The 288,358-nt window shown below is 39.5% G+C and overlaps 4 protein-coding genes across 5 annotated transcripts; 2 read left to right on the top strand and 2 right to left on the bottom strand.

The window, feature by feature from the left end:
• Positions 1-113,684: 113,684 nt before the first annotated feature.
• Ivns1abp (influenza virus NS1A binding protein) lies at positions 113,685-132,815 on the top strand. The gene is made up of 15 exons (XM_051185960.1): positions 113,685-113,833; positions 118,517-118,729; positions 120,032-120,160; positions 120,543-120,712; positions 120,829-120,904; positions 122,864-123,037; positions 123,614-123,739; positions 125,095-125,202; positions 128,168-128,297; positions 128,497-128,721; positions 129,264-129,385; positions 129,488-129,614; positions 129,693-129,824; positions 129,991-130,164; positions 131,681-132,815. The coding sequence occupies exons 3-15, from the start codon at positions 120,050-120,052 to the stop codon at positions 131,932-131,934; spliced, it is 1,929 nt and encodes a 642-aa protein (XP_051041917.1). The 5' UTR covers positions 113,685-113,833; positions 118,517-118,729; positions 120,032-120,049; the 3' UTR covers positions 131,935-132,815.
• A 6,969-nt stretch (positions 132,816-139,784) lies between these two features.
• Positions 139,785-205,753, bottom strand: Swt1 (SWT1 RNA endoribonuclease homolog). Its single transcript, XM_051185956.1, has 20 exons — positions 205,645-205,753; positions 201,284-201,382; positions 198,818-198,904; positions 196,524-196,607; positions 191,220-191,269; positions 188,567-189,284; positions 186,458-186,517; positions 184,613-184,742; positions 182,456-182,557; positions 181,769-181,957; positions 180,097-180,190; positions 178,136-178,281; positions 175,673-175,836; positions 173,189-173,327; positions 162,818-162,966; positions 158,681-158,868; positions 153,915-154,046; positions 152,010-152,076; positions 146,929-146,993; positions 139,785-140,652 (listed from the first exon to the last, which is right to left on the bottom strand). The coding sequence occupies exons 2-20, from the start codon at positions 201,335-201,337 to the stop codon at positions 140,523-140,525; spliced, it is 2,748 nt and encodes a 915-aa protein (XP_051041913.1). The 5' UTR covers positions 201,338-201,382; positions 205,645-205,753; the 3' UTR covers positions 139,785-140,522.
• A 113-nt stretch (positions 205,754-205,866) lies between these two features.
• On the top strand, positions 205,867-233,307 carry Trmt1l (tRNA methyltransferase 1 like). Of its 2 annotated transcripts, XM_051185957.1 has the most exons (15): positions 205,867-206,438; positions 210,671-210,781; positions 212,574-212,687; positions 214,807-214,871; positions 217,530-217,659; positions 219,322-219,445; positions 219,821-219,900; positions 220,517-220,760; positions 221,259-221,471; positions 223,079-223,269; positions 227,439-227,517; positions 229,764-229,930; positions 230,865-230,927; positions 232,613-232,739; positions 232,837-233,307. In XM_051185957.1, exons 1-15 carry the CDS (start codon positions 206,216-206,218, stop codon positions 233,087-233,089), a joined length of 2,184 nt encoding a protein of 727 aa, XP_051041914.1. In that variant the 5' UTR covers positions 205,867-206,215; the 3' UTR covers positions 233,090-233,307. The 2 variants fall into 2 exon arrangements, with proteins under 2 accessions (XP_051041914.1, XP_051041915.1); XM_051185958.1 differs by lacking the exon at positions 230,865-230,927 and having other exon boundaries at positions 205,868-206,438.
• Positions 233,308-242,495: 9,188 nt separating this feature from the next.
• Rnf2 (ring finger protein 2) lies at positions 242,496-271,382 on the bottom strand. The gene is made up of 7 exons (XM_051185961.1): positions 271,220-271,382; positions 251,577-251,665; positions 248,666-248,826; positions 248,017-248,232; positions 245,852-246,124; positions 244,671-244,842; positions 242,496-244,405 (listed from the first exon to the last, which is right to left on the bottom strand). The coding sequence occupies exons 2-7, from the start codon at positions 251,661-251,663 to the stop codon at positions 244,304-244,306; spliced, it is 1,011 nt and encodes a 336-aa protein (XP_051041918.1). The 5' UTR covers positions 251,664-251,665; positions 271,220-271,382; the 3' UTR covers positions 242,496-244,303.
• Positions 271,383-288,358: the final 16,976 nt, after the last annotated feature.

A 288,358-nucleotide genomic window follows, 5' to 3' on the forward strand; every position in this document is an offset into this window, starting at 1 on the left:
GAACTTAACAATGAGGCAGTCTTCACTTAATGACTCATTTCATGGCTAGAGCTCACATCCCATAAATTTTTAAGATAAAACAACAGCAAAACTAAAGAGTTCTATCTGTGGACCCAGTCACATTTTAATATTGGAGTGAAGTCACATCACACCAAGACTATGAAGGCATAAACTCCACTGCAAAGGAAGGAAGTGGTCACCTCAACCGAAACAGCACGATGATGATGATACCACACCAGAAAATACATGACATTAGAGCAACCACTCATCCTAATACAAAGTTCCCCTGGCTTTATTTGCAAGAACAGGCTGAAACCAGGCCTAACAATTTTGTGTTTCCAAACCTGAGCACTGCCTAGAGTAGTCTCCATCCAACATGGCTGCCTGAATTGATAGGGTGGGACAGGTAAGGTAGGAAGCAATAAAGCAAGATGCCTGCTTGAGTAATACACAAAAATCTATTTTAGGTGATTTACACATACAATTACACAACACTACTGCAAGAGAGTTTAGGCAAGAATGTTTATCATTTTGTAGCTAAGTTATGTTCATATGACAAAACTGTATGCAGTCATCAAAATGACATTCTGCAAAGCAGGACATGATGATGCAAGCTGACATTCCTACTGGAGCAAGAGAATTGAAACTGAAGCCAGCCTGGGCTGCATAGTGAGAAAAAAAAAAGATTCTGTGCAATATTTAATATTACAAAAGTATGTTGATTGTTGAATGGAAACAAGTTGTAAACGGTATGTAAACTGGTAGCTTAGTTCTAAAGAAGGTCCCAGAAAAACAAAGGGAAGGAAGAGGAGAAAAATAAGGAAAAGGAAAAGTGTGTGTGGGTACATGCATACTCTACTAGTAGTAGTTTTCTCTGAAAAATAGAAATTTGGGTAATCTTTTAAATTTTATTTTGAGTTTAAAAATTATCTGTTTCTTACAATGTATATGGATAGTTGATAATGTTGAAGCTATTTTTATTTTATTTAGTTTGAGGGTGTGTGTGGGTCCGTGTGTGCATGTGTGCCACAGTGCATGTGGAGGTGGTGGAACAACTTTTCAGCAGATCAAACTCGGGTCATGAGGCTTGGTGACAAGCATCTGTGCTTGGTGCTAAGCCTTCTTGCTGGCCATTGGAGCTATGTTTAAAAGAAAATAGTCCAAATATCGATATCAACAAAAAATAATGGAAGGAGAAACTTAGAAACTATAAAACATTAAACTAGTCTGTGTATTTGGGGCTAATGCTGTGGCTCTGGGACCCGGCTGGTAGGGAAAACTGCTGGTAACAAAACAGCGCCCAACGTGGGGCCCGAGAACTTCCACTTAAAACTTGTCAAAAAGCTTAGAAAGGGTTTTTATAAAACAAAACAAAACAAAAACCAAACAAACCACCACCAACAAAAAACAGAGACAAACAAGGCTTCTTGGTAGCAGCATTTTTCTTGGTTGGGCTGTGTTTTGCTAGAGACAAGCAGAGACTCGAGGCTCCTTTAAGGGAGGTTTCATGGCAAAAAAAAAAAAAAAAAAAAAAAAAAACATGGCTTTTTAAGAGACTCTGCTAACAATTGAGTGGTGTGTATGAACAGCTGGCAATGGCAGTGACCACATCTCCAAGCAGGCAGCATCCTGCTTGATGGCAGCATAGACCAAAGCAGTGAGCACAGCTCTCAGTGCTGGCAGTAAATGTACCCCTGCCATCTTAGATAGACTGCATCTAAAGTAGCTGTGGCTTTCATTTTAGTGATGTTGTTGTTTAGCATAAAAAAGACTCATGGCCAGTAGAGATAAAGATTTACAGTAAAGACAGATTCAGATAAAGAAAACCTCCAAAGGTTTACAGTGTGTTTTAAAATATGTGTAGGCATGGGAGAGAAAAAGAAACAGAACAAAGTGGTTTTAAAAATATATATAAAGAAAGAGAAAAGCTGGGTATGGTGTCTTTAATCCCAGCACTTGGGAGGCAGAGGCAAGCAGATCTATGTGATTTCAAGGCCAGCCTGGTGTACAGAGTGAGTTCAAGGGCAGCCAAAGTTACACAGAGAAACCCTGTCTCGATAAATGAAAAAATAGAAATAAAAGAAATAGAGTAATAAAAAAGCCTCGTAAAAATGGAAAATACACAGAGAGCTGGATACTGTATGCTATTGTGTTGTTTTTGAATTGCTCAATTGCTAAGGAAGGAACAACAACTATTAAAATACACTTGATTATCAATGATGCTGAATTAATCCAATTTGTGTATTTTAAAAAATTATTAGACTTCAAAATTTAAGTCTAAGGACAGGTTACTAGGAAAAATAATTTTTATTTTTGTTTCCTCAGAAAATGAAAAGCTATGGATTCCTTCCGATCTAACATGGTTTGATCAAGCAAGACCTCCTGAAGCGGTATCCCAGGTGATCCAACATTCAAAACAGCTGGCACAAGGCAGCCTTGCAGACTACAGCCAGGATTTCTGTATCTTCTTAGGATCCCCAAGACAGCAACCCCTATCAGCAGGAAGCGGTTTGGAAAGAACGATGCCCAAACTCCCAAATAGTGTTTATAAATGTTTGTTTTCATTTAAATAGGATTTGTTATAAATGGTTAATGATCACAACCAATCTCTTTTAAAGGTAAAAAGGGGATTATGGTATAGAAATGATACTTTGTTTTGGAATGGATTTTCATTTATTGATACAAGTTTAAGATCAATTTTGTTATAAGAATATGTCTCCTCTTGTTTAGGCATTGTGTTTATATAGCTCATTTAAAACTGTAATGTATAATTAAATACAGATTGTAGATAGTTACCTATGATAGTCAAAGCTATTATTAGGTTGGTTAGGTTTTCTAGATTTATAGAGATATATTTCAAATGGATAGGCATTTTTCAAACCATTCAAAGACCTACAGAATATGGCATTTAAAATGGTTTAGGGTTTTTCTTAACAGTGAGGCACAACTGCTTCTGGTAACACCAACTGCATCAGAAAGGAAGATGGACATCGAAGTAACTCGCTATGGAGTTTACTTCCAATATGGCAAGACTAACCATTTGAGCAAGATACTGCTCTTGTCTGGACTGTTTGACTTTATGCTGTATAAACTGGGCATGCAGGACACACAGAAAACTGACAGCTGAAAAAAAGATGGAAATTGCTGTAGGGTTCCTGCTTCATGGAAGAGTCTGCCAGACAGTCTGCAGGACACAGAGAAAAGTGACTGACAAACTCCCAACACAGGTGGGACAGTTTGAAATTTCCTGTTTTGCTGAGAAGTCTGCATGACACACAACGACCTATAGGCTGAAGATGGAACATTACAGAAGAACTTCGAGTGACTGACCAGGCAGTGAGTTGTCTCTGTCATTTCTAGAGTTTATATATTATCTTTCTGTGGTCTTTGATGGAGTTGAAGACATACAGTTATGGTTATAGTTTTCCTTAATTAGTATTAAAGATAAGTTATATATAATACTTTAGACTCACAAAGATAGGATAGATGATGAAATATTTTCTTTAAATCTTGCTAAATGTTAATGAACAAAATATTGTTAACTATAGTTCTTATTTGATAACTGTTTTGTTATATATTTTACTATGTTAAAGTTAAAATCCTTCTTTTTATTTAGATGGAAAAGAGGAGATGATGGGAGATGTCATTCTGTAAATATATTTCTCTTATTGGTTAATGAAAACCCTGTTGACCAATAGGAAAGCAAGATAGACAGGACTAGGAAACAAAGAGGATTCTGGGAGATGTAGGAGAAGAGAGTCAAGATGTAGGGACTTGAGAAAAGAGGTCCAGATCCTTTCTCCAGTAAAATAAGACCACATGGAAACACTTAGATTAATAGAAATGAGTTAATATTTAAGACAGAGCTAGCCAGTAAGAAACACTAGTAACAGGCCATAGCATTATATCTAATACAATGTCTCTGTGTTATTTGGGACTGATGCAGCTCTGGGACCAGGCTAGTGGAAAACTTATTGTAACACTAGTCCCTATCAAATGTTTAAGGTAAGTTCTAAAACATCTTTTGCTTAAAATAGACAGTGTAGGTAATAATAATTATGTAATAGTAAAATAACAGGTAGCAAATACACCATTGTGACTAAAGTGATTTCAGGCTGACACCATCTCTGCTGTTATAGACAGAAACCCAGCTTAGTGACTGAAAAGCTGCTCAGTCACATGCTAACACATTTTTACAAAGCACTTGGAGCTTCATGCATCGTCTGCATGACAGCAAAAGGAGCCTGAGTGGATTGTACGTTTCCTGAGCAATCTACTCAGCAATCTTAAGGTGAGGGTATTGAAGGACTGCCTAACCAAGCACGACAGAAATCCCCTGCCTTTAAATTTACAGATGACACCAGCCTGGGAGATAATAGAAAAAACAAACAAAACCCAAAAGAATCAAGAACTCAAAGTATCATGACTAGTTAGAATTCAGGATCAAAACCAACTCAAGGGAAGGGTTAAGGAGTCAAGTTTTCTCACTGGATAACCCCTGGGAAGGAGTTGCAAAAGCTCTTGGAGTCTTAAGAGGAACCCTGGAGGTGCTGTGGATCCCAAGGAAAATAAGCTTACAAGCGATGCTTTTTCCTTTCATTCATCTGCTTGACAATGACTTTGAGTTTCCCTCGTGCTCAAGGGAAAGAGTGCCAAGTGGTTCTGTAGGTCTGGAGTTACCATCACTGACATCTGGTAGCAGGAAGGTAAAGGAATGTGTGTGTGCATGCCTGTGTGTTATTCACTCCTGCTCCTCACAGCGACTCTCATCAAAGGCTAGGCTGCTTTCTTAAGGTCAAAAAAAAAAAAAAAAAAAAAAAAAAAAAAAAAAGAGTGACTCAAGCCCAAACAGCCCGTTTGTGATGTGGGTACCTGGAGAGGCACACTAATATGCACAACCCACGATTGACCCCCTCATAATTCACAGAACGATGAAAACAAAGAGCTGACTCCACGAAGCTGTCCTGTGGCCTCCATATTTGCTGTAACACACATGCGTGCGCACACACACAATAATAATAATAAAAACAACAATAGTAACAATACTAGATTTTTTTAAGAAAAGAAATTCATGTTTCTTTCGTGCAAAATTTCTGTTTGCATTTGTGCAGCTTATTGCGGCACCACAGAGAGGTTTAAGAGGCCCCAGAGTCTTGGGGGAGTGGGGGGGGGGGGAGGATGAATTCAGCTACTTCAGTCTAACAAATAAGACAGGAGTTTGCCACCTTCCCTGGCAGGAAAAGCTACAGCTAGAGCCAGGTCAGACCACATGGGGAAATTCCAAATGTGGACACCCTCTAGGAACACTTGAACCAGTACCCCGACTACTCCAAACTATTATCTAAAGATCTATAGCCAAATGCATGGCCATATCTTCCAGCTGGAAGCAAGGATCAGTATGAAGGGCAATCCCTTTTGTCCTCAAGCCCAGAGATAACCCGGGTGCTCTGAACTGAGGTGGCAAGCACAAGCCTCAGCAGAACTAGCTGTACTCCTGGTAGCAAAACACTATTAAACAAGGGCCACATTATGTTTGCAGACCTCAGGGCCAAGCCTGGCACGAGTCCCACAGTAGCCCGGGATCGGAGTTTGCTGGGGAATGAGTAACTCAGAAAAAAGTTTGCAAACTGTTGGTCTAGACCAGATGGAAAAACAAGCTACTGGCTTCCGTCAAGTACAAGCTTCTACCCTGGTGCCAGCAATAGCCTCCTCCTCCAGGATTACATTTGGGGAAAGAATGGGAAATATAGTAATTGGAATTACACACACTTTCCAAAGCAATGAAATGAAAGGTTTGTTTCCACCTTCTCGGGTTCATTGAGACATTTTTGCCGGCTCTCACACCCAGTGCTGTGCTCTCCAGGACTGACTCAAGCAGGAAATAGCCACCACAGCCCACAGAAAGCAGTCTTCTCAATGATGTTAGCTCTTGTTTGCTGCCTGCCCCCTGCCCTTGACCTTGATGGATATTTATACACGAAATATAGAAAAGGTAAGGCTCAGAACAACAAATTATTAAGTGTATATGCTGAGATAGAATTCGAAAAGGATTTCTACAATCAAGATTGAAGTAATGAAAAATGTTTATGGATATGATCGATGAGGCTAGCAAAATGGTTCAGCAGATAAGGGCATTTTCCACCAAGCCTGATGACCTAAATTGACCCCTGGAGCTTACATGGTAGAAAACAAGAAGGGAATCTTAATCTTGCAAGTTGTCCCCTGATCTCCACAAATGTGCCATGACACAAATATGGTCCAACTATATGCACACAAATATACATACTAAATAAATAAAAACAGAAGTCTATGATGGGGGAAGTCCTTCTGTATATGTGTTTCTCTTGTTGATTGATGAATAAAACACTGATTGGTTAGTTGGCCAGGCAGGAAGTATAGGCAGGGCTAGGAGATGAGGAGAATTCTGGGAAATGTAGGCAGATGGAGTAGCCATGCTAGCCTGGGAAGAGAGGACACTCCTGGCATTCTCAGGTAAGCCAAGACCACGTGGAAATACATAGATTAATAGTAATATGTTAATAATTAAAACAGAGCTAGTCAACAAGAAGCCCTAGTCATTGGCCAGGAGTTCTATAATTAATATAGCATCTGTGTGATTATTTGGAGCTAAAGTGGGCAAGGCAGGACTAGAACTTTTGTGACAATCCTTAATAATACAGATCTCAGAATTACCATTCCACTCATTTCTCTGTCAGTCTCCCTGAAACTCTAACATTGTAGATGTAGGAATTATCAAAAGTCCTGCAAACCATGTACATGCCTTTAAATAGTTTTGACTATGACTTTCACTTCAGGTCAACTATACCACAACTTGTTTCACTCACACTCGTGAAGATCAAATCCATAAGTGTTAAATGAACATCACTTATTCATCAAACACTGTGAGAGATACAGCAGTCAAATATCGGTGTCTCAGGGGTTATAATCTGAAGAGAAAACACGTAACCATGTAAAACATTAAATGCATAGAATCCATTGCATGGTCAGTGAGCACACAATTGTATAGGCAAAAGGCTGATGTGTGCATGTTAGAGCTGCCAGGCTGGATAGAGACTAGAGTGTTCTGTTGCCTTTGTGTTGAGGTGTAGCTTAAGAATGGTAGGTAAGCAAGGTAATAGGGGGTGTCAAATTCCAGCTGCAAAGCTTGCCAGGCATCAGAACAGGTGATTATGCAAACACTCAAAGCCTGGTCACCTTCTTCTATAAAACAGAGACCAAACCCACCCACTTCCCAGGTGTCACAGGGGGTAGGGGTGGGGGAGAGGTTGTAAAGTAAGACTCCCACAGGGCATTCTGAGCAGATGGTTGGTGAGCAAGAACTATTAACATCATGCCTTTGGTAATTTAGTCTGGGACAATTTTTGTTTTTCTTCAGAGTGCATGACACCTTGACAAATCCAAACATAAATTTTTGTTGTTGTTGTTCTTGGATTTTTTTTTTTTTTTTTTTGCATTGGTCTCCTCCATCTCACAGTGATTTCCAAGTCCCCCCCCCCCCAAGCAGTGAGACCTATTGGATTTCACTGATGGCTCTTGTGAGAGGTAAGTCATCTAGTATTGCTCCCAGATACATATAAATGTTCCTTGACATAACACCTCTGAAAAGAATTTCTTTTCATTTCAGACTTCCTCAAACCTAATTCCATTCTCAGAGGCACCTCCCTTGCCAGGTGTCTGCTCAGACACATTTAATCACCCTCCTCGATAACAGCCTATTCAGGGAAACATTACCAAGTATGCAGTCCCCTTCTGGCTGGCCTCCGGCTGGCTCACGAGCTTTGCTGTTTCTACCGTCACATGCATGTGAATAAAGCCAACCATCTGTTCTAGAATTTCTTTCCATAATTACTGGAGACACTGTGTAGGACCATCGTGATACAGTTAAGAAATTGTCCTAGTTGGGGGTACTATTACTATGATGAAACACCATGACCAAAAGCAAGCTGGGGAGCAAAAGTTTATTTGGTATATACTTCCACATCATAGACCATCACTGAAGGAAGTCAGGTCAGGAACTAAAGAACGGTAGGAACCTGCTTGAGGAGGCAACAGCTAATGCAGAGGCCTTGGGGAGAGCTGCTTACTGGCTGACTCCCTCTGCATTTCTCAGCTTGCTTTCTTATAGAATCCAGGACCCTCAGTCTGAGCAACACCACCAACAATGGGCTGGAATCTCCCTATCAACCACTAATTCAGAAAATGCTCTCTAGGCTTGCCTGCAGCTTGATCTTAGGAAAGCATTTTATCAATTGAGGATCCCTCCTCTCAGATGACTATAGTTTGTGTCAAGTTGACATAAAACAAACCAGCACACAAATCTACCATCAATACCATTTATTTAGGGACTCTACTGATACACAGACAGTAGCTCTGGCCTAAAAAACCATGAGGAAGGAAGGAATAGTTCTCTAGAAGCCAGTTCAAATGAAAATGAAAAGTCCCAACATGATTATGACTTCTTTCACTTAATGGGAAGAACTTGTCATTCTAGTTTCAGAACACCAGATCCATTTCATGAAGCCTGACACCTACATCTCAGTCTGATCCCTTTGTTTATTTATTCTACAGTTTCTACTGATGTAATATAGGAAGGAAATGAGCCAGCTGAAAGTGCCATGACAACATAGGTTTAGACATAAGACACTTGACCTTCCTCAGCTAGAAAGTGGCCTATTGGTCTGCCCAGGAGAGTACCAGGGCCCTTCTGGGACAGCCTAGTCAGGACTAGGTTTCCAGTGTAGTTGTACAGAAAGGGAATTCCTGTCAGCAGCAGAATTTTAAATTCCACAATCTCCACAGGATGTGGAGAAGCTCCATGCTTCCTCCGTTCTACAGTGCACTCTTTTTAATAGGGGCAGCACCTATAGACATTCAAAGAAAATCCTTAAGAATATTCTTTCGCTAAAGTTGTTTGTTTTACAATTAATGACCTCTTCACATTGAGCAAATATGGCCATACCATGGGAAGAAGGATGCTTCCATGTAGAATAGACATGAGCTCAAATTTTAAAAGGCCAAAAATACTGTTAAATGGTAATACAGTTAAAATGGTAAATTTTAATTATTATTACTATTAATATAGTATTGAAAAGTCTTATATGCATGGAATCTATAACTACTCCTTAGCTTAACAAGTCATGATTATGCAAAGGAATCAGCATTTGTACAAGTCTTAGGAAAAAACCCACAGAGAACAACTGATTTTTTTTTTTATTGACAATAGATTATTCTCTCATACAATATATCTGATTATAGTTTCACCTCCCTCTACTCCTCCCAGTTTCCCCCACCTCCCCTCCCCTTCAGGTTCACTCCTCTTCTGTCTCTCAATAGAAAAGTACAGGCTTCCAAAGGTAACAACCAAATGTGACTATAAGAAGATGAAGCAGAAACTATCATGTTGAAGCTGGACATGGCGCCCCAACAGGGGGAAAAAGTCCCAAAAGCAGGCACAAGAGTCAGAGGCCACTGTTCTCAGGGTCGACAGTCCTATAAAAATACTAAGCTAACAGCTATAATGTATACACAAAGGACCTGGTGCAGACCGGTGTAGGCCCTGTGCTTGCTGCTTCGGTCTCTGTGAGCTCATGTGCACCTTGCTTAGTAGATTCAGAGGGCTGTGTTTTCCTGGTGTCCCCCATCCCCTCTGGCTCTTACACTTTCTGCCTCCTGCTCTTTGGGATTTCCTGAGCCCTGAGGGAAGGGATTTGATGGAGACCTCTGATTTAGACTCACTCTCCACATAATGCCCGGCTGTGCATCTCTGCAACTGCTCTTATCTGCTGCCAGAGGGAGCCAGCCTCTCTGATGATGACTGCATCTGTAAGTAGAGCCGAATATCATTAGGAGTCATTTTATTGGATCTTTTCAGACCAATAGTGTTTGGTTTTACTCTAGGCCTCTGAGCTATTTAGTCTCTAGGTCTTGGTTACCCAAGCAGTGTCAGCTGTAGGTTCCTTCTTGCGGAGTGGGCCTTAACTCAAATCAGACATTGACTGGCTACTCCCACAAGTTGCGTGCCACTATTGCCCTAGTATATTATGCAGGAAGGACAGAATGTAGGTAAAAGGCTTTGTGGCTGGGTTGGTGTTCACATTTCTCTTTCAGTAGACTTCAGAGCACTTTTCCTGACCAAAGACACTAGAAAAAAGGGTAAGAGGTCCATGTAGGCACCAGCTCAACTTCTCCATGTTCAGTGAGTCCTGTGGGTGTTGTCCTCAGCAATGGAGCCCCGTTGTCAGTTTGCAGAGCTACCTTTTGTCTAAGCAACAGCCTGGGTTGTTTGGTGCTTTCCAAGGGTGGGACTCCCTTGGCCAACAACTCATTAAATGCAACCTTGTCCCACACTGGAAGCCTCACCTCACTACAAGATTCCAGGAAGTTTCCACTGTACTAGGTTTCACACACATCCCAAGGGTCCCCCAATTCCAGCTATCTCTACCTGCACTCTCTCCTTCCACCCCTCTCCCCTCAACCTGATCCCCCACTCCCATCTCCATCACCCCCAGTCCACCCATAAAACCTACTCTATTTCCCCTTCCCTGGGAGATACCTGCATCTTCCCAGAGTCTTACTCTAACCTCTCTGGATCTATGAATTGTAGCTTGGTTCTCATTTATTTAATGGCTACTATCCTCTTATACATGAAAATGTACTGTATTTATCTTTCTGGGTCTGGGTTACCTCATTCAGGATGATTTATTTATTTTGTAGTTCCATCCATGCCCCTGCAAACTTCATGATGTCTTTTTGTTTGTTTCTTTTTTAACTGAGTAGTGCTTATTTGTACCACATTTTTTTTTTTTTAAAAAAATCTCACGTAGGTTGTTTCCAGTTTCTGACTATTGTGAATAAAGCCTCATGAGCATTGTTGAGCAAGTGTCCTTGTAATAGGACGGAGCATCCTTTGGGGTTATGCCCAAGAGTGGTATAGCTGGGTCTGGAACTCTCTAAGGAACAGCCACATTGGTTTCTATAGTAGCTATATGAGTTTGCACTCCCACCAGCAATGAAGAAGCAGTCCCCTTTCTCCACATCCTTGACTATATGAACTGTCACTGTGTTTATGATCTTAGCCATTCTGACAGGTGTAAGGTAGAATCTCAGAGTCATTTTGATTTACATTTCCCTGATGGCTAAGGATGTTAAACATTTCTGTAATTAGTTCTTAGCCAATTAACAAAATCAGAAATAAAAAGGGGGACATAACAACAGACACTAAGGAAATGCAGAGAATCATTAGGACATACTTTAAAAACCTGTACTCCACCAAATTGAAGGTCTCAAAGAAATGGGTAATTCTCTTGATAGGTACCACTTACCAAAGTTAAATAAATATCATATCAATAATTTAAATAGACCCATAACTCCTAAGGAAATAGAAGCAGTCACGAAAAGTTTGCCAACTACAAAAAGCCCAGGGTCAGGTGGTTTCAGCTTTAGAAAGTCTATCAGCCTTGGTGAGTCAGCTCTGAGGGTGTGAGAATGGGAGAGCCTGTCATTCCCCTTTTGTGTGCCGTCTCACCTGGCCCTATTTTCTAAATCTTAATTAAATAAATATATATATGTATAATAAATATATAGATTAAAATATATATGCACAATTAATCTGAAGATACATATCTACTGTAATGAACCAAAATTTCACCTAACAAGAATTAAACATTTTATTAATAGTTGAACTTGGCTAAAACCTTGAGAAGTACCTTTGTATGCTTTGCATCTTGTCAAAAGAACTCTAAGCACTTCTCTGTGGAAAATGTCTCCTCCCTGTTGCAAGCAAAGGCAATGAAACCATGCCTCTGGCCTTAGAACTCTCCTGAAGTATGAAGTGTTACTCCATACTCCCTTGTAAGGAAGGTTGCTTGTGGTGGTTTTTCTACTCAAAGGCTTTATTTTAATGACATATTACACAACTAAAACATGTTCATAGTCTACAATTAAAATAGTTAAGCAGAAGGAAGAAAGCTAATATCCTGTAATTCCCTATCTCAGAGATAATAGCTGTTTTCTATCTTGTATGTTTTCAATTAACCTTCCAGCAACAAATCCATTCCTTTCGCTGAATGTTTGCTTCATAACACTACTTAAGATGGTGCACTTTTTGTGTGCATTATTCCATTCTGTATGCCACACTTAACCAACCCCCATTTGTGGAGGGTTCAGTTGCTCCCACTGTTTTTGCCATTATAATTGTAGAGCCCACACTTTGGCTCCCTCATCAGATGTTTGCTTTGTGTATAGGGTGGGGCTGAGCCTGAGTCTAGTTTATAGATGGTCCTGTCAACACTTGTGGATGTGCAGTAGTGAGTCTCCTACATTACAGGAGAGGGGAAGACCTCCCAGCACTTGGACCAGCACACTGTAGCTTGAATAATAAAACCTAGAGACAGATATTGGGGTTAAAGCTGAAGATCAAATAAGCAAAGCAGTCAGCCACTAGAGAGTTGGTTTTGTTGCTGTTGTTGTCTTTGAGACAGAGTCTCATGTAGCCCAGGCTAACTTTGAACTTATTATGTAGTTAAGAATGACCATGAATTTCTGATCCTCTCACCTCCACCTTTATGTTCTGGGACCACAGGTGAGTCTTGAAACTTTTACTTTCACTCTCCACCAACCTCCTGAGAGGAAGCAAGTTAGTTCCAGAGCCTGTTAGATCCCGCGTGTGGGAGGACAAGCTGCCATGGTAGGGGGAGGATTCCAGGAGACAGCAGATGAGACAGGGAGTGGGCAGGAAAGGAGTCTCACAGAAGCACACATTTAACCTGGCTCCAAATGCAGAAGCTTTCCTAGATGCAGCCCTGCTTGTTAAACGGCTGCCAAAGTGTCCTTTCATCATTGTTGCTAAAGTCAAGAACTGTCAAATCAGAACACTGGAGTTACAGTCACACGCTGCTGGAGCCAGGGGGATCTATAGTGGAGAAGTGGGCAGGAGTGAATTCTGTTTCCCTGCTCTATGCCCAGGCTGTTTTGTTCTATCCATTCTCCATGTGTTTTCCTTACCCAATTGCACCACATGCTCTATATTCAAAGAGAAAGTTCTGATCAAATGTTGCAAACGCTAAGAGGTCAAAAGGAGGTTCGAAGTGGCTCAACCTTCCAGCTGTGATGCAATCCCACAGCCATGTCCCCAGCACAGAATGGAACATTTGGAAACAAAGGTTTCTATGAGGAACCACCACACTTTACCACTTCTTATAAACTTAGTCAGCTCTCTGGGGCTGGACCAGAGGGAGAGGAGCATCTCTCCCCGCACAAGACTCCTCCCCAAATCTGCATCCCAATTATCAGCTTAGCAATGGTGTCCTAGTAACCCCCTTTTCTCATTTTATCTTGAAGCTATTGAAGATGGAAAAAAAGCTTCAACGGCTTATAAAATGGTTTGGAAGACGAAGGAGCCTGCCACCAAGCCTGACAGCCTGAGTTTGATCCCTGGAACCCACATGATGGAAGGAAAGAACCAATTTCTTAGAGTTGTCCTCTGACCTCCACATACACACTGGCATATGTACATGCACAGACACAGAGACACAGCGCACGCACGCATACACGTGTGCACACACCACACACACACACACACACACACACACACACACACTTTTTTTTTTTTTAGAGAAGGAAAGTCTTCAGACACATTGAAGGCCTTCCCTACTGTATGTGTCTTTGAACTTCCTAGAGCTGTGTCCTTCAACCTTACTGCCTGAGACTCTAAATGATCTGGAAGGGATTGACTTAGATTTCACCAGAGAACACCTTATACACAGTATGTTTCCTGCTTTGGAGCACCCAAGGATCACTCAAGGACCACCCAAGGACTATTCTACCTTTGTAATCACTTGGCTGGGTCTGTTATAACAACATTCTACAGACTAAGTAGATTAAACAGTTTAGAAATTTATTTTCTCAACCCTCTGTGAGTCCGTCTCTGTGTATATGTATTTCTCTGTATGCCTCTGTCTCTTTATGTGTCTCTGACTGTCTCTCTGTATATGTATTTCTCTGTGTGTCTCTATCTCTTTATGTGTCTCTGTCTGTCTCTCTGTCTCGTTGTCTCTCTGTGTCTCTGTCTCTATCTCTCTCTGCATCTCTCTGTTTGTGTGTGTCTCTCTCAGCTCACTCTGCAGCCCAGAATGGCCTGGAACTCTCAATTCTCCCTCAGACTTCTGAGTGTATCAATTACAAGTCTGTACCAAGTGGCTTTTGTGCCATGAAGATGTCCATTTGCTGATAATATTAACCAACTTTGGGACAAGGTCTCCTTTTTCTTCCATTTCCCTTTACTTCTTAGTCTGTGTTCCCACGGATATGATTAATGAATTTGGAGAATAATTGGGGAACACAGTTCCACTGATAACTCTGTCCTCTATCCCCAGAAAGGATTTTCTGGGGTAAAGCTCTTTGCTTTGTCAGGGATGCTGGGTATAGGCTTTGTTTGATGAGAAAGAGTTTTGGAAAGGGAGAGGTGGCTAAAAAGGAGAAAGTGGCTCACAATCGCCCTACTGAGTTAAGTAAGCCCAGAGGAGGGTCTTCAACAAGGAGGCAGACTTTGAACCTAGCAAGACACAGCCCAAGGTAAGGAAGATGACCGCCATGATCATCAGACAGTGCAGGGGTGGGGTGCACCATGCAGCCAGGTGCCCTAGGACTCTGAGCAGCAGGCCATGAGTAAGGCCAGCTGGGACTGCCCAGGCTTGACAGCCCAACCTAGTGACTAACTCATTGGCTGCTCTCCTGGAGCCAGGAAGGGCATATGGAATTACTAGGGTAAGCATTACTTTGGTTTCTTATCTGAAGCAGGCACACAGTACTTTTTCTGTGTTTGTTTCAGTAACACTAACAATAATAACTGCACAGCTTATTAAGCATTATCTCATATTATCACTAATAGAAAGAAACTGAAGCACAGAGCATTTAGATTAAATTTTCACACAGCTACGCCAGAAAAAAAGAGTGTTTGAAGTAAGAGCTTGAACAATGGGGCACTTGGCTTCTTCCCTGTTCCAATCTATCTTTGGGGGCCACATGATTTGGCTGGAACCCCATAATGAAAAAAGCACAAGCCCTGGCTTCACCATTCTTAGTGTCCCAGTCCCATGGTTCTGACCATGGCAAGTTAATCTCACAGCACTTGGTTGCCTCCTACTCAAAATAGAGACAACTAATAAAACTCCTGATCATAATAACATCTTTCATTATTATTTTTCTTCCCTGGATGGCTATGACTAAAGCTGTATCAGTCCATACTAATGGAATTGTCTTAAAATATGTCTTGCATTACAAGTTTGCATTAGTTAATAAACTTAAGATTATTCTTTGTGGGTTGAAGAGATAACTCAGTAATTAAAAGCATGCACTGCTCCTCCAGAAGACCCAAGTTTGATCCCCAGAACCCACAATGGGCAGCTCACAACACCTGTAACTGCAGCTCCAGGCACACCCTCTTCCGGCCTTTGCAGAAATCTACTGGCATGTGGCAGGCACATAGACATACATACACATGAAAAAGTGGGGGAGGTGTGCTTCTAGTTTATTCTTCAGCAAAAGTGTAAGTTGGGCTCTTCTTTTTTTTAACCTCCTCTCAAAAATCACTACTGATTGCTTATTAACATTGCATCTTCATTACCCCTACAGTGTCTAAATCCCTTAGGCAGACTTGATGAAAAATTTAAAATTCGTGTTTAGTCTCTCACACTGGCTTATAGCAACAATTTTCATAAATTAGTCCTTGTTAAAGTTCTCAGAGGCCTTGAAGCACAGGTGATTCAGTCAAAAATACTTCTCTTAGTTTTCTGCAGGGACATTTTGGGGGCTGGCCCTGGCATGTTCATAGTTAATTGACAGTAGATAACACCCACCTTATTCTTTACATTTCAGGAGACAGTACTTTCTTTGCCTGAGTTGTGAGTGATATTCTAATGCTTTTCATTTCCAGCTTATGGATTTGAACCAAAGCACATGACATTGGGCAGCCTGGCTAACCCAACTGCTTCCTAGGAAATGGCTTGGGGGAGAATGGAGAATTGAGACTCACTCACTGTGAAGCAGACCCTTATAAAGTAAAGCAATGACAGGATAGCAGACAGAGAGGATCCGATGGGTCTTCCCTGTGTGTTATACAGATCTTCTGAATGAAATAATAATCAGCAAGATGGGGATTCTTTTCTCTAGCTGTGACCCTTCACTCTCCAGCCAAGATACACCCTCAGCTAGATGTTGCCCATTTGCCCAAAGCAGAGCTGAACCCAGAACACTGTGTTTTTCTTCTGCACCTGATCCCATACTCTATAGTATGATGCATGTTCTATTTGCATTTAGCTCAAGTGCACAGTCCCTTAATCCTTACAGTGACCTCCTTGTAATTGTTTTCTAGCTGCCCAGTCAGCAGGCTCTTCATTGATGGTAATGTGAAAAATAGGAACATAATCCCAGGTGCAAGTTAGTTCCAGGATCTAGGAGACACTATTTCTGCTTGACTAGTGTAAATTATCTCTCTTTAGAGCATCTGCAGCTAAAGCTTCCCTTATTTGCTAAAACTGTGAGAAAACCAGCCAGCCTTGGGAATACCCCCTTCCTCCATTCATTTCTAGCCCTTGTGATTTTCATTTTACTCACAGATGAATGGACACGACCTGGGATTGGCTCTATATTTTTCCATCAAAATAATCATATGAGGTAGGAATACTAAATATCTGAAACAGCTTTCCAGATGTTTGGGTTTCTACCCAAAGATTAGTGGTGATCTCAGCCTTGCCGTCAGAAGCCTCTGTTTGCAAGGGGCGACATTTAATGCTGAGACTCATAACTGGTACTGAGAATAAAGTGACAGTTGAATGCTTAGCCCTAGGTGGGACATCTAGAGCACCCCTTTCAAGGCCCCAGGAACACTGTAGGAGACTGAGGGTGGAGAGGAGCAATGTGTAATGCTGTCTTTAGGACATGACACAGATGCTTCACTTGTGAACACAAAACAGCTGTGGTTACCTGGACAAGATAGGCCTGTCAGCATCCCACATTGAATGGGGAAGAAGTCATGGTACATTACTCTTATTCTTTGAAGAGTTATGCTACAGGCAGCTAATAGTTATTGGGGAATGAGAAGCCTCTTTCTTCAGTGGTATAGCCACTGGTAAGTTGCCCATGCTCCAGTAAATAATGCCCAACCCATGCTCATGCAAGCAATCCTAATTAAACTCATTGGGGCCGTGCACGCACGCGCACACACACACACACACACACACACACACACACACACACACACACAAACCACAAAACTGTATATGGTAGGAGGAGAACTTGTTGGAAAAACAAGGGGTTTGGCTGGAATGGAAGGGGCTTAGGTAAGGGGAGCTGTTAAAATGACCAAAATCATGTGTGTGGGGGGGTGAGTGTGTGTGGGTGGGTTTGTGTGGGTAGGTGTGGGTGTAATTGTCCAAAATTTAGAAGTTCTTTATGATGATCTTTTATTTAAAGAATCTGAAAATGTAAGAAAGATTGTTAGGCAAGGGAAATGGGCTAGGAGAAGCAAACAGGGAGAGTAGTGGACGGGCATAGAGAAGAGTGTGCACAGAATTAAGTCACAATGCAAACATCCACAGAACATCATGATAAAATCCCATTAGTTTGTACAATCAGTATATACTAATCATTGTAAATTTTTTAGAGTCCATAAACCTGGTATACTATGGGAACAAAATATTCAGTTTGAAACATGAGATTGAAACAATACCTGTGAAGCTAGAGAGATGCCTCTGTGGTTAAGAGCAAATACTGGTCTTAGAGCAGACCCAAATTCACTTCCCAGTGTCCACGTCTGGCAGTTCACAACCACCTGTAACTATGACTCCAGGGGATCCAACACTTTCATCTGGTTTCTGAAGGCTCCTGTACACACATGAGCACACACAGAGACACAGACATACATGAATAAAAATAAAATAAAATAATACCTTTTAAAAAGAGTTTAAAAAATAATAATAGCTGTAAGCAGTACATAATGATACATACTTATAAACCCAGCATTTGGCAGAGGGAAGCAGAGGATGACAAACTCGAGGTCAGCTATGCTAAATAGCAAGACTGTCTAAAAGAAATGATTCCTTAAAATTCCGCACATTCACCTGTCTTTGTCCCATCCCAGGAGCTACGTTTCCCACTGGAAAGTTAAACATGGCTACAGACTCTTTGCAGGCCCTCCCTTAAGTAGGTGCAGTTTATTTTCCCATCTCCTTGGATCTGGGTTGCCTTTGTGACTTGCTTTGGGTCACAGAATGTGGCATGGCTGAAGCAGCAGCATCGCATGACTCGAGTTCCCACCCCCACCCGCTACTGCCACCCACCATCCACTTCTCTCCTAGAAGCCCCACAGCTTCTGCTTTCACTCTCCATGAAAAGAGAAGAACCTCATACAGGGAGAGAACAGTCAGAGAGAACAGCCGTCCAGCTGCGACAAAAGCAAAGCCATCTGTGACCCGACTGCAAGCAACTGCAAACAGTTGGAGAGCCGAGATGAGCCATCCTTCTGAGTTCGCTCTGACCAAACTGCAAGCCAAAGAATGGTGACCAATGAACGGACGAAGCTTTCGGCCAGTAAGTTTGGAAGTGGTTTGTAATGCAGCATGAACATACCTAACCCATGCTCGCTCATCTTGTAATGCAGCATGAACATACCTAACCCATGCTCGCTCATCCATCCTTCCCTGTGAGGCCACTGCACACCTGTTAACTGGATTCCGAAATCACTCTACTCTCCTGCACAAACTCAGCCCTCCTCAAGGCACAGACAGTGGGCCCTGTCTAACATGGTTCTAAGGGCACAGAGAATCCCCCCCCCCATCATTCCCCCACAAGCATCTTCCCCGCCCGCAGGAGACGCCCAGGACTTTTCAATGCGTCATTACTTCTGTAAGAGCATAAATGCCTATATTATTTAGGTTTCTATTGCTGCAGTAAACTCCATGACGAAAAGCAAACCTTACATGAAAGGAAGCCAGGGCAGGAACCTGAAGGCAAGAACCGTGGCATGGAGGAGTGCTGCTTACTGGCCTGCTCCTCGCTAAACTTGCTTTCTTATAGAACCCAGGACATCTGCTCAGAGGTGTCACTGGATTGGGTCCAGGGCCCATCCACACCAATCACTAATCAAGAAAATGCTCCAGCAGCTTACCTATAGGCCAGTATGATGATGGTGGAGGCATTTTCTCACCTGAAGTTCCCTCTTCCCAGAAAACCCTAGCTTATACCAAGTTAACAAAAAAAAAAAAAAAAAAAAAATTAACCAGCATAGGACCCATTAAACATTAAGAATTACTCAGAGAGAAAAAGCTTCCTTTTAATTTTCATTACACTATTTAAAAATACAGAAATAGGATGTGACTCTAATATAAATATAAGTTCACTTTCCAAAGTGGTAGTGGGTGGTGGGGGCGGTGCTTGGTGACCAACCCAACTTGAACACATGCTTTTATGAAGATACATGAAATAACTACATTTCTAGCATCAATATTTAGTTAAGCCTCTTTAAGAGTCTTTTATTGAACCTGGCAGCTATAAAGTCCCAGTGAGCCTGTCTACCCTGCCGGCAATGCTGGGGTCCAAGCTTCCTGTGCCTGGGATTCCAGATTCCAGCCTTAAGACTCCATCAGGGCTTTTTATGGGGCAAATTCTAGGGATCTGAACTTTGATCTTCAAGCTTGCACAGCAAATCCTCTTTCAGGCCCAAGGGATCTCCCCAGTTTGTTTGCTTGTTTGTTTTTAGCCGTAAGGTTATTAGAAATTTTATCCCTGGCTAAAAATATTCATTTACTGCCAAAACAGTCAGAGTTTGTCCCACTGACCCAAGTACTCATCTGTGATCAACACAGGGCAGCCACTTCCAGTGTTGCTTTCAGAAAAGTTGGCTGACAATGGCTTCCATGGGTTACAGCATGGAGACTTTCCCCCCTAGTTTGGTAAATTTATTCTCTCTCTTTTCTTTAACCCAACAGCAATAATCATAACTTTCCTTTTTTAAAAATTGTGTGTGTGTTTGTACACATTGCAAGCACATGTATATGGGGGCCAGAGATCGATGCAGGGGTCTTCCTCTATAGCTATCAACCTTTTTTTCCTTGATACAGAGTCTCTCACTGAACCCGGAGCTCGCTAACTGGCTACACTGGCTAATTGATGGGCTCTGAGATCCACCTGTCTCTGATGCACGAACATGTACAAGCACAGGAGAACACACGTGGGCGCCACACAACATGTATTTTATCAACTGAGTCATCTCCCAGGCCTCAAGTTTGTAGTTTCCTATCTCTCCCCCAAATAACATTTCACATTTCAAAGAGCTACAGCATTACATACTGCAAAACACTGTGGAACAACTCAAAGGAACAGTGACACCCTAGATAGGCCAGGGACCTAGGAGAAAACCAAGTACTACTCTTTTGCTAAAGGAACACAGCAATAAAATGACTCTAATGACATTCTGCTTTACTCATAGACCAGTGCCTTACTTAGTCATCATCAGAGAAGCTTCCTCCCGCAGCAGATGGGGACAAATACAGAGAACCACAGTCAGACATTATTCAGAGAGGATAAGAGATGTTGGAACACTCAGCTCTAAAACAGATTTCTCCATCAAATCCCTCCCCTTGTGGCTACAGGAACTCTTCAGAAGAGGAGTCAGAAAGAATGTAAGAGGCAGAGGGGATGGAAGACACCACAGAATCAAGGCCTTCTAGATGCAAGAGGGCTAGTGCACACATGAACTCACACAGACTGCAGCAGCACACACAGGGCCTGTGCAGGTCTGCACCAGATGAGGTACCATTGCTGAGAGAAGTGGACACACTCTCCTGTCCTTAACCCAGAAACCCAACTCAATTGATAGCTACTTACAAGTGAAATAATAGTTTTCTCCAAGCGAACCTCACTGGAGAAACAAACCATCCTTCAAGACAGGCCCCATGCCCAGTCCCACCTCAAAATAAACTCAACAGCACCTTTGGAGTTCCTTGACTCATAATGTTAAGTCAGGGTGTTTTTGTTGTTGTTTTAACCTTACCTTGCTTCCAGTGTGTGTGTGTGTGTGTGTGTGTGTGTGTTTTGTGTGTGTGTGTGTGTGTGTGTGTGTGTATATATATGTGTGTGTATGCGTGCATTAGAGCATTCACATGCACACACATCTGTTTGCATTTCCTGTACTTTTATTACAGCTTTTTATCTTATCTGGTTGTTTTGCCATGTTTTTATTTGTTTGGTTTTTTTAATTTAATGTATTGTATTGCATTTTACTTTATTATTTTTTTTAGATGCCTGTCTATTTTTTTTCTTAAAAAGAGACAGAAAAGGTGTGGATCCAGATGGGAGGAGGCTCTTGGAGGCACTGGGAGGAGTAGGATTTAGGGAAACCATAATTAAAATAAATTGTATGGAAACAAAATCCTTTCAATGAAAGAAAAATAAGTTATCTTTTTGGGGAAAAAAGCAAATGTACTTATATGGTTTATATGGTGTTCCATTACCTATTGAATGTGATCTGTAGTTGCTATTTAACACTATGGCATGAGCATTTCTTTACCTAGAAATTCTGTCATTCACCAAACCCCTCCTCTATCTGAGTACTCAGATTGTGGAAGGAAGCAGAGGCATCTCGAGCAAATACCGGCTCCTTACATCTTAGTATGAATAATTTTAGATTTTTCCCCCAAGTCAAATATAACAAAAGTGAATACAGAAATGTCCCTACTTAAAATAGATAAATGTTTGAACAAGGAATTTAACAAAATGTGGTTAATAATAATATAAACTATAGAGTCCTGTGAAAGAGAGTCCTGGAGGGCTAGGCAGAGGAAATTTCATAAAAGAGTTTGTGGTTGGAGAGCTGGGTGCCTTTTGATGGTTTGCCAGTTTGCTAACTTCTAATTTTTAGGATATTAAGACTTATCTTTCAAAACATTTGCAACATAGGGACAGAGTGTCTGGACTCTTTTCCACCTGGAACAGAGCAGTTCTGCTGGGTCGGGACCAGTCTGGCCACACCTTGCTTAGGCAACAGCTGAAGGTTTCCAGCTTGCAGCACCTTGCCCGGAGCAGGTTTGGAAAAGGGAGAAAGCAACATAGAGCACCCAGACCTGCAGGCATGGGACAAGAATGAGCGTGAAAGACCACGAGAAGCCTGGCATTTTCTCTATAGCACAGGGGCCAGCCCTGCCACTCCCGGCTCCATCCACACCTCACTGTGCATTTCCATGCCCACATGTGACACAGTACACCCAAAACCACTCACTCTCCCTGGCTCTCCTCTCCCTCCAGTAAATTCCAGAAGCCATCCATGCTCAGAGAACTAGAGAAAAGCACAGAGATTAGAATGCCAACAAGTTATAAGAAAAATGCCCCCAAATCAAGACACGAACAAAAACAGTTTTGAAATAAGTCATTGCACTATAAAAAATCTTAAAGCATGAAACCTTGACTACATTTTAATTGAGATGAGAATTGTATGTCCTTTGACCTTGGAAACAATGAACTGGGAGCTGCCAGGACTTCCTAACTCTGGAGTGCCTTGGACCTTGCTACTATGTGCATATTGGATAGAAAACAAATACTCTATCAGAACTGAGGTTCTCCCTTGGTGGTGAGCATTTCTTGGTCATATATAAGGCCCTGGGCTCAGTTCCCCACACCATGAAATGACAGAAGGAAGGAAAGAAGGGAGAGAAGTAGAATGGAGGGAAAGAACCAACGAGATCTTCCAGATGTGAGGGAGGATGTTCACCCCGACAGTGGCTGGGGATACCGGAAAACCAACAAAAGGAAGAACGAAATAGACTGATTTGACTGTGTGAGTGGCACTAATTAGAGTCATTTGTTCATTCTTCTGTTTATTTCTCAATCTTCTTACTATGCTTGTTAAGGGTGGTTCTACTTTTCGGCATTACAGCTCTTCCTCCTGAACTTCAGACCACATTTGAGATGAGAGCCAAAGGGAGCTTAGAGATGGTCAGAGAAAAGACTCAGCTCAAGGCTTAGGAAACATTCTCACCTTATCAAATGGAAATCCTCAGTGCCCAAACACAACTCTAATGAGGTCTCCATCCACACAGCCCTGACGTTTGAACTAGGAAACACACCAATGGAAAGGGATGTACTGTGGGATTTTTAAAGGTTGAACAGGAAGAACCAAAGAGCGTTTCAGAGCTTGATTCTGCCTCGGGCATCTGGCATTAAGCATGTGTACATTGGAGATAATGACAGAGACCTTCATGATGTGTGCAGGAACAAATGAAACTGGAAACTGGAATACACAATACTTGCTTTGATAAAGGGAAGAGGAAATAGGGTGCAGCTTGAGCTCAGGCAGGAGACTAGACTGCAGGCCAACAGGCAGAGCATCTGACTCCTTCAGAGGAGTCTGTGTAAAACAGGGATTGAATTCCTACCAACATTTCCATTTGCATTTAGATGAACATGTATTTGCTTACTATTTTTGTTTTTATTTGTGCTGTTACTACTCATGGCGACACTTGTCCGGAGCTGTACTGGAGGCTAGAGGCTAACTTTTCTGAGTCAATTCTCTTGTTCCACCCAGTTTTGCTTTGTTAGTGGGGTCTCCCTTGTTTCTGCCCCACTTTGTCTGGCAGGTTAGCTGGTCCTTGAGTTTCTGGAAGATTCTCTCTCTGCCTCCCATCTAACCTTGGGATCACAGGTGCAGGCCATCAAGCCTGTCCTTTTTTTTTTTCTACAGATTCAAGGGACTGGCCTCAGCTCACCAGGCTTACACACCAAGCACGTTTGTCCACTGACCTGCCATCAGGTCCTTATTTGCTTAGTTAAGTCATCTTCCTCTTGGAGAAGATGATTGTTGACAGTGGACCAACTTCTAATGGCCATCTGATTGGCAAACTAGCCAAGAGTTCTCTGTTCCTTTTCACTCTTATCTCTGGCTCACCATTTGCTCCTGTAAAAGCTAGTTTCACCCTACTGTTTCAATGTGTTCATCAACAGTGTAGGAAAGACCATGGGCTGAGAATTTTAAGATACAAACTACACAGAGAAAGAAAGGTGCCAAAGAGACCTCCATTCATGACCTCTTCATTTTCTGTTCCTCATTCCATTGTTCATCTTTTTTATTTTCATCATTAAGCAAAATTTGTAAACCAAAGGCATAAATAGAAGCTAAATGGCTTTGAAAAGGGAGGACAAAAAAAATATTAAAAGACAATGGTAAGGAAACTTAGAAGTGTATTCCCAAAATGATTCACTAACATTGAATTCCTTTTCATTAAATAAATGCACATTTTTCCTGGCTTTTCATAATTGCCATAGAGAACCTGGAAGCCTATTTGTTTATATTAGTGGTCAATGCAAATGTGATAAATGAAATGCTCTGATTTAATGAGTCAAGGACCATGACAGTAGTGCCTGGCCAGTGCAGTCTACAGAGGGGACCAGGACTCATTTATACATGGACTTTAGCTTATGACTCAGGTGTTTCCATTAAAGTAAGTTGGTGAAGTCACTTTCTTTGTTAATGAATATAAGACCTTAGACCCACAATAAGAGAATAAAGATGAAAGAACCTGAATCTTTTGATGCAAGCCATAGCTGTCCCCAGAAAGTCTATAGCAGCTAATATTCTTGTAACTAAATGCTAGGCAAATTAACAATTCAATTTTATTAAACAGATATTCATATCTTAGAAAAATTACCATTATGCACTATAAGCGTGTTTGGTTCTGGCCACCACTCTCTCTGGCCCAGGGTGGTTGAGGCAGCATCTCAGATCTGTATCTTCCATTGGGCGATCTTTCTTTTTTTGTTATCTGGTTCTAAATATTTTTTACTCAGCACAAAACATGGTCACAGCTTATGCCTGTCCACATATGTTTCCAGGCAACCCCTGAATTTTCTTAATGGCCTGTTCTGAATGTCTTAAGCTCTATTCACAATTGGAAAAGACTGCAGGGGGACTAAAAACATGGCTCAGTGGTTAGGAGTAGTCACTGTGTTACAGACAGCCCAGCTCGGTTCCCAGCACCCACATCAGACAACTAACAACTAACTGTCGCTCCACTTTTAGGGGATTTGTCACTTTTTGACCTCCAAAGACACCTGCACACACAGTGCACATAAAGTCATATAGACACACACACATACACATAAATAAAATCTAAAAGAAAAAGAAAGAAAGAGCCCACACTGTTCTTGGTACCTTCTATTTCCCAGTGCTGGTCTTTAGAGCCACAGGGTGAAACTACTAGAAACAGGCTAACAATATAGACTCCTTGGGACCATGGCCAAAGATGAACTATCAGAAACCCTCAAATGAGACCTAGAAATCTGAATTTTTAACATTTCACACAGAGTACAAGGATGGACCACAGACAGCCAGATGATTTGGTGTCATTATTATGAATGCAAACTGCCTGGGCTTATTTATCAGCTCCCATTGTTATTTTCTTTGGGTCTATGGGTGAGAAGTTAACTCTCTGCCCTAAATGCTATTTGGGCATTGTGGGGTTATGATGCTTGATATTGTTATAAGGAATGCATGAGCTAACACCTGTTCTATCTTTATTCACTGGGGGCAGGACATTGAGGCAGAGTTTCTCTATGTAGCCCTGGCTGTCCTAGAACTCAGCCTCTGCCCCCACCCCACCCCACCCAGCACTGGGATTCAAGGTATGATCCATGGCTAACACATGTTATTTCTTAAAAGTATTGATACTTTTAAATGGTAGTGGGCAATACTCAAAAAAAAAAATCATACTTGTTTTAAAGGTTGTTTGTTTGTTTTAAATGATCATGTAAGTACTTTTGCAATTTTTTAAGAATCATGACTCTTAGAGGAATCCATACACATCCTCTGTCCTGGAGGGTTTGGAGCCATTGCAAGGGTGGAGATGCATATCCCAGCTCACCATAACTACAGATGAGCTTTGTCTTCCTACTGTGCACCCCTTTTGCTACTGCCCCTAGTAAACTGCCAAGAGATGGCATCTCTTCAATGCCTTCTCTCTCAAGAATGACCTCACACCTCCTGGAACATACAACCACCCAACCTCCAGTTCACTGCTTTCTCTTCCCTCTTCTACCACTGGCCAGTCCATTCCCAAGGGTCCCACAATACCAGCCCACCCATTATCCTTCACTCCTGAATCCAGGCCTCTCCTTTGTGGCCTCAGCATAAGCTCTACTTCTACAGGTGCTTCCTAAACTAATGGGGACAGGATCTGTGTCCAGTGTGTATTGTTTTGTTTTCAAGTCCTTTATGGAGGTTCTCTACAAAGCTGTGGCTTGTGACACATGGTAATATGAGTGAATTGACTTTTCTAAAAGTTCCTGTGGCTCATGGGTTAGTAGTTTTTTTTTTTTTTTCCTACTCAAATAAACCATGCATATTAGAAAGTTTTGCGCTTTTGTAATACTAAAACCAAGGTAATTTCCCTAATAATACAGTAGAGAATGTTAGGCTCCAAAAGTGAATCTATCAAAATGTACATATTTTACCCACTTCCTGCTTTACATCTCTAACTCACTTTTCACATCTGCAATAACCACACTGAAGCTATGTACAATGGCACACAGTGGTGCAAGCCAATAGCCCCAGTACTAAGGGGCTGAGGCCCAAGCAGAACAAACGAGGCTACATAGCAATTTGTGGTCTAGCCTAGGCTAGACCACATAGAAAGCACCTGTCTCACAAAATAAAAGAACAAACAGGACCACAGTGGCTCTCACAATCTACTAGAAGATGAGGAAGCCTGTGTGGATTTGTTGCTCCCTAGGATGTATTGTTTCCTCACTTGTTATGTGTTTCAATGTTTTAAATTCATTTTCCGGTTTCCCTTTCTGGGCTTCCGATTTTGACACCATTCTGCATGAGGTCAAAAGGAACAATTACAAACCCTGTCCGCTAACAAGTTCCTCCTCACAGGTCGTGTTTGCTTTTCTTTAATTCTCCTTTATCAAACACATTTCGGTAGAAGTGCCTCCACGAGTTTCTCATGCGCCACACCCTTGAAAGCGATGGCTTCCGCATCCAAGTCAGTGGCTCAAAACCTGTGCTGCTTTGCATAAGGCTACAAGAGCCCTTGAATTCAAAGACAGACATTGGCCAGTGTCCCTCTACCAGTTACAGCACGCATAAAGTGTGGTTTACCTGCCTGAGGCTTCAACAGAGACAGGGAAAGGAACAGGATTTAAAAAAAAAAAAAAAAATATGTTCTTCCTTTATGTCAAAGACCCACACTACTGCCACTAGGTACGCACCAAAGTGAGCAGAAACAGGGGTAACTTTATTTGTGGTCACCGAAACTGCAGAACTCCTGTTAGAAAAGAATCTTCCGTGTAAAATCACTTCTTCCTTTTCGAGGGCCTCCCTACTGTGGACACTGTGGGTTGCTGCAGACTGAGTGAACTCTAGCTGGTAAAATTTAAAAATTATTCATCTCCCTACCCCCAAATAATAATAACAATAATAATAATGACAGGAAGACAAAGTTTTGATTTGGGTTATGAACAACTTCAAGCTGGGTGCTACTCAAGCTCTCTAGAGATGGGGATAGTGTTAAGGTCGAACTTCACCTCAGCCCCTGGCATCCATATACCCAAAAAGTCTGGAATTTTACGGTGGAAGTTCCACTCAAGCCCCTTCCCTCAAAACCCTGTTGCATCTCAGAAAGCCCGCCAAATGATGGCTCCTCCCCCAGAGATATTCAAGACCACTCCCACAGCGTATTTAAACTGTCCCCCAGAGAATAGACACGTGGTTTTTCCGGTCTCCCTTTCTCAGAGAAGGGGCAGGAAGGCGTTGTATCCATTAAGCATGGACTTTTTCTAATTCGGTTTGATTTGGTCTGATTTGGATTGCTGCATCGGTGGAGAGGCTTATCGGGTGCAGAAACTTTTCAGATCGAACGATCAAGGCCATCCTCAGTTAGATGGCAAGTTTTGATCCAGACTGAACTACATAAGATCCATTTCCACAATAACAATAAATAAAGTTCAGGAAAATATAAATCACACTTTTAATCTCATCAGTTTACCTTATAGCTATGAAAAATATAATACAACAATGGTGCAAATGAGGACAAAAAGGGTGGGAATTAAAGTGAATTGCCAGGCTCCCCCTTTATTCCCCTTAGTACTGGCCCCTGTTCTCATGTATCCTTGGCTAGTTACCGTCATCAGAGTCACTCTGAAGAGCTGCAGGTGTTAGAATGAGGCATGATTTACACATTACTTGTCTTAAAAATCAGTGGATTTTAAAAGATATTTACAGTTATTCACACTACCCCAGGTTTTGGACATTTCCCGGGTACATGTTTAGTCCATTTAACAAGAAGCTTAGTCTTTGGACACTATCTATCTATCTATTATCTATCTATCTATCTATCTATCTATCTATCATCTATCTATCTATCTATATACCTATATATCTATATCTCTATCTGAGCTCCCCAGGCCTCCACATTTTGAACACCAGGTATATCCCAATGACTCCCAAATCCACAACTCCACCCTGGACCTCTACCTAGCCTATAGACTCATCTCTTGATGTTGTCTAGTAGACATTTCAAATCTGGCATGCCTCAAACCAAGTTTTGATCTTTACCTAAACTTGTTCCTCCCTACAGTCTTCCTCAAACAAACAGAAGCGTCTATTACAGTTGCTTGTGCCAACACCCCAGAGTCATTCCCGGCTCCTCTCTCTCTTTATATCCTAGCAACCACCCCATTGGAAAATCTGATGACTCTATGTGTAAATGCAGAATACAGCCATTTTGCATACCCAAATCACTATATCCCTTACTTCCACTATTGAACAGTGCCATTACAAGTCCCTTGAGCCTATACTTATTCCATACACACAGCTGTAACGATAGGAGCCAAAGTGATCCCTTTTAAACTTGTATTGGATCACACCATAACTCTAATCAGGACCTTGGAATGACTTCCCACCTCACACAGAACAAAAGCCAACATCCTCGCAATGGCTCACCAGTCGCCCTGCCCTCAGTTCCTGGTCCTTCCCTGTGGTCTTTCTGCTTCAGTCTCATGGGTCTCCTTGCTCTTCCCCAGACATTCCTGCCTTAGCATATTGCCTTTAACACTTTCTTCTGCCTGGAAGGCTTTTCCTTTAGAAAATTGTTCAGCTGATCTCTATCTCCTATAAGCCTTTGTTCAAGTCTTTGTTCTCATTGGAGCCTACCACCACCGTAGTGTGTGTGTGTGTGTGTGTGTGTGTGTGTGTAGCCATGTGTGTGTGTTTTGATTGTGTGTATTGTGAACTACGTATGTCACTTATCTAGAGGCCAGGAAGAGGGCATCGGATCCCCTGAAACTGGAGTTATAGATGCTGGGAATCAAACCCAGATCTTCTGCAAGAACAAATACTCTTTATAGCCAGGCCATCTCTCCAACCCAAAATCTTGTAAGAAAACATAGAAAAATAAATTTGTCACATTCTGGTATGAGGTTTTTATAAACAAGACAAAACATGTACAAACCAGAAAGAGAAATATTGACATGGTGTTTGCTATATTAAAAGGCATGTGCATAACAAAAAAAAATGTACAATAAACAAAATTAAGCAATATGCCAAAGTCTAAAAACTGAGGCATATAACCAAAGAAGGACTGATCTCTAGTGTTTACATATTCTCCAGATAACCACAAATTGGAAAGGAAAAGATAAATAGATCAATGTGAATGTTGACTATATCACTCACAGAAGAGGACACTTTTCTGAGCAATAAATATGCTTATGAAATGTGTTCAATTTACATCATTGATAAACAACTACAGTGATGGAACCTAGGTCTGGAGGTGCTGTTCAATGGCAAACCACTTGCTTAGCCACAGGCAAGGCCTTAGGTTCACTCTCTAGCCCACTCCCCCCCAATCCTAATAATATGAAATCTAATCTATATGAATGAAGAGGAAATAAAGCTACTATATACCCTGATTGGGCTTGTAAACTGGACTATATACTTTGGAAAACAATTTGGCAATACTTAGTAAACCTGAGAGTATGTAGATCCTAGAATCAAATAGATCTATTTTAAGAAATGTAGCTAGGTAGCCAGATATGGTAGAGGATGCCTATAACTCCAGCACTCATGGAGGCTGAGGCAGAAGGATTACCTCAAGTACTGATCCAGGCAGGGCAACATAGATTGACCCTCTCTCAAAAAGGCAAAAGAGAGAGAGGGAGAACATAACAAAAACAATGTTTCAATAGTAGCTCTCATATATTCACACACCCTTGTGTGTAGGCATGCTCCTTGTTGATTTGTTGATAATCCCCATCCCACCAAAAATGTAAGAATTTAAATTTCTATCAACAAAAGATTATGTAGATAAACTGTAATACTATGAGAGAAAAACTCATTAAAACAGTAAATGGCAAAAAAAAAATATTGTGGGCTGGTTTTGTTTTGTGGGGTTTTATCAGTTTTTGCTTTTGTTGTCTTGTTTTTGTTTTGTTTTATTTTGTTTTTTAAGAAAAGTTTTCCTATAGCCTAGGCTGGCTTCAAACTCCCTATGCATCTGAAGATACTATTCACCTTCTGATCCTCTTACTTACACCTCCCAAGTGCTAGGCTTACAGACATACACCACACCTAGTTTTGTACATTGCTGGGGATCAAACCCAGGACTCAATGCACACTAGGCAAGCAAGCATTTCAGCTGGCCTACATAATTGTGTGTTTGAAGAACTCAATGTCCAAGAACATATAATGAACAAGATAATATTTTAGTATGTAATTATGCTAAATTTAATGATATAAAAGTATTTATAAGCATGCATTCATCAACTATAAATATTAAACATAGACAAGAAAAAGTATCCATGTTTCACTGTAGACCATAAAATAATCACAATTTTTCACCCTCCCATAACTCAACTCCTTCTCCATATAACTTTATCACTCCAACCAGTATATTTTCCCATCCCTTGAATGGATTGTTTCTGTGAATTCTTTCCATCAACAGGATATAAAGGAAGAAATGTTTTTCCAGGAGCCCTGCACACTTCCGTTCCACTCTTCCTCTTAGACTCCTACCATTGCCTTACAGATAAATCTCAGTTAGCCTGATAACTGGTGAGCAATGCATAGTCCAAACAGCCTCATTGTCCCAGCCTACAATCAACTAACTGACAGCTGTATGATTAAGGCCCTGCCAAAACAAACCAACACCCTGCTTATTGACCATAGATGAGGGCAAGCCTAGTAATGTAAGCCTGGTCTACCTCCTATCAGTAGAAACATTGGCTGACCTGTGGACTTCTGAGCAGTAATAAGTGGAGGTTGTGTTTAGTGACTCAGTTTAGGGGAAGAGTAATGGTTCTCAAATAGCAGGAGATTACTAAAATGTATATGATTTTTCAGAACTATGATATATCTAAGGGAAGAGTGTCATAGAGAGAGATTCTTTCACCTTTAAAACGAATGCTTTTCAATACTAGGAATAGAAGTCAGAGTCTTACACATGCTAGGTCTCTTAGTTAGGGTTACTATTGCTATGATGAAACACCACAGTTCCATGTAACAGTTCATCATCAGAAGCAGTGAGGGCAGAAACCTAGAGGCAGGAGCTGATGCAGAGGCCATGGAGAGTGCTGCTCACTGGCTTGTTCCCCATAGCTTGTTCAGCCTGCTTTCTTATAGAACCCAGAACTACCAGCCCAGGGATGACACCACCCACAATGGGTTAGGCCCTCCATCAACAATCACTAATTAAGAAAATGCCCTACCGGCTAGCCTTATGTCTTATGTCTTATGAAATTTCTTCAATTGAGAATCCCTCCTCTCAGCAACGTTAGCATGTGTCAAGTTGACATAAAATTAACTACCACACTAAGTAAGTTGTCTACCATTATGTTTTATACTTTTTAAGGATTGGAATATCTCAAATGCTTGCTGAATCTTCATAGTAGGGGTTGGAGAGATGACTCATCAGTTAAAAGCACATATTGTTCTCCCAGAGGACAAAAGTTCGGTTCCAAGCACCCACATCAGGTAATTCACAACTGTCTATCTTTCCACTTTTTAAAAAAATCATGTTTGTATGAATACAGGAGACATGACTAAAAGATTTGTCTCATCCTTTGGTTCCATGTAGACTGTCTACACAGAATCTTGGACATAGTACACTATGACTTACATAACTGACCTCATGGACCACAGTGACTCACACAGGACACATATTTTGGTCACACCCCATGGTGTGGTCACACATAAACAAGAGCTAGGAGAAAATATCAAGCCTTCAATTAATCAGAACTTAAGAAATAAACGTTTCTTTCATGAAAAAAGCTCTAATTTTAGCTTTAGAAACAAACTGGCATCAAATATTTTGTTTGATTTTCAGATTGACTCCTGGGACCAGTGCAGATTCATATACTGATATCCTCATGCTGAGGAATATGTGTGTCAAAGACTAAGATAAAGTGATCTTCTATTTGATCTTCATTTAACCAAAAAATTCATTCAACTGTCATTCCATCTCACTGAACAATGATGATATTATTGAAGTAGAATTGTTTACATTAGTTTTGCTACAAGTCTAAGATTTAAAAAGCATTCATACCATAAGAGAATGCAGAAATAGGAATTATAAATAATCTGTTGAAAATTGGGCCTGTCCATAATTCCAGCTCCTCTTGTTGAAAAGAATCAAGAGATTTCTAAGCAATTAGTATCTCCAATTTTAATAGGATCCTTTTTAATCACAAGTCACACAATTGAATTAAAATAAAGCATGCCTGTGCTCAAAACTTTGGGTCACAGCATGAACAAGCAATAATAAGTCACTCTGCCTTTAGAGTTAGGAATGTAAAGGATCCCTTTACACAGAAAAGAATAGAAAAGTCTAGTGCCAACATCATTCTAGGTGACAAGATATGAGAACAAACACTTGTAACCAAATACAGGACTAGCAGAGGACTTTCTTAGAAGAACCAAAGAATGGAAAGTATATATTCTGTAGCCCTTTAAACTGTACATCAGCTAAGAAAGCCAGAGTCAACCAAAGCTACACATTGCTAAAGGTTAATTAATTTCATCTATAAACAGATCCAGTCCTTTCCCACCAATCATGTATTAAGCGTATTAATGGCCTCTTCTACTTTCAAATATTTATACCATCTACAATTCTACAATTATTAAGAGAAAGTTTTACTAATTGGAATTTTAGGTATGACTTTTGTTATTTGGTGGTTTAAGGAAGATTGACCTGGAATCTCTTATGTAGAGCAGCCTAGCTTTGAACCACAATAATTTTCAGGCTTCTGCCACTTGAGGGCATTTACATCACATCTGGCCTTCAAGTTTAATTTTTAATGCAAAATGATTATAGAACTTCAAAGAGTTGAGTTGTTGGTCATGGAAATCCAAGAGAACCACAAAACAACATAGTTTATTTCTGTTGCCCTTGGTTGCCTCCCAGGGTTAGAGGTAAGTTTCTATTGCTGAAGACACCATTCATATTGGACACAGGATTCAGAAGATCTGAGCTGGATCTAACCTGAAAGCCTCCCAGAGCACTAGCTTTCATAGTGATATGGAAAGATAATATGCAAGCCTCCAGTAGTCCTACTTATGAACTTCAAGAGCAATCAACATGGCACTATATCCCTGAGTGAGCAATAGTGGCACTCATAAGTTGGAGTAACCAACATATGTCTAATTGGACTTGAAAGCCCATTCAACAAGAGGAAAGCCATGATTAGTACTGGAAACCTAACCAACTATCCAGGGATTAGTGAGGTCATGGAATTTTGTTTTTTCAAGACAGTGTTTCTCTGCATAACAATCCTGGTTGTCCCAGAACATGCTTTGTTGATTAGGCTGACCTGGACTTCTGCCTGCCTCTGCCTCACAAGTGCCACCATTGCAAGGCCATGAACCTTAGAGATCTTTATGTCTAAACTTCACCAAGCACAATTCATAACTTCATTTTAAACATTTATTCTTACACTCATAGATAAATGTAAGTCTCACCCCTCATCAAAGAAACTCCCCTTGCAATAGGTCGAGACCATTTTAGAAATCCACAACTCATCAAAATGCAAGGAGACAACAATCATGGGGAGTACAGTTTCAACTGGAACATCTCCAATGCATTTCTTGTACTTAAAGCTCAGGAAACATCTTTGCAGAAGGGGATGGAAACATTACAAGAGCCAGAGAACCAGAACTTCTGCTGTGAGATGGTGTTCCCTAGAAATGATAAGTAAGTTTCAGCAATATAGATGCTCAAATAAAACCAGAACAATTACAATCCCAATAGGCATACAAAATGGAAGGAGAAAATTTCACAGGGGCTCTAGACATAGACAAAAAAATAAAAAACAAAAATAAATGCAGTCAACTAAGGAATAGGGGTAGTGGGAGAAGTAATCTCTCCCAGGCATAAGCCCCCTAACTGGTTATCAATATCAATAGGTCAGTATAATCATATACATGCAAGTAACACTAAATGAAATGAGCAGGTTGTAGTTACATATACATACATATACACATATATTTGTAGCAACAACAGTTAAAGAAAAAGAGTCCATGAATTTATTAGGGGTTGGTACATTGGAAAGGTTGGAGGAAGAAAGAGGGAAGGAGAAATGCAATTATATTTTAATTTTAAAAATAGCATAGCAAAAAAGACAATATGGTACAATGAATCAAATATCCCAACATCTGAGAAAACAAAAGAAAACATGTGGCAATAATAGTAAAAACATTATTGATGAGATGGCTCAGTTTATAAGGACGCTTGCCACCATCAAGCCTCACAACTTGATTTTGATCCCCAGGATCCACATGGTAGGTGGAGAGAACCCACAACCAGGTATAGAGATACTTAAAGGTCTGGGAGACCTTTGTGTTATCTGTATGACCAGGGGCTCCCTCAAGCTCCCACAACCAGGACCAGAAGTTGTAGAGAGCCTAAATGACCTCTGCACCATCTGTATGACTAAGACCACACCAGACCCTCCACTAGGCCCTTAAGGTAACACATATAGCGTATCTGTAGATCCCATCTGCATGGAAGAAGTGACATGTACTTTGAGAATAGTTTTGAAGTAATTGTGTCTCTTTGTTACACTAGGAAACTTTTTTTACAAAGTGTACTGTATCTAAATATGCCTACAATAAGCTGCCCTGGAGTTAGATTCTAAAAGCCTGAACCAAGACTGCCCATGTCTTGTTGAACCAGATTTCCTCCTTGCCTCACACAAAAATAAATAAATAATAAGACTATAGAATAAGCCAAAGAAGTGGATGAAAGGGTATTTTGTTTTTTTGTTTTTGTTTTTGTTTTGAGATTTTTTTTAATTTAGAAACAATCTTATTTTACATATCAATCCCAGTTCCCTCTCCTTCCCATCCTCCCACGCCCCCCACCAACCCCTCCATCTGATCCCCCATCCACTCCCCAGGGAGGGTGAGGTCTTCCATAGAGAATCATCAAAGTCTGTCATATCATTTGGGGGAGGGCCTAGGCTAAGAGAATAGCCCTCCATGGGAAACGGGTTTCCAAAGTCCATTTGAGCACTAGGGATAAATACTGGTTCCACTGTCAGAGATCCCATAGACTGCCCAGGCCTCCTAACTGACACCTACATTCAGAAGGCTTGGTTTGGTTCAATGCTGATTCCCCAGTTTTACAACTGGGGTCCATGTACTCCCGCTTGGTCAGGTCAGCTGTTTCTGTGGGTTTCTCCAGCATGGTCTTGACCCCTTTGCTCAACCCTCCTCCCTTTCTTCAACTGGATTCCAGGAAAATTCAGCTCAGTGTTTAGCTGTGGGTGTCTGCTTCTGCTTCCATCAGCTACTGAATGAAGGCTCTAGGATGGCATGTAAGGTAGTCATCTATCTCATTATAGGGGAAGGGCATTTAAGGTAGCCTCTCTACTACTGCTCAGATTGTTAGTTGGGGTCATCCTTGTAGATCTCTGGACATTTCCCCAGTGCCAGATTTCTCTTTAAACCTATAATGGCTCCCTCTATTGTGCATCTCTTTTCTTGCTCTCCTTTATTCTTCCCCTGACTCAATCTTCCTGATCCCTCATGTTCTCCTCCCCCCTCCTTTTCTCCCCTTCTCTTTCTCCTAGCTCCTTCCCCTCTCTCCTCTCCTCCCCATCCCCAATTTGCTCAGGAGATCTTGTCCCTTACCCCTTCTAAGGGGAACCATGTATGTCTCTCTTAGAGTCCTCATTTCCTAGCTTCTCTGGTGGTGTGGATTGTAGGCTGGTGATCCTTTGCCCTATGTCTAAAATCCATATATGAGTGAGTACATACCATGTTTGCCTTTTTGTAACTGGGTTACCTCACTTAGGATGGTTTCTTCTAGTTCTATCCATTTGCCTGCAAATTTCAAGATTCCATTTTCCCCCCTCCTTAGTAGCACTCCATTTTGTATATTTACCACATTTTCTCCATCCATTCTTTGGTTGAAGGGCATCTAGGTTGCTTCCAGGATATGAAGGGGTATTTTGTATAAAAATTAATTGAAGAAAACTGCTTGGGGAGACGAAAGGACTATTGGGTAGGAGAGTGTAGGGAATATACTCAATATACCCAATATGCAATATTTTTAATGCATTTTGTGTGGAAATTTGAAAAATAGTTTTTGTATGAAAATTTTTGAAAGAAAATCATGCCACTGGAGTAGGAGTGTACAGACTGTGGCCTCTGCAACAAACACAGACCAGCACTTATTTTTGTAAATGAAGTTTTGTGGCAACAGTCACATTTTACCACAGCAGCAGAGATGAGTCTCAGTAGAAAGAAAACAATCCATGAAGTTCAAAATATTTAGCAACTGTTCTGTCACACTCAAAAAATTACTGCCTGTTCTAGAGAATTCTCTGGGGATGTAACTCAGTGTATAAGCATACACACAAGATGTAAAAGGCAGCAGGCTCAACCCCCCACCCCCATAACATACACACACTATAATGAGAGAAAGAAGTCTATAAGCCAGTGTCTTTTGGTAACACAGAATTGTAACAGTGAGCACTTGGTCATTTGGGCTAAGCACTCTTGAACTTTCTAGTACTATGGAATATAATGGTAAAGGTGGCATATAAAGTATGGACAATAGTGCTGTAGAGGAAAGCATGTCTCTGATATGAAACAACCTGAAAACAATGAGAAAGCCAAAAATTATACTCGGTTTATCACCCTTCATCCTATGTACATAAAAAAAACACTTTGTTAGAAGCATCTCTGCAGTCGACCTGTTGAATATTATTTATTAAATTTTAGGAAGGTCAGGCTATGACCCTGATTTCTGTAGACAGCATGTCTGTAGAAAGGAACAGAGGCCAGTATCTACTACTACTCTAACCCTAGTGGGCACATTTCATTCTTACTGGCCCTGGATTGGGATTTACAACTTGGAGGCAAAATATCCAACTGATCTGGCCTGCTAGCAAAGCTTTGATCCCAAACCAAACTCCCACACCTCCTCAGGGGTTTTGTCCTCAAATAAAATATGTTCACTTATCTAACTGTAGTTTGGAAATACTATCCAGGGAAGAGTCTTTGTTCAGAAGTATTTTTTTTCAAAATAGATAGACCTTTTAAGTCAGTGTTGTGACAGCTCTCAGTGGACAGAGGCAACAGGATCTCGATGAGCTCTAGGCCACCCTATTCCACATAGAAAGTTCCAGACCAGCCAGGAATACGTAGTGTTTTCCTCTGTCCTAGTTAGTTTTTTGTTGTTTTTGTTTTTGTTTTTTTATCAATGTGACACAAGCTAGAGTTAGTTATCTGAAAAGAGGAAACTCAGTTGAGAAAATGCGTCCATCCAGATTGTCTGTAAGCAGTGAATTAATGACTGATTTGGAAAGGCCCAGCCTGCTGTGCATGGTGTTACCCTTTGGCAAGAAGGTCAGGTCATCCAGGAGTTTATAAGAAAGCAAACTGTGATGCAGTGAGAGCAATCCAGTGAGTAGCACTCCTCTGTGACCTTTGCTCCAGTTCCTGCTTCCAGGTCCTTGCCCTGACTTCCCTCAAGGATACCTAGAAGTATAAGACAAAATGAACCTTTCCTCCAAAAGCTGTTTGGTCATGGTCTTATCACAGCACTAGAGACCTAACAAACACACTACATCTCAGTCCATAAACAATAAAATTTAAAATACACACAGATGCCGAATGTCACTATTCTCTTCATTCTGTATGATCACTACATTTCCATTTTAATTACACTGAGTTTTCAAGATAAATCCCATCATATTAGATATTGTTAGTTAATCTAACATCTTAATCTGCTTTTTTTTCCTTAAAATATTTATCCAGCCCTAATCATGCCATCCAGGCAATATGAAAGCATACATGTACTGAAGATGCTAACAAAAAATAGCTCCCAACCATTTTGTTGTCTACAGTCATAACTACAGATGAGATTCCTAAGCTGTATTTGAAACTAGAATAAAATAAAGAATTCTGACCTGCTCTGATCATACGGCTTCTACCTGCAGCACTTTTGAAAATTCTAGGATAGAATCAGGCTTGGAAAAATTGCCCAGATCGATTAGTAAAGCCTGCCATGTGTAATTTTATTCATATTCTACTTTTACTACTTATTACAATATTTAAAGAAAAGGAACTGGGTATGGAATTTGATAATACTTTAAAAGGGAAGGGAGGAAAGAAAGAGGCAGGGAGGGAGAGAGGGAGGGAGGGAGGGACGGAGGGAGGAAAGAAGGAAGGGAGGAAGGAGAGAGAGAGGGAAGGGGAGAGGGAGAGACAGAAGAACGGAGGAATGGAGGGGCAAGAGGAAGAGAGATGCAGAAAGCTGCTCAAAGGCGATAGCATCAAGCTGAAAAGAGGGTTTCCAAAGAGAAGCAATCAGTGTGTCATAGGTCATATCTCCCTGGAGGAAGAAAACCTGAGAAATGGCTATCTAGTCACTGGTGACCTCTGTAAAGGCAGATGCAGGTTTGCAGTAGAATGGAAACCCATATGTAGATACTGAGGGAGTTCAGAAGTAAATAGTTCGTGTGTTTTTCTAGACCTCTCAGCTCCCTCACACTCCATGCTGTTCCATTACATACATACATACATACATACATACATACATACATACATACATACAAATTACAAACCTCTTTGGTCCTGGGTTCTCTTCTTTGTAATTATGAATTCTAAAATTGTAGTTCTAGGCTGTTGGCTTTTAGCATGTCCACATTTCTGGGATATGACTTCTCTCTACCAACACAGAGCATTTGAGAGCCTCTGTTCATTGTTTTCATGCTCAGCCACACCCGCTTTGCCAGTCTTCTGCTGCCACATTTGTTTTGTTTTACTTCTGTTAAATGGCGTCCCCTATCTCAGTAGCAAAATGTGCTCTACCTATGCTGTATTGGCAACTCCTCAGATACATTAGTGTCCACAGCTTTGTTCAGTTAAAGTCCTATGAGTTCAGAGCTGACAGGGTCAAGATTTTAGAATGCTTTAAAAAATAGGAGTTGGCTCAAATAATTAATTATATCCAAGTATAAATTATTCCCTAAGGAATATTTAGTCTAAATCACAATGTGATTGAAAAGGAGAATTAAGCATGTTCCCCAAACATGCATCTCAACATGAGAATTCACTAAAAATAGAGTCAGTTATATACACAATTCTGAAAATACCCAGTAGACATAGGGTACCACTTGCTGCAGATCGAGGCTGAGAACCTGGAAATACCAGTTTCTGCTCCCACATCCAGCCTAGTTCTAGAGAAGAGATTGAACACACTGTTTTGCCTTAATCTGATCTTGCCACACTTTGATAGCTCTGAATAACAACAAACAATTAAATCAGGAGTCAGAGAAATACAAAGAAGCTAAGTTGGGAGGAATAAATCAGGAGTAGATGAAAACACTTTTGCACTGGGACAATGATGAAGGTAAGCACGTGACTTACTGGGCCATGGAGGTGAGTTGGACCTGAGCAAATACTGGTTTCAAAAGTAATTCATTCTCTCTCTCTCTCTCTCTCTCTCTCTCTCTCTCTCTCTATCTATCTATCTCCCTCTCTCTCTCTGTCTGTCTGTCTGTCTCTCATGTATGTGTGCTTTTATATGTTGAAACAGTATATATATGTGTATATATATATATATATATATATATATATATATATCTGAACTAAAACTGGTAATCTCCTGCCTCACCCTCTAGACTGCTAGGATTGCAGGAATGCACCACCACTCCTGGCTTCAGGTTTGAATTTGATAGCATTTAAGGGAAAGAATACATATGAAAATTTACTCCAAACCAAGTATTAGAGAGTCCTTTGGTCATTTTTTAAGATACAAGGTTATTGTGAAGGTAAGTTGCCATCAGCTGAAATACACTGTGGTAATCAAATTATCTTTGTACAATTCAGGATGAAGAAATGCCATCCAATATGCCATGAGTCATTACATGACTATTGTGGCTATGTTAAAAGCTTGTGTAACAAGAATAAATTAATTGTTATTACATATTAGCATAATATTTGTGTCATATAATTTAAAGTCAAGATCAAAGCTCTAGAGACACAAACTTCCAGCTCATTACTTCGTGAGCATACTAAAACTAATAATACTTTCTCCATTTATTTTTATGTCTAGTAAATACTTAGTCTTACTTGGAGAGACAGTCTTAAATCTAGACAGTCTAACACAGATCCAAAAGTTTCCTTCTGTCAGACAAGACATTTTTTACTCTCTGAGTCTTAAGTCTCTTCAAGATAAATGTGCTCTGCTACAAAGCTACACCCTTCCCGAAAGGTCATTGCTTTAAAGCACACCCCTGCCCTAAAACTTTTGCTGTTGTTAGTGGAGAATTTTAGGACAATATCTTACCATTTCACCCTAAATACTTAAAAACCCAGCTCTAAATGGCTGTGTGAATCTTCCTTTGGATTTGCTAAATGTTAAGTAAACTCACCTGTGTTTGCCATTTAAGTTGAGTGATATAACAATTTATTCAATTTTTACAGTGTCTTAACTGCACTTTGTATTTTGCATAAATTATCTCATTTAACATTCACTATAATTTCATAAGTAAATATCATTCTCCTCATTTTACAGATGAGGGGAAGAAGGCTTAAGAAAATTAAAATGCCAAAAGGCAAAGCCAAACTGGTCACTTCTCTTGAGCCTTGTGGGAGTGAAGAGATGACAGATTGAATGTGAACAGTTGTTAAATTCGGAAGAATAAAAATCTGAATGTTCCAAAAAAATCATCAGTAGTGAAATTCCACTCCCCTGCTGATAATTTTGAAGAGCCTCAGGAACTCAATAAATCCTCAGTGATTGACAGCTGCTTGATTCAGCCTTCAATGGGACTATTAGTAACGATGAGAACTTCATCATGATAGCAAAAATAGACACTGTCCTTGTTCTCTGAAGAAGCAACCAGAAAAATCACATGACCCATGAGAATGAAGCCCAGACTCGTGTACAAGTCCTCCATACACCGTCCTTTCCCAGGTATATCACATGGCCATCCCAGTGACAGTGTTGTTTTTAAGTTCCTGAAGTCATTTAGCCTATTGACTTCACTGTTTAGATTGTTAGGACCTATTAAGGAAGTCTTGGGCTTCTCTTTAAATCTTGGTATTCTTAGCTTACACATTTGACCTTAGATATAACCTGGAACTAGACACATCTCTGCTCCTACTGGCAGAAAGAGAAGCCATGAACTTTTATACCCATAGAGCCTAGAAATGATAAGGGGTGACAATGTTGGCACCTCAGTGATAGAATAAATACTGAAAACTGAATCCTTGGAATTAGAAACAAGCCTGGCACTCAGAAGCAATTCTGTAATTGGGAAAGAAGGAAGCCAGAGTGACCATTTTCAGTGTAGACCAGTGGCCTTCAGACTAGAAAGCATAAATTCTGAAGGGAGTGTTAACTGATCCATAGAGATGGGGAAGAAAATACCAGAATTTCTACACCAATTTCTTATCTCATCAATTTTTTTTATTTCTATCTTGTCTTATGATGCATATAACCTTTTAGCATAGTAATACTCCTACATATTTTACAACTAGATGTACTAAATAATCATGATTTCTTAAGCAGGGGAGATGTAGATTTGTTAAGGAAAAGAGGTGAGAGTAAGAGGGGCTCTGATGGAGAAATACCCAAATAATTACACAAATATTAAGATTATTTTACACAAGAGATTTTACTGTTGGAATCTATAGTGATTCCTAAAACTGTGTGTGTGTGTGTGTGTGTGTGTGTGTGTATGTATGTATGTATGTATGTATGTATGTATGTATGTATCCATCAGTTGCCTCTCGGGAGTTGAGTGTTGGTCAATATTGCTGAAGACACTGCATGATTGGAACACATGACCCTGGGTGATTTGAGCTGGATGTGACCCAAAAAGGCTCTTTCCTGTGGTCTAGCTTCCATGATTCTAGAAAGTATTGTGCAAGTCAAGGGAAGGTAGCAATTCTGTAGCATTATGAACTATGACAATGACCAGCATGGTGAGATATGCATAAAGTTGCAAAAAGTTGCTATGGAATAATCCTTTTGCACATTACAGTGCAATCCCTTGGATTGGTTTAATTAAAAACTAACTGACCTGTAACAAGGCAGGAAGTATAGACAGGACAGCTAGACACAGAGAGAATATTGGAAAGAAGAAGGACAGAGTCAGGGGAGTCACCAGCCAGACACAGGCAAAGCAGAACATGTGAAAAATGAAGTAACAAGCCATGAGCCACATGGCAAAGCATAGATAAGAAACATAAGTTAATTTAAAATGTAAGAGCTAGTGAGTAATAAACCTGAGCTACTGGCCAACCATTTGTAATTAATATAAGCTTCTGACAACAATAAGTGATACTCACATGATGGCTGCAACTAATAATTCCACTTAACAGGAGAGACATATGCCAAGAACTCAGGGCTAAGCTGGATTTTGGTGGCGCATGCCTTTAGTTCCAGCACTCAGGAGGCAGAGGCAGGAAGATCTCTGAGTTTGAAGCCAGCCTGGACTACAGAGCTAGTTCCAGGACAGGCTCCAAAGCAATACAGAAAAACCCTGTCTTAAAAAAAAAAAAAAAACAACCCAGGTGAAATCATGGACCTTAGCAGGTAGGAAAAAATCTCCTACCACCACTTTGCTAGATACTCATAATTCCTTGTGCATTCTTATTCTTGTCCTTATACCCACAGATAAGTGTAGCTACACCCCTCATCAAAATACCACCTCTTCATAACAAATAACAAATAGGGACCATCACAGAAAACAACAACTGGACCCAATGCAAAGATCAACAGCTCCTGAGTTACCCACCTCTAACTGATAAATCTACATCACAACTCCTGTATCTATGGCTCAGAGAACATCAAGAAAGAGGGGGTGGAAAGAGTGTTGAGAGCCAGAATACCAGGACATCTGCTGTGAAATAGCATCTCCTACACATGGCTGAACAAAAGCATTATCAACGGACATATTAATGTGGAAGGATGAAAAATTATGAGGTGTCCCACCCCTAAACAACGAACTATAGGTAACTAATGGTTGCTGGGAGAATTAGCCTCTCCCAGAGATGAGCTCCCTTATTGTTTGTTCAGTGCAGAATAGTGAGCCAAAAAACACACACAAACAACAGAAATAGACTCAGTGAGTTATATTTATGCATATCTGTGCATATACATGCATGTGTGTTAACAATAATAAAGAAAAAGAGACTATCACCTTCATTATGGAGGGATTTGGGGAGGGCTTGAGGGAGTGTAGCTGGGAGGAATTAAGCAATATAATTCTATTTCAATTAAAAACATTTTATTAATGTCAGAAACTTCTAGTTAGATCAGCTCATTTGTCTTGGCTTCTTTGAACCCTGTAAAGTGACCAAAATACCTAGAGTGGTTGTTTTTAAAGATGAGTGGCTTTAGGGATCTCTTGAGTAGTTGGTTAATAGTGCAGATTGACCCTTCTGTACTAATGAACCCAGTAGATATGCAGTAAGATCAAAACCAGGTGAGTCTGTGCAGGTGTTCACACATCGCAAGGCTGCAATGGACAGGGGAATTCCACTGCTCCTACCACTGTCACCTGTGAGCTACACCAACAGAGTTCCGAGAAACAGAGAGTTCTAGGCAGAAATAACTGCACATTGGCCGTGAACATAATGCCTTAGAGAAAAAATATAATGGTGATATAATGGTTATAAAATGAGATTTCATTTATTATCACTTAAGATAGTTTATTCCTAATCATTTTTATAATCCTGCAAGGTTGCTATCATCAGCTGCATCATACAGAAGAAATGGTCTTTAGCAAGGCTAAACATGCTGCTCAGGATCTTCAGTGACTTTTGTACAAGCTCTAGGTTCAGAAAAAAAATTTCTTTACAGGCTTCCAGTAGCTCATGGTCCCACTAGCGCGCAGGACAATGGTATTTATGATCTTGATCTCTGTGTTGTCTGCTGTATTCAGATTCACAACTCCCATGTGGCTGAGAATTGGACTTCCTGTTTCTCCACTCAGGCCCATTATCTTGTCTTTGTTCACAGTAAGCCTGGAAAGTCCCAAGAGGGTTTACTGATATTATACTATAATAATCTCCCCATGAAGAGATATTATGAAGATAATGACTCTTAATACAACTAGTCTATTACACTGAATTTCATTTCTCAGGCCCTCAACTACTACTATCTATAAAGGTAGAAAGCTTAAGCTAAATGCCCATTCAACTCTTCTATCCCCAAATTTAAACAATTATAATTGACCTTAGAATTTCACAATGCAAGCAGTTCTTTTTTTTTTTTTTTTTTTTTTTAAGCCTTCTGGTTTCAGTATCAGAACTATTACCCACTTTCTACATCTTTTCCAGTGCAACCTCCTGTGCTTTCCTGTAAAAACCAGTTAACCACAGGGAAAGTCTGTGCCATCCTCTACTACAGTGACTGTTAAGGGCATTAGCCTGTATATTACTGGTAACAAGACTTAAAACTTCCCAGCTAAGCTGAATCTAGATTCCCAAACCTCAGAAACTAAGGGGCTTCAACTCAGCTGTTGAAGACCCAGGCTGCTCCTCCAGAGGACCAGGATTCAATTTCTACTACCTATATGGTGACTTACAACCATCTGCAACTCCAGTATCAGGAGAACTGGTACCCTCTTCTGTAGCAGGGTTTCTCTTTTGGTCCACCAACCATGGCTTCCATGGGTACCAGGCACACATGTGGTACACAGACATGGATACAAACAAACTACCCATACACATGAATTTAAAAAAAAAAAAAAAACCTGTAAGATAACAGATGTCTGTTTTAAGCTTAAATATATGCATAAACAGCAATACTCTGAGGATTTACTGTTGAGGTAGATCAGCCCAAGTCAACTCTCAGAGATGTGAAAACTAAACCCAAAAGAGTATTCTGTAGAGACCTGTTTATAAATCAGCAATCCTTAAAGTAGCTAAGAAGTAATACATTCCTTCCCACAGAGCTCCTGGATCTAATCAGCAGAGAGAGGGTTAAGTGCAACTTTGGGTCTGGACTCCAATTATAAACTCATTGTTAAATGCTAGTACCTCATGTGGGATCACCATGACATTAGGTCTGAACTCTGACTATAAACTCACTGCTAAGTGCCAGTACCTCATATGAGATTACTCTGACAGTAAACTCTTCAACAAAGGGAACTACCCTTGATCCTCAACATCTGGGCATAATCTGTAATCTGCAGGGGACCTAGGTTGGCTTATGTGCTCTGTAAGGATGGCATTAGAGCTATTGGATCATTGCTTTGATTCTACTGTTGAATTCCCTCTCCCTCTCTCCCATGCCCCTGACCGCCCCTCCCATCCCATTCCCCTCTACACACACACACACACACACACACACACACACACACACACACCTGTCAAGTCATTTGGAATAGGGTCGAGGCCCTCCCTCCTGCCTCTAGGCTAACGGAGTATCCCTCCATAGGGAATGTGCTCCCAAAGTCCTTTCATGCACCAAGGATACATCCTGGTTCCACTGTCAGAGGTCCCATAGGCTGCCCAGGCCTTCTAACTAAGACCCATGTTCAGGGGATCTGAGTTGGTCCAATGCTGGTTTCCCAGCTATCAGTCTGGGGGCCCATGAGCTCCTCCTTGTTCAGGTCAGCTGTCTCTGTGGGTTTCTGTAGCCTGGTCTTGACCCCTTTTCTTATCACTCCTCCCTCTCTGCAACTAGATTTCAGGAGTTCAGCTCAGGGTTTAGCTGTGGGTGTCTGCTTCTGTTTCCATCAGCTACTAGATGAGGGCTGTATAATGGCATAAGTTAGTTATCAATCTCATTATCAGGGAAGGGCATTTCATCTTGACCCTCAAAAGGTAATCAATCAAATCTGGACCCTAATAATATTTGTTCCTTTGGGTGCTAGAGAGATGCCTCAGTAATTAAGTGTGCATCTTGCTCTTCCAGAAGACCCCCACATCAGTTCCCAGCTCCTACACAACTGCCTGTATCTCCAGGTCCAAGAAATCCAAACACCTTCTTCTGGCCTCTATCAATACCCACACATGCATGTGGCATGCATATACCCATTAGTAAAAATGATACCTGATTGTGATCACAAATGCAACTATAGCATGATAAATAAGGACTGATACTGGGGTTCAAGCTTCAGGTTGAAGATCAGAGAAGTGAAGTAGCCAAGCCAGTAGATCTTACCTCTACCCAACTGATATGGCAATCCTGTGCCCACAAATCCTTAAAGGCAAAAAGCTCTCAGATCTAGTCTCTTCCTTCTTATATTGCTTTCTCCACCAAGCCAAATCACTCCTGTCTCCACTTTCCTAGTGCTGAGATTAAAGACATGTGATTACAAGTGCTGAGATCACCTTTGTGTGAGTTGTTTCTTTCAGGACTGGATCAATTTTGTGTAGTCACTATGGCCATGAACTTACAGAGATCTATCTACCTCTTAATCCTCAATCCTGGTATTAAAAGTGTATGCCTAGCTTCTATGGCTAACTAGTATGGCTGCTTTGCTATTTTGATCTCCAGTGGCTTTAATAAATCATAAACAATATGTCACCATATGCAGCTGATAGGTTATTTGTCTAGGTTGGGTATCCAATGGAATAAGATGAGAATCAGCTTTGGTTTTACTTGTTCCTGATGGGCCTGAAGAAGTCCTTCAAGATAATTCTGCTGTGAAGCAATGATGATTCTGAACGAAGAATTAAATTGACTATACACCAGTATTACTGTTTTTTTTTTTTTAAAGATGGTTATTAACTTCCTTCTCAATATTTTGCATGTCATAGAGTTTGGGTGGTTGTTTCACCATTTTTCAAATGTGTGTTGTCCATATTATATCACTCAAACAACATCTGGTAGTTTGTTGATAAAGGATTCTGCTTTCTCAGTCTCTCTGTGTACAGTTTTCATTGAACTTCAGTAATGACAGTTTTCAATGGTTTATCATCATTTAATTTTACAATTATGGTGGTAAGAATAAGAATGCCCCCAAAGGCTCCTGTATTTGAACTCTTAGTCACCAGGAAGTGACACTATTTGAAAGGATTTGAAGGATTAAGAGGTATGGACTTGGAGGAAATGTGTCACTGGGATGGATTTGAGGTTACAAAAGTCCACACCAAGCCAAGAGTCTCTCTCTCTCTCTCTCTCTCTCTCTCTCTCTCTCTCTCTCTCTGCCTATGGATCAGAATGTGGAATGCTCATCTACATCTCCAGCTCATCTACTTCTCCACATGCTCGCAGCCATGCTCCCTGCCATGACGAAAATGGGATAACCTCTGAAACAAGCCCCCAATCAAATATTTCCTTTTATAAGAATTACCTTGACCATGGTTTCTCTTCATAGCAACAGAACAGTGACTAAGGCAATAACCAAAACAGAAGATGAAATAGCTGCTGACTTTAGAGTTAAATGGCCGTTGTCCTAGCTTGTTGTTACCATGGAGAGCAAACCTGACATGAGCACATCACTCTGGCCCATCCGGATGTAATTGCTTTGTCTTTGAATTAAGTATCTTCTGCCTTTAATCCCCACACTAGGGAGGAAGAATTAGGTGGATCTCTATGAGTGCCAGGCTAGTGTAGGCTACATGGTTAATTCCAGGCCATCCAGGATTACATAGTGAGATACTGTCTCAATTAAATAAATAAATAATCATATAATGTGGCAGTTGGAATAAAAATGGCCCACATACATTCACATATTTAAATTTTAAAAGAGGAGAACATATGTAAGTAGCCTAAAGACCATTATTGTGATATATTGGTGAAGAATGGGGCTGCTTTGTTCCTTTGTCCAAAAAATTTGCCTAGGGCTAAAGTGAAGCATTTTTAGGTAATGGGGTTGGCAAAGATTTCAGGGCAGCCTAGTATTGACTCTGTCATGTGTTTATTAGTGGCCACTTTATGCAGAAAAGAAGCAAGCTAAGCAAGGAAAATTACAAAATGTACAGTTTGAACAGAAAAAAGAGTACCAGTAACTGCAATGGTGCTAAACCCAGTGCTAAAGGAAATTAAAATTTTAAAGAAAAGCCTGGTGCTAAATGGAATAAAGGAAGTGGTGGCCTCAGGACAAGACCCCGCCCAGCTAAGCTTCCAATTTAGGAAAAGGGATTAAAAGAAATGTTTAAGCAGTGAAGGAAACCATCAAAAACATAAAGCTGATGAAAATGTATTTGAACAAGGGGGCTGTGTTCTAGCCTCAGCAAGCAGAAAAACTTGGCAGCTTCAGCCATGTGGTACTTACTGGATGTAACAAATGGGTTGTTGAAATCTTCATCCACAGCTAAAGAAAGCCTCTGAGGCCAGGTGTGTGTCGGGGTATCCCTGCACGGAGGCAGAGAGAGGCCATTGTGTGAATGTGAAGCTGGATTTCATTGAAAGCCCCAAGACGTTGGAGATGCCACATGGTCATAGGCTACCTGCCAAGAAAAGCTGCTAATGGTGTAGAGCCAGCCCAGAGAGAGAGAGAGAGAGAGAGAGAGAGAGAGAGAGAGAGAGAGAGAGGTGTTGCAGACAGCAAAGCTGAAAGTTGATGGAGATCTGAAGAGTGCTTTGACATCAGACATGGAGATGCAGAGTTTGAAGTTTTCCCAGCTGGTTTTGAGTCTCATTTTGGTCCAGTATTTCCTTGCTATGCTCCTTTTCCTCTCTTTTGGAATGGTAATGTATATTCTATATCACTGAATATTGGAAATATGAGATGTGCTTGTTTTGATTTTACAGGGGGTTACAGTTTAGAGATAGCCATGAGTCTCAGAAGAGACTTTGAACTTTTTCCTTCTTTGGTTTTTTTTTTTTTTTCCAGGACAGAGTTTCTCTGTGTAACAGCCTTGGCTGTCCTGAAACTCACTTTGTAGACCAGGCTGGCCTCAAACTCAGAGATCCACCTGCCTCTGCCTCCCAAGTGCTGGGATTAAAGGTATGCACCACCACAACCCAGCTGAACTTTGAACTTTTAGATAGTATTGAGAGTGTTATAGACAATGGGGATTTTTGAAGTTGGACTGAATGCATTTTTGTATTATAATATGACTTCAAGCCTATGGGTACCAGGGAGTGGAATGTGATGGCTTGAATAAGAATGGCCTCCATGTATTTAAACAATTAGGGAATGGTACTGTGTGAAAGGATTAGGAAGTCTGACACTTTGAGGTTCTAAAAGCCCAAACCAGGCTCAGTGATTTTTCTCTTCCTACTACCTGCATATCTGAATGTAGAACTCTCAGCTGCTCTCCATCACACGACTGCCTGCATGTCTGCCTGCATGCTGCCATGCTTCCCACCATGATGATAATGGACTGAACCTCTGAAACTATAAGCAAGCTCCAATTAAATGGTATATATATATATATATATATATATATATATATATATATAAGAGTTGCCATGGTCATGGTGTCTCTTTACAGCAATAAAACACTGATTAAGACATATAATAATATAATAATAAACTCATAGATAAACTGCCCCTGGAAATATGTCTGTGTGAGTTCTATTCTAGTTTGGTGTTTTACTTATAAGAGATCACAGGCTGACCACCTATAGAATTTATTTGGCCAGTAGAGATATCAGTGTAGGCAGTTTCCTGTTCCACCTGGTCCTGCAGCCGTTTAGACCCAAATAAGCACATAGAGGCTTATATTAAGTATAAACTGTTTGGCCAATGGCTCAGGCTTCTTATTGGCCAGCTCTCACTTAACTATTAGCCCATTTCTATTAATCTAAGTATTTCCATGTGCTCTTGGCTTACCCAGTAATGCCCTGGCATATTACTCCTTCTGCCACTACATAGCTTATCTCCCTCGCTCCTCTCTGCCTCCTCTCCCCAGCATCCTCCCTGTCTGTTAGCCCCACCTATACTTCCTGCCTGGCTACTAGCCAATCAGTATTTTATTTATCAACCAATAAGAGAAACACACACATAGAAGGACATTCCCCCATCATATCAGTGTCAAAATTTGCCTCAGAAACACTTAATGCTACCACTCCAGTGTAGCCAGAACAGCAACACTGTTGACGGAGTTGCATATTACATGGGCTGTACTTCATTAGTTACATAACCATGAATGATCTTAACCTTCTTATTATGCTGCCTGTACCTCCCAAGTGCTGAGCTATGTGACACCAAACCCAGCTGAGATTCTGGAAGTCTCAGCTATCCATTTTCCTCAGAGACCTGCTAGATTAACACCCAAACTGGGATGGATGGTCATCCTAATAAAATATTGACCCAATCATTTTCTCTTGTGGTTTTTGTGTGTTTGTTTGTTTTTACATTTATTTATTTGTTTGTTTTGGAGTGTGTATATGCATCGATGGTGTGTATTTGGGAAATCAGAGAACTACTTTTGGGAATTGGTTCTTTCTTTCTAACTTTGCAGGTCACAAGGACCAAACTCAGGTTGTCAGGCTTGGCAGCAAGCACCTTTGCCCCTGTATGTGATCCCAGAAATCTAGCCAACTCCCCATGGCTTGTGTAGTTACCAATCTTAAAGGAGAACCTACAGTTCCCACTTTACTAAACCAGCACAACCCCGAACCATATTTCAAACTTTGTCCTTACACCTAGAGATAAATATAGTCATCTTCCACACACCATGGAAGTTCCTTTTGGCAACAGATGGGGACCATTACAGAAAACTCACCCAATCAAAATGCAGAGGTGTGGAAGCCAGTCCCAGTGGGTATGCCTATAATAACTCACATCATCTAAGGGATCATTTCAGAAGAGTGAATGGAAAGATTATAAAAACCAGAGGATGAGAGAGATTGCTATGAGGTCGGTTGTTTCTCCAAGGAAAGTCAGAAACTATACCCACAAAGACTCGTGAACATGACTGCCTGAGCATGAGCTGAACAAGCACAAAACTGATGGACATGCTAACACAGACAGGGGAAATAGACATGCTAACACAGACAGGGGAAATAGACATGCTAACACAGACAGGGGAAATGGACATGCTAACACAGACAGGGGAAATGGACATGCTAACACAGACAGGGGAAATAGACATGCTAACACAGACAGGGGAAATAGACATGCTAACACAGACAGGGGAAATAGACATGCTAACACAGACAGGGGAAATGGACATGCTAACACAGACAGGGGAAGTAGACATGCTAACACAGACAGAGGAAATAGACATGCTAACACAGACAGGGGAAATAGACATGCTAACACAGACAGGGAAATAGACATGCTAACACAGACAGGGGAAATAGACATGCTAACATAGACAGGGGAAGTAGACATGCTAACACAGACAGGGGAAATGGACATGCTAACACAGACAGGGGAAGTAGACATGCTAACACAGATGGGGAAATAGACATGCTAACACAGACAGGGGAAGTAGACATGCTAATACAGACAGGGGAAATAGACATGCTAACACAGACAGAGGAAAGCCCACAGGACCTCAGTAGTACACAAAGTAACTAAGGAATGTTGAGAGCAGAAGAAACCGTCTTCCAGGCAAAAACACACCAACTGATTGTCCAGTGTCAAACAACCCTGAAAACATAAAAGTAACATTATACAGAGTCAGAAGGGGCCTATGTATGTAGGAATTTATACATATTTATAAACACATAGACATACACATACACACCTATATTGCATTATGTTAGTTGTAACGACAATTAATGAAAAAAGGGGCCATGAATTTGAAAAAGAGCAAGGGGAGTTAAATAGGAAGGTTTGGAGAGAGGAAAGGGAAGAGGGAAATTTTATATTATAATATAATATATAATATATAATATAATATTATATATTATAATTTCAAAAATAAAAGAAATAATTAAGATAAGAGAAACTCTGTCTCGAAAAAAGCAAACAACAACAACAAAAAGATACTAGTAAAAGTTCCTCATGTGTTGGTTCTCCCTAACAGGAACTGAATTGCTGTCATTCCCCTCCTGAGACAAAAATCAGATAAGCCTTATCTTGGCCACCAGGGAATTCTTTAGTTCCAGTCTCTCTAATTACTTTCTAAGGCTCATTAACCTTGGAGTCCTTAAGACTCTAGGCAAATTTACACAATCTGTGCCTATTAGCCAATTTTATAATTTTAGTATTCTTTCACATATAAGGTTTTTTTTTTTTTTTTTTTTTTTTTTTCCTAAAACAGGGTTCTCTGTGTCTTTGGTTGTTTCTCTGGCTGTTCTGGAATTTGCTATGTAAACCAGGCTAGCCTTTAACTCTCAGAGATCCCCCTGCCTCTGCCACCCAAGGTCTGGGATTAAAGGTATGTGCTACTGCCACCCACCACATGGAAATATTTATAAAATGCTTGTTTACATTTATAAAATGAATGTTTACATCCTTACCTTTTGCAGAGTTATTCCTTATCCTCCATAAATCCTGGGAAACACAATTAATCTAGAGGAAATTGTGATTCTCAGCACTATGCAGAAAAGAGTGGTGCTCTCCACCCCACTCACCACGATGTGTTTGAAGATCTTGAGCTAATGCTGTGTCTCAGTGGTGGGGGCTGTCTCAGTGGTGGGATGTGTGTGTGACACTCACAAGGCCCTGGAATCAATATCTAGCAACTCAAAATAAAAATAAAATAAACACTACCAAAGATCCCATTGCCTTTGTTTTCCATTCTGAAGTCACTACGTCACATCAAACAAATAGGACTCTGGCTCGCTGCCTTTATCTCAGAGAACAGCACTTGACGGACCCTTGAGTGGGTACATGAATAACATTAACTGAGTGAACAAATTCTGGAGGGAAGAGCGGGTGGTGCAGAAGGTGTATGCTATGCAGCTAGGAAGGATAGAGTTCAGACCCTGCTTTCCAGCCCCAGGCCTGGCCTTGCCTTGCCTTGCCAGCATTCTCAGACAAGCCGCTTCCCTGAACCTTGTTGTATATCCTGTATCCTCCCAGTACCTCACAGGGAAGCTGTGAGGGTCATATGAGAGAAGGTAGCACACAGTAGGTACTCAATAAAGAGTGGCTATGTGAAGAGTTCCCTCGTGATAGAAACTGCAAAGTGAAAGTAGGGGAGGAAAGCCCTTACATTACCTCTAAATTTCAGAGTTATACGTTTCTTCCATCTGATAAAATCATATTCTTAGAAAGTACATTTTAAAACTTTATTTAGGTTTTCCCATATCTATATTTCAGATGAGCAGAGGTCCTCAGTTTTCATTTCACATGGATTATATTCATTTGTGTGTGTGTGTGTGTGTGTGTGTGTGTGTGTGTGTGTGTGTGTGTGTGACTATGTGGACAAGCCTGGCTCACGGCATGGGTATGGAGGTCAGAGGGCACTTCAGATGTCAGTTCCAACCTTCCACTTGGTTTTGAGGCAGGGTCTCTCTGGTTTCTGCTATTCTGTGAACTCCAGGCTAGCTGGCCTAAGAGATTCCGGGGTGTTCGCACCTCACTGCAGGAGTGCTGCCATTACAGAAATTCACAGCCCATCAAGTTTACCTGGTTCTGAGAACCCTACCTCACATCATCAGGTTTGCACTGGGGGTGATTTTACCAGCTCAGCTGTCTCCTCGGTTTTTCAGTTATTGACAAACATGTGGAATGAAAAATATTTATGATTTTATTCTTCCAGTAATATGTGTTAGAGATGTATATGGATATTTATATATACCATGTTATATAATCTATTATAAATCATATATTTATGAAAATAAATAGGTTCATACAAATGTTTACGGATTTCACATAATAAAATTGAGATTGGGTAATGGGTATCTTTCTTTTGTTGGTTTTCTTTTGAGACAGGGCTTTTCTCTGTAGCCTGATAACCCAGCACTCACAATCCTAGCTTAGCCTCCCATAATGCTAGGGTTACAGATAAGCACCACCATATCCAGCTGTAATTCTTTCTTTTCTTAACAACACAAAAATTCGTCTTCTGAGATCCTCTGTAGTTTAATCCTTCCTTCAGTTTATTGCCACTGCTTTATGTTAGAAATAAATTTTATAAGCCCCAGTAGAAGCCGTGACAGGCTAGCCAGCCTCACATGCTCCTCATGAAGCTAAAAAGTATGAATGGCCCCCTCTCTGGAGGAACTAAGCTCAGGGTTTTGTTGGCTTCCATGTATGTGAGACTGATGTTACATAAACAATGATGCCCTTCATGGTCACAAATTTAAACTATTTCATCTTTCTTTGTACATATGCTTTTGGGGTTTTGGGGGGTTTGGGGTTTTTTGTTTTTGTTTTTAGTGTTGAGAGTCAATTCCAAGGCCTCATGCATGCTAACCATGAGTTCTATCATGGAGCTATATTGCCAGCCCCAGGTATTACATTTAGGGGGAGGGGGTTAAGTAATTATGCCTAAAGTTGGATATCTGATGTGGCGTTTTCAGTGAGAATGGCTCCCATAGGCTCATATGTTTGAATGTTTTGTCTCCAGATGGCAGAACTGTTTTTGGACGGACTAGGAAGTACAGATCATATATACACCTTGTGGTTGTTGTCTCAACATATAATCTCTTAGCTACTGCTCCAACAGCATGCACACCCCACCTTCTGCCATGCTCCCTGTCATGTCAGGCATAGACTCAGCTTCTAAAACTGTAAGCAAGTCCCCAATAAAAGCTTTCTTTTATAACTTGTCTCTGTCATGGTTTCTCTTCACAGCAACAGAAAGGTAAGATATCCGGTATTCTTCAATATCATGTAAAAGAGACATTTGACCATTTGGTTTGCTTTTACTATAACATTGTTGCATAGAAGATACAACTTTTTCTGTAGTTTCTTGTCCCCCATCCTGCCTGAAGATAGTGGACTATCCCTCACAGCCCATTTAAAACCCCCTGAGATGTCCTTTCTGTGCTGAATAGGGTTCCTATTGCTGTGAAGAGACACCATGGCCATGCCAAGTCTTATAAAGGAAAACATTTAGTTGGGGGTGACTTACACATTCAGGGGTTTAGTACATTATCATCATGGTGGGCTGTGTACAGGCAGATATGGTGCTAAAGGAGAAGTTGAGAGTTCTACATCTTGATTTGAAGGCAGCAGAAACAGTCTGTGTGCCATAGTTTGAGCATAGGAGACCTCAAAGCCCACCTCCAAGAAGGCCACACCTACTCCAACAAAGCCACACCTCCTAATAATGTTACTCCCTATGGCAGTCATTTTCTTTCAAACCACCATAGATGGAAAAAAAACCAAACATCAAGAATTTTGGTGTTAATTTGTCCTGCCTCTCAGGTGTTATTGGTATGAGAATCAGAGGACCTGTTCTGAAGAAGATATTTGTTGCTTTTTCTGCAGGACACAATGTGGAAGTGTCAGTGGCTTATGGGGCAATTTTTGTTTTGTTTCATTTTGTTTTGAGACAAGAGTTTCTCTGTGTAACAACCCTGGCTGTCTTGGAACTCACTCTGTAGACCAGGCTGGCCTCCAACTCACAAAAGATCCTCCTGCCTCTGCCTCACTGAGTGCTGGGATTAAAGGCGTGAGCCACCACCACCTTAATGGGGTAATTCTTGATTGCTCCGGCCACCTTCTCATACTGGTCCTCTGGCCTGGCAATGCAATTTGATTCCACAGCCAATAACTAAGACCTTGATCATCCAGTTTACCAATATATTGCCCAGTAAAAAGGAGAGATAATATGGCTCTATCGATGCCTTTCAAAGTTGACTTTCAAAGTTGTTCATGACTTTTCAAAGTTGCTCCTAAAATTCAACATAAGGCAGTTGCAGCCTTCGACATGATTCTATGAACCATGCCTGTGCTGGAATAGCTAGAGTGGGTGTTCGTCTTTTTACCGCTCCTTCACACACACACACAAGCCAAGTTACTGGGAATCTAACCCACCCTGAAATCAGCTGGGAGATAGGCTTATTGATACCACAAACTATAGACATGGAGAGACTTGATTCAAAATGCAGGTAGAAGAAACAATAAGACAAGTCTGAAGAGATGGCACAGCAGCACATCCTATTCTTGCAGAGTTCAGTTCCTGGTACTCACATAGGGCACAGCTGCCGGTAACTCCAGCTCCAGGGGATGCATCATCTCTGTCTTCTGCAGGCACTCACAGGCATGTGTTCATAACGTACACAGACAACCATATACAATAAAATATTTTTAATGATATTAAAGTATCTTAAAGATAATAAAAAATACTTTTGAGAAGAAAAGGTAAGATCATTCCAATGATGGGGTTGTCCTTCTGTAAATATGTTTCACTTATTGGTTAATGAATAAAGCACTGTTTGGCTAGTGGCCAGACAGGAAGGATAGGTGGGACTAGCAGAGGAGGAAAATTCTGGGAATTCTGGGAGTCTCAATGTGAGCTTGGGAAGAAAGGACACGGTAAGCCGAGACCATGTGGAAATACATAGATTAGTAGTTATGGGTTAATAATTAAGTCAGAGCTAGCCAATAATAAGCCCAAGCCACTGGCCAACAGTTTCATAATTTATATAGCATCTGTGTGTTCATTTGGGGCAAGGCAGTTGCAAAACCGGGCAGGAAATCCCGAAACATTCCAAAGGTAAATGCAATCAGAAAGTAAGATAAAGAAACACTAGCTGTAGGCCAGGAGGATGATGTAGGATGGGGCATGCAGGGAAGATTCTGTGATATTTGAATAGTGACCTGAGGAGCAAAGAAATGTGCAAACAGGGCTGGTCAGGAATGTGAACCGAAGGGAAAAGAGCTGCAGGGACAGAATGAGTTCCAGATGGAGAGAGGCAGAAAGACCAGTGTGCCCGCAGCAGAACAAAAGCCAGGGAATGAGAGAAGGCAGGAGCTGGCTGCCTCCTCACTGGTGATATTTGTTGAAGAATTGTCAAGCACTAGATCAGAGGAGAATAGAAGTGAAAATTCCTGTTCTTGAGAAGCTTACATATCAGTGAAGAGGAAAGGGGAGACACTACATAGACACAGATTCTCCACCAGGACATTTGTCAATGTCTAGAGATACTTCTGCCTATCACAACTTGAAGAAGAGAGATTATTCAATAGGTAGATATGGATATCTCTAAACATCTGACATTGTGCAGGACACACCTACAACAAAAAGAACTATACCCAAAAAACTAGTGCCACCAATAACAAAGAACTATCCCCCAAAATCTGCCAAAATTGAGGAATCTTGCATCAGACGATGAAAAAAGTTTCAGAGAAAGAGAAAAAAAAAAAAAAATGGAGTACTAAGGCCATGGTGGTCCATCTATAACCTCAACATTTGAGAATCTAAGGCATGAAGATGGCAAGTTTGAAACCAGAACTACACAGAGAGATCTGTCTCAACCAAAACCTGGAAAAGGGAGTGAGGGGAAATCTACAACAAGGGCACCACAGGGCAGGAGTATGGTTATCAACTCAGCAGGATATAGTCAACTAAGAGACAGAGATGTGCCTATGAGTGTATTTGTAAGGGTATTTATTTCTTGTGAGGATTACTTGAGGGGAAAGATCTTCCTCTAGAGTGTGTGGAACCTTCTAGCTCTGGCCCATATGTAAGGAGTTTAGGGGGAAAGGGATTGCCTTTTGCCTGCTGGTCTACTGCTTGCTAACAAGGCAGCTGCATTATTGCTTCTGCTGCCGCTGCTATCCTACACTTACATCAGAAACCAGCATCCTGGCCTTGCAATGTTGACTGAAGAGCAGTAGCTCTCAAAGGATTCACCAGGCTTTCCGCACAAGATTGGGATTCCATCTACCCTCAAGAGACAGTTTCTCAGTCTTGACAGTGTGCAGATGGCCAGGCTGGGCTACCCAATATGTACCAAGAAGGCTAATCTAAAGAAATCCCATGTGTAATATATTCACTCTATCAGTTCTGTTCAAAGGCATAAGAACATCTTCAGCAAGGTCAAAGTGGGCAAAAAGATTAATGGGGTTGTGGTAGCTGAGCAAGCAGCGATTTCAAGCCCCAGCATTTTTATTCTGTGAGCAGAAAACAATTAGGCAGTGACATGATTTGTGACTCTGTTGTTTCTATTGTTGCTGTGGACCAGACTAGCCTCAATCTTGTTATCTAATCAAGGTTGGTCTTGAATTCCTCGTCCTCCTGCCTCTACCTCCCAAGTGCTGGGATTATAGTGTATGCCATGGCACCTGGTACCTAACTCCATTTCTAAAAGGATCACTCTAGCTGCTCTTGGAAAAAAAGAGTTGTAAGTGAACCCGTACAGAGAAATGACCTGGCCATAAGAGGACTGCAAGAGAAAGAGAGGCATTAAGTAGCAGTCTGGTTTCAGATCTGAGCTATTGGGCATTGAAATAGGGGAATATGGGAGAATCAAGTATGGAAGGCAGCACAGACCAGGCACTCCCTATTCAACACCCTGAGCCTGAGCTATGTGCCAGAAATCCTAAGGGAGATGGCACTGACTTTTCAACAGAACAGCAGCCAAATGTACAGATCTAACATAATCAGTGGCTAGATGGTCTCCAGAGGTACAGAGTCACCAAGGAAGTGATGTAAAGAGAAGTAAGGGCTGGTGGTTACACAAGGTGCAAACTGCACTGGCTGAGGGCAGAAACATGTGGTCAATACTTTGTTAGGAAAGGCATATTGTAATTACTCATCATGATTCATCAAGATTGCCTACAGAATCCCAATGGTGGGATTGTAGAAACCATCAGGTCTTAATCCAAATATTAAAAAAGAGGAGGCTAAAGGCTTGTGTACCCAGTCCATAGGTTCCTGGACTTGAGTCTGTAATTGGCCCAGCATCACACTAGTCTAGGGCATAAGAACAACAGGATGATTAATGAACTGTTGCTTATTTCAATGCTCTCTCCTATTTGCCTCTCTCTGATTTGTCTGTCTAAGAAGTCCAAATCAGAATAAACATGAAATTATCAGGAAATGAAAATTTCAGCCAGGGGAGAAATTCTGCTTTTTCTAAATTCAATGTATTCACAAAATCCATCTTATAAACAGTGTATAGTGTAGAACAGATGTCTCTAGATCTGCAGAAGAATAAATGGATGGCCTAGCAAGTGAAGGAGCCTACCATTGACCTGAGACCTGAATTCTGTCCCCAGGATGCATGTGGTGTAAGGAAAGAACCAACATGCCATTCTCAGCAGCGTATAAGCTGTCCTCCGACCTCAAGACACGAACATGTGTGTGCATGTTTGCACACACACAGATGAACATAATAAAAATACTTGCAAAGCCAGATTTGGTGGCACATCTGTAACCCTACCACTCTCAAGAATGAGGCAATGGTGTCTGAACTCCAGGCACTCTTTTATTTTATGTTTTATTTATCTTTTAAATTATTTGACCAATTAATGTACTTATTTATTTATTTATTTATTCATTCATTTTTTTTCCTTTGAGTCAGGGTTTCTCTGTGCACTCCTGGCTATATTGGAACTCTTTCTGTACACCACCCTGGCGAGCTCAGAGATCCAACCCCCTCTGCCTCTGAGGGCTGGGATTAAAGGCATGCACAACCACCACCACCACTAGGCTGAAGCTGCCTCTTATAACAACAGCAACAAAAAAAAAGCAATGGTTGGCGCTGAACTCAAGGATGAAATGCCAGCCCTATTTAGAGGAGGTAAAATAAGCTCTCTGGCAGCCTGCTCCAGCAGCTAGGAGGGAAGTGGGCAACGAGCAAACAGGACTCTGTGCCTCAATTTGTCCAAGATGCTGTTTATCTCCTGCAAAATCAAGCCATCATTGAGAAAGCTGCTGTTTACTCTGCTAGAGTCTCCCACGGGAGTTCCTGGACTGACAATGAGGCTGTACTTTGCCTTAACAGAACAGACACTAATCTCTTCATCCAAGTCTTAAAGCACACTCACAAGCACACATGTTCATATCCATGCAATGAAGGAAGGTGAGAACTGCCCAAGAGCCAACATAAACAAAGGAAGAGAAACAGCAGAAGGGGAAGTAAGCTGGCCCAGACATCCGGTGAGTCAGTGGTAAAGGGACAGCATCCTGTCAGTGGCTCAGCCTCTGTCCCTGTAACCACCCTCTGTGTTCAGCAAACACAGAAAGACACAGCCACTTTAGCTCTGGATTAGCACAGGGCAGGGGGAAATGAGTAAGAGAGTTTACAAACTCACAGTGTCTCAGACTTCAGACCTTTGTTGTTCAAGAGTGTTATCTCCCTTGGGGGCTAGAAAGATGACTCAGAAGTTAGGAGTACTGGATGATCTTCCAGAGGATCTGGGTTCAATTCCCATCTCCCACACGGCTGCTCACAACCATCTGTAAATACATTTCCAAGGAATTTAGCAGCATTGGCCCCAAAGGCACCAGGCATGCATGTGGTATACAGACATACATGTGTGCCAAATACCCATAATTAAAAAAAATAATAATAATGAATGTCATCATTCCTGAGATGGTGTCTGCCAGGCCCTGGGCTGCATCTCAATTAAAAAAAAAAAAAAAAAGTCTCATTTGCTTATAATTTTCCAAAATGAGAACGGTTCATGTCTGTTTCTAGAATTCTCTCTCCTTCATTCTCCATAAAATTACTCTGGAGACAGAAAATATGTTTTAGTGGCATGATGGTTAGTGTTAATTGTCAATTTAACAGAACCTGCAGTCACCTGGGAGATGGACTCCCAGGCAAGACAACAGAATCATCTTGATCACATTAATTGATATGGAAAGACCCATTTTAATTGTGGATAGAACCATTCAGGAGAGTCAGGACTGTGTGAGTGGAGAAGGGACCTGCATAGCCACATGCATCCATTGCTCTCTGCTGCTTGGCTATGAAAGCCAAATGAGTAGCTGCTTCGAGATGATTCTGTTAACCCTGACTTCCATACCATGGTGAACTCCACACAAGCTAGGAGCCAAAAGAACTGCCCCGCTTAGCCAAAAGAACTGCCCCGCTTTAAAGTGTTCTTGTCAGAATATCTTATCATAGCAGTGAAGAAAAACACAAACTAACTAAAACAAACAGAACCCTGCTTTTGAAAACCAGATTCACTGACAGTATCTTCCAGGAACAAAAGGACCAGGATCCTTGTTCTCAAGCCATGCCCTTGAATGGTAAACTTGCTACTGTGGTAGATCAGGTGAGTCAAAGCCCTCTCCAGCTCTAAATTTTAAAAATATTGTGTTTCAGTTGGGTGATTGGTTTTGGTGTCTCTCTCTCTCTCTCTCTCTCTCTCTCTCTCTCTCTCTCTCTCTCTCTCTCTCTGTGTGTGTGTGTGTGTGTGTGTGTGTGTGTGTGTGTGTGTGTGTGTGTGAGAGAGAGAGACAGAGACAGAGACAGAGAACTGAGCTACCCGCTCCTTCAGGAGCAGGTTCACTTGCTAGGTGACTTCCATCGAACAGAAAACAGATCCAGTAAAGAGTGAAAAGATGATTTTCCATTGTTGTCCATTGTTGTTTTCTAGGGCTCTCCCCCCCCCCCATTATTTCCAATAGAAAATATCATACAGACATTAGTGGGCCCCTCCTTTCCTAATAACTGTAAGTCCCATATGAGCGGCACAGAGAAAATTGCCAGAAAAATTGGTAACATGATCGTTGAATACATCACACTTCCTGGCTTGATCTTAGAGAGGCATCATCACCCTCTGAAGCACACAGACAGACATTGCTGGAAGCTACACTCAACTCTGTGGAATTTCAAGCATCAATAGAATGCCAAGGTCAAGTTTCCATTGTTTCATTGTTGCCAATCTACACTGGTTAGTTTTATGTCAACTTGACACAAGCTAGAATCATCAGAGGGGAGGAAGCATCAGTTGAGAAAAAGCCTCCACAAGATCCAGCTGTAGGCAAGCCTGTAAGGCATTTTCTTAGTGACTGATGGAGGAGGTGCCACTCTTGGCCTGGTGGTCCTAGGTTAGATAAAGAAAGCCGTGTGGTAGTGGCACTTGCCTTTAGTCCCAACACTCAGGAAGCAGGGGTAGGCACATATCTGTGAATTTGAGGCCAGCCTGCTCTACAGAGTTCCAGGACAGGCTCCAAAAGCTACACAGAGAAATCCTGTCTCAAAACAAACAGACAAACAAACAAAATGCAAGCAGACCAAGTTATGAGAAGCAAGCCTCCATGATCTCCACATCAGCTGCTATCCTGTTTGAGTTCCAGTCCTGACTTCCTTTGATGGTGAACTGTGATGTAGAAGTATGAAGTGAATAAATACTTTTCTCTCCAAGTTGCTATGACCATGTTGCTTCATCAAAGCAATAGAACCCCTAACTAGAACACTATTCATCTTCATGTCTTCTTATGACGGTATACAGAGCAATGCTAGTCCCTATGTGGTAATGTGTACCTTTACATACAGAAAACACTAAAGAGACAGAACTTAGTCAGAACCCAAGCAACATGTCATAAACAAATATTGATATATGGTAACATTTTCTTTATTTAAATTGTCTTGCTACTTGGAAAGAAAAACAAAATAGTATTACAAATTATTGTAAAGATTTACTTATCTGTGTGTGTCTGTCTGTGCAGGGGCAGACTTGTGTGCATATACAGGCCAGAAGAAGACATGGGTCTTGCATCATCCTGTATCATCTTGGCCTGTCCGTTTCAATACAGGATCTCTCCCTGAACCTGGCATTCATGGGTTTTTGTTTTGTTTTGTTTTGTTTTTTGATGGGGGGCAGACTGGAAGCCAGCAAGCTGCCCAGACCCTCCAGTCTCCACCCCTATTGGAACTGGAGTTACAGATATATGCAGGATTCTGGGCTTATGTGTGATAGGGGATGTCCTTCTGTATATATGTTTTTCTTATTAATTGATGAATAAAACTGATTGGTCAATAGCCAGGCAGGAAAATAGGCAGGGCTACCAGCCCAGGAGAAAACAGGGGAGAGGAAGGCAGAAAGACGCCACCAGAGAGAGATGTCATGTAGAGACTGGGAAGATACAACGTGCCAAGAGTTCTCTGGTAAGATAAGGCCATACAGAAATACATAGATCAGTAGTTATGTGTAAGGCGTACAGTTTTTCCACATACTGCCTGGTCTTGTCCAGCCATGCCAGCCCCAAATAATACACAGAGACTCTGTATTTGATACAATGTTATTGGCCAGGTGCTAGTTTCTAATCGGCTAGCTCTGTCTTAATTATTAACCCATTTCTTTGTATTTCCATGTGGTCTCCTTACTGGGGAGTGAGGCAGGCTTCTGATCATCCCGGTCTCTCCATGCTGACTCCTCCTCCCTACTTCCTATTTCCTCCTTGTCTCCTAATCCCTCCTATCTTCCTTTCCTATTGGCCAACAGTGCCCCATTCATTAACCAGTATGAGAAACATATACAGAATGACATCTCCCATCAGTTATGGGTTAATAATTAAGACAGAGCTAGCCAATAAGAAGCCAACAGATTGATAATTAATGTGTCTCTGTGCGCTTATTTGGGGCTGATTGGCTGTGGGACCAGGGTGGAAAGAAACTCCAGCTACATATATGAATATTGGGGTATGTACTCTACTACTCATGTTTGTATGACAAGTTCTCCTAACAGTAGAGCCATCTCTCCAGACGCCATTACAGTCTTCTCACCAATCTACCTGATAACATAAAATGCTTCATGAGCATAGCATAGTGTTCTCCAGCTAAACATTATTCTTAATATAAGCAAGACATAGTGTCACATGACTTTTTTAATTGAAAATATTTTTTCATGCAATATATTCTGATCATGATTCCCCTTCTCTGAGTCCTCCCAGATCCTCCCCACTCCCCACTCACCCAACTCCACACCTACTATCTCTCCCTCTAGAAAACAAAGAAGCAAACAAACCATAATAAACAAATAATATGAAATAGAAAACACAAGAAACATACACACAAACAAAATCTATAAAAACATAGATTCAGAAACCATAATATGTAAGCAAAAGAGCAGTAAGAAAAAAAATAGAAGAAAAATAAGAAAAAAAAAAGAAAAAGAAGCCCAAATAAAGCAACATGAGACAAAAAGTCTACAAAAATATCATTGAGTTCATTTGTGTCAGCCATCTACTACATCTACTGCTAGGCATGGAGCTTTATTTGCCCTTAGGTGTGACTTCTATACCCAGTGAGACGCCATTGGAGAGCATTAATTTTTTCCATGCAAGGGATACCAGCTGCAGTTAGCTTCTTGATTACAAATGGGAGCTCATGTCTACTTCCCCCATCGCAGCACCAGGACTCTGTCTGACTTGCAACTATATGGACACTGGCAGCATATGACTTTAATCCCAGCACTGGGTAATATGACATAGGTGGGTCTCTGTGACTTTGAGGTCAGCTGGATCTACATAGTGAGTTTCAAGGGCTATGCAGTAAGACACTGTCTCAAAAACAAATAACAGCAAAATCTGAGTTTAGATCCCCAGAACACATGTAATAAAAGCCCAGGCAGGATCCCAGGCCCCTGGATTTTAGCCCTGGGGAGGCTAACACAAGTGGATTACTGGAGCTTGCTGGCCAGCTGGTCTAGCCAAATCAGTAAGCTTCAGGTTCAGGGAAAGATCCTGTCTCAACAAGGCAGAGAATAATTCAGAAAGATACCTAATATTAACCTCGAGCCTGCACACATATACATACACCTGCATACACACACACACACACACACACACACACACACACACACACACACACCTGAAACCCCCTGGTTAAAGGCTATTCTTAACCCTGCCCAATTTCTTTGGAAATAACAAATTTAGGCTTTGTCTAAGAAGACAGGCAACCAGAATCAGACAAGTTCCAGGGACTTCAATAATTCCTAAGCAGCTATAAAGGTAACAACACATCCATTCATTTTCTTCCACAGAAAACCATGACCCTGGGCATGGAAAAACCCCAAATCCAGTACCTCTGCTTTCTTAAACCAGCCCTGCTGACATCCTGGCAAGCCAATTTGGAAATCATGATTAATCCCTAGGTAAACAGAAAATAAATTGTGGAGCCCAAACAAGACAAACCTAGTCAGCCTGTGAAGACCGGACGGAGTCAACTAAGCTACTCCCTTGCCTAAGTTTGGATTTCTATTGCTATGAAGAGGCACCATGACCACGGCAACTCTCATCATAAAGAAAACATTTAGTTGGGGTGGCTGGCTTACAGTTTCAGAGGTTCATTCCATATCATCATGAGGGGAATCATGGTAATGTACAGGCAGATGTGGTGCTAGAGCTGAGAGAGCTACATCATGCAGGCAACAGGAAGTTGACTAACAGTCACATTGAGGGAAGCTTGAGCAAAAGAGACCACAAAGCCTGCCCTCACAGTGAGGCACTTCCTCCAACAAGGCCACACCCCTCCTTTGTAGGGACAGGGAGCTTGAGGAAGACACTGAGGCACCATTGTAAGTGGCTGAATGTAAATGATGCAAACCAGACATCTACAGGAATCACCACATCTGTACAGTTAAGTGAAGAACCGACCACAGCTCCACATCCTTCCCAATTTCTCCAGGGTGGAGAACGTACCTAGATGTTTCTCTGTCATCAACAGCTTCAGTTCAGTTCTCTCTGTGGACCATCTTGCTAATGCATGTGTGTGGTTATTGCCACTGCTGGACATGGCCCTGATTCCTTCCTGAGTCACCTCACTTTACATGCTTTCCCAGATACTACAGATTCAAGGTGATTGAAAAGATTCATGCAGAAGCATCAAACCAATTTTAAAGAACAAATCAATGTCCTTGTTCTTTTTGGAAGGGGGTTCCAGAGGGTGTTTTTAAACTCAGGTTCCTCTGGCCTTGGCCTCCCAAGTGCCAAGCACATCATGTTCTTGCAAGCCTTCCAAACACTTGTCCCTGAAAGTTTCTTCTCTGTTGTTCTTGAGGGTCTGGCTTCTTGCTATACCCACGGCTTTTCTTCCTTTGTGCTCCCATTCCTCTTTCTTCAGCTAATTCCCCCCTCTCCCAAATTCATATCATTTTACTACATACATGTACCTTTGGTGTTTCTGTGTCTTGAGAGTTTAACTTCACCTTGAGGTCTTTTTTTATTTTTCCCTCTGAAGAAAAACAACCTTTCTTTTGTTTACCCACACATCACGAGCACTCGTGTGTCAGCAAGCATACAAACTTGCATGAACAAAGCACATATGCCATACACACAAATGCATGAAAAGGGAAAAAAAATACTCTATGTGGTAGGGCAGATGACTAAAACTGTCTTTGCTCCTCACTCCCTCCCCTGGACGTGCATCTTTTTCTAACAAACCATCCCTGCTTCTGCTGGGACTGTGTCTTTGCTAAATTCTTTGCCCTAGAACACCAGAATCTGAAAACCTGGAGGTGCCCACTGATGATAGCTGAACATAACAGCAGTTCATCCCATCCCCTACCGGGGATCTATTCCAAAACTCCCAATGGATGTCAAAACAACAGATAATAACAAACCTATGGTTTAACTAAGCATTTACACACATTTTACAGCTTGAGGTGAGAGTGAAAATAGCAACTTCCCTTCCCCCTTCCCTTCAGAATTCCATGGAGAGACAATTTGTCCTTGCTTTGAATCCTAGCAACTATGGCATGCATTCTTTTTTTTTTTTTTTTTTTTTTTTTCCTTTTTGATCTTTTCACCTTATCAGTTTTTTGCAGTTTTTCTTTGCACAGAGGAATTACCAGCATCACTATTCACAAGCTAAGGGCCACTCTCGAGAAAATTTGGGTTACTTGAGCACACACACTTTGATACTGACCGAGGGTAACTACAGAGATCCTTTATTTTATTTTATTTTTTTCATCACTCTTTTACCTTATTCTCTGCTGCAATCTTTCTTAATAGAGCCCGGCACTCACAGGAGTGGCTAGTCTTGCTAGCTACCTTGATCTGGAAATGTCCTGTCAGTTTTACAAGACCAGCCAGAATTGCAGGCTGGTTGCCACACCTCCCCAGCATTTAGGTGTGTTCTGGAAATCAAAATTCCAGTCATGGGAAGGGACTGGGAGGAGAGGCGCGAGAGGGAACTTCAGCTGGAGTGGAATATATAAGAGAAGAGCAAATTAATTAGCTGTAAAAAGGAAACTCCAGTCATGCTGCGTATATACTTTAGCCACTGAGCCTTCTCCCCATGACATAGTCTTTGTGGTTGTCATTTGCATGGCCTGGAGTTTTTGGCTATGTGGGCTTTTCTGCACACACTTTTATCCGCTACGTATAATAACACATACAACTTCACTATTGCATGTCTCATTAGCATCTTGAATCTCTAGCCAGAGGTGTGCATTTCAGTGTTATAATGAGCCACAGGCCACCTTCAGTCACTCTGGAGGGCCCCTGCACCTGAGCTGGGGCCAGATTTAGTCAGCTCAGCTGGAGGTTTCCAGCCTTCCTCTTTTCCAGCTGTTTTCTTTCAAATGCTAATTTTGCAGCTTCTGTGCAAAGGCTCAGAGCCTCAACTCACAACCCTGTTTCCCTGCCTTCCTGGGCACAGTGCTGTGCAACAGTTGTGAGAAGGGTCTCAGTTCTAGTATTTACCTGTTTTGTAAACTTGAGCCGGTCACTTAACTTCTCTAGGCACCATTTTTCTTATCCGTAGTATAGTAATTTTTTGATAATTTGATCTGCACACATAGTAGTTACAAGAATTAAATGGGAACATATACGTGTGTGCCCCTGGTGCGTCTGAGATGCATCCGGTACAACACAAATAATTCACTGGAACGTTCAAGACAGCTTTTTAAAACCTCGATTACTTTATCAAGCAGCATCATTTAGGGATATAAATTCTTCCCACACTTCTTATGAAGCAGTTTCTCCTGAATAAAAGCCACTTTCATTTCCCAAGGCCATGTATTTGTCTGTACTTGCAGTCGACTTCAGCCTGCTAACTTATGCAAATTTTACTCTAAGCAAAATGCCTCCTGTTTCAGTGTTCTTTGTCTGCTCTTGTCAACAGATTGCTTCCCTTCCTGTGGAACTGTTTATCATATGGAAATCAAAGTAATTAAAGGTCGTCTCTGGTGCTGTCCTCAAGAAAATGATTACACTTTAACACCAATGGCAAATTTTACTAGACAAAAGAAAAAGAAAATGTTTTAGCTACGACAATGTTATTTAGCACAAAGGAATTGGTACTATTAGTACCTTAAAATGACACCGAGTATAAGAATCCAACACATTTTCAAATACTTTAGTGCTTTCTTCCTTTCTTCGGTATGTATTCACTTGTAGCTGCTATAACAAATTACCACAAGCTTCGTGGCTTAAAGTAGCTACAGTTCTAATGTTCTAGAGCCCAGAAATTTGAAACCAATGTTTTAAAGTTATTTCTTTTCATTTTATGTTTGTGTCCCTACTTGTCTGCATATGTACCACACACTCAAAGGCAGGTGTCTACAGAGGCCAGAAAAGTGTGTCGGACCCCCCCAAAACTGCAATTACAAGTAGTTTTGAGGTTACTGATGTAGACTGGGAAGAAAACAAACAAATGACAACAACAAAAAACAAAACCAGCAATTTCCCTTGAGCACTGAACTGTCTTTCCAGCCCCTTGTAATTAGTTTTACTGTGTTGAAACCAAGGCACTCACAACTTCACATCTCCAGTTCCCTTTCAGCCTCTGATGGCTGCTAACTTTACCTAGCTTAGTGACTGACTCACTCCAGGCTCTGCCTTCATGGTCACATTGCTTCATCACATTACCTCCTGTGATGACAGTTAGAGCACACACACACACACACACACACACACACACACACCGGACTCTAGACTTTAATCACGTCTGCAGAGATCTTTTTTTATTCCTCCAGAAATAGTAATATTTATGGGTCCCAGGGATTAAGATGTGGTCTTCATTTTAGCATCTATAACAACCATCTAGAGGTCCTATAAAACACAGCTTGCTGGGCCTTCTGCTAAGTTTCTCATTTGGAAAAATCTAGAGTCTAATTCTGAGTTATTAACCAATCTCCAGGCAATGCTGCTGTTGGTTCTCCTTCGAGCAGCACTATTTCATACATGATTTAAAATTGATCTTCTTGGGCTGGAGGGATAGCTCAGCCGTTAAAGGCTAGGCTCACAACCATAAAATTGATCTTCTTAGCCCTGTGTGGTGGAGCACGACTGTATTCATAGCACTTGAGAGGCTGATGCAGAAAAGGCCACAACCTTAAGACCAGACTGAAACTCTTGCTAAATTTTCCCACCTTAAGCTGCATGCTGCCAAGTTTTGTGTCTATCTCTGGTATGTATTCAAATCAGGGTTAGTGAGGAAGCATTGCAACAGGTGTCTCTTTCTCCTTTCAGATCCTGACAGCTTTCTTCCCCACTAGACCTGTGAAATGAGACATGCCCTGACAGCTCATGTCATACTCCTACTGCTTTCTCTGAGAGAAAGGACAGGATAATTCCTACAAGCTGGGGGTGCTCAAGGACCCACAATGTAACTTTAATTCATACCACCTCTTTGTAAGCTAGCTAGCCTCTTTGGGACTCCCCAAATGCCCTCTGCACACCTCTCCCAAGTGCAAGACTTCCTCATGTGCTTCTGCCAACAAGAATATCTCTTGCCACCACCTGTCCTTAGTCAACACCTCCTGACTGCCCTGTCAGAATTCTGATGCTCCCCGGGTTCACCATATCTTGTCTGCCTCTCTCCCCCAAATTGGTATAGACCAGCTCTCTACACAGCCCTCTCTAGAGACCCTTGTGATAATACCTTCTATCTTAGATCATAATTACCTGTGAGGGGTCCTTGATTGATTATAAACTTCATAGGGTAAAGTGCAAGCTTGCTTAATTTCCTTTCTTGTGTGGCTGGTAAGTATACAGGATGTTGTCTGTCATTTAGCACTTGACATCTGCTCTAAGCTCTTTGCATCTGATAGGCATACAAATGCTGATATCTGTTTGCTTTGGGGACCTTGCTCCATATATCTTTGGGGGAAGTCTCCTTGCCCTGATCCATGTCTGAAGCTCTGTTGACAGCTGCCAACAGATGTACTTCCACACAAAACCCATCTCCTCTCCATATCTCTCACAGGCATGAATTCCTTTGCTAGGGTTTCAAAACTAAGTTTCTAGAGAAAATGAACTCCTTTCTGTCAAGTAGAGAAGCTAGGGATATGTTCACCTCTTGGGAAAAATAGACTTGAGAGACTGAGTTAGCACATGAGGAGTAATAATGAGGGGAGAGACAGGAGTCTCAGAATTGCAGGCGCTGTTTCCTTTTTCATGGTTCATCCTATGAGTTAATTAGATTGCCCTAGTGCCTGCTCTGACTTGTCATGTTCTGTCACTTGCTGTCTACAGTTCTAGGTAATAATTGCCAAGGGTAAAGGGACCGAAGAACCTTATAAGTGCTGCCTCCATTGTCCTGAGAAGGAAGGCAACGCTGTGGAATCTCTGACCCTCTCCACGTGTTACATCATGAACTGCTCTCAGTCATATTAGGTATAGTTTATCATTATAAATTTAAGCAGCAAATAAATAAATAAAAATGGAAGCATCTGGAGAAAATTTTTGCTGAGGTCTTGGCCAACATTTTTGCTTTGATAGTTAAAAAGTGCATGGAAGTGAAAATTATTAAAAAGTATATGCATGTATAATTTGTCAAAGAATACAAAATTAAAAATCAAAATAAAATCACATAGAAGTTAAATCTATTTTTTTAATAAGGTAAAAAAACAATAGTTCACTGGGCTGGTAGGCAGAGGAACTTTCTTTTTGTTTTTTTCAAAACAGGATTTCTCTCTGTTACAGCTCTGGCTGTCCTGGAACTCACTTTGTAGACCAGGCTGGCCTCAAACTCACAGAGATCTATCTGCCTCTGCCTCCTGAGTGCTGGGACTAAAGGCATGAGCAGCTGCAGCTGCTGCCACCACCACCACCCAGTGAGAGAAACATATTTAAAAGATTGTAGAGACCCATGCCAATGAAATCTAAACAGACAAATAACAGTGCTCCAAATGCCCTTATATGTCCAGCAGCTGTTCGGCTTTGGGCAGACCCCGTTTACTGGACTTGGGATGAAAGTGCCTCAAGCTGCATAGCCTCAAACAACAGTTGCATGGAGTGGTCCCAGGCATGGATCTTCTGCAAGCCTCTGCTGTCCTAGTCTACAATTGACTTTGGAATGGACTCAGCATGTAGGGATGAAAATGTGTAACAAGTATCTGCAGTTCACTTACCTTCTCTGGGACCAGCTGAGACATAAAGAAAGGGTTTGGTCTCTTAATTGCAGGTTTGTCCTTACACAGTACTTTTAAGGCCAAGGAATTCAGTTATGAACTTAGTGACTTAGGAGTGTCTCCTTGTGTTACCTATCCTTATCAGATACAATTGTTACCAGCTTTTATAGTATTTGAACACACATAAAAATTCCTGAAGGGTACACTGAAATGAAACAGCCAGCTCCAACAGCAATTCTGAAACTCAAATCCCATGTAATAATACTAATATCAGGCACTGGCCTTTCTGCATCCCACTTTCTGATGCTGTGGTGGTGGTTTTGTTGTTATTTATTATTTTGATTCTGGTTTTGTGTGTAGCCCAGGCTGGCTTCAAGCCCATACCTATTTTCCTGTCTCAGCCTGCTGAGTGCTAAAATTATAGGCATATGCCACCACCCCGGTCATCCTCCTAGCTCTGTTAATGAGGAACAGAATTCTCCAGCTGCTCATCTCAACTTCACTCTTGTGTGTGTGTGTGTGTGTGTGTGTGTGTGTGTGTGTGTGTGTGTGTGTGTGTTTTGGTTCACTGACACACTCTGAGCAAGCGCTCTACAGCTGAACCACATTGTTGACCTTCCAAGCTCACCCTCTGGAAATGAAGCACCTTTGACAAAAAGTTTCTTGGGATTGAAGTTCATTCACTTAGTTCTTCATCACTTTTCTCTCCTCTCTCATTAAGTAAAAGAAGAAAAATAATACCATTATACCATTTTAAATGCTTTTGTACAGTTTAGTGTGTGTGTGTGTGTGTGTGTGTGTGTGTGCATGCGTGTACATGCCACAGCACACTTATGGAGGGAGATTAGAGCAAATTCTCTCCTTCTACCATGTGGGTACCAGGGATCAATCCCAGTTCTTCAGGCTTAGCAGCAATCACCTTTACTGACTGAGTCTTCTTGCTGACCCCCAATCTCTCCTGCTGATAAACTAAGTTTTCTACCTGTACTCTTGACCTCAGCCTACTTTCTTTCCCAGGCCTAGAGCATCACCACCTCTAAATCTCTTCTAAACATGCATTTTCCATTTATCTAAATTGCTTAAACCTCTTTAACGTAATAGACAGAAGCACAATTAACTTCCTGTAGTTATTCACATTTAAATGTCCCTGGTTATTGTGTGTGGAGGGCAGGGTACATGCTTATAATGCCAACACTTGGGGGAGGAGGTGAAGGAATCAGGAATTCAAGAGCAGCTTTGGCTACACCATAAGTTTAAAGCGTAAGTGGAAATTTCACACAGGATGGCAGAGCCATGGGTAGAAAGCTTGTTCTGGCACATTAAGCTGCCATAGTAGCCAAAGTCTACTTAAGCTTGACAATTTGTGAAAAAGAAACCTATGTCTTGCTTAAGACTCCTCTTCCGGCCTTTGTTTCAGGAGCTGGTACCTGATGGATAGGTGCAGGGAGGTTGGCCACTGGTGTTCCACAGGCACTTCTGGGATATCCCATTGTTTTATAAACTCTACCGTGCTCCTACATCCACTCAGGCAAAAAAGATGTAGGTAGTGTCTAGGCAATGTTTACCATGAATAATAAACTAATGGGAGTTGATAAGTTTTATATTCACTTTAGAGTTGAGAGACATGGGGCAAAAGAAGCAATTAAGTCATGGTGGAACTGGCTGTAGACACTCACCTGAACGGAGATTTTCATACATGTAATGTTTCAATCACACCTGCAGAGCATATGCTTACAACTCCATGTATGTATCTATGAAATCCATTCTTTCCTTTTAGAAAAAGTCCTCTAAATACAGATGTGCCTCTCCATGGAACCTGAAAGGACCAGGCTGCTCCTACCCAAATTCCCGCCTCATCCCAGCCATAGAGAATGTACAAGGCACTGGCTGTGCCATACTCTCTCTGACTATCATGAGAAGCCAGGAAAGTTTCCAGAGATAAAGATAGACCCTGCACTGGCTGATTTTGTGTCAACATGACACAAGCTAGAGTCATCAGAGGAAAAGGAACCTCACTTGACAAAATGCCTCCAAGATATCTGGCTGTAAAGCATTTTCTCAATTAGTGGTTAATGGGGGAGAGCTCAGCCAATTGTGGGTGGTGTCATCCCTGAGCTGGTGGTCCTGGGTTCTATAAGAAAGCAAATAGAGCAAGCCATGATGAGCAAGCCAGTAAGCAGCCACCTTCATGGCCTCTGCATCAGCTTCTGCCTCCAGGTTCCTGCCCTGTTTGAGTTCCTGTCGTGACTTTCTTCAGTGATGAACAGTGATGTAGAACTTGCTTTGTGGTCACAGTGTTTTGTTGCAGCAATAGAAACTCTAAGACAGACTCACAGAGTCTTTGGAATGCCCAAGGTTGCAGCATGTCCCAAAGCCTGGTTCTCATTGAGAGGCTGCCAAGGCAGGAGGCTCGTGAGAGTCCTCAAGTTCAACATCAGCCTGGGCAACACAGGGAGACTCCCATACCAAGGTAATGATTAAAAACCAAATGTCATTCTTATATAAATAATGAGCTGTATAGGGTGTAAACATTTGATTAGTTCTATAGAATCGAAGAATTTAGTATAAGAATTTTCCTCTTTTGGGGTCAGGGAGATGGCTCAGCATTTAAGAGCACTGGCTTTCTTCCAGAGGACCCAGGTTCAATCCCCAGCACCCACATGACAGATCACAACAGTCTGTAACTCCAGTTTCAGGGGATCCGACACCCTCATACAGACATACATGCAGGCAAAAACACCAATGCACATGAAATGAAAATGGATTAAATAAATAAAAAAGAATTCTCCTCTTTAAACATGTGAATTTTCTAAAACGCTTTAACATAATACTTCAAAACTTAGGAACTTTTAGAAAACAGGAATCTGGTTTTTTGTTTGTTTGTTTGTTTGTTTGGGGGGGCAGTTTCAGACAGGGTTTCTCTGTGTAGGTCTGGCTATCCTGGAACTTGCTCTGTAGACCAGGCTAATCTCAAACTCACAGAGATCCTCCTGCCTTTGCCTTTCCAGTGTTGGGATTAAAGGTATGAACCACCACCACTGCCTGGCTGAAAGTGGGTATATGATGGGCACCTAACTTACCCTCATTAATTTCTCCATTGATAGATCGTAAATTCTGTATCGGGATTTTAAAACATTAAAATTTGCATTTCCTGCCATCAAAAACAACTTACTCTTCCCAGATAAAAGAATTAGGATCAGAGCTTGAAAATGTTTTCATAGCTAAATGCAGGCCTATTTTTGTTGTTCCTGCTTTGTTTTTTAAGATAGAGATCATAGAACTAGCCTTAAATTTGGCTGGCCTTGAACTCATAATCCTCCCACCTCTGTTTGCCTAGTATCTTCATGAACTTGACTGTAGAGTAAAATTATGTATGCATGTATGTATTTTGGCTTTTTTGACAGGATTTCTCTGCGTAGTCCTTCCTGATTGTCCTGGAACTTGCTCTGTAGACCAGGCTTTGAACTCATAGAGATCCACCTGCCTCGACTTCCAAATGCTGGGATTAAAGGCGTGCACCACCACCACCTGGCAACTAACATTATTTTAACTGTATTTCCTACTTAAAAAAAAAAAATCAAGGTATCTAAACTATAAGATGCTGTTACTAAAAAGTATTGAACAAATACACTTTGCTTTTAAGTGCAAAACAAACAAAAAGCTTGGTAGTTTTTTAATCTCCAAAGTATCCCTTTTCTTATTCTAATTTGCATTATATGTTTTAGCTTGTGTTCTTTAAAATTAGTGATACTGTGACACAACTTCATATTTTAGGGATACTAAAAACTCTAAACCAAATAAGTTGGAAGAAACTTGGCTGAAAAAAAATCTGTGGTTCAGAGCTCCTGGTGGTTGAAATGCTTTGCCTCTGATCTGTACCATTTTCTATTTTACACATCAGCCAAGTAGAAGCTGCTGGTTGCTAAGCAACAGCTCTTCTCTCACTGGCCAGAAATAGAATGCTGTTTTTTAAAGATGTAATGTACACTATATAAAGTTAAAAAGAAAGACACATAGTTCAGCTGTTTGCCCAGAATTATCATATTGACTTCTTGATAATAGTTTGTGTATTCAGAATTTATTTGATCTATGCATCTGAGAGTAACTATACACTTATCCTTCCAGGTGTTGCTACTGAAAAGCTCTGAAGAATTATACAAACCAAGCTTGGCTTTTGGGTTATTTTGTTTGTTTGTTTTGTTTTGGCTTTTTTGTTTGTTTATTGTTTTGTTTGGTGTTTTTTGAGACAGGGTTTCTTTGTGCAGTCTTGGCTGTCCTAGAATTAGCTCTGTGAACCAGGCTGGTCTTGAACTCATGGAGATATGACTGCCTCTGCCTCCCAAGTGCTTGCATTAAAGGTGTGTGCCACCACCTCCTGCTGAAACCAAGCTTATATAGTAATTTTTTTTCTAAAAACTGTCAACTAGCTCACGTGGACCCCATTATATCCAAAGCAGCATTGTTCTTGCACCCTTGCCATTCTGACTGAAGCTGTGTACTTCGTGATCTGAGCTGCCCTTCAAACACTGTTCACTTTTGGCTCTTTGTATCAGTGGTAGTTTGTAAGGTGTACAGTTTTTCCTCCTGCCACTAGTCTGGTCCCGCCGCCACGCCAGCCCCAATTAACACACAGACTCTGTATTTGATGTAATTCTGTTGGCCCATTACTAGTTTCTTATCCGCTAGCTCTGTCTTAAGTATTAACCCATTTCTGCTGATCTATGTATTTCTCTTACCGGGGAGCCGGCCGGCATACTGCTTTCTCCCGACTCTCCATCTTGGCTCTTCCTTACTACTTCCTCTTTCCTCCTTGTCTCCTAGTACCGCCTATCTTCCTTTCCTATTGGCCAACAGTGCTTTATTCATTAACCAGTATGAGAAACATATACAGAATGACATCTCCCATCAGTAGTTTGCATGAAATTGGCCCCCATAATTTCACAGGGAGTGGCATTATTAGGCTTTGTTAGAGTGGGTATGGACTTGATGCAAGAAATATGTCACCATGGGGGGCAGGTTTTTAGGTTTTCTATGCTCAGGATACTGCCCAGTAAGTCAGTCAATCTCCTGTTCCCTTCAAGTCAAGATATAGCCAGAACCACATCTGCCTGCACAGCACCATGCTCTTCAGCATGATGATAATGGTCTGAAACTGTGAAACTGTAAGTCACAGAGAAAAAATGTTAGTGGTGATTGGACATTTTACAAAGTGCCTTAAAAGAGAGGCACTCTGAACTGAGGCAGAGAGCAGCCAGCGCCCTATGAGAAACGCCTCAGTTTTGTGAACACAAGGCCTCTAGGTTGCAGGGGAGAGCATCAAGACCACCAAGATAGGAAGACACCAGGAACAAAGTGACCTTCTCCTGTGTCTGTACTCAGTGTCCTTGGTGATTCCACAGGCACTCACTGAAATACAGAAATCTTCGTTTGTTTGCTTGGTTTTGTTTTGTTTTTCAAGACAGAGTTTCTCTGTGTAGCCCTGGCTGTCCTGAACTCTGTAGACCAGGCTGGCCTGGAACTCACCTGTCTCTGCCTTCCCAGTGCTGAGATTAAAGGTGTGCTCAACCAACCTGGCATTAAAAGAAAACAAACAACAAAACCAGGGTTTTGTTTTGTAGCTCAGACTTGTTTAGAAGTCACTCATTCTGTAGCTCAGATTGATTCCTGAGTGTTAACAACCTAGCTACAAAGTATGCTGTAGTCAGTCAGACAAAGTAGCACTTGTCTGTAATCCCAGCCAGCACTAGGGAGAGGGACACAAGAGATTAAGAGTTAATCCCACCTACATAATGCATTTGAGGCTAACCTGGGCTACACACGAGAACTAGTCTCAAAAGGAAAATAAAGTAAAAAGGAACATTCAAGGCAGATGGATCAGCGGGTAAAAGCATGTGCTGTCAGGCTTGATGACCTGAGATCCATCTCCAGATTCCATGTGGTGAAGAACAACACCTCCCACAAGTTGTCCTGTGACCTCCACATGTGTTGTGCCATCCATGCATGTGTGTGACATGTACACATACACACACATACACACATACAGAGTAAATAAATATAAATGTAACAAAGTAATTTAAACGTAACAGTTTAAAATTGGACTACATTCATTAAAGTTTTTATTCTTATGCCTGCCTCCTCCTCTTCCTCACTTTTGGGCTCAGTATAGAAGAGGTGTTTTTCCACTTGTAGTATAGGCAGAAATTATTTTCTCCTTGAACTACCTCACCAAAGGAGGTAGGCATTCAAGATGATGAAGATAAATAAATAAATAAATAAAGCCAGAAAAAAATTCCTGAAAACATTGTACAATAAAATCAACTTAAGAAAAAAAAATCCCAAATGCACTCATTAATCTCCATTAACTTCTTGTTTGCCAGGCAGAGGTGGTACACGCCTTTAATCCCAGCACTCTGGAGGCAGAGGCAGACGGATCTCTATGAGTTCGAGGCCAGCCCAGTCTGAAAAGCTAGTTCTAGTACAGCCAGGACTACACAGAGAAACCTTGTCTTGAAAAAAAAAGAAAAGAAAAAAAAACTTCTTGTTCAAACCAGGCATAGAAGTTTGATTAGGCCTGCAATGCCAGCACTGGGTAAGCAGAGACAGGAAGGGCGCCACAGGTTTAAGTTTAAGGTCAGTCAGGGATACATAGTAAGATCATATATGTATATGTAATCTTACTATATAAAACCTCTCATCCCATTTCTCTATTTCATTCATTCTGTGGGTATCATCCCACCCTCCCCATGCTAGACACACAGGACAGACATACATGATCCTGATTCCCACACTGAAGAGGAAACAGATGCCCAAACCTGAAATGGCAGCTTAGTGTGGAAATCTCCTAATGGGAAGAACACGGGACCAACAACAGGGACCAACCATCCAGGAAAACAGGAAGGAGGAATGCTTCTATGAAAAAGGATGCAATGAGAAGCAGACTATGTGGGTACAAAGCTGTTACCCCCTAGTATTTGGGAGGTAGAGGCAAAAAAATCAGGAGTTCAAAGTCACCCTTAGCTGCAGAACAAGGCCAGCCTGGGCTCTATGAGACCTTGTCTCAAACAAACAAACAAATAAATAAATAGTGGAGTGCAGCTGTGTCTTGAGGCACTTGTACAAAATGTCATAAAGAAAGTAAGTTTTGGGGCACCGGTATGGTTGTGTACACCTTTAATCCCAGTACTTGGGAGGCAGGGGCCCAGGGATCTTTGTGAGTTTGAGAAAAGCCTGCTCTACATGGTTAAGTCCCAGTCCTGCTGGGCCTATATAGTGAGATATGGTCCAAAAGAAAAGAAGAAAAAAAGGGAGGGAGGGAAGGAGGGGGAAGGAAGGGAATCATAGGCTCAGGAGATGGCACTTGCTACTAAATCTGAAAGCCTGACTCCCATTTCCAGAACACACATAGTGAGAGAACCAAGTCCTGCAGGTTGTGCTCTGTGGCATGTATGTGAGCACGCATGCACACACACATGTACAGGGGGAAAGAGAGAGAACAAATAAATGTAACTTTAAGAAAGAAAATAAGTTGGAGTTTCAGAGTTAAAGCCTACAATATGTGCAAAATTCCAGAAGACAACAGGCCCTGGTATGCAGGAGGCAGTGAGGACTCCTTTCACAGGAGATTAGGCTGTTTAGGCTGTGAAGATAGCATAGGGTCAGGCCACTGAGGAGCTTTTTTCTTACATTTATTTATTACACTGGAGAATTTGGACTTTATCCCAAGGGCAAGCGGGTGTTAGTAGAGATGCTAGAAGGCAATGTACTGTGCTAGAGATGGGAATGTTTTATAGTGTGACTGTGTAAAAGTAGAAATGTAACTATGGCCAGGTATCAAAGTACATGCCTATAATCCCAGTACTCAAGAGATACGAGTAGGATTCTGAGTCCAAAGTGAGAACCTCTCTCAAAACCTCTTCCTCTAAGAAGCAAAAGGCATAATTAAGGAAAATTGGAAGAATAGAGTAGAAACATGCTTACATGTACTGATTTATTCATTTTGCAAGACAAGGATTCTATGGGAACATCTAAAATCCAGTCAGAAAACATAAACCATTGATAAACCATGGCCTTAAAAGAGTCTTAGGAGAATCAAATACAGGAAAACTGACAAATGTAAAAAGTAAAAGACAACAATAAGATGGAGGGGTTTTTTATTATTATTATTAAAAAGCTTCTCAGTCTGCAGTCAAGAGTCTGTAGACTATGCTCAGGGTTGGCAAACCAGTAAGAAACCCATTTCTCTTTATGCTATCCTATGCATTTCTTTCTATTCTATTTTCTATGGGAAAAAATAGTGGCTAGAGTGATGATTTAGTCAATAAAGTTTGCAAAAGAAATAGATCTCCAGCTCCTATGCAAAAAGCAAGGCATGGCAGCGTGCACCTGCATCCCAGTGCAGAGGATGCAGAAATGGGTGTTCCGTGGGGCTTGCTGGCCAGCTGGCTTAGGCAAATCAGCAAGTTCCTTAGTCAGTGCAAGATCCTGTCTTTAAAATAAAACAGGGTAGAACTGGGTTCCACAACTCTGTACTCTGATTGGTGTGGTTTTTCTGTAATGGTCTCTTTCTGTTGCAAAGAGAAGTTTCGTTGATGAGGGGGATGAGGATTACATTGTCTGTGGATATAAGGACAAATATTTAGAATGTAATAAGGGACCATGCTGGTATAATAAAGTGGGTAGTTTGTAGGTTCTTCTCCAAGACCCATGATTTCACCAGCCCTGGATAATCAGCTAGACCTCCAGCTAGCCATGATCCCCTTCTTACTGAGTGGGTCATAAGTCCAATTAGAGAAGTATTGGTTACTGCCAAGTATACAAAACAACTCCAGTACCTAAAGCTCAGAGATGGGCTTTGTTGAAGAGCGGGTAGAAAGATTGTAAAAGCCAGAGAATCCGGGAGTTTACTGAGAAATTGTGTCATTGAGGAACATCAGAAGCTACACCCATAAAGTCTCACCAACAGGAAAGACTGCCTAAGCATGAGCTGAACAAGGACAGCAATGAGCATGCCAAAGTGGAAAGAGGAAAGCCCACAAAGCCTCAGTCCTATACAAAGGACTACGGGCAACTAAACAATCCTGAGAGTGGGAGAAATAGGCTTTCCCAGTCAAGCACACCAGTCAGCTTTGTAATACAAAATGCCTAGCCCTGAAAGCATGCAATTGGCATTATATAGACTAAGCAGGATATATCTAGAAACACATATACACACATGCATATAGCAATAATTAATGAAAAAGACCAAGGAGCTGGAAATAAGAGAGTAGGAGGGAGGGAAGAAAAGGATGAAATGCAATTATATTATAATCTCAAAGTAAAATAAAAAATATGTTTTTGAAAAATAGAGTGGAAAGTGATTGTGGAAGCTGTCTGAAGTCAATCTCAGGCCTCCTCTGCACTTACACACTCATGCATGTGTACCCACCCACTCACATGCACACACAAACACAGACACACACACTTATCCAAACACATACAAAGGGAAAAGTAATAGAGTAGAAATACAGGGAAACATTAACAGTCATTATCTGCAGATAATAGAATTCTGAGTAATGAGATATTTTTTTATATCTTCATAAATGCTCAGTTGCAAACAAGTATTACTATAGCAGTCCTTGGAGATTTTACTTAAAATAAGATAGCTCTAATATCACTTTGGCAGAAAGTATGTTCCTAAGAGGAAGATGGGTTGGGGGAGAAGAGAGGTGCTGAACTTGTGGCTGTCTGTGCAAAAGGAGATGCAGTTAGGAAGGATGGCTGAGGAAGCATCCATGTTTTCACTGACTATGCTTTCATACTGTGTAAAATTTGTATTTCCTTCTATTCTTTTTTAAACTTGATGCTTGAGAGAAAGGGTCAGTGGAGATGAGAAAGGGGAGGGAGGAAGGGAGACTACACTAGGCACAAGTTTATTTGGTAGTAGTCAGTCAAGGTAAGGCTGTAGATTCTTATTTCCCTCTTCCAGAAACAATCCCATCAAGGACTTACACCTTTTATTTGTAGTAATTACCCATGATTTAATGAATTTTTAAAAATAAAAGTAAATAGCCACTAGCTTGTGATGACTGCTCTTGTGGACTTCATCAGATCTAGATGTGCTTATCTCCCCCTCAAGGAACCCAAACCATCACCCGGGTATATCTTACTTTCTTCTCAGTGCCTCTCTTTCTCCTAATCTTCTTGCTTGAGCCCGTGTTAAAACATCTGTATAAAATCTTTAACCCTGCTCCATAGAAACAAAGTCCTGGTAAGTCATTTTGGTGGAGTGTTTTATAATGCCAGATATCTCACCTAAGAGGGACGTAGTAGTAGGGAACCTGTAATTGAGATGTCAGGAGTAATAAGTGGTACAACAGTTTTTAGACTTATACTTCAGTTCCTGGCTTCACAAGCAGAACTCCCTAATGTGTCATGGAAAGTAAGTAAGCTCTGTATTTCACAACCAAGATGAAGATGTGACATAACAAGTTGTAGAATTTTCTTTTGGAAAGCTATATACATGCTATGGAAAATATCTTCTGAAAGTAATCTTTAAAAAGCCAACTATTTAAAAAAAAAATAGTTCTTAGTGGAAAGGAACAGTAAGAGGACATCCCCAAATATCCTATCAAAGATGTTGTTGGCTTGATACCTGAAATGCCCTAGCTGGTGCTCAGGAACATTATGGCTCTTTCTTCCTCTTGCATCATCTTCTCTATCTGGATACTTGCTACAGTGTAACCTTTCCAGTACTGCCTCTTGCCTCTCCTCTCAGGAGTAGGTCTCCAAAGGGATGTTTATTACTGTTCCACGTTCAGTTAACCTTCACTGGGATAATGAGAAAAATAGTCTTTAAGTGGTACACTAATGACACAATACAGACTCCCGGGGACTTCAAAGGGCTTAAGATAATTAGTACACATGTCACTTCTCTCCTTTAGATTCAGAAAACCCGAGGAACAAGAAATAGAAATGCTTTAATTATAAACTAATTGAGAAAAAGTGATGAGCCATACTGTAAGTGCTAAATTAACAGCCTAATTGTTTTTTTTCCATCTTTGTTTTTTTTTTTATGTATATCAAGGAAGGCATAACCCTATTGAATCTGTCTTAATATTTGGAATGGAAAAATGTCATGGGAGCTTTAAAGTCCCTTGGACATAGCATCTTTGTGTTTTGATTAAAAAAAAAAAAAAAGAAATGACATCAACTATACTAAATGCAAAACAAGAATGCAAAACAAGTTTTGTATATTTCTCGAAGTAGGGTTCATTACCCGAAACACCTATCCATCATTTACAATCCTTTCCTCTTTCTATGCAAATACCCAAGTAGAGCTGGGCATAGATCTTGGGCCTAGGCACTTGCCTGGCCAGCACTAGGTCTTAAACCTTTGGCATTTCCCTTTAGCATTGCTTACTGTTCTTTTTGATTTTTTTTTTTTCTTCCTGGAGTAGAGTCTCACTCTGCAGCCCAAAGTAGACTGCAATCTGGGATCTCCCTGCCTCAGTGGGGGGGGGGGTTTACTGGGACAGCGGGGGTGTGCCACCATGTCTAGCTTCCTTTGGCATGATTGTGCTAACATGTTCACAATTCTAGCAGCAATCTTCTCCAAACAGAAAATAGGGGTGATTTTATGGAAGAGGTAGTGAAATTGCATATGTGGCATATACATGGCCCACCAATACTAAGATACTTAATACCTGCCATTTGCTTAAAAGGTTGACTGGCCCTGCTTTGGAGTATAAACTCTAAATGTTAAGCAATCATACCAAAGCGACATGACCAAGGTCTTCAGATAATGGGTCCAGATGTTAAATAAGTAGGTATTAAACAGAAGGACACTTTTCTTGTCTCCCCTTCTCCATCTTTCCTCCCTCCCTTCCTTCCTTTTTCTACTTGAGCAGTTTACTATAGATGAAAATACTGGTTTGTGGCAGAGTTATCATTCACTCTCAATTAAGTATTGTTAGCTAAAGCAGGGCCCTCAAACAGAGAACAGGAATAGAACAAATGATCCCAACGCCAACAGCTCAGGGCTCCATCACCCTGAGGTGACAGCCCAGTTAAAAACCAAAACAAAACAAAATCCAAAAGACCAGATACTGAGTTTTCATCAAAGCTCCCTTTAAAGAAAGATTTTTGTGAATTACATTTTTATTATTTATTGTGTGTGCCCACATACCTATGTATGCCACACTGGTGTGTGGAGACCAGCAGACAGTTTGCTAGAGTCTCTTCTCTTCTTTAGGCATGTGGAATCTTGGGATTGAACTCAGGTCTTTAGCCTTGGCAGCAGGATCCTTTACCCTGACCTAGCCATCTTGCTGGCTCCTCCCTCCTCCTATTTTTTAACCTGGAGGCAACTTTGTGGGCTCTTTGTTGCCTCCAATGTGTTTCTTCACTCTTTCTTGCTGGGCTGTGGGCAGCACCCTCAAGTCTGCTAAGTGCATAGAGAATGAGTGTTCATACACTCCCCTCTATTCTGAAAGACAGGAAATCTCAACTCCAAGCACAGCTGGCCCCAAGGTTTTCAGTAAAGGCATGTGCCTCTGAATTCTAGTTCCTGCCTGATGAGGGCTGTGGATGACACACTTTAAAGGCAGACCGCTTTCATCCCAGGCCCCACTTAGCACACCTCTTTAATTGTTTCATTTTCTACTCATTTTTTTTTTTTTTTTTTTGAAGTAGGTCTCTCTGTTTCTCAGACTAGGTGGTCTCAAAATCATGGGCTCAGGGACTGTCACCAAAATGAAGGTCTCTCTGTTCTGGGATTCTCAGAGGCAAAATTTCAGTGGAGATACAGTTTGTGCACAGGTTTAGTTAGGAAAACAAAGCAGAGAGACACTGGCGCAGGCTAACCCAGAGTGAGACTAGCAGTCCACTGAATTCTGCTTTGTGGATTTTCAGTACTTTACCAGTGCTTGACTGACTGTATGTTTGGGTACCATTTGCATTCAGGATGCCATTAGAGGCTAAAGGAGCATATGGGATCCCCTGGAACTGGAGTTACAGAGTTGTGAGCCACCATGTGGGTACTGGGAACCTAACCTGGGTCCTCTGAAAGGACAGCAAATGTTCTTAACCACTGAGCCATCTCTCCAATCCCCACTTCATCAGTCTTTAAAGGTCTTATGGATATTTATGAGTGGATAGAATATGCATGGGTAAAGTGACCCCCTTTCCCACACCTGAATCACAATGGACCTATTCTCCCACTTAGGGTACCACCCCACCATGATTCTCCTGAATAGCTCAAGGAGGAGGGTTGCAAAGCCACAAGGTAATGGTGTACTGAAGTCAGAATCTTTTGAGGAAGCAGACATTTTGTGTGTTGTTGCAAGTTCCAGGGAAACATTTTCCAATTTAGCAAGACAAACGCAACTGAAGCTCCCAAGGCAGATAAACCACACAGGGGCATGCTAACCATCAGGAGACACAACTACCAACATCAGCAGCAGTTCCCTTGCTTCTTTCCATCTAACTCCCTGCCTGCTCAAGTACAGCTGCAGTTCCCATGGCTCCGTCACAGCTGACTCCCTACCCAAACAGGAAGACACGGTTACAGAGCTACATCAACAGTTTCCCTTGGTCACATCATATCTACCTTGCTGTGTGTCTGGTCTCCATCCTATAGGAACATCCCCAATGCCAAATCCAGCTCAAGTTATTTGTAAAATAGACCAAACAGTATTTTATTTACTTACTTTATCTTTTACATTCTATAGAACAAGGTCCTACTGTGTAGTCCAGGCTAGCCTTGAATCTGAGATTCTATTGCCTCAGGCTCCTGAGTGATGGATTTACTGCATCCAGTTTAGGCAATTGCCACAGGGTATCCATAACTCACCATTCAGGGGCTTTTAGCAAACCTCAACAAAAAAAGAGGCTGGAGAGACAGCCCAGAGGTTAAGAGCATTTATTGCTCCTAGAGTAGAGTAGGGTTCAGTTCTCAGCCCAGCAGTTCACAATCACAACTCCAGTTGCATGGAATCTGATCCTCTCTGACTTTCAAGGGTACCTGCACATACATGGTTCACATAAATTTACACAGGTACACACAAATAATTTTAAAATATTTGGAAAGAAGGAAGCATAGCTGAATGCCTACATGTTTTAAGTGAGGACTTGGTTCTGAGTAAAAGTTCATCCAAAGGCTGACAGCTCTCTCACTAAGAGGGGGCACCTCGGAAAGTGGAAGGTGTGGGACAATGCTATTACAGCTGTTGCTAACCTGAAAAGGGAGAGAAACACCAGGGCCAGAAGCTTCAGGTTCCCACCTGCTGAGTGTGAAGTAAAAGCAATCAAGGGTGGCCCCAGAAACCAAGTGGATGTTGGCTGAAGTGAGAAGATGGACTGCACTGAAGATATCAATACGGAGACTTTCCATAGAGGAGGCTAAATATTTCATTCTGGGTGTAGTCTCTACCAACACTAAAAAATAATTTTTGAAGGATTTTGTGACAATTCCACAATATGTTAGTCATTCCACCTAATGTCTGGGGACAGATTTTTTTTTTTTTTAAACAAACAAAAACACAGAAGAAAAAAAAAATCCAGGTATGGTGGTGCAATACTTGCAATCCCCAGACTAAGAAGCCTTGGGTAGGAGGGTCAGAAGTTTGAAGAGTTTGAAGCCAGCCTGGGCTACATAGCAAAGCCTAGGACATTCTTGCAACATCACACAACAGCATCAAAACAACAGCACAGAATGTCACTTATCTGAATTTTGCTTCTCTTTTCTTTTGAGGCAGCCTGACTGTTGAACTCAAACTGTCCTCAGACTCTCTCATCCTGTGGAGGGGCATGCATGTGTCACCAATGTCTGTGAGGTTTGAGGGAGGTCCAAGGGCAGCAAGAGGGTGTTGGTCTGTTCTTTCACCATGTGGGTCACTGAACTCAGGAACCAGACTTGGTGGCAAGAGCCTTTACCCACAGAGCCATTTCAATGGCTCTTATGTGACAATCTTAATTAGAGTTCAAGTTACCTGAGAACAGGGACAGACAGACATGCATACCAGTGATAATAATCCAGGCAAGAGGGAAGAAAATCCTATAAGTAGCAATTTCCTAAGGATCCTTTGCCTGGCTGGTATAACTGTAAAACCTCACTTGTAATTAATTACAAGTATAATGACATCGTGCAGAGTACTCCTTCGTCTGGACCAGGATTGTACCTGGAGTCCTGGAGCAGCTGGCTTGCTCTGTTGTGTGCATCAGACAGTGATGGACCCCATGAACCAGTACTAGCGGGTGATTTCAGTGTCTCCCAGACACATAGCCTGCAGGGGGAGTGGAGAGGTAACACCCAGTTGGGCTATCCTAAAGGGACTTGTCTCAAAGGAAGAGGCTTTTCTTTTTACTTTTTTTTAAACCAGTATAACTTGCTCTCAGCATTGAACTTGACATGAAAATGAATACCGAGTGGAACTGCTATTAACATAACTTCTGAAAAGCTTAAGTCACACACCCAAACCGCACACATTTTCGGTATGTAGATCCATGATCTGAACGATGTGGCTTAAAAAAAAAAAAAACAAAGGCACTGAAAAATTAAAACAAATGCAACATCAAAAGTACTCCAAAGCACATAATATTTTCTTCTTTCTGGGCACCTGTGCCCCCACTGTCCTCAAGTCTCATGGAATACACTGTAAACAGAATTCCTTCTCCTTGGTTTTGCAGTAAACATGATGAGCTCTGTGTCTCTGGGATCTGATTCCAGAGGGCTCCTGGGAAAAGAAAGAGCAAGCGATTATATACACTTACTCTGAAAATGGATCATTGGCTCTGAAATGATAGCTCCTTGGATTTTTGCACGCCCAAGTTCCACAAGCAGAAATGATAAAAACATGTACAACAGAAACATAATGAGGAAACCTGAGTGGCACCTGCCGTTTGGTCACACATCTTTCACACTCAAATGAAGGAGACCTTCAGCGGGGACAGTCAGTACGTTGGAAGGCAAGCTGAAAATATTCAGTGCTTTTCATTCTTGAGTTTGTCAAGAGTGACCCAGTGACTAAGGGCAGCCATTACCCTCATTCAGTGACTATCTGTGAGTCAATGAAGCATCAGACACAGTGCTGGGCTCAACAGGAAAGGACACACACACCATAATTGTTTTTTAAAAAGCCGTGAGGCTGGGGGTGTAGCACAGTGAGAGGATGATAGTGTACACAATGCCCTGGGTTCAATCCCAAGCACCCAGAGGAAACAAAAATGGTAGCCCTATAGATATGATTTGAAAGACATCATACATTTATAAAGATACATAAAATTAATGTATGAGAGTAAAACATTTTAGCAAGTAACCCTAGCTATTAGTAAACAAAATGTATGGCAGTCTGTCATTGTGAACTGATCACTTTCACTATGGCCCAAGAGATAATAGTGTGTGGGAATGCTGAACTAAAAACCACAACACTAACACTGTGTGGCTTATTAGAGTCTGACCTTCAAAGAAATCAGGAGAGGGAGGCAATGGAGAAAAGGAGGTGAAGGAGACAACATAACAGGCTTTGTCACTTTGTTGTTTCCTTATTTGAGCTACTGTTTAAAGCCCAATGCTCATCTCACTCAGCATTGCACCTCTGGTTTTTTTAGATGGTGCCAACTTGTGAATTCCAAGCTAACCTAATTCAGTCACTGAGCAGAAATATGTTGGATTTCTGTCTTCTGGCAGTGCCTTTAAATGGCAGTCTGCATGCAAAACCACTGAATTGTGCCCGGCTTTTAAATTTTAACATTTTTTAATTAGGTATGGGGGGCGGGTGTGTGCCCATGAGTACAGATGCCTCCAAAGGCCAGATGCATCAGATAGATCATCCTGGAGCTGGAGATACAGGTGGTTGTAAGCTGCCTGGTGTGGGTGCTGGGAATCAAACCCAGATCCTCTTCGAGAGCAGTAAGCACTCTTAACTGCCAAGCCATCTCTCTAGCCCTGTTCCTGGTTGGTTGGTTGGCTGGCTGGCTGGCTGGCTGGCAGGCTTGGTTTTGTTGGATTGGGTTTTGGGTTTTTGAGACACGGGTCTCCCATAGCCCAGGTTGGCCTTAAATTTACTACTTAGCCAAGAGTGACTCGGAACTTCTGATCTTCCTGCTTCTTCCTCCCAAGGGTGGGGATTACAGGCCTGCACCACCACCCTGGGTTTTATGGAGTGTTATGTGGAGAACCCAGGGCTTTGTGTGTGCTAGGAGAACATTCAGTGGAAGTTCCTCCCCAGCCCTGGACTGTATGATTTAAAAGTGACAATGGGATCTCCTGACCTGTCCTCAACTTCCTAGTTCTGTAGAAAGGACTCAGGCAAAGCATCCAGAGTGCAGAGTGGAAGACAGTTTATGACAAAGTAAAATGAGACACTCTCAAGGGAGAGAGACCACTGTCCCAGTGAGTCACAGGTTGGTCAAGTGTTACCCATTTCCTAGCTTTCCTGAAATAGATGGCTTCCCTGGGGGGCATTTTACTGTCTGGGTTATTGACAGGCCCATATGTATTGATTCTTGCAGGCTAGTGTATTGGTACCTTCCTGTTGCCAGGAAGCCTCCAGTTGATAATAATCTTATAAGTTTAGGTCTGTTGGAACTAGATTGAGGTAGCAATCATTTAATGGTTGTCGGGGCATGTCTCAGGTCTCTTCTGAGCAGTAATTAGAGCCCTGAAGTGACAGGCCCAAGCAGTTAACTGTGTGTGAGGCAGGAACCTAGCTCTAATGCTCTCCTTCAAGCCTGCCCATAGCTAACCAGGCATCTAACAAAAGTGTTTTAATCCTATTTGAGTTACTTAGCAATGCTTTTTCAGGGATTATTTGTTACTTTTTAAAACTCTTATTTTTGACTGGACTTAGACATATAAGTTCCTAGTAAGAAAAAAACTGTACCCCAACAATCTGCTCTTGACATTTCTCTTTAACATCATCATTTCCTTGGGCAACATGAGAATATTCTGCAGACTAAAATAACACATCCTCAAATACTCAAATATTTGTGTGCTTTCTCTCTCCAGGTATCCTTGAAGGCCCTTTACTCAATAACAGGCACACTCAGCCTAGGGTCAGGACATCCTGCTTCATGGGAAAATCTTTGTTGTCCTCACCACTGATTGAGATCACATTGGGCTCTGTTCTTTACCCAGAATGACAGTAGCCTCTATGGTCAGGGCTTCACATACTAAGTCTAGATGATTACTGTCCAGTGAGTTTCTGACAGCAGTGTCTGGGAAGATTTTCCCCGCCATCTTGATGATGCTGGAAAAAAAGAAGAGTTTGCTTGCTCACCTGCTTTCGTTCTGTTTGGTTCTGGTGGCTTTTATTATGTTTTGAGACATATTCGCACTCTGTGACCCAGGCTGGCCTCCAATTCATCTCAGTCTCCCTGCCTCGGTCTCTTTAGTGCTGGAATTTCGAGTTACAAACATGAGCCACCAAGCTTAACAGATATACCAAAAATTCAATGTTGGAAAACAAAATGAACTTTTTATTTTAGGTGGGAATAGTACAATAAAGTACTACACACTTGCATACACAATCGTGTGTGTGTGTGTGTGTGTGTGTGTGTGTGTGTGTGTGTGTGTGTGTATGAGAGAGTAAAAGAGACACTTGAGGTAGAATCTTGCTATGAAACTCTACCTGGCCCTTCAATTTGAACTCAAAATCTTCCCACCCAACTTCTCTAGTACTGAGACTCTTGGTTACAACTAACATTTTTTTTTTTTTTAAATTCAGGATCTCATTATGTAGCTCAGGGTTAGCTCTTGAAATCTCAACCCTTCTTCCTAAATACTGGTATTAGAAGCATGAACCACTCTCATCTAGGCTGGCCAACTATTTTTGTTTTGTTTAAGAGAAATGGTTTTTGTTTTTAAAATATTTTTGAGTAATTTGAAAACAAATTATCTCTTTGAGACAAGGTCCGATGTCACCCCAGCTGGTCTTGAACTCCGGATTCTCCCCACAAGTGCTGGGATAATATGTATGCAGCACCACAAAGAACTCAAATTATTTATTTCTCAAAGTAAATCCTACTTAAAAATGTTGAGAAAAATGGCTCAGCAGGTGAAGGGCCTCACACGGCATAAGGAGAGAACCAATTTCTACAAGTTGTCCTCTGATCTCCTCATATGTGCTGTAGCATACCCATGCAGACAATATACATGCAAACAAAATAAATGTTTATAAAATATTTAAGTAACTGCTAAATTTTTAGTTCTACTACACAGTGAATTCCAGGCAAAAACTAGAAAACTTGCTTTCTGAATTTCAAGTCATTATTTTATGAAATACTACATCTAAGTAATCTAACATTTTACATATAAAATTTATACATATGCATGCAATGAAGGTCTTTTAAGAAATCCAAAGCTTTTTACAAGTTAGCCAGAATCCCACTAAACTATTGAAGAAGAAAATGATTCACGACACTTGTTAATGGCAGTAAAAGCAAACTATTCAAGAAAAGATACAGCAGTGGTAATTCTCAGGAGAAAAGAGAGATTGGCTAACTCCAAATGAAAAGAAAAATGAGACTTTCCAGCCAACATAAGAGTCTTGAAGCAGGCTAGGTGGATGGAAAATGGCTAAGAGAAAGCATCAAGGAACATGAAGACTCTGGATAAACCAACCGAGCCAGATTCTTGCAGAAAAAAACAGGAAGGTGGTTAGATATTAGGAGATGGTCTAGAAGGATTCTTACTAAGACTAGAATTGTGAGACATGCCCAAGGAAGGGCTCTATCAGGCTCAATATAGGTAGATAGAAGTTTGGCTGAGTAGAGACATTCAATAGCACAGACAAAGGTTCTAGTGTTTCTCTCAATGAAGCTGGAAACTACAAGTAGGAAATGGCCCACAAAGGTTATAGTTTCCTTTGAAATTCCCTTTTATTTTATATAATTAGGGGAACCATTTTAGTAGTTGTGGAAAAGCTGACTTAAACACTATGAATGTTCCAGTCTGGCTCCTGAGTTACACCCACCTGCATCAAGCTGCATCCCTCTTTGCACCAGGAAATAAGTTTCTTTGCCTTTAACAACCATTTAGAGACAGTTTCTATGCATATATATTTCAGGATATAAATGGCACAGGAGTGAGGGTATCAATCCAGCCCAGATTGGTTTGGGACATATGCACAATAAAGCAGACTTTGTCCTCTGAATGAATGTTTAGAGATAATCCTCTATTTGTCATCTTATGACTACGCATAATTGAGACTACCTATGATTAAAATCAGATGCACCATGGGAAGAAACACACACAGTAGAAAAAAAAAGGTCATACTACCCAAACCCATCAATCAAAATATAGAATCACCCAAATTGCACTCTTTTCCAAACAACTCCCTAAAACCCCATAAAGAAAAGAGGTGGCCTCTGTCACTTTGATGGTGCACTGATCCATAATATCACTTTGCTCCTAAATAAACATTCTCATTACTTTGCAATCTGTATGCATTTATATTTCAATTCTTTTATTAAGATGTCAAGAGCCTGGGAACACCTGCTTCAGACAACAACCCCTAGTTGGGGGGGTGGATTCAGGAAAAAAATGTGTGCAATATATGTGGCTTGTTCCACTGTATGTAGTCAACAAACTTGCTAGTCTAAGCTCAAAACAACAGTCACACTTGTCTGGACAAGTCTCTGGCTCAGCTAGGGTCCATGGGGTGGGGGTGGGGTGGGGTGTAAAGACAGTGGTGTAAAGACAGATATTCAGAGGCATGGACAACTGAGAGAGAGCAATGCTCAGATCGTCAACACCCCTGTTTTCTTTTCTTTTCTTCCTGTTATAACGTGATTTTATTAAATTGATTTAGACATACTGTAGGTCAATATTTTTTTTTATTTTACATATTGATTCCAGTTCTCTCTCCCTCCCTCCCATGCCTCCCAACTCCCCTCCCATCCAACCCCCACCCCCTCACTTTACAGGGAGTGTGATGCCTTCCAGGAGGGATCATCAAAATCTGTCAAGTCATTTGGAATAGGGACAAGGCCCTCCCTCTTGTCTCTAGGCTAAGGGAGTATCCCTCCATGGAGAATGTGCTCCCAAAATCCTTTCCTGCACCATGGATACATCCTGGTTCCACTGTCAGGGGTCCCTTAGTCTGTCCAGGCCTTCTAACTGAGACCCACGTTCAGGGGGTCTGAGTCGGTCCAATGCTGGTTTCCCAGCTATCAGTCTGGGGGTCCATTAGCAGCTCCCCTTTGTTCAGGTCAGCTGTCTCTGTGGGTTTCTGTAGCCTGGTCTTGACCCCTTTTCTTATCACTCCTCCCTCTCTGCAACTGGATTCCAGAAGTTTGGCTCAGTGTTTATCTGTGGGTATCTGATTCTATTTTCATCAGTTACTAGATAAAGGCTCTATGATGGCATAAGTTAGTTATCAACCTCATTATCAGGGAAGGGCATTTAAGGCAGCCTTTCCACTGTTGCTCAGATTGTTAGTTGGGATCAGTCTTGTAGGTCTCTGGACATTTCTCTAGAGTCAGTTTTCTCTTCAAACCTATAATGGCATCTCTATTTTTACTCTTGTCTATTCATCCCTGGACTCAATCTTCCTAGTCCCACATGTTCTCTTCTCCTCCACTTCTCTTTCTCCTAACTCCCTCTCCACTCACTGCCCCCCCACTCCCAATATACTGAGGAGATCTTGTCCCTTCCCCCTTCTGTGAGGGACCTTGTATGAATCTCTTAGGTTCCTCCTTGTATCCTAGTTTCTCTGCCATACACCCATTTTCTTATAATCTTTTCCTGAAGAGAATGCTGCAGCCACCTGAACTCTGACCTGCATCTCCTTTCTCAGCTGAAGGCCCTGAACACACACACACACACACACACACACACACACACACACACACACACACTGTGAAAGCTATATCTCATTGAGCCCTAAGCTTTTGGGGTGCTTGCACTTGCTCCAGGGGAAACAACTCTAGGGTACACAGCATAGAAACAGGGGAGTGTAGATTTGCCAGGATGGATCAGGAAATAGAGAGCAAGGCAAATAAAGCCACAACACGGCTAGTGCCATTCCTTGTATTTCAGTCTGGCTCTCTCATTGTCAGAAGTGAGGTAGCAAAGATATGACTCGGGCTTTTCCTGAGCTAGCATTTAACAACTTTCTTCTCAGCATTGACTGATCCCAGTACCACAAGCTTACAGCCCTGAGGTTTGGAGGATATGGCATTTAAAATATGAAGATAGATCAGAATAGACCCTTTGTACAGTTCAATAGTTGACTTACAAGTGTACAAACATTTACAAGTGGAACAAAAGTCCTTCAAGCTTATGAGAATAAGAACTGGGGTGACAGCTGGTCTAAGGAACTCACTCAATGAAAGGTCTGTGTTTATGCACAGATTTAGTTACATGAACAGGCTTTATCAAGACTAAAGGTGATTTTTAATTCAACTGGATTATCCACAGCCTGATTCTCAAGAACTTGTCTATTCCTAGGAAAAGAGACCTTCAATCATGAGATGGCAAGTGCCACATAAGTCAGTCACCTGTGGATTCAAAGGAAGAATTAAAATTTAAATATTGTAGTTGGCCTTGCTCTCAGTTCTAGACTCAGGCATTCCGGAATTCCATAAAACAGAGTAAATATTTATATCTACAAGCAAACAGAAGAGTCAGGTTTTAAAGGGTTTGGAGGCAGCAGATACGATCACCAACACAGATTGGCCATTTTGATCACTTTCCCTGGAGGCAAGAACAAGGAGATAAAATAAAATAATAAAACAAACTCTAGGAACTAGCTCATATCAGATTCCTTCAAGTTACTTTTTTGTTGTTTCTCTGTAGCTTTGTAGACCAGGCTGGCCTGGAACTCAGAGATCCACTTGCTTCTGCTCCTCAACGATGGGATTAAAGGTGTGTGCCAACAGCAACCTGCTTCAAGTTACTTTTTTGTGTCTAAGAATTAATGCAAATGCAATTTATTATCATGTCATTTGAAAATTACCTCTTTAGGAAACTTAGCTGTTATCCCTGTAACCCTATTTTCTCAGGCATTTAGAAAGATTAGTTTTAACTTTGTGATGTAAAAACTTCAGTGCAGAAGACCAGCAAGTTAGGTCATTGGGTAAAAGAGCTTGGCACCAAAGCTGATAACCTGAGTTTGGTCCCTGATTCCCACATGATGAAGGTGAGAACTAAGTCCTAAAGACAGCCTCTGACCTCTACATGTGTGTGATAGCATGTACACACACACACTCACAAACTTTTTCAAAACTTTTCCTGCAGGCTGGTGGTACAGCTGATTTGGTACAGTGCTTGCCCCTGCACATACAAAACCCTGGGTAATGGCACGTGTCACTAAGCCTGATGACGAGTTTAATCCTTGGGACCCACATAATGAAATGGGTGGGTACCAACTCCCACAAATCCTCCACATGCCCATTATAGCATTGCACATGCACAAGAACACACACACTAAAATTAACAAACATTTTGGGCTGGGGAGAGGGATTAGTGGGTGCATTCCTTGCCATGTCTGATGACCTGAGTTCAATCTCCCAGACCCATACATTGAAAGGAGAGAACCAACTCCCACAAGTTGTGCTCTGACCTTCACTTGTGTACTGTGGTATATGTGCCCCCCCCCCCCCACGCAAGTAAGTAAACCTGTTTAAAAAAATTTTTTTTAACCGAGCACAGAAATTCCAAACCACTTCTGTGACAGCCCTGGGGGAGTTGCTGCTGTGAATTGGAGAAGAGTGGGTCTCCATTCCACCCACTTCATCTTGCCTGTGGACCAGCATCCACTGCTTTTCTTGTCAGCTCATCGGGCATCACCAGGAGGAAGCACAAGTATCTATTTCAGTTAAAATACCTAGAACACATTGAGTAGAAAAGCCCTTTCGCCGCCGTCATCCCTACTTACATCCAGCCATTTTCTTTTGCCAATCAAACACATGAGGAAACGAGGGCCAAAGAAAATGAAATTGTCAAAGGTTCTGACATGTGTCTGCTCAAGGTGAGACAGGAGCATGGGGAATTCCATCTTGGTGCCCAGCCAGCTTTCCTTCTGCCAAGACCAGAGCCGTAACCACTGACTAGATATGATGGCAAGCACACTCTTGGGAGGGCATTACTTTATATTTTCCACACATTTGTTGTCTTGTTTTTGTTCGTTTGTTTTAGTTCTCAAGTTGTTTATGATGCTGTTCAGCTGCAAAACGGGATCGGTTCAGACTGGGTGCTAGACAGAGCCTGGTGTGTGCAGGTGGGTGAAAAGTGTTCCTGATTTGCCAGGTGCATCATCACTTTATTGAGTGGCAGCTCATCTCTAACAGGATGAGCCTTGCCAAGAGAGTGGTGGGTGTGGTGGTGTGTGTCTTTAAATCCTACCTTCCTTTAATTCAGAAGGCAGAGCTCTGTGAGTTTAAGACCAGCCTAGTCTACATAGAGAGTTCTAGGTCAGCAAGGGCTGCACAGTGAGACTCTGTCTCAAAAAAAAAAAAAAAAAAAAAAAAAAAAAATCTGTGTTCTGTACAGTCCAGAGAATGATATGATATATAATATCATGCACATACTTTTAGTTTTGAATGAGTTTATTAAGTATATAACAAGCCAGAGTAAAGAATAAATAGCGAACGATAGAGAAAAACATCAAATCTGAGGCTCAAAACATCCAAAAGAACTCCCCCCACAGGGATATCCTTCTGTACATGTGTTTCCCTTATTGGTTGATGAATAAAACACTGATTGGCCAGTAGCCAGGCAGGAAGGATAGGTGGATCTACCAGCCCAGGAGAAGGCTGGGGAGAGGAAGACAGAGAGAGGCCTCGAAGAGATGCCAGGCTACCCAAGGAGTAACATGCTGAATTACAGGTAAGCCACAGTTTTGTAATACACAGATTAATAGGAATGGGTTAATAACTAAGACAGAGCTAGCCAATAAGAAGCCTGAGCCATCGGCCAAATACTTTATACTTAATATAAACATGTGTGTGTTTATCTGGGGCAAAGTGGCTTATGGGACCAGGTGGGACAGAAACCTCCATCTTCAAAGTCCCATTGAGACAAATAGCTGGAGTTCTCAATAGACTCCCAGACTTGTCGGACAGACACGGATTCTAAATAACAGAACAAGCAAGGGCAGAAAGTTAGTATCATCAAATCTAGGGGCTTGCAAACACCCACAAAAAACTGACTGAGGAAGCCTGATTAAGGCAGCCAGATGAACTTCCACATGGAGGGTCCTAGGCACAGCAGAGTGGGTGAGCTTCCAGGGAAATAAAACAACAAAGAGACAACCCATTAACTAAGACATTCGGCGCAACACCCAGCAGAGAACATCTGCGGAAGCTGGGATGGTCAGCTAAAGATACATTTGACCTTTCTCTCCCTGAGTGAGGATCCCATGGCTGAACCTCCAGCTTCTTTCCCCCATGGGTACTTTAATACCATGGGAGAAATCTTCTATGTGTTTGCTTAAAAAAAATATTTTAAGTTGCCTGGTGGTAGTGGCACATGACTAATCCCAGCACCTCGAAGGTAGAAGAAGTAGGTTGATCTCTGTGAGCCTGAAACCAGACTGGTCTACATAGCAAGTTCCAGGACAGCCAGGGCTACACAGAGAATCCCTGTTTCAAAAAAATAATAAATAAATAAAGTTAAATTACGTATATAGTGTGTGTTGGGGCATTGTGTACATGTGTGAGTGCAGGCACCCTTGGAGTCCAGAAGAGGGTGTCAGATCCCCTGAAGTTGCAGACACAGGCTGTTGTGAGCTGCCCAGCATGGGTGCTGGGAATCTAACTTGAGTGCTCTTGAATGCAGGAATGATATGGAGGCACAGCTCAAACAGTGGTTCCCAACCTTCCTAATGCAGCAACCTTTAATACAGTTCCTCATGTTATGCTGCTCCCCAACCATAAAATTATTAACATTGCTACTTCAGAACTGCAATTTTCTATTATTATGAATTATAATATGAATATCTGATATGTAGGATATCTTATCAGTAACCCCTGTAAAATAGGTTGTTCAATCCCCAAAGGGTTACAACCCACAGCTCCAGCTTCTCTTTTAGATGCTTTTAAAGGGCTGATTTGCCTACCCTTAACACAGAGTTGGAAAGACCAACCCCTTCCCAGGCAAAGGGCCTAGGAGGACACTTTGAGACAAACATGATTGTGTCTGGAATGACATGGAGAATAATCCTGCTTCCAGAGCCAACTTCTCAATGACCTCAAACAGCCCACAACTACCAACATAATGATCTTTATTGCTTATATGTTGTATGTGAACAAGGACCCACTACTACTATCTTCACCCCTTTGTGTCCAGGTGGGTCCCTCTCTTTGATGTTGTTGCCATTCAATGAACTTCAGGGATCCCATATGACTAACAGTACCATTTTCCAGCTCAAAAAGGAAATTTCGTTTTACATGTATTTTATCATTATTGTATGGGGGGGGGGTGAGTGTGCACTAGGGCACACACACGGAGGTCAGCACACAACTAAGGAGAGTCATGTGAGGATTAAAGAACAACTTCGGAGGGTTGGCCCTTTTCCCACAGTGAACTCTGGGGATGGAGTCCAGATCACAGGTCTGCTCAGCAAGCACTTTTATCCACTGAGCCATCTCACCAGCTCCACAACAGCAATAGCAACAAAAAAATCCCTAACTCTTTATATCGAGAACTTCATTAAGAATTTATTTCTGCTTAGCCCAAATATCACAGTAATTCAATGTATATACAGAAAAAAAATGAATGAGTTCTCTAGGAGATATTATTACCTATGGCCTGTACAACATTTGCAGTTTTACAAATTTTTTGCAAAGGACTGTTTTTTATGTGGCCCAGCACATGTTTGCTAAGTCAGAATTTCTAGTCTAATTGGAACACCGTGACCCTGTTACACTCCATTTTCTTCTAGACCTGTAGGATCACATGCACTCGGTGTAATTTGGTCAGAACTTCTAATCATTATCTTAATAACATTTTAATGATTTTTTTAGTTTTAAAACAATCTTTTACATACCAATCCCAGTTCCCTCTTCCTCCTGTCCTTCCAATCCCTCCCACATTTTCCCCACCCCCACCCCCTATCCACTCCACAGAGAGGGTGAGACCTCCCATGGGGAATCAATAGTCTGTCATATCACTTGAGGCAGGACCCAGGCCCTCCCCTAGCATCTAGTAATAACTTTTTTTTTTTTTTATGCCTAGTCCCGATGATCAGGACTCTTTGTGACCTCACATACATCCAAATAGAATTTGGAATGGGCTTGGAAATTACAAATGGGACTTTACTGTCACTTCCCCTAATAAAGCTAATAAGTTCATTAATGGCAATGTTTGGGTACCAGATTAGCACCCAGCTTCACTACTTCTCATCCTAATACCCTAAAGCAGCAGTTCTCAGCCTGTGGGTCTGAGTCCTTTTGGGGGTCGAATATCAGATAACCTGCATATTAGCCATTTACATTATGATTCCTAACAGTAGGAAAAATACAGTTATGACATGGTAATGAAATAATTTTATGGTTGTAGATTGAAGCATTAGGAAGGTTAAGAACCACTGCTTTAGAACAACTTTGCTAGCCAAGTAGAAGCAATGTCTGCACTGAGATATTTTTGCAGTTCAAGGGTTAAATAAAATAATAATAATAATAATTTTTAAAAAGCCTTTAATCCCAGCATTGGGGAAGCAGAGATAGGAGGTCTCTGTGAGTTCAAGGCTAGCCTGGTCTACAGAGCAAGTTCCAGGACAGGCTCCAAAACTACAGAGAAACCCTGTCTCAAAAAACAAAACAAAACAAATAATCTAGCTCTTATTTTTCTTACTGTTTGTGGATTACACATGTGGTAGTGGTTTGTGTGTGTGTATATACATGTTTGCACACACAGGTAGGGAGGTACATGTGTGCATGAGTTTGCATGGGTAGTCAGAGGTCAACATTAGGTGACTTCATCAGTTGCTGTCCACCCTAATTTTTGACAGTAGGTTTCTCACTGAACCTAGAGCTTACACGGGCTGGCCAGTAGCAACTGCAAGGATCCTTCTGCCTCAGAATCTCCAGTGCTGAGATCACAGCCATGTTTTGCTGCACCTAGCTTCTTATGTGGGTACTTGGATCCAAGTGCAGACCCTCATGCTGGCCTCTGCTTAGCCCCTTTGTTTTATTTTTTCTTTGGGTGGTGCTGTAAATTGAAGCCAGAACCCTCAAGCAGCCAAAAATCTAGTTTGGGGGAAGATTTTTTTTTTTTTTTTTTTTTTTTTTTTTTGCTGTTCATTTCATAATTTAAAGTCAGGGCCTCATGTACCCCAGGCTGTCATCACACCTGATGATGACTTTGAACTTCTGATCCTCCTGTTTCCATCTCCCAAGTGCCGGGATTATAGGAGTTTGGCATTATACCAGGTGTATGTGGTGCTGAAGATTGAGCCAGGACCTAATGTATACCAAGCAATCACTTTACCAAATAAGCTGCATCCTTAGCCCTGAGGAACTTTTTGGATTTGTTGGTTTGTTTGCTTGTTTGGTTTTGTTTCTTGTTTTTTCAAGACAGGGTTTCTCTGTAGTTTTGGAGGCTCTCCTGGAACTCACTTTGTAGATCAGGCTGGCCTCAAACTCACAAAGATATTCCTGTTTTTGGCTTCTGATTGCTGGGACTAAAGGTGTGCACCACCACTGCCAGCTCCTTAGAAAGTTTTGTGAGCATTCTGAATATTATTTTGGCACCCAATGTCACATTTTCACAGGTAACATCCTTTATTTAGGTGGCTCCAAAAATTTTACCTCCCTTTATTTAAACCCCACACCATTTTTATGTTTTGACTTAAATCATGATATACCTTCAGATGAACTGTAAGAAAGAGCATATTTATTGTTATTACTTATTTATTTTTATTTTTTGTAAATTCTCTGAGATGAAAAAGACCAGTGGTTCCCAAAATGTTCTGTTAATATGGTCCTTTAAGATTTTAGTTTCCAAAACTGGCCAGTGGTGGTGCATATCTTTAACCCAGGTAGAGGCAAGTGGATCTCTGTGAGTTCAAGGACAGCTTGGTCTTCAGAGCAAGTTCCAGGACAGCCAGAGCTACACAGAGAAGCCTTATCTTGAAGGAAAAAAAAGCAAACAAAAAGAAACAAACAACAACAGCAAAAAGATCCTGGTTTCCTTTGTGCTTAAGGTAAGCATTAAATGTTTTTTATTATTTATTGGACTTATCTAACCTTGAGAGCTATAAAAAGCAATCATTACCTAGGTGTTATTAAATATTGACAGCCCTGCTTAGGAACTACAACATTATTCATCTGTAATGGATAAGCACTGTGAGAAAGTAATTCCAAGTCTTGTTTATAGTATTTCAGAACCTGAGCAAAGAATTTTAAGACCTGGTAATGATCAAATGTACCTAGTTTAGCATTTTACAAAGAAAAAGAACAAAACAAAAACAAACAAACATAAAACCCATACTTCTGCCTATAAAAGAAAGTCTATAATCAATTACATTTAAAACCATGAATCCAATATCTCACTCAAATATTTACAGGAGGCATTACATATACATGTTTTCCATTTGCTAGTATTGTTTACTTTCTTTTGAGTACCAGTAATTGAACCTAGAGCCTCCTGCATATGAGACAAGTGCTCTGCCACAGTGACAGGTAGTTGGCTACATTCCAATGGATTGCACATGCTCATGACTCCATGAGCATCACAAATTAGAATAAGTGGGTTATGAAAGTATAGAAAGAGAGAAGAAAGAGAGAAAACACAAAGTTGAGAGGGGCGAAGGATAGGGATGTATCTAGCAGGAATTACAGGGAGGAGTGTGGGTGAGTATAATCAAAATAAATTGTATTATATGCACGTATGAGATCCTCAAAAATGAAGCACTATTTTAAACAACAGAAAGAATTGGACTCGAAGGCTTTCCTTCTCTTCTCTCCTCATTTGGATCCCCACCTTGTTGCCTGTGGTGTGATGCCATAGCTTCTCTAACAAAGCTCTCATCCGAAGGAGCAATTCCATCTCATCTTCCCTTTTACTGAACCTGTAACATCTTTTATTCATAAATACTTGCTGCCAATACCTGGAATTGAAGCAGGTTTTGTTTCTCGTCAGTGCCCCGTCATGGCTGCCTGATCACAATAACCTTGCTAAGTAGTAATTCTACTGAAGTTCTAAAGGCAAAACAATTATTTTCCAATAGTGTGTCCTACTACCTTCTTGAGGTAATGTTTTTTTGGGGGGAGTGGGTGAAGAATCACAGAGTGTAGTTGTCACTTTAGTATAGAATCACAAATTACCCTGGTATATTTACATATCCAAGGGATACCAGTATCAGCGAGTGAAAATATTTACTGGAACATTATTATATGTATTTTTATATTGTGCAAATTTAAATTCTTTGCCTGCTATGTCTTGTTTACATATGTCATTTGTACCTGAAAGTCTCTTAACTTAACTTAGCAGGAATTGAAGATTCTTGTAAGAAATGCTGCTTTAGCTGGGCAGTGATGACACACACCTTTATTCCCAGCACTTGGTGAGTAGAGACATGCAAATCTCTGAGTCAAGGCAAGTCTGGTTTACAGAGTGAATTCCTGGCCAGCCAAGGCCACACAGAGAAATCCTGACTCAAAAAACAAAACAAACAATAATAATAACATTATTATTTTATTATCAATATACACATTACACATATGCATAGACACCATACTGTACCATAGACACATACACACACATATATATACATACTATATTTTATGTAATAAAATATAAAAGCTTTTGAAATAATTCATTGGACTGGTATGATGGCTCACAGGATAAAGGCACTCACCACTAAGCCTGAAAAGCCTAGTTTGACCCACATGGCAGAAGGAGAGAATCATGTCTCAATCTAGTAAGTTGTCCTTTGATATCCATATGCATATCATGGCAAGTAGACACGCGCGCGCGTGCGCACGCACACACACACACGTATAATATATATATATATATATATATATATAATATATATATATATATATATATATATATATTTTTAAAGCCCTGCCAGGCATGGTGGCGCATTCCAGTAATCCCAGCATCAGGAGGTAGAGGCAGGATATCAGAAGTTCAAGGTCAATTCTAGGCCAGTCTGGAATAAAGGAACCCCTGCCTCCCTCCCCAAAGCCAAAACCCAAATGCCCCCAGACACTGCATTGAAAAGTGACTTGTATTATAGGAGAGGGGATGGTTGTTTCATTTGTAGAATCTTTAAAATAAAACAATTTTAAGTTAGCATAGAAAGTGATATGTCTCATTATGGCATTTCCATACATACGTGTTATAATATTTTATTCTTACGCATTCCCCTCTTGTTGGCCTCCTCCCTGCCCCCCAAATAATGTCTTGTGTATGCAATTACTTTCCTTTTCCCCTCCCCCTTCCTTAGGATCTCATCCTCCTCACCCCACACATATAAATTATAATCTAGATTCTCCTTTTGGTAAAAAAACATGCAGCATTTGTTTTTCTGAGTCTGGCTTAACTTTATATTCAGACCTTCAGCTTCATCAATTTTCTTGCAAATGTTCTGGTTTTATTTTTCTATATGGAATGAACACATTTCTAATGTAGGTGAATAAAGGCACATTTTTATGTGGTCAAAAACCAAGTCAGAACTTTGGGGAGTGTATTAAAAACAGAATTGTTAGTTAGGACTTCTGCTTTCATTCTGAAAATTGATTTGCTTAATAGTAGCACGGCTAAGTATTTTTAAAGACATAAGCCACTTCAACAAATCGACAGAGAAATGCCTCTGGCAATAAGGGGATTTTTTTTTTTTTTTTTTTTTTTTTTAATGCCAAAGGACTTCAGCCCACTAAATGGAATGCCTTTATGAACATGAAAGACTAACAAAATACACATATATTTTCTCTAAAAACTGTAAGTGTACTCACTCACTTGCTCTGGAAAAGAATTAGAGCTGGGCAGTGGAGCACTACATATTTAATCCCAGCACTCGGGAGGCAGAGGCAAGTGGATCTCTGTGAGTTCGAGGCCAGTCTGGTCTACAGAGAAAGCTCCAGGACAGCCAAGGCTATACTGAGGAACCCTGTCTCAAAAAACACAGAACAAAACAAATAAACAACAAAAAATGAACATTTCTTAGCCATGTGTAGAACAGAAAAATTCAGAACCATAGATGCAACCACTGCTCTGGTTTGAATGTCCTCATCAAAACTCATGGAATTCAATCCACATTGTTCAGACACAAAGGGGGTAGAAACAACTGTGGTCTCTGGAGGGGGTTGGGGGAGACAGGGCATCTTTGGGAGGTTGTTTGATCCAATGTGGCTGTGGATTTGGTAGTCGAAGTGCAGAGTCTCATACATAGCCCATGTTGCCCTAAATGTGTTGTGTAGAAGAAGATGACCTTGAACTTGTGCCCTGTTGCATTTCCCAAATGCTAGGATCTAGGAGTACACCATCATGTCTGGTTGGGACTGTGGCTTTAAATGAGAAGCAGAGACCTGAGACCCGAGCTAGGATATTGTTTCACCATGTGGTACCCTATGCCAACTTGGTACTCTGCATGGCCCCCACCAATAAAAATCTTAGAACAAGGACCTTAGCAGCTGTGGCCACCCAGTCTTTATCTGTTGTGGTAGTCTGAATGTAATTGGCCTCAACAATCTCAGAAGGAGTGGCAATATTAAGAGGTGTGGCCTTATTTAAGTAGGAGTGGTCTTGTTTGAGGAAGTGTGCCACTGTGGGGGCAGACTTTGAGGTCTCTTTTGCTCAAGCTTTGCTTAGTGTGACACACAGACCATTCCCTGTTGCCTTCTGATCAGGATGTAGCCAGCACCATGTCTGCCTGCACACTGCCATGTTCCATGCCATGATGATGATGGGCTGAACATCTGAAACTGTAACCAAGACACCCCAATTAAATGTTTTTCTTTATAAAAGTTGCCATGGTCATGGTGTCTCTTCACAGCAACAGAAACCCTAACTAAGACACCTGATCTGCTTTAAACTATGAATAAATACACTTTTATTTTTTGAACTCTATTCTTTCAAATATAAGGTTGCTCAAGTTGTCAAAATTATGAAAAATATTTCCTTATAATTGTTTAAGATGTTTGAATTTTATACATGTGATGAATTTGTTGTTTCCATCCCTATTTCCTTTCCTCAGCCCAGCCTCTCTTCCCATTGGAGCCCTTCTTGACAAGTTCTTCTCTCGCCTTCACATCTGCTTTCTGTGTGCGCCAGCATGAACCATTAAGCCTTTTCTAATATTAGCACTTACTGAAAAAATGCTACCTTGAGAAAACATGCCTGGAACATAGCTCCTTTGATGACAATATCCAAACAGGGATCTGGTTAAGCGGAGAAAGGGCATGGCAACAACTAGACTGTTAGGTTACAAGTGATGAAAAGTCAAGTTGCCTGGTATCAAAAAGAAAAAACAAACAACACACACACACGCGCGCACATACACACACACACACACACACACACACACACACACACACACACACACCACTAATGATTCACATTAAGTCCAAGCCTTTGTTGTGGCTGGATTTCAAGGCGGCTTCCTGGGCACAAAGGGCTTTCTTCATCTCTCAATGTCACTTCTCTCTTTGTTGGAACAGGCAGACTTTCTTCAGCAGAAGAGGATCCCAGCAGCACCAGGCACATGTCTTCCGTATTCTTGAGCAGCCTGTGATAGCTATTCTTAGTTGTCAACTTGACTACATCTGGAGTAAACTATAATCTAGAAATGGAGGGCACACTTGTGATCCAGATCTCGAGACAAGAAGACAACATACCTTTGATCAGGATCTTGAGGCTGTTTGATACAAGTCTTTAATCCAGACCTTGAGACTGGAAGGCACAACTTTAATCTGGGCCACACCTGCTGGAAGCCAATGAAAGGACAAGGGAAGAAGGAAGAGGGTGCTCTGCCTGCTTGGCCTCACCTTGTCAGCACATTCATTCCTGCATTGGAGCCTGCTTCTTCAGGAACCCAGCATATGCAGAAGACCAGCTGAGACACCCAGCCTCATGGGACTGAGCAACTACTAGATACTTGGACTTTGCGTTTGCAGCTAGCCATTGTTGGACTGCAGCCTAAAAGTCATCACAATAAATGCGTGCCTGCGCTCACACACACACACACACAGACACACACACTATAAGTTCTATGACTCTAGAGAACCCTGATTAATATACACAAGGGTTTAGTCTCATTGGGCCAGTTCTATAGCTAAAATGTGCTAGTCCAGAGAGAGGGAGGGAGGGAGCATGGGATGGTTTTATAGATTTCTATAACAGCTCCTGTGTAACTAACTTTTCAGCTGTGAAAACTTATAGTTTTGAAAGTTGGATGTTAGGGATTCATGGAGCTTTCAGCTCCTGTAACTACCTCAGAGTCTGATGGCTGTGGAAACACACTAGACAGAGACAGACCCTTATTTAAATGCTGCTGAATGAAATTTTCCTTATTTGTTTTGTGCTCTAGCTGAAGCCGCAAAGCCATGACTAAGGAAACAATCACTCATGTCTCCCCATTCTAAAGAGAAATGCCTGGCAGACACATGCCAGGCTTAGTGCAGTCTAGTATGTATGCAAACTTCACCTGTAGCTTCTGCGTAAGTCCAAGCCATGAAGTCACTGAAGAAATCCCAGGCAGGAATGGAAGAGTAATGAGTGCTGGCCTCTCTCTCTGCCCCACTCTTGTGCATTTCCACCCTCTTCTGTGAAGAGGTGATCATTAAGAAGGGGGATGGGGGCCTCCCTTCCCAGTGCTAAGTGTGAGCTATCAGACAGGAGATGAGAAAACCCGATGAAGAATCAGAGGGAACGAGCCTGGGCCACTTGGAATAGCTTGGGTAGACCACTCTTACGAACAAGGTGACACCTGCATGGACAGCTGAGAGTGAGGGCGGGGCACATGCTGGTCACTCGGCGGCAGTGACATTATCACGTTTCTATCTCGGTTGGGGATTAAATCCAGGACTTCACCGCGAGGACAGTGATCCCAAAGGCCTTCCAAGGGAACATACGCAATATGTTCTGGGATGGAAACAGAGGCCAAGGAGACTGCAGAGACAAGCAAGAGAAAAGAGGAGGCAGGAAGTGAGTGGAGAAGATGGAGGGCCCTTCAGCACCATGGGGTCAAGATTAAGTAAGAACCTGAGAAAATCCTCCCCGCTCTGCCCTGAAGCCTGCAGAAGAGAAACTGAAATAGATAGGAGGTTAGTTCTCATTCGGATGGGATTGTTACTTGTCTCCTAATACCTGAAAATGATACTTAGGTACCCAAGAGGAGTAGAAAGCAATGTGATTTCTGAGTGGAGGGGGTGGACAGAGACCATTAACAGCCAGTCCATATTTGAAGATTAGATAAAATTCAGTCTAGTTCCCATTTGTACAGCAGAGCTTTTATCTATCCAAGAATGTGTTACATTCTAAACGGAGGCAAAAAAAAAAAAAAAAAAAAAAAAATTACCTACCTGTAAATCTTAACTTAGCTTTTTTTTTTTTTTTATTTTTTTTTGAGATTATAGTACAATTACATAATTTTCACTTTCCTCCCTCCAAACCCTTCTGTCTAGTCCTCTCTTTCAAATCCATAGCCTCTTTTCTATTATTGGTGTGTGTGTGTGTGTGTGTGTGTGTGTGTGCAAGCTCGACTGTGTCCCTACCGTTAACGCAACCTGCTCAGTCTATATAATGTTACTTGTATGTGGATGTATGTCTTCAGGTATCAGAGACCCAGGTGTGCCCGGGGAAGACCATTTCTCCCACTCTTAGGTGTCTGTAGTTTGGGTGTTTGTTTGATGTAGTGTTTAGGCCCTGTATGCTTCCCCCAAGCAATTATTCAATAGACACCTGCTGTGAAGCATCAAGTAGGCTAATATGCCATTTGGGAAAGTAGAGTGGCAGTAGTGCATGATTTTAATCCCCAGCTCTTGGGAGACAGAGACAGGAGGATCTCTGTGAGTTCAAGGCCAGCCTGGTCTACAAAGGGAGTTCCAGGACAGGCTCCAAAGCTATGGAGAAACTCTGTCTGGAAAAACCAAAATAACGATCTACATCATTGATCAAAGTGAGGAAAGCAGGGAGGAAGGACTTGACTTTGTAAATTGTGTTTCCAAACCTGAGGCTATAGCCTTGACCTTTCATTAGAGCCACCTGTAAACAGCTTAGTGTATGTTTATTAGGCAGAAGTAGTAACGAAGCAGTCCCTAACATAGAAATGGTTACTTCTTGCTAGTTTCCCACGGGTGGTATGGGCCCTGGGAAGTACAGACAGCTGTGGTACAATAAAGGGAAATGAGTGGAACAGAAACAGAACAGCATGCACAAGGACCACTTAACAGTCTGCTCCTGAAACACTCTGGTTTGTACAAGATGAAAGTTTGTTTCCTTTTCGCATTGAAGAAGCCTGTCCAGAAAAGGCACAGCAGCTATAAGGCCACTGGGAACTGGGCCATTCCTGTGGCACTGCCTTGCTTATTCTTGTGTGTGAACTCATGGTGAGGTAGTTCATGTCTGAACTCCAACAGTTCAGTGGCTGAGGCCCTGGGATTACTGTGAATTTGAGGGCTACAGAGGGAGACTTTGTTTCAAAAAGAGAAAAAAATGACTTGAATTGACCCATCACTTTTAACCCTAACCAGCAGGAAAAAGTAGGCATTCTAAAGGACACTTCCATTAAGTCTTCACAGAGACTAAAACATAGCCTTCTATAAAGTAGAAAAGGAGAATAGACAGTAGAGGCAGCTACACAATTTATTAACACACACACACACACACACACACACACACACACAGTCACCATCTTTTTCCTGGAACTCTTGACCCTCCCATTACCACCTCTTGAGTGCCTGAATTACAGGTATATGGCTCCTTGCCCAGCATCCCACCATGTTCCTGTCTAGTAAAATGTGAGAGAAGATTAGGAAAGAATGCATTTCACTTCATAATCCTGTTCCTAAGGACATCAACTTTACAGACATGTGGCAGAGAGGCATGACTATCAAGGAACAGAAACAGAACAAGTCATTATGACTAGGTCATTAGTTGTTGGAAAACTTGGCTCTCACTATAACATAAACTTTCTGTTTTGTTTTGTTCAGATGAGGTTCACAATGCAGCCCTGGCTAGCCTGGAACTCAAGGAGTTGCTCCCGCTTAAGCCTCCTGACTGCTGGGTTTACAGGTGTGTACTACCATACCCAGATCTAGTGTTGCACATTTGTACTTCCTGGTTGTCTTCAGATAGCCGGAAACAGTATGGAAGGAGGAAGAAGAGCATTACAACCTAACTGCTATGCCCTTTCTGCTGTTTCCGGTTGCGAAACTTCCTGACTTCCTTTGCCAAGTGGTCAGTTTACACTGACAACAGCTGGTTGGCTGCCGTAATTGAACTATATTGTATAACTTTCATTCATTAAGTTTTAAATGAGATCACATCAAAAGGTCTTTCTGGACTGAACTGTAGATCATGCTACATGTTAACATACTTTTGTTTCTACACTTGAGTTGTGGTGTGACATTAAAACTCAGTATGAAGGCTATTTCTCCTATTCTTTTATTTTCAAGAATCAAACTGAATAAGCGAAGAATTTTTTCATGTTGGGCATGGGGACACATGCCTATAATCTCAGCGCATGAAGGGTGGAGGCAGAAAAATACAGACTCATTCTCAGCTACACAGTAAACTCAAGGCCAGCTTGGGCTACATGAGACCCTTTCTCAGAATAAAAACCAAAGAGGAAGTTTTGGGGGTTTGTTTGGTTTTATTCTTATTTTGCTATAGAAAGCCTAAAGTTCCCGTGCCTGTTGCTACATGTCAAACAATCACATGAAAAGATTTATTTTGTGTTATTTTTAGAGACAGGTTCTTATGCATCCAAGGGATAGCCTGGAAATTACTTTGTAGCAGAATGACCTTGGCTTCATGATTGCCTCTCCTGCCTCCTAAACCCAGAACTTTGTGTGAGCAAGGAGGGCATTCCATCAACTGAGCTACAACCCTGTCCAAACAGGAAAACTTTGAGTTCCTTAGAAACTGCTGAAAAGGAAAGAAACTATCATGGAATCCTCATTGTTAGAGAAGGAAATTTTGAGTGGATTTCAAAACTTTAGCAGTAATGACTTCAGAAAACTAGCACAAGGCCATTAGTGAAATTGTCTCCTTGGATACTGTAGTAACCAGAAAAGATAATTCAGCACTAAAATGTCCTGATACATATTTAAAGAATTTTCTACTCATCATGTTTACAAATAAATAAGTGAAACAGTTTGTTTCATTCTGGAAAAAAAAATCTATGGAGGTCTTACCAGAAAAATGGAATCTTTATAGCAGGGAATGCATATTAAAGAAACAGTATTTTAGAATGGCATCAATCTCTCAAATTATATTTTATTTTTTATTTTTTTATTGTTTTGTTTTTTGAGACAGGGTTTCTCTGTATTGTTTTGGAGCCTGTCCTGGAACTCGCTCAGTATTCTAGGTTGGCCTTGAACTCACAGAGATCCGCCTGCTTCTGCCTCCCAAGAGCTGGGATTAAAGGCATGTGCCACCAATGCCCAGCCCCAGCTTCAATTTTTTATGCATTACAAAACATAACAATTCCCAGTGACCTACTTTAATGGGAGCATGGGAGCTGGAGGACTTTCCCCTAGGCTTCCTGTGCTTTTTTTTTTTTTTTTTTGATACCACTATCTTGCTCTCAAGATTTCACTTAATGTGCCCTGAAAATACCTTCAAGGGCCAAAGGGAAAGGAGAAGAAAAAGAAACTGAGGAAATTGCAACATGAATTGCAATTATGAATAAAACATAAGAAACAGACAAGCCAGTCACAAAGAATACAGCAGAAAACTGGAGTGAAGGACGCAAGCAGTGCTCTGCCAAGCTGGATTGCCAACAGCTTTCATTAGGCAAAGGACATACAGAAAATGTCAGTAATTGATCAAAATAATGCCTTGTGGCACAGACGTTCTCAGATGTAAACAAAAGCCCAACTTAAGGTTAATATTAAGACTAATTTATTGAGCATCAGAATTGCTAAGTGGGTAATGCTTAACTAAATCAAGCTGCTATAATTAACATGGCTACTAAGTAAGAGAGGTGGCAAGCTCTCTGAGAGAAATGAAACCCGTTCATGTCCTTAGACACAAAGGGATCTGCAATAGTTTTTTTTTTTTTTTTTATTTTAGTGGGGGAAAAGTTGCTGAGATGCTTTTCAAATGTTTTAGGGCCCTTTCCCAGAGATTGAAACTCAGTAGCTGTAGGGAGGGGTTTCTAATCTCAGTACTGTTGTTATCTGCAGGGTGAGAGGATCATTTTGTTCTGTGCACTGGGACACACTGTGACACTGAGGTGTTCGGTAGCATTCCAGGCCCTTGATAAGCAGTAGGAAGGACTTTCCTCCTAGTTGTTTCCAGACACTGCCAAAGGCCCCTAGGGACAAAGGAAGCCCCCACCCCACCCCAACACCTCCTCCTTGAACGTACCTATCCCCAGTAAAGCCTAGGGACTTACATGCCTAGTGAGAATAATCATGTGATTCTTACACATGGGGTCAGTGACTACATTTGAGAGACACTGAACTAATGTGAAGGGTTGACCCATGCCCTCACTTCTCAAATTCATGTTGATGTTTTAATTCTCAGAGCCTCCAAACATTACTTCATTTGGGAACAAAGTAATTACAGATTTAGCTAAAATAGGATCATATTGGAATGTAGTGGCCCTTACTCCAATATGATTGATAACCTCTTACAAGGGGAAATTTTGTATTACAGGAATGCAAATGGAGAAAATACCAAATAAATATTAGAGTTGAATGTTGGTAACGTGTATCTGTATTTCCAGTACTTGGAAGGCTAAGGCAGGAGGATCTTAAGTCCAAACCCAGACTGGACTACATAAGACCCTTTCTCAAACACACACACACACACACATACACACACACACACACACACACACACAATTAAAATTATGTTGTTGAAGTCAGTAGCTGCATGGCTTGGAGCAGATCCTTCTCTAGCCTCAGAGGAAGAATCTCTGACTAGCAACTTGATCAAAGACCTACCCTCCTATAACTGGTCACAAACGTTTGTCCTTTAAAATAGTCTGTAGTAATTTGTTACCGTAGTCCTAGGGAATAAGCACATGGAGAATCAACAAATCACTGGCCAGAGTTCAGTATGGGACAATATTTAAAGCATGATCAAAGAGAGAAATTAAGATGATTTTCACCAATTCCTAACTTATCTGACACAAAAGATGCATTTAGTTAATAACACACACTCTTACAAAATCTGTGCATATGTGTTTGCAGTGTTGGAGATGAAACACAAGGCCTTGACTATTTAGGCAAGCACTCTATTGCTGTCCTCAGTCATGAGAGCAACATTATATCATTTTTTACTGTTAAACACATAATGCAAATAATCATTTATGGCTCACTTTCAAGTGTCAGTGGCTACAATATAGACTGAGATGCCTCAAAGACCGATTCAGTATGTAAATTATGCCATTATTCGTAGAGAAGGAAATACATAAAGGCAAAAATTCACTGACTCTGATCACACTGTAGATTTCAGAGAAGTGTTGACTGTTTCAGATTACAAAGGCGCTATTTAGTGTACAGCAAAGTCAGGCCATGTGTCCAGCAGGCCAGTCATGTGCCTGTCCAAAGTGTGCAGTTCATAGTCTCTCACTGCTAGAAAGAGCTCAACAACTGTGTACCCTATTAGTCTCATTTGCGATGCAGATAATGTACTATAAGAAAGAGAAACATCGGGTGGCAAATGCCGGTCTTTTTCTTTTTAAGATACAAAAATCATACCGGTTGACATCTTAGTTTCTACTTCCTCCTTTTATTGAAACAAAAAAAAAAAAAAAAAAAAAAAGGAAACAAGTCTCCTGGCCTCAAGATCTTATTTTAAAAAGTAGTGAAGGCCTCCACAATTTATGTTTCCTGCCTCATAAGCATAAACTAAGGAAGAGAAGAAAGTAAGGTCAAAGAGCTCTGAGAATGTCTACAAATTAAGCAGGATGGCCAAAAAAAAAAAAAAAAAAAAAAAAAAAAAGTTACATCTAGACTAAGTGTCTTTCACAACCGAGCAAGAGCAGGCATTAACCTAACTCTAGTATGTGTATAATCTACGCACGGTTGGATATAATCTTACCAAGTTCCCAAATCTTCGATCAAGGGAACTTTCCAGCATGCTCTTAAGAGACATATGAAGCAGTTGTGAGTCCAGCTTAAATCACATTTGACCTAAACAGATTGCCTCCCAGGGACTAGGTGGTGGGTGGGTAATCGAGTTCGGCTCCTGGGTTAAAACGCCCCAGGAGGAAGAGCTAGGAACTAATAATTCTCCAAGCTACTTTCTTTGCCCAAAGAAAGCAAGATTAGTGAGGAACTGTCAACCAGGGGGTACAGAAAGTTGAAGCCAACACTTTTTTTTTTTTTGTTTTTCTTTTTGTTTGTTTTTTATGGCACACTGATACTACATCTCTTCAACTGTTTTCACCCACTCACTGAACCCTCAGCCAAATCATGTCAACGAGGAGTTGGTTGTTCTGGTCCTCCTCTCAGACTTATCCCTTCTTCCTCCATTCCTCACTACTCCACCTCCAGGGTAAAGGCTAACGCCCAACAACCGTTGCGGCCCCAAGACAAGCAGCTCTGGTCTAGGGTGGTTGCCTAGAAGTCAGTGTGACGCTGAGAACTCTAATCGCCACGTCGGATCTCTAGAGGAGAAGGCAGAGCAGGTGAAGGAGGCAGGAGGGAACCAGTTCTTGGTCAGTGGAGAAGGGTGAAGCGAGGGTGTGAGGCTCGGGAGGGAGCGCGCGCGATAAGTAACACGAGGAGCGGCTACCGCCGCCCAGCTCCCCGGGATCACCTTGCTCTGACCTAGTTGAGCGGGGAAAGATAGGAGGGGGCGGCCAAGGAGGAGGGCGGGGAAGTAGGCGGGGCTTTGCCAGAGGCGGAGCCTCAGAGCGTGATCTTCCCGGGAGATCGCCTGTGATTCGCCCAGGCCCCCGAGCCGGAAGCGGCCGGGAGGCGTTGGCGGCCGCGCACGTGGTGACGTGCGAGGGAGTGCGGCGCGAGCGCGCGCGGCGACGGAGGCAGTGTGTCCGGGACGCGCGTGGAGGTCGGTCGCTCAGAGCTTCTGGGCGCGTCGTGGTGGCGAGCGAGTTCCTGCGAGTCCCCTGTGGCCTTCCTGTGCCCGCAGCCTCCCGCCCGGTCGCCCCGCGCCCCTTCCCGCGCCTTCCGCCTGCAGCCCGTCGAAGCTCTGGAAATGAATTTCGCCATCTCCTCAGAGATGACCCAGGTAACGCGCTGTACGCGGGCGCCGCGGGAGGAAGGGGTGGGAAGATGGTGGTGGTTGTGCGGAGCGTCCCGCTCTCCCGGGGGAAGCGAGCGCCGTGGGACTCCCCGCTCGCGCAGTGGCCGGATCTCGTGGGCCGAGCGCCGTGGTCCCGGACCTTCCTCCGCTGGGGCGGGGACCGTCAGGCTTCCGCGCAGGGTGGCGGAGGTCCCCGGGACCTGGCCCAGCGGACCGCTAGGAAGGATGACCCGCCCGGGAGAGAGCGGTGGCTACCGCGGACCGTGGGCATCGTTTCCCGCTGTCAGTAGCGGGTCCCGGCTGCGGGTCGGGAGTCTCCGTGCTAAGACTTCCCGCGCCCCGCGTGTGGGAACACGAAGCCGGCCTCCTTAGAGCACATCGGCTCCCGGGGCTTGGCGTGGGGTGGCACGGAGTCCCTGGTCGCCGTGGACCGCGGGGTCCTTTGTTCCAGCTCCACGTTGCCCGCTTTTCTTGCCAAGCGCGGGGAGAAGGAGGCGGGAGGAGCGAGGGAGCGGCTGCCCTGACGTGTCAGCTCTGAGTGACTGCGCCGCCGGCCAATCGCGGCCGGGGGTGTGCGGGCGCTCTGCCCGCCCAGAGCGCGCCCCAGGCCTTGAGCGCGGGGTCCCAGTGCGCCCGGGCACCGGCTCCATGCTCTCAGAAAGAAATAGGTGGAGAGCGTGCTTTTTTTTTTTTTCTTTTTTTTTCTTTTCTTTTTTTTTTGCGTTCACCCTTTTTTGTGAAGGACCTCGTTGTAAGGTTCCTGATAGGAAGACATCGGGGAATGTCAAAGTGAAGATTTAACGTAAGGAAATCTGACACCACCACCCCTCCCAAACAAAACAAAACAAAACAAACAAACAAACAAAAAAACCCAAAACTTTGCCTTTTCCCTCAGTACTCCATAGACAATTGATTTCGGACAGCAGACATTTCAATCAAAAAGAAATAGGACGACCAAAAAGGGAAGGTTTTGTTTAACCGACATACCTACCTCATCAACTTGGGAGTTTTTGATGTCTCCTGCTGTGCTGATACACCATAGTTCCGGAAGTCTGTTACAATGGCCATATTTTATTTAATTCTGACACCAGTGGTTGATTTAGGGAAAATACAGATGAGAAAATAGTTTCAGATTAAATCCTGTAAAAACTTACATCTTAAAAATGTTAAAGGAGTCATTTGTAAGCCTGGATGTAAACACTGACTGGGTAGCATTGGATTGAAACCAGTATGTTCTAATGCCACCAGCAGGCATTATATTAAACCACTGTTCTTTTGTGACTTTGTTACTGAGAGGTCTGAGATGACTTTCCTCTGGTTTTAATAGGAGAAATCTCAGATTAAGAAATACCCATTTCTATAGTTTGTCTCAATTTACAGTTTTCTTCTAACTTTGTCCTTTCGAAAGACGAAAAGCATTTCAGGTTTTCTGTAAGGGTTCAATTTGTGGGGGTTGGCCTCTTGCTTTTTAATGGTGGGATTTTGCTTTTTTTGCTTGAATGCTATAGGTGGCTTATGAATGTGGTTTTTCACATAAGTTTCTTTGAATGTCTTAGCCAGTGATGCTTGTGTGACTCTACTAAAAGAATTCTTCGCTTTTTAGTAGTGTGATGGTATATTGCAGATAGGAATTCTTGCATGTTGAGTAGCTTTCTACCTTCTGTTGGTGTTAAAGTATTGTTATTGGAGTGATTTCTGGGATTTCACTTAACTTGTAAATATGTCAATTGCCACCTAGTTAATGTTTCCAACCCTGCAACAGTATTCTTTACAGTTTGATGTCACCCTGGATACCCAGCAGCTACCTAAGTATTAGGACATTCCAAGCTCGGTTCTTTTTCCTTCCTGTTTTTCTCTATGCACTATCTAAAAATGACTTGTGTTGATAGCAGACCATCCATGCTGAAATACCTTAAGTCTTCACTCAGTCACTACCTTAGTTAAGGACCAAGCCAGTGTGGCTGTACTGAATCTTCATTTAAATGTCTTATGTCCATGTTTTTCCCAGGTATGCCATTGAACCCCTATCTTCTCAAATATCCTTTCTTAAATCCTTCATCTGGTGTCCATACTTAGCATTGTTTAAACCTTAAAGTAAGTTGGTTACTTCCTCTCTCTCACCATCCACAATGTGCGTCCTGCAATCTACCCCCTATTGAAACTAAAATAGCTGCAGTTTCTGGAATATGTGTGCTGTCATACCTTCCCTTCCCTTTTGCTTGAGCTGTTTTCTCTGCTTCATCTGCCTCTGCTTTATTTGGCCTCAGAATCATTTGAGGCCTCAGAATTGAACTAACGCCATTTTGTTCTAAGCATGTCATTCCAGTTTGTGTCTGTGATGTTTAGTGTTACAAATGTTTGTAGCTCAGTGGTTAAGTGCTTGCCTGATATCCATAAGGTTTAATCCAGCACTGGGGAGAGAGTTATTAAATTACTTCATAGTTGATTTCTTGGAAAAAAAATAATGTTTGTGGTTTACCTTGAGCTCTTAGCAGTGTTTTGAAAATGTGATGTTTCCTTTTACTTAGTGGAAGATGGGGAATGCTATGTCTGCTGTTTTCACAGCTCTGTGAAAACCTGTTTGATTATACCTCAGTTAAACTAATCTTCTGGGTTGTAGTAACTTTTGATTCTGAATAGTAAAAGCAAGCCCCCTGTCTTCATTTTCTTATACTGGTCACACTAAAGAACTGGAATGTATTTAGCAGTATATATTCCCTTTGACCCCAGTTTCACTCTTAAAAATGGACTAGTTCAAACTGTATTTTACAAAACAAAGAAAGTTTTATGTTATTACATGACTTTGGGATGCTTGAGCCTTGTTTTGGCTTTTGAAAGGCAAAATTTCTCTCCATTTTAAAAGGTGATTAGTTATTGTGCATTCATTTCATATATAGAATAACAAATGTGAAATTTGAGGATGCTTTAAGTTTAAAAAAAAAAACCCTTATGTTTGTGGATGTTTTGCCTACATGTATGTATGCACGCAACATGGATGATGCCTGATGCCCACAGAGTCCAGAAGGTATCTGATACACCCCAGTTTACCTTAATGAAGGTAAACATGAACTTTCAAAAATAAGTTTGTGTTAATTTAAACATCATCAGGATTTGGACTACCCTTTAAATGAAAGAGTTGTAATGATGGGTAGATGATAATAAAGGTAAAGTTCATATTAAGATTTTTTTTTTCCCCTTGAGTCTCATGTAGCCCTTGGTCAGCTTTTAAACTCACTATGTAACTCAAGCTGGCTTTGAACTCTTAATTCTCCCATCTCACTCCCAAGTGCTAGGAATATTGGCTTGTGTGCTATCATGCCTCTCGCTTATGTTAACCTTAATAGGCAGAAAGTCAGGTACTAAATGAAAAGACATTCACAAAATTAAAAATGATACTGTATAAGTGCATATGTCAGAATTAATCCAAAAATTCTCTATAAAGTTTGGTGCCCCCTCCCCCAATAAATCTAAGTTAGAACATTCAAGCTATCAAAATAATAAACATTTGCCTGGAAGTTGACTCTTCAAGAGGACTTGCATCCATGTGGCAGCTGATCACACTGTAACTCTAGTTCCAGAGCATTCACTGCACATATTGTGTATAGACATACAGGCAAAATACCCATATACATAAAATAAAAACAGACAAAATCTTACAATTAAATTTTAAAAAATAATAAACATTTTTATTCTTGGTTAGGTCAAAACAAGTTTTCAGACATGTACTGAGTAAAATTGATTCAAATTTAAAATGTTAATAAATCTCCAATGTGTTCTCTGTGTACATGGGGGATAAAATTACCTGTTTTCAGAGAACATTTGTTTTGTTAAAACTAGTTTCATAAGAAAAGCTAGAAATTGTAAAGAACTCAATATTATATCATGGTGTTAGAATTGATGTAGTTTTTATTTTTAAGACAGCCTTACACAACACAGGCTATTGTCAAAAACGAACAAGGCAAGCAGCTTGGGCGGTAGTGGTAGCTGGCACATGCCTTTAATCCCAGAGCTAGGGAGGCAGAGGCAGTGTATCTCTTAAGTTCCAGGACAGCCAAGGCTTCACAGAGAAATCCTGTCTCAAATACAAACAAAAAACCAAACATGGCAGAGGATTTGCCTGGAAGCAGAGCACAGGACAGATAATTCTGGACAATCATGCATACCTTCAGAGAAGGTCTTGAATGTGAAGACTGCTTTCTAGCTCTTGGCAAAGGCTGCATGGCAGGGAGAGTTCATCTGTCAGGGGTTGGTTGTCTTAAAGGTTTTCCAGGTAGAGAGGCAACTTGAAACAAAGTCAGGGGTGAAATGCCAAGCACTTTGGGGAACAGGGCTTTTGGTAGTGTATGTGTCTGGGGATAGTGCCCAGAGGTGTTTCCGGGCTCCTAAAGCAACCATCTCTTATTTGCATATTGGTTAGAATCTAATAGTAAAGATTTTTAGAGTTAATAATTATATTTGTGCTTTACTTCTCAGACTAGCATATCCCTCTTGAACAGTGAGGAAGGATTTTTTTTTAAAAATAATCGCTTTTGAGTATATGCATGTTAAATGAAAAGGAATTGTTTGTGGTTTGTGACTTTGTTTTCAATATAGTATTGACTTATTTTGTATGACCTATTGTTCTCCCTAGATGAATGGCAAACTGATTCTTATATGTTATTGATACAGATTATGATGCATGATTATCACAGAAGAAATTCGTGTCTATAGCTTTTAAGGACTTGATTACATCATTTTCAAGCCTGATAGTTTTGGAACCACCATTAAAGCCTAAGACATCTACCTTCACACAACCACCTTAACAAAGTGCTTTGTTTCAACACTCCTTTGTCTTTGGATCATTTGCGTTCTCAGTGACACATTTCTCATCTGTAATAGTTGGTAAGTGAATATTGTGCATGTCTAACATTACATTAACAGTGTGTATTCGTGGGGTGGGGGTTAGTCTTTAATGGCTGAGCCATCTCTCCAGTCCTAAATATATATTTTTAAAGATACAGGTTTTCCAAAAATTGTACTGAGTATAGAATCAATCTCTTAATGTTTAAAAGGGAGGTCCCTAATCATTTGACTAAGAAAACATTAAAAAAGTTTTATTATAATGTGTGAATGCAAGCAAGTGACTGAGAGAGAGAGTGAGTGTGTGTAGTGGGGAGAAAAGAGTGTTGAGGTAGGAAGACAAGGGAGTCAGTTTGCTTTTTTCATATGGGTCCTGGGAGTTGAACTCAAGTCATCAGTCTTGGTGGTAAGCACCTTTATCTATTTAGCCATCTTGCAGGGACCTGAAAAGCATTTTTATCAGTTTTTAAAATTTCTTTGAAATTAAAATACAAGTATTCCATTTTTCTTTCATTCATTAGTTTTCCTTTCTGTAAACTGTTTTGACTTAAGTTGTCTTAAAGTGAGGCATCAAGACATATTACCACTTCTAATGGTATGTTTTTATGTAGCCACTAGTTTTATAAGTTAAGTTGAAAAACATTTTTGAGACCATTAGGCTGGAGGTGTACCTCCATGAAAGTGTCTGCTTAGCATATTTGAGGCCTAGGTCCTATTATATGTGGGAAATCTTTACAAAGAAATTAGTTTTGCAAGGGGTAGGGGCACATAGCTTGCAATCCCATCCTCTGGTAAGGGAAGGAGGATTGAAGAGTTCAGAGCCAGTCCCGACTGCATTCTGAATTTAAGACCAGACTGGGCGTTATGATACCTGTCAACCAATATTTTTATCTGAGAATAAAGGAAGAACAGCAGCCAGGTCCAGAAAAGTCTACATGTACTCAGAAGTCACCCCTTATATTATATAGGTTTGAGCAGGACAGCATTTCATTTTCCTCTTTTAGAAGGGATGTGTGTCAGGCCCGGTGGTTGAGATGCCCAATGCTGTATGACTGCCTCCAAACTATTGGGTCAGAGTCTGGGCAAAACATGAGCAACCTGAACCAGTGTTGTTTTGGCAAGGTTTTTCTGTGGTGAATATTTTTGTATGTTGGTAAGGCAGAATTTTGGTATGAAAATGTTTTCTGTTTGAACACACACACAATTCTTCTTTGAACTCCGTGTTCAAGTGGCCTCACACTCAAGGGCTCTACCTGCCTCTTTGCCTTCCTGATTGAAAATAAAATTTAAAAAAAAAAAACCTATTTACATGTAAAATAATTAGCTTTCATTTTTTCTGTTTAGCCAAATTTATAAGGAAAAATGATTCCCAATGGATATTTGATGTTTGAAGATGAAAATTTTATTGAATCTTCTGTTGCCAAATTAAATGCCCTAAGGAAAAGTGGGCAGTTCTGTGATGTTCGACTTCAGGTAAACTCAGTTTATTACCTTTTGTTACTAGAAAGGTAAACCTCATAAAAGATACAAGTTGGATTTTTCTCTCCAAACAGGTTTCTTTTAAGATATTTTTTCTTTTATGTGTATGGGTGTATGCTTGTACCACAAGTGTGCAGTGCCTGTGGAGGCGTGAGGAGAATGTAGGATTCCCAGGTTGTGAGCCACCATGTGGGTGCTGGTTCTTGGGAAGAGCAGCAGTGCTCTTAACTGATGCGACATCTTTCTAGCTGTGAGATGACTTTTTTCTTTTATGACTGTTTTAACTAGAAATGGGAGACAAAGGAAGCTGGTATGTTGATTATCTAGCGTAGTGCATCGTTGACAAGACTTCTCATTTTAGTTTTCATTATTTCAGGTCTGTGGCCATGAGATGCTGGCACACAGGGCAGTCCTGGCTTGCTGCAGCCCATATCTGTTTGAAATCTTTAATAGTGACAGTGACCCTCATGGAGTTTCTCACGTGAAGTTGGATGATCTCAATCCGGAAGCTGTTGAAGTCTTGCTGAACTATGCTTACACTGCTCAGTGAGTATCTTCAAGGGAACCAGAGGGTCAGAGAATACCATGTAACTGAATTTTAAAGCCCTGGTATTACAACTGAAAAACAGTTTGTTTTATTTATTTTTTTCCTTTTTAAATAGGTTAAAAGCTGATAAGGAGTTAGTAAAAGATGTTTATTCTGCAGCAAAGAAGTTGAAGATGGACCGAGTCAAGCAGGTAAGAGTAAGCTAAGTTGTGACAGTAGTAGACTTGAAGGATGTTCTGTGGGGTTAAGATGAAGAACTCGCGTGAAACATTAGGCTGTAAAAAACGTTATTATTAAGAATTTGGGCTGGGTGGTGGTGGCATACACCTTTAACCCCAGTACTTGGGAGGCAAAGGCAAGTGGATCTCAGTGAGTTTGAGGCCAGCCTGGTCTGCACAGTGAGTTCCAGGACAGCTGGGGCTGTTGTTACACAGAGAAATCCTGTCTCAAAAAACAAAACAACAACGAAAATGAATTTGGAAATTCTGTCCCTTCTCCTCTCAACCCAGTATGTTGTTTTGACCCTTGGGCTTTAGTAATGTAGAATCACCTGCCTCTTGATTGGCAGTTTTCTCTGGCATAATGGCTGTGCCAGAGTCTTTCTCAATGAATTTTCCATTCAATTTTTTTTGTGTTTAAGCTAATTGTATGTTTTTTCTGTGGTTATGACACAGTATTGGGAAATCAAGTTATACAAAATGCTATATCTCTTCTACAGTGGATATATTTATTGGCAGTAGCATTACTTGTACTGTAAGGTTACTATGCAGAACTGTTGCTTGGCCTTGACATGAACCCCTCTCTGGCTTGAGCATTAGGCTGAGATCAGTTTCAAAATTGCATGTTCACCTTAGAGCAATGCAAAAAATTCTGTTATGGAATTAAAGTGGTATATTGACAGTATGTGATGGCATGAGTTAGTATGTATGTGTATGTTCTACACACATGTGAGGTGCCTGCAGAGACTAGAAGAAAACACTGCGTGCCTAGGAGCTAGTTACCAATGGTTGTGAACTTCCTGCTTGCTGTGGATGCTAGAAACCAAATTCAGGTCATCTGTAAGAGCATTGAGCTCTTGTGAAAGCAATAAGTGCTTACTCTTACCCACTGAGCCACCTTTTCAGCACCCCCAATCACTGGAATTGTAAGCAGAAAAGGCAGCATTGAGTAAGGACCAGCAAATCAAGTATTTTGTTAAAGGACTAAGTTTTACCTTAATAAAGTTTTATAAAGAACAGCTATGTGGATTCAATATATGATCTATACTTTTTAGTCACACTGACAAGAGCTTCAGTTGTGACACAGACAAAATGGCCTACAAGCCTATAAAGCATTTATTGCTTTTGCAGAGAACTGAGGTTCAGTTGGTTCTAAGCACTCACAAGATGCCTCATAACCATAATTCTAATTCCAGAGGTTTTAATGCCCTCTTGTGGCAGGCAACCATATATGCAGGCAAAATGAAAATAAAATGAAAGTAAATTAATCTTTTTGTTGTGTCAGGCACTGGTGACCTGATTTCTGACCCATTCAAAAGGTAGAAGCAAAGAATCTATTCCACAAAGTTGTCTTTTGATCTCCATGCATGCAGCCCCACTTCACAAATATGCACATGTAGTTTCACATATCAGCTTTTTCCTAATACAGATGTTCTTTTCCCAAAATTATTTCCTAATTATCTTCCCTTTTGCTACATTCCGTGTGCACCGCACACACGGCTTCTCTACTCTAGAGCCCACTTACAACTAACTTTCTAGAGAGCCCTACCTGGCTGCTGCTGTTGAAAACCTCCAGAATCTGTACTGTATTTCCATTTGTCACATCTGTTGTTAAACAAGTTATGTTTTTATGTGGTATCTTTGATGTGGCTTTTTCTTGTTTGGTTTTATTTTCAGACATCTTGTTACTGTAGGCCAGGCTAGGTATGAATTTAGAATTCTCCTGTGTCAGCCTTGCAAGTGCCCCAGATTTTAGGCATTTGTGCACCACCCTACCCAGCTGATATTTGTACATGTGCTGTAAACTTCAATGCTATCCCATTGTTTAGTTTGATTTCTGGTTCATCTTTGTATTTCATGTGGTGTTTATATATTGACATTAAATATTCAATAAACTATATGTAAATGGCACATCTATATTTCTTTTCCAAGGTCTGTGGAGATTATTTACTATCTAGAATGGATGTTAGTAGCTGCATCTCTTACCGAAATTTTGCAAGTTGTATGGGAGATTCCCGTTTGTTGAATAAGGTTGATGCATATATTCAGGAGCATTTGTTACAAATTTCAGAAGAGGAGGAGTTTCTTAAGCTTCCAAGACTAAAGGTAAGGAGCAGGCCAGATAGGTCATACAGATAGATTGACATTCTTAGCTACAGGTAGTCTTTGTCAGGTGAATAAGGGTTACAATAATGGTGATACATTGAAGTGGTTGTTACTTGTAGTGTAATGGGTTTCTGCTTCCCAGTGTTTTTACTTCCTTTTTATGTAGGCTTACTGATTTCATTGCAAACTAAAGAAAATATATGGAATGCAGCTTTTTAATACATTATCTTTGAAAATTAAAAAGTATGTACAGTATGTTTTTACCATATTCACTCCTTGAGCTACACTCAACTTCATATCCTCTCATATATATTTTTGGCCCTGTTTGCTACCTGTTACTGATATGTGTGGAGCAATCTACTGGATCAGGATGCGCCTCTAGGAGCTATATACCCTCCCTCCCTAGAAACCATCCACTGTTGGTAGCTCCTCAGGTGGTGATGGGGCTCATAAATCTCACTCCTCTGCCCCAGGAATAAAACTTTTATTATGAAAACTGAGCATTAAGCTGAGAACTAGAATTTCAAAGCTGATGTGGATGTCACTGGTTTTTGTTTTATCTATTTGTAATTCTAGTTGGAGGTAATGCTTGAAGATAACGTTTGCTTGCCCAGTAATGGCAAATTGTACACAAAGGTAATCAACTGGGTGCAGCGTAGCATCTGGGAGAATGGAGACAGCCTGGAAGAGCTCATGGAAGAGGTTAGTTTTAAAGTAAATGGGATCCAACAGTTCTTACAAATTATTTTTGCTATAACATGAAGGATTCCCTTTCACTTTTATTTTATAACCATGACCCTAAAGAATTTAAATTTTGCTATAGGTACCCCTAAGCTGAGAAACAGGGGGGGTGTCCAGGTGAGCTGAATGAACTGTTCAGTTTGGATTTCTGCTTTCCTTTTTTTTTTTTTTTTTTCTTTTTTTCTTTGCTTATTTTGTGCTGTAAACTTTCTTTAAAGTAGCATGTAACTTGCTTTAGAAATGGGAGGTGGTACTGACATTTTCTGTAGATTCTTAATTTTTCTTCACAGGTTTTTGCTTTAAGTTTGACAAGTAGGTAAAACTTCTAATGGTTGTTCCTCCCCATTGGTTTATCTCCCCATAGGTTTATTAACAAAACTAGGATCCCCAAGACTGAAGAGCCAAGAAGAAACCTCGAGTGTATTGACACGTAAAGAAGCAGCAGTCCTGCCCCATTTCTCCTAAGAAAAGTCCGCTGTGGGCAGAGGACGATGATGATTTAATGGTGTTTACTCCTTTACAGGGTTCTTACTCTAAAGCTTTGTGATTTTCAATGGTGTTGTTCATACATATAGTTAATTAGCTTGGCGCTATTTTTAAAAAATACACAAAATTTGATAGAGTTGGGACTAGTCCATGTGTCAGTTGGAGCAGTGGAGTACTTGAGTGTATCACTCCACAGAAGCCTCCCCATGAAGTTTACCTACTCTGTTAGGCCTCAGCCACTACCATTACTGCATTCTAAAAAGGCTAGCAGGTCCTCTTTAAATTCTATCACTTTCCACATGGAAATCAGATGCATTGGTCATGTGCTTGCATCTGTGGAAGAAGATTGCAACTTGGATTGTTTCTTCTTTATGTGTTTTCTTGACATGCTTACAGGAGAGAATTATATTTATTCAAATCGTGCCATTTATCTTCAGAGGTGTAAACTATTTAATGTTTTATTGTAATATGTATATTTAAGAATATATGTGTTGTACTATGCCTTTTTTTTTTCTTAATGTCATATAATAGAAGCTATGAAAACAATGAAGATTTCTTTCAAGCCAATCAAGCCAAGGACTCTCCAGCCAGTATTTAGAAGATTTTGTATTTGATTTTGATTTTTTTTTTTTGTTTCATTTTATTTTTTGTTTTGGTTTTGGTTTTTACATTTTTACCACCATGACATGTGTTTTTCTTTACTTCGGGATCCTGCCAGAGTAAGATGTCAAGAAGCACACTGGAGGTTACCTTGAGGCGATTGTAATCTGCATACTAGCGAGTAGCCATGGTGACAGTAGCCACATGGGTGTTCTGTTGCTGTTTTGCAGGTTCAAACCTTGTACTACTCAGCTGATCACAAGCTGCTTGATGGGAACCCACTAGATGGACAGGCTGAGGTGTTTGGCAGTGATGATGACCACATTCAGTTTGTGCAGGTACACATTGCACAGTCTGAGGTAACCTCAGGTTAAAATTTAACTGGAGAATTTTATAGCATACTTAAATTTTCCTTTAATAAAGGAAAGTGGATGGATTTCATTGTTTTAACTGGACAGAGACATTTTTGGGGGAGAAAACATGCATATTTTAGAGCTTGCAGCATTTTCCCCACACCAGTAGAAGCTAACTCAGCAAATTAGACAAATCCCATTTACACCTTTTCTCTCAAAATACAGTTCACAACTAGTAATAAAAACAGTAAAAATAAAACACTATATTAGGTTTTTGTTATTTTGGTTAGATTTTTTTCTTTTAAAGTTATTTGTAACCCGCATGGCTAATAGGACCAGTTTTAAAAAGATGACAGTAGTCTTAGATTGTTGATGGCTATGAAAGAAATTTTGGCTATTTCTTTACTGAACTCTCATGAAATAGAAACGGTATCATGATTTACAATGTTAAGTTTATACTATGTTGATGAAGTGTTACAATATGATCTGGATATTTCTTGGGCAAAATGTATTAAAACAGTATAGTTTCATTGTGCTGATTGAGTTCTTTTGTAATCTTTTATTAAACACATACTTAATTCATATACCTTTAACAATAGATTGTGTTGGAGATTAAGTCCAGTACCCTGCATATATTTCATGTCTTCCAACACTGAAAATATTCCAGCAGCCCCACAAATTGTGAATGTCACAATGAGTCAGTCACTAAACCATGCTCTTGTAAAGAACAGAATTCTAGTACCCCAGAGTTTTGTTCTTACTACTTTTCAGTCACCACCACCCAGAGAGAGATTTTGTCCTAACTTGGAACATAAACATATTTTGCCTATGTTTGGAATTTTTATAAAGTAGCCATGTAATGCACATTCTTTTTATTTGGCTGTAGCTTAGCATTGTGGAGGGATATGATAGAAAGTAAACCCAGATGACGGAGTGTTTCCTTTAAAAGTTGGGTCAATGATAGTGTACTGACTTGTGTGCTTATGTTATCAGATAGTAGTTGTCTGTGGTATCCTGTGGTAGTAGTATTTCTAAAGAATTTGGGGACTTGAATTTTTGTACTTAGAGCATCAGGGGGTGTTTTCTCTGTTAATTGTAAACACTTAACTGAGTTAAGACTTTTAAAGAGCATCTACCCTAAGAAGGCCTGAAGGGGAGGCTGTGGTGGATGTGAGGTAGAGGGCAACATGTAGAGCAGGCTTAGGATTTAGAGGCTTTGTCTTAGAGAAGCATTAGAAGATTATCTGCACAGGGGTGCTGCTCTTGGGGTGGCACTCTAGACTGGAAAAGTAAGCATGTACAACTGATTTTTTTTCTGTAGGTGGCAAGAAGGGTTTTTTTTTTAAATTTTATTTATTTTGTGTGGAGCTGGTAATCAAACAAATATAGGGCCTTTGCATATGGCAGGCAGATGACTATCTCTAAGCTACGTGCACAGTAAGAATTTATGACGAGTACCAAGGGGTAAAAATACATTTAAAAAATTAATTTAGAAAGTTTAGACAGATGCAGTTCTGTTTCTAATTGGGATTTGTTAATCCTAGCCAAACTGTTGGCTTGGACTTTTTTTTTTTAAATGTTATAGTCAGACACCGGGTATATTAAAGCTTGTGAGAACAGTTTGGAAACTTATGGGTAATAATTTACATTTTCAAGGGTGATGAGGGCTTACACGGGGGAGCCCATACATAGACTTAAAGAGGTTGAGGGGTCTTAAAAGTGGTTTAGGAAGGCTTGAGAAGATGATGGGATGTGTGAGATTCTGACCTTTCTGTCTTGTTAAAATGTCCTAAATAGAGATCATGGAGCAGAATGTGAGAGGTCTTACCATAGATTTCAGAAATAGGAAAAGAAGATTGAGAAGCCTGGAAAATAGGAATGTAATTAGAAGACTGTAAAAGCTACCTAAGGAAGAAGAAAGTGTGGAAGCCAAAAAAAAATTATTGACTCTCAAACCTTCTGGGAAGACTTGATAATAAGATGGATGAAATTCTGTTTGTGTAAGAAAGAGGTCATGAGGACTTGTTTATGAGGCATAGAATCAGAATATTTTTCTTTTACTGTTTCTGTTGCTTTTTGTTTATGCCAGCAATTTAAGTTTCCATTAGAAACTACCAGGATAAGTGGGTGAGCAAAGTTTACTGGGTACTGAAGTATGGTACCAGTTCTTTCTTTTCATGGTAGACATTTTAAGGTTCAGTACCTCTGTGTGGTTCAGGCTGGAATTACAGATGTACACCACCAAACCCAGCACTTACGATTCTATGTGATCCTTTCTCTTTGAAGTGGGCAGGGGCTGAGGAAGTTGAAAGCAATCTACTAAAGTTCATATACAAGCATATGAATTTTCTAAGAATCATTTGTTACCGTTCCTATAATTTTGCGAATGGTTCTTTTAGTATTACTTCATTTCTGATTACTGTTTAATTTTTAGAGTGTCAATAGGCAGCCCTAAAATGTATACTTACATGCTTCTAATAATTGACACTTATTCCCTGTAAAATGCTTTCAGAGAGATTGGCAGACTTTCTGTGCTCACTCTTTGCTGGCATTGTATGGAGGATGCCATTATAGACAGTTTGGTGAGGTTGACAGTTTCATGCAAAGAGCAGATGAGATTTTCTTTTTTTCTCCATCTTGCCCCCACATTCAGTTATCATCATTCTGGTGGTTAGTTTGTAACATGTTTCTTGAATTATTTAAGTTGACCATTTTCTGAGCAGCCAGTTGTGTAGATGTAGCTGTTTCATTTTTTAAGTGGTAGTATAAGTGTGGCAGGAATTTGTCAGCTGGAAAATGTTGGTTTGTGTTCAGTTTATTGTGCTGTGAGTGTGTTGTGTAGGTGGAAGGCGCTCAAGTGTTTCAGCAGTGTTGTGCAATAGCTCAGGAACAAAGGTACAGCAGGAATGCTCTCTGGCTAGGTGTCTGTAGCTGCCTTTTGATTTTGCAGAAAAAGCCACCCCGTGAGAATGGCCATAAGCAGATAAGTGGCAGTTCCACTGGATGTCTCTCTTCTCCAAATGCTTCAATGCAAAGTCCTAAGCATGAGTGGAAAATCGTTGCTTCAGAAAAGACTTCAAGTAAGTTTGTCTTCAGTTTGTCTATTTGTATAGATAGTCAGTTTACCACTTTGAGACTGAGTAAGGAAAAACTCAGCAATGGTATTTGGAAAACCATAGCAGAATGTTCTGATCTGGAGACTGGAATACAATTCAGAGTCCTCTACCCACCCCAAATATTAATAGTTCCATGGTAAATACAGAGCTCTTGTGTTCACAGATAACACTTACTTATGCCTGGCTGTGTTGGATGGTACATTCTGTGTCATTTTCCTCCATGGGCGGAACAGTCCACAGAGCTCACCAACAAGTACTCCAAAACTGAGCAAGAGTTTAAGCTTTGAGATGCAGCCAGATGAGCTCCTAGAAAAGCCCATGTCTCCCATGCATTATGCACGGTCTGGGCTAGGGACAGCAGAGATGAATGGCAAACTCATAGCTGCAGGTAAGAGCGGAACGATGGTGTATGACAGACAGGCCTGAAGATGAGCATTTATATTGACTGGCATATAGATTTGGGGCAACAGGATTCAATATGCTTTATTTATTTTAGGTCAAAAAATAGCATTGCTATTGAATATGCCTAACTTTGACTAGAGAGGGTCAGTGTCTGTTTTAAATTAAATGGGGGTGGTATGCTAGGGCTTGAACCCAGGCCTCAGTGCTTGCTAGGCCAAGTGCTATAATACACTCATATGTTAAACTACAGAGTAGATAAACTTCCTAATTTTCAAACCAGAGTAAGCAGTTTGCTCACATAGATAATGTTACTCCTTGACTTATTAGGAATGTTTAGTTAAAGACATCCTGGTGGGGCCTAGTGACACATGGATTTTTACCTTAGCACTTGGGAGATGAAATAAGAGGTTCACAACTGTTAAGACCAGCCCGGGAGACATAGTAAGATGTCTACTGCCTCTAGGGGGAAATCGAGCCATTCTGATCCCTGTTCACATTTTAAGCAAATTTTTATGATTATTTTACAAGGTGGTTATAACAGAGAGGAATGTCTTCGAACAGTCGAATGCTATGATCCACATACAGATCATTGGTCCTTCCTGGCTCCCATGAGAACACCAAGAGCTCGCTTTCAAATGGCTGTGCTAATGGTAAGCATAGTGTGCTTACCATTAAACAACCCTTTCAGCTTTTTTATTTCTTAAAACTTTTCAGGGGAAATTCTGACTATTTTGACATAACTTTTGACATAGGGACAGCTCTATGTGGTGGGTGGATCAAATGGACACTCAGATGACCTAAGTTGTGGAGAAATGTATGATCCAAGCATTGATGACTGGACCCCTGTTCCAGAGTTGAGAACTAACCGTTGTAATGCAGGTAATAGCACTTCTCTTCTGAGACAGCCAGTGTTTAGTCCTGGTGATTAAGTTACTAACATGTACTTCATTGTCCTAGGAGTGTGTGCTCTGGATGGGAAATTGTACATCGTTGGTGGCTCTGATCCATATGGTCAAAAAGGCCTGAAAAATTGTGATGTATTTGATCCTGTAACAAAGTCATGGACAAGCTGTGCTCCTCTTAACATTCGTAAGTTGGTCTTTTTGTTTTGTTTAGGGGGATAGGGTTTTGTTATGTATGTATTCCTGGCTAGCTTGGAACTTTGTAGACCGAACTGGCTGGCCTTGAATTAATAGATTATATACTTATAGTTTTGAGAGCTTTGGTAATAGTCCTGGTTTGTCTTTCTTTATAGGCAGACACCAGTCTGCAGTTTGTGAACTTGGTGGTTATTTGTATATAATTGGAGGTGCAGAATCTTGGAATTGTCTGAACACAGTAGAACGATATAATCCGGAAAATAACACCTGGACTTTAATTGCACCCATGAATGTGGCTAGGCGAGGAGCTGGAGTTGCTGTTCTTGATGGTGAGTATCCTGAAGAGGTAAATAGTGTAAGGTGGCAAGCATTAGTTCCAAAATTCCAAGGAAGGTCGATTACACACTTCTTTATGGATTACAGGGACTGGTGAAGTGGCTTAGCAGGTCGAATGCCTACCTTACTGGCAAAAACCCTGAGTTGGATTCCCTGGAACCCATGTAAAGATGGAAGGAGAAAATTGGCACCACATAGTTGTCCTCTGACCTTCACAATGTGTTCTGTAGCATGAAACCATGTCATACATATAATTTTTTCTTTTAATTCAGATGCATATGTCTCTTGTGACACAATAAAGGGATTAAGATTGTTACCCCTAAGTACTTGATATGTACCTTAAATTTATTCATTTACCCATTTCTTGGTGGGTATTCTTAACCAAGTTCCAAATTTCCCTCTGTGAGCTGTATCCTGAACTCAGCCTTAGATTTTGAGTTGATTTTTTTTTTAAGGATAATAATTTTAAGAATTTTATTTAAAAGCATAATAAATCTCTCCAAAACAATTAAGTTTTGTATTGTAGACTGTCCTTTCACATAGTCTTTATTGATTGTTTTCCTGTCTATTTATATAATAAGTTAACATCTTTTGGAACAAAGCTGCATCTTACCAGGATGTGGTTCAGTTAATGAGCATTAAGTGTGCTGACATAGTTGTTAGCTTTTCCTGACCCAGAACCCTCAACTTTTTTTGGGAGCGGGGGGAGTGAACTTTGTCACTGTAGTTACAGCTGCATATATGCAAGCTGGCTAAGTGATAAAGTAATGAATCTGAGAATTAGTGGGCTCCCCCCCCCATAGTTTATTGCTGAATTTTTGTTATAGTATATTTAACTATTGAAACTTGAAAGTAGTCTTAAGTGTTTTTGGAAGCGGAATCCATACCAAAAGTTGTATGCAGATGAAAACTCTAGAGGTTCAGTCATCTGATCTCTTTTCTGTAACTTTGTGGTGCTGGTTTAAACCAGGGCCTCAATGACATGTATGTATGAATGAATGATATCCCAGCCCCTCTGTAACAACTTTGAATATACAGAACTATGTTTGTCACTCACTCATATCTTTAGACAAGTTTTCTACTTTCTTTATGTCTCTTTTTTCAACAGTGAGATAGTCACAATAGTAATTGCCAGAGATTTGTGGGTGATGTACTTAAGATGTTAAGATGGTTCCATTTCTGCCCTTTTATTCCTGTAGTTGCATAAGTTTCTATAGGAATGGATTATTGTCCACTTAACTCATCTTAGAGCTATGGTTTCCAGTATTCTTGTCACAGTTACACAGACCTTTTCATTGTTTTTGTAAAACAAAAATCTCACTGTGGCCCAGGCTGACCTCAGTCTGGTAGAACTCAACTTCGCTTCCTAAATGGTGACATTACAAGTCAAATAAGTTAAATACCTACAGAAGTATTTAATTAAAACTTTTTTAAAAATTTCTACATAAAACCTGAGATTTTTTTTCCCCTGAATTTCTTTAGACTGACAGTCCTGTTTTCTTTTTTTAGGAAAACTATTTGTAGGTGGTGGCTTTGATGGCTCTCATGCCATCAGTTGTATGGAGATGTATGATCCAACTAGAAATGAATGGAAGATGATGGGAAATATGACTTCACCGAGAAGCAATGCTGGGATCACAACTGTGGGGAACACCATTTATGCAGTGGGAGGATTTGACGGCAATGAATTTCTGAATACGGTGGAAGTCTATAACCTTGAGTCAAATGAGTGGAGCCCTTACACAAAAATTTTCCAGTTTTAACAAATTTAAGACCCCCCCCAAACTAACAGGCTTAGTGATGTAATTGTTTTAGTAGAGGTACACTTGTGAATAAGGAGGGTGGGTAGGGTAGATGTTGCTAACAGCAACACAAAGCTTTTGCATATTGCATATTATTAAACATGCTGTACATACTTTTTGTGTTTGGAAAGGAATGCAAAGATGAAGGTCTGTTTATGTATTCTTAAGGTGTCTGGTTACTTTTTGAAGGTTGGTATTGTAAAAGAATAAACCATGAATTGATTGGGAACATCATTTCAAGTCCCTGCTCTTCCACATTTGTTTTGCCGATTTGCACATTAAATGACTCTCCCCTCTGGTTGCCTTAAGGGGGCAAGCAGGGTAGAGTTTCAATGTAGGCAGTTGGGTTTTTTAAGAGCCCTTTTTCAATAACTGGAACACTCTATAACAAGATACTTATTTAAATAGATAACAATGACTATTTTTGTTTTTATTAAAAGAAAGTTGACATGCCTACCAATATTTAGTCTTTTATGATTACATTTTTATAACTTTTTATATTCTCAGCAGAGTGCTTTGTCTGTTGAAGTAAAATGTGACAGATTTGAGTCATCAAAGCAGAGTGGCAGTTGGAAAGGATGCAGAACAGGGTGTTTCTTCTAAATGCTCAGAATGCAAACTTATTTGCCACAGCTTTACTTCTTTCTATTTGAGAATGCAGTATCAATGTTTATTTAGATGGAGTTGAACAGTAACATGGTAATAATTCAAACCTGGGTTTGATGAGTTACTTGGCTGATTCAGAGTAGGATGTTTAACCTGTCTTTATTTATCATTAACAAAACAATTGTAAGTGGAAGCCTTTGATTGAAAAAAATTAAACTATTGGGTTTGTGAATGCATCCTTTTCCAGAACTGTTTTGTTCAGTTTTCTGTTTACCTGGATTATTAATACTGGTTGGGATGACTTGGTGTCTGATGTGTAGTGCTACACACCTAACTTATGGTACCCAAATGAGCAAATTCTAATGCTTGCTGCAGATGCAAACACATTAAAGGTACTTTGCAGTAAATTCTGTGGGATTAATGTCCAAATGTTACTCAATCCATTATTTACAATGTGGGTGTCTCCCAGTAAAGACGAGCTTATAGAATTATTAGAAAATACTCACTTGCAATATCTGAAGTAAGGGATAATGTGAGGGTTGTCTTTTATAAAAACCCAATCAGCCGGCTGGCGTAAGATGACTGTAAGGGGCTCATGGGGTGGGTATATTTTCTTTAACTGTTTGGCTGGTCCTTTGCCACCTCCTTTCTGTGACAACTACCAAAAAAAAGAAACTCAGTTCACCTGCTATGTAATTCTGATTTTGGATTAAAGTAGTTTGGCAGGTTAGCAGATTTGATGTGGCCTAGTTATAGCACAATAAATAGAAAGCAGAGACTGATATTTTTGGGTTCAAGCTGAGGGTCAGATAAGCAAAGCAGCCAGCCATTAGCTCTTACCTCTACCTCAGACCAAAGGGGCCATCTTTAGACTTCACTGATTTCCTATCCTCAATGTGGCTAGAGAATCCTCACAACCCTTTGCCTTTTATATCTTCCTAGTGCTGGGATTAAAAGTGTACCATCACTGCCTGGCTTCTATAGCTAACTAGTATGATTGCTTTGCTATTTTGATATCCAGTGGCTTTAATAAATCATAAACAATATTATCACCTCACCTAATGATTGCCTCTCATACAGACTTGTATTCTGATTAGTCATGAAATAAAGTTTGAATTGGTGATCGTAAAAAAATCACTTCTCGTTGCAGAAGTCATGTGCTTCATATAAATTGTGTGAGAATACTTGATATAAAAGTTTGCCTAAATTCACTGTTGGTGACAAAACAAAATTTGTTGCCTAAAAGAATGCTTCTAAAGAAGCAGCAATAGGGACTGGAGATGGATCCAGTTTAGGAGCACTGACTGCTCTTCCAGAGGTCCTGACTTCAATTCCCAGCCACCACATTGTGGCTCTCAATCATCTATAATGAGATCTGGTACCCTCTTTGGTATTCAAGTATGATTCAGACAGAACACTGTATACACAATAAGTTAAACCTTTTTTTTTTTTTTTTTTTTTTTAAATAGGCAGTAATAACCTACCTCAAAACAACCTACAGATAGTGCTCAGCAACCACTTAGGGATTATCTACATCTAAAAGTTATATTTTCTTCAGGTAAGGAGAAAATGGCATTGCCTGCATACTTTTTAAAAATTAGGGTTCACTTTATGTGGTTTGAAACGATTTTAAAATACTATTGGCAATGCCACAATTTCTTTTAAAAAAATGTATCTCTAGCTAGCCTGGAACTTACTATATAGTCCAGGCTGGTCTTGAACTCAGAGATCTGCCTGCCTCTGCCTTGAGTACTGGGATTAAATGCATGTCACCATGCTTAATGACACCATACCTTTTTTTTTTTTTTTTTTAATCTTATTTCTATTCTACTTTTAAGGTATTTTTTTTTTTTGTGTGTATGAGTGTGTGCAGTACCCACGGAAGTCAAAAGGGTGTCCCATCACCTGGAATTAGAATTATATAGGGATGGTTATGGGTCACCATGTGGGTATTGAGAGCTGGCCCTATCTCCAACCCCATTCTACACATTTTGACCAATTGTAATAGTACATAAAATGTAATAAAACTTAAAACTTCAAGAAAATATTTTCCTGTACTCGAAGTGGTTTTCTTTCTTTTTTAAAGACAGGATCTTATAATGTAGCACTAGCTGGTCTGGAACTTTCTGTGTAGACCATTCTGGCTCTAACAGATTCTCCTGTTGCTACCTCCCAAATATTAGGATTGAGGGCATGCAGTCCCCACACCCAACTGAATTTTTGTTTATTATGACTTAGTGTAGTGTTCTGAGGTTTAGAGTAGCTTGCCATTGCTCAATGTTTATGGTTCTCTAAAGAGATAATGATCTTAGGGAAGGATGTGGTAGAATGCAAGAGTCCTCATTAACTATTCAAGTGTTTTTAATCTAACCTTTAACATGTCTAGAAGGAGGCAGAGAATAAAGGGTCCAGGTAGAAAAATCCTATAGTTGCAGGGTTGCCTCAGGCAACCTGAGTCACAGCAAAGTCTCTGTAGTATTACTTCTTACCTTTTTTGTTTCTCTTGGGGGGGGGGGACCTGAAGAAGCTGAGTTTTAACATACACTGTTAGGATCTGAGTGGGAACATACAAGAAGGGGGGGGGGAATGAGGTGTACAGCCAATAAGTGAATCACAATAGGAAATTAAAACGAATCCACCCTTACAAAGTTCAGTGGGGGTGGGATAAAGTTTATCAGAAGTTCAAATGATACAGTGACAAGTATTCACACAGTGGCCAATAAAATAATTTATAGTGGCTTGAACATGTAGTCCCAGCACTAGAGGCAGATGCAGCCTATTATATATCATGGTGAGTTCCAGGCCAGTCAGTGCTACATAGAATTTATCTAAGGAAAACAAACAAAAATCAACATTTTGCCAGTACTCGAGATTGGGTCTCACACAGGGCAGACAAATATTCTGCCTGTGACCCTGAATTAATGATACAGATGTATTAAAATACCAAAGTTGTTAGCATGGTCTACAAAAGGAATTCCAGGACAGGTTACAAAGCTACCAAAAAAAAAAAAAAAAAAAAAAAAAAAACTGAGTTCCTACAGTTCAGGAGGATGCAAGATCATGTAGGCACTTTGAAAAGTGCATTTGCTGAGCTGTGGTGGTGCATGCCTTTAATCCCAGCACTTGGAAGGCAGAGGAAGATCTTTGTGAGTTTGAGGCCAGCCTAGTCTAGAGTGAGTGAGTTCCAAGACAGGCTCCAAAGCTACATAGAGAAACCCTGTCTCAGGAAAAAAAAAAAGTGCAGTTGCTTGGGATAAAGCAATTACATTGGTGGTTACTTATAAAAGTAAAATTAAGATTCATTCACACATAAAACTATATGGGATTAGAGCTCCCCAAACTGAAAGCCGCAGTAGCCTACCAACTGGCTAATGGTATACTCTAGAATACTGCAGGCACTGATAGAGTGCAAGCATTGAGAAGTAAAAATCTGCCACTGCTTTGAAAACACTAAAATTGGAGCCATTACAAAGATTAACATGACCCTACACAATGATGCAAATTTGTGATGAGTCCCCCTTTTCCAGCCCACAGGGCTTTAAATCTTGAAACAAGGGAGACACTGTAATAAGGACAAAAACCTTGCATTGCTTTTAAAGGACAATAAACTTAACGCTGTCTATTCAGGAATCTTAATGACTTGATCAAAGTGTGAGAACTTCGCCCCTGGCAGAAGATTGAACTTTTGAGAGCTTCTAGCATAGATTGGCTGAGCTTATTAATCTTAGCTTTTGTAGACATATCAACCTAATTTCCCCCCAATACAATCATTCAGCCCATCTTTGGCAGGACAATCTTAACCCCAGTTTCACTGGTTGGGAAAGCTCTTGAGGACAGTCTTCAACTAAATGCAGTGGTTATTGTACAAGGTACTTCTACACAATGGACACTCATGATGGTGGAAAAAGAAATGGCTTGCTGGGTGTTGCTTAGGTGACCGTTTTCAGCAAGTAAATTCATGAGGTTGGACATTTCCTTTGCTGTGATGTCATTCAGGCTTTTCATTTTGATGTAACACTCAATACAGACACAACTTGCTTAATCTGTTTAGACACGGCAGGGCCTGACCACAGATATTTTCTAAAAGCCCCTCGCCTATTGGAATATTCCGAGTACTCTGGCCATCTCTAAGGTACTACAGATTAACAACCAATTTTCATATTTAAGGAAGGTGGAGAAACAAGTGAGAAAAATATCCCCACATGAAGCTTTAGCTTCCACATGGGCATACACAAGTAGAAAGCACAATACAAAAGACTCCAATTCTGTAGCATTCTGGAAAAGGCAGAACAGAAGAAACAGCAAACATCTGGCATAAACCCAAAGGTAGGGATGGGAGTAAACCATAGAAGGTCTCAAGAATTTGTAGGGGTGATATGGCTTCTGACATGAATGAACTGGTGATTATATGGTTATATATTCAATAAAGCACACAGAATTCTACAAGGGATTTTTTTTTTCTTTCTAGTTTAACCCATAAAGTGGTTCAAGTAGGCTTAGAAGAAGTGTAGGACAGATCTGTATTTTACCTCACTAGGAGACTGGTTACTCTCATCTTGGAAGCATCTGGACTGAGTTGATAGTTTAGCTCATATCCATTAGTTTACAGTTGAGTTGTAGAGGTTTGATATTAAAGCTCAAAAAAATAATGTTAAAACTGGAATTTGGGGCTAAAGTGTAGTTAAGTTGGTAGAATGTCTGCTTAGCAAGCAGGAGGACCTGCACTCAATTCTTAGTACTCTACAAACCCAGTGTGGTGCCACAAGCCTGTAATCCTAGCCAGGTGGGGAAGGACGGAGTAGTTGAGATTTGAGTGCCTTTCATGTAGCCCAAACTAGCCTTGAATAGCAATCTTGCCTCAGCCCCCTGAGCGCTGGGATTAGTTGTGCCACACACAGCTTCATGGATATTTTTGTGGTTTTTATTTTTCAATTTTATGCATAGGAATATTTTATCTGTATGCCTGAGTGCCAGGTGCACACCAGCCAGAAGCTAAAAGTGGGGTTCCATGCCCTGGAACTGAAGTTATAGGTGGTTGTGAGCCATTAGCCATAGTGGCTAGCCTCTGGAAATAACTATGCAGACCAGGCTGGTCTCAAACTTGAGGCAATCTTCTTACCCTTTCGTTTTCGATACTGGATTACAGGTGAGCCACCACACCTGACCTCCATGAATGTACGTGTGTAGAACAGGGGTCAACATGGACTGTATTCCTGCTACTTCCTGAAACAAGGTCCCTCAGTGAATCTTAAGCTCACTGAACTCAGCTAGACTGTCCTGTATGCCTCAGGGATTCTCTTGTCTGCTTCCCTTGTACTGGGATTACAGGTTTGCACCATTACTGGCTTTCTCACCTGGGTGCTGGGTGTTATATTCTGGTCCTCAAGTCAGCATAGCCATCTTTTACCAAACACCTAACTCTGCCTCAAATAAAATTCTACACTGGAGAGATGGCTCAGAGGTTAAGAGTACCTACTGCTTTTACAGAGGACCCAGGTTTGATTCTCAGTACCTACCCACATATTGGGTCACAACTTTAAGTATCGTTCCAGAATATACACTGCCCTCTTCTGATTTCTATGGGTACCAGACACATACCTGGCACACACACATACATGTAGGCAAAATAGTTATTATATACACAAAATATAAATATTTTTGAAAATTCCATGTTTAGGCATTTGGTCCCATTTTATGAATTTTTCCAAGCCAATTTTACAAAAATGGATCTATTTCCTTCCTAGGAGAAGATATTCTAGTTTCGTAGGTCCCTGACAATACTTGGGGGGGGGGGAGTAAGAAAAACTATAAATAATTAAAGTATATAACACTTCACTAAGACTTGCACAAGATTTGGATAATTGTGACTGCAGACTGGACTTCACAGATAGCTGTTTCACCTTGACACTGTAGGTCTTTGCTAGTTTCAGAGAAGACCATCACAGGCAGACCTGAGCAATACTTTCTCAATAATGTGAATGTCATCTCAATGGAGCAGCTTTCTTGAGTCAATCTCTGTTTATATAGTGTCTTGGTCAACTCTTAGTCCAGGTCATACTGTTGACACTCCCAATGGGACAAATTCCTGGTCCACCTATCTGGTAGAGTGCTATTCAGCCTTGAATCATCATGATAGGCTGGAATGAATGTCCTTCTCTACCAAGTATTCAGACAAATCTGTACGCTATGAAGTGCTACTCATAGCACTTATGATCCAGAGACTGAACAAGCTGGCCACCCTTTATTTTTATTGCTTTTAGGATCTTTTACTAATCAACCCACTAGAGTGTCTAAACCTCCATCCAAGAGGGAATTACACTATCCTGTGTTTAATTCAATATGAGCAGTTTTAGTCAGTGTTGACAAACTGACTACTTAAGACTTGGAAGCTCTATGTTATGCTCTATGGGTAATAAGCCTCTTAATAAACTCAAGTCATTAAACCTCTATTAGATCTTGCAATGTGCCCCATAAAGACATTCTTTTGGAGTCAAAGCACCCTCATATGTCTTTCCTAAGGGATTTAACACTCTATGTACAACATTAAGAAGTGTGTGATACCCAGTACCTTGGTGAGAAAGCGAGTAGTGCATATTTGTAATGTTAGTGCAGGAGAATCCCTGAGGCTTGCTGGACAGTCTAGCTTGAGTCAGTGAGATTAAGGTCCACTGAGGGAACCTTTCTCAGGAAGTGACTCAATCACTCTCCACCTTACTTTTGAGATGGTGTCTGTCTCTGCCTCTATAGCATGAGGATTATAGGCAGGTGCTGCTGTGCTGGCTTTTCACGTGGAAGTTAGGAATCAGTACTGAGATCCTCATGTTTTCATGGCAAGCACAATCCTGAAGTCAACACAGTAGCACATGCTAGCCTTGTGGAGACCAAAGCAGGAAAATTGTCTCAAGTTCAATGTCAAACCGACATATCAGGCTAATAACCAGGGCTATGTAGCAATACTCTAGATTAAAAAAGGAGGAAGACTCCCTGACATGCTGAAGCTTCTAACCATCTAGAGGCTCATGTGGGTTTTCACACCTTGCAAACATACTGCTGAGCAGATCCTGCACCAACTACTACTGCATATTGAGAACCAATTCCTGTTAATGGAAAGACTCACTTTTATAATTACACCTTATACTCTTTTCAGAAAGTATTTGGAAGTATACTGAAAAGCAAATATTACTAAAATAAGTTATTTACTGCTATTTAAAAATAAACATTTATTATAGAATATCAAATTTGATTTAACCTAATATATTAACAAAAGCTTAATACACTCCAGTAAACAAGGATTTCCAATGTAATGTGTAACTAAGTCTTAGGTAGGGGCAAACAGCAGCCACTGCCATGTAAAGAATTCCCCAAATCCACACTGCTTCATATTAAGGGAAAACCTCAGAGGGGTTCTTCCCACTGGAAATATACAGAAAAATGACATAACTCCAAAGCAGCTACAGAGAAGGTGCTAGATCAAAATTCTGCTTCATATCCCTGAAGAAGGTGGTGGTTTTTCCCATCAGTTTTATATAAATGACAGTTTGTTCATGAAAGCAACCCATTAATGGAATGTAGTAACATGGTCATGTCTTAAGTCTTAGGGCTTGGCAGTGTCTGGTCATATGCCCACATTCAGAGTTAGGAGAGATACTAAGGCTGTGGGCTGCCATCATGTCACAGTGATTCCTGCTTCAGGAACACTAAGATGATGGCTTTCTTCTCTTTAGAGGTAGGAAGTATTGGCAACTCCACAAGAGCTGGGTCTATAGTTTATCCTACAGTGGATTCAATGAGATTGTCAATAAACATTTTTTTTTTTTTTTTTTGTATCTTTGAAAGATTTTTTTTTTTTTTTTTTGTAATTATCCTAGGTTTGGTTCAAAAAAGCAACCAGTTTGAAAGTTACTGTGTTACTCATGATGATAGATGTCATTCTTCCCAAGAACTTAAGTCCTGCTATTAAACATGTCTTCACACCAGCCTCTGTTTTTGGCCTCCATATAGACAGATGCATTGCACTGTTGCATGGTATACTCCATCTCAATCAGCTGGCGGCATCCAATGGTTAATTTTTCCCTATGGTAAATAAAAGGGATAAATCAGAGTGCAGTAAAAAAATTCCAGGACTCCAGGGGCAGGCAGGTATCTGAATTCCAGGCAACCTGGTCTATGTAGTGAGAGTTCCAGTCTAGCCAGGGCCACATACCCTGTCTCAACAAATATTTATTCGTAATTGTATGTATACATGTATGTCTATGTGTGGGCATAAGAATGTGGTGCCCACAGAAGCCAGAAGAGTGTATGAGATCCCCTGGGGACAGAGTTAAAGGTGGTTGTCAGCTGCCCAAATTGAGAGCTGGCAACTGAACTCAAGTCCTTTCCAAAAGCAATATGAACCTCTTAACCTCTGTGCCATCTCTCCAGTCCATCACCTACATTTGACCTCTGGACCCACACAGTAAAAGGAAAGAAGTAATTATCCAAATTATCCAAATTGTCCTCTACCTTCACATATCCCCCCACCCCTCTCTCTCACACTTCTCAGATTAAAAAAAAAAATAGTTATTTAGCTGGATGTGGTGGCTAATCAAAGGCTAAAGCAAGAAAATCCTCAAATTCAAGGCTAGGCTAGTCTCCCATACAATAATGAGCTACCTCCCAAAAAACAAAACAAAAACAAATCCAAAAACACACACAACAAAAATAAGAATTGTAGATATTTACTGTATACAGTATGGTTTGAATTATGTATTCATTATGGAATTGGAAAGTTGAAGTATTTTATATATATCATGCCTCTAAAATAACTGAAATTTTGTGTCCTTTAATTAACATCCACCCAATCTTTCAATCACTACCCTGGTGACCACCATTCCAAATGTTTCTGGAATCCACTACTTTGATTCTGCACAAAAGTAAGTTCACACAGTGTTTTTCTGCTATCATAAGACACTTAACATAACGGTGCCCAGGCTCATCCTTATGTGTCCAACAACAGGACTTCCTTCTTTTCAAAGACAAAATTATTCTACAGAGGATTTTCCTTTATCTGTTCATTAGCTGGTAGGCATTTAGATTTCTTTCCTATCTTGGCAACTATAACTGATGTTACACTAGATATGAAATGCAGAAATATTGTAAATATATTATGTCCATTTCCTCTGAATATATTAAAAATTCCTTTTATTTGACAGTACTAATGATTAAACCTAGAGTTTATGCATGTAAGACAAGTGTTCAACCAGCCAATATTCTTAATGTGATATGACAATTTCAGAGAAAATGTTCTTAGCAAAGAGCACAGTTTCTTAAATACCCAACTGAGAAGATTTCTAGCTGTAATTCCTAGAATTCAAAAATAAAGAGTTCCCATGACAAACTTCTGTAAATAAAGCTGAATGTTTAAGCAGAAAGTTAAGTTGAACAGCCTAATTGTCTACCTTACTCTCTGAAGGACCTCTCCTAGCTTATATTTAGATATCAGGGAGTAAATGACACTGCAGGACAGATGGCTGCACTGTATCTCCTTCAGTTGGAGGGTAAAAGAAAGGTAAACTGTAGAGTTCACTTCCTGTAGGAACAGACACCAGAAAAAGTGAGGTGCCATGCTACCACTTTTAAAAAGGCTGCTGGTGGGCCAGCACAATGGCTCCATGGGTAAAGGTGCTGGTTGCTAAGCCTGATGACCTGAGTGGTCTCTAGAACCCACATGGTATTAAAAGAGAACCAACTCTAGCAAACTGTTCTCTGACCAATATACTCCCTAATCCCAAATAATAAAACCACTGGTATAAGGCATCTATCAAGTAAATGAAAATTGATAGCTTTAAACCAAAGGTAGGATATGCCGGGAATGGTGACGCATACCTTTAATCCCAGCACTTGAGAGGCTGAGGCAGAGACCAGATGATCTATTTGACTTTGAGGCCAGCCTGGTTTTAGTGAACTCTAGGCCAGTAAAGGCTACATAGTGAGATCCTGTCTCAAAACAAACAAACAAAAAGTACAAAAACAGGAAGTCATGCCTAATATACTTTATGCCTACATCGTAATTTTTTTAAATTATTACTTTAAAAAAAGATTACTTACATTGTGTTATGGAATATTTAACTGGGCAAAGATGTGTTACATTTGTTTCTGATGCATTTATTTAATTATTTCATTGTAAAGATGTGTTGCTGTCTTACCTTGCCTGCCTGAGGCACCTGCTTGGTCTAATAAAGAGCTGAACCTCCATTAACTAGGCAGAGAAAGGATAGGCAGGGTGAACTGGCAGAGGAATAAGTAAATAGTAGTAGTAGGAGGAAATAATGAGGGAGAAGGACATGCTCAGGATCAGAAGCCAGGCAGCTGCCTGCCATCCAGACAAAAGAAGTGGTAAAAGATATACAGAAGGAAAGAAAGGTAAAAAGTCACAAGACAAAATGTAGATGAAGGTTAAGTTATAAGAGCTAGTGGGACAAGCATAAGCTAAGGTCAAGTATTCATAACTAGTTAAGTCTCCATGTCATGATTTGGGAGCTGGTTGGTGGCCCAAAAGAAAAAACCTGCTATCTGTGTATATGCTTATTCATGTGGGAGCCCATAGGCCAGAGGAGGATACTGATGGAGTTAACAGGTAGTTGTTAAGTCACCCAATTTAAGTTCTGGAAACAAAAATCAGGTCCTCTAAAAGACCAGTGAGTACTCTGAGCCATTTTTCCAGCTCTAATTTACTTAAAAAATAAAACAAAACAAACAAACAAAAAAAAAAAAACCTGAGATGAGAGGGCTGAAGAGATGGTTCAGAGGTTGTTAAGAGCACTGACTACTCTTCCAGAGGTCCTGAGCTCAATTCCCAGCAACCACAAGGCAGCTCACAACCACCTATAATGAGATCTGATGACCTCTTCAGGCATGCAGGCATACATGTAGACAGAACACTATAAATAACAAATAAATAAATAAATCTTAGAAGAATCTGATATGAATCTAGTTGACATGTCAAAAGCTAACAGGGCCTATACATTATGAGACCTCTATTTTTAGAGCAGGAAAGCATTTTATTTCCTCATTTCTATCTAAGAAATGGTCTCTGTAAATTCAGGAAGATTCAGTTATCTAGTACAATCTCTCATGTTAGGTATTCAAGAAAGTTTTGTTCTCTTCATTATACCATGAATGTCATTACTTAAACCAGGTATGGTGGCACATGCCTTTAATCCCAAAACTCAGCAGGGCTGTTACACAGAGAAACCCTGTCTTCAAAAACCAAAACTAAACCAAAACAAAACAAAGAAAAAAAAAAAAATGATTCCTTCCTTTGTTTCTAGAATGTCTCAGAGCCATGTCCACAGAGGACTATAGCTACCTCTGCTCCTACATGATGGCTCCCTTGATGTAGGGTACTAAGGGAAAAAGCTGAAACTCAGGGTTCCATGAAAGGAAGGAGAAACAACCAAAAATAAATATACCATATATGAGCAACCCTACTTCCTGAGGATATGTGGTTTCTCAGAGACTGACTAAAGTCCAATTTGTAGGTGGAGGATGGGAAGGAAGGACATATGGAGTGGATTAATTAATACTAAACAACTTTTTAAAAAGCCATACGGAAATCTACTACAGTGGAAGCTTCCTAAGATTATATACACACATACATATATACATGTAAAAGGGATTTAAATGGAATTATCCTGATAATGAGAGCGCAACATCCAAACTAAATACTTTGCAGTACCAAATAAATACCCCCTATTAGGAATGGATTACTTCTTTTTAAGTTGTTAGCCAATGGGATTCAATAGACCCCCAGACATTATAGTCTACTGGAACTGTTGATTACAGTAAGATCCTATTCCTGGAAACACCACATAATTGAGTCATAAACATGAAGACATCAAGTGGGTACTGACCTAGAAGCTTCATCCAACTGGCTGGCTTTTACAAGGCTGGAAGGTGCTAGGCACGCTACCAGAGGAGAAGAGGAAGTATCAATTTCACTGAGCCTTTTTGAGCTACAATAATGACTTGCCTGGCAGGATATACCCACTGGTACAATGGTGGCATGGATGTTATGGGGGTGACCATATTCTGACTGGATTTAATGCCTGTTCCAGAAGATGGACCCACACCTGGCACTATTAATGAGGTCAAGAACTTGTGGCTTGATAGGCTATAGGTCATTGCAGAAAACCTATTAGTAATTTTGCTAAATAGATACAGCATTAAAATGGCTCCTAATGACCTATTGCTATACTATAGATAAATGTTTACCTCAACTCCCATCAGAGAAGATCCTTAATACAGGAGATGGTGATCAACACAGAGAACTATAATGGTCAAGATGCAGAGAATAAAAGACTTGAGAGGTCAAGATGCAGAGAATAAAAGACTTGGGAGGTACTCAGCCCTAAACGGAACATCTATATCAGACCCTTCCCTTTAAAGCTCATGGATCTTAGAGGAAGAGAATGGTAAGATTGTAAGAGCCAGAGACAGTAAACAATGTCATAAAAATGATGTTTTCTATACATAACAGGGCAGATGAACATATAAATTCAGAGATTGTGACAGCATAGACAAAATTTGCACAAGCTCAAGCCAGACAAAATCGAAGAATGCAGGGAGGGAGATATGGGCACATGGTCTCACCCTTCCATGAAGAGCTGCTGGCATTTGATAGTTGCCAGGAAAGGCAAAGCCAGTATTTCTTTAATGGTGTGACCTCTACATTCCATGGTAGGTCTCACACTAAAAAGAGTAGTTGGCCAACACATACTGGACTTGATGAGAGAAGGAAGAGAGGGAAAGGGAAAGAGAAACACATGAAGTTGGGCGGGTAGGAAGATGGAAGGGGTGAATATGATTAAAATACATTGTATGAAATTCTCAAAGAATTAGTAAAATATTACTTTAAAAAATATTGGCCTTGAATTATTTTAGGTCTACTTCCTATACTTTAAATTATTGTGATTTTGCTGCCAATTCTTTAGAACTTCTCAAAAAATAAAATATTTTTAGAAAAGCCTTGCACAAGGTTTAATGTAACAAAGATGAAAACGTATTCTTATAAATAAGACAAAAAGGGCAGGTCCACATTCCTACCCTTGGTCATTTACTCTACATTTGAAAACAAATGTATCATTCAGTAACCAAATCTATTTCTGTATATTTCCTTTTCTTCCCTTTCCCTACCCTCAGAGTTAGGAGGGGCTCCCTCTCCTCTTTAGCCTGGTGGTGCTGAACTCATTCTCTTCCTGTGAGTCAGTGTTCTGGCAAAAACTATTCAATTATTTCCTGTAGCAAGCTATCAGTGCAGGAGGCTGCTCAGTGCAGTTGATGTGATGATAGGAGTTCCTATGGACTCACCTGTTGGGACAGATAACCAGCTTCTGAATTCTATTCTCCAGCATCTCCAGTGAGTTATCTCCCTTGAGCATTCACCTCTTGGTAATGGGATGCTCACAAACATGAGAAGCAGCCCATTACATTTTTGGATACTTCCTAACTGCAAGAAGGTTCTTCCCTGGGGTCTAAAAAGCCATTTATCTGAGTCCAAGTTAAAATGAAAGAAAGGTATTTCTTTCTTCCTCTAACAGTCTTATTAAGTTGCCGCACCTGGCTTAAATATGTGATCTTCATATTTCTGCCTTCCAAGCATCTGAGACTACAGGAATGCACCACACCTACCTAACACTCTAAGTTCTAAGTTCACATAGAACAGATAGATATGGCTCACATGAACAAAGTAATCTATAAAAATAGATGGTGGTACATGTTCACAGCTTCTGGGGAGGTTGGGACAAGAGGACTTGGTGGCTCTTACAAGTTCAAAACTAGTCTGGGCAATAGAGCAACACCTTGTCTTAGAAGATCATACATGCACACATAAGAATCTTGAGGTCAAACATTTGAAAACCACTTTAAACTACACAGTTGATAAATTAACACATGCTTTTTACATATATGAAATATTTTGTATCAATAAAGGTTAAAAAAGAATCGTACAAGGGTTCTTCTGGGAGACAACTTCAGGATTGTGCTTGCCATGAAAGCATGAGGACCCGAATGCTGATTGCCAGCTTCCATGTGAAAAGCCAGAATAGTAGCATCTGCCATTATAATCCTCATGCTATAGAGGCAGAGACAGGCAGAACCCCCAGAGCTCACATCTCAAAAGTAAGGTGGAGAGTGACTGACCTCCACTGCTGGCCTCTATGAGAGTACACATTCATGACACACACACACACACACACACACACCCACCCACCCACCCATAGGGGGGAAAATGGCTTCTCACTCCCACAGTGATAGCAAACAGGGTAAAAGTTTTTTATAGATGTCTCCTTATCTACATATAGATGTGCTTACCGATACTCAGTCTGGGAAACACAATCATAAAGTTCCTGGGGAGTAAATTTGACATTTTTGTTTACCTAAAAAGAACCAAAAAACAGTTATTAAGGAGATATGCTAAATTAAATGAACAATGAAAGCACAATTAGAATAGGATCTATTCTGAGAGCAGAATCTCAGATCTTCTGTTACTACATAAAAGACAATTAAAACAGTAATAGAAAGAAGTTTGGTAACTATATTGTTAATACTTAAGTATGTTCAAACTTTGGTCCTATATTACAACCCAATCTATTCCCAGAATAGAAATAGTAGAAATAAGATGGACCTGAATATGCTGGAATCTTTAAAAAGCACATTACTTTGGCATTCAACTGGATAGAAAAAAATACTGTAAGCTGTATGGAAACATGTGATTTAGGAAAGGTTTGACTAATAAATATTCCTGTTCCTCCTTCCCCCACATTCACTCATTTATTCCCTTTCTTCCTCCCTTCCCCCTCCCTTATGGTTCTAGGAATCAAAGTCAAAACTTTATGCATGCTAAGCAAATGTTCTACCCCAGAGCTATACTCTAGCCCATGGACACTTCCTAAAAGCCTGTATTTTAAAAAGTGTTACCTAAAGACATAATTCATAAAACCATAAATATAAAAGTCCATCATTCAAATTGTTGCACACTTGAAATCTTTGAAATTTTATTTTATCATTAGTGTGTGGTTAAGTGTCAGGGTGAGAAGACAGTTCTCTCTCCCTCTGAGATCCCTGGAACTCACATTATCAAGTTACCACAGCAAGCTGGCCTAGACTATTTTCTTTCTTGAAGCTCACTATTACCAATGCAGACAATGCTGTATTTATACACAAGGAAGAACCTTGAAATTTGTGAGGGAAAATTTATGTAAGCATCTTTGTTTTTGGTGCTAGAGACGGAACCCAGGACCTTACTAGCCAAGTACAGCCAATGAGGTACACTCTAGCCCTTGGAATTTTACTACTTTATAATCTTCCTGCCTCATCCTCTTCAGCAAACTGCCCACCACCAAGTGTCATCTCAGTGGAGGGGGTGAGGTAAATTCTCTCTCTCTCTCTCTCTTTTTAATCAGATGAACCAACAAATAATACAGTACTATTTAATTTTCAGAAATTTGGAATAGTGGAGAAAAACTCAATGAAACTATCTTCTATTCAATTATTTTCAAAACTATGTAAAGAGCTTTAGACACAGCTCACAGTAGAGTGTGAGGCCAAAACACAATATCAAGCACTGTAAAAAACAAAACAACCTCTCAAGTTTTACTAGCTAGTTCATGTTTTTTGGTGGGGAAAATAGCCCTACCCTGATTCAATTACTATTACTTCAAAGATTTTCATTATAAAAATGATCTATAGAGGTCAGGGTATTACTTATATGAAAAATCCCTAACTTTCTTCAATATTTTCATAAGAAACCACCCATACTTATAAAGGAATGCCTCATTTACTCTAAGCTAAGGTATATATAATTTTTAAATACAATTATTTTAGGGCTGGTTGAATGCTTGCCTACCATGCATAAGGACCTGCCAAAATATTTGATAGAGGGAGATTTTAATATATATGTACATACATACACACACACACATACACACACAATTATAAGTTAATACAATCCTAGCATTTTTCCTAAAATGAGGATCACATGTCTATAGATTAAATGTCTAGCGATACATATACTTAATGACTGGTGAAATCGGTGTACAGTTTATCGTGATTTTATGTAATTAGTAATTATTTTTCGCATGTGTACCTGTGTGTGGTTTATGTGTATGTGCACAAGTGAGCTAGAGGTTAACATCACATATCTTTCTCAATGGCTCTCCACCTTACATACTGAGACAGCATCTCTCATTTGAACCCAGACAGCCATCTTGCTCCCAGGATCCCATCTCTGACTCTCACATGCTTTAATTACAAAAGTGCTACCATGCCTACCTGGCCTTGACATGGGTCCAGTCCTCATGTTTGTATAGCAAGTGCTTTATCCACTGACCCATTTTCCTAGCTCTGTAGTTTTTGTATTTAAGACTTACTAATTCTATCATGTATGTAAATGTTCTGCTTCCACAAAGAGTGTGCATCATATGCATGCTTGGCGCCCTCAAGAGGCCAGTAGAGAGTACTGGATTCCCTAGAACTAGAGTGGCAGCTGTGAGAGCCACTATATAGGGTTCAAATCTGGGTCCTCTACAAAAGCAACACTGGCTCTTAACTGCTAAGTCGTCTCTCTCCAGTTCATTAGGTTGTGGGATTTTGTTTATTTGTTTTGTTTTTGGTTGAAATGTCTGTTTTGAGAACTCACTATGTATCCCTGGCTGTCCTGGAATTTGCTACATGGGATTACAGGCATGAGCTACCATACCTAGTTCCAGCCCTATTTTTGTTTTAAAAATAATTTAAAACTCACGCCTTTACTCCCAGCATTTGGGAGGCAGAGGCAGGTGGATCTCTGTGAGTTTGAGACCAGCCTGGTCTAGGTCTACAAGAGCTAGTTTCAGGACAGCCTCCAAAGCCACAGAGAGAAACCCTGTCTTGAACCCCCCCCCCCCAAAAAAAAACATTAAATTTTTCTAAACATACATTGAGAATTAAAGCATGAGTCTAGTTTTTTCTTTTGTTCATGTTTTGCTCTTGCCCCAAGGGCCTGTGATATTGTTGGTATTGACTGACATGCCAGGACCAACATGGTAATCCAAATAGATATTGTCAAAGGACTGCAGATGTTTGATCATAGGAGGATGAGAACAGTCTGGTTAGTGGTTGGGAGAAGAAAAAGAGACAGATGAAAAACTGATTTTGAACCTGATATAAGAATATAAAATAATTAACTTTCTAAAAGATCTTATTTTAAAAAGTACTTAGAACTACCCTTTGTTTTTAAAATCAACCATCCACATATACTGAGATATCTGGAATAAAGGCAAACATGACTGCACATTAAGTTAAACAACTTACAAAGCAGGCAGTTATCCTACTAATAAAAATTAAAGCACCAATCCATGAAGTCTATAGTCAATAATTTCAACTCTTAAGACATTTTTCCTTTACTCACTTGAAGGCATTTTAAATTGCTCTGTTAAATATCTTTATTTACTATGGTAAATATGCCAAATGCACTATGGGTGTGTGTGTGTGAGAGTGTGTGTGCACACACAATATGCCAGTTACATGAAGAGCTAACCAGGGATGAAAATGAAGGAATATGTTCAAGGAAGCCCCAGCATGTGCTGCTCGATCACCGAGATCATTTTAAAAATTAAACACATAAATAAGCTAGGAGTGATGTACATGTTGAAACCCTAGAACTCAGGAAGGTGAGGTAAAATGACTATGAGTTTAATAGCAGTCTCAACTATATACAGTAAGTTCCAGGCTATCCTAAGCTACAGTACAAGACCCTGTCTCAAAAACAAACAGGCTGGGAAGATGGCTCAGAGGTTAAGAGCATTGCCAGAGGTTAAGAGGACTCAGGTTCAATTCCCAGTAACCACATGACAGCTCAGAACTGTCTGTAATTCCAGTTCCAGGGTATCTCACATCCTCACACAGACATACATGCAGACACCAATGCATATGAAATAAAATAAATTTAGGAAAACAAACACAAAACAACACATACACATAAAATTGAGAGACAAGATATACAAAGAATAGCATCACAGAGCTTTTAATAAACAGAAATTAGAAATCATACTATCCCCGGATCAACAATGTTGAGAAAAACACAGAGGTCAATTTACAAAACACTGTAAACTCATTTCAGCTCAGTCTAGGGTCTATGCTGTTGCTGAAAAGGAAAACTGAATCATAGTTCTCCTTGCAGAAATGGTTCTTCCTCTTTGGAGGCCATCTTGGCTAGTGAGTAGGGTAGGGTGGTGGAAAATTTACGGTTGTCACAATGAATGGGATAGCTCCATGCACTTAGTACCCAAGGAGCTGGGATATAGAACATCCTGCAGTCTTCCCACAATGATCTGCCGCAAATGCAAAAGGTTCCCTAATGAGAAAGAAGTCTGCTGAAACAAGTCTATATCAGGACTCTATTGTAATTTCACTTAGGGAACAAGATAAAAGACTAGATATGGTACTGGTAAGGAGTGAGTAGGGGAGGAAGAAATAGGTCACAGGATGGAAAACAGCACATTGGATGAATAAATGCAGCAAGCTACTATACAACATGAAGATTATAGTTAATAACATTGTTAAATTTAGGATCTTTTTGCTAAAAAGGTAGATTTTCACTTTTATTGCAAACTAAAAGGGATATTATATAAGACGAAGGGTATGTTTATTTACTTAACTGTAATAAATAACTTTTTTTTTAAAGGTTAAACATTTTTTAGAGAGAGAGTGTGTGTATACACAAATACCCACAGAGACCAGAAGAGGGCACTGGATTCCTTGGAACTGAAGAGTAATAGGCAGTACACAATTGCCTGACCTGCCTGACTTACAAGCAATATGTGTTGTTAACTGCTGAGCCCCTCTTTTGTTTTTCTTTTTGAGACAAAATCTCTCGTATCCCCAGCTAACCTGGTACTTACTTATGTAGCCCATGGTGGTCTCTAAATCATGACAATTTTCCTACCTCAGCCTCCTGAATGCTGAGATTACAGGGATGAGCTATCATGTTCAACCAAAACATTATCTTATTTATCTTAAATACATATATTTTTTTAAACAGGCACAAAAATAAATGTCACTGGCAAATTTTTATGACAATTTCAAGTTTTAACTTAGGCCAGCCTGAACAGCATGACAATGTGTCAAAAAAAAAAAAAAAAAAATCTTCATTTAAAGAAAATACCAGGTGGGTGGAGAGATGGCTCAGTAGTAAAGAGCACTGGCTGTTCTTCCAGAGGTCTTGAGTTCAATTCCCAACAACCATATGGTGGCTCACAGCCACCCATAATAAGATCTGGTGCCCTCTTCTGGCCTGTAGGGATACTGCAGGCAGAATGCTGTATGTATAATAAACAAATCTTTAAAAAAAGCTTACTGTATTTATTTATAATTAAACAATATGTAAATGAATAATATATAAATATTTTTCATACCTCATAATTGATTAGGAAGTTATAGAGAGTCTCAACATCTTGGTAATTACTATTAGGAGCCAAAATCCTAAAAAAAACAAAACAAAACAAAACCCAAAAACCAAAAAAACAATTAAATTAACAAAAGGACTGTTATAATAAAGAAATCTCCCTCAATCACAAATATTACAAGACTTTCACTAATATTACTGTGCTAGAGATACAGCTCAGTATTTGATAGAATGTTCATACAACATGCACTGGGCCTGGTGACACACCTATTATCCCCACACTGGAAAATGAAGGCAGGAAGATCAGAAGTTCATGGTCATCTTTAGCTACATACTAAGTCTGATGCATACCTGGGTCATATGAAACCATGTCTCAAAACACCTAAACAATCACTGGCCAATAACATGCCATTACCTGCAAGGCTCTAGACATAGAAAGGCACTTTCTGCCTCAATATAAGTCTTAGGGGGCTTGTTATAAAATAAACTATGAAAAGTAAAGTAATATACAAAATATATACAAATGATATGCTTGGTGACAGAAAGAACCGAGAGTGTATGGAATGCCTGATAAAGAGGCACAGTGACATCTGAGGAGCCATAGAAAAATCAGTTAAAACTGTGGTGTGTGTGCATAATCTTAACCTGGAAAAACTAAGCACAAGACCAATACACAATTTTAAAAGATTTCATAAAAATAACATATCATAAGAAATACATAAATCCCAGATCTTATGTTTGCAATTGTTTTAGAAAATGACTCCAGGGGCTCAATGGCATGGAACACTTGCTGCATGAACATGTGAACATGAATCTGAACCCACAACACCACAGAAATAGTACTCCTGGAACCTCAGTGTCATGAGAAGTAGAAAGGGGGAGCTGTCTACCAGCCCAGCACTAGCCTAGCTTCTGGAGTCTCTGTCTTAAGAGAATAAGGCAGAGTGACACACATGCCATCCTCCTCTGGCCTCCACATACATGTCCAGGTGGACATACCTGCACAAATGTGCAAATACACCAGAGAGGGAGAGAGAGAGACAGAGAGTACACTCTCCTATAAGATATTTCAAACCCAAACCCTAAGATGTGTTATACAACAACTAAAACCAAGAACACTTGATTTTCTTATACATGTCAGTAATTACTTATTCCTCTACCTACATACAAATAAAACAAAACAAAAAACCCAAAACAAAACAACAACAACAAAAAACCCCAAAATAGCAGAAACAAAAAGTCATCTAAACTTAAGAGACTGGGGCTGGAAAAATGGCTCAGTGGATAAAGCGCTTACTGCACAAGCAAACATCGGGATCTGAGTTCAGATTACCAACTCCTACAAAAGTCAGACATGGCTAGGGTGCACATCTGTCACCTCAATGCTAGGGAGTAGAAACAGGCAGATTCTGGGGCTCACTGGCCAGTCAGTCTAGTCAATGACAATTTTCAGTGTCTGTGAAAGACCCTGTCTTAAAAAATAAGATGAAGAAACAATCAAGAACATCAATCTCTGGCACATGCACACACATGCATACATAGGTATACAAATACGTACGTACACACACACACACACACACACACACACACACGGAAGACTGACTTGCTTCTTCTTCCCCTTTTCTTCTCCTACATGTGATACAGGATATAGGAGACAAAGAAAGGTAAATCTAAAAGCCAATCATCTGCTAGGTGTGGTGGTGCACACCTTCAATCCCAGCATTCAAGAGGCAGAGGCAGGCAGATCTCTGAGTTTGAGGCCTGTCTGGTCTACACCTGACCATCCAAGGCTACATAATGAGACCCTGTCTCAAAAACACCCAATAGTTTCTAACTTGCTAGAAAACTCCTAGGAAGTCTAAATTAAGCTGATAAATACAAAATTTATAAACTTTAAATTTAATATAATGCTTACCTTTGAATTCCTTCAAGAATATCCTTCACAGCTGCCATCAACTTTTGAAGATATATAAATGCTTCTTCAAATGATGCTATTTTTGAAGTAGTCAGAGTTGAACTTGAGTCTAGTATCTGAAACACATCTGTGCTAAAATATGGAAAGTATGTACTCAGTACTTATAGGTATTTTCATTTTTGACATATAAAAATAATAATATGATTGTAATGCTTATCTGTTTAAGTTAGAAATTAAAGATGGTGACATGAGTGAGACAAGTCTCGGCTAACATCCACACAAGTGATCTAGGCCACACACCATACAGATCTAATTTAAAGGAATTAACATAAAAGCTGGGTGAATACTTTTCACTATAAAAGACCACAGAGATGGAGGGGAAATAATGCTATTTAATAAACATTCAAGTCAGTACTCAAGAACATAAACATTAAGAATTAGATACCGGATTAAATAAAAAACTGAATGTGTATCCTTGTAATTCCACTTCCATAAATTTATTGTGAATTAATAATTATAATAGATAATGAAACTTTTAATGTCTACTTAATAAAATACTAAAATATTTTAAAATTTTATGCCATAAATGAATCAAAACTAAAAATGAGACTAGGTATTATGGTGTATGCTTTTAATCCTAGCAGTTGGAAGGCAGAAGTAGGCAGATTTCTGAGTTCAAAGCCCACCCTGTCTACATAGAGTTCCAGACCAGCCAGGGCTACATAGTGAGAACCTTTCTCTATATACATAAATAAATACTTACTTAGGTAACAGTAACTATATTAAAAATCAAAACACATTGTATTATATTTGAATGGTGTCCTCCCCAAATTCATGTTCATCTAGAGCAGTGGTTCTCAACCTGTGAGTCATGTGATTCCTCTGGGGTTGAATGACCATTTCACAAGGGTCACCTAAGACCATCTGAAATAGCAAATATTTATATTACAATTCATAACAGCAGCTAAATTACAGTTATGAAGGAGTAATAAAAATAATTTTATGGTTGAGGGTCACAACATGAGAAACTGTATTAAAGGGTTGCAGCATTAATTAGGTAGGTTGAAAACCACTGTGCTAGGGCTTAAGTATGGACCTCATTTGAAATAGGGCTTTGGCAAATGTAAACGGACTGGATTAGATAGAGTAGGCCATACCCTCTCCACAAAGACAAAAGCAGAGATGGGAGAGATGCACTTACTAGGCAAGCACTGAGGAAGACAAAAGGACACAGAGCAGATTCTCATTTAGAACTCCCTCCACTTATGGGCCTTTATAACTGTTATTAAATAAATTTATGCTGCTTTAAGATATATCGTTTACAGTGATTCATTATGGTACCTCTGGGAAATAATACATATGCCTAGAAGCAAAGTTGGACCTACAAATATTAACATTAATTAAGATACCCTTTAGTAGCAGCACTAAAGAAACACATAAACCTGTCTGTCGGAGCCAGCTCCAGTACCTGAATTGGGACGCTAGGACTAAGAAATAAAGAAACAGAATAGAGTCAGTAGGACTGCCCAGTCAATGCTGAACAGCCCTGAGTATATTTCAGAACATGCTTATATACAGACCAAAGGCAAAGAGCAGAACAAAAAGCAGCATAGCCAGTTAACCACCTTCCTGCATTGTCCTTGAATCAAGGAGCAGGCAGGCTCAATATCATGTGAGTTCTGCTAGCAGCAAGAAGCTCTGTTCTCTATGTGCCTTCAGCTAGCATTCAACAGCTTATGTTTTAGTTAGATTACATGCTCTTTCCACGGGCTTAATCAAAACATTCTCACATCTCTCAAGGACTAAAATAAACAAGCTTAAACTCAAATGACTCCAAATAGAGTCCATATGAAAACTGAGTCACTTGAGGTCTCCCACAGCTGGGTATCATGACACACACCTGTGATCCCAGCAGTTGGGAGGCAGAGGTAGGAGGTCCTCTGGAAGAAAAAAAGTGTGTGTTAAAATAACCCAAAATTCAAGTCATGGAATTTCAGAGTCTGTAGACCCTAAAGATCAGGTGATGCTATTCTGCTTCAAGATAAACAAACTGAGTTTCCCCAAATCATCGTCTTTATTGTTTCACAGGAACAGTGGTACAATTTTTAAGTAGCAAAAATACTAAGCTGAGGTAGTAGCCCATGTCTTTAATCCCAGCAATCAGAAGGCAGAGACCAGTGGATCTTCCAGACCAGCCAGGGCCACCTAGTGAAACCGTGCCTCAAAAAAGAAGACAACAAAAATAGCAAAATATATTTAAGTAATTTTTACACAAAGGAGAACATGGAAATATAGACTAAATAAATATTGTTAATATAACTCCTTAAAGTCACCCCTAAATAGGTGATTCTGAATAGAAACATTTCAAACCAGAGCTATATATAAAAGCTGCAATCTCCTTTCAGACTCATTAGGTTCAACATTATGAAATAAGCTATTAAACTGGTTAAGGAGTCAGTTTATAGAAAATTATGAACTGTCAAAAACTTATTAGTTTTGCCTGCATAGCATTAATAAAATTCTGAGTCACTGAGAACAGTAATGGCAAAGGTAAAAAAATTGTAATTATAAATCCTTATGCAAACTCAAAAATACACATTTAAACAAGTGCTGCAGACACCTGAGTGATAAATGGAAGGAAAGCCCTTTTGTTTTCTAGACAGGATCTTATGTAGCCCAGGCTGGCCTCCAAGTCATAACCATTCTGTGTCACCCTGATTAGCAAGCCACAAAAATTGTGCACAAGAACTTGTCTGTTAATCTTTCCTATTGCTGTAATACTCCGACAAAAGCAAATTAAGGGAAAGGTTTACTTTAGTTCATAGTTTAAGGTCAGTTTATGGTGGGGATATGGAGTCACAGGAGATTGGGCACAACTGCATTCACAGTAAAGCAGAGCAAGAGATGCTTGTTGCTCAGTCCCTCTACTTCAGAGGTCCAGGACTCAGCCAGTGATTGATGCAGTCCACACTTGGCAGGTATTTCCATCTCAATTAAGCAATCAAGATAATCTTCAATAGGCACACCCAAAGGCCCATCTCCCAGATGTTTCTACATTCTGTCAAGTTGACAACACTAACCATAAGTGTATTCTAGTAACTTATGTGAGTTATTAAGAATAGACTTAGCAGACTTCCAAATGAACACTTTTATGTAAAAGATTATATTCAATAAATTGTATTGCAATTCTGCTATACAACTAGGCTTGTTTAAAAAAAAAAAACTCAGCTAAATAAGTATGTACTGTTAAGGCAATACAAATACCATCACTTACTGAAATGCTAGCAATATATTTATTATTCAGAAATAGCATGGAGCTCTCTAACATGCAATACAAATACATGAATATTATAGATAAACGCCTCTGCTTCCAAATATCTTAGATAGTTCTATTTTTAAAGCAGCCATTTCTGCCTCCTATATATGGTAATTTTTCTGTAAACCAGAATAATATCTGATTAGCCAAAATATAAAAAAAGATATTGACTAGAAAAACAAACTGATTCATAAGAAAATTATGAACTTGTAATATAATCTTTAGTTCATAAGTTAGATGCAGTTATCTTTTTAGTATGATGAGTTAGAAAGCCAAATAGCAGGCCACAAATTTGTTGAAAAATATTTTAATTATAGCCAAGGACTGCCAGGTGGTGTTGGCACACACCTTCAATCCCAGCAGTTGGGAGGCAGAGGCAGGTGGATCTCTGTGAGTTGGAGGCCAGCCTGGTCTACAGAGAAAGTTCCAGGGCAGCCAGGGCTGTTACACAGAGAAACCTTTCTCAAAACACTAGTAAGAAAAAATTGTGGTTTTAAATTATATAAGCTATTCTAACAGCACCTATCTGAAAAACTACTCAAAGGAAATGTAGCCCAAGTTCAGAACATCTGTCTGAAACACAAGTGGTCCCAAACACTAGGGAAAGGGATGGGGGGGGGGCAACAAAATGGCTTAACAGGTAAAAATGCATGATGCTATGCCTGATGACCTGAGCTTGATCCCTGGAACTCACATAGCAGAGAGAAAGAATTCATTTCTGCAATCTGTCTTCTGACCTCCATACTATGACACTCCCACACCCACATACACATAAATATAAAATAAAAATTACCCAAGAATGATCCATCCATTTGAAAGATGGAATATTCATTCATCTTTAAAATTCTTACATGAATTTTCTTTAATCCAAGGAACTTTTCTTAACTTATTTCGAGTTTAAATACAGATTTGCAGCCTGCTAAGCTGCTGAATCAATCTAAGTGACACAGTGGTTGTGACCTATGCAAGCAATGTTCCTCATCTTGATTACACCAGAATTGCCTAGAGAGATTATTTAAATGTATTCTAAGATTCACCCTACTGAATTCAAATTTCTAGGAATAGCAGGTTGTAGTGGCACAAGCCGGTAGATTTGCTGAAGGAGGTGGAAGCAGGAGGATCAGGAGTTCAAATTTCTAGGAATAGTGTTTAGATATAGAAACTTAATTTTCCAGGTAATTCTGATGTTTATCCCTGTTTAATCAGAAACATTTCTAATATGCCAATTTGATTAGAAACTTAATTTTTGAAACTTAATTTTCCAGGTAATTCTAATGTTTATCCCTGTTTAATCATAAACATTTCTAATATGCCAAAAAAAAAAAAAAGGGCCTATAGCACAATAAACTCATAGCCCAGACACTAACTACAGTAGAAATGGTAATAATGTAAACTCGATGAAAAGCAAACTTGTAATGATAAAGTTGAAAATGTCTTGGGAATTTAGTACCTGTTCTGATATATTGAAGTCCAAACATTCTCCAGGATAGACCAGATTTCCTGATGCCTGGTGAACTGGGGACGATGAGAATCCAAGAAAACAGTGACTTCTTGATTATGAAGCTTCATCAAAGAAGTGTCTTCCTGTTTTTTACTCACTGTGCTTTCTGAAGAATTTGGCTTTAATTTTGTCCTGACCTGTAACATAGGAATTACATAAAATGTATACTAGTCCTTCACTAGTGACTGAGAAAACAGAGATTCTAGCTTACTAGACATACAGGCTAATCTTTTTCTTTCATATGTAGAGAATATTCCTGTAACAGCATTAGCATTAGACTTAGAAATGATATTTTTCTTTCCTGTTTAGATCAAATGTGTTCACTTATTTACTATAGTGACTTTTCTTACTTAACATTCAATTGTCAATTAAGAATACTGTTTAATATATTGCTATGGAGAGACAAAGGGCAAATTAGGATGATTAAATAGGGGATAAAAGGGTAAAGAAGAAAATCTGAGGAGGACTATTTGAAAAACTATATGGAAATCTACTGTACAAGCTTCTTAAAAACTTCCATTGCCAGGATAGACTACATCTTGTTGAACTCTTGGTCAAAGGTGCCCCATAGAAATCCCCAAACATCACAGATTACTACCAAGGCAATCTGACGGCAAGGTATGGTCCTATTGCTGAAGACAACACTTTATGTAAGATAAGTTGAGCTGGTGCCTAACTAGAGTCTTCACTAGAACTGTCTAGTGTTCATGGTACTGGAAGGTACACTGCACTCTACCAGAGGAGAAAGATAATCATCAATATTTCCCAGCCCCCCCCCCAAAAAAAAAGTCTTTTTGACCTATAAGAGTAACCAGCCTGCAAGATATACTGGTACAATAGTAACACAAATGTTATGGGAATAATCAACTGCTTTCTGATTGAATGTAAGGCCACTCCGTAAGATGGAACCTATATCTGGCACTACTAAAGTGGTCAAGAACCTAAGGCTAGACAGATTATGGGGCTATGGAAAACCCAACACTATTATTCTGCAATAGGAACACAGCAATAAAGTGATGCCTAATGACACACTGTTATACGCATAGTTCAGTGTCTTGCCCAACCCTCATCAAAGAAGCTTCTTGTAGTAGACGGGAACTAACAAAGAGACCCACAACTGGACAATGTGCAAAGACTGAGACTCAGTTCTAAGTTTTCATCAAAGTCCCCCCATAAGACTCAGGGATCTGTGTGGAAGAGGAGATGACTTTAAGAGCCAGAGATAATAGATGACTCCAAGGAAACAATGTCCTCCAGATACAACAGGACAGAAGCACATATAAATTCAGAGATTGTGGAAACACACACAAGGTCTGTACAGGTTCAAGCCAGATGGGGTCCCAGCACTGAGAGAGTGAAGTAGACACAGGCTCTCATGCCTGACCAAAAAGTTATTTGCAATTCATACCTGCTTACAAAGGCATAATTAGTTTTTTCCAACAGAGTCTCACAGGGTATATTATCCATATTTTAAGGCTTACCCCAATGCCCAGGAGTAGTTGCCACCCCCCCACACACACTCAAAAACAAAAAACAAAAAACAAAAAAAAAAAAAAAAAACCAAACTGTATTTCCCTAGGGTTAAGTTTCCAGTTAATAAAAAGACACTTTCAAAAGTTAATATATTTTAAAATGTTTCAAATAAAATTTCTAATACTGTTAATAGTAATTTTTACTATTTATGCAAAAGTTACTGTATATAAGAGCTTTCTAAGGGTTTTAATATTAGCCACTCCATCTTTATGACTACACAGTATTGTGACACAGAACTGAAACCCTACAGAAACAATTCAGATTTCTAAGTGGAAGAAACTGAGAAACACAGAGATTAAAAAACACATGCAGACAGCTGGGTGGTGGTGGCGCATGCCTTCAATCCCAGCACTCAGATCTCTGTGAGTTCAAGACCAGCCTGGTCTACAACTACAAGAGCTAGTTACAGGACAGCCTCCAAACCCATAGAGAAACCCTGTTTTGAAAAACAAAAATCAACAACAACAACAAAAAAACCAAACCAAAACAAACAAACAAACAAAAAACTCACACATGCAAAATAACCCAGGTAAGAAGCCCAAGACATTTGACTCTCAGTAATCTAGGAAGGAGATTACGATCCCACACCATGTGCCCAGGTATTACCATTGTCTATTTTGTGGGGCAGAAAACAAAAAGAGAGGATATTCCCATTTTACCTGTTTGTATTAAATTACAAACTTAGTAAATATAAATAATGGGCCTATATATTTTTTTTTCCTGAAATTAACTTTTGTGGCAATACTGGGATGACATTCAGGGCTTTGTCCATTTCAAGCAAGCTCTCTCATTGACCTATACCTCCAGCCCAGATAATTGTTTAAATTAGCATAAATATTTAATATTGAGCATTTATCTATTTCTCCTTTGCTTTGGCTCTTAAAACAGAGCATACATAATCATGCAAGCAGATTTTATTTTATTTTTTATTTCTTTTTTGGTTTTTTGAGACAGGGTTCCTCTGAAGCATTGGAGGATGTCCTAGAAATTACTCTGTAGACCAGGCGGGCCTCTGTCTCCTGAGTGCTGGGATTAAAGGTGTGCACCACCATCGCCTGGCCATGTATAAAATAAACATTTATACAGCACTTACTATCTGCTAGGCACTAAGTTCTTTAATAATTCAGTTCATTCTTGTGGTAATTCTAAGTCAAGAATTATTGTACTCATTTTACAAAAAAAGGTGGGAGCTCAAAGACTTTAAATATTTAGAGGTAAAAACTGAAACAAAAAAAAGCACAGGTCAGGATCCTAAGCATATAAAATCTAAAACTAATAAATAAAACTGAATTATTCTAGCATAGTGGTTGATTTTGGGGTGCCTGGAAAGCTAACAAAACAAGGATGTCTTATTATTTTCCTACTTCCAACCCTTTTACATACACAGCAGAAAATGGTGTTAGTTAACGGTTTCATCCTAGTTTCTCAGAAGCAAATAGATGATAAATATTCTTTTCTTGATTTTCTATACTTGATAATTAAAATTAGGTGTACTTTTCAAGTTATTATAGTTAAAAACCTTATTTTGGATATAATATACTTATTGTTCCAGTTAAAAACAAATATTTAAGAAATTATTCAACTCTAATGAACTACACAAAAAATTTTCAGCAAAATATATTTTAGGGTTCAGTAAGTATCTCAGCTGTTAGAGTGCTCAGCATTGCATAAAGGTACACATCTATAATCCTGGTACTCAGGAGATAAAGGCAAGGGGATCAAGAATTTAAGGATATCCTTGGCTACATAGTTAATCTGAGGCTAACCTGGGCTGCATGAGACCTTGACTCAAAAAAAAAATCCCCAAAATTACTTTGTTATTTTTCAATTATTTATTTTATGTGTATGACTGTTTTGTCTGAATGCATGTTTGTGTATCTTGTGAGTGCCTGGTGCCTGAGGAGGTCAGAAGATGGTGTCAGAAACCCTGAAATGGAGTAAAGAATAGTTGTAAGGGCCAGGTGTTGGTGGCTCACACCTTTAATCAATCCCAGCACTCAGATTTCTGTGAGTTCAAGACCAGCCTGGTCTTCAGAGCTAGCTCCAGGGCAGGCTCCAAAGCTACATAGAGAAACCCTGTCTCGAAAAACCAAAACCTGAGTTTTCTCCAAGAGCAACAAAGACTCTTAACTGCTGAGCCATCTCCTCAGGCCTTCTTTTTTGTGTGCACGGCTTTTTTCCCCCCTCTTATCTACAAAGGAAATAATATAAAATTCTACAATAAAATAAAACCTCAAGTTCATAGTGGTGTATACCCAGAATCTCAATATTTCAAAATACCAAGAGGCTAGGCATTTGAGGCTAGGTGAACTACATAGACAAATTCTATCTCTAAAAACAAACATTAACTATTATGATACTACTTCCATAGAAAGTATGTGTTTCATAAATTGAAATAAGACTTGCCTATACTTCAATATACTTGATATTTACCCAATGCCTTTAGAATACTAGAATAAGTCAGGGTAATATATCATTTTATTGTTGTCTACTAAATTCACATTTGAAATGTATGTGATTAACTACCCTAATAGCACTCCATAGGTATCTTACCTCTGCGAGTATTTGAAGTAGTCTGTTTACTTGAGCAAAGGTCTGTGGAAGAATACCATCATAATTTGACCTTGTACTGAAGGCATGTAACAAACTTTTAGAATCCTGAAGCAGGAATTTTACTGTTTTAAAGTCCACTGCATTATTAGCTGGTAAGAAAAATATAAAAAAAAAAAAAAATGAAAGAATAAGCATACAACATGACAACCCCTTGAAACATTAAGTATTAATTTTGCAATTTAAAAAAAAGTAGACATTTATACATACATGTCACAAGTAATGACTCTCTGGTATAGAGAGCAACAAGTGAACACATTTATTCATAGATAAAGTGTTCATGTTGACTTGGTATTCAGTTTTCAGATTCTAGGAGTTCTTTCAAAGGAAAGTGAGATACTACATTATTCACTAAAAGGAACTGATCACTAGACAAAGAGCCCAAGCACAGTGTTTTCAAAGCTGAAGCTATCTCACATCCAGATGACTATCATAAAGGAGGAGTCAAGTTAGATTAGAGGCAAGCATTTAAGTCAGATGTGACTTCTGTCATGATTACACAGCTATCATGTATAATTTGCCTGAAATTCTATCACATGAAAAGTAAAACAAGATTTACTGATAATGTGTTATCCTTTTATATACAACAAAAGCTCAGCTAATAAAGACTTTGGAGAACAATAAGGAACAAAAGCTAGATTATTCCTTCTGTAAATTAAAGTAAGACAATCTGCTATAATAACTTTCTTAGGCTAGAAAATATTTCTACTAAATTCCCAAGTTATTGGTGACAATCATTTCAAAGGTTTATAAAGTTAGGAAGAAGCCAGACATTGTGGTACATGCCTGTAATTCCAGTACTCAAGAGGAAGAAGCAGGGAAATAGCTCCACGTTCAAAGCCAGTCTTGTCTATATAGTGAGGGACTATCTCAAACAAAAGATTTTTTGGAAATGAAATGAAGTAAATTTCTAATGTTACAAAACAAATAAATAAATGCGAGAATCACTCAAAGTATTAAATGGTTGCTTCCAAAGGCATAATCCTCATGATACAATGTTTGTTTTGTTTCTGTTTTAATGTTCTGTGTGTGTGTGTGTGAGAGAGAGAGAGAGACTTTCACAAGGAGGCAGGGTTCAATCTCCGGGGTTCCTCTCACAGGTGCTTTTAAATAAGGTCCCTCACTGGCCCGGGGCTTGCCTAATTTAGGTTAGGCTAGCTGGAGATGCCCTTGCCTTCACCTCCAATCCCTGTATACAAATACACCTGGCTCTTTCACAAGGGTTCTGGGCTGGGACTCGGATTCATATGAGTATGTGGAAGCACTTTACTAACTGAGATATACCCTCACCTACAGAGACTATTATTTTTAAATTTGAAAGTGGCTTTCCTTTGGCAAAGTGAGCTAAAATTAATTAAGGCATCCCTATGTATCACTTACACAAGAACTTGCTTATAAATTTCTGAAGGGTCAAATGAAACTTGAAAAATGCATTTTAAGGCCTGGAGAGATGGCTCAATTGAAGTTCTTCGGGGTTCAATTCTCAGCATCTACATGGCAGCTTACAGCTGTCTAACTCTACTTCCAGGGCATCTAACACAAATGGCAAAACAACAATGCACATAAAATTAAAGAAAAATTTAAAAGATACTTTTTTTTTAAAGCTGGAGGGGTGGTTCAGTTGTTAAGACCACTTGCACTTGGAGAGGACTTGGTTCCAATTCCCAGCACTTGCAAGGTTGTTACCAAGCTTAACTCCAGTTCCAGGGGACTGGCTGTCGTCTTCTGGTCTCTATGCATTTGGTAAGGAGCAAATGTAGGCAAAACACCCATATAAAATCAAAACAAGATCTTTTTTAAAAAATAAAAAATTTAATAATTATTCAATAGTTTTTATTTTATTTTTTGAGACAGGGTCTCGCTATGTAGCCAGGCTGGCTTGGAACTTGCTACATAGATCAGTTGACCTTGAACTCATGTACTAGGATTAAAGACATATGCCACCACACCCAGCAATATTTAGTAATTCCAACTTACGAGTATGTTTATAGCTAAGACTCTTCACTTTATCCATCTGCCTCCTACACCAAACCATTACTTTTCCTAATAAGAACACTTTTAGTTCTTTTTGTAGTCAATGGCTAGTTTAAATTTATCTTGGAAAGAAATGAAAGTTGCTACATGTGGTACAGACTGCAAAATTGATGAACTGCCTCAAAGGAAAACTGAACTGGGCTTCTTAAAGAGTGCTTCTCCAAGGTAGTCTGTGTTTAGTAGGACTTGAACCAATCCAATTTCCACTTACAAAAAAGGCTTTACTATTGGGTATAGTAGCACACTATAATCTCAGCACCTGAGAGGTGGAAGAAGAGGAGGCAGGCGGATCTGAGTTCGAGACCAGCCTGGTCTTCAGAGCTAGTTCCAGGACAGCCTCCAAAACCACAGAGAAACCCAGTCTCAAAAAACAAAACAAAACAAAAATACATTCAACAACTGAAAGAATAATATGGCATCATCAGAACCCACTGATCCTACAACAGCAAAACCAGATCATTCCAATGCAGCTGAAACACAAGAAAATGAACTTAAAAATTACTTTATGAAGATGTTAAGAGGCTCTTAAGGAGGAAATGAAAAATTCCTTTAAAGAAGTCGAGAAAAAGACAAAAAATTTTTTAAAAATTAATAAATCCCTTAAAGAAAGGGAAGAAAACCAAAAAACAAACAGGTAAAGAAATGGTTCAAGATTTGAAAACTGAAAAAGAAAACAAATTGAGAGAATCCCTTGAAATTGAAAATCTAGGGAAACAAACAGAAACTACAGATGTAAATATCATCAATAGAATATGAGAGATGAAAGAGATAATCGCAGGAGTCAAAGATCTGATACAGAAAATAGATTCATCAAAGCAAATGTTAAATCCAATAAATTTCTAACACAAAACATCTAGGAAATCTGGGACACCATAAAAAGACCAAACTAAGAATAATAAGGATAGAAGATGAAAGAATTCCAGCTGAAAGGCACAGAAAATATATTCAACAAAATCATAAAAGAAAACTTTCCCAACTTAAAAAAGGACATGTTTATAAAGGTACAAGAGGCTTACCAAACACCAAATAGGCTAGATCAAAAAAGAAAACAAATAAAAGCCCCTTGCCAATAAATAATTTAAATTTATTATTAATTAAAAAATATTAAATATACAGAATAAAGAAAGAATTTTAAGAGATGCAAAAGAAAAAGACCAAGTAATATATAAAGGCAGACCCACTACAATTATACCTGATTTCTCCATGGAGACTCTAAAAGACAAAAGGTCCAGGACAGACATTTTACAGACACTTTCAATCAACATAGACAGAAAACAAGATATTTCATGACAAAACCAGATTTAAACAATACCTATCCACAAATCCAGCAAACTACAACTTAAAGAACTCACATCCACAAAAACACAGACAACAGATAATCCTACAACAGCAAAACCCAAAGAAGGGAAACGCACACACTACCATCACCACCACCAATACCAAAAAATAACAGGGATTAACAATCACTGATCAATAACATCTCTTATTATCAATGGATTCAATTAGGATAGCCAGTACAGCTATTCTAGTACCTAACAAAATAGACTTCAAACTAAAATGAATCAAAAGAGATGGAAAAGGACATTGGACATTTCATATTTTAAAAAACCCATCAAGATGAAGTCTCAATTCAAAACATCTATGCCCTAATTAAAAGGGCATCCACACTTGTAACGGACAGGTCTGACAGACAGAAACTAAACAGAGAAACAATATAACTAACAGATGTTATCACTCAAATGGACTTAACAGACATCTACAGAACATTTCACACAAACATGAAAGAATATACTTCTCAGCATCTCATGGAACCTTCTCTAAAACTGACCACATACTTAGTCATAAAGCAAATCTCAATAGATTAAAAAAAAAAAAAAAACACCACCACCACCACCACCACCAACAACAAAAAAACCCAAAAAACAAACAAAAACTGGAATAACTCCTTGTATCTTATCAGATCACCATGAACTATAAAGTTAGGGTTCAACAACAACACAAGCTACAGAAAACCTACAAACTCATGAAAACTGCACAATTCTCAACTGACCCACCACTGGATCAAGGAAGAAATAAAAGTAATTAAAGGTTTCCTAGAATTCAATGAAAATGAATCCACAACATACCCAGACTTATGGGACATAATGACAACAGTGCTAAGAGGAAAGTTCATAGCACTAAGTGCCTACATAAAGAATTCAGAGAAATCTCACACAAGTGACTTGACAGCACACCTGAAAGCTCTAGAAAAAAAAGAAGCAAACTCACTGAGGAAGAGTATAGGAGGCAGCAAAAAATAACAAAACTCAGGGCTGAAATCAATAAAATTGAAACAGAGAACAATATAAAAAAGTAAATAAATCAATGAGATAGAGAGTTGGTTCTTTGAGAAAAATCAATAAGTTAGACATATCCTTATCCAAACTAACTGAAAGGAAGAGAAAGAATATTCAAATAAAATCAGAATCAAAAAAAGGGACATAACAACAGACTCCCTGGAAATTCAGAGTCATTAGGTCATACTTCAAAAACCTATACTCCACAAAAGTGGAAAATGTAAAAGATATGGACAACTTTCTTAAGAAAGAGAATTACACACCAATCTCCCTCATGAACATTGACACAAAAATACTCAATAAAATACTGGCAAACTGAATCCAAGAACACAACCCCTCCCACCCCCACCCCCCAAAAAAATCATCCACCATGATTATGTAGGCTTCATCCCAGATATTCAGGGATGGTTCAACATATATAAATCCATCAATGTAATCCACCAAACTGAAAGAAAAAAAAAAAAAAAAAAAAAAAAACACATGAATCACCTCATTAGATGCTGAAAAAGCCTTTGACAAAATCCAACACCCCTTTCATGATAAAGGTTCTGGAGAGAACAGGGATACAAGGAACATACCTGAACATAATAAAGGCAATATACAGTAAGCTGACAGCCAATATCAAATTAAATGAAGACAAACTAAATCAGGGACAAGCAAGGCTGTCCACTCTCTCCATATATATCCAATATAGTTCTTGAGGTTCTAGCTAGAGCAATAGGGCAACAAAAGGAGAACAAGGGAATACAAATTGGAAAGAAGTCAAACTTTCACTATTTGAGGGTGATATGACAATATACATAAGTGATCCAAAAAAATTCTACCAGGGAATGCCTACAGCTGATAAACACCTTTATCCAGTGACTAGATAAAAGATTAATTAAAAGAAAAAAAATCAGTAGCCTTCCTATATACAAATGATAAATGGGCTGAGAAAGAAATCAGAGAAACAATACCCTTTACAACAGGCACAAATATAAAATATCTTGGGGTAACTCTAACCAAACAAATGAAAGACCTATATGACAAGATTTTTTTGTCATTTTATTAATTTATTTTTTACATTCCAATCCAAGTTCCCTCACCCTCCTCTCCTCTCAGTTCCCTCACTGCCCCCACTCGCCTCCTCCTCCCATCTGCTTTTTAGAGAGGGTAAGGCCTCACCTAGGAAGTCTACTAAGTCTATGACAAGAATTTTAAGTTTAAAGAAAGAAACTGAGAGAAAATGGAAAGATTTCCTATGCTTGAAGATCAGTAAGATTAACAAAGTAAAAATGGCAATCTTACCAAAAGCAATCTACAGATTCAATGCAATCCCCATCAAAATCCCAGCACAATTCTTCACATACTTCAAAGAACAATATTCAATTTCATATCAAAAAACAAAAAATCCAGGATAGCTAAAACAATCCTGTAAAATAAAGGAACCTTGACTTCAAACTCTACCACAGAGCCATAGTAATGAAAACAGCTTGATACTGGCATAAAAAAACACATTATTGATCAATGGAGTCAAATTGAAAACCCTTTCATAAATCCACACACCTATGAACATGTGATTTTTGATAAAGAAGCAAGAAACATACAATGGAAAAAAGAAAGCATCAACAAATGGTGCTGGCATAACTGGATGACGGCACACAGAAGAAGAATGCAAATAGATCCATATCTATTACCCTGCACTGAACTCAATTCCAAGTGGATCAAAGACTTCAACATAAATCCAGTTACAATCAAGCTGATAGAGCAGAAAGTGGGAAGTAGCCTTGAACACTCTGGCACTGAAGTCTACTTCCTGAATATTACACCAGTAGCAGAGACACTAAGATCGACAATTAATAAATGGGACTTCCTAAAACCAAAAAGCTGTAAGGCAAAGGACACTGTCCATAAAAAATGGCAGCTTACAGATGGGAAAAGATCTTCACCAACCCCATATCTGACAGAGGACTGATAGCCAAAATATGTAAAGAACTCAAAAAATTAGACATCAAAATACCATATAAATCCATTTTTAAAATGGGGTACAGGTTTAAACACAGATTTTTCAATAGATGAAATCTCAAATGGCTGAGATACACTTAAAGAATTGTTCAACATCCTTAGCCATCAGGGAAAGGCAAATCAAAACATGTCTAAAATACCATCATACACCTGTCAGAATGGCTAAAATCAAAAACGACAATGACAGCCTATGTTGGAAAGAATGAGGAGTAAGGGGAATACACCTCCATTGCTGGGTGGTTGTGCAAACTTATACAGCCACTTTGGAAGTCAGTATGGCAGTTTCTCAGAAAATTTGGAATCAATTTACCTCAAGATGCTGCGATACCCTTGAGCATATACCCAAAGGATATTCAATCATGCCATACGGATACTTGTTTAACTATGTTCATAGCAGCATTATTTGTAATAGCCAGAACCTGGAAACTACCTAGATGACCCCCAACCAAAGAATGGATAAAGAAAATGTGATATATCTATACAAGGGAATATTACTCAGTGGAAACAAACAAACAACCAAAAAAAAAATGACATCATGAAACTTGAAGGCAAATGGATAGAACTAGAAAAAAAAAAAAAAAAAATTCCCAAGTGAGGAAACCCAGACCCAGAAAGACAAACATGGTATGTACTCACTCATAAGTGGATATTACTTATAAAACAAAGAATAACAAGGCTACAATCCTCAGCCCCAGAGAAGGTAGGTAACAAGGAGGACCCTAAGACAGACACATGGATCTCTTTGGGAAGAGGAAATAGATAAGATGTCCTGGGTAAAATGGGGTTGAGGGGTTATAATAGATGGGAGGGGAACATGTAGGATTAGGATAGTCAAGTTGGGGGGCACGACCGAGGGGGAGAGTAATGAAAGATTATTTTGATAGAGAGGGCCCTTATGGGGTTAGGGAGAAATCTGGTACCAAGGAAACTCCAAGAACCCACAAGGATGACCCCAGCTAAGACTCCTAGCAATAGTGGAATGGGTACCTGAACTAGCCTTCCCCTATAATCAGATTGGTGACTACCCTAATTGTCATCATAGAGCTTTTATCTAATAACTGACAGAAGCAGATGCAGAGATCCACATCCAAGCACTAGGCTGAGTTCCGGGAGTCCAGGCAGAGAGTCAGGGATTATATGAGCAAAGCGGATCAAGATCATGATAGGGAAACCCACAGAGACAGCTGACTTGAGCTTATAGGAACTCATGGACTCTGGGAGAACAGCTATGGAGCCTGCATGAGACCGACCTAGGCTCTCTGCATCTGGGTGACAGTTGTATAGCTTGACCTGTCCCTGATGCATGAGCTGGCTCTTTAGAACCTATTCCCTATGGTGGGATGCCTTGTTCATCCTTGATGCAGGTGGAGGAGCTTGGTCCTACCTCAATTTGACATGGATAGGAGGTCTTACCCCTTCTGAATGGAGATGGAGGAGTGGAAGGGGGGGTGTAGAAGGGAGGGGAGAAGGAACATGAGGAGAGGAGGGAAGGGCAACTGTGGTTGATATGTAAAATAAAAAAGTTAAAATAAAATAAATAGGCTGAATATAACTAATAATCAGAAAAGATGGCTTCACATGTGGAGTTTGAAAGGAGTCAATAATCAACTGTATTCCTAACTAATAATGGTCATACTTTGGCCTTTACAGGTATAGAGCAAAGATATAGCTACTTGAAATTAGGCAAATTGCTTATCAGCTAAGGCTAATTTCTTTGATTCTAAAACATGAAAAATTTGCAAAACCACACATTGGCTAAAGCTGGATTTACAAATCAAAGATATCAACTAGACTATCTTCCCACTCCAATCTGTAGCAGTAGAAGCACTTCAAGAAACCAAAGTTTATGTCTAAAATAGTTTACAAACCACAGCTTAGTGACTGTGTTCTTTGCTAGTTCTAAATTCACTATTACCCCAAACCAAACTTGCTATATGTACTGCATGGAATATGTCACAGTTTGTGTTCAATATAATGAAAAATGAAAACAATTTTAATGGAATCCTTGAGTAGACTATGAAACATTAAAATGTTTTTAAAACAAGGCATGGTACACAATTGTAATCCCAACACTTTGGAGGTAAAAGCACAGGGCTGGGAATTAGACCCAAAATTGCAACTTTAAAAAACTGGTTCTCCCCCTTTTTGAGTTTTGTGTTTGTGGTGTCTATGTGTATTCATTCATGACACACATGCATGTATGAGTGCACATGTGTACTCTGTGTATGGAGACCCAAGGTTGAAATAAGGAATCAGTCAAACCCAGGATTTATCAATATGGCTCTTTTTGGTAGGCATCTTTGCTCTGGTGATCCCACCTCTTATCCTTTGAGTTTAGAATTATAAGTGGGTGGGTCACCACCCCACCATGCATTTCTGAGAGTTCTGGGTTGTATAGTACATTCTTTAACCATTGATTGAGTCATCTCTTCAGCTCCAGAAGCAGCTATCAAAGTACATTATAATTAAATATTATACAATGTCTAGAAACATTAACAATGACACCATTTATAGTCATGACTTTTAAGAATTATATCCAATCATTCAGCTGCCACAAACACCCTATGGAAGCATAAATAACCCAGAACTAATTAAAAGATTTTTATCAACTCATCTCCAAATCTAAGGATGACATTCTGATTTAACTTGTGTTCATGTGTGTTTGTGTGTGCACATATGGAGATACATATCCATGTGTGCTCTGTTTGAGTAAACACAATGGTAGAGGCCAATGCTAGATGTCTTTCTCACTTTCTGCCTTACTTTTTAGACAGGTCTCAAAAACCCTGAACCTGGAGCTTCCAATTTAGCTAGACTGGCTGGTCAACAAGCTCTAGGGATCCTCTTGTCTCCACCTCCTTGGTATGGGATTACAGGCACAAACTAACACATCCAGTTCTTTTTGGTTTGTTTGTTTGTTTGTTTTAACATGAGTGCTGGACTGAACTCAGGTCTCCGTTCTTGTATTGCAAGTATTTTACTGACTTAACATCTCCCCAGTCCTGTTTAATGTTAGCAAGCATGATAGGGAGGGAGGGATGATGGAAGGTGGGGAGAGAGAGCTCGGGAAGGAGGGAGAAAGGGAAAGAGAGCTGCATACATGTACACATGTTATGTTGTTGAGGTGCCTATTCATGCATGACATCTTGGAAGTATTCCTTGATTGTTTTCCCACCTATTTATTTTCATTCAGCTCTAGCTGAACTAGCCAGCCAGCAACTTGTCTCCATCTTCCAAACCCTGGGATTAGAGCACACTGACACACAGTTTTACTAGGCTCTGGGGATCTGAACAGAAGTCATTATGCTTATGTAGCAAGTACTTTACCTACTGTCTTAGTTAGGTTTTCTACTGCTGTGAAGAGACACAGCAACCACAGCAACTCTTATAAAGAAAAACATTTATCTGAGGTAGCAGCTTAGAGTTCAGAGGTTCAGCCCATTATAATCAAGGTACAATATAGTGGCATGAAGGCAGACATGGAGCTGGAGAGGTAGCTGAGAGTTTATATCTTGCACAGGGAACAAGAAGTGGTCTGAGACATTGGGTGTTGCTTGAGCATATATGGGACCTCAAAGCTTGCCTCCACAATGACACACTTCCTCCAACAAGGCCACACCTACTCCAATAAGGCCACACCTTCCAATAGTGCCACTCCATTTGGGGTGCCCCCCCCTTTTTTTTTTTCAAACTACCACACCTACTGGGCCCATTTTGGTTGATTTATTTGTTTCTTGTTTATTTGGTCTGTCTGCTTTTAGAAAGGGTCCCATGTAGTTTAAGCTGGTCTTGCAATCACTATGTAACAGTTTACCATGAACTTCTGATCTTCCTGCCTCCACCTACCAAGTGTTAGGATTACAAGCATGTACCACCACACTAGATTGACTTAATACTTGAACAAACTATTGTGAAAGAAAAAAAAAAAAAAGATTCATACCTTTAGAGAGATTTTCAGATAGGCTCTCAATAATTAAAAGCAACTTATTTTCCATAACTAATCCGAATACAGCCAGCCAATGTTTTTTAAAGCACTGCAATAGATTTATTAGAGTCCATGGTGGTTTCAAGTATAGCACCTAGAAAATATTACAACTTTATCATCTACTGATTTATTTTACTTATTATTTAAGCATACCTATGTAGAAATTTCTATACATAACCCTTGAAAATATAACTAGTCAAAAGTATTTTTAAACTAAGAGGTATGAATCACAATTTTAAAGTGGTAGGTCTATTACTGACTGATTTATAAAATTCATATTATTAACCCTTAGTTTCATAACTTTTAAGTACATAAAGAAAGCAAAGTCTACTAAACAACTAGTATAGTTTTAACCAGAAAGGTATCTCTATCTGCTTTTTTCTTTTTTTAAACTAATGCTTTTGATTTATTTTATGTGTACTAGTGTTTTCTGCGCGCATATATATATATATATATATATATATATATATATATATATATATATGCACACACACACACACACACACACACACACACACACACACACACATATGTTTGTGTACCACATGTGTGTCTGGTCCCCATAGAGGCCAGAAGAGAGCATAAGATCTCGGATGTTGGGACTTGAACCTGGCTGGATCCTTTCCAAGTATAGTAAGTGCTTTCAACCACTGAGCCATCACTCCAGCCCCCCAATCTTCTTTTCTATATGGCCATTTCCATAAGCAAAACAATATAATTATTTCATACTACCAGAGGGAAAAAAATCTATATATTACAAAAAAGAATCAAATGCAACTTTCATTTGCTATACTCTTGCAAAGACATATTTATAGACAATTGGTCTCAGTTTGGGAAGATATCAATGCCTTTTTCTAAATCATTCATAGCTCTATGAAATATCCAATTAATACCATTCCTCCTAAATCTTTTATTATTCTTCATTACTTTTGTAGCAGCATTTGATAATATTAAACACCAAACAATCACACTGGCAAGTTTTAGAATCTTGCTGAACAGCTAAAATAAAGACACAAGCTATAGGTTTCTCCTACTGACAAATGTGAATTTGAAGCAAGTATTAAACTAAGTTTTACAGCTGGGCAGTGGTGGTGCACACTTTTAATCCCAGCACTTCAGAGGCAGGTAGATCCCTGTGAGTTCGAGGCCAGCCTGGTCTACAAAATGAATTCCAGGACAGCCAGGCAGGACTGTTACACAGAGAAACTCTGTCTCAAAAAATCAAACCAAAACAAAATAAAGTGTTACAAGTATGCTTGCTAAATTTGGTGTTTTGTTTTAACTGTAGAAAAGACATTAAGCTAAAGAAATTCAAAATACTTTATGACAAATATTTACTCTCATATTTACAAGGCATAAGCTAAATATACAGCCGGGTGTGGTGATGTCCACTTCAAATGCCAGCACTCGAGAGGCAGATTGCTAAGATTTTGAGGTCCACCTGGTCTAAAGAGCAAGTTCTAGAACAGCCCGGGCTATTCAGAGAAGCTGTCTCAAAACACACACACATCTGTCATGCATTTTGGTCAAATCAAATTAAATGAGCAAAGTATTTACATATTGTTTAATTTGTTTGGAGACAGGGTCTCTTGTATCTCATGCTCATTACACAGCCAAAGATAATCTTGAACTACTAATCCTCTTATATCTACCTTCAAGTGCTAGGATTACAGGCATGTGCCACACTACACATGATTTATGTGGCATTGGGAATAAAACCTGTGGCCTCAGGTATGCTAGGCAACCACTCTACCAACTGAGCTCTATCTCTAGTCCTTGTACAAGAATTTTAAGGATTCAATTTAAGCTCTAGGAGGTCAATGTATCAAATATTCATAGTAGATGCACAATAACTTTTAGTTAATTTGAAACAAGCACAGAATCTTCCCTTGGAGTACCTCTTCTTTCTCATTTTTCCTTAATATATCTACTTTTGCTGTTCAAAATAAATAAACACTATATAGTCCTAATCTTTAATAAATGTTCATCATATAATAATTAAAAAGTTATTACAAGGCTAACAAGATGGTCCAACAAATTAAGGCACTTGCTCGCAAGCCTGACAACTTGGGTTTAATCATGATAGAGAGAACCAACTCTTGCCAAGTTGTCCCATGACTTCTACAGGAGCATCATGGCAAACACATAGCTGCACACATACATACACTACTTGTGTAAACACCTGCACACATATATACATTTGTGCAAATGCATACTTGCATACATACATACACTTGTGCAAACGTACATACACTGGTGCAAACACATACACAAAACAAATATATACAAAATCAATTAAAAATATTTTGTTATTATAAAACTAGAGAAAACATTATATGGATTACTTACTATAAACTTTCTAATTTACACAAATATCTTCTAAAAGAACAAATTATCAATAATAAAAAGAAATCTCAACTAATACAGTTAATGAAGTACCTCCATCCAAAGAGTTCCAAAAGCAATTTTCATTTCTGTTTCTAATATTGAAGATAAAGCTGTTCCAAGAGATTTTTCAAGATCACATATAATTCGTTCAAGTAGAATGGATAGTGCAGAATTTGTAGATTCTTCCTTAGATGGCTCCTCTACAGGTGCTGTTTCTTTAAGACAAAATTTTAGGCCTTACTTAGCTTTATTTTGAGACAGAGTTTCAAGCAGGTGTCAAAGTTATTTTGTAACGGAGGATGACCTTGACCTTCTGACCCTCTTGTCTCTACTTCCTAGTGATGGGATTATAGGGATATATCACCATGCTAAATTTATATGGTACCACTTGGTACTATGCTCATGCAGGAAAGTACTTCACCAGCTGAACTACATACATCCCTAATCCTCACTTAGGATTTTTGACAAAAAACAAACAACAACAACAAAACACAAAAACCTTGAATTTTTTTTTTACTCAAATGGAAATATGAGAAAAAAAAGATATTTTAATCTGAATTTTACTACTTTTTCTTATGTGTTTATGTAGCAAGTGCTTTCATCCATTGAGTCATGTCACTAGCCTCACTTTATATATTTTTATTCATTGTCCATCTATTAACATTAAGGCATTGTTTTATTATTAAAAAATCAAAACAAAAAAAAACCCCAATAAGCAATAACATACCAAAATGAAACAAAAAGTCCCCCCCCCCCCCGCAAGACAGTCCATTCTGTGTTAGCCAACTACTTCTGGACATTGGGCCTGTCCTGGAGTGTGTTTGATATACTCAGTGATACTCCATTGGAGAAAACTGATTTTATCTTTCCTAGCAGGTATCAATTGCATATAGTTCCTTGGTTAGGGGAGGGAATTTGAGTCCACTTCTTGGTGCTGAGATGAATATTTTCTTTTTTTTTAAAAAAATTGTTATTATTATTATTTTGGTTTTTTGAGACAGGGTTTCTCTCTCTGTATTGCTTTGGAGCCTGTCCTGGAACTCACTCTGTAGACCAGGCTGGCCTCAAACATAGAGATCGGTCTGCCTCTGCCTCCTGGGTGCTGGGAATAAAGGCATGGTCCACAATCACTCAATTTTTTAACTACCTAAGTAATTACATCAAAATTGGTTTTCTTCCCCAAAATGGTACATATTTCAACTCTTATCAATGAAGTGTTTTAAAATGAAAGCTTTTGGCTCAACTATTATCTTGCCATCCTCTTTTAAAGTAAGCTTTTATAAGTTCAGCAGTTACCATTTCACTAATATTATACTTTTATATTTAAAAAATAACTACAATTTTCTTACAGCAAAATTCAAATATTAAGTGATTTATCTCTACAAACACCTGATAAGGATTTAAAATGACATAAATGTAATGGGCAAACTGAAAGTTTACTCATGAAAAACCATAATCTAAAATATCCTGTAATTCCTCCCAAATGTCAATTTGAAGATCATGACAAAACTATACTATTTTCAAAAAGGGAAGTAAACAGTATTTATGAGGGCATTCACATTTATATAATTATCAATAAAAGTATATCTAAGTAAAAAACCAAAATCAACAATGACTTTCCCTATAGTAGAGGGCAGAAAAAGTGGTCAGATCCCTGGAGCTAGAGTTGTCTGTGGATGCTGGCAACGGAACTCTGATCCTGTGAAAGAGCAGGAAGCACTAAGGGAAAGTTTCCTACAGAGGGGAAAGTTAGGATACATTTATAAATAGTGCCATGCAATGTAACATCCCATCAAATATCAAGTCACAGAATAGTTCATTCTAATAAAAAAGCAGTACTACCTTTATATTAGTTTAATTATTAGTCTAAATTTTAAGAAAAAACTACCCCCGACACACACACACACACACACACACACACACACACACACGAAAAGCCAGGTGGTGGTGGTGCACATCTTTAATCCCAGCACTTGGGAGCCAGAGGCAGGTGGATCTCTTGAGTTTAAATCCAGTCTGGTCTACAGAGCGAGTTCCAGTATAGGCTCCAAAGCTACACAGAGAATCCCTGTCTTGAAAAAGCAAAAAAAAAAAAACCAAAAAGCATTTAGTTTACTAGAGTTATATGATATTTGCTTTTTCTGTATTAACAAAGGGTTAGGAATATAAAGGTAATTTTACAAAAAATACTGAAACCTTCCACTTCAGAAGAGTAGTTCCTACAGCTATTAATAATTTAAAAGATATATTTTGCAAGGTACAAGTTATGTCTACAATGATTATAAATAGGTAAAAATAAGTGTGATAAAATGGATAAAAATAAAGTTAACTGGTAAAGCAATAATAGTAATGTTTGCTTTCACATTTTTATAATTTTCACTTTCTATGAGTAAGCATTCTACACTTACTATTATTATAAATGAACTAGATGAAAATTTATTCTTAGTTTCAAATGTTACCAAAAACATTAGTGTACAAGACATGTACTTCTAATCATTCTTAGTAAACTATTACCTGATTTCAACTGTTGCTTAGAAATACAAGGCTGATGACACATATTTGTATTCAGAGCTAAAGTTATTATCTCTGTATCCAATTCTTCTTTACTGAGTGACTTCACACCGCTCATCAGGCCTTTACTTCTTAAATTTCTATCATCCCTAAAGGTGTGATTGGGGGGGGGGAAACATTTTAAAAGATCAACTACATGTCAATTCAAACACATAGGTTATCAATATAAACATTAAAAATGGTTAAGAAATTTACAAATGAACTTGATAAAAGCATTTATGTGGGACTGAAGGGGTCATTCAGTGGTTAAGAGTACTTCCTGATTGTTGAGAGCACCAGATGCCCCTGGCCTTTGAGAGTACCTGCATTTTGAGAGTACATACAGACCCAAAATTAAAAATTGTAAAACTTAAACTAAAAAAGATTAACACTTAAGATTATGTGGAGCCTCTATACACTTCTCTTTAAGTACTAGTCCACAAATTTCAAATGCTGCTTTTCAATTTTCACTCAGTATTTGCACATATGTGCTCATGCATTTGTATGTCACATGCATGGGTGCCCACAGAGGTCAGAAGGTATCAGATTCCCTGGAACTGAAATTCTAGATATTTGTAAGCTGCCCAATGTCGGGTTGGAAACCAAACTCAGGTCCTAAGCTTTGTCCTAAGAAACAAGAAAAAAGGGGGAAGAAAGGTATAACAGTACTTTCTGGAATGAACTATGGCACTGTGTCAATCTGACAATCCTAATATTTACTAATATATTTGTGCATTCCAATATAAGTACATTTTTTTTTCTTAAAAACAAAGAACTACGTAAAAATAATCAAGCTAGATAGGAAGTGAATAAAGATAGGGACAACGGAAAGAATTTCCGGCTCTTAATAACTGTTGTAGCTACATTAGGATTTTCATTACTCCCTCCCTTCTAGAACTGTAAAATTTGAGTCTAGGGTCTCATGGATGCTAGTAAGTGCTCTGTCATTCAACTATATTACCAGCCCCAGAGTTTATTCTTCACATTGAATATTATAGGAATTCTCCATAATGTAAATCTTTTAAAAATAAGGAAGTATCATTTTAATTTTTAGAAGAATTAGGTACAAGTAAACAGATGACTTATACAACATATATTACTATCACTTAAAGAAAAATCATGCTGAGTGTAGCAGCACATATCTTTTATTCTCACTACTCAGGGCACAGAGGCAGGTGGATCTTAGTGAGTTCTAGGCTAGCCAGGCAGTGGCGGCTCACACTTTTAATCCCAGCACTCGAAGGCAGAGGCAGGTAAAAAGGCCTGCCTGGTCTACAGAGAGAATTACAGGACAGACAGAGAAACCCTGTCATGAAACGTAAAAAAGAAGTTCTAAGCCAACCATGGTTATAGGAGCTATATATAGGCCAACATGAGCTACATGGTTATCTTGTCTCAGAAAAAAAGATAGGATCACATGCTAGGCACTACTCTAATTCATTTATATATACTATCTAATAAATCTTATGAAGCAGGTATTAATTTTTCTGTTCATTATACACAAGGTTGTTAAGTTAGGAAAACTGTCCAGATCCATATAGCTGACAACGGACAGACCTAGCATTCTAGCCCAGGAAAATTTACTGCAAAAGAGGCATTCACAATATAATGTAACATACACTACCCTCTCCTTTTATATAAATAATCAATTTCTTGCCTCGTATGACTAAAATATTCTTTAAGATTTTGATATGAACTTTCTCCCTCCTCTCTCAAAAGTATCCTGAATATAAATTCAACTGAAATAAAAGTTCATTCATTTAGTATCTCATTCCTCTGGAACCATGTATCATAAAAAAATAACTAAGTATGATTAGTGGTAGATTTAAAGAAACAATGTTTGATCCTTAATTCGGGAACAAAATTTCTAAAAATTCTTTACCATAAGCTATTATTAAAAAAAAAAAAAAGACTTTGACACTCACGTGCACAAAATAATAAGAGAACATGGAAATAACTCCTGGTACTGAAGACAGCATTTTAATACTCGATCATCATTGTTCTCATCACTCAATCCATCTGCAAATATAGCAAAGGTAACTGTCAATAAGTATATTAGAAATTTAGATATTACTTGAGCACGTTGACTCATGCCTGAAATTCCAGTATTCAAGAGGCTGAGATAGGAAGATGGTCAGAAATTCAAATCTAGCCTGGGCTACAGAGAGAGACCCATGCAATGGATGGGGGGCACTCCAAAGGGGGTAAAGGGAGCTGGGACAATAGTTCAGTCAATAAATAAGTGCCTGTTTCCTCAGGACTGTGCTTTCCCATGTACAGATGCACACATGCAAATGTGTATATACACACATCAGAAAAATACACTAATACAAAGAAAGAAATCAGGAAATCACCTGAGGAATCTAGTTAATATTTACAAATTAAAAATATGTAGGTTTTGAGGGAATAAAGCTACTGATACCACCATTGTGGACACATGTAACTATATATTTCTCCAAACCCACACAATGAAAACTGGGTGAAAATGATGTGGTGATGTGGGTTCACTAATTGTAATACACATACACACACATATTTTTTTTTTTCCTTTCTCTTTTTTGGTCTGTTGAGACAGGGTCTCCCTGTAGACTTGGCTGTCCTAGAACTCACCATGCAGAGCAAGCTGGTTTCAAACTCACAAAGATCTGCCTATGTCTGCCTCCCAAGTTCTAGGATTAAAGGCATGAGCCATCACACCTGGCTATAATATAGTTCTTCTGGCAGGAGGTACTGATTATAAGAAATTATTATGTATGGAAACAAGAAGGATATGAGAAATTTTCATAACTACTTCTCAATTTTGTTGTAAAGCTAAAACTTGTCTAAGCATCTATTTTTTAAAAATATAACAGAGAAGTAGAAAACTCATTAAATAAAATGAAGACAGCAAAACAATGTCTTCAGAACTCTGACTCCAGACTTCACACTGCAACAATTTCTTGTGTCTGTTTTTCTTTAACCTCTAAAACACTACATTTAGAGGAGTACAGTAAAGAAAGCATGGGCCCTTGGCAGAAAATACAAAAAGTGAGGCAGGCATGACAGCACACATTGGCAGAGTACAGGCAGGAGGATGGGGAGCTTGAAGTCATCTGTACCTACATAGTGAGCTCATGGTCTGCTTGGGCTGAGGCCATGCCTTGAAAAACCAAAAAGAAAAAGAGGGAGGGAAGGCAGAGAAAAGGAACAGAAGAAAAGGAGAGGAGGGAGGATGAGGAAGGAAGACAGAAAGAAAGGGAATAAGGCAAAGGGCTCAAGAGAAGACAGAGGAGAAGAATAAGAGAAGAAGGGAGAGAGAGGAAAGGAAGATGGAGCAATAGAAAGGAAATATAAATTATAAAAAAAGGGAGAAATCCAAAGTTCTAAAGAATGCATAAAAAATACATAATCATTTTCTGTGAAATACTACAAAAGTCTAACAAAGTATAGGAAAAACAATAAAGCAAAACCAAAATGAGCCACAAATTGTCACAATACCCTTTCCATTTCACATTCTAATGGCTACTCATTGTCAATTTTTAGACCATTTCATGCCAGTAATACACCAGCACCTAAACAAATCTTTATCAACACATACCCAGGAACAACAATACTTACAAATTTTTTGGGATGCCAGCTGTAATGACTGACCCCATAGCTTCCTATCTTGACTTTTGAGGCTGTCGTTGATGAAATGAATAGCAGGCACAGCTTTATGCTGGACATGTTTTAATAATTTTCCTGCCTTCATTCGATCTAGCTCTTGTACAACCACCCATGGAATTATTAACACAAGTGTGTCAAAGCCTAAAAAAATAGAAAGATTTCTTAGGATCCAACAAGTAATGAGCTACTAAATCAATTTCTGTAGAAGTCAAAGTTTTCAAGTACACAGTCTCCAGGCTGTATTGATGACTTGGTGGACAAGTACATTTGCTGCCAAGTCTGAAGACCCACATGGTGGCAGGAGAAGCTGTCTGCAAGCTATTCTCTAACTAGCATACGTATCTGGTGTCATGTTAAGAATTTAAATATTAAAAACTACCAGATTACAGTAAGAATGAATTTAGCAGACATGATGAGTCCTATAATCAAGGTTTACGATGTAAACAGTTTCACAATAAACAAGAAATACAATATATATAAGTACCATCCAAAAGTGTACTTTAGATTTACAGGTTAGGATATCTTTAAAAAAAAAAAAAACCTTCAGATAATGAAATATGACTGTGAGAAAAAAACAACTGTTAATATAAAGTATCAACTCAAAAAAGAAAATCAAAATCTGTGAATTTTTATATATACCTGGTATTTCTGTTGTCTTCAAAATTTTAACAAATTTGAGATGATTCATCAGAATATTTGTGTCAATAACAATTAGAAGCTTTTTGTCTGTGGCAGTGTTTACTGGAGAAGAAGAAGAGAGTTAGGATTTTATAACACTTGACAATAAATTACAACCAAATTTGGGTATAGAAGTACAAATAACTCATTTAACTTTAAAATTACTCTGTTTTGTAAGCTTAATGGAACAAGAGAATCAATTATAGGATTCTCAAGTGACTACTTATCTGATACATTACTTGTTGCCATGTAAATTTCTCCCCAGTCAAGGGTTCCCTGAGCAGGACCCACACCTTGTTTAATCCTGAGAGTCTGAGCAGAATAGGTCAAGGGAAGACTTGTCTTGGTCATGAGAAGGTAAAGTCTGGTGACGCAGGAATGCAGGAAGATACAGGGTCAAGACCAGAGAACTGCTTATAGAAGTGCTTTTAGGAACATTCTTATAGGAAGAAGTCCTTTAAACAACAACTATAAAATTCCAGTTACTTCAATTCTTAATGGAAAAATAGATCCCAGTAAACTACCATAAATTGTTTGTGGGCATATTTTAATAATAAACTGACCTGCCCCAACAATAACCATGGTTCTAAATCCTGCCCTGCATTCCTGATAGTTATGGACTCAAAAAATATAAATTAATTTATTATACCCTTAATAAAATATCATTGGAAAGCTAAGTATATATAAAAAGAAATATATTAAAGTAGCAGTGTTATTTCATTGGATCTTTGGGAAGATCTGCTAAGTTCCTATTGCAGGTTCAAGCAGGAGGCTTACAGCAGGTGGTTGGGGTTAGCTAAAAGGTTCTGAGGGCCAATGAATCAGTACATACACATATCACTCTTATGGCTCTTATTCTTCAAAAACGTTCTTCCCAAAAATTATCTCTCAAAAAGCTCTCTTTAAGATTTGTCCTCAAAAGTTCTCTGCTCAAAATTTCTTTCTCTAAAAACTCTGTCTTAAAATTTTTAAAAGTTCTTAAAAATTCTCCTCCTTAAAAGTTCTCTAAAAGTTCTTTCTAAAAATTCCCCAAAGATTTCCTTTAAAAACTCTCTAAAGGTCCCTTTTCCCCCACAAGGCTTCCAGTTATACCCACAGACACATTTAACAACTCTGACAATAGGGCATGCATATTCTCAGAGCCAGGAAGGCAGATAAAATCTTGACAAAAGCAGGATACCATATGTCTCTAGAGGGACATGATTTGTAGAGTCGTGCTGTTCACCAAGTAAAGGGGATTTCTCAGCACTATATCAAAGGGAATAAACTAAGGCTACATAGTGTGAGATCCGGAGGCTACTGCTTCTAGCCTCAGTGCTTCTAGCACCTCAGTTGGGTGCTCTTTACACTTGATACACTGGTGAGAAGGAATTCCTTTCTCTGGGGCCTAGTTGAGAATACAAAGCACCCAGTATATATATATTCTATATACAGCCAAATTCATAGTAACAAATATTCTGGAGTTGATACCTAGAATACTGCTACTTCTGTAATAAATAAAGGCTTCCAGCAGTTCCCTACTAAATCCTATAGAAAAATGCTTAGAAATTTGTAAAATATGAGTACTTTAAATGAGAGTAAGAGGTAGTACTATAATTTTTACAGAGAATTCAAAATAGTGTACTAATTTAGGTAATCTTATTTATTTTTATTTTGAGAGAAGGAATATGTAAGACTAAAGAGAACGGGCTGTCCTGGAACTCTATGTAGTTCAAGATAGTCTTGTACTCCTAATCCTCCTGCCTCAGGCCCCTAAGTGCTGAGACAAGAGGCATGCACCACAATGTCTGGTATTTTGAATATTTGTTATTATCTGTAGTACAAATTTTAATATATTAACAAGGAAAATAACGTCTTAGAGCAAACTGCCATCTATCTGATCAGTGCTTTTTATGATTGAAAAATACAAAGTTATAATTAAGAATAAGTATAAAAGATAGTACATAACTTGATTAATTCCTGAGAAAATGTCTAATGGTCAAATAGGGTAAGAAATACACAATTATAATTTTAAATGAGCACATTTTAACACTTTCATCTGCACACTGTAAAAACGAAATGTTAGCGCACCAGTTCTCAGAAAAACACAGATCATAAAATTTAACATATAGAATATACCAGTCGAAGAATGTATATCATCTTCCACCAAGTCAATTTCCATACTCATTAACTCTCCAGAAGGTGGAACAACAGGTAAATGCACACTTTTTCCCACACGTGCAGCATGGAGCTCTTCTACTATCTGCATCTAAATCATAAAAGATCCCAGTGAAATATCTGAGTTACTTACTGAAGATATTTAATAAGAGAAGAAAGCAATACATCATGAAAACGCCTTACAGAAATAGAGACAGCACAGTAAAACATAAGCATTCATAACCATACGGTTTCAAAATCAGTCCCTTTCTGCAGCCTCAGGCAAGCAAACTGTTTTACTACTGTAGAACCTAACTGCCCCATGGATAAAGAGTATTTTATCTATTTCCTTTAGAGTTTTTATATTATTAAAATAAGTCACGTGAAATTTCCTGCATAAAACCTAGCACACAGACATCGAAATAAGTTCACTGTCATATCTAGTCTCATTTTAAGATACAGTCATCTTTCTCTGCCTAGCATGTATGAGCCCCTGGATTCAACCCCTGGCTCTACTAAAAAACAAAAAAAGTCTCATTCAACATCCTTGACTATCAGAAACTAAACTCTAAATCTTTTATTATTAATTGTATTACACTTAAAACTTTATTTTGCATTGGGGTAACACAGGAATGTATGTGCACAAGCACCTTTACCGCCCCCCCCCCAACACACCCATCTTGCTATCTCTGAACTATAACCCTTAAGATCCTTTACACTTTAGAAGTACTTCTCCAGTGGTATTTTCCTAAAAATAAATAAATAAATATGGCTGGGCATGGTGATGCATGCCTGTAATTCCAGCACTCAGAAGGCTGAGGCTAGAAGACCATGAGTTCAAGGACATAGCAAGAACAAGGCCAGCCTAAGTTATACAGTGAAAAACTGTCGCAGATTTAAAATTTAAAAAGAAAGAACAAGAATATATTCTATCTTTAAAGCAGTCATGAACAGTCTTCTACCAAGGGGCACTGACTTATAAGAAAGAAAAATAAAAGTAACTATTACAAATAAAGGTCATCTTTTACAGAAAAAAATATAAATTGTTGGTGAATTTTCATTTACTCAGGCAACATAATATTGTATACGTTAATTTTATGAAGATAAACCAGAAGATTGTAGGTAGAAAATAGAGCAATAGGTAAAAAGATAAAATAATGTGGACTTTCATTTGACAATAACAATTTCATCTTATTGCTGAGTATAAAAATGAAGAACATGTTGGTATCAAATCACATTTTGACAACTCTAGGTAGACATATGCAAAAGCATAGCATTAAATCAAAATAAATGTAACTTATGGCACATGAATACCACTCTGTTTAAAATATGGCACATGAATACCACTCTCTGTTTAAAATAGATTTGTTTATTAGAAACAAATGTAAAAGTCAGGTAAATGTAAACACTTCTCCCTCTGTGCTAGGATTAAACCCATAGCTAGACAAGCACATCACCAACTGCCCCTCCAAATGGTGTTTGATGACTTAATTAAAACTCACAAAATTAACTTCATAATAAACCAATATAATTGTTTTCAATGAGTTTACATAGAGACATCATTGCTTTCATATTGTCAAGGTTTTTATAGACATTTTACTAAAAGTAGAAATTGCTTAACTAGGCATCCTGTAACCACACCATTCAGAAGGCTAAGTCAGGAGGATCACAAGTTGGAGATCAGCCTAAGCTACATAGTGAGACCCTGCCCTTCACACACCTTCACACACACACACACACAATAGATAGATAGATAGATAGATAGATAGATATATAGATAGATAAAAGAACTGTTTGAATTTCTTTAAAATAGCCAAAGTAAGTAACCTCTTCATCTGTATCCTGAACATTCTCAGATGACACTGAAGAACACGGTGTTTCAAAATTCTGAAATGAGAAAGGAATTTGAGTTAAGCTTTGTATAATGTATAACAGCATCTCTGCATCTGAGTGGCCAGATACCAGAACTGGTACTCACGCTGCCCCCAACAACAATAACAACAACAACAACAAAAAAAAAAAATTACTTATGTCTGTGTGTGTAAGTCAGTGAGTGGGTAACTTAGGGGAGTCAGCTCTCTCCTTCCACCATGTGGGTCCCAAGAATCAAAAACTAAGTCATCAGGATTGATGGCAAATGCCTTCACCCACTGAGCCATCTTGGTAGCCCCTAACACACTGACAAACAAAAGTGTCTCCAGACATTAATAAACCACCCCAAGAGATAAAACTGTTCCCATATGAGAAATCACCTCTAGAAGAGAAAGACCTGTTCTCCCAAGTCATAAAATGTGATTCATACTTTTTTGGGCATTTAGCCATTAAAATACTCATCTTTAAATAACAGAATTATGCCAGGCAGTGGTGGTACACACCTTTTAATCCCAGTACTTGGGAGGCAGAGGCAAGTGGGTCTCTGTGAGTTCAAGGCTAGCCTGCTCTACAGAGAGTTCCAGTTCCAGGACAGGCTCCAAAGCTACAGAGAAACACTGTCTCCAAGAAAGAAAAAAAAAAAAAAAAAAAAAGCTTCCATAAAATAACAGGATTAAGTGCCACCCTAAAGAATACTCATTATAAAGATAAACAAGTAGGCTTTCACTGACAGAAAAATTTTATTCAGAAATCACCACACTGCTTCACAGTCCTTTGGCTAAAATTAAGTATAGAAGTCATTGAGAAGTTTCTCAAAGTGACTGAAAAAAAGGAAAAGAAAAAAGAAATGTGAGGACTATTATTACAACTAAGGAGAAATGGCCCAAACCACAGAATTGTATTATACAAAGTGAGAGCACCTCTAGAGGTCTATTTTATTTTCTGTCTGAAACACATCATTCCACAAATTCCAACTCTATGTCAGCACTTTAATATTTTATGAAAAATCTCCCTCTTTAAATCTTATTAAAATCTCCTTAAGGTTTTCTGAAGTTAAAAAGTGCCAAGGTAGCTAGCCAGAGTAATCAGAACTGAACTGCTTATAACTAGACATTCTAATATCCATGTTCTCTTCTTTAGGCTGGTTCTACTCTTTTTCTCTGACCTCACATTACTTCCAGGGAGGTGGATCAATCTATCACCTAATGTAGGAAATTCATGTTGTTTTTGAAATTTCCTAAGTCTATTACAAATGAAATATTAGTACCTTACAATCCTTTATTAAATATACTGAGTGAGGTTAACAGTTTTAGCTATCAAAATGACTCTAAATGGGAAAACATGACTATCTTGCTTGCCTGATTACCTCTCAGTGTCTCTCTTCCATCTACAAGGTACAAAACAAAACACTAGGCTTTCCTATGAGACTGTCTTAGTTACTGTTCTATGATATGAAGCAACACCATGACCAAGGCAACTCTTACAAAAAGGTGCAAAGATGACCTATGGTTTATAATATTATATACTCCTGGATAGAGACTTAAGATTCTTATTTAAGATGTATTATGTAACACATGGAATTTTATGCAGAATTGCATGTAACAAGTATGAACAGAAAAGCCCAGTGCTAAGCAAATAAGCTAAAAGTCCACACTAAAGTAACAAAACTGGAACTCTTTGTGCAGTAGGTATGAAGTTGAATTGCTAAAGTTTCTCTCTGTCCCAGCCAGCTTCCTCCCCTTGGAAGTATATATTCTAATAAACTGTTGCTGCTGGGAATGCTATCCTTTCCCTTTGCTTACTACTATCTATATGTCTCTGTCCAGTTCTTTGTCACAGAACACAAGGACCTGGATGCTGCCCTGATTCCAAATCCAGGTGGTATCAGTATCATCCTAAGGGAGCTGGAATGAAAGCAGAATAAAACAAGACATAGATACATTATCTACATATGACTAAATTTTAATCAGCTCTCTATGATTATCATCAGTAAGAGAATCAACTAAAACCTGAGTATTTTAAATAAATAGATTTACTAAAACCAAATTATTCAGTAAACATTACCTGAGTACGATTTTCCTTAGAATCTAAACAATTAGTCTCTGGACGCTCGTGGTGGTCTTTTCTTTTCCCCTCGCAAACAGTCTGCTTGCATGTGGAATCTGAAAACAAGTTTTCAGCTTTGTGTCTGGTCAAATCTAATGACATCTGGGAACTTTTCAAGCATTCCCTTTCCTCCTGCTTAATCTTTGACTTACTAGAATCTGCACTAAAGACATTTTCTTCTACAAGCTTCTGGAGGATGCTAGAAGATTTTTTGGGAATTTTGAAGCTGATCTTCTTCCTTCCAGATTCAAATGATTCCTTGTTTATATTGCTGAAATTATAATTCTGAGGAAGTTGATTTTTCTTGCATTTCTCCAATTCTTCACAACTGTCTCTAAGTTTATTGTTCTTTTCTTTCTTGAGTTCTTTCATATTCTCCTGAATAAGTGAATGAGGCCAATTCTTTTCCTTTGTCTGGCCTTCAGCTTCAGCTTTAGATTTTATATCTTTGGTAATTTTAATGCTCCTATGTTTTTTTATTTCATAATCAAGCTTACGTCCAACATTTATCAATTTACTATCTTTAAGTTTAGTATCTTTAGTTCCATTTGATGAACAACTCTGTGAAGTAACTTGATTGTTATTTGAATATGATGTTACTTCGAGTTTAGTAGGTCCTTGGGTTGAAGAACTGAATTTTGGTCTCTTTCTGGGCGTGTCAACTTCTACATTCAATCTACAAAGCAGCAGAGAAACTTAGGTTTTATTTGTTATACATACTGTTGAAACATGTCATTAAATTAGTGGGCTGGTTCTAAACTTCTTAAAAATGTAACAAACAGAGCTAGAGAGTATGGTGATATATTTTTTTATGATTTATTAAAGCTTGCCTGAGGGTTCAGAAAGCAAAGCTAGGCACAAACCATAGAGGTCAGGCAATGGTGATACATAACTTTAATCCCAGCAGCCATACTAGCAAGCCATAGAGCCAGGCAGTGGTGGAACACATCTTTAATCCCAGGACTCAGGAGACAGGCAGGCAGATGGATCTCTCTGAGTTCAAGGCCACCCTGGCCTACACAACAGTGAAGATGAACAGAGCTCAGGCCTTTGATCCCAGCACTTGGGATCACATGCCTTTAATCCCAGCACTAGGGAGTTGAAGACAGGAATGGTATGACTGGGTAGAGAAAGGAATACAGAGCAGGAGATAGGAATTCAGAGCTTGCCTCTGAGGATTCATGGAGACAGGATTGCCATTTCGGCTTGGTAGAGTTAAGAGCTACTGGCTTGCTTTGCTTCTCTCATCTTCAGCTTGAAGCTTGAGCCCTAAAATCTATCTCTGGGTTTTTATTAATTATGTTACAGTAGAGATGCCCCAGTGCTTAAGAGTTCACACCACTCATGCAGAGTGCCTGAGCTTCATTTCCAGGGCCTACACTGGGTAGCTCACAGCTGTCTATAACTTAATGTACACGTTATACTTTTTTTTCCATTTATTAGTTTTTGATTTCACATTATTTCTTATCTTTATCCCTATTATTAACAAGAAATTCCTTAACTACAAAATTCTTTAAAATTTTTATCCAAAGAATGAAGAAATTAAAGAAAAATAATTTCCTTCCTTTAGTTATAATCATAAGATGGTTAACATAATTTTAGAGCCATAGTTATAATTTAGTGCATTACATGTTCTCTCATAGGATATATAAACATCCTATAAATAACTTATAAATTAGCTTCACCAGCTGTCTACTAGTACATATAATTATCTATCATATAATTATGTATTGAAACCAAGTCCCCAAGTTAATAATACATACCATGTCTGAATGTATTTATACAACAGTTTTGATAGATTTTTTTTTTTTTAATTTCACTCAACTTTTTCTTTTTATTTACTTATTTATTTTTGGCGTTTTGAGACAGGATTTCTCTGTGTAGCCCAGGAACTACACTGTAGACCAAGCTGGCCTCAAACTCAAGAAAGAGATCTGCTTGCCTCTGCCATGAGTACTGGAATTAAAGGTGTGAGCCACCACCACCTGGCTTTTTGCTTTTTTTTTTTTTTCAACTTTTTTTTAACCTTCTAGTTATCTATATTACCAGAAATATATGCATGCAAAACAATACTATTCAAAGTAAATAAAAGTTTTCCCATATTTAAACACTTAGTCTTGGGCCAGCAGGTGGCTCAGTGGGTAAAGGAGCTTACCACCACCAAGCTTGACAAGTTGAGTTCAACCCCTGGAACCCACATAGTGAAAAAGAAAGCCTATTCATGAAAGTTGTCTCTGACCTCCATATACATATCAAGGCACACAAGCATGCCCCCAACATAAAATAAAATAAATATAAAAGTAATTACAATTTAAATAAACAAATATTTAGTACAAGATGTTTATCATGGTGCCTTAAGATAAGGCAAGAGGATCATGAGTTCAAAATCTAACCTAGGTTACACAGCAAGCTTCAGCCCAGCATGATCTACATAGCAACATCTTTTCCCTAAATCCCAAGGGTGGATACATAACCCAATGACAGAGTGCTTGCCTAGCACATACAAGATACTAGGGTTCAAGCCTAAGTATTAGGGGAAAAAAAAATCTTTTAGTCTCATTAATTCTGAGCTAAAATTGTAAAAAGATGTCAAGAAAAAGAAAGAATTTACCTTTTCAAATCTTGCTTTCTGTTTGTATTATAGTCTGTATCATCTGGTTTCTGAAATTAAAAAAAATTATTTAAAAAATATAAATTGTGTACTGCTGTTATAGTTACAGGGAAGAATGGGAAACATTTGTATTTGCGAATGAGCTACCATAATAGTTTACAATTTCTAATCGACATTGGGGCAGACATTATCATCTTTATTTTATGGATAAGGCACCCAAAGTTTACATAGTTTGGCATCTTTCTGATCATCAGTTAGTGGCACTGTCATGATACAAAATACACCTATCTGACTCCAATTATCATCCCTTCTATATACTCTTGAGTATCCGGACACAAAAAGATAATGGAGACATAAAGATGTATATAAATAGTCTAATTATAAGGATATAGCTAAATATCAAAGTAGAATACAGTCATTATGTGCTAAGAGTTCAAAACATCTGACACTAAAAGGTGGAAGATACTCGTGGGAAAAGATAAGGAGGATATAAATTCAGCAGAAAAAAATAAATCAGCCAAGCTGATTTAGAGGGAGAGGGATTCTGTCAAGGAGCAAAGAGAGTGAAAAGGACAGTGAAGAGAGGATAATTAAATAGCTAAGAATGGACCAAATTTAATTTGGCAGAGGACAAATAATAAGACTGGTGCCTGGTAGTGTATGTGTAGGCAAGTGTAAGGCCTTGGGTCTGATCTTCAGCACTAGAAGACTAATATATATATTAAAAATTAAAAAATAAACTGAAACAAATTTAATCACTATCATATACCACATAATATTTCAATCAATGACAGACCACACATCTAACAGTGATTCCATGATGAAACTGGAAAAGAATGCACAGCTGCAAAAAGTCATGAGAAGGAGGAACCTACGGAGAACATAAACTACTCTCATGAAAATGCTCGATGAAGGACACTGCAAAAGCTTTTGCAGATCTTAAAAAGCTATGTAAAAGCTTACACCAAAGTTACACCAAAGGTTTCCATTAACAGAGAATGTTCATGCTGCAAGCAATATATTGCCTGGTAATAATCAAATCTATGATGACCAAAAAAAGAAAGAAAGAAAAGAAAAGAAAGGAAAAAAAAAAAAAAAAAAAGAAAAAAAAGAAAGAAAGAAAAGGAAGAAAGGAAAAGAAGAAGGAAAAAGAAAGAAAAGAAAACCCAAGCAGATTACCGACAAATTTCTAAAGAGTTGAAACCCCCAAAAAAGTTTCAGGCATGTCATTGGAAGTATGCCAGAAGAAAGCAGCGATACTACAGATGAAAGTCCCATAAGCTATTATCAGAGATTCTGACCCTGACCCTGTATGGGAACTCACCAATGTCTGTGTGTCTGTGTGTCTTAGATTTTAACATAAATTTTTAAAGAAAAAAATTTAAGTTACATAGAAAATTCATAAAGATACAAAAAAAGTTGTTTTGTACATTCAAGAATGTGTTTTAAACTGTTACTACAAATGTGACAAATGACTGAGTAATAAAACTTATAAAGTAAAAAGGTTACATTAAAGCTGATCTATCATTGAAGGAAAATGCTTTAATGCATTTAATATAGCCTAAGTATATAGAATTTTTAAACTTCAAGCTTGTACAATGTTGCACAAGATATTCACATCCACTCACCACTTATTCACTTAGAACAAGTTCTAGTCTTACAGTCTAAAAATACCATTTTATGTTCAACATCCATAGCCATCACGGAAATGCAAATCAAAACTACTTTCATTAAGATTCTACCTTCCAAATGTCAGAATAGTTAAGATCAAAAACACAAGTGACAGCTCACACTGGTGAGGATGTGGAGCAAAAGGACCACTCCTGCATTGCTGGTGGGAGTGTAAACTAGTACAGCCACTATGAAAATCAGTATGGTAGTTCCTCAGAAAACTGGGAATTGCTCTACCTCAAGACCCAGCTATACCACTCTTCAGCATATACCCAAAGGGCACTACCACAACTATGTCCATAGAGGCTTTATCAATAATGGCAAGAAACTGAAAACAACCTAGATGTCTCTCAACTGAAGAATGGATAAAGAAAATGTAGAACATTTACACAATGGAGCATTACTCAGCTGTTAAAAACAATGATATCATGAAATTTGCAGGCAAATGGATAGAACTAGGAAAAAAAAAAATCATCCTGGGTGAGGTAACCCAGATCAAGAAAGTCAAACATTGTATGTATTCACTTATAAGGGTTCATTATCTGTTAAGTAAAGGACAAACATGCTACAGTCCAGACTTAGAGAGGCTCAAGGGGAAGGGAAATAGAATAGATTTTATGGGTGGACTGGTAGCAGGTGGGGATGGAAACAAGAGGGCCCAGGCCTGGGTGGGTGTGTGAAAGAAACAGAGGGAACGAGTACTGGGCATTTGGGGGGCAATGTAGAAACCCAGTGTAGTGAAACTCCTTGGAATCTACAAGTGACCCTAGTAAAGTCTCCTAGTAATGGGGGGTATAATGCCCAAACTAGCCATCTTCTATAACCATGCAAGATTCGTAGGCATCAGACTGGTGTAGCATGATAAACAAAAGACTCAAATACAGATATTGGGGCTCAAACTTCAAGCTGAAAATCAGAAAAGCAAAGCAGCCAGCCACTAGCTCTCACCTCTATCTCAGCTCAGACCAATGGGGTGATCCTCAAACTGTTCCTTACATTCACTTAGACTACTTACTATGCACTCCTCAGTATCCCATAGACTAATGAAACTGACTCCTGAAGACCCTGCTCCTATATTTTATATCTCTCTAAGTGCTGGGATTAAAGGTGTGAGCTCTGTTACTCTTCTAGACTGATTCAATATCATATATCCCTTCGTGGCCTTGAACTCAAGAGAGATCCATCTACCTCTTAATCCTGAGTCCTGGGATTAAAGGTGTGTACTACCACTGCCTGATCTCTCTCTCTATAGCTTGAGGCTGACTAGGCTTTCTGAATCCTCAGACAAGCTTTAATAAATCATAAATATATCACCACAGACTGGGACATCAACCCAGCCACAAAACCTACAACCTACAATTTGTCTTGTCTGCAAGATGTGCTGGGGCAATGGTGGCACAGAACTCGTGGAAGTGGCCAACTCATAACAGGTCCAACTTGTTGCCCACACCAGGAGAGAGAACCCACACTTGACACTGCCTGGATGGTCAGAAACCAGAGGCAGGACAGCACAAAGACCCAGGATAGAATCAAGCACAACTAGCAAAGGGAAAAAAAAAAAGCCAATGAAATGATTCCTAAGGATATTCTGCTATAATTATAGATAGGTGCCTAGCCCAATTGTCATCAGACAAGTGTCATCCAGCAATTGATGGGAGCAGATGGAGAGACCTACAATCAAACACTAGGTGGAGCAGGGGAACCCTGCAAGAGAGAGAGAAGACAGATTGAGCCAGAGGGTTAGAGAATACCCTGAGAATAAGGTCCACAGAATCGATTAAACAGGACTCATAGGAGCTCACAGAAACTTACGTGACAAATATGGTCATTGTATGGGTCTAAGATAGGTCCTCCTAGCTCAATGTTCTTGTGGGACACTCAACAATGGAAGTATGTGTTGGGAGTGTCTCTTTTGCCTATGCTTGGGACCCTTTTTCTGCTACTGGTTTGCCATGTCCAGCTATGATAAGAGGGTTTGTGCTCAGTCTTAATGTATCTTGTTAGACCATGTTCAGTGGATATCCTTAGTAGGCCTGTTTTTCTTTATTTGAAACAAAGAAGGAGTTCATCTGGGGGAAAGGGGAAATGAGGGAGAGGCTGGGAGGAGTGGAGGGAGAAACTGGTGGGGAGGTAATGTATGAGAGAAGAATAAAAGTTAAAAAATATACCATGTTAATCTTTAGAACATATCTTTTTTCTTTCTTTCCTTCTCCCTCCTTCCTTTCTTTGGAAATAGGAAATCTCTTTATATCACAGGCTGAACTAGAATTGTGTAACCTAGGCTAACCTCAAATTTGCAGCAATCTTCCTGGCTTTAGCTTCCTGAGAGTCAGTATTCTATCTGTATTTTTCTGTAACTTTTTCTAGCACCATGGAGAAAAAAAAAAAAAAAAAAAAAAAAACAACTGAATGCTGGGAGCTCACTAGCCAAACAGCTTAACCAAATCAGTAAGCTCCTGGTTTAGTGAAAGACTCTGCTTCCAACAGTAAGATGAAAATAACTGAGGAACACACTCAATGTTGACTTCTTGACTCCAAGCACATGAGCACACAACCACATGAACATACACACATACTAACCATGTGTACCCCACACAAAGACACAAAATTACACAACCCTGTATATAAAAAGAAAAAATTAAAATTCAAGTCTGCATTTCTAGAACTTTCACCACTTTTCCTTTACCTACCACTTAATTTCAACTTCAGTGTGGCTAGTGCTTCATGAGCCACCCATCAACTATCTTCATGTGTTTAATTGGCTGTTATTGTTTTAACCATGAGTGAAAGAACAGAAGGAATTCTAGATTTGGCTCTGTTTTTGAATATAATTTTATATTAATGAACAAATTATTTGATTCTGTGCATCTCAATTTTTAATCTCAATTTCTAAATCTGAAAGGACAAACAAGGAATCTACTTCAATTGCTTCAAAAGGAGAATGTAAGCCAAGTCTGGTGATACATGCTTATAGTTTTAGCACTTGAAAGGCAAGAAGACTGCAAGTTCCAGGATTCTAGATCTGCCTGATTTATAATTCTAGATCTGCTTGATCTATAAACTACATAGCAAGACCTTGTCTCAACAAATCAACTGTAAAAACAAATAAAACAGTGTATATAAGAAGACAGAAAAACTCTCTAAACTTATTTTCATGTATATGTAATAAAGTTTACCAACATAAGAAATAAAACTTGCTATGACTGGACACATGCATTTAATCCCAGCACTTAGGAAAGGCCTGCAGATCTCTGAGTCTAAGGCCAGCCTGATTTATGTTATCAAGCTCCAGGCCAGTCAAGGCTAGATAGTGAAACCCTGACTCAAAAAAAAGTAAAAATCCAATGACTTTTGGCAAATAAAAGGAAAAACAAAACACTGGTTTTCTATTGGCTTTCACAAATTAAGCATAATAGAAAAAATTATAGAAAAATACAGAGAGAAGTTTTCTTTCATAAGCCTATAGTTCCAACTACTTGGAAGAGTAAAATAGGACTGATTCATTCAAGAGTTCAAGGCTAGCCTCAGCAATATAGTTAATAGTCAATCTCATGAAAACTAATACATAAAAAAAAAAAAAAGGAACTTCAAGATAAATATTTATTGAGTTACTTACTGTATCTAAATACTTACCAGTTTTCTCTTCTTGGTTGAAACAGGTTTAATACAGTGTGATGAACTAGTAGAGTCTACTGAGATTTCTCCCTCCTTCTTCTCCTAAGAATATCATTCAGAAGAAAAAAATAAACAAAAAAGCACAAAATAAATCACGACTTAATCACTATTATAAATTGACATTCTCATTCAAAAATGAGCCCTGAGAATATTTAGAGACACAAACTTTAGTAAGGGAGCTCAACTAGGGGACTCAAGAAGAAATTAGAAGCCCTGGTACTTCCAAACTGGAGGCAAGATAAGTACGGTCAAATAAGAATATAGTGAAATAACATTGCCACAGTGGAACTCATCCATAAAATAAAACTGTGCATCTTGAACTCAAAATGCTACTATGTACCAAAGATACAGACCAAGAGCTGAGTTTTTAAAAATAAATAAATAAAAATAAAAAATAAGTTCTTGTCTCTATAAAGGTTAAGATCTAGTGCAAAAATTTAATAACATGTTTAGAATGATGCTCTAGATGAAATACAACAGAGAAGGTAGTCAAAAAAAGGTGAAGAGCTCTAAGTAGGAAGATCTGAAATTTTTAAATGTGTACATAAAAGATTCCATTGATTAAACTAATAGCTGAATGGAGAGCTAAATAAAGAAACAAGAGCTTGGTATTCAGCTCAGTAAGTAGACTGAGTCTAGCATGCATAAGGTCCTGTATGCAATCTTCAGCACTATATAAACCAGGCACAGTGATGCACACTTGCAATTCAAGTACTCAGGAGGTAGAAACAGGATGATTAGATACCCAAGGTCATTCCTAGTCCCCAGGAATTTGAGGCCAGCCTGGATACTTAAGACCCCATCTAAAATAAAAAGAAACATGGCTGGAGAGATGGCTTGGAGATTAAGAGCAGTATTGCTCTTACAGTGGACTCATTTGGTTTCTGACTCCCATGTCAGGCAATGCAACTTAGGCTTACAGGACCTATGGATTCCTTGGCACCTGCAGTCACATGTTCAGATACACACAGACACACACTTATACACATAATTTCAAAAGTAAAATCATTTTTAAATGGAACAAATGGTATATTTTCAATTTAAAGGGGATAACTGACAAGGGAGAAACCCCAGAAACAGGAATGCTCCTAAGTGGCTGGAACAAAGAAGCCATTAAGTAGAAAGTAATGGTAAGATGAAATGGAGAGAGAAGAGGGTCTCCCAGTCCAAATAAGGGGCAGTTAACATGGAAAACCACACGTACAGAGCAGAAAAGTGACACATTCTGACCTATATTGTAATAGAACAACATTGGTCACTGTGCTAAGTATAAACCATGAGGAGGCAAAGGCAGAGACAGAAAGAAGAATTTGGAAACCAATGGAACTAATGAAAACAAGTTATTTGCTTAGATCATGGTAACAGCAAGAAAGGAAGTAGTGAGACTTTTAGTATGTCAAAAAGAGAAAACTGACAGAAATCACTTATAGACTGGCTGCAGGTACAGGCTAACTATCAAGTTTTGGCCTAAATTGAAGACATGGAACTATAATAGTTTATTAAAATAGGAAAACTAAGCTTGGATACTTAAAAGGTATAGTTTAAGGAAACGAGTAAAAAAGCTAGGTACAGTGGCACACCCTTTAATCTCAGCATTTGGGAGGCAGAGGCAGATGGATCTCTTTGTATTCAAGGTCAGCCTGGTCTACTGAGTAAGTTCCAGAACAGCCAGGACGATATATATATCCTGTCTGAAAATAATAATAAAAAAAAAAATGAAAGGAAGGAAGAAAGGGAAGGGGAGGGATAAGAGCTGTGTATAGTGACACAGGCATACATATACATGTTATACATACATACATATATGGTGGAATCAGCAAAAGAAATATGAGAAACTCACCAAGACAAAAGGTATAATTTACAAAGCAAAGTACCTCAGAAGTCAAGTGAGGAAAGTATTTCAGGGAAAAGACATAATTAACTACAACACTGTTAGGATGTCAAGGAAGATAGCTCTCAGAGTTAACTGATGGAGTTAGCAACATAGAAACCATTGCCAGTCTTAAAGAGAACACATATAGAGAAAACAACTATCTAATAATCTTCAGTTTCCTTTCTGTGATTTGGATAATGAAAGTAACTACCATATAGATTTGCAAGAAATTAAGTAATGCCAAGAATTAAAAGGCTTTCCCTTGGGACTGATGGACAAAACAATATGTTTAAATGTCATTGTAAAATTAAGGTGCTTCTTTTTCATTAAACAGTTTTAAAAAAGAGGAATCAGTAGGTCAGCAAATTAAAATTCTTACTTCAATGAAAGTTGGTGAAGAGGTGGTCTCTTTTTTCTGAGACTTTTCTTCTTTCCCAGAAGACTCTTTGATAGACATCTTGAGAGACTAAAGAAACATTCAAAACACATTTTTTTTTTCCACCACAATAAAAATCGTATCACAAGCCACTCTTCTCTCAGTTATATAGAACTGTAGTTTTACAAAACGATTTTCATTTTCTCGCCAAATCCATAGCAAAATCTAAAACTTGGAGTTCCTAGGAAAGATCAAAACCACTGAGATTCACAGTGGCTCTCTGGGTTTCTTTCACTGAGGAAAGAGAACTTTATTTGACTGAGACTGTCAGACTTATCTGGAGTTTTAGAGATACTAAGGGCTCAGAGCTACCACAAGACATACTTCCTTCCAAAAGGTATATCTAAAGGCACTTTCCTTCTGGCTATCAGATGGTCCTGCAGTTTTCCAAAGACATGGTAAAATCAAGGGGAGGACTATCTGAATCACAGGTTGTCCTTGAATCTATGTTTTCCCTTTGATGGATGCTTTAAAAGTCCTCAGCATAGCAACAACTTTTAATCACTCTCAAAATATGGTTCTCTCTCAGTTTCCTTTATTTATGTTCTCTTGCCTAAAGGTCTGTTCCTTCAGCTCCATCAATCAACTTTTCAGGTATGGTTCTCAGACATTGCCTTGAAACGTTGCATTCTCCCTGAAGCATCAGATGAGCACTTTTGGATGCCCTAAAAAGACTGTTTATTTTGCCCTACCTACATCAAAAAACAGGTTAACCATAACTCTTCATTTCTCAATTCACTGTCATCACTCAATATGTGATACTTTAAACAAACTGCATACATTTTTCTAAGCCCTAGTTTCATCTTATGTAAAATAAAGACAAATTGTCCTAGAACTTTTTTTGCTTTTGTTTTTGAGGCAGTGTTTCTCTGTGTATATCTCCTGGAACTAGGTGTATAGACCAGATGGCCTCTAACTCAGAGATTCACCTGCTTCTATCTCCCAAGTGCTACGATTAAAGGTGTACACCACCACCACCATAGAACATTTTGTTAATGAGCCAGAGTACAGCAGATATAAAAATTACTTTGAAGTTGGTAAGATGGCTCAGTGAACAAAAGTGCTTCCTGCATAAGCCTAATAACCTCAATTTCATCACCTAATCCCATGGTAGGAGAGAAGTGACTCCTAAAAGTTGTCATTTCTTTTCTACACATGCACTATAACAATTATGCACCCATACTAATAAAAATTTTAAAATACTTTACACAAAGTTGTATATAGTAGGATCTAAATAAATACCTATGTAGTTGGCTTTCTACTAGACCTAGAGTTCCTTGAAAAGTATGCTGCATTAAAAAGGTGGAAGGTAGAATAGCTTAACAGAACATGCCTATAATCTCAGCATTTAGGAATCTATAGCAGGATTGCTGCAAGTCCTAAGCCAAAGAGGGCTACATAATAAGTTTTTCAGAGTAAGACTCTATTTAAAAGAACAAAGCAAACAAGCACTGAAGAAACAGCCACGAACGACTAAGTGAATCCATTTTTCTTAGTGTATTTTCTATTCTGAGTTATTTCCAATTCTTTCCTAAACCACAGGTTCTCTGTCCATTTTCTAACGTAGTTCTACTTTTTTTGAAATTCTTATTTTTATTTGTATTTTATATGAGTATCCTGCATGCCAGAAGAGGACATAAGATGCTATTATAGATGGTGTGGGCCACCATATGGTTGCTGGGAATTAAACTCAGAACCTCTGGAAGCAGCCAATGCTCTTAAGCCCTGAGCCATCTCTCCAGCCCCTAAATGTTTTTGTGATGGGAGATGTCATTCTGTAAATATGTTTCCCTTACTGGTCAATGAATAAAACCTTGTTGGCCAATAGGAAGACCAGATAGGCAGGACTAGGAGACAAGGAGGATTTTGGGAGATGTAGTAGAGGGGAGTCAGGATGTAGAGACTTGAGAGAAGAAGTTCAGACCCTCTCTCCAGTAAGATAAGACCACATAGACAGACTTAGATTAATAGAAATGGGTTAATATTTAAGACAAAGTTAGCCAATAAGGAACACTAGTAACAGGCCAACACCTTTATGTCTAATACAGCGTCTCTGTGTGTTATTTTAGGCTGACGCAGCTGTGGGACCAGGCTGTGGGCAAACTACTCATAACATTTTTGTTTGTTAGTGTGTTTACCCCCTGCAACGAGACATGGTTTCTCTGTGTAATAGCCCTGGCTCTCCTGGAACTCATTTTGTAGACCAGGCTGGCCTTGAACTCACAGAGATCCACCACCTGCCTCTGCCTCTGCCTCTGGAGTGCTGGGATCAAATGTGCCTGCCACCACCAGCCCAATTTTGCTTTTCTAGCTCTGCTTTAGACCAAGTCAATACCATTAGCCAATGACCAAAAACAAAAACAAACAAAAACACCAGAAAACAAACTGTTAATATAAGCACAGCCATACCTTATGGTCATAAACAGTCTCAAGCTTGTGGGCACTGGTAGTACAGAGCAGCATCCTGTGCTGGGATACGGTGGTCAGAAATTGGAAACATCACCAGATCTATTGGGGCAGGACAGCATGAAAGTGAAGTCCAAAGAAGAGTTAATAGCTGGCAGTGACAATATGAATAACAAAGACTGTAAGCCAAGTATATATATATATATATATACACACACACACACAATTTATATTTATATATGTGTGTATGTATGTATAATTTAATGAACTTGAAAAGAAAAATGCAAGTAAAACAGGAAAAAAAAACTTACAAAATTAACACATGAACAGTCAACAAACTTCTAAGAGTAATCTTTTAGTTACCAAAAGGGCTTGCCTTCAAAGACAGTCTAGGATAACAGCTGAATTCATGCTAAACCTTCTGGCTTATAGTAGCAATCTTTTCTCATTACTAAAGAATTTCATGTCAGTATCGTGAAGACACAGTAAGGAAACAAATGGGGGGGGGCGACATTCAGCTGGGCGTTGGTGACACACACCTTTAACCTAGCACTTGGGAGGCAGAGGCAGATAGATTTCTATAGGTTCAAGGCCAGCCTGGTCTACATAGCAAGTTCTAAGCCAGGCTCCAAGGCAATAGAGAGAACCCCTGTCTAAAAAACAAACATACAAAAAAAAAAAAAAACACTCAAGCCTGGCCTGATGGCCCATGTTATCTGTAGTCTCAGCTACGTGAAGGCTGAGGCAGGAAGCTAGACTGAATCCAGGAGTTCTAAATCAACCTGGATTATTTCTTAAAATAAAACTTTTTGAGGTGGGGTGATGGTGACACAGGTCATTAATCCCAGCACTTGAGGACAGAAGCAGGCGGATCTCTGAGTTCACTGGCCCAGCCTGGTTTACAGAGTGAGTTCCTATATAACCAAGGCTACACAGAGAAACCCTGTATTGAAAAACTAAAGACATTGCTTACAGGGGATGAGGGTGCCTTTGACACTTTTGCTGATCTATGTTTGTCTAATGTTGTGTTGGATGTACTAACATTATTTGAAAATTCTCTTCCAATGAGTACTGAGAAGAGAACTAAATAATGCACTATCCAAAGGAAAATGTCTCAGTTAGGACTTCTATTGCTGTAATAAAGATCATGACCGAAAACAAGCTGAGAAGGAAAGGGTTTACATGTCCACATCACAGTCCTCCTCTACAGGAAGTAAGGGAAGGACCATGGAGGAAAGAGTTAATGCAAAAGCTATGGAGGAGTGCTGTTTACTGGCTTGTTCAGTTACTTCCTCATATGCCCCAGGACTCCTGCCCAGAGGTGACAGCATCCACAATGAGCTTTGCCCTCCCACAACAACTACTAAATTAAAAAGTGCCCTAGCCAAAAGTGGTGGCACATGCATTTAATCCCATAACTCTGGAGGCAAAGACAGGCAGATATCCATGAGTTCCAGGCCAGCCTGAGTTTTTTTGGTAGTGGTGGTAGTTACACTGTTTTATAATGAATTAAGACAACAAGGTTATATGATGAGACTTTGTCTCAAAAAAAAAAAAGAAAGAAAGAAAACGCCCGGCAGACTTGCTTATTTTCTCAATTAAGATTCCCTCTTCCCAGGTTATGTCTCCAGCCTATGTCAACTTGACCTAAATCTAGCAAGTACAACATCCATGTGTGCTATGACATACTTTATATTCATTTTAGGGTTCACATTCCTTATATGCAAATTAAAACAAATAACTGAAGAAGACTTCCTGGGTGAACAGTTCTCTAGATTCCAGTTTCTTAAACTATGTGTTATGTGTTATAACCTTATATTGGCAATATTAAAAGGTTTCTGAGCCAGGTGTTGGTGGCACATGCCTTTAATCCCAGCACCCGAGAGGCAGAGGCAGGCAGATCTCTGTGAGTTCCAGTCCAGCCTGGTCTACAAAGCTAGTTCCAGGACAGGCTCCAAAGCCTCAGAGAAATCCTGTCTCGAACCCCTTCCCCCAAGTTTCTGAACACACAAAGACTAAAAATTGAAAATGATGGTTAATGAATCCTAGGTGTTTCTGGCTATACTCAATAGTACTATTCCAATGCAGCCTTGACCACAGTATATGTGCACTTTGCATTTCATATGCTCTCATGAACCCACAAAACCTCAGCTAGTACTGCCTGAAACACCTTGGCTCATATTCATGACTATTTTATGTCACAACTGCAGTGTTTTTACAGGACATGCAAAATCTTCTGCTCTTATAGAAACACATTAGTAATGGCAGAAAACAAAGAATGATATTATCTCCATATAGCAATTCTTCAGGATATAAGCATCCAGTTACTCTATCTTTGGACTGTACTGTGTTAGAATGCCTGCATGCAAATTGCTGTTTGAGTTGTTGACTTCAGTTTCATATTTTTTTAAAAAAAAAAAGTTAAATTAATTTTGGTTTGAGATTAGGAAAAAGTTTCCAACAATTTTTGAAATGATCCTTGATATATTTCTATTGATATGCATTATATATTTATGTGAAGCAATGTTCTCTGCATTGATGATTATTAAATCAAATTATCAGCTGGGCAGTGTTGGCAAACACCAGCCTGGTCTACAAAGTGAGTTCCAACACAGCCTGTCTTGAAAAACAAACAAAATATGAGATAGCTTATTTGGCAATGCAATGATGCTTAAGTATACTCTCTTAAGCCTTTCTTTAAACTGATAATTCCTTCATGCTTAGAAATTCTGAACTAAAACTGCCACTGAAAGAATCCCCACACTAATATTTACTAATCATGTGTTTGCTAGCTGGCATTAAATGAGGTTAAAATATTAAAGCAAGCTTCCAAATTAAGCATCTAATCTTTTTATAGATTAAAAAAGAAAATCGAGTGCTGAGAATGTCTCTTAGAGACAAGATACAGTGCTTGTTATGCATACCCAAAGTCCTGGGTTTCATCCTCAACCTCACAAAGGCTGCCAAGAGCCTACCCAGGGGTAGGAAGTTCCAGAAATTAAAAATAATATGAAGTCTTTGATGGTGCACTGATACAGTTAGCGTTTCTATAAGTTGTAATCAGTGCTATTATCCCACTTTTAATGACTCTTGAATAGTCAACACTACATATAAAAATACTAGCCAAAATGAGGTGAAGAGTTGACTAAAAGGGCTTTAGTTGTCTGATGTTATCAGGCCTCTAACCTACAAGCCTGTGCTGAAGAGCTAACCAAATGCTTTACCACTGAGAGAAGTACATTTGCAGTCATAAAGGGGCGTTAGAACTTGCATAAGATTCGTGAGAACAATCTGGTTACATTAAATTGGGGAACGAAGAACATCTTTAAACACACTTTCCAACTAGGAAGGGCAATGAGAAGGCAAACTTCCAAACAGCATTTCACGTGCCGTTTCTTACGGTTTTCCAACAGAGAAAATAAACAAGTGAGCAAGGACTTAGCTTTATTAACTGAAAGTGTGCGTTTTGTACCTGAAAACCTTCCCTGCCTGTAACATTCAAGACAGTCGCAGGATGGGCAGCCAAAAAGAAAATTCAATTTTTTAATTTTGTTTGTTTTTCCATCTGTTTCAATGTGCTTATTATTCAGAACGAGTAAGGCTTCCATGCCAAAGGCATCCAAAAGAAAAAAGATAAAATCTGCTGGGCGGTGGTGCACACCTTTAATCCCAGCACTAGGGAGGCAGAGACAGGTCTATCTCTTGTGAGTTCAAGGCCAGCCTGGGCTACAGAGGAAGTTCTAGGACAGCCAACGCCACACAGAGAAGCCCTGTCTCGAAAAACTTTGGCAAAAAAAAAAAAAAAAAAAAAAAAAAAAAAAAGAAAAGAAAGAAAGAAAGAAAAGAAAAACAGAAAAAAAAAAAAAATCCAAAAGGCAAAATCTGAGGTGCAGAGGATTCACTAGTCAGCTACCTTGGAGAATCTAAAACGCATCAAAGTGTCCGGAAGCGCAGACCTTTTGTTATTAAAAGCCTAGAAACAAGTCAAAACAGCAGAAACAATCTCCCACAACCACGCCGCACTTGTTCTGGTAACGAAAGGATGAAGAAAAACAGTGCGTGGAAAGAGACGCCCAAGTTGGAGGGTGGGGGCAGACCCAGGAGTCTTCCTCAGCGCGACTGACAGAAACGAGCTCCGCGACTCCGAAACCGCCTCAGCCCCTCGGAAGGCGCCATCCCTTCAGGTCAGCTGGAGCAACCTGGCTCCCGGCCACACCCTCCACAGAGCGGGCCGACAGCAAACCAGCCCAGAGTGTCCCGCCACACCTCAGCTCGCGGCCCGACCGGCGTCCGCGCACCCGCGGCCAGGAGGGAAAGGCTGTACCCAGAGAAAAGCCCACGAGTTCCCCCACACCCTAACTTACCAGCGCCGGAGGCGGCAGCGGCGACAGCAGCGACTCCCCCGTCCCCGCGGGAGGCAGAGACTCCTTCCCCCGAGCCCGCTGCACGCTGGGAAATGTAGTTTAGCACTCTGACCCAGCCAGGCGCCGAACACTCCAGGGAATTCTAGAGCTCTCTACAATCTCCGTGTACTTCCTCCGAGGACCGGAACTGAGCCCCGCCCGGGATGCGCGATGGCTCCTGGGTATTGTAGTCTTAGCTCGGTTCGGTGGCGGCCAGTGAAGCCCAGTGGCACCGAGGAAATGGAACTCTTTCCCCTCATTGGATACTGTCCGCGACACGCTTCTGCGCAGTCTGTGGTGGCGTCGTAACGCTTCGGGGAAGGGGAAGCCGGCGAAGGCTCGAACCGCTGCCTCTGGCTTTCTGTTTTTCTGCTGATAGGGTTGGGTCTCTGGCGCTTCGCTCTTGTCTGTGGCACGCGTGCAGCCTTCCCGTTTGCTTCCCCCGCCCCGGATCCAGTCCTGTGGGCACTAACGTCAATCCTATCGCTCCACCCGAGTCCCCTCCGCGTCCCCTGGCACGGAGGCCGTAACTATGGAGAATATGGCGGAGGAGGAGCTGCCACCCCAGGAGGAGGAGGCCCAGGTCAGGGTCCCGACCCCGGCCCCGGATTCGGCTCCGGTCCCAGCTCCGGCCGCAGATTCGGCTCTGGACTCGGCTCCGACGCCGGACTCGGCTCCAGCCCCAGCCCTTGCCCCGGCCCCGGCTCCGGCCCTGTCCCCGTCCCTAGCCTCTGTCCCCGAGGAGGCTGAAAGCAGTAAGTGCAGATGGCCTGATCTTCCTGCCGCAGAGAAGCGAGAAGCCGTGCCTCGCTGGGGAGGCCCTTCTCCGGGGTGGTTTTAACGTGGAAAGTGAGATTTAGGGAAATGGGAGAAGGAAGACCCAGAGGGGCAGGTAAGCGTGAAAGGAGTACAGAATGGAAGGGGATATCCCCATAAACCTCGAGAACATCATCGTGAAGGATCTGTGAAGGCCAGGGTTGATGAAGATAAAAATAAACAATGAGATTAGTGGCTGTGTCGGTTAGTGTCTTTAGTAGTTTCCGTTTCAACCCGGTCTCCAACAGTTAAATAACTCCTTTCAACTGTGTTACAGTAACGGAGGCAGCCTCTGAGGTGGTAGATCCTGTCAGGGTTTAGAAACTGTAAACTAATTTTTCAGTCAGGACTTAACATAAATACAGGATTTGTCTTACTAAATTGTCGATAGCGTACTACAGAATTTCTAAAAGAATTTGCTAAATTGTCGGCAGTGTACTACAGAATTTCAAAAAAATTTGAAATCCATGTCGTGTATGGAGAAGAATCTGCTAAATACCAATTTGTACTACACTCCATCAGAAGACGATCGTGAAAAGTTAATAGACCATATTTTTGTTCCCTGAATGTGTTTATATGTGTTCTGAGTGGTGGTTTATTGGATCATATAGGAAACACAAGATTGCTAATTAGCAGTTTAAGGATCTTCCTAACACCTTATACAGTGGGCCTAAGAAAGATTCAACAAGTCTTTCAACAAATCTTGTGATTCGTAAATTGATCTTTGTATTCCTGAATTATCACTTATGAGAAATTAATTCGCATTTACTATTTCTAGGCCAATTTGGGGTTTGATGTATCTAAAGCAATCATTAAGAAAATTATTTTGCAGTTCTAAAACTACATTTAAGAGTTGCAGGATTAGTCACAGGAAAGACAAAATCAGCCAGTGGGCTCCTGATAATTTGAAATCACAGCTTTTAGCCCTTCCTGTCTTCCTTCCCTCTTTACCTCCTTTCCTCTTTCCTTCCCTCCCTCCCTCCCTCTCTTTACTTACAATCTAATGGGTAGTGAGTTCTACACTCTTAGGGAAGCAGCTGCTGCCTTCCTGATAACGTTGAAATGGAAGTAGTTCAGCAGTTTGGGGATGCAAGCCTTCTTCACCCCTTATCATTTTAATACTGTGACACTGGGCATAGATAGTGGCTCCCCATGGTAGTGCATGTCTGTAATCCTAGCACTTGGTGGACTAGCAGGAGGACTGTAAATTAGAGATCAACCTGGGCTCCTTAAAGAGACATTGTCTCAAAAGTGTGTGTAAGTGTTGGGGGAGCAGGGCTGGAAACATTTGTGTATAAATGCTAAAATCATTGTGTAGCTTGAAGAGTGTGCTGTTGAAGAAATTTTCAAACACATGCTAATCATTTAAAAATATTTTTTTCAGACCTAGTTAGTCCTTAGAAGTCAGTCAGAGCAGCCAGGCAAGATGAAGATGGTGATTCTGTACTAGAGTTAGTTGAAAATTGAGGAAAAAGTAACAGAAGTTGTGAAAGAACCTCCTAGTATATTGGATTTATCTGATTTAACACCAAGTTTGCTTTCTTGATTATTGTATGTTACAAAACAAAATAAAACACAAGTTGACTGCTTTAAATATAGAATATGTACCATGTTGAGCCAAAAAGTTATTTCACAGATACTTCTAGGCTTATCATGAATTTTCAGACAGGTTTTTTTTTTTTTTTTTTTTTTTTAATTTCCTTTGATAGTGGGAAAAACCATTTTCCGTTTTCTTTTCCTAACTACATAGGATCTTTCTCTTATCCTGTACTACTGACAGACAGCATTATATAACTGTTGGGCACACATGTGTGAACTATGAGACAGACCCTTTGGTGATTTCAAATGTGTGTATACATGATTTCTATTTTGACCATTACTATCAGCTCTAAAAGCTAAAGATGCCCCCCCACCACCCCTACCCCATCTCATTTTAACTTTTTGAGCATGATCTGTCTGGTATGTGAAATTAATCAAGCCAGCATAGTGGCACATACTTGTAATCCCAGCATTTGGGAAACTGAGGCAGGAGAATAATGCATTTGAAGCCAGTATGGGCTACATAGTGAGTTCCAGACCAGTCTTAGTTATAGTGAACCCTAAACCCAAGAAAGAAAAGTAAACAGGTAGTCCAATGATATTTGTCACTCTGCTTTTGCTTAGAAAATTGTCTTTTGAGCAGAAATGTCTGATGGTGTTGGATTCCAGAATTAGTGATAAAAATGTGCTCCTACATTGAAAAAGTCTGGTGGTTTTTTAAAACTAGTTAACTATCCCTAGTGTCTACTAAGTACCAGTTCTGTACTTAACATTTAGCTACCAGAGAGATAATTAACTACAACTACTGCCTTTTTGTTGTTTACTAGGAGAAAGACCCCTCCCAAAAAAAGTGAAAGAGTGGACTAGAATGAATCTGGGAGAATAGGAAGGTGGAAGCATCAAAAATTGAACTAAAGTAGAGGAGGCTTTAAATTATTTAGCATATCGACAGCCCTGAGGTTTATTCCCTTACCTCTTCCTCTTTGGAGATGTTTGTCTGATCTTATGAGTTCAGGTTCCCACTCTATAATTAAGCCTTTCCTTTGGAATGCACATGTATTCAGAACTCCTCATCCTTAGATAAAAACAAATTGCAATTTCATCTGTTTCCTTTTCTGCAGTACCAAAGTTCCTGAGAAAACATCTTCATTGGTTTTCTGCATTTACTTTCTCTTTCCATTTGGTTATTCATTCTCTGTACTTTTTAAAGATCACAGGAACCCTGACGGTGGTGGCACACACCTTTAACCTCAGCACTCAAGGCTGGGGCAGGCGCATCTGAGTTTGAGGTCTACAGAGTGAGTTCCAGGACATCCAGGGCTACACAGAGAAACCCTGTCTCAAAAAACAAAAACGTCACAGGAGATCATGCACTAAATACAGTAGTGTTGATCATCCCAGCTCTAACACTTAGTTTTGTGCATTTGTCTTTCATATACTCTTCTCTTTGGTTCCTCCTCCCCATCTTCCTGTCCATTTATTCTTTCTGAATCTACTCCCTGATTCTTTTGACCCAGCTTTTTTTTCCCACTCACCTCTAGATTACATTTACTTACTTTACCCAATTTCAATTTGGGGCTACTTCCCCCAGCCACACACATATATATACCAAACCAAGAATATGATCAAACATATTTTGGGAAGTTTAACTCACAATTTATAAGCATTTAACTCAAGGAATGTGTAATGCCTGAGAAATCTGAAAGTGTATAACTGAGACAAAAAAAAGAAGTGATTGGAAAATATAAACTGCATTGGAATTAAAATACATATTAATGACATTTAAGAACTAATTTTCCGGCTGATGAGATGGCTCTGTGGGTAAAGGCATTTACTACTGCCTCATTACCTGGTCTACAAAGTTAAGTTCCAGGACAGCCAGAACTACACAGAGAAACTTAGTCTTGAAGAACCAAAAAAAAAAAAAAAAAAAAAAAAAAAAAAGACTAGTCACCAAGTGTCCTTGTTAATTCTAATAACTTATTCTCAGCCACTTGTTAGAATTGACTAGGCATTCCTTGGTATCATATTACCTTTACATCTGATACTCATTTCATTTTACTTTCTCTTATATAACTAAATTTGCATCTTACTCTCTTGCCTGTAATTAAAGTTCTTTGAAGACACAAAACATGGATTATAGTTCTCCAGAGTTGTTTTGTTCAGTGTAGAATTTTTTTGGTTTTTGGGTTTTTGGTTTTGTTTTTGAGGTGGTCTCACATACCCCAGGTTGGCTTTGGACATACTTTGTAGTTGAGAATGACTCTGAGCTTCCTGTCCTGCCTCCACCTCTGAGTGCTCAAATTACAGGTGTATACCACCGTGCCCCCTTTATTTGGTACTGAGAATCAGACTTGGGGCTTACTGGATGCTAAGCAGGCATCCTACCTACTGAGCTACACTGCCAGCCCCAAGGGTAGAAACATTTTCCATAGAATTACCTTGACTAAATAAATTTTTTTTCTGTAACTTTTTACATTTTGAAGTACACTTGCCATTTTCTAATCTGATATATAGCAGTCTCCATGAGGTACTATAGAAAACAAAAATGTGTGTGTGTGTTGTGAATAACTAAAAATGGAATGGGGAAAATATTCCTAGCACTTTTCTAACTCTTAAATTTTCTTTTCAGAGAGACATATCTCAATTCAAAGACGGCTTGCTGATCTCGAGAAGTTAGCCTTTGTGACTAAAGGAGATGTTGGCCCTGCCAGTTCACTGAACTCAGAGAATCTGGGTACAGGTATATCCACGTTTGCAGCTACACACATACTTACTGCTTTGTTCTTTTCATCTTTGATTTTTTTTTTTTTTTTGAGACAACGCCTCATATCGTTTTGCTTTGTCTTTTTTTTTCTTTTTGAGACATTCATTTAACTTCTAACAGATCGTTTTTCAGCTCATGAAAACTGTTAAAATTAAATTTATTCCCATTGAACTAGAATAGTAGTAACTATCCTTGAGGGGATTACAAAGGTGGTAATTGAATTAGCCACAAGTTTTGGACATTCCAAAATAGTACTTTAAGTAATATAGCAGGGGCTGGAGAAATGGCTTATTGGTAAGGAGCAGAGGACCTGGGTTCATTTCCCAGCACCCACATGGTGGGTCACAGCCATTTGTAATTCTAGTTCCAAGGAATCGAACGCCTCTACCGGCTACTCTAAGCACCAGGCATGTTCATGGTACACAGACATACATTCAGGTAAAATACATAAAATACATAAATACATAAAATACATAAAATAAAAATAAATAAATAACAAAGCAGTTAAAATTCCCTGGTACAAAAGGAAGGCAACATAATTGGAACAAAGTTCTAAAATGTCAGTGCTCCACTCTCCTGCCTCTGCTCTGCTATTCATCCTTATATTCTCTCTCTCTGTCTGTCTCTCTCTCATGTGTGTATGTGCGTGTGTGTATACACACACACACACATATATATAATATACACATATATATTTATTGGCAAAGTGATCATGCCATGCTGTGCTTGCAGAAGTCAGGGCATTTTCTGGAAATCAATACTTGCCTTACATGTGAGTTCTAGAGACTCTAAGGCTTGATGGCTACTGCCTTTACCCACTGAGCCATCATATCTGCCCCTGTTTCTATTATTCTAAGTACTTAATTTTCATGTTTGTTTAAAATAGGCAGTGTATATTCAAGAATGAATTTATACTTATTCTTGCATTATTTTCTATGTGAAAGATATTTTTGAACTAAAATTGTTATTGATATGTTATTTCTATGTATTTTATCTCTTTAAGCTTAAATTTGAGACTGTAATTATTATTTGTTCACCTACTTATTGGTGGGACAGGGCGTGAACAGTGTATGGGTCCCAGGCATTGAATACAGGTTGTCAGATTTGGTGGCAGGTAAACGCCTTTACCTACTGAGCCATTTTTTAGACGCTGCTTATCAGAACTGTTATTTAAGATATACCAGATATTGCTGAGTTAATAATCTATTTTGATGATCTAGTCTTTTCAGGAATACTTCATACAGAAGGGGAAACATAAATGTAGTAATACAATGAAGTTCGGGGTATGATGGTTTTACCTGGTCCCTGGTCTCTGAATAGCAATGTATTATGCTTTGTCTTCTGGTTTTTTTACCCTGTTTTTTAGCTGTCTTCGTTGCTGCCAGGGTATCAGGGAAGTACCATAGCAGATGTTCAGGCATCTCTGCCCAGTCCCTGCCTTCTAGAAATACTGTATTGCTGGTTTTCCATTCTCAGGTGCAGAAGTTTAGCTGAAGGTGATAACACTTTTTAAACTTCTCTGTTTCTGCTGGCAACAACTATCATCAGTTAGCCACAAATAGCAGAGTTTCAAGCTAAAAAATAGTCATTGTTCATGTGCTACAATTCTTATGAAGGACATACAGGATCAAAAATGAGTATTTTCTTCCTGCAGCTAAGAAAATATTTATCTAAGAAGGGGGGTGAGTACATGGGAAGGTCCCCTACTACTTTTGTAGCTGAATCCAGGCATTAATAGCTGATAATCTGTGCTTTTTTTCTTCTTAAGAAAACAGCCACACTTGTCCATTGTGCCCTAAGGAAAAATTCAGAGCTTGTAGTAGTCAGAAGCTTCGTCGACACCTTCAAAACTTACACTGGAAAATCTCAGTCGAGTTTGAAGGTTAGTATTTTGTCTTACCTAGAGTGATGTACACATGGTCTGACATTTGTTACAAGCTTTGGAATTTTACTGTAAACGTAATTATTTTCACTTTATATTATGATGGTTTAATGTTTTTAATAAAAAACAGTATACAATCCTATGTGCAATAAACATGTGACAGTTCAGTAGACGTTTATAGCCATCTGTTACTATGACATATTGAGTAACTCCAACATGGGGGGGTCCCTGTTGCTTATTAAATGGTGTTTTAGTAAGTTTCTTTTCCTCTTGTAGAGCAGCTACTGTTCCACATATAATTTTGAAGACAAAGTAAATGTAGAAAAGCAAGAGAATAAAATAATTGGTACATCAAAAGGATGTTGATAGAATATAAGATTTTCAGAAATAGCTTTTACTATAGATAAGGGGAAATTATTTAAAAAAAATAACACTAATTATGATGACCAAAATGATGTAATTTGAAGGAATAAATTTTCAACAAGCTGGTTCATAAGGAAAATAAAGTTGAAAGACAAAAGCTAAAGTCACATTTGGAGAATAGATTCTGGGGCAGTGAAGTGTTGTCATTTCTTGGGGGAAAGATATGGCATCATTTACATTTTGAAAATACATATATTAATCCCTATATGAGTGTTATACCAATAAAATAATAGTAAAATAATAGATGAGTAAAAACAATGATAGATAGATATGTGAGGATATTCATTGCATCATGTACTTTGTGACAAAAACATGGAATTAAAAGGGATTTTGACTACATTGTGGCATGTACATATCCAGTGCAGTCACTATAAAGATTATGTTCTATATATCCTAGCAAACATCGAAGTTTATTTTCCTACAGGAAACTACAGAATTAGTTAGGTTTCTATTGCTATGATAAAACACTGTGACCAAAAGCTTATAGTCCATCATCCATGGAAGTCAGGGCAGGAAGTCAAAGCAGGAACCTAGAGGCAGGAGCTGAAGCAGAGACTGTGGAAGTGTATAGCTTACTAGCTTGCTCTTCGTGGCTTGCTCAGCATAATAAAGCTGAAGAGATCTGGTTCGAGGAAGTTCATAGGGACTGAGATACAGCTCATTGGTAGAGTAATTCCTTAGCGTATAGGAAGACCTAGAATATATCCGTAGAATTACCCAGAGAAAGAATGAACTAGAGAAATGGAATAATGGTTTGTGGTAAAACAGGATCTCAAGTAGCCCATGCTGGCTTTAACTGGCTGTGTAACTGAGAATGAGAATGACACTGTTCTCCTGCTTCTGCCTCCCAAGTGCTGGGTTTACAGGCAGGGTACACAGTAGTAGCCAGTGTTTTGACAAATAAGTTTTGAGATGACCAGTAATCAATTACAGTTCCTTAACAAGAAATTAGGATCAGGGGTCTTAGTGTCAGGAATAAGTTAGTAACTAGCACTATAATTTGAGATTCCTTCCCATAAAAGATAATTGAAATCATGAAAAAAGCTAAACTTAACAGACAAAAAAGTATATACCCACCAACCAAGCCTAATAAGTATCTAAATTTTAGGGTATGGAAAAAAAAAATCTAAAGGTCACCACCCAAAACTAAGAATAAATTCAAAAATAAAGTTAAACAAATTTGAAAGGTGGGGAGAAAAGCAAAATTACCTCATATGTTTTTAGTAAAGAAGTGAAGAAGATGAAGTTCCAGGTGGCGAAGAAGGGGTGACAAGCTCAGTGCCAGAGAGCAAATCGATCCGATAGAGCTAGAGTCGAACACAGGCCTCCTGTATTTGTGTATATTAACGTAGCTGTTTGTGTCACTAATAAGTAAAAGTTGTTTAGGTAATTATGATGCTAAAATAGAAGAATAATCCTAATGATCCTTTCTCTTTCTTTTTTTCCCCCCTTTCTTTCTTTTTGAGACAGGGTCTCATTATACAGCCCTGGCTGACCTGGAACTCACTATGTAGATCAGGCTGGCCTCAAACTCAGCTATTCACCTGCCTCTGCTTCCGAATGCTGCGATTAAAGGCATGTGCCAGCGCAAGGGGTGATGCTAATTATTCTTAGAAAATTAAAAACATACTCATAATGTTCAATACCAGGAGGACGTTTAATGAATAATAACACAGCTGGCCATTTTTCATTCTAGGCTACAGGATGTGCATCTGTCACTTAGCTTGTCGACCAGTAAAACCGACCATTGTTGGAGAACAGGTAATCAAATGTTTGCTCTTATTATTAAATTTAATTGACTTTAACGAAAGCACAATTTGTACTACACCTTGCTGGGGCTGAAAGAATGGCTCATAGGTTCAGAGCAGTGGCTGCTCTTCCAGAGAACCCTCATGAGTTTAACTCCCAGCACCCACATGACATGGTGGCTCCCAGCCAACTATAACTGTAGTCCCATGGGATCTGATACCCTCTTTTGGTGTGCAGATGTACATGCAGACAAAACACCCATATACACAAAGTCCATGAATAAACCTTTAAAAAGAGCCAGATGTTGGTGGCGCATGTCTTTAATCCCAGCCCTTGGGAGGCAGAGGCAGGCAGATCTCTGTGAGTTCGAGACCAGCCTGGTCTATAGAGCTAGTTCCAGGATTATTTTACTAGAGCCTTCTGCAGCTCAGGCTGACTTCAAATTCACTGTAGCTTAAGAAAGACCTTGAAGTTCTGATCCTCGCTTCCTGAGTACTGGACAGGCACATGCCATCACTTCCAGTTGTACACTATTGGGGACTGACGCAGGGCTTCTTGTATGTTCAGCAGGTATTCCACCAACTGAGCTATGTCCTTAGCCCTGTTTACTTGAAAATCCTTGTCTAAGTGCTTTCAAGTGATTATGAAGAATAAATTGTACAGAATAAAGTACTGTCAAACTGCTCATTCCATTTTATGTTTTTCATTTTTATTTTATGTATACTGGTGTTTTGCCTTCCTGTGTGTCTATGGACCACTTCCATGCCCAGTGCCCATTGAGGGCTGAAGAGAGCATCAGATCCAAGTAGATAATTTCTTGCTTTGGTAGTAAGTTTTGATGAAAGAATAGGACCTTCTGGTATTTGAGCTAGTAAATACCTTCATTTTTCAATTTCATGCTCTTCCCTCTGTTGTTCCTTTTCAACTCTAAACCTGAAGGGCTTTGTGGAGGTGGTGGTGTTTTTTTTGGTTTGGCTTTTGTTTTTTGAGATGGTATCTTATGATGCAGCCCAGACTGGCCTTGAACTTGCTATGTAGACCAGATTGAAGTGCATATGTCTTATTATTAAAATCAATTTGACCAAAGGGGGAAAACAACCTGTAAATTGTTTTAGTGATGCTACCCAGGAAACAATTTGTTAAATTCTTTGTCTATGTTTGTATGTGGTATGTGTATGTTTCTGTGTGTGCATGTATGTGTAGAGGCCAGAGTTTGGCCTTGGTGTCTTCCTCAACTGTGCTCAACCTTATTGTTTTGAGACAGAGTCTCTCACTGGAACTGGAGCTAACTGTCTCAGGTAGGTTGGACAGTCACTGAGCTCTACTTCCCCAGTTGGGGCTATACTAGAGTCACACATCACCATTCCTGGCTTTTCCTGCAGATGTTAGGGGTCCAAGCTCAGGTCCTCATGCTTGCATAGCAATTACTGTATCCACTGAGCCATTTCCCCAGTTCTCTACTGGATCCGCATTGTTAATTTTTCTTTTGGGTCTTTCTTTTTTTCATCTTTTTAATAATGAAGTGTTTTTTGATCTGTAGATGTAATCCGGTAGCATAGTACTTACCCAGTATGGATGAGTACCACACCAAAAAAAAAAAAAAAAAAAAAAAAAAAAAACAGAAACTCACCAAAATGTTTTTAATATGATTGCCATTTACTTTAAGAAACAATATAGTGTTTTGATTATCCCATACCAGCTGTGTGTCATCTAAGTAGGAGGTGCCAACACTAAAGACAAACTAATAAAGAACCACAGGAGTAGAATAGTCTTTTTGTTTCCAGCTATAAGAAAAATTATGATTATTTGTGTGTGTGTGTGTGTGTGTGTGTGTGTGTGTGTGTGTGTGTAAGAGAGAGAGAGAGAGCGAGTACGCATGCATGCTCTTTGTACAGCACACCTATGTAGGTCAGATCAGAGGACAACTCTCCCTCAGGGTTCAGTTCTTTCCTTCCACCATGGATTCCAAAGATCAAACTCAAGTCACCAGGCTTGTAGAGCAAATACTTTTACCTGCTGAGTCATCTTGTCCACAGCCCATATTCCGAAAAAATAGATTTCTCATTCTGTCCCTAACATTTAAATGAGGCACTAGACCTGGGTAAATTTTCAAAACAATCTAAAGACCAGGTTGCTAAATGTAAATATTGTTAAAAATTAACCTGTGCCCTTACAGTATTTATATCTATTTACATCTGCATGAGATCAGTACTGTAACAGGATGCTGGTGTCCCATCTCTTTACAGTGTCACAAATTTAGTGGTAATATTGGTAACTTAAATCTGTCTCAGTCATATCTTGAGCTTGGATTTTGTAGAGTCTATACCAAGAAGTCTACAAACACTTCAAATCAGGTCTTATTTTTCTAAGAAGGCCATTTAAACTTAGCAGCAGCACCTCTGCTAATCATCCCATCCATAGCATGGCTTATATGACTAACAGTGCAGAGATTTACTGAACAGAATGAATGACACAAGTAGGAAAGCTAATCTGTAGCCTCTTATAACAAAGCATATATAAGCATCACTAGAAGTTATCCTTTCAGAGTTACATCAGGAAATAAACATCACCTTCTATACTATTAAATCTTGTACTCATGAACAAACTATAGCTTAAAACTTGCATTCCATTACCTTAGTGACTGTTTAAAATAAATGATCTATTTGATAGATATCCAGTAAATTGGGCGCCCATTATCATTGCATCATTTGCTCAGCAACAATCACCAGGAGGACTGACATGCTAGGGCATGTTAAGCGCCATGTGACTAAAGGAGAAACTAAATCCAGGTATATTGCTGGTAAGTTATGCAATCTCATTAACATATTAATTAGAAATAAAATGATCCAATTATTCTTTTCAGACATTAAGCAAATAAAACATACTGATTTAGCCGGGCATTGGTGGTGCATGCCTTTAATCCCAGCACTTGGGAGGCAGAGGCAGGTGAATCTCTGTTCTACAGAGCAAGTTCCAGGACAGGCTCCAAAAAAAAAAAAAAAAAAAACAAGAAAAAATAAATACTAATTTAACTAAATTATTTGGTTGACAAGTAATGCATAACTTTAACTTTACATTTTTTTCTTTCTATGAGATTTCCAATAATGTTCAGATATTAGTAAATGTTACAAAAACTGCAAATGGCACTCATGCCAAACTAGGTATCTTTTTTTGTGTGTGTGCTTTTTCAAGCCAGAGTTACTCTGTGTATCCCCTGGCTGTCCTGGAACTCTTGATTTTTAGATCAGGCTGGCCTTGAACTCACAGAACTCTGCCTGCCTCTGCCTCCCCAGTCAGGGTATTAAAGGTGTGTGCCACCACACCCAGCCAAACTAGGTAGCTTAATGGAAGAGTTTAAAATTATCTGTAAAGAAAAATAGTAGCATTGTAGTCATAGGACTTTATATCAGTAAATGTTGTGCCTATTGTGGAAAATACTGGCAACAGGATGCCCTATGGAAAAGACCTTTATTCTTAGTGATATAAAGTGTCAAGGATTAGATTAGCCCCTAGGGCCAAGAGTTCATTTCATTTTCTCACAGGATATCATTTGCAAAAGCCGATACTGTGAGGTACAAGATATGCCTCTTCAGTGACTATAGGAAGGTACACACAGTAGAAAAGGTTACTTTCTTGATGTTATAGAAGGGGAAATATGGGTGACATATAATGTCCAGAATATAATATTGACCCAAAAGGGACAAATAAAGGATATAATTATTTTTCCAAATGTTACATATGTCTTACCTCTTGAATATTTTAAATATATGCATATGTTTTCACTTCAATATTCTACTTGAGTTTGTAAGCTGAAGGATTATAATGTGTACTAAGTATAAAATGTCCCTGTCATTACTTATAGGCATTTGAATGCAGTTTAGTTTAAAAGTATAATTATGGGAAAGTGGGGCCCACGAGATTGCTGAATGGGTAGAAGTCTATTGGTGCAGCATGAACTGCCTGGTGAGCTAAGTCCCACTCCTGGACCCACAAGGTGGCAGGAGAACACCCACCCACTCTCTCCCCATCCCCCATGTTCTGAAGTTAAGGGGTTCAGAAAATGCTGAGATTCTTACTCAGCCCACTAATGGAAAGCAAGCCTATAAATTTCTCAATTTCTATAATATTACAGTTTACTGTGGGCCAGCCAGTGGGAGCAGAGTGTACTTAATGATTCATAAAACTATTTTAGGATTTTGTGCGATCTGAAGGTATTCTTGGGTTTTATAACACAATCAGAATTTTAAGTGAAAGAAATCCCTCAGTTCACCAAATACTCCCTAGGCACAATTCTTTCCACAGACAACTGAATAAATTTGTTCTGTGGCTTCTTTTGTTTTCTTATACCCACCAAACTATTTACTTAGCACAAAATAATATAGTTACTTTTTAAAATGTATTCTGTTGGATATTTAGCGTTATTTTCAATTACTCTGTAATAATCTTGTTTCTTCTGTTTTAGCTTCTACTGCCAAATCATCTAATGAAATTTTGAAGGAGGCCGACACAGATATACAAGTTTGTCCTAACTACTCTATTCCTCAGAAAACAGATTCATATTTTAATCCCAAAATGAAACTAAATCGGTAAGATAAATTGAAAATAGAATAGACTTTTCAGATGTACTTCTTTCAACCTCTGTATTTATATAAAGATTAAAATAATCTATTTTAACATTTTCCCAAAATGTTTCCTTTTTCTGCCAACCCAATTTTTCAGTCAAAGAATAAAATAGGCCTGACTTTATATATTTACAGACTGATGTACAGACTGATGGAAAGTTTTATTTATTAAATAAATGCATGCTTGTTAGGTAGAATTCAGTTAGATTCATAGTTTATCCTCACAAAACTTACAGGTCTTGAACTATTAATTTGGGAATGTGTATGAAGTAGGTATGTTCTTCACAAAGATGAAGCCATAGTACTGCAAAGTTATTTCAGATCAATCCTTCTTTCTAGTCAGATAATATTCTGTACATTGGCTGCTTTGACTGAGGAACGAAAACCTTTGGAGTGTTTAGATGCCTTTGGAGCCACTGGTAAGTAAAAAAAATTAATATTTCAGATTTATTTTTATGTGTATTTTGCCTGAATGGATGTATGTATCAAATCCATGCAGTACTTTCAGAGGCCAGAAGAGGGCATCAGATCCCCTGGAAATGATGTTGGAGATGATTAGTGAGCACAATGTGGGTGCTAGGTCCTCTGGAAAAGCAGCCATTGCTCTTAACTCCAGCCTCTGTAAAATGCCTTCATGTCTAGCAAAATGTTTTCATGAGGTGGTGATGCTCACCTATAATCCCAGCACTTGGAAAGTAGAGGCAGGTGAATCCCTGTGAGTCCAAGGCCAGCCTTGTCTACATAGTGAGTTCCAGGATGGCCAGAGCTACCTAGTGAGACTCTGACTCAAAAATAAATAAATAAATAAAATCTGTTTTTCTGGTGCTTACGGGTAAATTTGAGCAGCAGGACTTTCAACTTTTGCCATCTTCCTTTCCAGCAGGATATTGCCCTTTTATTATACTCAGGGATTCATAAAGCCATGAAGATTTGGAAGGAGTGTGTGTGTGTGACAAAACATCTTCATTTTTAGTCATTAGTTATGGCTTAAATGTATTTAATTTAAACATTGTCTTCTCCCTCATTTCTCCCAAGGGATAATGGGATTACAATGGGCAAAACACCTTGGAAATGCAGTCAAAGTTACAATTAATGACTTGAATGAAAACTCTGTGACTCTGATTCAGAAAAACTGCCATTTGAACAAATTGAAAGTGGTGGTAGACAGTGAGGAAAAGGAAGAGGGTGACACCCTTGAAGAAGATGGCACTCTTGGTGATATCCAGGTGACCAGGATGGACGCCAATGTGCTGATGCACCTGAGATCTTTTGACTTCATGTAAGTGAAGAACATTTGTCAAATATAGATTAAACAGGTCTATTGGAGGCAGGTGCTTTATAAGAAATATGTGGTGGTTCATTTTAATATAGTTTTTGGCCTTGGCTTGAAATGTCCAATAAGAAAAATTTCAGACTTCCTGGGAATGAACTTCTCCTTTTAGGCTGATTTTGTTCCCATGTGTTTGACATGTCATTGACTATTTTGTTATTTATTTTTAAAACCTAATTAAGTATTTGAAAGAGGTTGGAAAAGCACTTTCTTTTCTTTTTTTTTTTTTTTTGGAGACGTCTTCCTGATAGCTTAGGCTGGCTTCAGACTGGAAGTCGGCCTGCCTCCACCTCCTGAGTGTAGTGGGATATTCACAGGTTTGTTACCTTCACAACCTGCCTTGCAAACTGCTCTTGAATCTATGGAATTCTATCATTAGAAATAATATTGGTATAATGTGTATTACTGATGCAAACTCAGATATGTGTGTTTTCTTTCTGATTTTAGACACCTAGACCCTTTTGGAACATCAGTGAACTACCTAGACTCTGCATTCAGAAACGTAAGAAACCTTGGCATAGTATCAGTGACTTCTACAGATACCAGTTCCTTATATGCCAAGGCACAGCATGTTGCCCGGCGTCACTATGGATGTAACATTGTCCGAACAGAGTATTACAAGGAACTAGCAGCCAGAATTGTCGTAGCTGCTGTGGCAAGGTACCGAATTGCCAATGGTGTACCCAATATGTTTTAGTGTGATTCATGATTTTGAAGAGATAATACTGTGAATGAGTGCTTACTTTTCAAAATATGTGTGAATTTTCGAATTCTATATCCCTTATGTGTAATTTTAATTTCATTTATTTTAGTAGTTTTAATTTTATGGTCTTTTCTTTCTTTTTTTTAAATGTTTTTACATGCATTCATTTATTCTGTGTGTGCTTGTATAGGAGCATATGTGGAGGTCAGAGGACAACTTAGAATAGTAGGTTCTCTGCTTCCACCATGTGGATTCTGAGGATCAACCTCAATTGTCAGGCGTGGCAGCAAGCTCCTTTACTCACTGAGCCATTTTGATGGCCTGTTATTCATGTTCTGTTAGAAGTTAAACACTTATATCTGAACTATAAATAAGAGACAGTAAAAGTGAAAACAAATTTCAGACCTGTCTTAATTGAATGATTACAGGAGTAGGGAAGAGGTGGCAACATAAAAAGGACAAACTGAAAGTTGCTTTTTGATTTATAAGCTTTTTGAAAGATCATTTTATTTTTATATAGTCTGAATAAAATGATGACTTCTAACTTCATTCTTAAAATGACCTTGTAAAACCAGAAGATCTATCTGTGTCTCCCTAAGAATTCAGATCTGTGGAAATGAAGGAAGATTGTTACCTACTGTGTACAGAATTTTATGCTACAAAAAACATTTTTTCAATATTTACTTTAGGGTGTATGTGTTTGTGTGTACATGTGTATGTGTATGCCACATACATGCATGCAGAAACTGGTCAGAAGAGGGCATCAGATCCTCTGGAATTAGAGTTATGGGCAGTTTTGAGCCACCATGTCGGTGCTGGAAAATGAACCCAGGTTTTCTGCAAGAGCAGCTAGCATTCCTCTAACTTAATAATGCAATTTGTCGTTGAGAGTATCAATAATGGATGATCAGCCTATTCACTTGCTAACCCAAACACAAGTTCTGCAGCATTCAGATGAAAATTCTTACCTTGGCATAATTACAGGTTATTAGTCTTCATATATAGACTTCAGCCTACGTTAAGTAAACAACAACCCTGATGCAGTTTGCACATGATGCTGTGTACTCAAAGCATTCATAAGAGCAAGTTTGGAAGTGGTGTATCTTGTTGAACTTAATACAGAGATCTATAAACCTACTAGAGGAAAGGGCTTTGACTTTTTCACTGCATATTCAGCAGCTAGCATATAATCCTGCATATAGTCAGAAGCTTTTTTAGGGAAAAAAAAAAAATAGACTAAACTCAGACTAGTAATCGTGATTGCAGAGAAAAGTCATGCTGAGTGACAAGACTGCATCCCTTTTATTACAATGCAGTTCAAAAGGGGAAATGTCTAGAGACCGAAGACCCCTGCCTGATAACCCTCATTTCCTGTATTTCAGTCTGTATGTAAGTCATGGTAATGATCCTTTGAGAGTACTGCTACTGAAGATTGAATTTCCCCACAATCCACCCAGTTTGCCCTCACGTTAGTAGTGTCTGTGCAATGCTATACAAAGGAGATGAAGAGCCATCAAAGTAGTTTGTGGTTTTTTTTTTTCTTTTTTCTTTTTTTTTTCAACAGAGCTGCAGCAAGATGCAATAAAGGTATAGAAGTGCTGTTTGCAGTTGCTCTGGAACATTTTGTGCTGGTAGTTGTGAGGGTCTTGAGGGGGCCCACTTCAGCAGATGAGACTGCCAAGAAAATCCAGTACCTGATCCACTGCCAGTGGTGCGAAGAAAGGATTTTTCAGAAGGATGGTAACATGGTAGAAGGTGAGCGGAAGTCCCTCCAGTGTACATTGCACACAAGCCCTCAGTGAATGAGCCTGCATCACATCCTAACTATGTACACATTGCTTTGCTTTCAAAGATCACTGCTAGAGAGTTGTAGCACTCTTGCCTTGCCCTTTATTAAAACTCTAGAGATAACCGTTGCTCCACTGTTAACTAATTTTAGGAACATAAATCAGATTACCTAAGTGTCTTTATAAAATAATTTATAATTTTCATGTTTCTGGCTAAATGTAAATGCTACTAGTTACAAAGTTCATTCAGTAACCATCATTGATTGAGTCTGCTGTATGCCAGGCTTTAGAACACAGGGAAAACTGCAGCTTATGCTCTTAGAAAACCATGTGTTTGCTTTTCAAGTACACAGCAACCTTCTTGCCCATTGTTGTATTAAATTCTTGGTATTTTTTAATGTGATTTTTTTTTTAAATAACATATATGGGTGTTTTGCCTACATATATATCTTGGTATATACCTGGTATTTGCAGTAGCTGGAAGAAGGCATTGTATCTCCTGGAACTGGAGTTACTGACAATTGTGAGCCTCTGTGGGTGCTGGGAATCAAACCTAAGTCCTCTGGAAGAGCAGCCAATGCTCTTAACTGTTGAGGTATCGCTTCAGCCCTTGAATATGAATTTTAAAGAACTTTTTATTAAATTAAGGTTATTTAGCCCTTGCTGTATAAATTGCTAGTATTTTTTTCTTTGTGTCAGTTTGCTTCTTTCTTTCTTTAATTTAGGTTTTATTTGTGTGCTAATGATAAAGTAATATGAACTCTGGCTTTTGCTTTTAAAGACTTTCCTATTCCTAGGTACTTCAGGGAGGTTAGGTTTTACTGACTAGGCCAGCACATCTCCATTATTAGACAATACAATCTTTGTCTGGATGCTCTGTCTTTTCTGTGGAAGGGTATCTAATCATACACCTCTGTTTTTATTTTTGGTAATGTCTCACATATCACAACCAATGATGATCTTGACTTTTTTTTTTTTTTTTTTATTGCTTTTATTTACTTATTGTCTGTCTCTGTATGTGAGTTTGTCATGGTGTGTATGAGAAGATCAAAGTACAATCTGTGGGAGTCAGTTCTTTCCAAGTCATGTGGGCCCCACAGATCAGGTTTGTCACCAAGGTGGCAAGACCTTTACTCTTGGTACCATCTCATTGGACTTAGCCTTGAACTCTTGACTCTCTTGGCTCTGCCTCCCAGACACTTAGATCACAGGTATACTACCACACCTGGTTTGTGAGGTATTCTGGATCAAACCTAAGGTTTTGTGCATGCTGGATAAGCACTCTACCAACTGAGCCACATCCCCAGCCGTAAATTTTATTTTATTATGCTAGGGATCAAAGCCAGCCAGGCCATTAACAGCTAAGCTGTTTCTCCTACCCTGCCATTTAATTTTGTTGAGTAACAAAATACTATCACATAGATTAGAATTGATTGATTTCATTGGGCTATTACAAAAAAGTCAGTGATCAATCTAGAGATAACCTGGAGTTGGGGGAGTTTAGTTGAAGAGGTTGTTTGTTTGCTTGTTTGTTTTGAGACAGGGTCTCAATATGTATCTTTGGCTGTCCTGGAACCAAGCAGGCTGGCCTAAAAACATGCTCCACCACAACTGTTAAGAGGTTTTAATTTGGGGTGGGGTTGTTTTTGTTTTTCAAGATAGGGTTTCTCTGTGTAGCCCTAGCTGTGTACGTAGACCAGGCTGTCCTCAAACTCACCTCCGCTAACCTCTGTCTCCCTAGTGCATGTGCCACCACTGCCTGGGGAGGTTCTAATTTTTAAAAGGACTGTTTTTGAGAGCTGCTAGTGCAGCTCAGAGTAGAGCATCTGCTTAACATGAATGAGGTCCTGGTTCAATCCCAGCACTGCCATTTACTGAATGAATGAATAAGTTTCTTGGTCTTCAGTAGGCTTTAAAGTTCTATAGTTAACACTGCCCCATTTTAGAAACTAATAATAGTTTCTTTTCTATTTTATCATTGGACTCGGAATTAAATTAGATTCTTCTAGCCTACACTCTGCTGGCTGAATCATTTTCTTTATTATTAGAAAATTTAGCAAGAGAAACCTGTATTTTGATTAGGATGCTATTTAAATGAACATATATATTTAACTCATTTACTTTTCAGTAAACAACGTACACATTTTATTGCATACATATTATACCCCAGCTAATTTTGAAATATCAAAATCATGTGGATTCTTATTGTCATATTATTTCATAATATTAGTATAACTAAAAGATAGTATCATTTATGCCTCTGAAAAGCCATTTAAAGCCAGTGTCTTATGACTTAATCCTCTAATATGTGTGATTAAGGCTTTTTTGAGGGTGTTTGTTGTTGTTTTGAGTGTGTGGTTGTGTGCATGTGGGGGGGGGGGCAGAGGAAGGATCTGTCACTCTCAGCCAGCTATGTTCCAGTGTTTTTTTTCCCCTAAATCCTCATTAGCAAGATTAGTACAGAGTTGAATGTTATACAAAAAGCTTAATTGGGAGGGTGGGTTTTGGTTTTGTTTGTTTTTATTTATTTGATTTTTGAGACAGGGTCTTGCTCTGTAGCCCAGGCTGGCCTGCCTCTGACTCTCCCGAGTATTGAGATTCAAAGCATCACCATACTCAGCCTTGCTTTATTATTCCTTTGAGACAAGGTCTCTCATTGAACCTGGAACTAGGCTGACAGTCATTAAGCCCTATCAGTCCACCTGTTCCCACCTCCCCTGTGCTGGGCTTTCCTGTTCAGCTTTTATACAAGTGCTAAGGGTTCAAACTTGGGTTCTTGTGATGGAGTAACAAGCACTGAGCCATTGCGTCAGCCCTGTGGTTCAGGTTAGTTTTGTTTCTTTTTTTAATTGTTAATTATTTTATATATTACATAAACCACACTAAAATGCCTTTCTGTAATAAAGGCCAGCATTCTTTGCCATTAATTCTAATTCTAATTAAATTGGCACTGTCAAGAATAGACAATTGCAGGACTGGAGAGTGGGCTCAATCGTTGGGAGCACTGGCTGCTCTTCCATAGGACTGGGGTTCAGTTCCCAGCACCCACATGGCATCTCACACAGATACACATGCAAGTAAAACACCAATGCACATAAAATTTTAAAAAATAAAATGAAAACATTTAAAAAAAAATGAACAGTTGCTTCCTGATGTTTAACCATTGCCTGTGACAGACCAATTAATACAAATGAACAATGAACACCTGCCTTGTTCTGAGGCAGTGAAGAGACGTTTCCCCAATATTTAAACATATTCATATAACCAGTTATACAAACCTAAGTATAAAAACATTCAAAAACCTTTGAGGTGGTATCCTCCATCTTTGTGGGAAGTTGAACATTACTAATTAAGACCAATACTATTTTGAGAAAGCATGATTGTATTTATGCAACTGGAATTGCTATTTTTTAATGATCATATCCACTTTACCTAAAATCAGAACTGTTCAGCAAAAATACACTGTTAGCTATTCATGATCAGAATTCTGGTTTATGAATTAAATTATGATACACATTAAAAGCCATGAGACATTTGTTTTGTAATAAGTAAGGCAGTGGTATTACTCACTAGTACTAGCCTCTTTAAGACAAGCCATTAGGTCTGCCCTTTCTTCCTTTTTAATCCTGGTGGAGATAATTTTTGTCCCAGGGATGTGTACTCTCTAGGATTCTCCAAATACTCCACCCAGTATTATCTTCCCAGGTGATGCCTTTGTTCTTCACATCTGTATAGGAGAATCCAGCAGCCTGACCTGGCTTCTGCCAGGCAGACCATGGAGATTTGGTCCAGTCTTAAGCTAGCTTCCCTTTTTGTAGTTTGGCATTGGGCACACCTCTGAACAAAAAAAAAAAAAAAAAAAAAAAATCTACTTCCCTTTCTCAACATCACCCATTTTTAATTAACTCCCTCCCTACTGCTCACACATTTCCACCTGAAGCTGAACATCCTTTCTTTGATTGAAATTTTTAATAGTGTCTACCTTCAACAGGTTTTAAGGATTAAGTTTTCAAGTACACAAAAAATTCTCAGCATAGTACCTGATATATAGTAGGTCCTCAGTATATAGTTATTATAACAGTTATACCACTTACATGTGTCATTTATCCTTTTTATTTTTATGTTTGTTTTTTACAGAAAACCCATATAGACAGCTGCCCTGTAATTGTCATGGAAGCATGCCTGGCAAGACAGCAATAGAACTTGGGCCCCTGTGGTATGTGCCTAAATACTGTGCTCAGGTTTGATTTATTGGTTGTCAGCTTTTAAAATCTAAGCAAATAATTAAGACTACTCCTGTGAACCCAAGATATTTTCAGATTTCTCTCTGATTTTCTAAAAGATAGTAGGACAGAAGATAAGCTGCATCTGCAAACTAAGTCTGAATAGTAAGAAAGAGGCTGTTTGCTTTGTTTTTGAAAGACGGTGTCTCTGAGGTGAATAGATGTCTCAACAATTAGGAGCCCTTGCTGCTTTTGCACAGCATGGGTGTTGGCTTCCCTGCACCCAGCTCCAGGGAATCCAACCCCCCCCCTTCTGACCACCACCCTCTGCAGGCACCTGTACTCATATGCACATACCCACACACACATAATTAAAAATACAAGATATCTTTAAAGGTAGAATCCCATATAGTAGCCCAGCCCTGCCCTTAAACTTGCCAGGATTTGTTGTTGTTGTTGTTTTTGTTTAGCTTTGTGTGTGAGTGCAGGTGCATGTGTACATGCCATGATGCAATGTGAAGGTTAGAGGACAACTGTGGTGTCCTCTTCACTTTCTGCCTTGGCTGAAACTGGGTCTCTTGTTTTACCAATGTACCTGCCCCGCTAGCGGGTCCAGGAGCCTCTGGGGATTCTCTTGTCCCTACCACCTCGCTCTATAGGAGCTCTATAGGAGCAACAAGGTGAAATTAATCCTTTAGAAACATTTGAACATTATCCAGCCAACCCTACCTTCCAGTACTCTCTTAACTATATCATCTCTCATACAATGATCCTATACACTGCTTACAGAGCAGAAATAGTGACTAACAGGTTACTGTCTCCAGAAAGATGATGTAGCCCACCCAGCTCCCTCATTCTATGAATCAGGACATTATGGGATGGTGTTTTTAAGTACTAGTTAAAACTGGCCAAAATAATAATTATTAATGTCATCATCGTCATTATTAGCAAGCTGGGCCATTATTACTATTACTATTATTGTTAGCAATGTGGGGCTAGAATTTAGTTTTTGCACCTTCCAGGCCTGAGTCTTGCCTTTAACTTACCACTCCTAGCCATCATTTATGTTATTACTCTCATCCAGAGCTTCTTCCCTCTCCCCAAACCTCACTTTAGTTATACTCTTCATTTCAAATCTCAGTGTTTCAACCTCAATAATTTCTAAATTCCTTTCCACATATCTTAAATTGACTACTTATTATATACTTTTAAATGATCCTTTAGTATATGCTTACTGTTTAATATTTACATTTACTACTTTATTCTCAGTGAAGATCCTTTGTACAAGGCATGATACATAGGCTGCCTCATTCCTATGACAAGTGTGTCAGGAGTTTTACTTACAGTGTCATGATAAGCAATGTAAGACACAGAAGGAAAGATGGAACCTGATGGTGTAGGCCGGTAATCCCAGCTACCCCTGAGGCAAGAGGATTACAAGGTCCAGGCCTGCTATACATGACTACAGCTGTGAGTTCAAGACCAGCCTGAGCAACTTAGTGAAACTGTTGGGGAGAGAAGGAGTTAAAAAAAGTGACTGAAGGTACAGATTCAGTGGTAAAGACTTGTCTAGAGTACATAAGGCCCTACCTAGTTCAGACTCCAGTCCTGGGAAGACAACAGTAGTTATTATTCAAGATTGTGAATAGGTGGAGCCAGGATTGAAATTTCTGTCATGGAATTCGTATTTTGTCAACTGTATCTATGTTGCTCAAATTAAATGGAAGCATTCACCCCTGAGCTTGTTTGAAACAGAGCCTTCCTATGTAGTCTTCACTAGCCTGAAACTCCCTCTGTAGACCAGGCTAGCCTTAAAGTCATAAAGGTCCACCTGTCTGCCTCCTTGATGCTCACATAGATACCAAAATGGAGACTACTTTTGAGACTGTACACTGTGGAAATTTACACTTTACATTATGTGTGTAGAGTTTTACAGGCTTTTATGGAGTCAAACAGTCTTTTGACTGTGTTCTCCAAATACCCACCCTATGTTTCATAGTACTCTACAACTTATGAGGGCCAATAAATTCTTGATTTTATGTGAATATTTTTAGCTAATCTTAATAGTTTCCAAAGATAACATGATAAAAAGGGTGAGAAATTAGTATATAGGAATTACTGAATTTCAATATTCTATCCAATACTTTGATAATATTTTTTAGTTAATTTATGGAGAATATTTTTTAAGAAAATAAACACTTCTCAAACACAGCTTTCTATATATTCTTTCCTTTCCCAGGTCAAGTTCCCTTTTCAATACTGGATTCCTAAAAAGAATGCTATTTGAATCTCTTCACCATGGTTTGGATGACATTCAGCCCCTAATAAAGACACTAATCTTTGAATCAGAGTGTACTCCCCAAAGTCAGTGTTCAGTTCATACACCTTCAAATCTCAACAAGCAAGGTGACTTTGGCTTGCTAGATTATCCTTTTATGGTTGGTGGGTGGATTGTTTGTTTATTTTTGAGACAGGTTTTCTCTGTAGCTTTAGAGCTTGTCCTGGAACTTGCTCTGTAGACCATGCTGGATTTGAACTCACAGAGATCCGCCTTCCTCTGCCTCCTGAGTCCTGGGATTAAAGGCTAGATTATCCTTGATGTTATAATCCAAATAATGTAACATGCTTTAAAATTTTTTGTTACTTTTTTTTTGTTTTTTTGAGGCAAGGTTACATATAGCCAGGTTAGCCTTGAACTCATTATCTTCCTGCCTTCACCTCCAAAGTGCTGGGTACACACTGCCATACCTGTCACCTTCTGTCCGCTTTCTACTCTTCTATAAAGAGACACCGTAGATAACTGCAGGATCAGCATAGTCCAAACTTTTGCTAATACCCATTGAAAGATGGAAAATCAATTCTTACCACTCAGTAAATGTGCTTTTTACTCCTTCATTTGTCAGTTCACCAGACTTTATGCTTTTGTAAGTGCTACAAAGAAGCTGCTATTACACATTTAAAATGCATCTTTTGCTTTTGTTTTGAAGACAGGGTCTGACTGTATGACTTAGTGCTGAAATGAAAGCTCTGTGCCACCATGCCCAGCCTAAAGTATATTTTTAGTTTAATATTATTACCATGTAAGTGTGTGTAGGCACATGTGCAGTGGTCAAAGAACAATTTTATAAAGTCAGTTCTGTCCTACCCTTACATGGGTCCTGGGTATTGAACTCAGATTGCAAGTGCTTTTACCTACTGGACTAGCTATCTCAGTGGTCCAGGAAGTTTAAAAAATATATCATTCTTGCATATTCAAAAATATGGAAGGAATTCCAGTTTTATTTAAACATTAAATTGTTAATATCATCTACAAATATTTCCCCATTTGTTTTTATTTTAGAAGAAAATGGTGTATTTATTAAAACTACCGATGATACCACAGTAGATATTTATAGTACACAGGGTATGTATGTATTGTGCTATGTAACTATTGAGTATCAGATTCTAAATGTGTCTTACAGATTTCAAAACAGAATATAGATTGCATTAAGCTGAAGAGTAGTAGCCTGTAAACAGGCTGCAATATTATAGTAGTGGTTGCTCACTTAAATGTTCAATGAAAAGAAAACTTACAATTCCTGTTAAGAGTGTAAGGTTTAATAACTTACCAATCTTGTTTAGCATCTTCAGCTAATTTAGTAGAATGCAAATCACTGAAAATGATAGTGTGCTGACAAAAAGGTTGACAAAGCAGCGTTCTTGTGTCCTATACAGCACACACTCTTGGAGCACTATTCCACCTCATTAAGTTGGTGGTGGACCCTTTACCAGATTCTTCAATCTTAGTAAAAATGTCTTAAATCTTTTTAAGAGTGGAAGATAAAACATAAATATGCTTTAATATATTTTAAATCTGTAAGATTTTTTTTACATCTAAGTTAAGGAAGTTGAACTAATCTCTATGGGCTATTCTAATAGCCATAGACCTCTATGTTTACATGAAGAATATCAGTACAACACAGGCGAAAAGAAAATCCATGTGCTGCTTCTAATAGTTACTCTTAAGGTATTATGTTGAATTTCTTCATTTAGGCTTTTCTATGATTTTTTTAATTACATGTTACATTGATTTCATGTAACAATATAATCAAATTTTACTTAACTGGTTTAAAATTTAATCTGGGAGTCCCAAGTCACCATTTTTGTTTTTTTATTAAAAAAAAAAAAACCATTTTAACAATAATTTATCTGTGGTTATCATTTACTATTTTCATGCATTCTATTTGCCTTCTGAGCACTCATATGTAAGCATATACCAGTTGTTTGTCCTGAAGAAATGGCATGTGAGGATAACACCTACATATAATCAAGACTTAGCTGGATACCATGACACATTCCTGTAGTGTCAGCAATGGAGGTTTGGGCAGGAGGATCTCTTGAGCTTACAGCTTTAAAACAAACTTTTGTCTAGCCTGGACAAGAATAAGACCTATCTAATATATAATAATCATAGGCTGGAAGTTTGAGCAAAATTTCCTTTTAGTATTTGCAGTCTCCCTTACTTTGTGTGTATGTGTACCTGTATGTGTATGTATATATGTGCACATGCACACACTTGAGCCTTTTGGAAAGATAAACTGCCAGAACAACTTGTTTGCCTTCTTTTACCTAAAATGGAAAGACTAAGTACTGTTGAGAAATAGGCAATGAGATCACATATTGTACTTTTATCAGTCTGTATTAGCACTCTTGAAACTTAGGTGTTTTAATTCTTGTCAATATCTATTGTCATTTACCCAGTCTCAGAGCAATGACAAAAGTTGGGGTGTTGTTTTAGAGAGAAAGGATTTATACCTACAAAGGGCCTGCAAACAAAACAAGGAAAAAGAATAGCAGACTTTAGTCAGGCTCTGGTGGTGGTGTGTGGGCTATAGCAAACGGTGAAGAAATAGGCCCTAGGTTCATAACCAAGTTTCATGCAAGAAGTGGGAACAGTTGAAGCTTAAGGAAGGTAGAAGGAGGTTCTGACTCAAGCAGCAGTTAGACAAATTACATGAGTGAAGGACAATAAGAATTCTATAACCTAAAAACTTATAAAACATTCCATCTGCAGTTTTTAAGAGCATGCTCATTGTGTGTGTGTTCCAGGAAAGAGGAAAAGTAGTGAAATGATTATAAATACAGCCAAGAAGCAGAAGACTGACGCCAGCGCTGCACATCCTCCCTTTTATTACAACATCCACAGACACAGCATAAAAGGGATGAATATGCCAAAGTAAGGCAGCCAGTGGCAGAATGTTTATTTCATATTTTAATTATATTGTGATTCGAGTAAAAACATAACCTAATAACTTTTTCTTTTGATGTTGTAGGTTAAAAAAGTTTTTGTGCTGTCTTTCCCAAGCAGGCTTTCGAGTAAGCCGAACTCACTTTGACCCAATGGGTATTCGTACAGATGCTCCTCTGATGCAGTTTAAGTCTATCCTGTTAAAGTATAGCACCCCCACCTACACTGGAGGACAATCAGAAAGTCCCATGCAGTTGGCATCTGAGGATACGGTAGCTGACAGGGTTGAAATGTCAGTGAATGACAAAGCAGAAGCAAGCGGCTGCCGAAGGTGGTAAACTCTAGAAGCTTTCTTCTCAGGGTTCTTAGGATGGTCCAGTGACTGTAATCCTTTTTTATTCTTTCAACTGAGTGATACACGATAAAAAATTTAAAAAGCACTGTTTTCATTCAGAAAATTGGCTGTTTTTGACTTGGCTAGTGTGAGAGCTTTGCTTTTTAAGTTTTTATTATTTTAAAGAGAAAATTTAATAAAAATATTTCATGATGAAGCTAAGTTTCTGACTGGGCTCATTCTACTCTTCAGTAATTTAGAAAATTTTCACATGTATCTCTTGAAAATTTAAGCAGCGTTTTCTGAAAGTCGTCCTTTTTTTTTTTTTTTTTTTTTTTCCTAGTATCAAGGATTAAGTTTAGAGGCTCAGGTTCTCAAGTAGCTGGAATGTAGGCTTGTGCCAAGTACCCAACTTAGCATTTACTCTTCTTAATAACATCTCTACTGGTTCATGGTGTTTACCTTGTATATAACTACCATGCGTAATAAGGCTGGAAACTGACCCTGTATAAAATAGTAAGAATAATGAATGTTCTAGATGACTCACTAAAAATACACTTCTGTTTTCCTGCTTTTGAGAAATCACACTTCTCATTGTTTTCCTTGTTGCTTTTGAGAAATTCAGTACTTGCCTGCTCTGCTACAAACTATATTTTTTACAAGTTAATATTCTGGATGACTAAACTTCAGAATAAGATTTTTCTCAAAATAACTGAAGTCATAATAGTATCCACAAATATGAAATCCCAGAGACTGTATTATAAACAGTTTAGGTGCCCCTTAGGTGCCTCACTTAATGCATACACCAGTGTCCATTAGCTTAGTTATATCACCACTCAGAAGTAAAATTTGCCATCTCAAGAGAGGCATGGAGCTGGAGAAACAGCTCAGCAATTAACAGCAATTGTTGCTCTTGCAGAAGATCCAGGTTCTGTTCCCAGCACCTCTGTGGAGACTCACTGCCATCCATAACTAGTTCCTGAGGACCTGATACCCTCTTCTGAACTCCAGGGGCATCAGACACAAGGTGGTTGGCAAGGTTGGGTTTGTTTTTGAGGTATGCATACATTTTTGTGTAAGTAGCACAGACTGCCATAACCATTAAGATTAGGAAGGGGGAAAAATCTTGTTTCTATTAATAAATATGTTTGTGTCATTTGAATAATGTAGATGAAAAGACTTGATATGAAGTTTAGGATTCTTTTAAGGATTGAATCCATATGTGCCCGTAAGTATTCCTTAGGAGAAGCCTGGGAGAGAACACTTTCAAGAGAAAGTACAAGGAGAAAGCTGGGTGGTGAGGAAGGAATTAGAGGAAATGCAGCATTAACTTGGCAGAATTAAAGGAAAAAAAAAATGCTATTAAAACAAACTCCCAAAGGACATCCTTTCCTCCCCACCCCCAACCAATACAATTCATTTGGGTCAAATTCAGGGTGAGGTGAGATACAGGTTAGCTTGGACCACAGGTTTTGCCAGTTTTAGTTACAAGTGTACATAAAGCAACATACTTAAAAAAAAAAAAAAAAAAAAAAAAAAAAACTTGTTTAATTACTATAGAGCAATTTAGCAAACAAGCAGCCACTTATCTGATTCAATACATATTTTGTTAAATTGAGTATTTTAATCACATATTTTACTACGTATGCATTAGTCTGAATGTTACGCAAAAAGCCAAAACTTGGTTGGGGGGGGGGCATTGTTCTTGGTTTTACTTTCTAGGTTTCTGTTTTGTTTTTGAAATAGGGTCTGACTGTCACTGACTAACCTGGACCTCACTGTGTAGACCAGGCTGGTTTCAAATTCAGAGATCCTTCAGACTCTGCCTCTCAAGTTCAGTGATTAAAGGTTTATGCTATCACGACATGCTTTAAGAGCCTAGACTAAGTCTGACAGAAACATGGAGTTTACCATCATCTGAAACATATATTTAAGTAATTTTTAGATTTACATATAAAACCAAATTTTCAAAAAAAAAAAAAAAAAAAAAAAAGGTTTGTAGGGAGTACTTTGACACTGTGTTAAGAACATGTGTTCTTGTAGAGGATCTGCCTTTGATTCCAGCCCTTACCTGGTACACCAACTATCCATAACTGCAGGTTTAGGAAAACCAGTGCATTTTTCTGACCTCTCTGGATACCAGGCATGTAGATGGTTAAGTACATAGATGCAGGCAAAATACTCAAGCACATTTTTAAAAGGTTTTTAAATGTTGTGTAAAATAGTAATACCATAAGCAACTTTGTACCCCATAACATGGTCATTTTAGGTACTGCATTTGAAATATTGGCTACATTGTAAAGTAATGTAACCAACCCTTAGTTAAAATTTAAGAAAGCAGGCTGGAGGTGTAGCTCAGTAGTCCTTGACTCCATCCCCAGAGCTGCAAATAAAGTAGCAAGTGGATGATGCTAGCAGCTTATGTTCATACACTAACCACAAAAAAATGGTAGAATTCTACTTACTGTACAGGCTATGCTTCTGATTTTAATTTGCTTAGATTTTATAAATAAGTGAGAGCACATGTTTTTCTGTAGCTTCTTCATTCACTTAACTGTAGTACCATCCAGATTTACCCATGCCTGTAGGCATCTGGTCCGTGGACCTGTAACAGTGGTCACACCTCTTTTGGGTGTAGTTCCAGGTGAATGGAAGCAGAAGAGGAGATTGAGGCAGGGCTTTCCTTTGGGCACTCTTTCTGGTGGTCAGTGGATCCAGTAGGGAAAGCAGGGAAATGCTCCAGCAGTTCTTTGTATTTTTCTGTGTAATTACTCCCCAATAAACACCCATTTATCATTTATCTTGGGTCTAGTGATATAATTATATCCTTGCCTTCACAGGTTGTCACAGGTAATTTTTTCCCTGGCATTCCACTTGTATACACCAATGCTGCATAAACATGAATATTGCTCATTTTTAAAGAGTGCCTTTATTTCATGTGGATGTGATTTGAATGAGAAATGTCCTCCACAGACTTAGGTATTGGGCCACTTGATTCCCCCATCGGTGGCACTATCTAGGGACATTTAGATGATGCTACCTTGGAGGAAGTATGTAACTAGGGGCAGCCTTTGAGATTGTACAGTCTTTCTCTACCTGCTCGTTTCCTCTGTGATTCCTGCTGCCTCCACTACCTGCCATCCATGCCTACCCACCATGTTGACGACCTCTTAATCCTTCTGAAACTATAAGCCCATACAAACGCTTCCTTCTATAAAAGTTGCATTGATCATAATATTTTCTCAAAGCAACAGAAAAAATATTTCTAGTTCTAATTTTGTCATTGGGGGGGTTGGTTGTAAGTATATAAAATATATCCAATGCAAGAAAAAAATATATCCAATGCATCTGATGTGGCTAATATGGAATTCAATATGCAGATCATGCTGGCCCCAAACTTGGCAGGCCTCTGCTTCCTGGGTGCTGAGATTAAGTGTGTACAACCACACCCAGATGAGCTTTCTGTTTAATATCTGAGGGACCTCTACAGTTTCCCGTAAAACAGCTACACTAACTTCCCACAAAATAAATTATCTTCTGTTTTCCATTAACTCACAAATACTACTCTTTCTCTAATAGTAGTCCTTCTAACACTTTCTAATAATTCACATTTTCCTGATTTGGTGATTTGGTAGGGACACTTCATAGTCTATGCAAAAAACATTTGTACTTTATTTTAAAACTAAGAATCTACATACACACACTAATGGTTTGATTGTTCTGAGTGAACCTTCTAACTAAATGTCATCCAAATGATTGTTCAGGAGAACACAAGACTCAGTGGCCTTGGTGTTTGCACACCCTCATCCAGCTACATATGGAGGAGATGTGGTAAGGTGAAAAATACCAACAGCATCACCCTAGAGACCAACCATCTGGCAGAAGGGAATGAATCCGTGTTTGCCCTCCCTATACAATGGCTGGCTAGAGAAGGAAGACGTTAGAAAGCTAATCCAGTTAGATTATGGCTGAAAAGACACAATTTCTGGTTCACTGTGCATCGGGCTGCTTAGTTTTCAGCATTTATATACTTGTTGGCTATTTGTCTTTTGAGAGCAATTTGAACCCTTTGCCCATCTTTAAACTGATTTTTAAAAAAGATGACACCCTCTTAAGGAAAACTTATAATAAATATAACAAAAATGTCTCTCCCACCTATCACCTCTTCATTCATCTTAGTGGCACTGGGAGCAGTAATATGTCATACAGTATACTCTTTTGTCCAAACAGCTTTACTTGCAAATGTGCATGGTGTAATGTGTTGTTAGTCAGATTCAAGGCCTGTGGCTTCTTGTACACCATTGATAATAGACCTCACTGAAACTCCTCTTGTATATCCTGTTGTTACCAAGTCATGGAGATCCTGTGGCTATGATTCCACAGGGTCAGTCTCTTCACATACTCCGGCACGTCATAGGGTAGATGTTTGGGAATGCCAAATCAGAGTACTATGTGCCTGGGTAGTAGCTGAATTCATCAACACATTGTTCACATGGCTCCCTGTAGTAACTTGGAGAACAGACATCAACACAGACCCCAGCTGCAGGACTGTGGACCCAGACATGGCCAACAGCAGCAGCATGGACCCAGTTGTCACCATGTCCCTGGGGTGGCAGCATAGGCCTCTCTTCAGAATGGGTCCAGCAGTAACACGATCCCTAAACTCCAACATGGTCCCAGGTGATGGCCTAGACTCCAGGAAGCTAATGGGCTGATGGTAACAGGAGCCAGGGACATCAACAGGCTTGCTGTGGCAGGGCCAAGGACCAACAATTGGCCCCCAGTCACACCTTTGGCCCGAACATCACTATGGCCCTGGTGGCAGCACAGGTCACCCCAATCTGGCCCCAATGACAGCCTGACCCTCAAGCACTTGCAGTCATCGGTGGCAACAGAAGCCACAAACAACTCTGACCCTGGCTGCCTTAGGACTACAGACTCAGGAATGGTACAAGGCAGCAGCTCAGCCTGGACAGCACCCTGGCCCTGGGTGTCAGGGCAGATCAAATCAGCATCACCCTGGCTACAGAGCAGCCCTTGAACACCAACCTATCCCCAGGTGGTGGCCCAGACCCGGGGTATTTGCATGACCCTCAATGGAAATAGGCACCATGGATATGAATATGGACCCTAACTTCATTAAGTCCATTGACCCGGACATTGCCCTCTGCTGCAGCTCAGGCCAGGATCCTCCATGGCCTCAGGTGGCAGTTTAGGATGCTCAAGACTGAGATGGTCCTGAGCTGGTAATGCCTTTAGGCACCAATGTGGCACACTTGGAAGCCCAGGCCCAGGATGTCCTCAGTGAAAACAGGGGCCACAAGTTTCAACCCAGACTGCAGCTATGGCAGGGCCAAACTCAGACATGGCCCTTTGCAGCAGTCCTCCCCCCTCATCAGCCCATTCCTTCACACCTTCCCCTCTAATGCAGCTATGGTGAACAAAATCAGGCTCCTGAGTCAAACAGTAATCTTTCTTAACCACCGAGTCATCCTTCCAGCCCCTGGTCCTTGTATTTTTCAATCAAAGATTCTATTGGCATTTTCTAATTTCTTTATGAGTATTCCCATTTGGCAAGACTCCTCTCTGTATTTTAGTGACTTTACCACACAGCTGTTCAGCCATTTGGGTAGGTTTACTAAAGCTGGCGCAAATCCTGCTTCTCCACTTCCTCACAGATGCTTTCCTGTTTCTTCTCATGTCTTTTAACATATTCTATCAACAACTATTTCATCGAGAACTTCAAGCCACAGTCAGCATAAAACTGGGTGTGGTGGTGGTGCAGGCCTGAAATCCCAGTACTCACTCTTGACTTCACAGCAAATCCAAGGCCAGCCTGGGCTAGGTTACCTGAAACCCTGTCTCAGAAACGTTTTACAGCCAAAACTTTGGACATGAGATTACTCTCAATTGTGTTTCCTGTTTTGTGACCTTACCCGATTCTGTAAATAATGTGTTTGTTGTTACATGACCACACAAGTCTTTGCCTCAGTACTTTACTGGTTAGTTACTATCTGGACAGGTTTTCTTTGACTTCTGAACCAATAAACTTCATTGAGCCTTAAGTTGTTTTCAAATCACACCTTTAACATTCAGTAATGCCCTTAACACTCTACCTTAGCTTTCACATACAGAGCAGTTGGTTTTTATAGCTATCTCTTGGAGACCATTTATGTTGAAATATGAAGAAAGTAGGGAATGGTTAACTTGAAATACTATGTAAATGCTAAGTTCTTTAATTTTCTTAAAATTGGCAGAAGCCTTTGATTAATTCTAGGTCTTGGAAGAAACTTCTGAAAGCTGTCCTTACCTCCACTGGCAACTGTGGCAAGAGTGTATGCACACACTCACACCAATAGACATGAGTGTTTTCTCTCTCTCTCTCTTATACACACACACACACACACACACACACACACAGTGTACTACCTTGTTGTGGGTTATCTGTATATTATGTGAAGATGTATTGCTATGATTGGTTTAATAAAGACCTGAATAGCTAATGACTAGGCAGGAGAGAATAAATGGGACTTCCTGGAGAAGAGACGAATGGAGAAGAATCTGGAGCATGTATGAGACACCAAGAAAGTTGGACATATATTATGGCGGAAAGGTAAAATGCCATGTGGAAAAAAGTAGAATAGAAATCGGTTAAGTTACAAGAGATAATAATGGGAACAAGCCTAAGCTAAAAGCCAAGCTTTCATAATTGTAAGTCTCCTGTCATTGAGAGCTGGTGATCACCAACAGAAAGTCAAACAAGAAATTCCTGCCACATTACCTTTTGTAACATGACACAAACTGGAGTCAACTGCAGAGAGGGAACCTCAACCAAGGAACTGATTCCAAAGTGGCCCATGGGCGGTATTAGTGGAGTTTTTTTCTCGAGTGATTTATGTAGGAGGCCTAGCCAACTGTAGGTGATGTCAATTCTGAAGGTAAACCAGAGGCTAGAAAGGTGCTTGTTCTCGCTACAGGGCCCTATTTTCCAGAATCCTCACGGTTGCTTATAATTTAAATCCAGTCCAAAGGGACACCACCTTCTAAACTCTCAGCACCAGAGGCACATACAGGTGGAGGCAAAAATCCTTACACATAAAACTATTTGAATAAGGCAAACTGAGCATGCCAGTAAGCAGGGTTCCTCCTTGGTCTCTGATTCAGCTTCTACCTGACCAATAAATACATTCTTTTGTTCCCTAAGCTGTTTTTTAGTCAAGTTTGTTTGTTTTTAACAGAAACCAAACAATGATGGACAGATGCACGCACTAAGTAAATATAAATAAAAACAGAATATGTTGGCAAAAGAGAAAGTTCCCTGTAAGGCCAGGTCCTTGGCAGGCAGACCAGTCATTTGATCTCCAAGATTTGAGAATATTCTAACCTAAAAAATAAGAAACAGAAGGGCTGAGGATGTGTAGCTTTGTGAAAATGTTCCACTGTGAAGAGGGCCAAGGTTCAAACCCAACACATACACACACAGGTGCACACACACCTGTGCACAGAATACTCTCAGATGCACACTCATACACGAGAACAGGATTTGAACATATATTTCTCTGTAAAACATACTAAGTAAATACATGAAACATGTTCAACATAACTCATCAGGGAAATGAAAAACAAAACTACAGTGAGGTACCAGTTAAGATTGCTATTTTTTAAAAAAGAAAGAATAGGCTGGAGAGATGACTCAGCAATCTGGAGGACCTAAGTTTGATAACACTGCAGCTCACAACTGTCTTTAACTCCTTCTAGGGGATCCAATGCCCTCTTCTAGCCTCTGCAGACACCAGACATGGAAGAGGGCAACAGACAAAAACATACATTCACACATACACAAAACTAATTTTCTAAAAACTGCCTGCTGATTTTTGACAGTTTCACATTGTTCTTTTTACCTTACAACTGAATTGTTGAAGGCCTTTATTTTCTAAAGACAGGGTCTGATGTAGCTGAGGATGGCTGCTTCTGTGATCCTCCTTTCTCTGCCACCCTAAGTGTTGGAATCACAGGCATGCATCGCCACTCCTAGTGTCACACAAGTTTTACATTATGTGGGTAAGCATTCTGCTAGATAAGCTACATCTCTATCCAAAAAGGCTGACTTTATAGTTACAAATGTAAACTACTCTTTGATTAGTATATGAAAGGTGTGAAAACAAGGCTGACAGATTGGTGGTGCACACCTTTAATCCCCAACACTCTAGAGACAGAGGCAGGCAGATCTTTGTGAATTCAAGGCTAGCATGATCTACAAAGATTTCCAGGACAGCTACCTAGAGAAATACTCAAGGAAAAAATATCCACCTCCTAAGGTTCAAATGATTATACTGCATTATGAAATGATACAGAACAAAAAACTATAAAGGGATGGGGAAAGGCAGAATATGAGACAAGTTATTAAAGAATATTCTTTGGTTCTGATGGTGAATAAGCACATAAAATTTATATCCACTGCTATAAGTGTAAAATTTAATGTAAAGCATCACAACTTCCATTCTGGAGTCTAACTATACAAAATTATTCAGAGTTGTATAAGTGTTAGGTCTGCTTAATTTTGGAGTTTTTATTTGAAAGTTTATAATAAAGCTTATAAAAATCAAAATTAATTTTTAAATATTAACCAAACTTGTGTGGCACTGGCATATGACATATAGACAAGTGAATCTCAAAGTTCAAAATAAATGAATATTGAAAATGTGTACACATATGTGATCACCAAAATTTCAAATTGATATAACCTCATAATTTGAAGGACTATGAAGACACTATAAATTATTATTTCTGTGATGTACATAAAAGTCAAATTCTTAAAAGAAAAAAAAAAAGCCCACGGAACACAAATGAGCAAGGGATGGGCACAGAAGTTTATGAAATTATTTAGTGTATTCAATTTTTTGGGGAAGATGAAAGTAACAGTGTTAATGTACATACTGCCACTGAACTCCACCCCACTCCTGAGGGGAGAGAAGATGTTAAAATGAGCATTGTTGTCTATATTTATAATCCCATTACTAAGGAGACTGAAGCAGGAAAGTAATTTGAGCCCCAAAGTTCAAGGACAGCTGAACAACAGTTAGATGGCTCGGTTCCTAATCCTCCCCAAACTAGTGAAACCTTGGATGGTAATGATAGCCAACACATTTTTCTCCTGCCATCAACAGTTCCCCTCCCAAATCTACCCACCATTCCCCATGCAAGCATGCATGAGCACGCGCGCACACACACCCCACTCAATGTTCTAATTACCTATGTGTGTGGCAAAGGAGTACACATGTAATAACTTCACTAAATGATACAGTTTATGTACTCCCATAAACTGACAGATAAAAACACATACATTCTCTAAGCACAAACTCATACTCACAAGTAATTTTCTGCTTAAAAATTTCAATTAACAACCACAATGGGAATTTAGTTATTTAATACAACCACTAATCTAATGTTATCAACAAAATCTAAGCAATTACATCACAAAACAAGAGTTATATTCAGCAAACATGCATTAATAATCTATACAACTTAACATTACCCCCAAAAAGGAATTGGATATAAAAGTTCTTATAATTTTGGTGGTTTTCAAATCTTATGGCACAGATTTACCAAAAAAATTGTAAAAACAGATTTCAAATATTTTCAATAAAATGGTAAAAAATTGAATAAGCCTTTAAGTTTTCATACTTGGCTCAAGTTAAAACATCAAGCTGGCCCCAATCTATCAAAACTGACAGATAAATATTTATAATGACTAGACAGACTTTAGTTATAATGGTACTTAGAGGTCTACTTCCTCACATCAAAACCCCTTTGGGTTAAATTTCTCAATGCAAACGTATCTTTGTAAATACTGTGAGAATATAAACTTGGAGACACATAGAATCAGGACAGAAATGAAAAATAAGACTTAAGTCAATATTATTTTTGACTGGTCAGAAGAAAGCCTTGTGGCTCCCAAACTATCAACACTGTCTCAATACAAAACTAAGAATATATGAATGACTACCAATCAACTGACTCTTCTGCAGACCTGTCTTGTTATTATCAAAGCAATGTTCATGGTCTATTAACCCGCTTCCACAGAGTGTAATTAGCAGAGCACTAAATTTATAAACACATGACAACTCAAAAAAAAAAAATTTAAAACAGAAGCAGTTTTTCTTTTCCATTTCTAGCTCTATGTGTCATGTTATTCTTGAATTAATAAGAATTAGGGGATGCTTTGAACATATCTTGTACTTTTCATCAAGGTTAAAGTGCAAAATATCTCCCTATTTCTGGTATTTTAACAGGGAAAAGCATCAAACACATATAATAAAGGAACTCAACATATAACTAATACAAAAGAAAAAAATCTTAAATGTACAACTGAGGAATACACTTTATCACCAATTTAAACTTTTCCTTCTTCAAAAGAATCTATAAATGAACCATGTTTTCAAAGAACTCTGTTTGATTCTCTTCCCATGACCAGAAATTCTAAACTTATAGGGAAAACAAATGAACAACAAAAACAATGCATGACAATGGACACCAAGTTCATAAAGAACCTCTTTTTAAATGAGATACTGTGTAAGAAAATACCATGAAAATAATAATAATCCTATGAGAATTGTTTAAGCACAGTAAATTTGAGCCTCGGTCTTCATGAAGATACTACAGTTTATATAGAAAACTATAAATATACAAGACTCCAATGGGAAAAAAGTCAGACTACATTTGTCTAACATTCTTTAGGCTACAAAACTTTTTGAAAGGGGTAAAGATGGCTGATGGCCAACTGAATCTTAAAACCAGGTGTGATAATGCACTACTATAATCCCAGTATACTTAGGCAGGAGTATCACTCCATAATCAAGGCCACCCTGGACAACTCAGCAAGTCCCAGGCTAACCAGGGCTATATAATGAGACCCTGTCTCAAAAGATCAAAGACTGAGGGGGGAGAGAACTACAAAAAATTCCTAGGTCAAAGTGTCCTCCCCAAAGGAACCACACTTTCTGTGGCATATAACTTATTTATACTATTAAGGGAGCAGGGGGTGCTGAATTACTAGAGTCTTAAATAAGGGGAAACAAATCTCATAGTGTAAACAAGTTTGGCTCAGAAAGAAAACTGAACATATCCCAGATCTGTCCATGAATGTAATGATGGTGCATCTTTAATATTAAAGAAATAGGCTATAAAAAGTTCAGTCTCAGAATTGATTTTGAAAAGCTCATTTGTGCTCCTTGGTGGGTGCATAATAAAGTTCCATGGGTTTGTTCACTTTCCAGTATTTCTCACTGACCAATTCCAAAGAAAAAGAGCCATTTAATACCTAAAACAAAGAGAAAAGGAGAGATTATGAAAATGCATGGTGCTCAATAATAGTGAGACTAAACTGACAGACACACAGACAAACAACAAAGGCCATAGAATCTTGCCCACAACAGAACAAAAGATATCACAAAGCCAAGTCATTCATCTGCTACTTTTTCTTTCAGGGTCTCAGGGTTCTTACTCTTTCTGACCAGACCCCACACCACTACTTGCCACTCACAGCAAGCTCACATGTTCAGTAGTCCATTGACATAAACACTCACAGTGAACTGGCCACTGGCTGTAGCTATGTAGATAGTGTACTGCTTCTCACTGGCTGTATCCAGGTTCATCTGGTTTGATTCTCCTTTGCTTCGAAGTTCTTCTAAAGCTAACCTCACAGCCAGATACTTGGATAAATGATCAACAGTGGCATTACCTGAAGTCTTTATATATCTAGAAGAAAAAAAGCACCAAACATTTAATCTCTAGAGTATATCAAAAACTCCTAAATTATGGAGCTATAAAGCTATTTAAAACACATGTCCCAATTATTGAAAATTAAGAGAAATTTAATGCTCTATAAAAAGAAAAGACAGCACTGGAGTGATGGCTCAGCAGTTAAAAGAGCACTGGCTACTTGTCAAGAGATCCTGAGTTCAATCCCAGCAAGCGGCCATACGGTGGCTCACCACTATCTGTAATGAGATCTGCTAATCTTGGGATATTGGTTTTTTCTTTTTTGGTTTCTCAAGACAGGGTTTCTGTGTAGTTCTGGAACTCAGAGATCCACATGCTTCTGCCTCCTAAGTGTTAGGATTAAAGGTGTGCATCACCACCCACAGGCCAATCCTGAGACTTTAAAAGTATGACGCACTATTCCATTACTCATTTAACAAATATTTAATGTTTATTTGCACTTGCTGGCAAACACTACATGAGTGGTGTGGTAACTCATCCCTGCCAGTATGAAATTCAGAGTCTATTCTGGATTGCCTTTTTCTTTATCACCTGTGAGGGCTGATCCTTTGTAGAGTGCCTCTTGTCTTGAAAAGAATACAAAGAAAAAAAGAAAAGGGAGAGTGGAGAGGGAAGGAAGGAAAGAGAATGGAGGAGAGAGACGGAAAGCCAACAAGCAATCTAAATAGCAGTACATTCAATCTCAACCCTAAAACTAGGATAGGAAATGCTGATTTTATTTCAAATACAAACTTTCCAATTAAACATTTCTTTTTTAAATAATTTATTTATTTATATTTTATTTGCATTGGTGTTTTGCCTGTATGTGTGTCCATGTGAGTGTCAGATCTTGGAGTTAAAGACAGTTGTGAGCTGCCATGTGGTGCTGGGAATTGAACCCAAGTCCTCTGGAAGAACAGTCAGTGCTCTCAACCGCTGAGCCCTCTCTAGCCCCAAATTAAACATTTCTGAAATTAGGTAATCCGAAACTAATTCATATACTTGCCTTGTTTGTGCACTGTCATCCTTTTCCATAAGTGTTGGATGGGGCCTGAATACTAACTCAATTTCACTAGCACCATCCATTACTGGATCAATTGCCACTGTTGCATTGTTATTATCAAGTTCAAGCCCAGAGTCATCAGATGTTTTGGTCCGTTTGTTGCTAGGTCCCGCTTCCTGATTGCTGTGTGTGGATGCATTACTACAGTGTGAACTGTCACCATTATCTTCTGCTCCACTGCCGTTTTCAATCTGTTGCTTCTTGCCTCGCTGTAATCTAATTAAGAAGAGGGGAAAAAAGATTTACATTAGGGTCCTTAAAGCATCAAACTAAAGCCAAGTTTTATACTGAACTTTATAATTTTTTAACCTTTATTTTTATTTTATGTGTATGAATGTTTGGCCTACATGTGTATTTGTGTTGCCTGCAGAGGCCAGAAGAGGGTGTTGGATTTCCTGGGACTGTAGTTACAGACAGTTGTGAGCTGCCATGTGGGTGCTGGGAACTGAACCCAGGTCCTTTGGAAGAGCCATCTCTCCAGCCCTGAAATTTTTAATTCTAAAATTAAAAAAAAAAAAAAAAAAAAAAAAAAAAAAAGTAAAAGGGAAAAATCTAACTAGTGAATTGAGTGAAAAATATTGTCATCATTTTCCACGTTTCTCAAAGATTTAGAAAACTCACCATGAACACATATAAAAGATTAAAGCAGCTGCACACAGTTGTGCACACCTTTAACCCTAGCACTCTGCAAGATTATCTATAAAAGTATTTTTTTTTAAATCAAGGAAAACTGTGCTCTTCATGAGACTAAGGTGAATACTATTAAATCTGTCCAACTCTGTCTTGTGCTGTGCTCTAAAACTAAGTAATTCAATATTTAGCACTGTATCTTCCTTTCAAAAATATAATTGTAGTTCACAGAATAGAACTCATCTTTTAACCTTTACAGCAGAGGGCTTTTTGACCATTGCACTTCCAAATCACTCAGAACCTAAACACAGTTATACGGAGGCTCCAATTACTTGATCTGGGATGATACCTGAAGCCACTCAACCAATGAGCCTTTTACTAGCATCTCCTATTTGGAAAATGATAATCATCCCTGAAAAATGAATGAACTAGTTAAAAAAAAAAAAATCAGAGAAATAGAACAGGAACAAGCACAGTCATGATATAAAAGTCTTCACAATGAATATGCTAATTCTCAAATGCCTTTTGGATCTTAGGAGATGAGGCATGGCTAGATATACTTTTAATCCCAATACTCAGAGGGCATAAGCAGGCTTATCTCTGTAGTTCAAGACCAGCCTGGTCTAAATAGCAAGTTCCAGGTAAGCCAAGAACAACCTCTTGGTTACTGAAGAAAAAATGAATTCTGCCTAAAATTCAGCAGTCTACTCTAAGTATGTATGGATGGTAATTAAAGCCTTAAATCAGATGAAGTCATCTGTAGACAAGCTATTGCACTGAAAGTTGAACACAAAATGATGGTAGCAACATTCCACTTGTAAGAATTAGAGAAATGAAAACTTAATAAATTAACTTTGAAGAAATGGCTAATACAAAGAATAAACAGATTCTCCTGAAACCCAGGTAAGAAAACTACATGGTACAATGAAATCTTCAACTCAATCAACAATCAAATTGCAATAATTAACACAATGGTCACTAATAATTTTCACAAAGACATTTTATCAGGGTAGCGAGAAATGAACAGCTCACTAAAGAGGACTCAAACCAGAGATATAGACAACCCTCTCAATGTATTTACTCTATACAGAAGAGGCACAAGAAAGTATATTTCATATTTATTACCAGTGTGTTCATGGGTTCAAACATATAAGTAAAAAAAACAACTTTTAGAAGTTGTTTCTCTCCTTCCACTGTGGGTTCAGTGGATCTCACAAGCCCAAGATTCTTGTATTTTAAATGCAATACCCTGGAAGTATGTATCCTACCTTTAAGAAAAGATAGCTGTACAGAACAACTATTTATCACTGCATTTTCATCTTACAACGGAAGTCAGTAGTTAATAAGTGTGTAGACATGGCCCGCCCTTCCTTCTTCCTGAGTACCCCTGTTCATGACCTATATCTTCAGCTCTTCCTCCTCCTTCCCCAGGACCTGTTCATGGCCTGTATCTCCAACCCCTCCTCCTTCCCCAGTACCTGTTCATGGCCTGTATCTTCAGCCCCTCCTCGATGCTGTGGCTGAGTGCCTGCTGGTTGTTGTGCTTGTTGATCCTGGCCAGCACTCTCTCTTGATGAGCTTCATATTCATCACGACTTGGGTAGATTTTGCTAATGAGTGCATCAAAGTTTGGGTCTGGCCTCAATGATCTTTTAGAAACTAATTTTTTCCGACAGGTAGGGCATTCTTTGTTGCTAAGTAAAAAAAGAAAGAAAACATAAACATGACCATTGGGCAAAAAACAAAAACATCCTATTTCTAAGGTTATCTTATCACAAAAAGGATTTCAAAATCCTTAGCTGATATACTTGTGGGGGCAGGGCTGAGAACAGGGCTCACCTATGTAACTTCAGCACTTGGGAGGCTGAAGCAGAAAACTGCACAGGAACCCAAAGCAAGCCTGAACCATAAGGCAAGTTCCAGACTAGCCTGGGTACAATGTAAGAAAATCCTATCTTAAAATAAAGAAAGAAAATAAACACCAATCCCTGCTAATTAAAACCTAGACTCTACATTTTTTAGGAAAGGGTCCAGTTCCCACATGCTGATAGACTATGTATTTCCCAAACACCAAGAAGCACTGCTGTACTGCACTCTAAGATCCAGGAATGACTCATTCCAACATACCCACTTCTAAGGGCTGTGATAATGCAATCTGCACAGAACCGATGTAAACACTCCTTTGTAGTCATGGTGTTCTTCAACATATCCAAGCAAATTGGGCACATTAATTCACTGTGTAGACTTCTAGGTGAAACCACAATTTCCAAGCCATCTGTTATTGCCTCCTGTAAAAGAGTGACTACTTAAATCTTTTATTGATAAATCCAAACATACATAATTATTGAAACTCATAAAAATGAACATCTACATACCATCACCCAAGTCACCACCATGGCCAACTCACAGCCAATTTTGTCTTAAAATATTCCTCCAGGCTCTTGAACCCTACCGTCTGCATTATTTAAATGCCCTTAATTCCAAAGGGGATATGTGAATGAGTGTGTGTGTGTGTCTGATTTTTTATGTGATGTTAGGGATTGAAACCAGGGCTTCGTCATGCTAGGGAAGCACTTTTATCAACTGAGCTACATCCCCAGCCTAAAATTATAAAACATTTTGAAGCACAGCATGAGCTATTTAACTTAAAAAAAAAAAAAATGCTTTAAAATTTTCAAGATGGAAGAATTCTTAGGGTTCAGTTAGGCCTAACCTCCACATCATGCAAATAAGAAAACTAGTATAAGTCAACCATCTAGTTAATACAACCACAACAACTAACGACTGCAACCTATAAATGCTTTTTCCTCCCCTAAATTGCTTTTGATCAGGGTATTTTGTAACAGCAATAGAAATGAAACAATGGACCACAGCTGTAATTAAGCATTTAGGAGGCAGAGGCAGGGATGGTCAGAAGGTTCAAGTTCATCCTCAGCTAGGTAACTTTGAGACCACCCTGGAATACTGTCTCAAAAATTTAAGTTCAATGAAAGCATCTAAGTTTTAGTAGTTTAAAACATATCATTTAAAGATCACCTTTGACCTTCTAAAAGTCTAATTCTACAGATGTTTTATAAACAGTGGTCAAACAAATATGGAGACACACCTATAATCTGAGTAACTAAGGCAGGAGAATTATGAGTTCAAGACCAGCACTAACTCTATAATGAAACCCAATCTCAAAACAAAAATGTGGTGAAGTTCTCAGACTAACAGGTGCTTTAAGCTGTAGCAAGTGAGAAATACAAGATGTATTATCAAACTGTCACTAAAAATGTTTCTCTACCAAAATCTATTCAAATTCCAAGTCACTGGAGTCCTAACGCCACTCACTCTCCCCACGACTAATACTGAGAACCAAGACTACACAACCCTGAAGTCAATACTTACTGACTCCTACTAAGGACAGCACTAGAAGCAAAAGAAGGTTTCTAGCACTCCTGTTCACTGGCTATCATACCTGTCCCTTATTTACAAGATGGACTCAATTACCCCACAGTGATGGACATAGAAATTAGTTAGATATGACTTCACAAATGTCTCAAGTAAAATGTTTGTATTTATAAAACACCACCAAATCAGTGAATTATGTTTCAACCTCTATGAATAACTTTCTCTATTTTTCAAATAAATATACTTTTCTCTATTATATTTCAAATATATTCCTATTTTTGACACATAGATAAAACCTGTATAATAATCAGGGTAAGGTGGCACCTATGTTAGGAATGCTCAAAATCCTCTCTAATATTATACTTTTGATTTAGGAATTATAAACATTCCTCTATGTGAAGAAACAATCAGAGAGCACAATGACATCCTAGGTAGTAATCAAGTCTGTTCTCTCCCTCTTTAGAAAATGCCCAACACACTCTAGACTCCAGTTAGTCAGAGCTTACTTAACCTGCGTAGTCAGAGGGGAGGGACACACTCATCAGAATGACCAGACTAATCACACTGAAAAACCTAGCACAAGTATTAAACACTACTCAGCAATTGGTCAATCTAACCCATTCTCTCTTCTTTACAGTGCTTTATCTTACTCTCCCTACACACTTTCTACCACCTGCAACAGATCAAAGAGCCCCATTTCCTCTCTAACAAATGGAATTATCCTGTCATTCTTTCTCAAAGATGTCCCTGCTTGTTTCATTTGCTCTCTCTCAGGCTTCCTCACCTTCCCTCCCTCCCCTCAATAGTGGCCACATCAAATATGAATAAAGCACCCCTGAGCTGTGCAAGAGGAAGAGGACAAAGACACCTGCTACTCTGAAAATCCCAGTTTCTGTTCCCTTTCTCTGTTCTGCACAAATTCCTAGGAAAAATCATCTTTTCATCTTTTGTCATTTTTCTCCTCTTATACTCAGTTATCATAGCCAGCAATGAGAATACATCATGATTACATTCAACCTTCAACCTACTCAAGGGACTATGCTCTATGACAGCGGTTCTCAACATATGGGTTGAGATCCTGGGGGAGGGGCAAAAAAACCCTTTCACAGTGGTCACCTACGACCACATCCTGCATATCAGATATTTATAATAACAGAAGCAAATTTACAGTTATGAATCAGCAAAAAATAATTTTAAAGGTGGGGGGGGTTATCCCATGAGGAACTATATTAAAGGACCATGGCATTAGGAAAGCTGAGAACCACTGGACTATGAGGTAAACAAGTGTTTCTGCTGAATCAAATCTTACTATTTCAGTCTATCAGCAATGTTAAATGCATTTACTATAGCCTGGTTCTTTTAACATTTCCTTTACATGTTGAATTCTTTCTCTCAAGCTCTCACTTTCCTTCCTTTTCTTTTGAATGCTCTTCCTCAGTCCCCTTTACGGGTTCTTCACCAGTTACCTAATTTCTAAACAGTAAGTGCCACTGGATGAAATTACAGACTTTATTCATCTCTCTGTTCTCACATCCACAGTCTAAAATGTACTGCCAATCCTTAAAATTGTACATTTTCCTCCAGACTCTAGTTAGCACCTCTGTCTGTCCAGTCCATGGGCAGACTTTACAGTAGTTTATATTACCTGAGGTGTTCGTTGTAGTTCGTATAGACTGAGTTCCCATGTTTTGCTTAATGGTTGAGTTCCATTTGTCTGCACAGCCTGAGACATTGCTAGGAATAAAAAGGAGACAAAAAGATTTAGTATTTGAAAGGAAGGTCTTATGGTCCTAATGTACCTGTATTTCCCAAAATGGTGTCCAAACTTTATGGTTTAGAGAGCAATAATAGCTCAGTACACCTTTAGTCCCAGTATTTGAGAGGCAGAGGCAGGCGATCTCTGTGAAGAAAAAAGAATGAAAAGCAAACACTACATCTATATCCTTGAAGAACCTTGTCTGGGTTACATTAGCTCATTCCCTTCCCCCTAAAAACCATTCACTACTCCCCTAAACTGTGTATGTCTCCCCACTTCCCTTTCTCTCTGCCCTTTCAATATGCCCAGCATCAGTTTGTCTTAGCTGAATCCACCACTGGGAAAGTTTAAAATAGAAAACATACTGAGGTGAGCACATTAGACAGATGCTCTTTGAGGGAAACCAAGAAGCTACCTAGGAAAATTCCAGACAACTTCTTGTCATAACCCCTGTTCTCTTTGTAGGACCACTATTAGAAGAGAAACCTCTAGCTTCCAACTTTTCTCTGAGGAGGGAAAAGTAGTACACTGTACATGTCCCCAATAATCCAGCTTTTCTGGGCTCTACCCCAAGAATCACCTTCTGTCTAACCTATCTCTAAAATTCTAACATGACCCAAGAAGGCTCAGTGAAAGTCAAATGAAAACACACATTCCCACTTCTCTGTCTCAACATAAAACAGTGGATGTAAAAAAAAAAAAAAAAAAAAAAAAAAAGCTTAGCTCCTTAGCTTCCCTCTAGGGCAGGAAGCAGTGGTCTAACAAAGCTAGGAAACACCTCTAGCCATGCCTGTCTTCAGTGCTGGAGGGACCTGGAACTGGAATACCCCTCCAACTGTTCAAGACAAAGCAGGCTAGCCTATTAGAGAAGCTACAGAGGCTAGAGAAGCCTCAGACCTTCTCTTGAAGAAGGGCCAGACGATAAAAGGCAACAACTTAATCTGATGCACAGAAATCAAGAAACTAAACAGGGAAACACACCCCACCCCAAAGAAAGATAATTCACCAGCAAATGGCTCTGCTTAACGATAATATGATTTATGTACCAGAAATTAAAAATACTGGTCATAACCATGCTCACCAAGCTCAGGAGACAAGTGTACAAACATGAAAAGTTCAACAAAGAGAAAAACTAAAACCACAAAGCTATATAACCCATGGAACTAAAAAATAAAATATCTGACCAAGCAAGCAGAAGAAAAGGGCTCACAGAAAGGGATGTAAAGGAAGGAAAGAAAGTCTATATTTAACAAAACACTATGGAGAAGACCAATGGCTGCATTATGGAAGCTCTCAGAAGGACAAAGAAAATGGGAACAAAAGCTTAAAGAAAAGAGGGTCTCTGGATCATAACTGCCATGATGTGCATGGCTCTATTCCACCATGTTTGTGACAGACTGACACACTTCTGCAACCATGAGCCAAAGTAAATCCTTCCTTCTTCATTTTCACAGATATTTAGGCCACAGTGATACACAACTAATACAGAAAGTTGATTACCAAGGAAACAAGGTCACTGAAGTGAGAAAACCTGGTCAAAGGATTACTTAACACCTTGGAACAGGTTTGGGGGAGAATTCTGGAAAAGTTTACCCAACCGAAGCAGATTTACCTGGTAGAAACTCATCAAACCAAAGGTAAAGCTCATTAGGTTTCAGGTTGGAGAGCACTCATGTTACATTCTCACAAGGATGTTGTCTATAACATCTCTGTGTTTAAACTTTATTTACTGGTTTTTTGAGACAAGGTTTTTCTGTGTAGCCCTGACTGTTCTGGAACTCACTTTGTAGACCAGAGGGAGTTGGTATGTCCTGGTACATTCTGTTGACCAGGCTGGCCTTGAACTCAAGAGATCCCCCTTCCTCTGCTTCCCAAGTGATGGGATCAAAAGTGCCCCACCTCCGCCTGGCATGTTTAAGCTTTGTTAAAGGCTAAATTTAACAGTGACAAGCTAATTAAGTTGGCAGGGAAATTTTCAAGACAGCAGCATTCAGTACTTGTTACCACTGGCCACTTTCTAGCTGAGTGACAGAAGTCAAAGGTCGAACAAAATGATTTGCAAGCATGAAGTCAGCTCTGAAAATGAGCAAATAAGAGGTGTGGGCAAGAAAGGTATGCATGAGCCAGTTTGGCTTTCACCTGCAACCCCAGCATACGGAAGAAAGGCTGCAAATTTCAGTCCAGGGAAATGACTCAGTAGACAGCCACTAACCCTGGCAACCTACTTCAATCCCTGGGACACAGAGCAAAAAGAAAGGATGAGTCCCACAACTTGTCCTCTGATTACAACACATCCCCATTGGCAGAAGTGTACACATGAACATGCAAACACAGAATAAATACATTTAAAACTATTTAAAACTGGCGGTGGAGGTACACACCTTTAGTCCCAGCACTTCAAAGACAGAGAAAGGTGGATATCCAAGTTCAAGGCCCAGCCTGATTTTATACAGCGAGTAATAGTGACACATGTATACAATATACTTTTAAAACACATGCTGCTGCACAAAATGACAGTATTTATGCAAATTAAGAAACCCAACCACCTAAAAATCATCCCCACACATACACACAAAGCAACATTTCTCAAGTCCCTTAAGTTGACAACTGGAAATCAGATTCCTGGAAAGTAGGCTGAATGCAAAAAAAGTACATTATACTGGTAACTTGAAAAACTAGCCATTGACAAAGAAACTAGCCATTGTGTAACTTCATTGAAAAGCATTGCCTGAATAAACAGAAGCAAGGAATTAGGTAACAGTACAACCAATCTGAAGAAAGGTGGGTGGGAGACTGCCACTGAAATTACTGCTGCTACCAAAAGAACACACACCTTAACTATTATATGTTCTTCACATCCTGAAGTTCTTTTTTGAATCGATGTATTGTTTTATTAAATGAAGAAACTAGGTACTGAAAAGGATTAAGAGGCTCAAAGAAAAATTAAGATTTAATAAACAAAAATGTTTTTGTTTTTTACATAGCCATGGATTTCTGAGAAGAAAAAAAAAATCTATTCTCCAGAGATGAAATTCTAGACTATACATTTGAGTAGTTATAATTCCTAAATCTTGTCTAATTTTCTTGCCTGGAAACATTCATTACATTCTAAAGATTAAGAATCCATTGTTTTCAATAAGAATCTGTTTATATTAGAGATCAAAGCTGGCTGTCCATTTTTTAGGGAAGGAATTGGACCTGTTCCTTGTCTACCAAATTCTCAGTTCTCACTACATTGATGGTAAGACAGGGGACAAAAAGGAACTGAGCATTGCTGTACTAATTAACCTGCCTCTACAAGTCTCCTATCTACTTTCTAGGTAATGTGAATACACATATGAAAAGTCCATCATATCATTATATAGAAGGTGGTTCCTACTATCCTTTAATTCAGGCATTAAGAGCAGTAATAGATTTGTATATTTAATAGCTGAGTATAGTCCTATAATCCAAGCTACAAAGGAGCCTGAGAGGCAAGAAAATTTTGAATGTTCAAAGCAGCCTGAAAAATTAATGAGAAATTAATAATGCCTCAAAATAGAAGAGGGGAAGGGATCTCTGTGGTAAAGCACTAGCCCAACATGCATGGGACCCTGACTTGCATCCTAAACTAGGGGTGGGGAATGAAAGACAAAACACAACACAATAGATTGAAAAAACATATTAGAAAATTTCATTCCATGTTCCCTTAGAACAAACAGCAGCTCTCAACCTGTGGGTCAAAGACCCTTTCATAGGGGTCACCTAAGACCATCAGAAAACACAGATATTTATTTACAATTTGATTCCTAACAGTAGCAAAATTATGAAATAAAAATAATTTTATGGTTGGGGGTTACTGCAACATGAGGAACTGTGTTAAAGGGTCACAGCATTAGGAAGGGTGAGAAACATTGCTGTAGAAACTAAGTATTTCACTCCATGATTTCCAATTAAATGCATATTTAGTAAAAAGCTAAATTTGTGTTTATTCAACTATATTATGGGTCAATCTTGCAAAGTTAGTTGAAGAACCTAACCACTAATACCATTTTTCTATGTAAGTATTCTGGCAAACAGAAAAACATATAGACTCCAAAATAAGGCCAATGAACCTCTTTTAGGGACATTATAATGGGAAATATGAGACAGCTAGAAGGCATAGGTATTTACTTACTTGACTAGTTGTGATTGTCACAGATGAACTTCTCAATGTCTGAAGCACACATGCCCTCCAAGTGCTAGCAAGAATGGAATCTAGGGTTTTTCAAATACTAGGCAAGTATTTTCTGCCATAGCCATATCCACAGCTTTTTTTTTTTTTTTTTTTTTTTTGGAGGGGGGGACTATGAAGATAATGTTCTATAGGGCCATTGGCAAAATTTAATGAGATGTTCATATATAGTGCTTGGTATGCTTCATAAAACTAAAGATACCATTTATGTATTTCAATTTAAAGTATTATTTCTTTGCCATCTGACGTGTAAAAGATCAGGAAAAAATTATTTAACCCCTCTCTAACTTATCAAGACTTCACACTAAATCTTCAAAAAGAGTTAGTGGTTACATCTAGGGGCTCAGGATATACCTCAGCTGACAAAAATGCTTACTTAATATTCATTAAAACCCAGGATTCAATTTCCCAGCACTATACTACACAGGCCAACCACGTTGACCCATAGCAGTACCCCCAGAACTCAGGAAATGGAGGAAAGAATACCAGAAAAGGGTCATCCTTCAACTCCACAGGAAACTGTAGATTTGCCTGGGCTCTGTGAGACTCTCTCCATAATAACTTAAAAAGCAAAAATAAATAAATAATAAAAAATGGGTGGGCTAACTCAGGGCTGTTCATTGAAGACTTACTCTAACAAACAAAAGCTGTCAGGACAGATTCATCCCTCTTCTATGTTAACCACCTATATGTGGCTTAATACTAAATGCTGTTTATAGAAACTTAAAAGGAACAGAAGAAATGCATTGGAGACAATATAGCTAGCTCATATTTCATGTTAAAGATTCTTCTAGATTGTTTCTTGGATTGTTGATTCAACCTCTAAACTGAAGCAATCTAAATGGGACATTAGGATAATACAGGCAAGGCCACTGCTTCCCAACAGAATAGACACTAGGCTAACAGAACAGAGAACCCATACAGCCTTTATTCTATAGTTAGTTCCGAATAAACCAGTCAGAAGTGAGACCCTGCCACTTGCTGGGTGAGTTCTTAGGTAAGAGCCTCAAGCATATACTTCTACAACAAAGGTGAAAGGATTCACCTTTGACGTGCAGGCAAGAGGTGGCGCTGTGCTCTTACCAGAGCAGTGAGAACATGCAGTCACAAGGAAGCTCCTGAAACACTGAGTAAAGTACTTTTAAATTAAAAGAGAAGAAATTGTACCCTATTTGGATCTAAATTCTCATGTGTTCTATGCCTACAAATGTTTACCAGGTGCTTTAATGATAAATTGTGAAATCTAATTACAGCATCTAAAATAAAACTATAGTTCAGTAAGTAAGCAATAACTCACATCCCCTTTAAAACAAAAAGAACCTGAGTCTTCATTTATACTTGGAGGAATGGATGCGCTGTCCTAAGACATTATTTCACATTTAGAGCTTTCAAACAATGGAACTATTTTCTCATAGGTCTGGAAGCCAGAAGTTCTCCAAACCAAAGTGTTAGCAGGACTATTCTTTCTCACCAGAATGTCTACCTTTTTGCCATTGACAAAACTCACACAGGACAACTGTAAAATTGAGTTTTAAAATTTGTATCTGTTTAAATCTATGGTTTTGTGTTGGCCTCATTTACATCTATATTGGGCTGCATGTTATGGAGGAAAATGGGATAATGTAGAAGTATTTCCTGTGGTCTATTTCATAGTTGTGTAGCTGGAGAAAACTAATCTTACACTGCATAGTTTCAGTGCTATTTGTGGAGGATTGGTTATTGAGTTGCATGAAGCCCATCAGCAGGCAGGCAGGCAAGAGCCTGCTTTAAGTACAGTCCTTGGTATGTGGTCACATCATTTCAATCTTGGCTTTTGTGGTCACACAGCCTTCTCTTCTGTTGTTCTTATCTCTCAGTGCCCCTCTCTAACAACATTCCAGGCCCACCTGGGTAATCCAGTATAATCTCCCTGTTTCAAAATTATTAATTTTATTGCATATGCATAGGCCCTCTTTCTGAGTAAAGTAATATTCACACCTTTCAAAGACTAATGTGTATATATTTGAGGCCCTTTTTCAGCCACCACACCTGTCAAAACACACCAATGATATAACCAATCCTCCACAAATAGCACTGAAACTATGCAGTGTAAAGATTAGTTTTCTCGAGCTACACAACTATGAAACAGACAACAGGAAATACTTCTATATTATCCCATTTTCCTCCACAACATTTTCCTTCATCAGATATGCTATCTTAAGCACTACAAAATAAACAGAACTTCTCTATTTTTAAAAAGACATTCTTCATTGTATTTTACAGTTAGAATACAGTCCATCCTCTTCCTGAATGGAGCAAAATAAAGATCACTTCAAATCCATTCTCCCATCTCTAAATCTTTCCTACTTCTTCCATTTTATTTTGTAACATGCAAATGGGCAAACAAGTTCTTCCTTAATTAAAGTAAGCTTTCTTACACGATAGAGATGTTAGGTTTTTAGAAATTTACTCAAAACTAGGTAAACGAGGGAAGAGTAAGAATTTCCAAGTAAGAATCCAACCCTGCCTGCAGTGACTGTCACCATAACCATATATCACCATCAAAACTGCTACCTAAAGCCAGACACCAATCTCTGCAAACTCCTAAAGACACAAAGAATGAGCTCTTCGATTCTCTATTGAAAAGTTTATTGTGCTTAACAACTGGAACACTCGCCTACACCATTACTGTGTTAACTAGTACTTTTTAAGCAGTACTGTTAATTCCTAATTGGATTGTATTTCTTTTGCTCATTATGGAACACAGAGAAGAAAGTATTCAGATGGTTGACTTTCCAAATCATTATTATCCAGTATTAAGGTTGTTTGTTTGTCCCAAGACAGGGTTTCTATGTATAGCCTTAGCAGTCCTCAAACTCAGAGATCCTCTTGCCTCTGCCTCCCAGGTACTAGGATTAAAGGTGTGTACCTCCACCACCCAGCCTAAGTTTTCTAAGTACTTGTAGGCCCTTCTAACACTTTTTAGGCTCTCCACAACTAAGTTATTTGTATCAAGGAAAAATTATTTTAAAGACTTTGAAAGTTTCACTTAAAATGCAGACTACTGTAGTAATCTTTCTACAGTATCCCACTATACTGCCATCACTATTTCATCTCCGCTAATGCTAAACCCATACACAAAGATACTTTATTGATGGCTCTAATTCAGTCTTTCTCTATAGTATCAGGATATACTTATCAAAGTCCTTCCTACAATGGTCAGCACTAGTTAGCTCAGTTGCAGTCTAATTTTCTTTTGGTCCCTTTACCCAACCGTAGTGTTATCAGATCTATAATAATAATAAAAAAAAAACAGTGAGAAAAATGTTTACTAGGGGCTTCCACTGTGATAGGACATGACAACCTCCAAGTGTCTACATACTGGCTTACTAACAGGACAGCCCTAATATATGCTTTCACATGACTTGATAAATAGCATAAGGACACAAATTCAGGGAGGAAAAAAGAAAAAAAAAAAAAATCAGACAAAGCTCCCTAGAGGAAGGGGTAACTAAGTAACTAAGTGGGGAGAGAAGGGCCAAAAGGGCAATAAGCACAAGCAGCACTTGGCAGGTGCAACAGACATCTCAGGGCAGTCACTATAACCTGATCAAGAGCTCAGCATGACAGAGCACTGCTTCCACCCCAGTGCTTGAGAGGCCAAGGCAGGAAAATCATGAGTTTGAGGCCAACCTTACTGCCAATAAAAGGAAATGTGCCAAAAGAAGTAGGGAAAGTAGCAGGTAGTAAAGCTGAAAATATAAACTAGAACACTCTAAGAGGGTCTACATGTAAGAAAGATCCATAGCATGTAGTGAGACTGGCAGTTTAGGCAAAACAAAACACAACAAACCCACCAACCAACCTCTGGCAAAAGTAGAGGACAGTTTAAGGCAAGAATCCTAATTAAAACACTCATGCACTAACATTCAAGGAGACCAAAACGGTAGTATTAGAGCTATAACTAATTAACAATTGGGTAAAGAACTAGAGAACTTAAAAAAAAAAAAACAAGGAAGGTTAAAATACTTTTCATATAGGAAATGAGAAAGGGCTCCCAAACTTGTGACTGTGCAAATGCTAATGCTGAAGAGTAAACCAGAAAATGGTGTTTTACAATTTCTACTCTGAACATGCAAGGACCAACCAGACAAAAATAAAAGGCACCCAAAGTAAAAAGAAATTCTGTTCACAGATGGCATCATATATGAAGAAAACTGAAGATTCTACTGAACTGTTAAAAACTGAACCAATAAAATCAGCTGAAAAAATTCAACACTTAATAATAAATGACACAAAAAGGAAGTAAGACAATTCCAGTTATAGTCATGTATGTACACATGCACGAACACACACAATAATCTAGTGCCCTTGCCAAGCATATATAAGGCCCTGAGTTAAGTTTTAAGCACATTAGAAAAATAAGTCTACCACAAAACTGAAACACACACACACACACACACACAAAGGTACATTACAAGATATCAATGTAAGAACATCAGAAACATTTCAATGCATAGGTACACTGATGTTCACATAGTAACAAAAATTACCCAATGACCGATTTCTTCATTTTCCAATTTTTAATGCTGTGTTACTCAAGAATAAATTTAAATGACATTAACAAAAATCTATACTTTGAAAATCACTCAGGGGAAAAAAAAAAAAAAAAAAAAAAAAAAGAACTAGGCAATACTGGTGCACACCTTTAATGCCAGCACTCAGGAGGTATAGAAAGGCGGATGGATCTGCGTTTGAGATCAGCCAGTGTGGTGACTCACATCTGTAATCACAATAGTCAACAGGAGAGGAGATACTGCAAAGTTCAAAACCAGCTCATCTATATAGCAAGCTCCAAGTTAGCCAGAACACAGCCTTTAAAGCCCATTTCAAGACCCCAAAAGAACCAGGCATAGTGGCCCACACTTTTAATCCAGTACTCAGGAGGCAGAGAGGCAGTGAACCCAAGTCCAGCCTGGTTCCAGGCCAGCCTAATGAGACCCTGTCTCAAAAACTTAAAAGAAAAAAAAAGAGTAAATAGAAAGACGTCCTGTATTTATAGACTAAAAGAGTTAAGATTTTCAAGAAAAAAAAATGATACTACTCAAACTAAGTCAATGCAATCTTTCAAGATCACAGCAAGCACCCCCAAAAATAAATAAATAAATGACCACAAAGATCAAGACTGCTTGCTGCTCAGGCAAGATGACTGAGTCCACAGAACTATAAGGCAGCTCACAACCACTTGCCCCACCAATTCCAAGGGATTTGACACCCTCTGGCCTCAGATGTCACCTGCATGTAAGCTCACACACATACACATAAGTAAATATAAAGTAAATAAATCTAAAACATTAAAAAGAATCACTAAAAGCCCATTTCAATATCAATACAGAATCTCAAGAGACCTAGAATAATCAGTATAACATTGAGAAAGGAAAAAAGAATTTGTGTCCAAAATTTGATGCAAACATACATTACTCAAAATGGTGTTGGTGGGAGAAATGGCTCATAGCCTTAGAGTCAAGATTATTCAAATGGGGAGGGTAAAGATGACTCTTTTCAACAAATACTAAGAAAAATTAGGTATCTGCATACAGACAAATGAAGCTGAACCCAAATCTTACTATATACACAAAATAAAACTGTTGACACTGGATTCTGCAATACTGGAGTAGAGGGATAAGATATCAAAAGTATAGACAAGAATGAAAAGACAACCTACAAAATGTTAAGAAAATATCTGGAAAGTATTGGTAAGGGATTAATGTCTAGAATACATTAAAGAAATCCAACTAAATGCAACAAAATGAATAGCTATTTTTTTAAAAAATGGCAAATAAAAGACATTTCTCCTAGCCTTTAATCCCAGCACTCGGGAGGCAGAGGCAGGAGGATCACCGTGAGTTCGAAGCCAGTTGGTCTACAGAGCTAGTTTCAGGACAGGCTCCAAAGGCAATACAGAGAAACCCTGTCTCGAAAAAACAAAAACAACAACAAAAAGACATTTCTCCAAAGACGTACAATAAGCATGAACAAAAAGGGGGCTCACTCTCAATAATCACTCTTTTCCTGCCTCTGCCTCAAAAGCAGTATTCAGCGTTGTAAAATATTTCTGCCACAAGGTGGAGACAATCTGATAGCAGGAATATTGGTTACTGAAATAGGAGCAAGGACAAACTTTCCATGCTAATGGAAAGCTTCAGTTCTAGGGTGAACTAAGGCTAAACACTTTAGCTGAAGATCCAGTTTCCTTATTTATAAATTTATATTAAGTAGCCTCAAAAGCATTAATGTGCTAAGGAACAGAATTTGCCTATTTCTCCTAAGCTAACAATTTTTTTCAGCTTGAATACCCAAACCATTATTACAAGCTTTACCTTCCATCTTTCTTTCCAAAGAAGCCCAAAGTAAGTGAATAATGCATTAATCTATACCCAGAAGTCAAGCACAGTGGCTCACACCTGTAATCCAAGTTCAGGAGAGTTAAGAGAAGAAGGAGTTCAGGAATAGCCATAGCAACCCAACATATGAAGTTCAAGGCCAACCTGGGCTAAATAAAATATGTATGCATAGAACATTTAAGTCATAACCAAGGCTTTCCACATGTTTCCCCTTTTGAACAAGTCCTATACTTCCCCAGGTCTATCTACATTTCTGTTTAAAGCAATGAGTTAGTCATGAAGTTTACCTCAATTGTTAAGTGCCCTTAGTGTTACAGATTATATACCTGAATTCTTTGTTTTGCTCCTGTGCAGTTTGGAGAAGTTTTGCCTAATTTGAACCTTGTTTAATTTACTTCATGTTTCTATTCTTTAGACAAGTCATATTCCTTACCCTGGTACTTCACCTCCCAGTTCTCATCTGCTAGTAAGACTATTTTTCTTTTTAATGTAGGCCAGGCAGTGGTGGCACATGCTTTTAATCCCTGCACTTGGAAGAGGCAGGCACATCCCTGAGTTCAAGGCCAACCTGTCTCCAAAAACCAAAAAGATTTTTTTTTTCTCTTCAAAATCAAACTGAACTATTGATCTAGTTCAGCGCCCTACATGCCACAGCAAGAGCCTAAACTTCTGAAAAGAGTATTCCAAAGTTATAATTTCTGGGAAGACTGTGCACTAAGGGGCTAGGAACATAGCTGACTTGGTAGAGTGCTTGTCTAGTATCACAAAGCCCTGACTTTAGTCCCCAGAACTATGCAGAATAGGTAGTAGCAACACCAGTAATCTTAGGTGGGAGATATCCAAATCCACCAAATAAAAATTTAACAAGGCAGAAAAATATACTCACTATTCCATGTTTCTAGAAATGGAATAGCTTGCAGAAAGTTATGTCTATAATAAGAGAATAACCTAAGCTGGACATGGTGGTGCATGCCTTTAATCCGAGGCAGGGGGAGGTAGACCTCTGAGTTTGAGGTCAGCCTAGACTATATAGAGAAACCAACCCTATCTGGAAAAACCAGTAATAATAATAAAAACAATAAAGTAACCTAAAAAACACTTCAATTAAAAAAGCTAAGGGGGAAAATAGACCTTTTGGAAAGATAAAAGTCATATTTTTAAGACCATAATCTCAATCTAGGGAATAATGTTACTACTAAGTAAACCAAATATGGCCTGTGATCCCTGCACTCATGAGGCTGTCAGGGTTCTGAAGCCAGCATGGGTTACAGGCAATTGTTACAGTTAATATTTGCACTGCTTACCACTTTATTAGAAATCCCACTTAATTCTAAGAGTTTCAAGAATATTATTACTGCCTTCACTTAATAAGAAATGGATGTGTAATAAGGACTCCGATAACATAAAGGACTTATTTGTCTCCCGTAATTTCAGAGGCATGATTCAATCTTTGTCCTAACCATTAAACCCAACATGACTACCATGGTAATAATGTCATTAACATAAATGTTTGCTGCAAGAAGGAATTTTTTTAAATCACTAAAAATAACAAGGTTCTTGAGTTTGAGGCCAGCCTGGGATACACATCAAGTTCCAGACAGACCAACATGGACTACTGAGTGTGACCCTGTCTCAAAATAGCAACAACAAGAAGTGTCCACTCAGCAGAAGCACCTCCAAGTTGTAAAGGCAGATAAAAGCCAAGTACTTAATCATTAAAAAAGAACCAAAACATTTAAAAACCAAATCCAAGAATCTGAGGTTTGTCTAAGCTCACAAAAGCAGAAAAAATTCTGACAGCTGATAGACTAAAACTGTGATTTTAACATCAATACACAGGTCTAAACCTCTATGAAATGAGGTTTCAAACCTTCCTAATGCTGAAACCTTTAACACCATTTCTCGTATATGGTGACCCCAAACATAAAATTATTTTGTCACTACTTCATAACTGTCATTTTGCTGCTGTTATGAATAGTAACATAAATAACTGACATGTAGGATAACTGATATGTAACCACCAAAGCGCTGAGCCCCACAGGTTATGGTTTAAAGTGCTGTGGAAATAATGCCAGAAGCTCTATTAGTGTATATGCCTATGTATATGAAGTGTATGTACATTTGTGATGCAAAGCTCTATATAAATCAATTAGGTGTGTTTTTGGTACTGCCGCAGGGACAAAACACTGATGCACATTAGGCAAGAGACCTCCCAATGACTAACATGCCCAGGCCAGGCTTTTAATCTTTTTTTCCTTCTATTTTATTATTATTTTTTTTAACAAAGACTCTTACTAGGTAGCCCAGGTTAGCCATTTATGCTACAATGCCCAGAGAAGTTTTATAATCTTTTTCTTTCTTTCTTTCTTTCTTTTTTTTTTTTTTTTTGAGAAAGGAGTTTCTTTCTCTGTATAACTGCCATGACTGTCCTGGAGCTTAAGTCTGTATAGCCTTGAACTCAGAAATCTGCCTGCCTCTGCCTCCTGAGTGCTGAGATTAAAGGCATATGCTACCACTGCCAGAAGTTTTGTGATCTGGACAGAGTTCTTTAAGTCAGGTGTGGTAATGTACACCTTTAAGGCCAGCACCCAGGAGGCAGAGGCAGGTGGATCTCTGTGAACTCAAGGCCAGCCTGCTCTACACAGTAAGTTCCTGGACAGTCAGGGAGGGCTCCAAAACCATAAACAAAACTTTAAAAGAGAAAACTATATACAACAATACTATAATGAAAATTTTATGGGGGCTGAAACAATGGCTCAGCAGTGGAGAGCACTACTTAACTCCTCTTGCAAGACTCACATTCAGTTCCCTGAACCCACATAGCAGCTCACAACCAACCATAACTCCAGTTCCAAGATACCCAATGTCTTCGGACCTCTATAAGCACCACTCATGTACTTATACCCGCATGGTATACATATTCACAAAGAGAAACCCTGTGGGGGCTGGGGGAGACAAAAACAAAAAAGAAGGAAGAAGAAAGAGGTAAGTCTTTGGGGAAGGGCAATTAAAAATTGCTCCCGGTTCTGAAATATAGCCAAACAGAAATCTAAAGTTGCTTTTCTATTATTTGCTGGTGCTATAACTACTTCAATGAACTAAAGTGAACTCTAACATCCAGAAAAACTAACTGCCCAAACTATTTTTGAATGACCTTGGTAGGAGGAAACTTGTCTGCAACAGTTTATTCCCATTATCCACTAAACAATAAATTACCCAAACACCTATATACACAGTACAAGGAAACAAAGTTTTTATAATTTCAATGAATAAAACACAAAATACTAAATAATTATGTGACAAAACTGAGATTGTTCACAAAAACAGCTTCCATAGGAGATGATAGACATAGAAAATAAAGGATTTGATTAGAACATAAGATAAAAACAATACTAGTCATTAAACTTAGCTAAGCAGAGGAACTGAGAACCAGCAGCTACGGCTTTTGGGCTCCCAAAACACATCACTCATCTGTTACTGCATTTAAATACTGTACAATGGTTTTATTTGTCATGCCCACTTAAACTGAACCCTTTAAGGACAGAGTCCTTTATGTATTTTTCTATTTCTAATTCCTACCAAAATGGTCTGACACAACAGAAAATGATAAATGTTTTTGAAAGGGAAGATAAGGGCATGGTTTCCTATTAAAATTATTGTATTTTATCATGTATTATTCGTGCAAGTCTTTTTATTCACTGTAGCTCAATTCTAAAATGACTCTACTAAACTACAATTATGGTGAGAATAAAATTATTCACCCAAATTTCATGATTCTTCTGTCAGTAGGGTTTATTAGGTTTTGCTGTTAAAGTAGAATAGTGATTGGAAAACAGGAAAATGTGCCTCTTTTAGGCTGCTGTTAAGCCAGTCCCTAGTCAAGGTGGCAGTAACTAGGTCTAGTCTCCAGCATCTTTGGGTACTTTCAAAACCAGCCATCATACATCCTCTACAAAATCTAGCAACAGCTCCATGGACCCTCTTCTCAGACCTCATAAGAAAGCCCAGCAGTAGTGACTCACACCTTTAATCCCAGCACTCAGAAGGCAGAGGCAGGTGGATCTCTGTGAGTTTGAGGCCAACCCGGACTACACAGCCAGTACCAGGACAGGCTCCAAAGCTACACAGAGAAACCCTATTTCAAAAAACAACAACAACAACAAAAGGCCTCATAAGGTTTAACTACTGTTGGCATTTCCTTTTCGCTTTTATAACCAACTTCCCAATATTAAATATGTTGTTCTTACTGGTTTGTTTTCTTTTCTGGAACTTGGTACACTGCTAGACAGTGAATTTTTAAATGTGTATATGGGTGTTTTCCCTATATGTATGTGTGTAATTCAGTACTGGCAGAAGACAGAACAGGGTGTCAAATCTGCTGGGACCGGGAGCTACACCCTGTTTATAATCTACCCTATGAGTCTGGGAATCCAACCTGAGTCCTCTAGAAGCAGTCCTAACTGCTGTCTTCTGAGATACCTTGCTGCTTCAATAAATTTGAGGTTATTTTTATAAAATCCATTTTGCAAAGGCTAACTTGAATTCAGTCATGCTTCTGTTAAGATGAAGCATAAAAGCCACTGAACTTTTGTTTTTGTGATCCAAGCTATCCAGCTTTGAAATAAAAAACAAAAAATAATTTAAATAGTGCAGAATATTTCAAACACATATACCCCCCTTTTTTTTTAACTACAACACATAATCAAAGATATCTGACATGACATGGTAGAGTTATCTATTCCCCATTGGTCTCAATCTAAGTGTGACATAATACTGCTAAATGTGTGTGTGGGGGGGGTTGTTTTGTTGGGATTTTTTGTTTTTTGTTTTTTGTTTTTTTTTTTTGGCGCCATTCAGGTCCAGACATGCCCCGTGTAGTTTATTGAAAGATCTAGCAATCTGCTCCAGCACTGATGCAGGCCTTAGCTGACTGGACTGGTCACTTTCAAGCTGGTTTTCTCAGTGCTGGGGACTAAGTCCAGGTCCTGAACAACACTAAACAAAATCCCCTCTGCTTAACTATGCTCCTGGCTCCAAGCATAAGTCTTACAATTTACACACTGACTTTGAATTTTAACTTCTTCATATAAAAACTCCACCACTAAGGGCATGGTAGCCCAGACCTTTATTCCCAGCACTCAGGAGGCAAAGACAAATGGATCTTTGTGAGTTCCAGGACTACATAGTGAGACCCTGTCTCAAAAGTAAAAATAAAAACCCAACTCCACTCTACAACATAGAGAAAAGAAAGCTTCTCTGGCGGGCCCATTAAGCCACAAGTCTGTTGAAAGCAAAGACATTTTAAATCTGCCTGTTGTTACTTCACTTTATTAGCATGCCTTCACTAACTTCAACCTGAAGTTAACTTTTAAAGTAATTATTCACTATTATATTTAATACACATTAACTAACCTTTAAAATTTTAAGGAATGGCAGCTATGTACAAGCAATTCATTCTCAAAATGTGTGAAGGCAACAGGAATCTTTCTTGGGATTTCCAGTGGCACAAAGTGGCTCAACGTCCAATAGGACATAATACTAGACCCATCCATACTAATCCACTTCGGCTGCCAAACACCCACAAAGCTTTAAAAAAGAATTGAGAACATGGCTAATTCTATTGGAGTTTCTCTTCTCAGAACAAAACTTCTTAGCATCTACAATCAGGGACTCATTACCTAGCTAGCCCTTGCCTCTGAACAAAGTACAGCTAGTTTCTAATTAATGAGTCTCATTACATGGGTCTCATTACAAATTCACCTAGGTGAAACCAAACGTACTCCACATGCATGCATACACACACACACACACACACACACACACACACACACACACACACACACACGATACCAAAGACCCACAGAATCCAAGGTCCATCAGTGTCCACCCTTCCCTTGGGGAGCTGGGTTGTTCACTATGCAATCCAGTCTGGCCTGGAACTCAGAGACTGCTTAAGTACTTAAGGCATGAGCCACCACATCCAACTGAATGCCCAGCCTTTTAACACTGTGACAAGGTGCTGTCATCTACAAATTTTCGGGATCCCATTCTTAGCTATCCTGGAATCCATGTGACCTAGGCAGCAGGTTGGGCACTCATGAACGCTGAGATTAAAGGTCTTTAGACCCTTAGGAAATGTACTGAGTGCTAAGGTACCTTTATACTCAAACTACTCCAACTCAAATGCAAATTGTCTAGAAGCTACTAAAATTTCAGACAACTAAAGGCAAGAAATCAAGCAACCAATGTCTGATGGTGTTTATCTTTCACAATGTCTAACACTAATTAAAAATAAGCAGGTGGTTTGTATGTTTGCAGAGTATCCACAACCTCAAGTATTTTTCCTCTTTACATTACAAACTGGGGCTAGTAGTAAAACTGGGTAGTAAAACTAGCATGGGGGCAAGTACTGCTAAGAGACCCAAAAAGTATTATGCTATGGCATACACCTATAATATACCTAAAGGGCTCATACCTATAATCCCAGCAGGACTTCCAGAAGTCCAGGGAAAGCCTAGGTTTCAGAATAAGATCCCACCTCAAACTATAATACATTTTTTTTTATTCTCCAGAATTTAGAGTCATTCCAGAACTACAAAGTCTTTTTAAGTCATACTAGAAACACTCCCATAATTTAACAAAGCACCTTTTTTGTTGTTTCTCTGTGTATCCCAGGCTGGCCTTGAACTTAGATATCTGCCCACACCTGCCTCCTGAATACTGGGATTGTATCACCACGGCCCCAACAAAGTAAGTACATTTTAATGTGAACTCATTTCTTTTGTTAGAAGGACGTATTCATCTTTGCCAATATATAGAAATTAAACTGTCCCTGAAACATCTGGTTATATATTACTGGTTAGACATGAATCACCTTTATTACAAAACTGCATAATACGAACACAAATCGTAAGTAAATCACATTAACGGGTACAGAGCTGACATCAGAAATCTAAGATCAGTAACAGATTAATGAAATTCCAAACATGTTTGCTGAAGCATATATATATATATATATAGTCTCTATATACTTCACCCTAGGCACTGTCCTAATAAAGCCAACCACAAAGCCCACTAAATGACCAGCATCTTGCTTGTCTGTACAGTCTATGTCATTATTACTTGTTCCAATTAGAGGTGTCCTGTGCAGCACATTTGAGGACCATGTTTCAAATACAAAGACTAGAAGGAATCAGCCAATTATCCTTCATAGCATCATCTTCTGGAGGCTTGGTTTTTGCTAAGCCGTTTGTTTGAGGTAGTCTCAGAGCCCATACTGGGCTTATGTAGCCAGGGATGACCTTAATTCCTGACCATCCTGTCTCCACTCCTAAAGACTAGGGCACAGCTATATGTCTAAGCTTGTCACATTAATTTGTCAAGTGTTCTTTTACACGGGTGATTTAGAGAAATTACTAAAGAAAACTTATAAAAAGTAAAAAGCTGTATTTGCTGTGGTACCCCTAAAAACTGGAACATTACATGGTTTCCAATTATTTCACTAAATAGTGGATTAGGTGTATCTTCAAAGACTTTAATGAAAGATACCTGTTGATTGTGACAAGTAGAAACTTCAGAGGGCAAAGAGGTATATCCATCTAGGAGTAATACTGCTGCCATTTAGGTTCTTTATAAATCAAAGGTTCAAATTTCAATTTAAGACACAAAATGAAAGCCAGTTATGGTGTGCCTTGAACTACATACCAAGTATGAAGCCAGCTTGCCTGGACTATACAGAATGGGTTGCCGTCGGAAAAAAAAATCCCAAGACCTAACATCAATCTGAATCATTAAAAATAATTTTAAAAAATCCCATTAGCTACCAAGTACACTAAGCACTCCAGCTGATCATCTCGGAACTACCAAAAATAAATTATTTAATGCAAATGGCTCATGGTGCTTTTAATAATCAGCTTAAATTACTAACATTATACCTCCCTTTATTTCAAAAGAACCGCATACTACTAAAAATGTTTGATGCACATCTTAAGATTTTTCACACACGGAATAAGAAGTCTGACATTTTCACAACACATTTCAAGGCATACAAACTTCTGACAGTCCTCTCAAAAGACACCCAAAGGGAGTTCGGCTTCGGGGACATGAACCGGTTATTTGTTTTAATGAACAAAATAATCAGAATGAACCTCAAAGTTTGCAAGACCAATTTTTTTTCTTTCTTTCTTCCTTTTTTTTTTTTTTTTTTTTTTTTTTTTAACCAACAGTATCTCTGCGACTACGAAGGCGACTTCTACAGAAGCAGGGAAAGGATCCTAACAACTAAGACCAGGGCTGGGGAGTCGACAGAGAAATCAAAGATATCGGCACAAGCGTCCCGGGTTCAAAACGCCAAGCTGCCAGAAAAACAGTCCCAGCCGCCTCCTCCACCCCCTCCCCCGACGCCGCCTCTGGGGATGAGCCCGCGGCTCCCGAAGGCAGCAACAGATACTCCGGGGCAGGGAGCGGCTCTCCAGGAATGTGGGGCCGGGAGGGGGTCCCTAGACCACCCCGACCCCAAGAACCGACAGACGGAGGGCTGTCGGCCCCAGGCGCCCCGCCCCGCCCCCACGGCGCGGACCTCCAGGTCCCGCGGGGAAGCCCGGGGGGAAGTTCGCGATCACTCCGGAGCCGCCCGTGAGGCCCCGGCAGCCGGGGCGGCGAGGGCGGCGCGGATGCGCTCCGCGGGAAGGGCTCCCGACGCCTCGGCAGCCCGGTGCTCACGGGTCGCGAACAATGAGCCCTCCCGGGCGGGCCGCGAGCGGCCGAGCGAGCCGCCGGGGGCGGCGACGCCATCGCCTCACGGCCCCCTCGCGGCCCGCGGACACACACACACACCCCCAGCCCCGGCGCCGCTCGGGCCTCGGCCCGCCCGCGACCCCCCGACTGCCGCAGCTCACCGCCCTCGCACCCGTCGTCGTCCCGCCCGCCCGGCTCACCGGCTCCTGCCCCAGCCCGGGGCTCCTCTGGCCGCGGCCGGAGCGAGACTCGAGGATCAACCGCCGGCGCCGACGCACAATATGGCGAGCCTCGGCTTCCGCAATGGAGCTCGGGAAATACAACAGGGGCCGCTCAATATTCATGAGAGACTGGGGGGGAAGCCGGCTCGGCCGGAGCTGCGGGGAGGGCGGGAAGGAGCGAGCAAGCGAGGAGGCGGAGGCGCGGGACGCGGACGTGCACCGCGCGGGGAGGCCCCCGGCGTAGGAGAGGGGGCGTGCCTCGTGCAGGCCCCGACCGCCAGGCGCCGCCAGGCCCCGCCCACACTCTGGCCCCGCCCCCGCCCGCGGCCACGCCACGCCAGGCACCCCCAGCGCCGGCGCAGCCCCCAGCCAGAGTGTGCTGACTTGGGCGCCTCCTTTCTGTCTGCTTTTCCAATCCTGGAGCCTTCCTGTGCCTGCCTGGGCCCACAGGTTGGGCCTTCCTGCCCGCCGGTGAGGTTTTAGGCTTGGACGGCTAACCCCTGACTTCGTCCTCTTACACATCCCAGCACTAGAAATCCTAACGATTTCAGCTGCATAACTTTCCGGACTTTGGCTCTCCTGAATCCCAGCCTAACAGATACTTCATCCTTGACGAGTAAATCAGCAAGATCTAAGGAAAGTGACCTTCAGCTCTGGCCCTGTATGGTTGGGAGCCTGTTTCTAGGTTCCTACAGATCCCCTTTGCTGCTGTTCATGTCAACTTTCTCAAGTATTGAGTATTAATTATCTTATGAACTTGAAGTTGAGAATTTAAGTAGTTATGCATAACTAGTCATCATTACCCAAGACAAAACCAATTAGCCTACAGGAAATTATTCAGTAATTCCTGCATTTAAATCTTGAACTAAAGGACTAACAAGTAAAAAAGTTCCCTAACTTCAAAATGTTGCATCAAAAAGATAACCTTGAAAAAATAACCAAGGATAACAGATAATAGATGGGAAGGCACTTGCAGCATAAGAGACTAGACTGCACTAGAAATTGAACAAGCTGGCTTATAGCTTCCAGTAATGTTATTATGACATTCCTTTTCTGTGACTTAATTTTTCTTTCTTCCTTTTTTTTTCTTATTGTATTATTCAGGGTTTTCTATAGGAACAGGACTAATAGAATTAGTATATATTAAATATATGTACATATACATGTACATGTTTAAAGTGGATTTAAGTGGCTTTCAGCTATGGTCCAGCTGTCTCCAAACTCAAAGGCAAAGAATCCAGCAGTTGTTTAGTCCTGATGGCTGGATGTCTTAGCCTGTCTTCAGTCTGTGTTGGAATCCTAGAGAAGTGGGTTTTAATACTAGCAAAGTAATGCTTCAGCAGCACGATCAGGATAAATGATCACGCTGGTGAGCATGAGGGGAAACAGGAAAAAGGCAACAGCTTCCTTCTCCAGAAGGAACACCAGAAGGTGCGGCCCAGATTTAGGTGGGTCTTATCAAATGATTCAATCAAGACAATATTTCACAGATGTGCCCATGTGCTTTGTTTTTGTTAATTCCAGATGTGGTCAAGTTAAAAACCAAGATTAGCCATCACACTTAATGTCCATTCTAGCAATTCTCTGACTTCAAAAAGCCCTTCAAGGTTAAGCTTTCCTCAGATGTAAAAGGCAAAACAATGACGGATGCCCTGCCACAGAATTTCATTATTTAGAACTTTTGCTCTAGTTCAAATGCTTTTGGAAATCATGGTGTGTGACTAGATTTTGCAAATCCATTAATGCTGAGGAAAGTGATCATTTATAGAAAGCACAGAAACTTTATGAATTTAATATCATATTTAAAGAGTCACAGTAGGATTGTTTTAAAAATAGAAAACTTATGTGATATTTAAATTTTAAATTATTTAAAAAGTTAGACCTTAGGCTAAAATCCTTTAATAAAAGGTACTTCTGACAAGTTAGTGTAACTTCTTTCATCTATTTTATCTCTTCACTACAACAAAACTTGTCATGATTCCTCCCAATTTGGATTAAACAGGAAAGGTTACGTTCTGGCATCTAGTAACAAGCATCCCTAAGACTTTCAGCTTCAACACATTAAAAGCTAATCACCTGCTCATCCTTGGTGCTTAGTGAGGATCAGACTCTGTTCCAGTCTCTCTAGGGACCAGATTGACTGAGCTGACATTATCTCTTAACCATATCACCTTGTATTAGCCAGAGATCTCTGGAGTAACAGAACTCATAGATTGAATCTCTATATATCTCTATAGAAAGGGAATGTATGAGCATGGCTTACAGGCTGTGGTCCAGTTAATCCAATAAGGCTGCCTATGAATGGAAGGTTCAAGAATCCAGTAGTTGTTGAGTCCACAAGGGATGTCTCAGCTGTCTGCAGTACCCACAGGAACCCTGAAGAAATGAGTTCTAATGCTGGTGAAGGAATAGACTTGCTAGTGATGCAAGGGCAAGCAGGCAATGAGCAAGAGCTTCCTTCTTCCCTGTCCTTATATAGGCTGTCAGCAGAGGGTGTGGCCCGGATTAAAGGCAGGTATTCCCAGCTCAAAGATCCAGATTAGATGTGGGTCTTCCTTCAGGCAGAGGGGGCACCCACCTTTAATCCCAGTAATCGAGAGGCAGAGGCAGGCAGATCTCTGTGAGTTTGAGGCCAGCCTGCTCTACAGAGAGAGTTAGTTCCAGGACAGGCTCCAAAGCTACACAGTGAAATTCTGTCTTGAAAAACAAAACAAGCAAGCAATCAAACAAACAAGAAAATGGATCTTCCCATTTCAAATTAAGCAAGTCTCTCACAGGTGTGCCCCTCCATTTCTTTTCTGTTTGTTTGTTTGTTTGTTTGTTTTAGTTAATTCCAGGTGTAGTCAACTTGATAATCAAAAACAGCCATCACAGTAATTCATTCTCTATAGCAAAGAAGGGAAGTAACTAAAGAATAACCAGGTACTTTAAAGCCTTAATTTTGAAGGGACGAAGATCACTGATCATATCTCATTGGCCAGAACTAGTTACCCAATTCCATACATTACAAGGAGAGTGAACTGTTTAACTAAATTGATGTGGGAAAGTGGAATTATGGGTGAACAATAATAATGTTAACCAAAGTGACACCACCTGTGAGTTCCTGGTCACCGTGAACGACACTTCAAGAAATTTTACTCTATTAACTTTAGTTCTTGGGTGACTTCCTAAACATTGTATTTTTCAAAAATAAACTGTACATGTTTCCTGTCTGTAGAGAGCCACCGGTGCCATTCCCGAAGATGGCACCGGTTTCCTGTCCATAAGCCAGCAAGGCGAGGATGTGCGATCCACGTCATGGGGTGACCCTTACGACCGTTGCAGGCTGCAACTGTCAGCAATGGACACAGCTCCTCTGCAACTGTCAGTAACCGACACAGCTCCTCTGCAACTGTCAGTAACGGACACAGCTTCTCTATATAAGCAGAGCCCTTTTTCCTCCTCGGGGGTCTTCCCTCAACTTGCTGTAATGAGCTGCGCAATAAACATAGCTGCAGAAGAATCCTGTTGTTGAGCGTCGTTCTTGCAGGCAAGGCGATAGCGCCCGACAAGTGGTGCCGAAACCCGGAAACCTGACATCAGCGGCACAAGGGGGACCCTTCAGTCAGCTGGAGAGGATTCAGAACTGTGGCAGACAGGTAACAAAATAAGGTAAGTTCTGATAGACATGCTATCAGGAAAGCATGTCAGAAGTAGAACGTGACTAAAAGTTGGGTGCACGCAAAAAGAAAAAGGCTAGCAAAGAGAAAGTGAAAGAGCCCCGAGAGACTGATCAAAAAAATAAAAATAAATAAAATAAAAATAAATAAAATAGAAAAGAAACAGAATAATAAAAAAGCCACAGATGGAGAGAATCTGGATACTGTATGGTATTATATTGTCTTTGTATTGTTTGACTGCTGAGGAAACAACTGTTAAAGGAAATGTTGCTGGATTAATTCAATTTATATATTTTAAAAATGTTTTGACTCCAAAATTTAAGTTCAAGGACAAGTTACTGGGGAAAAGGATTTCTATTTTTGTTTCCACAGAAAATAAAAAGCTGTGGATTCCTTCCAGACTAATGTGGTTTGAGCAAGCCAGACCCCCTGAAATAACTACTGCTTTTTCAATATCGCAGGTGAAAGCTCTTAATCGCCACATGGTGAAACCATTTTGAAATGTAATGCCACCTGGATTAGAGGTTGATGTCCTAGAGCCCAGGAGAGGGGTAACTCCACTATTCCCCAGCAACCCAGGTGGGCTCCTTATTGTAATCAAAACCCAGCTCAACGTGGAGCCTCTAATCCTTTTGTATTTGTGATTAAGCAATAGCACCTTTGCAAACTCTAGTGAGAGAATGCTATATTGTACACCTCAAGTATGCTTCTATTCTTTATGTTGGGATGGAGGAAAATTTCCTTTGGCCCTTGTGACCAGAATGCCCAGGTACGTTCCCATTCCGGTAGAGAGCCAAGACCCTCTTTAGACAGAGGAGAGATTTTGGAATTACTGCTGCTATCGTGGTTGCCATTACAGCTGGAGTAGTGGGAGCCACCAAGGCTGCCATTGCCATGCATTCCACTGTTGACTGCAGCTGCCTTAAATAACCTGTCAGCAAAAGTAGCCACTGCTTAATTAAAAGGTGGTATTATGGTCTTAAATCAATGAATTGATCTAGTTCAGGAACAGATTGACACTTTGTGGCAGCACAAATAGGATGGGAATGGAAGATGACAGGGCTATGTGTGACCTCTGTGCCATATCAAAAGTCAAAAGCATGCCTCACTATGGGGCAATATTTGGAATGGAAAGCCATATGGCATGATCTTAGCCAATCACAGGCCTCCATTGATTCACGATTAAAAGGAGGATTGATGGTAGTCAGAGAATTGATTTGGTGCAGGACCAAATTGACACACTCTGGTAGCTAGCCCAACTGGGCTGTCAATGGAAATATTCCAATTTATGTGTCAACAGTGTACAATATGAAAATTATACAAGAGCTGCAAACCTTTCTAAACAACTTTTTCAGTATCTTTTAGGTGAATGGACAGGAGAATTTGATAGCCTGATGGACCAACTTCGAATGGCCATCGTCCATGTGAATTCCACCCGTGTGGACACCTCTCTATCAGAAGGATAGTCCCCCTGGATCTCCACCGCTTTTTCCCACTTTAAGGAGTGGGCAGGTGTAATGGGGTTTGGCCTGCTGTTATGTGGTGGGGTGGTGCTCCTGCTCTGGTTGGTGTGTAAGCTACGTGCTCAACAGACACATGACAAAGTGGTTATCGCTCAAGCCCTAGCTGCTATGGAGATAGGCTCCTCTCCCACTGTGTGGCTAAGCATGTTTAAAAATGGACATTAATTGTCCAATAGGACAGCCCTTGCACCCTGAGTCTTCTATGACATTGCACCAGGTTAGGGTGTCCATTTTTTACCAGAAACAGCCCTAATGCTCTGCGGGGTTTTTTCCCATTGCACGCAGACAGGTGCTTCTTTAGTTTAGCCTACTGTAATAAATTCTTCACGCTCAGGTTGTTTGGCTTAGCACTGCACTCCGTGTTGACTCTAGCCATGAGCAGCTCCTAGAAGGGCAAGTCTGGTTGCATGTGGGTTGGTGTCCAAGGCCCCACCTCCAAAGAAAAGATGCCGGACGGGTATGGCACTGACTTGGCTGACTACCAGGATTCAGGGTCATTACAATGTCCATCTCATTACTGGAGATCAGACCACTACCCTTGCCTGTTGCGTTTATAAAACAAAAAAGGGGGAGATGTAGAGAGCCACTGGTGCCATTCCCGAAGATGGCACCAGTTTCCTGTCCATAAGCCAGCAAGGCGCGGATGTGCGATCCACGTCATGGGGTGACCATTATGACCGTTGCAGGCTGCAACTGTCAGCAACGGACACAGCTCCTCTGCAACTGTCAGTAACGGACACAGCTCCTCTATATAAGCAGAGCCCTTTTTCCTCCTCGGGGGTCTTCCCTCAACTTGCTGTAATGAGCCGCGCAATAAACATAGCTGCAGAAGAATCCTGTTGTTGAGCGTCGATCTTGCAGGCAAGGCGATAGCGCCCGACACCTGTCATCTAATGTAGACTTTCCAATCTTTTCCTCATTGTTTTTGTTTGCTTGTTTGGGAGAATCTGTGGGTTTTCATGCTTGCTTGCTTGGTTGGTTTTGTTGTGGTTGTTGCTGGGTTTTTTTTTTTTGTTTGTTTGTTTGTTTCTTTTTGCTTTGTTTGAGACAGGGTCTTGCTGTGTAGTCCTGGACAGCCTCAAGCTCATAGACAATCTTCCTATCTTTGTACTTGGATAATAGCTCAAGCCAGCCTACATAAAGACTTTCCTTTTTCTTTCTTCCTTCCTTCCTTCCTTTCTTTCTTCCTTTCTTTTTATGTTGGTGTTGTTTTGGGGGGGTTGTTGTTGTTGTTGTTCGGTTGATTGGTTTTTCAAAACAGTCCTGGTTGCCCTGGAACTCACTCTGTAGACCAGGCTAGCCTTGAACTCACAGAGATCTGCCTGCCTCTGCCTACCAAGTACTGGGATTAAAGGTTTATGCCATAACTTCTAGCTTTTGCTTGTTTGTTTCTTTTTCTTAAAGCAAAGCCATTATGTAGCTCCTGGTGGCCTCAAACTCATAATTCTTCTGCCTTATATTCTCAAATGCTAGCGTTATGGACATGCTTCATTACATCGGATTCCCCTTTTATTTTAATTGTACAATACAAGCTCCCAACTTACAATGATTCATTTATAACTTTTTACTCTAATTTTTTTTAGATTTATTTGTTTTATTTGTATGAATGTTTTGCCTAAATGTGTATAGGGCACTAAATGCAGCCTGCCTGTGGAAGTCAAAAGAAGGCATCAGATCCTTTGGAAATGGAATAAAATTTCTGGAAGTGTTTTTCATGGCTTTATTATAAAATCAGCTACATGCTAGATAAGTCCATGAAGCTTAGCCTTATATAAATGTTTTGAGTGTGGTTAAAAGAGGCTAGCTTATAATGTTCCACAGTTATAAATATTAAATGTGCTTTCAACTCATAATATTTTCAAGTTTCTGTGGACTTACTGATATAACCTGATAAATCAGGAAGCATCTGTGTATTAATAAGAATATATTCCACGGTCAGTGTATGCCATACGGAGGCTTCATTATTTTTGCTAATGTTTTTCATTTTGTATAAAGAACATCATCCTGCATCTGGACATTATGATGCACGCATGTAATCCCATCAAGACTCTGTCTCAAAACCAAAGCAGACAAATTAAAAACTAGTGTCAGGACTAGGACTGTAACTCAGTTTGTAGAGTGCTTACCTAGCATACATAAAGCCTTGGGTTTTATCCCCAGGACAGCATAAAGTTGTGTTTGATGATTCATGCTTGTACCATGTAATCCAGCTCTAGGTGGAGGCATATGGAACAGAAATTCAAGGCTATCATGGGCTACATAGGGAGATTGAGGCCAGTCTGAGATTTATGAGACCCTATCTCAAAGTAAAATCCTGAAATAACATTTTTGATAACACCATGTTAAAGTCAGGCAGTGGTGATGCACATCTCTAATCCCAGGACTCAGGAGGATCTCCGTGGCTTCGAGGTCAGCATTGTCTACATAGCAAGTTTCAGAACAGTCAGAACTACACAGAGAAACCCTGTCTCAAAAAACAAAATAAAAATAAAGAAAGAAAGAAAAATCCCTCACAGTAATACCTAGTATCTTGGACTTTAGTTGATTTCAGATGTGGCCAGGCTGACAATAAAGATTAGCTATCTTCATGGTGTCACTTTTTGCTTACTCCTCAGGAGTGACTTTCCTCTTTTTAGTGTGTAAGTGGTTTATGAGACAAATATCTCCACAGCTATTGTTTCAAACATCAACATGACGGTTTTTATATTCATTTACTTATTATTGTGTGTGTGTGTGTGTGTGTATGTGTGTGTGTGTGTGTGTGTGTGTGTGTTTATGCGTGTTGTAGATGTGCTTGCCCATGAATGCGTGTTTGGAGATAAGAGTCACTTATGTGTCTTCCTTTTTGAGACAGGGTCTCTCACTGAACCTGGAGCCAACTGTTTTGGCTGGCTTAGCTATCCAGCAAGCACTCTGATCCTCTTGTTTTTGTTTCACCCCCCCCCCCCACCCACCTCCATCACTGGAAATACATGTGTGCTACACATATGCTGAAGATCAAAACTCAGGTCCTCATTGCTTGCATAACAAGGATTTTGTTTATCTCCCTAGTTGTGTTTGTCTGTTGAAATGTGGTTTTTCTGAGTTTCTGGCTGTTCTGAGTTTGGTTGATTTTTAAAATCTAGCAAGGTAACTTAGCAAGTAAAGATGCCTCCCACCCAAGCCTGACTACGAGTTCCATCCCCAAGACCCATAAGGTAGGGGTAGAAAACCAACTCCCTAAAATTATCCTCTGATACCCATACTTGCTCTGTGGCAAGCATGTGGCTCTTGCACATGCTCCCCACCCCACATGCAAAAGATAAATAAACAAAAGAAGCTAGACATAATGCAAATATAACAATCCGTTGACAGGAAACCAGCAGGTTTTGTTTTTGTTTTCTTAGAAAACTTGGCTTAAGAAAATTAAACAAAATTAAAAATGAAAGGTAGACAGAAGACTGGAATAGCTTGGGGCTTAACCACTACCTGTGAATGTACTGCTAACAGAAGATACCCTCAGACAGATCTTTATTTGCTGTATATGAGATATGTCATCATATCTTTCTCTGAAAGAACCAAGTTAAGTTAAAACTGTAGAAAGGTCCCAAGAGACCTATAATTCAAAGTGGCTTTAGGAAGCAAGGAATTCAAGATTTATCACCTATTCTGCTGAAAAAAATGTAATTCTAACCACAAACCTGAGTGAAGCTTTTCTCGTATTTTAGCATAGTGAGTTTCTGTTTGCAATACTCCCCTTGGTCTTATAGCTCCTTTTTATATTCCCAAGGCAACTAAAATATTTGGTGTTATTGTTGAAATGACTTGAAGGGTAAATGAGATGGGCTCATGAGATAGGTGTTTGGGAAGGACAAATCAATACTGTGTGGAATGGTGCTTTACATGTCCCAGATGTGACCATTTCTGCCTAACATCTGTTAGTGCATTTCACTAAAGTGATGAAACCAAAGGAATGAATTAAAGTTTTTATTTTGAAGTCTGGTTTAGTGGCACGTTACCTGCATGCCTAGCTCTTAGAAGACAGAAGCAGGAGAATCACCACAATTTCAAGACCAACCTGATCTATATAGCAAATTCCAGGCTGATCAAGGCTCCATAGAGGGCCCTATGTCAAAAACAAAAATAAAAGCCCTTTTGGCTCTCTGAGTGACATCATGTCAGTACTCAAGAACAAGAACCCTACAGAAGATCCTTCCTTCCTTCCTTCCTCCCTCTCTCCCATCCTTCCTTTTTTTTCTTTCTTTTTTCACTAGGCATAGTCCTGCTGTCCTGGAACTGTTGTCCAGATCTGCTGCCCTGAATGCTGAGATTAAAGACATGTACTAACACCACCACCAGGCTTTTTTTTTTTTTTTTTTTTTGAGAAAGGGTATTCCTATGTATCCCTTTGTATAGAATTCTCTATATTAACCAGGCTGGCTAGGAACTCACAGAAATCCACCACATCCAACTGATTTATTTTCTAAGGAAGATTAGTTTAGTATGAAAGTCCCAGCTATGTTTGATATTAGAAACAATGGAAAAACACCAGTCACAAGAACTCTAGGAACACAAATTGCATGTGATGGCCTTGAGGGTCATGTGGTTTTTAAAATTTTTTTTTATTGTTTTTTGGGGGGGGTTGTTGTTTGTTTGGGATTTTGAGACCACTGCCCAGCTAGGGTCATGTGTTTGAAGTGGACCTTGCTTTTCTGCCCAATAACGAAGTTGCATTTAGAAAACCCAAGATGGCCAGGCAGTAATGGTGCATGCCTTTAATCCCAGCACCAGGGAGACAGAGGTAGGCAGATCTCCATGACTTAGAGGCCAGTCTGGTCTACATAGGTAGTTCCCGGACAGCCAAAGCTGTATAGTGAGACCATATCACAAAATAAGTAAGTTAATAATAGTAATAATAGTAGTAATAAATTGATCACAGACAGCATTTGGGAAAGACATAGAAAAGGCTTTCCAGCTCATTTATCCTCTTCACAATGCCTTCATTAGAAAAATAAGAATGCCAACCCAAGTTTGAATTGAGAAAACTCATGGAGCTCCATGGTAAAGATGGCAGTTCTGGGAAGGCTACTGGAGATGACACAGGAACCAAAGTTGAAGGCACCAATGGATACAAACTGCTAATCCAACAATCTGTATGCAATTCAGACTTCTCTAAGTGATATACAAAAAGTCCCATTTGTGATGGCTTGCTTCTGGAAAAAAAGAAGGAAAAAACAAATAATCATGAAGGCTTGCTTCTATATGGTTCATAACATTGTACATTACTGTGAGATATTATTGTAGTATCCATTTCAAATATAAGCTAAAAATGATTTGGTAATTTCTAGCTTTTAGTTTTCTAATATGTAGAAAGTATTCCATAAAACAAAAATTTTCAGTTGAGGTTTTTTTTCCCTCCTTCAAAATGACTGGTATGGATAAGGTTTGTGCTATGGGGGTGATCTAAAAAACATTAAAACTCAGGGATGCTCTAGAGATGGCTCAGTGGTTTAGAGTACTTGCTGATCTTCCTGAGAACCAGAGTTTGGTGTCTAGCACCAACATCAGGTTCATTGGCTGTAACTCTAGTCTAGGGCATCTGAAGTCCTCTTCAAGCCTCTATGGGTACCTGCACACACAAATGCACACTCAGACATAGAGACATAGAGACATGCATATGTACGTACATACATACATGATGACCATAATTAAATAAATTCTTAATAATTAGGCTGGGGAGTACATCTCAGTTGATAGAGTGGCTATCTTACATGAACAAAACCCTGGATTCCATCTCCAGAACCACATAAAATGGGGTATAGTGGTACACTATCTCAGAGGCAAAAGTTTCAGAAGTTCAAGGTTATCCTCAGTTACATAGGAGTTGAAAGCCAGGCTGACTGAGATGCATATCTTGTCTGGAGGAGGAGAAGGAAGGCATGGAGTGGGAAGAGGAGCAGGGGTAGCAACGAGAGGAAGAGGAGGTGAAGGAGGAGGCTGTAATATCACACTCTTAAGAACAACCCAGCCCTCCAATTCTGTTACTTCTTGCAAGGTATACATCCTTAGTTCTCAGACAGATTTATTTTTATTTTATGTGTATTGGTGTTTTGCCATGGGTGTCAGGTCACCTCGAACTGGAATTACAAACAATTTTGAACTGCCATATGGGTGCTAGGAATTGAACTCAGGTCCTCTGGAAGACCAATCAGTGCTCTTAACCACTGAGCCATCTCTCCAGCTCCAAGATTGCATACTCTTGAACCTCATCCAATCAGCTGCCTTGGTTTGACCCCTTTCTAAAATGTGAAAGTCTACTATGGGTCTGCTGTCTATGAAGTTGTCTTTTCTTGCACACAATCCAATCAGTGCTTAACTCCTTGTCAACCCCATCATTCCTTGACTTGGCTTTGTGTGTTGTGTTCATTCATCCTGATTTGTGTACTAACACATATGTTTGCACGTTCATGTGGAGGCCAGAGGCCAAAGTCAGGAGTCTTGCTCTAATCTCCACCTTATTATTTTAGATAATATTTTTATGTATTACTTGAAGATTTCATACATTTACACAATGTATTATGATCATAACTACCCACCATTACCCACCCTCATTACCTTAAGTCAGATCAGAAAGGAAAGTGCTTTTCCTCAAATGGCTATATCTGTGGCGCCATGTGTCAAAGCCCATGCTGGCTTCCAGGCTCCCTCAGTAATCTGCTGTTCATTCCACAGTCCATGCTGATCTCACCTCCTCCCCTACCCTAAACTCCTCCAGCTGACGGGCTCTCCTGCCCACTCATCTTCCTTATAACCTTGCCATTGTGGCTATTCTCCCTTCCCACCCCCTCCCTCCCTCCTCTCCTCCCCAATTCTCCCCACTTCCTCTCCCCCTCTGCATGTCTCTCTCTCCCCCTCCTTCCTTCCTTCTCTCTTTCTCCCTCTCTCCTTTCCGTCCCCTCCCTCCCCCCTTCTCTCTGCTTAGCTTCTGCTTCTCTCATGGCCAGGCTCAATCTGCTGTCCATATTCAATCCACTACTTTCTCTCTCTCCTCTGGTCTCTTCCAGATGCCTCTGGCTGTTCTCTGTCTCTCAGGTCTAAAACAAAAATCTTTTCCATAACCTTACCATGGAGCAGCCATGGCATCAGTTTATCTACCCTAGTACCCAAAACCCTTCCACTCTCCCATTTTCATGGCCTTCCTTTCTATGTTGGCATTAATAACCCCAAGTCCAGTTAGTGTTGCCCATTGATGTGTGGGTATAGGGCTACCCACTGGGACACAGACAACCTACTTCTCCAAAGGAAAATGAGTCTCTTTCCTTCATCAACCATCAAGTGCTATTAGCTCCTCTAGAAAGGGTGGAGGCTTGGGGCCTCTTTCATATCCCATGCTGAATTCTGATTAGCTTGGTCTTGTGCTGGTGTCTGCAGGTGCTGGGAGTTGATATGTGCAGCAGCCTCGCCACATTCAGAAGTCTCTCTGCTTTGTGCCTGTCCTCCAAGATGTGAATCCTCAGTTTCCCACTCCCACCGTCATGCCTCCAGTCTGCCTGCCATTGTGCACTCTAGCTCTCAGGATTTGTTAGCTCAAATAAATGCTTTATTCTATAATTACGTTGGTCATGGTGTTTTATCACAGAAGTAGAAAGGTAACTAACACAGAAGGTAATTTGACAGCATGGCCATTTAACACAACAACTGCGTCTACTTTAATCCTTTAGATACTGTGTTGAGCTTGCCAACTGCCTGAGAGCACTAGGGTTGCAAATGTTCGCCAAAATGGGGCTGAAGATCCAAACTTGGGTCCCATGACTGTGAAGCACACACTGTACCCATGGAGCTGTCTCTCCCAGCTCGCTCTGCCTTTTTTTTTTTTTTTTTTTTTTTTTTTTTTTTGCCTTTCTCTCTCCTCATTTTAGCTCTAACTGACTCTCTGGTCTCATCCTTTTTTTTTTCTGTTTTTTTTTTTTTTTTTTTTTTTTTGTGTGTGTGTGTGTGTGTCGGAGGGGGGGGTATTTTGTTTTGTTCTGTTTTTTTCTTTGAGACAGGGTTTCTCTGTAGCTTTGGAGCCTGTCCTGGAACTTGCTCTGCAGACTAGGCTGACCTCAAACTCACAGAGATCCGCCTGCCTCTACCTTCCAAGTGCTGGGATTAAAGGTGTGCACCACCACCCCTGGCATGGTCTCATCTTTTCTGTGCCTCAGCATACCTCTAGATTCACATCGTGGAAGGCTGGATTTGATCCTCACATGCAGAAGAAACCACCAGTCTAGCAGACCGAATCAAAGCCACGGTGACGTATGTTTATGCAGAGAAAGAGGCCTCCTCTTGTGAAGTTCAGTCTTAAACAGCCTCTCTGTGGACGGAGTTTTCAACTCACCTGGTCCTGTAGCTGTTTAGCCCCAAATAAATACACAGAAACTTACATTAAGTATAAACTGTTTGGCCAATGGCTCAGGCTTTTTACTGGCACGTTCTCTCTTAATTATTAACCTATAACTACTAATCTATTTATTTCTACATGGTCTTATCTTACCAGAGAACATCTTGTGTCCTAACTTCCCAACAGCTACACGGCATCCCTCTCTGGCCACTTCTCTCTCCTATAATTCTCCTGGGCTGGTAGCCCCACCTATACTTGGCTACTGGCCAATCAGTATGTTATTCATCAACCAATAGAGAAACATATGCAGAAGAGCATCCCCCATCACCTCTCTGTATATTTTAGTTGCACTTAAAGCTTTTTCTATGCACAGTGCACCAGGTAAATGGATTGTCACTTTCTCATACAAGAAGTGGCTGAGCCTCAGTCACAAGTGGCCAATGCTTCAAAACATGTTCCAATAAGACAGGAAAGCTGGATACAGCTGGGCTGTATCTGTACCTCATTTCCATTTTCTGCATATTATTTCCATTCCTCTGGCTATAAATATAACTTGCCTAAGTGGTGAAGAGGAACATTCTGAACCATTTTTGGTCTAGACTAATGTCTGATTCGAGAACTTGCAAATAAAGCCAATTAAAATCTGCAAAAGTACAATTGTTGTAATTTTGTCCTTTAACAGTGTATGTGGACCATCTCAGATAAATGCAGCAAATACATGTCATATTTAAGCCATATGGTTCTTATACAACTAAGATATTTGTTTTAGTTAGGGTTTGTATTGCTGTGACCAAACACCATGACCAAAAAGCAACTTGAGAAGACAGGGTTTATTTGGTTTATATTTCCACAGCACTGGTCATCATAGAAGGAAGTCAGGACAGGAATTCAAACAGAGCAAGAACCTGGCGGCAGGAGCTGATGTAGACAGAGGCCATGGAGGGGTGCTGCTTACTGGCTTGCTTCCCATGGCTTGCTCAGCTCAGACTGCTTTCTTTTTAGTTAGTTAGTTAGTTAGTTAGTTAGTTAGTTAGTTAGTTAGTTAGTTAGCTAGCTAGCTAGCTAGTTAGTTTTGGTTTCCTCAAGACAGGGATTCTCTGTGTAACAGCTCTGGCTGTCCTGGCAATCACTTTGTAGACCAGGCTGACCTCAAACTCACACAGATCTGACTGCCTCTGCCTCCCAAGTGCTGGGATTATAGGCATGTACCACCACAACCTGGCTCAACGTGCTTTCGTGTAGAACCCAGGACCAGTAGCCCAGGGATGATACCACCCACCATGGGCTGAGCCTGCTTCCATCAATCACTAATTAAGAAAATGCCCTACAGCCAGATCCTATTGAGGCATTTTCCCAATTGAGGTTCCCTTCTTTCAGAAAACTCTAGTTTGTGTGTCAAGTTGACATAAGACTATCCAGCACAATATTCAACCACTGAATATACTCATTACCATCATGGTAAATGCTGTGGTTAAGGGCACATACATTAAATTAAATCTTTGCTGCTATAAAATGAAAAGACAGTTCAAGATGCATCTTTTTTCTACTTTCTGTCATAGAACTTATAGATGCTAATGAAATCATTAAGTCAATTAACAAACTAACATGAAAAGACGAGGGAGGGGGACAGTCAGAGGACTTAATCCCAAGAAGGTGAAAAATTTTTAAGTGGTTATTAGGAGATAATTTTATAAAGGAAATATTAATAAAGATGAAAGTAAGAGGAAATAAAGAGTTATATGGCTTGTCCAAAGAGAGTCCAAAATCTTTTTTGTTTGTTTTTCAAGACAGGGTTTCTCTGTGTAGCCCTGGCTGTCCTGGAACTAACTCTGTAGTCTGTGCTGGCCTTGAACTCACAAAAGATCCACCTGCTTCTGCTTCCAGAGTGCTGGGATTAAAGGTGTGTGCCACCACTGCCTGGCTTATTTTATTTTTTGAGACAGTGCTTCTCTGTTAAGCTTTGGTTGTCCTTAAACTCATAGAGATCACCTGCCTCTGCCTCTTGAGTGCTGGTATTAAAAGTATGTGCCACCACCACCCAGCTGGGTTCTTAGTCTTATTAATGAAATAATTTAGAAATTAACTTGAAAGGAAGTCAAGAATTTGCAAACAAAGCACTGAGGCAAGCAAGCTGTAAATTTCATTATTTGCTAGGAGGAAGGAGATGGGGAAGAGAGAGGAGACAGGCGCGGTGAAAGAGGTCTGCAAGTAGCCACACTAACCAAGCGGCTATATGGCAAAAGGGTATCTGGGGCCTTCAAAGAAGAGGGATGAGAAAGCCCAAACTGTCTGGGAGAGCATGCCCGTGCTTTGGCCAACATTGGGAGGAGAGGGGTAAAAAGAAGGCAGAGGAAAAATTACCATTTTTTGAGTAACATCAGAAAAGCCAGCAGGACACAGGATGGAAGTTCTGGTAGAAACTGCATTGGAGTAAGAGTTAACCTCATTATCTCATTAATGGGATAATCATTGTTTCCAACATTTTAGCATGGCTTCAGATAAATGGGTTTTCCTATGGAGTGGACTCCAGGCCAGGTGATTGATTGACAGGGCCAGCTGGAAACTTTTAAGAGAGGAGACAATACTATGTAATGTTCTAATCTTTGCAACAGGCCAGAAGGTTATCTCTATCCAGGACCAGAAGCAGATTCCATTCCTTTGACCGGAAGAAAACAGCTTTTCCTTCTAGGACTTGACAGAGCCTAGATACCTCCACCTGTATGAGATTTGAAAGCCTAAGGAGTAGTGATGCTAAAGTTTATCTTTCTACTGGTAAGAGGAAGGTGGGATTCACAGTTTCAGTGTCCTCTAAGACATTGCACCTCAAGGGTTTAGACCAGGAAATCATTCAGGAGCTAGACTAGGAACCAGAGCCTCCTAAAACTTGTTGCATTTCTGGCCTTCAACATGACAAGACCAAAGACATTTCTAGTTTCTGGCCATGACAAAATGGAACTGCTGCTTTCAGGGCTGTTGTAGGGTTTTGACAGAAAGGTGGATCTAGGGCTTCAGGAAAACAACTTTAAGGTGCATGCTCAGGCTCCAGAGAACTCTTGTTTGTAAGGAAAAACAAAAAAAAAAAAAAAAAAAAAAAAAAAAAAAAAAAAAAAAAGAGTGAGCAATATAGTAAAATGTTTTTCTTTTTTAATCGTTTTAAAATACAATTTTGGGGTTTCCTTTTTGTGGTCCATATACGGCTATCTACACTGTGATGGGTATTCTAGACTTGATTGTCTAGAATATTTGATAGTAAGCAGTGTTGGCTAGAATGAGAGGGGAGAGAAAGACAACATGGCTGCTTGAGAAATATGGTTAGTCTTTATGTATGCAAAGAGTATTGTCTGGCTTTCAGGTAGCCTGGACTAGGCACTGACCAGTCCACATGGCTGTCTTCTATTTTTTTCCCTTGGCCCTCTAGGGTTCCCTCTTCCCCCCTGAACTGTCTGATCAGCTGCTTTCTCCTTCCCTCATCACTGTGTGCACTTGCTAAGCGCAGAGCTCTGGGACACAATCCGTAGTGCCAAGAGAGAGAAGAACGGAAATTGAGGTGGTTTCAGCAAAACAAGTGGGTGGG

Source organism: Phodopus roborovskii, unplaced genomic scaffold (assembly GCF_943737965.1).
Source record: "Phodopus roborovskii unplaced genomic scaffold, PHOROB, whole genome shotgun sequence".
In the NCBI taxonomy this organism is placed as follows: Eukaryota; Metazoa; Chordata; class Mammalia; order Rodentia; family Cricetidae; genus Phodopus; species Phodopus roborovskii.

Excerpts from the sequence above, each read along its gene's own strand:
- Rnf2 (XM_051185961.1), bottom strand. The coding sequence starts at position 251,663 with ATGTCTCAGGCTGTGCAGACAAATGGAACTCAACCATTAAGCAAAACA. Across the intron at positions 246,125-248,016 it reads AAGATACAGGCCATGAACAG|ATTACAGCGAGGCAAGAAGC; the intron begins GTACTGGGGAAG and ends CTTCTTAATTAG. Across the intron at positions 244,843-245,851 it reads GATGACAGTGCACAAACAAG|ATATATAAAGACTTCAGGTA; the intron begins GCAAGTATATGA and ends TTTTTCTTCTAG.
- Trmt1l (XM_051185957.1), top strand. The coding sequence starts at position 206,216 with ATGGAGAATATGGCGGAGGAGGAGCTGCCACCCCAGGAGGAGGAGGCC. Across the intron at positions 220,761-221,258 it reads CTGAGATCTTTTGACTTCAT|ACACCTAGACCCTTTTGGAA; the intron begins GTAAGTGAAGAA and ends TTCTGATTTTAG. Across the intron at positions 232,740-232,836 it reads AAAGGGATGAATATGCCAAA|GTTAAAAAAGTTTTTGTGCT; the intron begins GTAAGGCAGCCA and ends TTGATGTTGTAG.
- Ivns1abp (XM_051185960.1), top strand. The coding sequence starts at position 120,050 with ATGATTCCCAATGGATATTTGATGTTTGAAGATGAAAATTTTATTGAA. Across the intron at positions 120,713-120,828 it reads AACTATGCTTACACTGCTCA|GTTAAAAGCTGATAAGGAGT; the intron begins GTGAGTATCTTC and ends CTTTTTAAATAG. Across the intron at positions 123,038-123,613 it reads TTAAGCTTCCAAGACTAAAG|TTGGAGGTAATGCTTGAAGA; the intron begins GTAAGGAGCAGG and ends TTGTAATTCTAG.
- Swt1 (XM_051185956.1), bottom strand. The coding sequence starts at position 201,337 with ATGCTGCTCTGTACTACCAGTGCCCACAAGCTTGAGACTGTTTATGAC. Across the intron at positions 184,743-186,457 it reads TTCAGGATACAGATGAAGAG|ATGCAGATAGTAGAAGAGCT; the intron begins GTTACTTACTTT and ends TTTATGATTTAG. Across the intron at positions 178,282-180,096 it reads TCTCTTATTATTTTGTGCAC|GGATGATAGAAATTTAAGAA; the intron begins GTGAGTGTCAAA and ends TCACACCTTTAG.